This window comes from Oenanthe melanoleuca, chromosome 10, assembly GCF_029582105.1.
Source record: "Oenanthe melanoleuca isolate GR-GAL-2019-014 chromosome 10, OMel1.0, whole genome shotgun sequence".
Taxonomy (NCBI): Eukaryota; Metazoa; Chordata; class Aves; order Passeriformes; family Muscicapidae; genus Oenanthe; species Oenanthe melanoleuca.
Window position 1 is genome coordinate 5,878,182 of NC_079344.1, and position 265,427 is coordinate 6,143,608.

Here is a 265,427-nt window from a genome sequence, read left to right on the forward strand (position 1 = left end):
AGTTATTTCTCACCCTCACATCCCCCTTTTTCTTTCTTACACTAAGTCATGAGACTGACAGCTTTGCAGGTAGCGATAGCATGTGCTGCTATTGTAAGGGAATACTGTTAAGAGTAAAATGTAGTATTTGGACTAGTTGAGAACAATGCACTGATTAAAAAGGACAAGTTTGGTTAGAGCAATGTAATCTACTTGAAAATGTACATATTGCCCATTTCCTAGTATAGGACTGGTTCCAGCAAGTGACATCGCAAGTTTTACAACTTCTAATGTTTCTGCTTTTGTTATTTCATCTTAATTACAGCATATTTGTATTTAATATAACCTCCAGTTGTGTTGGGTTTTTCTTCCGTGTTTGGGTTTGTTGTCTAAAATAGAGGTTTAGACCACAAGTTGCTAGATGGTAAAGCATGTATAAAAACAAAGACAGGGCTCTGATTGAATTTTGTTTCTGCTTTTGAACTTGAACGGCCTTAAACCTGTTTCAGCTTTAACAATAGAGTTTTTACTTGGGCAATATTTGCCCATTCTGGTGTAACTCTTGTGAACCTAGTGCTTATTGACAACTGCCTGTTGAAGCTGGTATTCTTTTCAGTTCCGTAGCTTAGGACACACTTTTGTTGAAGATGTGGATGAAGTGTGCATGTGCATAGACTGTTGAATTCACTCTTGTGCCATTTTTTGTAAATACAATAGTTTTGCACAACCTTTTGCAAACGTCTATTAGTTTTATGTTTTAAAAAGCAGATAATGTGCCAATCAAAGCACAAGTGATTCTGTATCTTTCAAAGTCTTGTCCTGAAACTAAGAGCCCAGAATCTTGCTACTGAAAGTAAAAATTGTATACTTGAAATTTGTGAAACACATTTACACTTGATTCAACCTTATGCTTTTGCAGCTGTATATTTTGTTTCACAACAATATCCATCATTCAAGTATAAATTTGGCATTTATATCTATATTTGCAGGCAAGTGGCCTTTCTGTTCAGCAGTTGTTTAAGCTTTTAAAGCAGAAATGGTCTGTCTGTTGGCATGGAATATGGCTAAGTGTGCTGTTCTAGAGAGTTCCCTGTGTGGCAGATACCAAATCTAGGCTCACTAGTATTTGATATGCAATTGTCTTTGGGCAGTTTTAGACTTCTGGAAGCAGAAGTATTTTTTTTCCCTTGAACTCCTGAAGAGGTAGTAAATTATTTCCTTTACTTCATTTTACAGCAGCCCCTCATTTGTGTTGTGGAAACAAATACCTGGAAAGGTATTGCTATAATAACTTATTGAGAAATAGGTAACTTTTCATATCAGAAAATAGGAATGACTCCAGTTCATGCTTATGATGAAGGTTGTAAGTAACAGACAAAATACATAGTTTATATTAGTCAGGTGAATTGATACATTTAAGACATGTAAGTTCAGGGAAATCAGAATACTGAAAGTGGAGTATGATCCATAACAGAATTGATTTTCATATAGGTAGTCACAGCCTTCACAGTCTTTGGGAGAACAAGAAACTCTCTAAAAAGATCAGTTTACTGAATGCCTTTTCCTTTAAAAAATAGTTTAGAAACAGCCTGTTAGAAACAAAGCACCAATGTGAGTATTGCAAGAGAGAACTTAAAGATGCATGTTTTTAGAAGCTTGTACTTTGTGCTGACATATTCAGAAAGGTCATAGGTTATAAAGGACTGCTAGTCAAAACCAATGCTGGGCCATATCTTCTGTGATGCTCTCTTCTAGAGGCAAACAAAATGGTCAAGAGAAATTGAATAGTCTTTATTTGGTCCTGTTTTGATCAGAACATACAGTGTCTATGTAATGTTTTTGATTCAGAGAAGCAATTACAGAGAATTTCAAAATTCCTAACCTGATTCTTTTCAAGTCTGTATAGCCCTTTTCTAGTAGTTAGATGGGCCTTGTCGAGCCTATCCTTATTCCTTATCCTCCACTAGTATTACAAATAATTTGTGGTTTTTGCAGAACAGTTTGAAGAAATGGACCTACTTGACTTCTTTAAGAAATTAGGCTGGAAAAATAACAAGGAAACTGGAAATACTGAAGCAAACTGCTTTTTATAAATGTTTGTTCTGATGTGAAAATCCCTCTTTATTTTTCTATGTATAAATTAAATTGAAGCTTAACGATAGGATTGGGCCTGAAACAAGTGTTGAACAACTTAAGGTGACTTGCTGTGTATTGTCTGGTGCCACTATTCTGTAGCTCCCCTAAGGTGAGTTCTCTTGATGTGTGGGAAGGTTTAAAAAGATAGCCATTTAAATTTAAACATTCCACTCACTCAGCTACAACTCAGCTTGTCCTGCTGGTTGGACAACACAAGCTCTTCCGATGCTCACTCAGTGACTTGCAGTTCCTAAGATTACTACAAATTCAGCTATGAATATATTATCCATGTGTATATTTGAAGTACTGTAATACTAACTAGGTCAGTGACTGATTATGAGCCTTCACATCTGACAGACCTCAGCAGCAGACACAGCTATTTTGATTCTATACACTGTATAAAACTTAATTCCAGTAGTCACTTAACAGTAAATGGAACATGACTGCAGATCGATGCTTACTTTCAGCTTACTCCAGCAAGATAACTCAGCTATCCAAACTGATGTACATAATGTATTATATGAGTTTTACCATTTGATAATTGCCTTTTTCAAAGAAAACCTGTCCACACTGTAGACTGGCAGTCCCTTTCATATCTTGCCTTTAAAGATAGACAGTGTTTAGTTGTTAGAGTACTCACGTAGGCTTGTAATAGCAGATAGCACCAACATTTTATTTGAGGTAGTTAAGTGGATTAATTACAACTTCACAAATATGTCCCCAAATCTGTAACACCAAAGGCTTCCCTCTCATTGTTCTTGATGTGGTAGGACAGTGTTTGTGTAAAGGCCACAGGAGTACATTTTGTTGGACATATTTACACCCAGTCAAGATGTTAAGGTGATAAAAATGTCAATTGTTCTTTACAAACTTACACATTGTATAGTATACAGAATAAATTGATTTACTTAGTTTTTATTGCACCATGGAGGTTTGTCTCATCTTTACTGTGGTTTCCTAAACAATACTGGATACTTTGGTATTCTCTATGGAAAATTTCTAAACCCTAAATCTTGCTACTCTGTATCACTAAAAATATGACTGGGCTTTGGTTTCTAGTATGTTAGACTACAGAATTACTTTAATGTAATCACATTTATATATATTTCAGTGCTTATTTTTCTATTAAGGCAATTAAAGCTTATTGTTTGAAAACTCCGTAAGAGATGATTGTTTGGGTCCCTTGCACTGAATGAAGGGGATGTCTGGGAAACAGCTTGGTGCAAAGAAGTTTGCATTGCTTTAGACTGTTGCCTAAATGTGGCAACATTTCCAGAAACCACAGTGTTGGAAAAAAGTCCCATTAATTTCCCAGTCAGCCTGAGGCTCAGGTGCTGATCTTTGCACAGCTTCCAGAACCAAGGGGTGTTACACAGCTCAGTCCCTCTGTGCTCTGCACACCTGCATGGTACATGTTTGTCTCTCTTCCTACACATCTCTTGCATTACTTTTCAGAGTACTTAACTGTTCCATCAGTACTGGCTGAAACCAGCCCTGTTTGTTTTCTACAGCTAAAATCTCCAGGTCTGGTCCTTGTAGTGTGAGAATATGGGCTTGGCAGAGAACTCACTGCTCTCTCCTTGTACAGTGTGACAACAGAATAGGAAGTGCTATGTGAGAAGGGAGTTTCTCTGCCACAGATCATAGATATGAACAGAACACAGATGTAAGAAAAAAGATAGGACATGCTTCGTAACTGCTGAAAAAAATTGCATGAAAATTCAGTATGAAATTCTACATGTGGACTGTGTCAGTTACATCACCTCTGCATTGTTATCTGGAACACCCTGGGATCTATGCTCTGAAAAAAAATGCCATATTGTCAAAAAGATGTTGCACAAGGTAAGAGATGAGGTCTTCCAAAATCCTGCCAGCAAGTATTTGATCTTAAAGTAGTCAGTCTGGATATAGTACAGACAGGTTGTTTCTTGGCAACTTTCAGTGCCCCCAATTTCTGTCCTTAATGGCAGATTTGAAATCCTGGTTTATCCAATTTGTGTCAAATCATAGCATATTTTGGACTCGGATATCTATTTTTTGCTGTGGCTTATAATTACATTTGGCTCCTGAGCTCTAGCTGTGAATGGCTGAGATCAGTAATCCACATTCCAGGCAAACTCCTGAAATGAGTGTCTTTGAATTTAGCATAGATATCCTGAGGAAAGGGTTCAAAATATCAAATATGAAGCATCACACAGAGGGAAGGTCCAGGTCCTTTCTGAAAGCAAAGCTGAAATTTCAGTTGTTTACAATTGCAGTGTTGCACGTGAAAGATGGCTGGTAGCTTTAGCACAGGTCTCTGGTTTGCCTTGGCAGGCAAATGAAGAGCAGCTATGCAAACTGCTTAGCCAAAACCTCACCCCTGACCTGGACAGCAGTTCCCAGGAACCCATCCTGGGCTTTTTATAGCACTGAGAGTGAATGTCCAGTTCTGCTGGGAGTCAGCCTCCTGATAGCAGCAGCAGTTGATAAGCCTGGACATACTGGCAGAACATGGGAAGGAATGTATTTTTAAATTCTATTCACATTATTTTGAATTCTCCCAGCAGAATCAAGTGGTTTTTTAACCTCTGTATTTGTTTTGGGAATCAGGATAGTGTTTTCTCTCTGTTACTAAATTGATGAATGATTTCTGAGCCATTGCTTTCATGGTTCACTTTCTCTGTAAAAAGGTTTCTTTGTTTCTTTGGTAGTCGTGAGTTTCAGGGGCAGTGCAAACACTTCCCACTGAATACACAGCTATTAGCTAGACAGTTCAGTTCTGAGAGAGGATAAATAGTCAAAAGCACTTCGGTGGAGAATGTGGCAAACTCAATTATTTCAAACTTGTTTTTTATTTTGGACACTTGGACTAGTAGGATGCATTTCCAAGGTGGAAAAGGAAAACAGAGAAAGAGACCTTCAGTTCTGCTGTCAAAAGAACTCTTGCCATAACCTGAGCTGTATAAAACAGTCATTAACAAATCATACTGGAGTTGGGTGTCATCTTGAGACCTTGCTGGAACGTCGACTATGCTTTTCATTCCCATTTGACATTGATGTTAAACTTTTCAAAGATGTGTACCTCCATGTCTTGGTGAGAATGGACTGAATTATTGAAGGAACTGGTTTGGGCCCATTTCCCTTCAGTGCTTTCACTAAGAGTTTGAATGACAGATACAAGCAAGCTGAAGGAGGCTGCAAACAATTTGAAGGATGGGATTAGAATCTGAGAGAAAAAAAAACAACCAAAATGGAGAACTTGGCACCCGAGAAATACATGCCAAATGCACAGTGGGAATAAGTGGATGGAGGCAGGGTGGCAGGCAGGCTGTGACACGGCTGCAGATCCGGCCAGACCAGGCTCATCTCCCGCCCGCCTTGAGAGAGGAGCGGCGCCGCGAGGGAAGGGACCGGACCGTGCCCGGCGCCTGGTGACCAAAATTACAAACACCCCGGACGGCATAACGAGTAATATGTTCAGTGTAGGAGAGAAAAAATAAAATAAATTTTAAAAAAAAAGGTTGGTAGGGGAGAGGAGGCATAGCGGCGCCGGCACAAAGCGGGGCTCGCAGCCACTGCCAGCGCGGCGGGCCCGGGCCCGGGGCCGGCCCGCCCGCCGGTGGGAGGCTCGCACCGCCCGCCGGCCCGCGCCGCTCCCACAATGCTCAGAGCCCGCAGGTAGCAGCAACATGGCGCGGGCCGCCTGAGCATCCTCCTCCTCCTCCTCCTCCTCCTCCGCCCGCCTCCGCCTCCCGCCGCCGGGCTGCCGCAGAGGGGCCGCCCGCCCTGCGCCATGGCAGCGTCCGAGCTCTACACCAAGGTAGGGCGGCGGGGCCGGGGCTGCGCGGGGCGGCGGGGCGGGGGCCGGGCCCGCGGCCGTGGAGCCGGGCCCGCATCCCGGGGAGCCGCTCCCCGCCGCCGCTGAGGGCCGGTCCCGCCGTGCCGGAGCAGCTCGGTGCCGGGGCAGGGCGGGGGCGCGGCCGGGCCCCGGGAGCCGCCGTGCCGTGTTCTAGCCGTGCCCTAGCCGTGCCCTAGCCGTGTTCTAGCCGTGCCCTAGCCGTGTTCTAGCCGTGTTCTAGCCGTGCCCTAGCCGTGTTCTAGCCGTGCCCTAGCCGTGTTCTGGCCGTGCCGTGGGGATGCGCCCCGGGCCGGGAGCAGCGCGCTGGGGCAGCTCGGTTATCGCCCTCGGGAACCGCGTCCCGCTCCTTGAGGAGAATCGGCTTCCACGGCAGAAGCGCTTTGATATTCAGCTACCCTTTTTGGTGACACTGCACCTTTGGATTATATTCTTCTGGCAGTCGTTCAGAAGCTCTGCAGTCAGCAGTGATGCGCAGCATGACTCTCATATGCTCTTTAATCAGACATTTTTCTAATCTTTTTAGTCTTCTTGTGTGTTAGTATCTCATCAGTTCTGCCTGGAAACAGTTGCTGTCCCGCGCATCTTGATGGCAGAGCCTGCGAATTGAGATGTGGGAATGGTTGTTTCCACCCCTAGCAATGCATTGTTTTCATTGCTCTGCCTTGAGCTAGTGCATAAATCTGAACAGAAATGACAGCCAACAGGTCTTTAAGGGCAGGAGGGATGGCAGAGGTCACTGGAATCGAGCAGGGCAGTACAACATGGCTAACTCCAGATACTACTTTCAAAAGGCTTGCACAGTCAGAGAGTGTTGGTGTGGAAGCCACGCCATCTAGATCCTTGAGCCACTTAGTGAAATACTCCAGAATTATCCTGAGTCTAGCACTCTGCATGGAAGGAAAGGAAACAGACTTTTTGTTTTGACATGAATAGGTCACCTTATTTGTAAAATGCTCCCACTGATGGGTGGTGGGACAGCACAGTGACTGCATCAGGATAAATCAAAGCAGACAGTCCCTTCTGCAGGGACTGCTTGCCTGGGTCTGAGAGCAGGGAGCTCTCCTCTTGTGGGAGAGCTTGAATGTGAGAGTGAGGAGCATGCCTGCACCCCAAAGAATGCTAAATACATTAGTGACATGGCACACCTTGGTGTTCTGTATCTCATAAAAGAGTATCTCTCTGAACTATCCCAGAGGGATGAAATTCACCATTCTGGTCAAGAGAGCTGTGGTACTGCAGAGTTGTTTCCAGGCACCCAACAGACCTTCTCTGTGCAAGGAGTTATTTTAGAAATGTGTTTCTGATTTCTCTCTCTGTTGATGTTCTTCTTGTGGAATTAAAATGTCTCATAAATTGTGTATCAGAATACTTTATTTTTTTTTTTTTTTTTTTACTTTTAACTTTGCCTGACCTTGAATTCTCTTCACTGAGTGGTTGAATCCTTTGGTCAGAAGCTGCTCCAAAAATGTGGGTGTGCTGTTTTCTTGGAACTGTGTTACAGTGGAAAACTCAAGACCCCTTATAATTCCTGAGGAGGGCCTGGCTCAGCATTGGGCAGGCCAGGGTAGGAAACCTGCTCAAGAGAACTCTCTGCTAGCTTCTGCCTCCAGTAATGGCAGCATGCTGCTTGAATGGCATTCAGTATCTCATCCTTGATTAGGTAACATAAATAATGGATTTAAGGTCAAAGCATGCTGAGGTAAAAAGAGCAAACACAAAGTCAGGCAAGTGCAGGGATGATCCTGCTGTAGGGGCTTGCTGGGTGATGAAGGCCAGTGAGATTGTGTCTGTGCTTCCCTCTCACACCACAGGCTGTTCTTGTCCTCTTTAGAGACATCTGTAGGCACAGAAAGAGGGAGTTTCACATCTTTTTTAACTGGTAAGCAGAGATTGTCATTCAGGGCAGCTGCTTAAAGTGCCACAGCTTCCAGTGTGGTATCAGCTCTTACTGTATGGTGTTGGCATAGATATTTTGCTGGCCAGCAGGGTCAGGGGTGAATTGGGGTGAATTTCCAGCCCATTGCTGTGTGTGCCCTGGAGCAAAGGCAGCTCCCTTACCCTCTCCCACTGGATGCCCCCATCCCACCTTGCCTGTGCTGTTCAGGTGCCTGTGTTGGTGGGATTGACTTGCAGCAGTGGTTGGTAAAGTTATGTTGATGTCTGGATGAGCAGTGTTGCAAAGAAGTTGTCAGCATTTCTTCAGATGCTTTTGAGAATGGCAGAACAGACTTATTTCCAGCTGGGGTGGTGGAAGTGGGGCTCTCTGCTTTATGCTCCAGTGTGTCCAGCTTTGCTGTATGTTGTCTCTTCAAATCTGAGTTCTTTCCATACCAACATAAAAATAGCACCCATATTGAAATAGCTGAAAGGACTCTTATTTTTCCAACCTAATTTTTTTTTTTTTTGTTAGAAGCCAGTGATACAGATTCTTTTAAGAAATCATGCCACTCCTATGAAAGCCTTATTGCTTTGGTTCATCCAGGTGTGTTTGCAAATTTGGTGGCTAAATAGCCAGCCTTGGAGTTGGACATGGTTGTAGTTACTCTAGAAATTTGGATGTAAGTTAAAGGCCTGGCTCAAATGCACTCACAAACTGGTTGTGAGCAGTGGGCCCAAACTATGTGAGACTTTGTATTCCTGTGCCCAGTGATAACTGCAAATTCAGACTCTGCTTGAGGGCATTAGCTTTAATTTTGGGGCAGCAAAAGCAGTTTAAATCTGTTCCAATGTCTATATCTCAGACATTCTTACTAAAAACATTCTGCTTTTGAGCCTTATATATCATTATATAAGAAATCATATCATTATATAAGAAATCATATCATTAGCAGGTTGGTGGTCTTGCTGTAAGTTCATTTCTAAAAGTTTGGGTTTTTTGACTTTGCAGACAAACTTAGGAGAATCTTGGTGTGGTTCCTGGACCACTGTAGCCCCACTGAGCTGATCCATGTCAGCATTTCAGTAGCTGTTGACCAACAACAGATACATACCTACTTCTGCTGACCCATAAAAATTGATAGGGACAATCTAGGCCACCTACTGGCTTTTGTTAAGTGTAATTTGATTTCTGTGGAAATTAAGAACAAGTAAGAAAGCTCTGCCTAGAACTGGAACTCATTTGACTACTCTGCTGAAACTGCCATGTTTTGTGTTACAAGTCACCTTCGTGAGTTTCAGGGGTGTGAAACCAAGCCCCAACACGTGCTCTTCTTGCCTGTACACAAAAATCAACAAAACAGATCAGACACTGTGTTTATGCTGCCTCTTTTAAAATCAGAGTGAAGTGGTGACATTTTTGTTCTCCATTTCCATCTGGGTTTGGGTTTGTTTCTCTGGGTTTGGGTTGTTTCTCTTTCGTGCTGTGCTTTCCTAGAGCATGCTGCTTTCCCCTCTCAGGATTTGTGTTTCCCTTTTGTGTGGCTGTGTACAGTGCACTGATTTATTTATTTATCCATTCAGTCAGACATTCATTTGTTTTCATTCTTGCTGCTAGCAGTGTGCTCCTCCCTTTCCATTATCTTTGGGATGAGGGGGAGCTAGCTCCAGCTAGCTTGGTCCTAACACAGGAACTAATTTAAGTTCCAGTGAGTGGAAGTGTTCCTTTGAACACAGAGGAGCCAGTAAACAGTTTTCACTGGAGAGCATGGCCTGGGCAGGCTGATCTCAGTAGCTGGCCTTGCAATGGTTCAGTTTGAGGGTTTATGAGCAATAAATTGAGTTAGGGAAGTGTCAGAGGAAGCTGCACAGAACAAAAGCTGCTTGTACTGTCCCCAGCGTTGCCAGTGGCCCTTCCTTGGTTTCCCGTGGCTGTCTGCAGCAGCTGCTCTGGGGTGAGGCCAGAGTGTTACAGTGCTTGGTCTTCTGCAAGCAAAAATGGCAAATGGCAGATCTGACCAAGTGATGGCTCTGCTTGGGTATGTTAGTGCTGTATGGGGAGGGAAATGCAGCAAAAACTTGAGTGTAAGAGAGAAAATGTCACTGTTTCAGAATTTCTGTGCCCATTAGTGGGCTTTTCTTGAGATCTTTAAAAAGCTGTATATTAGCTGTATATATAGTCCTGTATATTGCTGTGCAAACTGTTGTTTTATAGTAGATTCTTTGACCCAGTGTGCAAGAGGCCAATCCACACACAGAGGTGAGATATTTGACTTTAAATGAGTCAAGTACAATTACAGTTCTGCACAGAAAGGGGTGCTGGGTGGCAAATCCACACAGCCAGCACCACAACTGCTAAAACTTCTCACTAGTTATGCAGTTTAGCAAACAAAGCTTTAATGTCCATTGGCTACAAGTTAGCTAGTGCCCTTATTAATTAGTATTCTGTCTTTTACTGGTTAATGATTCTCTTGCTTCTCGTGCTAAGTCTTGCATGCTCAGTCTTCCTCTCCTTTTGGGTTGGTGATTTTTTGGGTTGGTGGCTGTGTGTGAGTGGTCAGGGTCTGCCCCTGCTGGAATTACCTTTTACTCAGTCAGAACTGATTCAGCACAGTTGCTTGAGCTGGCTTTACTGGTTTCTTCCTTGTCTGGGGATTCTTCCACATGTCCTAAATTCTGCATTCTGTGTTCCCTGTCAGTGGACATTCTTCTTCCCAAGCTTTGTAACCCTCCCAGCAGGCCTGGGATCACTGAAGCATATCAAGCCCTAAACCTGAACAAGGCAATTCTACCAACAAATACTTTGTCTTTCAAACAGCTGGACATCACTTAGAGCTTGTTAGCTGCTATCTGTTTCACAGATTAAATTTCCTTTCCTGTTGATTAGGCTTGAAGGTATACAAAGACCAAACATCAGAGAAATCCTTAGGAAGATTTTTACATGTTCCACAATGTGCAGCTAAACTGCTGATTGTGATCCAAGTGTTGTGTCAGCATTAAAGAGTAACCACATGTCTCAGTAGGTCACTGCTGAGTCCTTCCAGAGGCTGGTGCCCACCAGTGCAGAGATGGGAGTGTTCAGACACAGCCTGGGCTCCTGCTCTGCTCTGGCTGCACAGTTCAGAGCAGAGGGGCTCTTGCAGAATCCAGCTGAACTGCCAAGGAATTGCACCTGTGCATGGCAGTGAGCCTTCACAGGATTCTTTATAACTGTTCTCTTCTTAAAACCTAACCAGCAGTGGAACAGGGAATATTTCAATTGCTTCTCTGCTTGGGGGACCTGCTGTGTCACTGGGATAAGCATGATGGCAGCTCTGCCAGTGACAAATCATACAGGTGTGCACCCATTTTATCCCTACTGCCTTTATAGGTGCTGAGGGTATAACTACCCAACAGTCCAACAGTACTTGGTTTAACATAACCTTGAAAGTTTATGGTGTTTTGTAAAAAACCTGTTCTCTGTAGTCAGATGTCAGCCACAGCAGCTGAAGAAACTGAGAGAGCTCTCAGCTTTCCAACAGCAGTTTTGTGTCATGTCAGGAATCTGTGGGTAAAATAAACTGTGAGCCTTGGGAAGCTCCTGAGTTGGAGCCCACTGTGCACCAGAACTGCTCCCCTGGATGCTGAGCACCAGGAAATGATGCCACCCTGGTGGGGTCAAAGCAAGCTGTTTGTGAAAGCTTCTCACAGCCCACAAAGAGCTTCTGGGAGGGAACATCAGTGGGCATTGTTCAAAGCTGCTTTTGGGCAGGTGTGATAATAACTTTATATTTTAAAATATAAATTTTAGACCTGATCTTGAAAGTTCTGTGACTTCTTTGTTATATTTAAAGAACTGTGAAGATCCCATTTATAATAATTGGTCTTATTTCTTCAATTTGAGTATCATGTTAAAACATTTACTTGGTAATACTAGTGGATTATGTGGGATCCCTCACCAACAATTCTTGCAAAATGGTAATGTCTGTCCATGGAGCTGCCACTGGCTATTTGCTGATTTCTGCTGCAGGAATTTTGTAGCATGTGCCAGATGGGTTAAGTAATGGATTACTCTTTTTTTTTTAGGTAAATAAATGATCAGATAATGTGCTGCCAAACTCCTACTATATCAGAAAATGTGTGTAACAACCACTGTGGTTATCTTTGGTTGAGCCAGAGAGCTCCAGGTTGAGTTGTAAGGGATAGACAGATGTACCCAACTCTTAGGGTTTGCTTGTGGGGCCTTTGGGAATTTAATTCTCTCCATGTGTTTTAATAACAAAGTAGTTTGTCTCTGTCTTTGTGAGACTCATTGCCTAATCTGTATCCAACCAAAGAAAGCATTTTTGTTATTGAAGTGGGCTCATTGAGCCAGCTGAATTGGAGGAAGTCACACCAATGTCCAGTATCACATGGCTGCACTGTTTCTGGAAGGTCTAATTTTAGTAGGATTTTAGAAGAGCAAGCACAGTGAGGTTACCCAGTGGTGGTTTCTGCTGGGAGGGAAGGCAGTGTGCAGGGGATCTGTGCAGACCTCAAGGAGCTTGGGGTGGGCTGTGGGGAGATTCCCAGGATGACAGAATGGGTCAGGTTGGAGGGGACCAGAGGGGTCACCTGGGCCAAGCTCCCTGCTTGAGCAGGGCCATCCCAGAGCTCCAGACTGTGTCCAGCTGGGTCTGAGTATCTGAAGTGAGGGGGACTCCACACCCTCTCTGGGCAGCCTGTTCCAGTGCTCAGTCACTGTCCAGTAAAGTTTTTTCTCATATTGGGGTGGAACTTCTGAGCATCAGTTTATTCCTGTTGGCTCTGGGCCATCCTCTTGTCACCCCTCCTTTACATATTTATACATGTTAATCTGTAATTATTTACTGTATTCCTACAGTAATTTTTACATTCATTGAATTTGGATTTCATTCCTTGACAGCACAGAGCATACCCAATTTAATTATTGAAGTTTTACTTGTATCAGTGGGGTCTCTGACAGCTACATGTATGTGTGAGCACAAATGTTTGAAAGGCATCCTGGCTAGAGGAGAGATGATGGACACAGTTTTGCTCTGTGCTGTCAAGCAGCAAGAGCTCTGATAAAAGTGAGTCAGGGATTTGTTTTATGCCTCTTGATTAAAGTCACCTTACCTTGCTGCATGTGTGAAGTCAGGGATGAGCAGAGTCTGAACTCCTTTGCTTGGCTGGGTTTTCTTTGCATGCTGGAAGGTGCAGAGGTTATGTCTGATCTAATTTTGTGCTCACTGTAGTGGAGCAGTGTTTACTACTGAGTGTATGGTGCTTGACTCTGATAGTGAGTATTTGAACAGTTGGGCCCAGGGCCAAGGAACAGCGCTGGGCAGGGCTATTGTTCCTGATGCTTCATTAGCAAGCTACTTGAATGAGTTGAAGCAGCAGAAAGCACCTTCTGCTTGTCTTCTCTGCTGCTGAAATAGCAAGGAAGAACTGCCTATCTGTCCTTAATAATAGGTGGTTGTTGTTGCAGGATATGGTGTTATGGTCAGAAATAAATCCATGGTTCTTGGAAATTTGCATCATGTCTGTGATGTTTCATCAAACTGTGTCTTTCTGCTTATTTCCATGGACCATAACCCCACTCAAGATATGCTAGAACAGAGTTCTAGGAGTCTGGCTGATTCAAATTGGTATCAAAACTTTTAAGTAAGTGGAAATGCATTAGGCATGAAATTAAACCTGTTATCTAAAAGTCATGAGAGACAGAGAAAATTCAGACTGTTTTGAATTCACTGAGTGTGCAGTAACTCTCCCTTGTGCTGGCTTTACTTTGAAGCTGGATGCACGAGGCAGAGTTGTTTGGTTGGGTTGCTAAGGCCTTGTTTGCCAGCACTGGTGACAAGGCTTTTGGTGACTCCTGGCGCAGAACAATGCTACATGCCCATGCCAGTGCCACCCTTTGCCTCAGACTGCATCATTTCCTCCTTGTTCCCAGTGTTCCTTGGCTTTGCTTAACCCTGGGTTTGCTTAAGCCTGGTACTGCAAAGATCTCTCTTTATCCTGTGTGAGCAATCACACATTGCTTAATTTCATGCTTTGAAATCGAGCTCATAAATCTGAAAGATCAAACCCTTTATTCTCTATTTCTTCTTATGGCAGGGAAATAACTTTGCTGTCCTACAGCTGCTAGGAATGATTTGTGCAGGAAAACAAACTAAAACATCCTAGGGATGTCTTATGTCAAGTTCTCTGAGGAAAGCTCAGTGTATGCAGTGTTGCAATAAGTTAGGACCTGTCTGCTTAAAGCCCAGTTTTCATGTTTAATAACCAGAGTGTATTTTCAGCAGGAGCTTCCATTTTCAGGACTCTGCCATCTCATGGTGCCACTGATCTTTTAGCACAGCCCATGTTTGCAGTTTGCTCCAGGCAGCAGCCTAACATGAAACACTATGTGGGATGGTTAACTTTGGACTGCCCAGCACTGCTCAAACATGAAAACACAGAGTTATTGAGCTCATCTTGGTGATTTTGGGATCTTCCTGCTCATCCAGGTCATAATCTGGGTCCTCTGTCACAGTACAGCTGCTTTGCTTGCTGCTTGCTAGTTGCAGTATTTAGTAGTTTGTTTCTATGTGTCAGTCTGTTTAGATACAAATAAAATATAAAGAAGAAATCAATGCTGTTAAAACAGTTCATGTGGGTTCTGTGTGGGGTTGGTTTTGTTTCTTGTTTTCTTTTAAAGAGGCTAAGTAGTTAGTGTGGTTACATTAGAGAGTGCCTTCCTTGCTGAATTGTGGGTATTGAAAGTAAGCACAGGAAACATTAGGCACTGCTAATGAAGTTTAAAGATTTCACTCCATCCGAGTGTCTCTGGATTGCAGATACTGACTCAACTTCTAATATCTAATATTAAAATTTTAGGGGATTTTTTTTTAGTATCTGCAATTTTAATGTAAATTTTGAAGAAGGTGCAAATGGATTATTTACAGAAGCAGAGATCTTGTGTTTTATACCTTCTGTTCTCCTTAGTGGCATGGATTTAGTTTCTTTGGCCTGTTAGTCAGGAACAATAGCAAGATCTTGCCCTGAATGATAATGCTATGGTGGTACTCAAGGCTGGGATAAAACTTAGAGTGTTGAGAGAAAAGAAAGCACAAACATAATACCGAAAATAAGTATGAATGAGAAGTCACCATGATCATGAATGGATTGAGGGAGCAGTATAAAGATGGAACTGAAGAAGGGACAGTCAGGAATGCAGAATGCAGCTGTGTTTTTGTGTCTGTCAGCTCTGTGCTGTTTGTGGCTACTTTCTGAACATCTTGAAAGCTGTTGCATTTCCCTCAGTGCTCATCAAGTCTCCATTTCTGCCTTCTAACCCTGCTTCAGGTGTGGCTGTAGGTAGGGCTGTCAGGGTAATGCACATTGCCCCTGGCAATTAGCAGATGTGGCTTCTTGAGTTTATTTAGCTCTTAGGTTGGGAGCAGTCTCTTCAGCCTGCTTACTCTGTGGTCTGATGGGGTTCCTTGCTGTAAGATCAAATGTAAAGGCTGAAGCAGCATTGCTTTGAAGAGCTCTCATTCTGTGTTTATAGCAGCTACCACAGGCCAAGCATGGCATGTGATTTGTCATGTTGTTTTCCAAGGCTGCTGTATGGCTAGATGTAAACTGCATGTTTCTAGTTTGACACTCCTAAATATGGAAAAGGAGGGACTTCCCCATTTGAATGATGTACATGCCCATGGATATGAAAAATCATAAACTCTTGCTCCAAATGACCAGTGGTGTCCTTGAGTTCTTCCATTTGATTATCACAAGACAAGAGAATTTTGCAACTGCTTTGTGGTTTACAGGAAGACACTCTTGAGCTTTGTAGAGCTGGAGAAATAACCTAAAAATACTATGAGGCAGTGTAACAATGAGGGAATTCATTGCCCCAACATGGCTTGTCACACGTTACTCTCTGCAGACTCCATGGGTTATTCATAAGTATCTTTAAAGCAGATGACCTCAGTTGTTTTGCTGGGGAAACCAGAGAGAGAGAGATTCCCAAGTTGCCTTATGAGTTAGTATACACCAACACAAGAGAGATGGAAATATGTTCCATGGAGATTGAGCCTTATTTGCCTGGAAAGGAAACACCAGCTGCCTGTGAAAGTGCTGAAAATTCCTGTTGCTGGAGATATGGGATGGAAATAGAAGTTTTAGACTATATGTATGTTAAAGTAAGTAGAATATGTTCAATTGTTTTCTTGGTTTTAACACAGGCTTATAGATCTGTACAGCTAAGCATGTAAGTGCCTTCTGTGTCATAGTATTACAGTGTAAGAGTTTATTAATAAGGATTTGAATTGAGTTTGGACTTACTTAATTAGGATCTTGGAGATACATACATGACTATTTCAAACATGCCAGACATGAAATTTGTTGTTTAGGAGATTATCTCACTTCGAAAAAGTCTTGCAAGGGGAGAGGCAATTGCAGAAGTTGTTAGAATTTCATGTCTGAGCACACTTCTTCCTTGTGGCAGTCTCATCAGAAATGTAAAGCTGATTTAAACTTTTTGCAAACAATCAAAGAGAGAACACTTGTAGAGAAAAGCAGTGGAATAGTTTCTCTAAGGCTAAATGTGATAAGCTTGAAAGTATGCTTCAGCTGGTGTGGCAGGGTGTGATTTCCCCTCTCTCTCAGCACAGAGGTGTTCCCATCACCTGCTGTGCCGGGGCAGGATGGGTCAGGGTGCAGCCCCTGCACCCCCTTGTGCCATCTCAGGAGGGGCTGGCGAGGGCAGGGTGACACTCCTGGGGAGCAGATGGCTGCTGCTCTTGCTGGGGAGTTCCTGAGAGCAGCTCTGTGGCCACTGACCCCACTTCTGCTTTCACAGCTCCTGTGGAGGAGGGGCAGCTCTTGGTTTAACTCTGCTCACTGGTTTTGAGTTTGAGCTTGCCACGTCTTCATATCAGCTCACTCTGGTTTCCTTGTGTGGGGACTTGCTGTAAATGACTTAATTTCCCATGAAAAACTGGTGGAGCTGAATATGGCTTATCAGATGTGCTTCACTGGTGTCAGTTTGCTGTTGGAGTAGAGCAGAAAGGTGTCTGGCATGCACTGATCCATGGTGACAGCTACACTCCGGGTTAACTGAGTAAAACTAGTTGAGTAACACAAACCAAGCCAGTAAAAGCTCTGTTTTAGTGATGCAGCTGCATCTCAGCTGGGACTTCTGTGTTGGCCTAACAAAATGTATTCAGTTAATCTTTGCTTTTTAAAACCTCAGTTTGGTGTTTTACTTTTAATGTACCTTTCATGAGGCTAGGATTAAGTAAAAACAAGATGGTGCTTTTGGACTTGAAGTCAACCTTACAGAAGGACACTCAGAAAAGTACCGCCTTATCTACTCTCAAATATATTTCCTTTAATTTTTAACTTTAAATTAAACTTTCACAGTTAAGTCAGGAATTATGCATGCTCCAGGTATTTTACAGATAGGTGAAAAGGCTACATTTTCTGCTCTGTGCTAGGTGAGCAGTTATGACTCCACTCCTTCTTTCTCAGTAACTTCTTGTTCCAAACTCCAGTGCTGTGTGCAGTGCATCTGTGATCAGTGCAGCCCTTTATTTTGCCATGCTGCCTAAGCAAGTGCTGGATACACCAGTAATGCCATGGCAGTGCTGCAGTGCTCTGTGCTGGGGCAGAGGTGCTGGGAGTGAAGGCTTCCTGCTGCTGCTGTGTGTGAGGAGCAGAACACCCAGCTGCAGGCACAGCTGGCAGCCCCTTCCCACCCAGGGCACAGCTGGGGCTGGCTGTGGCTTCTGAGGAGTCATTCAGGGATTCTGCCTCCTGTCCACCAGCTTTCTAGAAACTTTGGGGGGAATAATTGTAAAAAGCTTGTGTAAGATCTGAGAACTTGACAAAGTGAAATCAGCATTTCATTGTGTGACATCAGCATAAAAAATACAGAAGAAACACAAGGCTCTGGACTGAATGTGTATCAGGATCTGGAAGTTATGTCTGTATCTGCTCTTGTGCTCTCAAGTCTGCATTATGGCTTGCATCATCTTGATGTTAAAGCAAAATCCTGCAGCCACTTGTTTTATTCACCCTTACTTACAATGTTTAATTGTTTGTGTTCTTGAATCTTAAATTTACACACCCATGCAGTTAATTGTGTTGAATTTTTTTTTTGTGTTCTTAGGTGTAGGCTGTTTTAAAGTTTTTAAATTGGAACAGCATTCACTGTAAGCACATAAACATGGAATTATGCATCCTTTTCCTAATGTGGTTCTTCAGTGCAATGTGTCTCATTAGCTGAATATTCAGGGTAACTGTAGTTGTTTCATTTGCCCTTAAATTTCTTGTGGCCGCTCTTGTACAATTCTTGTAACGTGTTTTTCAGGTTGGATGAATTGTGAGTTTTAAAGCAGACTTATAATTAGCTCCTTTTTGAAATCACTAGCATGTAATTCCTTGTTGGCCTTCATTCTGGTGGTATGGATTGAAATGCAATACAGCCTTTGCTTCTCTGTGTGGGTATGACCCCAAATGAGATTTTACATGAGTCAGAATATTTTCCTGTCTCTCAGTCTGAGGTAGGTGTCACACTTCTACTCAGTGTTTTTGCAGACCTTATTGTGGTTATTCAGCTGTTTTGTGTCTCAAGCAGTGTCCAGAACCCTGGTAGGTTTGATCTCACTGCCATCTTTTCTGAAGATTCTTCAGAGCTGCATTCATTCCTTTGACAGGTCTAGAAATCAAAACTCATTCAAACACAAAATTTTCTTCAGCATGGCTGTTTCTGTGAATATGTATTTTTAAGCCTGGTTTACTTTAATGAGCATTTTTTTTTGAGAAGTACTGAATTAAATGAGAATAGCATACTGCATGGAATAAATAGCAGTACTGCTGTTTCACTGAGGGTTTGTGGTGAGTTATTACACTGCAGATTTGCTGATGGCTGATGGAGAGTGAGACATCCTTTGGGCTGCTGGGGCAGCTGGGGAGCCTCAGGCCAGAGGTGCAGGAACATCACTTGATGGGCTGGTGGTGGTGGATGTAAGGAAGGAGGTGGCTGTGCTTCTCTTTTAACAGACTGGCCAGGCCACTTGGTGAAACATCTTGTTTTTCTGTAATTGATCCCACAGCCTTGATTAAGCCCTCTCAGAAGCATCATGTAGGCAAATCCAGGGTGTACCCCAGCAGTGCTGATGTGGCTCCCCATCACTGCCCAGTGCCCAGGTGCTGCTGGCATCACATGCCCAGTGATTACAGAATACAGGATGCAGCCTGGCCACTGGCTGAGGATGTCTGGCTGCTTGGGGAGGGTGGAGAAGAGCCTGTGAAAGGGGATCTGTGAAGTACAACAGCAGCTAAGAAGAGCTGTTCCTGAATGCAGCAGCTTAGGGGGGTGAATGGGCAGCATTTTGATAGCTGGAGTATTGTTTGGATTAATAGCAGCTGATTATAAACCACATCTGTCTCCCTCTGTATGATATTTTGAAGAGAAGGGCAAGTACAATCAGCATAAAATGTAGAAAGCTGTGTTTTTCAAGGTGGAGAAAATGCACAACTTTTAAACTTTCCATGTGTTTTAACTCCTTTAAAATGTTTTGTTGGATGATGGTACCAGTTACAGCCTCAGAATATAACTGTTCTTTGATAGATTTGATAGTTTAAAGTGAAAGTGTGTTTTTTGGCCTTGATGTCAGGCCCAAGGTGTAGATTTGCAGAGTGGTAATTTTCTCTGAATTTCACTGTATATAGATATCCTGTTTTTGGAATTTAGCTTTTTTTTGCATCTCTTTAAAATAAGTAAATGTCAATGGAGGTGTAAGTCAATGGATGTTTTACCAGTGGCTGAGGGTACAGATCTTGCTGCAGTGAATCTGTGTGGGATGCTGATAGTTTTTGATTGTCCCTTTTACAATCAAGGCATGTTTGGCACACCACATACAAGGACATACAAGTCACTTTTGTTGTTGCAAGCCCTCAGGCCCTAAATACAAAGAATACCTCATAGAAATGCTTAAAAGAAGGAAAGGGGGGAGCTAAGCTTTTATATCCTCATGGTTCAAGTGTAGTGGATATTTATAGGGTAGCTGAAGTACTGAAGTACCACAGACTTGTTCTCATTGAGCTGTGGTCCAAAGAGTTTCCTTGTGCATGGTGAAGGATGCAGTGCCTTTCCTGCACAGCTGTGAGCCAGGTTTGCAGACCCAGTGTCAGTGGTAGGCAAAGTCCCACTGGGGATATCTCAGGGCTCACAGCCTGGGTCACTGCTGTCCCCTGGATACTGTTTGGGAGCTCTGCCTGTGGCTGTTCAGGGAATTCCCATGAGACACAGTAACTCAGGGCTTTTGATCTTCCTGTGAGCTCAACTAACTATGAGGGATTGTTGTTCAGATAAAACATTAATACAGCTGTCACTTATATTTCCCTTACTGTATATCACGATATAAATTTCCTTTAAAATGAATTCTTTCTAAATATCAGGCCTTGAGCTCTACAAAAGATTTATAAATGGCTCTTGCTGAGCAGCAAAACAGAAAATACACTCCGTGCCCAAAGAGTGCTAGTGCCTTTAAGAAAACTATAATTTCTGTTTGAATATTTTTTTTTAATTAATGATTCAGTTTCCTTCTGGCTCTTAGAAGAATTTAGATGAGTTTTGCAGCAGCCCACTTGTCATGGGGATGCTCTACTTTCCAATCCTCCCTGGTTACTTGGCTTTTTTATGAGAGAAAAGTCCTGTCTGACTTTTCAGAGTGCAGGCAGCAGCAGCACTCTGACAGCAGGAGTGCAGTGTGTCCTTGGGACTGCACATGGATCACAGGGTGGGTGGCACAAATTTTACTGGCTTCAGCAGTGGAAGAAATGGGACCTCCTCCCACCTCCTGTGTGAGTGATCATGATCTCTTTGTTGGAGATCCAGACTGGTCGAGTTAAGACTTGTGTTTGCCTGTTACTCAGCTGGCTGGTGATCTGCTTGTGTAGAGCTTATTAAAACTAAACCTTGCTGTTTCATGTATTTCTAGTATTATCTTTGTTGGTGGCACTGTGAACCAAGCACAGGGGAAAAGATGAAGCTGAAAGGATATTGTTCTAGTAGTATCAAATTGTGTTTTCAAAGCAGCCCAGCCAAGGAAATCCCAGAGCTTTGCAAAGATCAGTTCAACACTTCTGCAGTGGGAGCTTTTGATGACTTTGTGCTCTGTTTGTTGTGCCTTACTAGCAGAGACACTTTTTTTCCCAGCCTGGTAATGCAGCCTGCTCTCTCCAGGTGGTCATGTTCAGTCAGCAGCAAGTTCACATTGAATAATTTTGATGAAGTTTGGCTTTGACTTTCACCACCTATTGCTGTTCCACTGGCTCCTTCAGCTAGTGCTGCCAGAATTGATGGTGTCTCTTTGATCCAGACATAAATGAGCTGCATTATTCCTACCCAGACCCGAGGTCATTCTTGAAAGGGAGGGGGACAATGTCTCTCATATTTCTTTTCATGGTTAACATGTGGAAGACTGTGGTTTTTGAGGCTGTCTGTAAACAAAAAAAAGAGATGATCTCTGCTGGAGTGAAAATCATACCAGTTTACTTGTATGGGTGGGTTGTGCTGAGAAACTTGGGACAGCTTTCTCTGAGTTGAAATTTCGTTTTTTGTTCTAGCATGTAGATAATTTAATGAACTCTTTCAGCTCTTAGCCAAAAAGCTGTGGAGCTGGGAAGATAGCTGTATCTCCTTTTTCTGGGTTTGTGATTGTGCAATGGAAGTAGAAAACTATTTGCCTGCTGACGAGACTGCTGAGCTGCTTGCATTGGTAATTCCGTTTTGTCAGCAATGTCAATTAGTGCTTCAAGAGGTTAATATCTGAGAGGAGAGGCTTTGTGAGTCATATGGTCTCATTTGATAGATAATTGTTATAGTCTGCTGATTTCTTCATGTGATCTAAGATGAAATCACGAGGTATGACAGAATACTGTGATTTTCTATTATATTTTCTTATTATGTAAAATTGTAGTAATCCAGCCAACCTTCTGACCCACCAGTAGGATGTGAAAACTTCTGTGTTTGTTATCTGCTTGAACTCTTTCAGAGTTGCTTTATAGATGTCTATAAACTATTGCCCAGGTTGTCCTTCCTTGAACAAAGCACAGCACTCCACACTTCCAGGGGATTTTGGAGATGGTGGCTTTTTTAACTGATGAGGCTGGAAGAGAGTCTAGGCAGGAAACTGAGTTCTGAAATAGTCCTGTCATTATGTATTTAATTATTTATTTTTCTTCTGAATTCCAAGACATCTCCTTGGTATCCCTTCTGTTTTCATTCTGGCTTTCACACTAGTCTGGGTTAAGCAGGGTCCTGTGGATGCTGGGCTGGAGGAATCCTTTGCTGTAGGGTGGGAGGATGTGCTGAGTGTCCTCCCCATGCCTCTCCCAGTCCTACACCTCCAGTGAGGAGAGGAAGTCATCATGCTGAGCCAGAATCCAGGAAGGACAGCAAAGCTCATTTATTTGAGCCAAATCAGTGCTGAAATATAAAGTGCAAGTGACACTAGTGGTGAGCTTGGGCTGACATGGAAGGTAGCAATATTTATCTAAAATTCTATTTCATGGCCTTTCCAAGTCATACTTGTATCTCCCTGATCAGAAGTTTTATTTTGGTGGTTGAAAATTTGCCTTGAACTACAACAAAGTGTAATGTATTAATGGATCATAATTAGGATGATTAAATTAAGGTTCATTTGATTCTTGCTGTAATTTATATTGTCATTTCAGTGCTAGAATTTTAGACAGCATAGTCATTTTTAAACTGGAATTTCCTTCCCTTTTTAGAAGGCTGATTTGTAAATCAGTGGCTCTAGAAGTTTATCTTATTTTAGCCTTATTCTAGTGCTGTCATAAACTCTATTTGATGTAGTGGTAAATAAAGAGGGATGAATAGCAGATACCAGAGTATGGTACTTCCCAAGAGAGGCCCTTGGTCCTGTTTCCACCAGTGTTGGTACTTTGTTTTCCTCTATAGGGTTGGATCCCAGTAAGGGCTAGGCAGCAATGGAATTTTAGTCTCAACTGATTATATAAAAGATAGCATGAAAATCTGATTTTGCAAACCATTCTGGTAAGTTAATGAGGTGAGAATGTTGTGAAATGATTCAGTATTTATAATTAGGAACATCTCTCTCTTTCCTCCTACCCATTCCTTTTACCAGGTGTTTTCTTTGGCAGGGATTTAAGGCTAGGCACTAGTGCTGGGGATGAAAAGCTGCAGCCTAGCACTCATAGGATGGTTTTAATGTCTGTAGGGTTATGTCATGGGAGCTTCTGCTGTCTGTAGTAGCTCAGTTTCTATGGTGATCTGTTTTCTTCTTTCTCTTTCTCTTCTCTAGGCTGTAGAAAATGTGCAGTTTTAGCTGGATAAATTAAAGATGCCTATTTCATGCTGCCACAGATCACATAGAAACTGCTACACAGCATTTGCTGCTTCAGGTTATCAGCATTTGTCTGTCAGGCTGCTGCCTTTCTTAGGTCAGGAAACTTTTCTTTATATAGCCTAAAGAAACCCTGATCCCTTTTGCTAGACAACATTTAAATGCTTTCCTCTTTCACATTTTCTTTGCTTTCTGGTAATTCCTTGGGAGGAATATCCTATCATAAATATTGGGGATGCAGAATTTCTGCTGCATCTTGGGGATGGAACCTGGTCAAAGTGTGATGTGCATTCAGTCTTCAGCTGTGTCTGGTACTGGAGCATCTTTTGTTAAACCGAAAAAACTTCCCTGACTTCTGGCAGGGTTTTGTTTTTTAGCTTTTTGTTTTGGTGGTTTTTGTTTTTTTAAATAAAAGAATTCTGGGAACAGGTGTATTGTGCTATATTTGGATATATCGATCTTATGAATTATTGATTTTAGGATTTGAAATGATGATGTGAAATAACTGTTATATGAAATAATGAGTTTATGATTTATGAAGTTTTAATCTTTTGTTTCATACCAAGTGGGAAAGAAAGAAAACATTATTCCTTAGCATGCTACTTGACTTTAATATGGCACCTCTACTGTCAAGTCCTGTTTAATTATTTTGGACACTGTAGTTTCTGTGGGTTTGTGTTTGCATTGCACATACACTTCTTAGCACAGACCTTCATTTCAGCTCAAGCAAAGTTTCTTGCCTTGTGAACTGGGGAGACAGAAGGGCTGAATACAAGTTACCCAAGTGCCCAAACCAAGCCTTCTCCAACCTCTTTCCTCTGTTGTTACATACTCTGTGATTGGCAGGAGCACATACTGAAGAATTGTTTTGGGCATCTTTTGTTTTTCAAATAATTTATCTCTTGGAGAGTAAGGGAAAAAATGATATAATAATAAAGTAATGCAGCACTTTTGCACTGAAAGCACTAGCAAATGCATATGGAACTAAGAAAACTTGGAGAAAAAAATAACCTACACAGCAGGAATTGACTACAAAGAGCAAAGCTTCTTGTCTTTGTATAAAGTAGGTTCTTACTGGCAGTAACACCCAGTGATGATGGAGAATGGCCAGGTGTGGCAGCATGACATCCTGTGTAGTGGGAATGATGAAAGTGAGTTTTATTTATTTATTTCATTATTCTTCTCCCTTCCCCTTGCAGAGAGAATGGTTTATGTGTGTGGCATGAGCTTTTCAGGAGCTCTTGGGATGCAGGCAGTGTTTAAAGGCTCCTGTGTGTTAAGGGTAAAAGCCATTGATTTAGGCTGTGGAAATGACTCGTGTGCAGTGTTCTTAGGGATCATCACAGGCATGGGAAGCAAATTGCTTCCTGAAGTTCAGAATTGCTGCAGGCACTTCTGAGCTTCCCTGGCAGCCTCCAGCTGGACATGGGCACATCTCCTGGGCCAGGGGCTGCTCCCCAAACTGCTGCTCAGCACATTTTATCATGGCCTTTCTTGCAACAAGAAAGCAATGTGAAGTTTTTCATGAAGTCTTTCATAAAATCCCTATCAGAAACAAGCAGTTTCTACTTTTCTGTAGTAGGAAAACTGGGTCAATAAAGGGGAGAAAACCTCTTCAGTGTTGTTTGAGGCAGAGGAAGCCATACAAAAACAAGTTGTGTAAGATGAGGTGATGAAGCTGTATGACCAAATACAGTTTTCTCTGCCATCAAATGCCATGCTTTGACAAGTACATGATAGTTATTTTGAAATAAGTTAGTGGATTGGAGATGTTTTGCAATGAGGTGCATGAGTGCACCTGCAGAGCCAAGAAGCTGCTTTGTTTGCCAAGGTGGTGGGTGTGGTGAGATCTCAGTGCTCTCTAGGCATTGCAAGAGCCTTGGTTCAGGAAATTTAACATATTAAAAATGTCACAGCCTTTTCCTTGTTGTACTCAGGAGCTGTTTTCATATGTGTGTGTTTGCATGTACATGTGACTGTATAAGTAACCAGCTGCTTTCCATACATCTTTAATTGATTCTTGAGTATGAGGCAACCACTGTATCTTCACTCACTGAAAAATAGGAATATTCTTGCTGTTTTTTGAAAATAGATCATATGTTTGCACTGGGTCACTTTTATGAATAAAGTTTGTGGGAAAATGATCATTAATGGGAATCTGGGTTTTTTCTTGTATCTGGAGGCCTTTTCAACCAAATCTTTTCAGGTTTTTTTCTTTTGGCATTCTGGATATAATCAATTTTAAACTAGCTCTGTTTGTAACTACAAAGGAAAAAGCTTTTGATCAGGCAGCTTTACCTAAATTAACATAGGTAGGCTGAAGTATTCTCTTTGGGGAAAAAGAAGACAAAAATGACTCTATAATATTATACTAGAAATGCAGTTAGAACCTATTCATAAGAGTTACTCCACATAATTTTTTTGGATAGCCAAATTTTTGATCTTTCTGAAAATGCTGATTTTTAATTTTTTTTTTTTTTACTTTGTAGATTTTCAGCATTGAATGTGTATCTTGGAATACTTTCTGCATGGAAAATGCCTTTTTCTCTCTGCATAGGCAATAAAATTATGCTTGTGTAGCCATTTATCAATAGAACAAGTTATTCACCTCAGATGTACTAATTAGCTTGCCTCTTGCTTAAGGGTTTGGCTGTTAAACATGTATTTAACAAAAAAAAAAAAAGTAATTTTAGTGTCATTTATTTTGGTGGTATGACTATAGTGCAAGCAAAGCCCACTGATCTTTTGTTCTTGTTCTTTTACTGCAGTATGCCAGGGTTTGGATCCCTGATCCAGAGGAAGTATGGAAGTCAGCAGAGCTCCTCAAAGATTATAAACCTGGAGATAAAGTCCTCCAGCTTCGACTTGAAGAGGGCAAGGTAAGTCTGTGCATTGTTTGTAAGCTTTTTGTTCTCAACCAGAGTCTGATGTGTCTATTGCAGGAAGCTCTACTGTGTATATCTGTGTTTAGGTATGTGCAGTTGGTTTTGTCCATTCTCTGCAGCATTTTTTTGGTGTGATAAATTTTACTGCTTAGTTGCAAAAATCAATTTTGCCTTGTTTTTAAAATAAATTAAAAACCAGTTATTTTTATCCACACCTGTTATACTCAGTTGCATCATCTTGTTCTGCTTATGCCATTAAATGTATAGTTCTGGTTTGCTATTCCAGGGAGACAGGGTTGCTAGGAGAACAGTGTTGCAGAGAAAAAACTGTGACTTTTAAGTTGAGCATAACCAGCAGAAAATTAATAAAAGTGAAAAGGGTAAGGATTAAGGGCATTACAAAGAGTATGCTGTGTACTGTGTTGAGAAATGATGACATGTCTTTGAAAAGCTCACATCCTTCTAGTTGTTTTTTTTCATGGAAAGAGCAGATAAAGTGATTTTAGATCTAGGGACAGATGCAATTAAAACATCTATATTAGAGTTGAATTTATGCCTGAGAAAAGTTCTGAGTAGCATTTTTTTTTTCAGTGTTTGTGTTCTTCACAGTGTTCTGCCACCATTCCCATGTTGTGTTACTGTGTATGAAGCTGGCTGTAGATTGGTGGGAATCTGCTTCCCCTGCCTGTTCCACTCAACAGGAAAACAATAGGGAAAAGCTGGATTTATGTTATAGCATATCTTGCTTTATCTAATAAAAAATATGGCAGCACAAGCATGGTGTTTGCTTAGTAATAGTTTAAAAAGATGATCTCTCTAAATTTGGGGAAATTTTAAATGACATTTTTGGAGAAAGAACTGCTAACTCAAATCCCCAGAGAACTGAAATCTTGCATTGTATTTTTGGGCATGTTTTGCTGCGAGGAGCAGCTGGAGCTGCTGAGTGAGCAGAGCTGAGCAGCAGTTCAGAGTGTGCCCTGTGGTTTCAGGAGCTGGAGTACTGCCTGGACCCGAAGACGAAGGAGCTGCCGCCGCTGCGGAACCCCGACATCCTGGTGGGGGAGAACGACCTGACAGCCCTCAGCTACCTGCACGAGCCTGCCGTGCTGCACAACCTCAGAGTGCGCTTCATCGACTCCAAGCTCATCTACACCTACTGTGGCAAGTACTGCCTTCCCTAGCACAGCCTGTGCACACAGTGCCCTGGGCAGGAAGAGGAAAGTTGGCGTTCATATGTCTGCCTTTAACTTAAAATCATACAGCAGTAGGGCACGCTGGACTAGTCCTGGGGAAATCCTATGTTTGGGGTCATTAATAGACTTGAGAATATTAAGGTTCAGAAAAAATTGAATTTACTGTGTGATCCTCTAGCTCCCCAATGGGCTGTTTTTATAAAACGTGTATTCAGCAATTTTTGCAGGGATTCCTGTCTGGCTGGTGTTCTCCTTAGGCTTGCTCAGGTTGGTGTGGGTGGGAAGAGGCTCACACACTGCAGTGGATTTGTTGCCCACCTATAATTGCCTATTTCTGCACTGAGCTTCTCCATTTCTTTTGGAAGACATCAGTTTATTTTCTTTTTCATGTTTTCTAATCAGGGCAACTACGGAAGTGAATTTGTAACAGTTCATAAGCTGGTGCTTGTCTTATCACAGTTACAATTGATCTTGGTTTTAAAAATAACATTTGGTTACCCAAACTTGTAATTGCCTGTGGTATTTTCAGATGGCCAGAACTGAGGAAAGTTACGTAGATAATCACATAAGTGCAAAATCGCAATTGAATGTTCTGTTTTAAAAATAAACATTGTGAGGTAGTTTAGGCTTGATATTTAGATGTGATGCTTCTGGGCTTTTTGTCTATGTGTGCAAATGTTTCTTTTAAATCTCAGTGTATAGTCAAAATACACTGCTAGCTTTTAATACAACTTTTGACTAAGACAAGCTGCACGTTAAACATGTTGTGATGGACAGACAGAGGCATTAGCATCCTGCCACAGTTTGCTCACTCTGGCTGCTCCTAATCTGCAGATGCTCAGCAGAGCACATCTGTTCCCAGTCCTGCTCTCAGCACTGGCCAGAGCACAGGGGACTGGATCAGACTTTGCCACCCCCTGCTTGCAGCCAGACTTCACTCCCATAGCAGTGGGTGATGATTCACACCACATCTCATCCAGTCATGCAGTTGGAGCACAGAATAATTTAGGTTGGAAGAGACCTCTGGAAGTCTTCAGTGAAGTTTCCTACTTAAAACAAGTCTGACTAGATCAGGTTGCTCAGGGCTTGGACCAGTTCAGGTATCTGGGTATTTGAGTATCTCCAGTGCCTCTCTGGGCAGCCTCTGCTGAGGGTGCATGGTGTGGTCCCAGCTCTGGAAAACCACTTCAATTCCCCAGTAGAGACATGATGTGTGTTTCTTTCCCAACTCACCCCATGGCAAAGCTCTTGTGTGAAAGGGTTTTTGTGCAACTGGAGCCTCATGGCCTGAGCTTGTAAGGTGTTTCCAGTCTCAGTTTTGTGGTCTCCTAACACCACCATACCCCTCCCACAAGCCTGTTGGGCTTGTAGCCCAGCTGCTTGCAGACAGGCTCTGTGTGAGCAGCATTTAAGGGGCTTTCAAAGGGAATCTGTTGTCTGCTGATTGTGTTTGGGAAAACATGAAAAAGGCACGTTTCAAGTATTCCCCAGTTCAGCTGTAGGTGTGGTTTGGGCTGGTTTTATCATTTCTCATGGGTTGGGAGCCTTGAGCTCTCCCTGGCTGGCTGTGCCAAAGGGCCTGGGATGGCAGAGCAGGGTTTGCTTCCAAAGAAGACCCAAGTGATTCTTGGAGCTGCTCGTATGTTTGGCAGAAATGTGTGGAGCCAGCAGTGTGGGAGCTCCTGGTGCTCAGAGAGAAGGAGGTGTTGGAGGTTCAGCACTGCTGAGGAATGTGGTGTGCAGTGATTTATTCACTTGGGGTGTAGGCAGGTGTATGTTGTGTTACAGGCTGAGCAAAATCGAGTTGGCATGTCAGCCTCTGAAAACCTGATCCTTTGGCCACAGACATCCACCTTTCAGACTTCAGCAGCTCCCATCCTGCTGCAGGTTATTTCCCTTCTGCAGAGATTACTGCCTTGGAGCTCAGCCTCTGGGGGCTGCATTTGCCTCCTTAATGTGACTCTCACATCAGCCAGGTGAGTTTAAATAGCCTGGGAAGTGGTTTGAGTTAACCCAGTTTATACAGCCCAAAGGAGACTAAAACCACTTCAGTCCAGCAAGAGAATCATGGCAACATTCTCAACAGTAGGACTAGAGCAGGAGTGCATGGATGGATAGTTGTCCAGGGCCCTAAAAATTAATTCAACCATGCTGTCTTAGTGTAAAATGCATATTAAATTCTTTAAAATTTCACTTTGATGTAATTCAGACTTTTAAACAGAAAAACCTCCTGTTTTCTTATTTCAAGTCAGCCTTTCACCAGCAATTCAGAGGTGGTTTATAACTTTGCTTGACTGTTGGAAACATGAAATGAGGAATTAATGAAGGAAGTTGAAAAGTTACAAAAGAACATTTGAATGCTTACATGGAAAAACTGCTATGGTAGTGAGGAAAACTCAGTGAATCTTGCTGGTTAGTTCAGATTTGTAAAAAGTACTGCCTGCTGTGCAGGAGAGCAAACTTTAATTTAGATTAATAGATTACTTGCATTTATGTCCAATTTGGCCACAGATGGGTGAGTATGTTAAAATAAAAGAATTAGATAAGCTTACTTTGGGCGTATATAAAGAAGAATGGCACAAAGAGTAGCCAGAGTTCAACTTAGTGTAATTGTAAGAACAAAACCACACATAAATCTGATTTAGGAAAGGCCATATTTCTTAAAATAGCAATATGATTGAGCAGAGATAGACAAGTTATATGTAAATTAATCTGGATTATAGCCCTGTGAGGCAGACTGGTTTCAAAGTTCTACAGAAAGCAAATAATTCCTAACTCACTTGTTTTGCTTATTTCCAGATGGTAATTACTTGTAGATTTTACAGATTGCTGCTGAAGTTAAGTGGTTTAATATGCTGGAGACTTGTCACGGGGCTGCTTGTTCCCAATTCAAGGGTTTATTTTTGCCAGCATAACCAAAAGCAGGAGGGAATTGTCGGAAGTCTCACACAGATTTTTGTAATGTCTCTTTGATGAGATTGCAAGCCTGAGAGGCTCAGCTTGGTGGTGCACTGGATTTCACTTTTTGCTGCATTTTCTAAGGGCAGATGTTAAAAATTGACACGCAGAATATTCCTTGAGTCTTGTCATTCTGAGGTGGCTTCCTGTCCCTAACCCCCACTCTGATTTTTTGGTTCATAATTGCAGCATTAGAACTTGGCATAAATGTTTATAGAGCTTTTCCACTGGAGCTCCTGAGTCATTTCAGTGAAGTCATGGCTGATGGAAAAACACCACTGCTCCTCACAGGGGCGTGTCGAGACATAAAACTCACCCTGTGTTTGAGGAAATAGATCAAGGTCTCTCACATCTCTCCCTAAAACATATTCTCTTGTTTAATGTTTTTGCTATGGGTTGTGCTTGATCTATAGATGCATGAAAGGGTTTAAAAATTGGTTGGTGCTCCCAGCAGCAGTGCCAGACTGTAGATGCTTTCATTTCCCTTTTCCATGGAAAATTTCTTAGATAGTCATCACAGCACTGCAGTCTGCACAGAGCAGAGAGCTGGGATCAGCACTGGGGAAGTCTGTGTGTGTAAGAGTGAAATTCTGAGTAAATTTAGAAGCAAGTTGGGTGCTATGGAAACGCTTCTGGGGCAGGTTCTTCAGGGATGGATTATCCAAGCGTGCTTGGTGTAGTCACTGTGCAGCCATCTGCAACTGCACTGGCACACTTAGGCACCAAAATACATATATATAAGAAATTCTGTTTTTAAAATGTCCACAGTTAAAATTAGAGGGGTTCTTTGTCCCCCTTATCACCTTGTCAAGGGGGCACACTGGTCAGTGTTTCCACCCCTGCACAGAGCAAACAAACTTTCCCTACCTCTTGGAAATGCTGCAGGAGAGAAAGTTATAGGGAATCTTTGTCAGATTATCCCTGTGGGTAGAGCAATCCTCATTTCTCATGAAAAAGAGAATTGTCCCAAAAATATTTGAGGTCTCATTGCTTGTGGGAAGGAAGTTTGTAAAGAGTAAGACTTAAGTTTTCCTGTGCAGGGAAAGTAAAAGAATGGCATGAATTTAGATGTACTCTAGTGATGAGTGGTATTAAAAAAAACAGATATGTGTTTAATTAGTATGGAAAAACTAGAAAATGGGAGGTATAGGCACATGCTCAGATGTATCAGGTGAGGGTGTTCTGGTGCCTTCTAGAGCTGTAATTGCTTGATTTCCTGACATGACTGGGTGCTGCTCTGTGTCAGTCCTATGAAATATGTCTGCTCTTTGCTTTTTTGATACCTTTGACCAGGAGGTTGTACTGCCTGGTTGGCAGAGATGCCCCAGAATCCAAATTACAGAGTGTCTAGACATTGTTGCTTATTACAAAAATGGAAGATGTTATTCTTTCACAACAACTGAAGGGTTAACAGACTGTACATACCCAAACTGGCAGTGAGACCACCCAGTAGTTAAACTTCACAAATTACAGTGTCACTGGTAATTCAGAGCAAAACACAGGGAAGTACAATGCACATTCATTGGTTTACTGCACTGAACAGGCAGTATTTCAAGTCTGCACATTCTGAATCTCTTTGGATTGTGCATGCTAGCTTTAGAAAAGGCAGATAGAAAGAAAAGGTAAAAAATTGTCTCTAATGTGTTTACCAGAGAAGATTAGAAGTAATCTTGTGGCACTTTGTGTGTGCAGAACTATATTCAGAATAAATATCTGTTAAAGTCAGTAATATCCTTATTCTTTATCATTTTTAAAAATACTGGAGCAATAGTTCCAAAACCATTTTTGTTTGGGTTTATTTTGAAACAACCATTAATAATTCCTTTTGTTTAATTTTCTTTGTAGGTATAGTTTTAGTGGCCATAAATCCTTATGAACAGCTGCCTATTTATGGGGAAGATATCATCAATGCCTACAGTGGCCAAAATATGGGGGACATGGATCCACATATCTTTGCAGTGGCTGAAGAAGCATACAAGCAGATGGCCAGGTTTGTAAACCAGAATATTGAAGTCACTGTTTGTCTGAATGGAATAAAATAAGATTTCTGGTTGATGCTCTTCTCTTTAATTTATAGCTTGTGAAATATTTTGCAATATTTGTCTTTTATCCAGTATTTTAGTAACATTTCACAAGAGGAAAAGTTGCCTAAGTTAGTGAACAGTAAAGCTTTATAAATGCTGTGGAGATCATGGCCACTGACACTTAGCAGGAATTACCACAGATCTTGTCAGTGTTTAGGTCTAAAATTAGCCCTGTGCTTTATGTGATTATGTTTTTAAAATTTGATTAGCAAAATAAGGAGATACTTTTTAATCGTTGATGGATTATTAAAGAGAAAAGGGCCAGGTTCTCAGCTATTTTGTGTTTGTATGTGACACTGGCAAGAGAAAAGAAATCACTGGTATTATGAGTGCTATTATAGGCTCCTGGTCATGTCAGTAATGTCCCAGCTACATAATCTGCCTGTGGCTGCTGTTGCCTGGAATTAAGAGGGAGCAGAGGGATGATTGCAAAGAGCCCCTAAAACTGAGTCTCTAAGGACACTGCAACAGCTGGGCAGGAAATCCTCATTTTGTTAGATATTGCATGAAAATTAACTTGTCACCCAAGGGCAGTGGCTATCAGAAACTTCTTCCCCTTAGCCCCAAGAGCCTGCAGTTAGGGGAACTTTTGAAATATTTCATTTCTAGGATAAAGGTCTTTTTGGCTGTGTGTTTTTTTGTTAACCTGATGCTCCCTGGTATCCTCACTGGTTAGCTTCCAGTGAATGAAATTCATGATCACATTAATCAAGTAAAACACTGAAAGAGCTCTGGATTATTTGTGATGGCCCTTAAGCTTTACTGCAAGTGAGAGAGGCAAGGGGAGAATGGATTGAAAATTACCAAATCTTCATACTTGAAATCAGCTATCTGTTAATTTAAGAATCTTTATGACAGCTGGAATGGATAAAATGTTTGTCACCTGCACATCTGAATACAGTGATCCACAATACCCAGCTAATAGATAATTTCAAAATAAAACAGTTCAGTGCAGCATTTCATGACTTAGGGTAATTGCAAAAGAGCCAGAGTTTCAAAAATACCCTTGTCTTGCTTTAACTTCAGCCAGCAACTCAGTACCACACAATAACTTGCTTATTCCCTCCCTCCTGCACTGGGATGGGGAAGAGAAACTCATTGGTTGAGATAAGAACAGGTTAATAATTGAAATAAAATAAAATAATATAAAATAATAACAACAACAGTACTAGCAATGAAAAGGAAAGAGAGAAAGAGGAGTAAAACCCAAGAAAAAGAAGTGATGCACATTAAAATTGCTCACCAGCTGCTGACTGATGCCCAGCATTCCCCAAGCAGCCATCAGCTGCTCACAGCCAACTCCCCCAGTTTATATACTGGGCATGACGTTCCTGGGGGTGGAAAATCCCCTGGCCAGCTGGGGTCAGCTGTCCTGGCTGTGCTCCCTCAGCTCCTTCTGCACCTGCTCACTGCCAGAGCAGGAGAATCTGACCAGTCCCTGACTGCAGGTGAGCCCTGCTCAGCTCCAGCCAAGGTGTCACTGTGGTGTCAACATTATTCTCATAACTCCAAAATGCAGCACTGCACCAGCTGCTAGTGAGAAAATTGCCTCTATTTGAGCTGAAACCAGGACAGCTCTACACCCACACTGTTGAATGGCAGAGATATTTGCCTTACTTCCTTTCTGCTTGGAAAATAGACTCATAATCTGGTGTGGAAATACAAAGGCAAAGCTGTGTGTTGTGATAGTCACATCTTCTTCATGTCTCTTTCATCACTGCTGTTTTAAACAGACTTGGTTCTCAAGTCTCTCTAAAACCTATACAAAATAAAAATTTATTAACTTTATTTTATGTCTGAGGCTTGGTACAGTGGTCTGAAATTAGTCAGTGATGGCTGCCATCCAAATTCACAGAATTTTTGTTCTTAATATTAACCAGTGGAAGGAAGAGGTTTGGGAGAGATCTCTCTCTGCTGGCTGACTCCAGTCCCTGTCTGAAGTGGGCTTACCTCTTCCTGGGATGGCCAATGGCTGCATCCCTGTGTTCTGTGCAGATGTCTGTCTGCCACCACTGGCATTCTCTGCTGTCAGGCAGGCTTCAGGGCTGAGATTTTGGCTCGAGTTTCCTCTGTGGCTTTTCTTTTTTGAGTTAATTACCTGCTCTTCAGCTCTCCCTGCACCCTCTGGCAATTCTGCTGTCCTGAATAACAACAAACAAGATGTGGTAGGAGTTCCTTTTTGAAACAAATGATGAGAAATTGTATAACTATGGAGATTAGCTTAAATAAACCTTCTGAATTATTTAATTAATTACTTTATGTGTCTCTTATAAACAATTTGTTATTCTTTTATGACTGGCAGTATTTTCATAGTTGCAAAATGAAATTTGGGCATGCAATGAAACTGAAAAAATTTCTTTACACTGAAGTAACAATTTTATTGTTTTGACTTTTCAATCTTTATTTCCTTTTCTATTTATTTGGGGGTTTTTTGGATTGTTTTTCTAAATAACTTTTTATGTCCTTTCAACATTACTGTTACTGAATTCTGTTCTGTTACTGAATACTGTTCTGTTGCTGCTTACAATTACTAAATCCCACCCTTTAACTTCACTGATGCTTTTTGTTCTCTGAACAAATCATCTTTTACTTCTGAATTATTAATTTAGAGAAAAAGAATTCCAATTTTACATTTCTGCAGCTGACTGTTTAAAAATGAAAATCAGATTGTCTGTGACTGCTGTATTAACATTTTAATAAGTACATTGCATGTTCATGGAGTAGCTAGTCATATGGCATTAATCTGCATTTATGTGTGTGATTGGTGAGATTTATTTTTCTCTTGTTTCTGATCTTTCCTAACTCTATGCTTAAATGATCACTGGAATAAGTAGTCATGATGCTCCTATCCTTAAGGCTTTAGTGAGCTCTTCTAAATATTTACTCTTTAGGTCTTCTTGTTAATTTATAATTTAGTGATTTAGAGTTTGTTCTTTCCAGCTTCATTGCTTCATCTGCTGCAGCTGAGAAACTCCATCCATGTGCATGGTTAACTAAATGATCTCTGGGGCCTTCTTCAGCCAGAGAAAATGCCCCATGGCAGAAATCTGGAAAGTCAGTGATTAAATATTTGCATTATGTTTTCATAAAAAATACAGTGCAAAAATGCTGCCCACTGGAGTGACAGGGATGGAGGTCACATTGAATTGTGCACAAGAAATGATACACATCAATTGTTTGGGGTTAAGTGTAAAGCAGCACATAAAGATCCCCTTGCCTGTTGACATTTCCTGCCCAGTGGAGCCAGGTGATGGGGTACATGCTGCTGGGATGTGGTGGGCCTGTTTCAGCCTCTTTATTTCCTCTTCCTGCTGCAGTTCTTTCACCAGTTTCCAGTGGAGGGTTAGTGGGAAGGAGCATGGCTCACCTTTACCCATAGCCAACAGTGAAATAAGTGGTTACTGTTTGCTAGGTAGCTTCTTGTCTTTTTTGGTGCAGGAAAACATACACAGCTCTTAAGACTAATCTCATTTTGGATTATTATTTCTTTCCTTTGCCCCTTTCCCTTCTCTTCCTCCCTTGTCATCTCTGTCTTTGTACCTTTTTCCTTTTCTCTCTCCATCTCCTACTGCTCCTCTGCACAGACTGACTTTGTCTCAGACACCTTCCCTCTGCTGTGCCTAAAATAAGCAATGATCTAGTTTTACAGCTGCACTAAACTGTGTTAGGCTTAGGGTTCTGAGTGCTTCATCCTTACAGTGACTGTATGGCTTTGGGTTGTGTGAGCCTCCAGAGCTCAGATGTGAGGGTTTGGAGCAGATCTGCTCTGTCCAGGGAGTGTCCCAGTGGGAGGGAGCAGGATCATTCAGCTGGGGATGTGTCCCTGTGGCTTTTGTGCAGGTTTGGCTCTGTAGGCACAGCTCTAACAAGCTGTGCTTTTGGGAAGAGCTGGGACCTGCACTTGCAGGGCTCTGCTCAGGGATGGCAGTGTGTTATCCATGGATAGCTCACTCCATTTGAGTGAATATATACAGGTTTGGGACTGTTTAAGGCAGATGAGTGATGTAGAAGGAAGAAAATTATCATTGAAGAATATATTTTTGTCCCTGAAATAAAAACCTCAGTGTCAGCACGTGGGTGTTTGCATGTGTTAGCCCTTTGAGCTGCAGTGCATGCCTTTTGTATGTCAGTGTTTCCAAATTGTTAACAAAACTCAAGTTCAGTCTTCAGTTATTCCTGTGGTAACTATGAAAATTGGAGCAAAGCTTCAGTTGCCAAACATTTTATTTTTTATTTTTCAATTACAACTTCAGTAGGAATCATAACTGTCAGCAGGTGCAGCTCATTTTCTCTGTAATTTTCAATAGAATATTCAATAGATTTTTAACTCTGTGATTTACAGTAATATGTTGATGATTATACTCTTGAAACTGTTAAGAATTGCATTAATGTATGAGACATGATTATCAGTTTCCTAACACTATTAGGGAAAAATCCCTCCTTCACAGGATCCTTTCCCCTACCTAGTGATGGTATATTGCACTAATTAAGATAATGTATTTTTTTATCAGCACTTTGTCGGTCTGATTTGTTCTATTCTACTTGTGGTTGATGTCAGATACAGCAGATTCAATTTAATAAATTAACTTTGAGATTTCCTTCTGATTAATTAGTAAAGTTGTCTAGCATCACTTAAGTTGAAAGTAACCCCTGCAAATAGAATTACATACTGCTGAGATCCATATGAACCTTAATGAATACCAGCATGGAAAACAACAATGTTTAAAGCATCAATTTCCAAAGTTTTGCTTTTTCTATTTGGACAAAGTATAGTGATTTATTTCATGGTACTGACTAGCTTTTTCATTAAATTACCTTTAATAAGCAGGCTGCCTCTCTGTTTTGTCAGCTTTTCTTTGTGTGTCTGATGGTTTTCACCTACAGGAAGATATTTTTCTATCACTTTTTGTTCAAAAGGAAGCTTGGTGAGCTGTTGAGTAGGTGTTTTGAAGGCATCTTTACTGACAGTCTCCAGTTATCCCAGGCATCCCAAGATGATGTCCTCTTAATAAAATGCACCTTTGATCAGCTGCTGCTCTGCCTCTCAGTGTCTAATAAATGTATACTGCATTTTTCCCTGGCAGAAGCAATGACAGGCATGATGAACAACCTGTCACAGATCCAGTTATGGAATGAGAGCTGCTGTGGTGGGTGCTGGACAAACACAGTGGCCTTCCTCCACTTATGGCCTTGACATGGGACTTCTTGAGTTAAATATCTGCCTTGAAGGGATATGGTATTTCTGAGCCCCTGTTGTTAGAATGCAGAGGGAAAAATCTTCCTTTCTGATGAAATGATTTTGGAGTAGTCTCTTCTACTTGGAGCTGACATTTTATGATGTTACAGGTACAAGATGGCAGATGGAGGAATCAATTTGATATAACATAAGGGACCTACTTGTCCAAGCAGGGATTGTTTTTAGGCAACAAAAGAGTTAAGTGTAGTCGTAGCTGGAAGCTGGAGTTCATGTGAGGTGTCCTGCTGGTAGCTAAGCAGGGAGCTTTCCTAAACTGTTGCAGGAGTGACCTCTGACTAATCCCTAGATAAATCAGTTGCATAGTGCTGGCTCATCTTTGTGCTTCTCTGGAGTGCAATCTGTCATGGGTTTGTAGCATGTGCTGACCTCAGTTTTCTTCATTTCTGTGTGTTGAGAGATGTTACTGACAATTCATTATCTTTTCACCTTTTGACATTTTTACAGTCAAGAGCTGTGTTTCCTGGATGTAATTATAATGGCAAGTGGTGCATTTTGTTAATTAAAACATAAAAGTACATCTTCTCATTGTGAGAGTGTTGCAGAATGCATTTACCAGGCTGGTGTTGAAGAGAAACAAAGATTCTTAAGAACTTGAGCTGTTTTGGAGTGGTTGAGTTTGCAGCTGGAGCAGGCTCATGAGGATTCAGGTTATGAATAATAATATTGTTTCATCTTTGCTTTGCACGTTTGATAAGCAGATGCCAAAGTTCTTTACTCTGGGAGAGAGAAGGATCAGCATCATTACTTCCATTTTCTAACTTGATGCAGACATGGGGATTGGGAGGGCAGCTTTGGTGAATTCACCAAGGTGGCAAAAGCAGGGTGTTGAGAAGTCCTGGTCCTGTGTCTGGTGAATTGATGACACCAGCTTGACAATAAAATATGTGAGAATAGAGTACATAACTGCTAGTGCAGTTCAGTTCAGTGCTGCTCTATACAGAAATAAGCAAGTGAGCTGCATTTTTCATGCCCTCCTTTCCTGAAGCATTAAGGGTCTCTGTGCCAGGTAACATCTATTACAGAATAACATTTGCTTTCACTGAAGGTTTCATGTCTCCCAGGCACTGTACATTACCAAAGCCTATCTCCTCTAACACTGGAGTTTCAATTCTTGCTTGTGTAGAAGACAAGGACAGAGGTGCTGTGGCCAGGCCTGGGTCAGCCCAGAGTTGGTCCCAGGCACTGAGCTTCCTGTCCCCAGCCCTGTGCTCAGAGCATCCTCTCTTCTCCAGCAGCTAAAGATGTCACTGAGAAATGCTGTTAGACTTAAAAAAAACAAGTTAAACTGGATATATATTTAGAGATGAGATTAAAGAACCTGGTTTATTGGACTGATGTTTTATGCTTATTAAAAGTGAATGCTTTAACAAAGAATTAATTTACTGCTTAGTCAGGAGCAATTGTTATGACTCAAGGCTGCAGCTGAAGAATTCTCTGAATTGTTTATGTGTGCCATCTGTGAAGACTGGGATGTGTCAGGCCATAGCATGTTAGATAGTCAGACTAAGCCAATGGATACAGCATGTGAAGGTGGAACAGACAGAAATGTGGCTGCTATTCTGTGCTTGCTTCTGGGGCAAAACACTTGTAACTCATTTTTTCTTTTGTGTTCTTTTGCTGTTTACCCATCATGTTGCTACAGAATGGTTCAGAACACTTCTGAAAATCATCCTTGGTGCTTACGTAGCACTTTGCACATTCTGAGTGTTTTACAGACATTACCTTGTTAATCCACACACCAGCCCTCTGAGGGTGGAAAAAATTAATTATCTGTGTCACAACCTTTTGGGTTGTGCCAGTACAAGTGAATTTGGAGGCTTTGGCACTGGGAACACCGTGGTGGTGTGGCTGTGCCTGCTGTTCAAACAGAACTGCAAGAAGGAAGCTTGGAAAATGAAGGGTAAAGGTAGTGAGGTGAAGGGAAAGCACTTATCAGGTCAGCCTGGTTGCAGGGAAGGTGAGCTCCCAGGGAGAGCAGAAAATGGCAAGGTGTGCTTGGGCAGCATGGGCTTGGAAGCAGCTGGAAAGCAAGAGGACAAAGCAGGGGAACTTTCCCTTTTTAAGGAGGCCACTAGCCAAATCCAGAAACAGGATAACAGAATTTATTTAAAGCTGTGAAAAACTTTGTGATTAAAATAATTCATTGGGAAGGTTGATGAAGGGCAAGCTGTTGCCTCCTGCCCTCAATGTGAGAGGTGCTGGGAAGGCAGCCCAGAGCTGGCTGCTGCTGCTTTCCATCAGTCCAAGAGCATTAGAAAACTGCTGAATGAATTCTTGTTTGTTTATTTATTTATTTATTGAACAGTTAAATTACTCCTGTTTGAAAAGCAAGTCCTGGGTTTGTAGAGTTGCCAGGTTTTATAATGGCTTCTAGCAGATGCTGCATGCCCTGGGCTGAGTTTCAAAGGCCTTTTTGCACTGAGGAGGTGCAGCTGAGCATGCACAGCCTTGTTTGCTGCCACACAACACTGCCCTTGGGCAGAGGTGAAGCTAAATATATTGCAGTGACTAGTGTTAAACCTCCCAGCACTGGGGGGTTTTACAGCTGCCTTTTATTTTAAGATAAGTGGAAAAGCAGTTTTGGTCTTCTAGAAGAACCAAGTAACTGTAACAGTGGGAGCATCACAGAAAAGTGGAGCACAGCTGTCCAAAAAATGAACCTGGGACCTGCTGGGAGGGCAGGTCTTGAGGAGAGCACAGGCTGCTGAGTCTGCAAGAAAAAGCTAAATCCTTTTATCACTCCAAAATCACATTTTGTGCTGAAAAGAGAAGAGTGTCCTGGGAAAAAAATGTGGCTATGTTTTGGTTTCAAGTTTACAAGCACTGGTAATTTTAGGAAACACTATTTATTTTAGCATTTATTGAAATCAGGTATATTTAGTGGTGAGCCTTCAGATGAGTTGTGCAAAGCCTGCTGGGCTGCCCACCTGTGGCTGGGGAGGTCCTTCCTAAATTTCTTCATGAGTTAATCAAGCTGTTTCCTGTGAATCTCACAAAACATTCAGTACTGCAGGGAACTCCTGGCTGTATATTGATACCTGATGAAATCTGCTGGGTTTCACAACAAAGGAGTTCAGAATTCTTTTCTGTGGATAAATATTCCAAGACTGAATAAGCTGTTTGGAGTATTAGATGAATTTTTCTATTCTCTGATTCTGTGAGTCTTGTAACAGCAGTACTTCTAAGTTATTTGGGAACCTCCATAGAGCAGTTGCAGTGATATTTGGCACTTTCACACTGATTTATTTTAAGTGCATTGTATAAACTTCATTTATTTTGGCTTTGTTACCAGTACCTCATGGTGAGGGAAATGATCATTATTAAACAGGCTTTTTTAGTCATGTTGTCAAAGATCTGTGAATGTTCTGACTGTAGATAGTGCAGATTATTTTGGTCATATGCTGTCACAAATATGCAATGGGGATACTGAGGGATTGATTGCAAAAATAGGATGTTGGCTTTGGTCACAGTTTTTGTAGACACTAAATCATGTCAGCTGCATATATGTATGTGTTTGGAAATCTGCTTTAAGGTGTAAAACATGAAACATAACTTAAACTAAGTTTTTGTTGGTCCTTAGTTAATCCTGTGTCTCTCAGAGAAGCTGCAGCTGATGAAAGAGCAGCAAGACTTCAAACCTGCCAGCATTTCAGAATGACTCCTATTTGACCTTTCAGACTGTCATTAGTTTTTAAGTTATTTTCTTGAGTTGGATTTCCTGCTGCCATAATTCAGCTGTAGGATGGCAAAGCATGAAGTTCCTTTTCTGTCTCTGATGGGCGTGACGCACGTTGATGTTAGTGGTACTTATGTGTGTGCTGAGAGCAGGATCTCTCCCAAATGTTCCCTGAGTCACAGGTTCCTTCCCTGGGAGTTTCTGTCAGGCACTTTGATCATTGAAAATTCACTGTTTTGAAAATGTAAAGTGATTTCAGGCTTACAAGTCTATCTTGCCACCACAGAATTGCAGCAGAAGAGCAGTAGTGAGGTAAAGAACACCAAACTGCCTCTGCTAGATTAAATAAAAGCTATTTGTTGTGTACTTGCATTGAAGCAGTAGGGGATTTTAGTTTTTGAAGATCATAGGATCAGGTCTTTAGCAGCAGTTTGTGCTGTTTTGAGTTAAATAAAAATGAAATGGTGATATACCATGGGGTTGATGCCCTTACCCATTACCAAAACCTGTTATTCCAAGAGAAAAGAGTAAAGCAGTAGCAACTCCACAAGGAGAAGAAAAAAGAAAACTTGGAGGGAAGAAAAGCCAGGAGATTTGATTAATTAATGTTTTAGCAGTGAGGCAGTGAGGAAGGAAGATGTCCTGGACGTGGTGGCCTTCAAACCACCCTGACAAGAAGCTTCTTTAAAAACATCAGTGCCCTGGCACTGTCCTCAAGGTTAACAAACACAGACAATTTAGGATCAAAGGCAAGGGAAGTGATGCTCCTCTCATAAAACTGCCCTGTTATTTGCTTTCTTCATTATATATTAAGGGTATTGCACTCTGATCTTTTCTGCCTATCTCATCTGTGTTATGACATGGAGGGAATTTAACTTAGAAGTAGCTTATCACAGGCAAGCATTTCAAAGTCCATATCAATCTTTTCAAATCAGCTGTTAATGATACAGTTTTTCCAGTGAGAGATGCTGGTAGCTTGGGTATGAATGGATTGACAGGAGTATTGAAGTTGATATCAATAATTTCTGTATTCCTTTTGTTGTCAGTAATTCTGTATTCCTTTTGTTTGTTTTCCCAAGCTGATGTTTGTGTGGGAGGTGTGTTATATACATTTATTTAACATTATTTGCTGTGGAGTCATGAGTCTGAAAGCCAAGATCAAGTGATACATCCGATGCATCAGTCACAGGAAGCAAGAAAAGCACAAAAAAAGTGTTGTGCTTTGATGATTCAGTTGAATAGCTTTGGGCTTTAATCCTCTCTGAAATGCTTATGGATAGAGAGGTTTTTAACTTTTAGTGTTCCTGCTTCAGAGACATTTTCAGTTGGTGCAGAGGAAGAAGGTAAACAAAGATATCTGTAAGGATTTTTTGGTCTGTATGTCTTGATCATCCTGATCTGTTTGGACCGTTTGCTGTGGAAATGATGACTTTGATGCAGTAAGCTGTTTTGGTTTTTGTGGGAAGCAGCTTAAGTGGGTGCATTGATCTTGAATGAAAATGGTTTGAAAATTAACAACTCTGCCTTTAATATTAGCAACTTCAGTGTTTCAATTCTTGCACTAGTTTTTCTTTTTTTGCCTCAATCTTTTCATTGGACAACTGAAATTGTTAAAAGCTGCCCTGGATAATGACAGCTGTCAGTGATTGGTCAGTGTTGTTGCAGCACTCTGTACAATTTGGAGGTGCCCAGTGAGTCTTGCTCTTGCTTCCAGTGTCTCTGACAGCTGTGACCTCATGAGAGCAGCAGTTCCTCCACACTGAGCTCTTCTGAAAGCATCCACTGCACATTTTTATGAAATAAAAAAATTAAAGTAGCCAGTGCTATTAGAAGCATTGCAATAAGACATATACACATCCTCAACAAAGGGTTTTTTCACCTCTTGAGAGCAAGGTGATGTTTTAAAACCATTTGCTGGTTTCTTGTGTGTTGTCATTTCATTCATAATCTGCAAAACCCTTTTATGTATGTAAGGTATCTCAAGTTTGCAGCACTCTGTCTTCCTCAGTGCTGAACCTTCTTTGAGCAGAAACTGTCTTCAGTGTTAAATTTTGCAACATTTATTCAAAGCATTAGAAGCCCCTGTTGCTATGTAGGCTGTAATCTCAAGCTTCCAGGAACTAGGTAAAACTACATATTTTCAGTTTTGGCACTCTGACAGTGAATTTCCTCATAAACATATTGCCTGTCAACAAAATTTTGTAGATAAAGTAAAATTGTCTTTAAAAATTGCCAGCCTATACAGAAATCTGGTTCAGCATTATTTTTTGTGATAGAGAACACTTTAAATTACCAGTTAGGTGTTCCATAGTGTGTCTTCATTCTTGTATTTATCAAGAAATAGCTGTTGCCCTCTCATGATTCCCAAAGTATAGGCCTGAGAGAATTTATACAGAAGATTTCTGAACCAAATCCTCTGCTACTGCAGGCAATCTCAGTCTATCATTTCACATTTCAGCTTTTGAGTTGTCTGGGCCTGACATGTTAAAATGGCACTTTTAATGTAGTTTTGTCATTCCTTTATTCTTCTGCTGTTCAGGAACAGCAAAAGCTGAATGTGATCCTGACTGATGCCTGAACATAACCTGGTGTTTCCATGAGAGGTAAATTGCTCCCAGACAAACTGTTTCAGTCTTACCTTTTCAAGATAATTTGGCTGTACTGCATCACAGTGATGTTGTTCTGTGCTAGGATCTGATTTCTGTCTGGGGAAAGAGGACTCCTCCACCTTTCATCTCCCAGATTGCTTTTCCTCATTTCTGTTTGCAAAAGCATAATTAAAATGTTCCCTTAATTTTAAAATCATCTAGTTACGTGTTTTATGCAGAGAAAAAACTGCAAGATGAAATGTTGGATAAAATGTGTCATCTGGCAGCAAACTGTTGTCACACATAAAGCTTGTTGCCCTTGTTTCATTGGCTGACAGTTTTAATCAAAGCTCCTCACTGGCAACATTTTAAGCATTCAAAATGTCAGGTCAAAGGTCAGGGGCTAATGATTTAACTAAAAATAACTCTGAAGGTGTGGTATATATCTGAGAAAGAACTTGGGTGATGTCACTTTGGTTTTCTGGGGATTTTTTTTCCCCTTGTTTTGGTCTTTAAAATTTTGTTTTGTTTTTGACACAGCCTGATTATGAAACTTTCATTTGACATAAACAGAGGCTATTTTTTAGACCACTGCTTATAGCAAATCATAAAAAATAATTCTCACTACATTTCATACATCATCCAAGGGACTTTGATGCTAGTTTACTTGTTATTTTACTTTTAAATGTGGTGTTTTGTTTCTTTGAAGTTTTATGTCGCTAAGGAGCTTTCTGCTGAGCTGGCACAGCTGCCTGGCAGGAGCACTCCACCCTCCTCCAGGACTGAGTATCTCACTGCCTGTGGCAGGGTGTCCCTAGGCCAGCTGTTCCCTGGGGCTGTGGCACTAAGAGCTCATCATCCCCTGCCCTGTTTGGGTTTGTGTTACACTGTCCTTTCTCCTTCAAATGTGATCTCGAGTGTTTTGTTGTGCTTTCCTTTCTCTCTGCCAAAAAGCACAAAGAATAATATGCTAGAGGATGGCCAGTGCAGTGTGTTAAAGCACAACAATGGATTGATGCACTGCTGGAGACAAGAGCAGCGCTGAGCGTGGATGGAGCGCTGGCAGGAGGGCCCTGCTGCAGACACTGAGCTGCCCTTTGTTTGTCATGGTGGGGTGGCTGCTGCAGACACAAAGTCACTGCAGAACGGACAGCAGCAGTGTTTGCAGCTCACACAGAGCACACCCTCCCCTCTCTGGGCCAATGTGTGCAATGATGTGTGTGTGTGTGTGCTTGCACAGGAATGTAATAATGCATCCCTTATTCCTGGGCCTCCTGAGTGTGTGCTAAGGAGAAGAGTTGTCTTCGTATCTTATGACATGGGGGAAAGAAATTCTGGCTAATTAGCAACAGTATTCTTAAGGAGAAATTATTTCAAATTCATTTTTTCATTACTGCCTTTGTAAAAGTGGAACTCCTGAGAAGAGACTCAGGACTGCAAAACCAGTATGTATTTTCCATGCTTAAGGAATGTGACAGCTAGAATGAGACACCTTTATTTCCATGTCCCTTCTTGGCAAAAGAGCTTGTTTTTTATTGACAGTTTTGTCAGAAATCTGAAGGAGTTTGCATTCCTTAGTTTTCTGAAAGCTTTTTGTACTTTGGGAACTAAAATATCTTAACCATCAGGGGATCCATTTCATAGACTTGAGCTTCCTCAGTCCTCATATATTTAATGATATTTAATACATGAAACAGCAGGTGATGTACAAATGAAAAGCTTGTTATGTTGTTGCCTATCTCCTGTGTTAGGCAGTCCCTGAAATCAGACCAGAAGTTTTGTATTTTTGAATGACATGGGGTTTTCTTTTTTCTATTTGAAAGAGCACAGGGGAGAAAAAGAGAGAATGGTACCAATGCTATGAAGAAATGGTTGGTTTTGGCTCACTGCAGGAACTATCTGTGGGAGAGGAGGATTGTTTGTTACTGGCTGTCCCATTTAGGTGTGGATTTTAGGCATTTACTTGGATTTCTCCTGCATCCTGCTGCTGCTCTGTTTGAGCAGGAGGGTCCATGTAACTCCTGCAGCTTCCTGAGCCACAGGCTCTCTACCACAAGTGAACTCTGCAAGGGGAATGGGGAAGAAACCAGGGTTTCTTCTTCATTTTCTAGCTGGAGATCTTAATTGTTACTGCAAGCCATCCCAATCACACAGAGCTCCCTCAAGGTCCTGCAGAGAGGCTGGACCATCAGAGAGAGATGAGACTTGTGGCCAAGGCTGGCACCTGTGTGTGACCTGTGCCCAGCCTGGGTTATCAGCTGAACTCCTCTGCTTTCCCACAGCTCCACTGAGACTGACAGCCTGTGTGCATGAATGTGAGAGCTGTCATTCATGTGCTGCAGTCATTCACACCTATTGCATGTGTTACATGGAAGTTGAGAACATAAAATTAGGTTGCTTTGATCTTCTTAACACTTTGCTATTAAATTTAAAGCAGCACTCAGTCATTCCAAGTAAATTCTTTTTACCAAAATGTGGAAAATCTGCCTCAACTGGTACCTTAATTTGGTTAGACAAATCTGCCCTGGCTCTCCCAGGGATGGGTGGTGGAACCAGAGGCTCCTTCAGCCTGTGGCTTTGAGTGAGTGCTGAGCTCTTATCTGAGGGCTGGCATTGTTTTTGAAGATAAGGTAGCACCTTGAGAATTGCAGCAGAGGCTGTAAATAGTTGTTACCCAGAGCCTGTGCCCACAGATGGTTACTGGGCCTAACTCAACAGCTACTGTGGGGTCTTGTCCAGTTCATAGTGCCCTCGTTTCTGATGGACCAAAATTGGCTTGACTGGACAGAATAGGTCAGTTGAGATGGATGATGTTTGCATTGATGATCACACAAACCAATCCTCCCTTGGAGAGAACAGCCAGCAGTGGTTCCATCAAAGACCACATGCACCATTTCTAGACCAGACTGACTGGATGAGGATGGTGTTGAACTCCAGGATGGGAGATACTGGAATCACCATTGTGTAACCATTCCTCTACCAGGTGGGAAGGGGGCTGGTGATGTACTGGATACCAATGGGCTCATAAGCATGACACATAATACCAGTCTGAGACAAAATCACCAATTTTTGACTAAGGTGGACAGGCCAAACACAGGAAAGGAACACATTTAATTGATACATGTTTGATAAATAGCTTCATTATTTCATCAGCAGGGTTTTTTTATCATCCCAGAAACAGAATCTAGATCATCTGCCAGGCCTTTAGGCTACAGAAACCATAGACAGTTTTCCCATGCATATGTCTGTGGTTTCTGTGCACTGCATTTCCTGGTGCCATTGGCAGCCCTGCAGACTGTCACTGCTGAACATGGAGGTGCCTGAGGTGTCATTCACAGCTCCTGTGCTGGGAGGACAGCCTGGTCTGTGCCTTGGCTCTGCTCTCTGTGTTTCAGCCCCAGCTCTGTGAAGCTTTGGGGGACAGTTTTATTCTTCCTTTTGTCTCTTTTCTTGTTTGTGTGTAAAATAGGATTAAGTTTACCCAATTCATAGGAATACTTCAAAATACCTTTTATTTTAATTTCATTTGCTTTGAAAATGTAAAAGCTTTATAAAGCACATATGGTCTTGATTTTAAAAGTGTCAGGCTCTATTAATGTTCATTTCTGTGTTATTTTGCAGTGTGTTGTTTACTTATATAGTTGGGTTTTTGCACAGAGTTTTCTTCGAGTTGAGACAAAATTGTTTTAGGAGCAAATGGAAATTATTCTCTTTTACAAGAGAAATTTTTTTTTCCTAACAAAGGGACTGTCTTCACTCCAGATCTGCTATCTGTGTCCTGAACAGCCACGCTTGGATTTTTCAGATTCAGAACAATTCTGGGATAAGCTGGTGATTAGAGCAGAGGGACGAAAGGTTTCTGTGGCTGAGTCTGCTGTTGATTTCTCCCTCTGTAAGATGGCATTCATGATCTTTACTAATGAGCACTGATAATTTAGTGGAGCACTGTACCACAGACTCTGGATAGAAGTAGCTGCAGAAGCACATAGTGAATAACAATAACAGATCCTTTGCCATAGCCAGGTTCTCCAGAGCAGCTCTGCTGGCTGGCTGGACTGTCCCAGCAGCATCCATCCCTCCTGGAGGAGCATGCATCCCTCCTGGAGGAGCATCCATCCCTCCTGGAGGAGCATCCTGCTGGCAGGCAGTCCAGCCAGGGAACTAACTGCCTTGTGTGTGCCACCTGCACTTACCTTATGCTGTACTGCTAACATTGATGGTGGAGGGGCTGATGCCAATCTGGGGACACAGAAGATGAGTGTCCATGAGAGAAGAGCTGGAGATTAACAGGTGTTTGTGTTTCAGAGATGAGAGAAATCAGTCCATCATTGTCAGTGGGGAGTCTGGAGCTGGGAAGACTGTCTCTGCCAAGTATGCCATGAGGTACTTTGCCACGGTCAGTGGATCTGCCAGTGAAGCCAATGTTGAGGAGAAGGTCTTGGCCTCCAACCCCATCATGGAGGTAAGAGAGCTGCTGCACCAAGCCCACCTTCCAGCTGCAGTTATTGCTGCACTCAATAGAGTGCACTCAATAGAGACAGCAATCCATACTTCCTAAAAACATTAAAATATACATTAAAATTTTGTGTTTAATCCATTTACAAAGAGTTGCTTTAAGCATAATTTTTGTAACATTTTTGAAAGACTGAGAGAAGATAGGAGATAATGTTTCAATATTGTTAATGTATTTCACATAAAGTAGTTTTATGTGAGTACTGCTTTAAGTCTATTCAGCTTTGTAAGTGGTAGTTCCCAGACTGCTGGCCAAATGCAATAGGAGAAGACTGGTTTTGTGTATCCAAAGAGGATAAAATTGTTGGTCTTATCCACCAAATATGTACATCACACATTGGGGTCCAGTAGATTGTACTCTGAAAGGAAGTAAACAAATTTTAGGAAATAAAATTAGAAAAGAGAGAGAAAACAAAGTTGCATTGGATGCACAGTTTCTTTCAGAGGAAGAAAATACATTGGAAGACATAATTTTACTATAATTAGCTCAGACTCATGTTTCAGTTCTGGAAATTGTTGTAACCAACTGTTGTCAAAGCCATTGGCTTTGGAAGGCAGGCAATAGACTTTGAGAGGACATGTACAATTCCTCCTGCTTCAGGGTCTCTGTTCTCTGGGAAGTCAGGAGTCACTGATTCTGGTGTCACAGCCAAGCAGAAAAGGTTTCCTAGACTTATCTGAACTCATGTCTTTGCTTATATATGGAGAAGTTGTGGCTGAAGTTAAGGAACTATGTTAGGAAATGATTCATCAGAGAGAAAGTCTTGGGGGAATTTCTGGAGAGCAGTAACTGTCCATAGGCACACACACTCATGCCTGTGAACAGCCTAGGAAAATGCTTTAGGAGCACTTGATGCCTTGTAGATGTTGGCATCTCTCTGCAGTGGTGTGAAAGATCATGAGGAACTAGAGTGCATGCAGTGAAATGTGAAATGCAAAATGCTGCCATTGTTTTTTTTCTCAGGTATTTTTTAAAAAAATGAACTGTGTTTTATTCCTCCTTTCCTCCTGGCATGAGGAGCTCATGATGCTCAAACTATAGCTGCCCCATCACAGTTATGTGTGTCTGTCACAAGGTAATTGTGCCTGGTTTGTGGTGCTGTGTGGTGTTTGGAAATCTCTTCTGTGGGATAAAACAAGCTGTGCTGTGCAGTGACTCCTCCAAATGTCCAGCCATGGGAGGAAGCCAAGGGGCTGAGCCTTGCTGGAGCTGCAGCTGCCCCAGGTGTGGCTGGCCCCAGAGGGCTCCTTGCCCAGGGTGTGCAGGCAGTGCCACATCCCATCCAGACCACACTGACGCCCCAGGTGTGGCTGCTGGGGCTGAGCCCTGCCCTGCCCATGGCACCAGGGGTCCCCAGCATCAGCCTGCCAGTGACAGCTCTGCTGAGAGCTCTGCAGGACTGCTCTGTGCTGGCTCAAATGCAAACTCTGCAGGTTTCCCTGCACCACCTCTTTTGTTTGGTCTCAAAGCCCAAAGCAAACATCCTGCTCTCAGTCCTTGGGCTTCCCTCCCAGTCAGTGACCATTAGTTCACCACTAATTATCTGAATTAATTTCCAAAAGCAAGGAAGTTTAAATTGAGGACTAAAAGAGCTTCCCATCTATACCCTTTTTCACTCACTAAAAATCAGTGGTGGTGCTTTATTTTTATTTTCTAGGGACAACAATTTTGTGAACGTGGGTATATCTAAATATATATTTCAATTGCTTTAAAGATTATTATAATTGGATGGAAGTTATCCTTTTAACTTCCAACTCTTGAACTTTAAATTAGCTTTAGAGTGAGTGTTGTAAAATTTGATGTTGAGACAGACTCTTGTGATAGCATAATTAATGTTTTGAATTCTTCAGTTGACAAATCAGTAGAAACACAAATTAACCCACATATTTTAGGAAGAAAATTAGTACTTCATTTTAGAAACTGGAAACTCCTCATTTGCTAAGCTGGCTGTAAAATCTGAGAAGCAGAAGGTAATTTTATTTTTAAATTTCTGCTTGAACAACTTAAATGTCAGTATTTTATGAGCTACCATCACATTATCTTAGGCTACAAATACTCAGTAATGTCAAGAGGTAATCGTACATTTCTAGCAACTGTTTTAAGTGACTACTTTTGTAGTTAGTAACTATATACAGTTTTGCTATTGCATATGGAGAAATTGGTAAGTCTTAAAATACATCTTTATATGTCATTTCCTGCCCCTCATTCTTCATTACCCTCTGTAGCTATGCAAACAGTACAGCTCTGTATGTATTCAGGCAAGCAATCTGATAATCCCAAAGACTTTCTGGTTTTATCAGTAATACTTTTTAAAGGAATAATTGTTTTCAAGAATTTTGTAGTATTATATTATATTGCTACCACCACCACCAAAGTATATCACAATAGCAATAATTTTCTCCTTTCAAAAAAACACAAGAGTGCAGTTAAGAGTACATTCAATTTTCAATGAATTTGATGATTCTTAGAACACAGTTTATTCCTAGATCCTTTTTATCAGCTGTCCATCTGATGCCCACATTGACATCTGCTCTGCTGCAGTGCGTGCTGCTGCTGCTGCTCTGCTCTCAGGGTTTCTGAAAGTCTAATCCCCCTTTCCAGGCTGTGCCAGCTGCTCTGACCCATTCACTGGCCTTCTGCTTACAGATTTGGGACACTCAGCAGTGCTGCCTGCTCTCATTTGTTTTTCCCAAGTTTATTTCAGTGCAGAGTTCCAGTGGATGTCTGTGAGGACTGTGAGAGTTGGACACAGGTACAGTGGTGCACTTAGGGCTCAGTAACACACACTCAGTGCCATGTGGTGAGGGGCAGTGTGCTGCATCTCAGTTATTCCCAGTGGCATTGCTTTTGATACAGAGATACCTTTAGGAATTTTTTTTAGAAGGTGAATTGCTGTATGATGTCTGAAACATGGTCTGATTGAGAAGAGAAAATGCTTTTCTTTGGAGTTCAGCATGTTGTGATTTGCATGCCTTGGATTCTTGTATCCAGCTGGTGCCTGTTGTGGGGTGAACCCTAATGCTGATGAGGTAAGGCAGAGCTGCACCATTAGGATTCACAGTCATTATTTGCCCTGGACATCCCAGGACATGTAATACAGAGGAAATGCACAGAATATTGTTTGTTGTGTGTGAGCTGTACTGAATTAATCTGGGAAGGTTCAGCAAGATGCAGGGCAGCACTGAGGGCTGTCTCTGGGTCAGTAACCAAGCTGCTGTGCAAGGGGTTCAGTTCCAGGCAGATGACACAAGTCTGTGCATGTTAATTTTTAGATTATGGCACACAATAAATATTTTTAAATGTTATGTTTGTGGAAATAGTTTGGAAATGTGGTGATTAGAGAGTAATGGTAATGATAGGCTGTTAGCCAGGCAGAACAGAGTGGGCTGTGGGTTTATAACAGGTAGACTTTCAAAACTTGCAGGTACTGTAGATGTATGTGTACACCTACACATAAGTATATCTAGGTGAAATAATTCTAAGAGTTTTACTAAGTCCTTGAAAGAAATTTGTGTGTATGTGAGCTTTCTATTAGACTCTTTATTTCCTTTTCAAAGACTTGAAAGAACAATAAAGAATTTTTAGCTGTAAAGTTAGACTAGTGAAATATTTTCTAGCAATATCAGCTCCCAGTCTTACATTAATGAAATAACTGTTGCATTTTGATGTAGCTTGTTGACTAGAAAGAGACTGTTCTTCATTAAATTTTTTATTATTTTTAAACCAGGATATGATTGATGTAAAGTGTTTATGAGCCATGATGATTAAATAGATGTGATGATTTCTACAAGCTGTTTAACCTTTACAATTCTCCCTTTTTTTCAGTCTATTGGAAATGCCAAAACTACCAGGAATGACAACAGCAGTCGCTTTGGTAAATACATTGAGATTGGTTTTGATAAGAGGTATCGAATCATTGGTGCTAACATGAGAACTTACCTCTTGGAAAAATCCAGAGTGGTGTTTCAGGTAATACTGATGTAATCTCTTCATTTTGTTATGTCATACTTGAATCTACTGTCCCACACTTCCTCTCCATCTTTGCCTACTTTTTAGTCTAGAGCTCAGTAAAAATGGACTTGTCCTTGACTGGCATAATTAATAATAATTGTGGTTTGTACCATGTGGGGATGTTACATGAGCTATTGTATATTTTAAAAGTAAGAGACAGTTATAGCACATTGTTTAGCTGGAAGAGAGTATTTTTCATTTCTTTCTGGTTTGAAGTATGGAATTTAGAGTGCTTAAGTTCAGAATTAGGTGTTGGTCATGAGTCATCACCTCCTGAGCTGTGTTTATCCTTCATTTTAAAATTCAAGCTTTGCCTTGGCAAGGAAGATACTTCCTTTACCAGCTTGCTATAAATACTGAGGCAAATAGTGTTAGTTATTTTTGGAAAATTAAAAACTTCTGAGTGTGATCATTTCATTCACCTACAGAATCCTGATCTATAATTAATCTACAGTTCTGAAAAGTGAAATCATACCTTTTTTTTAATGAAAATGCTTCTTGCTGTTGAAAAGGGATTAAATTAGCCAAAAAGGAAAATATAGATGCTGATTTATCTTTCTTTTTTCCATATGGCTTCTGTGCTCTTAATGTATTGCTAGAGAATCAGGATTATGCATAGTAATTCATTTCTGCTCAAGGTTGTTTCTGCCTCTTGTTAAGTGGTGAATAATAAAAAATTCCTTTCTTTTTAAAGGCAGAAGAGGAGAGGAATTATCACATCTTTTACCAGCTTTGTGCCTCTGCAGCTTTGCCTGAGTTTAAAACTCTACGATTAGGTATGACATTCACATTTATTGTGTTGTGCAATTGTAGGGACAAAGCAGCATCTCTCAGCTTTTGGAGCCAAAGACACAAATGAAGAATTGCTTTTAAATTCTAAACTTTTAAACCTCCAAGTACTAAAAGGTATTAAAAATAACTAAAATGACAGACCTTGAAGTTTGTGGTTTTCTGATAAAACAAAAGTAACAGATTTTTTTATTCAGCAGACTCTAATACACTGCAGTTGCAATCAATAGGATTTACTTTGTCCTGGAGGGTGAAATTCTTTTCTCTTAGTTCTTCAAAACCTTTTTTCCATTGTTCCAGCCTCTAGAGAATTTTACCCTTTGTGGTATAACCATCTGAAAAGCTTATTTTGCATCTGCATACTTTTACTTGGGGTGTTAGCAATTATTTCTTTACAACCTGTTAACCTGGTGATCAAAAAGCAAATGAGGGAATTTTTTCTTTTATCAAATTAAAATGTTGATAGAAGAAAGGTTTCTCATTTAACAGGAGTTGGTGCTTTGTAAAAAGCATAATGATGAACTTAGACAATCACTTCATCATTTTACAAAATCCAGTATAAATTGCAGTGCTTCCTGTATATTTTTAAAAGTTGGTTTCATAGTAGGAAAACTGCACAGCCTGTGCTGGTTTCTGAAATACCATTCTGGTTTGAGAGTGTTTCTCTGCTCTTCTGCACCGCCCTGGCACATTTAGGATTCACATCTGCTAACACAGGAAAGAAAGGAACTGATGTAATTATAACTGAAGAAGCCATTTAGCAGACTTCTCTTTCAGCATTCTTGGAAGCTTTGCTGATGAGAAGAAAAGGAGTCTGTTAGTGCAGCTGGAAGCATGGCCAGTGAAACCATAGGAATTCACACAGGAGAGCTGCTGGGGTCCCAGTGGGGCCCAGTGCTGTCCCCAGAGCAGGGTGGAGCTCTCTCTTCTCCAGCCTCGACTTCTCAGCCTAATGCATCACAGACACTCATAAAGCTGAGCTAGGCCATAAATTAGAAAAGAGAAGGAAACGGGCAAAAAATGATATCCTGATACAGTGATAGCACAGCAATATCTGTGCTGTTGGAATGTAACTCCAAAGTGCTGCTGCTCTCAACTCTGGTTACTGTGTAGGTGATTGGCTCAGGTAACCAGCTGAAGAGTTTATTCCACACTTGTGGAAGTCTCAACCAAGGTTAGATAGAGAATATGCTTGAGGACCTACTGTGGGAACCAAGTGGCTTAAAGGACACTTGCACAGTTAAATCTTGAAAAAACTGCTCTTTAGAATAAGTGTGTCTTATGAGCCAGAAGGCAAAAATATACATATATGTCAGATCATGGATTCTGCCAAAAGCATCTTAATCATGACATAGCTTTACAGATGTGCTGTGAATTCCTTCATCAATGTGTGTAAAATATATATTTTTTTATTATTACAGGGAATGCAAATTACTTTCACTATACAAAGCAAGGTGGAAGCCCTGTGATTGATGGTGTTGATGATGCTAAGGAAATGGTGAACACCAGGCAGGCCTGCACTTTGCTAGGTAATTGGTAAAATCACAGTCATATCCTAAATCTGATAAACTAGCAAGTGTTCTCTATATTATTTGTGTATATTTTTTTCATACTCTGTAGTGTTTAAAACCAGGAGAGTTTGATAAGCTTTGGGGCTGAGATACGTGTATTGCATGAAGAAGGTATTTAAGTTGTAGTAGAATTATAAATCTAAGAGGAGCACACATTATGTGAATATAAATGGTGGATTCCCTTGGTGTAACATACACAGTGCTGGAGGTCACTGACAAAGCACTTTGAAACAGCAAATTAAATGATTCATTTTAATGGATTTTTTTTTAATCTGGTTGTAAAATGTTTTTTATAGAAGTGGAGCCAATTAGTACTGTCAAATGTCAAAGTCACATACAGCAGTCACAGTTTTTCTCTCCTTAATAAATCTTTTCATCAACTGCAGCTCTCTCCATTCAAAACATTTTATTCATCCTTTCCCAGGGATTAGTGATTCCTACCAGATGGGAATTTTTCGAATCCTTGCTGGCATCCTTCACTTGGGCAACGTGGAGTTTGCATCTCGGGATTCTGACAGCTGCACTGTTCCTGTGAGTAGCAGATGAGCTGAAGGGCAGGGTTTGCACTCTGACAGGTCTGCCTTCTGCTTGCAGGGACCTCTTCTGAAAAAAAGTAAAATGGAAATGCTTTATTTCTAATTTGCTAATATTTTCACAGTTTTTTACAGATAGATTCAACTCTTCTCAGTTTAGAGGTTTTAGAAATACTTTCTGTATTATAACATTGGTATACAATTATAACTGTAATTGATCTGTCCTAGAAATCTCTAGTAAGCAGGCTAGCTTTGATGTCCTGAGCAAGTGTCTAGGTCTTTATATTCCTACATGAGTGTCTTCCCTGCACACAGTAAATGCTTTGCCAGATGGGTTTTTTTGACATGAAGTGCCAGAATGCCCTAAATAATTGCAAAATAAATGCTTTGCAAAGTCCTCTGGGATGTCTAGATATGAGCATAGGATATACAGATATGATTTGTGTGACTCATCTAAGTGTCATGGTTTTATCAGTTCTTTTTTGCCTTGGAGATCAGCAACAAGAACTGCATAGTCTGATCTGAAAAACCCTCCTCATTGGTGAGGGCCCAAGCTTCTTACCCATATTCTGGAGATGAGAAACAAAACAGTTCTGGTTGGTCTCTTCTTTGGATTCAGAGTGACCAGTTTTTCCTTCTGCCTCTCTTTGAATGTCTATTGCTGGCCTGCACAGCCTTCATCTTTCCCTCTCTTGCAATAGTAGCAACACTTGCAGAGTTTTTTTCTTTTCCCACTGCCAGTCCCTTTTTCAAGAGTCTGCAGTGGCAGTTTCTGGAGCTGAGCCAGGTCCTTCATGGGGCCAGAGTGATTGGTGTTCCTGCCTTGACCCCACTGCCTGTGGGATCTAATAGCTGCTTTGAAACCACAGCAATAGTCTGGCTCCTTGGTGTCTTATAAAGGTTGTCACTACAAAGAAAGCTCATTTAATGATAGCAGGTAGAAAGCTGATGAGCCCCAGGCCATGAGAAGCTTGCCTGTGTTGTGAGAGTATCTCCAGTGCAGGAATCCCACTGGCTGAGCTGGTAAAAAGCTGCAGGTTCCTGTGCAGCCCTGTCCTGGCCTGACAGCACCTGGCAGGCAGTGGTGAATGTGTGTTCAGGGAAACCATTGGCTGGGCTGTGCTGCTCTCTGGCAGTGGCCATGGCACCACAGAGCTTTGTGCCATGCACTGCTCTGCTGGGAGCACTGCTGTCATCAACACAGCTGCTGCAGGGTGCTCAGCAAGGGGCTCCCTATGCTGCTGTGGCAGGGAATCACTTTGTTTAATGTCAGCTTGGGCAACCCTAATGTGACACTTTTTTGTGCAGTGATCATAATTATTATTACTTCATTACTGTCTTCCAAGCCAGTAAAACATGCCCAGTTAATTGGATTTTGGAGGTGTAGCTGCATGGAGTCTGTATGCTATAAGAACTAGAAAAAGCCCCAGAGAAGTCACAAGGATGTGGAAATATTTAAAGCTGATGTACCCTGAAGCTGTAGGACATGTGGTAACAGTCCTGTGCCATCTGTCTTGTCAAGACAGTGCTTGTCAGTGTGCTGCTGAGCCACCAGGTGCTAGGGGAGCTCCTGAGGAGGAAAGACCTGTCTGTCCTCCTGGATTTCTAGTGATCAGCATGCATGTTAGTCACAAAGTATAGTAGCTTATTGAGTGGTAACTGCACTGCACTGATGTTTATGCAGAAATCTTATATACCTATCTCAGCACCCAAGCCTTGCTGGTTGATATTACCCAGTTAAACAAAGCTCAGTTTTTTCTCTTGTACAGTTCACTGAGAGCTCAAGAACATCATTAGTGTGCTGCAATCTTAGTGTTTGTCTCCAGAATTCACTGAGAAAATAATTTAAATGTTTCTTTGTAAAGAGAGCAGAGCACTAAAGCCCTTCCCCACCTGTTTCTTGGCTGGGGCTGTGTTGCCTCATTGCCCATCACTCCCTGCCATGGCTGGATGTGAGCAGGCAAGAGCCCACTCAGGAGCTGCTGGCCACTTGGCCTGAGACAGTTGTAAGAATTCAAAATACCAGGTCCACCCCAGCAAAGCCAGATGATTCATTTACTGAAGGTTGCAGCTTCCCTGTGTGAAGCATTTTGGTGAACTCAAATATAGTAAAATAAATGTCTTTGAGAAGCTTGTTCACTGCTTCACTTCAGCAATGTCAGTGTGCTAAGTGGGTTGGGAACTTGCTACGTTTTGAAGGTGGAAGAGCTGAGGAAGCTGCTGTTGCTGCTTATTGTAGGATCACTGCAGGCAGGATTGTGTGTTTGCTATGGGTAATACTGTTTCAATATCTAACTTGCCTGTTTTTATAGCCCAAGCATGAGCCCCTCACCATCTTCTGTGACCTCATGGGTGTGGAGTACGAGGAGATGGCCCACTGGCTTTGCCATAGGAAGCTCGCCACTGCCACTGAAACCTACATCAAGCCAATTTCCAAACTTCATGCCATCAATGCCAGAGATGCACTTGCCAAACATATCTATGCTAATCTCTTCAACTGGATTGTAGATCATGTGAACAAAGCCCTTCATGCCACTGTAAAACAGCATTCTTTCATCGGGGTGCTAGACATCTATGGGTGAGTTTTTGTCAGAGATATGACACTTGCAGAATTATCTGAGTGCACAGCATCCTTGTCTTTTTCATCCATCACTGCATGGATTAAAAAAACAAAAAAACCCCAAACTTTACCAGCTGCTTATTCCAGCTGAAGGAAGTAGGTGTTTAGTTTTGACACACTAAGAGCTTTGTGCTGACTTTGATGTTTATAGTGGGATTTCACATTTTTGCTGTTGGTAGTTAATTTATTTGTTGCATTTTGGAAAGTTACAAGGCAATTTTCATGTCAGATTCCTCCAAGGTGGCGCTTACAGGGAGGACAAAGATAACTAATGTGCTCTCTGGGAACATCAGTCCTTTCCCTGAGTTCCTCATCCCTGCCTGGAGAGGGAGCATCACTAAACTGCTTGTGTAGTGCAGTTTGCCATTTCTCTGTGTGTTTTCTTGCTTGACCTGTGTTACTTGTGCATGAGATGATTCAATTAATTTAACTGGAGGGAGGGAATTTAAAATTTTGGGGTAATTTAATCTTTTTTTTCAGTACTCTAGTAATTTTGAGTATATGCTATTTTAGATTTGAAACATTCGAAATCAACAGCTTTGAACAGTTCTGTATCAACTATGCCAATGAAAAACTGCAGCAGCAGTTCAATATGGTAAGTAGGAAATGACTGGCATTTCCTCTTCCCTTTCCCCTCATCCAAGTCCATTCTGCTAATTGGGTCCCCAGTGGTTAGGATGAATTCCTTCAGTCTGTTAAGCAGCTGTCCTGGCTGTGGGCTTTGAGGGATGGGGATAGATTGACTATCTCCTAGAAATAGATTTTATGACTAACTACTGCTCTGGGACTGTTTGAAATTCTGATCACAGTGACAATTATAAGGCAGAAGCAGTGCTTGGCAATTAAGACCCCGAGATTGCCTGTCAGTGAGAGCTGTGTGGATGGAGTTGGAGTCATGGAGTCTCCATAACCTCTGGGAGCCCCTGTTGGGCAGAGCAGAGCAGGGCAGGGCAGGGCTTTGCTGCTGCAGACTCGCCGCCCGCGCTTCCTCCCCGCTGTTGCTTTTTGAGGCTTTTCAGCTGCATCTGAAGTTGATGGATGACGTGTGGCAGAGGGTGGCTCTTCCCCCTCCTCCAGAGAGATCACGATTCTCTCCTCAGCCTCAGTGACGTTTGCAATTACATCTCTTACCTGCATAGTGATGAGGCAAGTTATTTCTGCCAGGTCTGTTGCTAGGCTGTGCTGCAGCACTGGGGCAGCTCTGACCTCTCGCTGTGATCCTGCCTGTGTGGAAGTGTGTGCTCACAGGGCTGGATCCCTGTGCCATGGCTCATCCCAGTGTGCCAGGGGTGAGCAGGGTACTGGAGCAGGGACTGGGCTCTCCAGCCCTGGCATGCCCTTTTTGTGTGGGCAGTGCCATGGCTGGCTTCAGCTCCAGGAGTGGGATGTAACTGCAAGGCACAGGGTGTCCTGGAGTTTTCTCAGCTGTACAGCAAAATCTAGCTGCTGTAAGAGCTGTAATGGTTCTCTTCTTCAGCAGAGATAACTGTGCCCTGTTCCCTTCACTCTCATGCCATTGCTGTAAGCACCTGCCTCATGGAGAAGGAGGTGACAGGGCTGTTGTGTTGGTGTGCTGCCAAGCTGCCAAACCCAGTGCTGCTGAACACGGACCTGTTGGGCTGCCATGCAGGCACACAGGGTGGAGGTTGCTTTGAATTAAAGCCTTGTGGCTGGTGGCAGCCAGCAAACCTCCATGTGCTGCCTGGAGCAGCCTGAGCCTGGCTGAGGAGAGGCTGCTTGGGAACAAACTGCCCGACCACCCTGCCCTGCCTTGTGCCCACCACCCCCAGGGAAGATCAGGTCTGGAGGCATTTTTCACCACCTAATTGCTGGTTCCTTCACAGTGAAAAAACGGGTTTGTGTTTTCTTTCAGATCTTGGGTTGGATATGGCTCTCCAGGAGAAGCTGGCAGGGCTTTCCTGCCGGGTGCAGGGTGGGAATGGCTCCCAGGAGTGCTGGGGAGATGGTGTTAGCTAATGAAGTAAAGGGGTGAACAGCTCTGCCAGGGTGGTTCTCTGCTGCCTGCAGATGTGTGCTGGGGAGCTGGGAGGTGGCTGTGGGCTGTGCACTGAGCTCAGGGCAGCTGGGGCTGGCGCCCAGTTCAGGTGTTGTGGCACCCCCAGACCTGCCCATGCTGCTTGGTGCTGTGGTAGAGCACTCCCAGCACGCCTCCACCTGCCACAGCAGCTTTGAGTGTGCAGAAAAATGTAAGTGGGGAGTGAAGCATCATCAAAAATAACTGGAGTCAGCAGTCCTTTTGGTTTTTCAAAGTGCTTGTTCTATTAAGACCACAGTGTGCCTGTTCAATATCTTATTCTTTTTCCTGAAGTTTTAATTCATCTCTTATGCACATTTCATTAAAGCTGTGCAGGTTGTTTGTGATAATATTTTTTAATAAATATACAACTGCATGGTTACTGATCTTCATATCAGAAAAATCTGCCACAGAATTTTCCTTAAAGGATTTCTAGTGCTAATGCTCTTTTAGCTTTTGCTGAAGAATAAATTTTAATGCAGTGCGTCATGTTAGAAAAAAATCAGCAGCCATTTAAGAGGAAATAGAGCTCTGTTCTTTTACAAGGAAACACAAAAGTATTTATAGTGAAACTTTGCTTCAAATAGAAGAGCAGTGTTTGTAATTCCAAATCATAAAAGTGAGGCACATCCCAATTTATAGGTTGCTGTTCCTGCACTTGAAGGTTTTGCTGGGTTTTGTGTTGTTTTTTTTAATAAGAGAAAAGAGCTTATGGTAATTGTGGGCCAGTATAGTAAAAAGATAGGATATTTGCAGAAAATATGGAGTGCTTTAATTTAGGCCAGGAAAAAAGGTTAATTTATTTTTCATACACTTGTTAAAGAGTTTATTCAGTTGAACTAGTGTGTCACTTGACAGCCTGGATTAATGTGCCAAGATGAATTCAGTTGAGAGTTCAGTGTATTTATTCTGCATTTCATTTCACAGAAAACTGTTTTCCTTTTGCCCTGCAGCATGTATTTAAGCTGGAACAAGAAGAATATATGAAGGAACAAATACCATGGACCTTGATTGATTTCTATGACAATCAGCCTTGCATCAACCTCATAGAGGCCAAAATGGGAGTTCTGGATCTGTTGGATGAGGAGTGCAAGGTGTGTGTTCAAGGGCTTTCATAGAGAAAGGCACCATCAGCTGTCCTGCTTCTGGGCTTCACAGGGAAAATCATCTGCACACACTTGTCATTTTGACACTCTGCTGGTGCAGGAATTTGGAAAGTGTACCAACAGAATTGGCAATTACAAGAGGAGGAAAAATGGTTTTAGTAATGAACTCCCCTTCCCCTCCATCATATCTGTAGCTGTTCCTGGGTCTCTGTTCAACTTTGTTTGGACTTTGACAGTTTTCTCTTCCCTGGGGATAAGCAAGTGCAGTCCTTAGTCCTGTCAGATTGCCCCAAACTGCCTCTTGCTTGGTGTTTCACCCTTTGTCTTTTATCTTGGTTTATTTTATGCCAAGCCATGTACAGGGGATGGCTCAGAGTTTCTGCCTTAGTGGAAACCCAGCTTGGGGTTCTTATTTATCACAAAGCATCACAAGAAATCTCTGATGGAGGTGGAGGAGTTCTGCTCAGTCTGGCAATGTGCCTTTGGGATCCCTGCCTTCAGGTGTGTGACAGTGGAGGCAGTGTTGGTGCCAGATGTGTCCCAGCAGCTGCACCTGCTGCCAGTGCCCAGTACCCAGTGTGGAACTGATTATTACTGTGTCCTTGCTTCTGGCAGTGCTGGGAATCTGAGGAGCAGGAATGTGAAAGCAAATCATTGAGTGTTGTCCCCCATCCTCTTAGATGCTTTTGCTGCTGAAGAGTTCTCAAGACCTTTTAAGTGTATTCTGTATTCTTTTCCATAGATGCCAAAAGGCTCAGATGACTCTTGGGCCCAAAAACTCTACAATACTCATTTGAATAAATGTGCTCTCTTTGAAAAACCACGTATGTCCAATAAGGCCTTTATCATCAAGCACTTTGCTGACAAGGTAAGGACTTTTTCTGCAGTGCTGCTTCCCTGCTGATGTGTGGGAGGGGATCCTGGGGCTGCTGCAGGCAGAGGCATCCCTGGCTCTACTCAGCTCCTACAAAAGTGTGCCTGCCTCAGCCCCTGGTGAGGAGGGGAAGGTGAGCTGGCAGCTGTGCAGAGCCAGGGACACACAGGAGCTCCTGACTCCATCACATGCTGTAACCACTGACCATCCTTCTGCAAACATGGGAGCTCAGTGCATTTGCAGCTCTCAGCATGACTGCATCAATTCCAGTTATGCAACAGGAATGTACAAAAAAGGAAATCCTGTACCCCACTCCTTTAGCTAAAGAGCAGCAAGGAATTAATGTGGTTTTTGCTGCCATCTCAGTGTGCAGAGAGGAGAGAGGCTAACACACCCTTTCTATTGCTGGAGCAGTGTGTGCTGCTCCCACCCTCGCCTCGGCTGCTCAGGGAACAGCTTTTTCTGGGGAGCTGAGGGGTGTCTCACTGCAGTGCATGTCATGTTCAGCTCCCAACACTCATCAAACTGAGCCACTCCTCAGGTTAAAACAAAAAGTTAATAAGGCTATTTAATATAATTGTCCTGTTATAAAGAAAAACTGTCTCAGAATATTGTCAGCTCAGAAAAGGTTTCAAGAAGCTCTTAGATTCTCCTCAGTAGGTCTGCACCTGCTGACATGGGGGGTTGGAGGCCTTTATCTGCCTCTGCCAGCTTTCTCCCAGGCTCCTGAATTTATGTGTAGAAGAAGGGTCCTATTCTTTTTGCATCGAGTGTTACCTTAATGAAAGCAGCAAGAACATCTCTGTCACTGTTTAGGTTCACAAGTTCTGATCTATTTTGTGGATGAGAGAACAAGAAGGAATTAATTAATATTTCATAACCTGTTCATTAGGCTAAACTTTGATATTGAAAGCAAGGCATAGATATATTTCCTATGTCTAGGCTGTGAGCAGCAAGGGCCAAGGAAAGCAGAAAGCAGCTCCAGGCAGGTGCTAGCAAAGCTCTGAGCTCTGCTGTGCTGCCTGTGCTAAGCATTTTATATTTTCTGTGTACACAGAATGTACACAGACATCTGGGAAGAAAAATAAAGCCACAGCTGGCAGGTCAGCAGTGCTATGTGTGCTCCTGGACAAGGCAGGGATGCTGCTGCCCTCTCCTGGTGTGGCCTCCTGCAGTAGGAACATGGATGGTGCCCCAGGTACTGCTCAGAGTGGGCTTCCAGCTGCAGAGAAGCCCTGGGGACATCCTCTGTCCTCCTCCCTCTAGGAATTCCTTGGAACATTCTGCAGCTCAGGGTATAGTGTCATTATGCAAGCACTGATAAATGGACTTTTGACAGCAGTTTTGGTTTTCTTTCAGCCTTGAATTAGGACAGTGAAATAAATGGTAGGTTTTTATCTGACACTGGCTGTTCTCTTTGGTCCAGGAGATGCTGTAGCTCTGTGACAGAGGGTTGTTATGTACTGTCACCACATTCAGACATTTGATTGCTTCTGGTAAATTTATTCCTTCAGAGCACAAATGAGCCATTTCCACAATAATCTGGAGGCAGATGTACTTACTGCCTCTCAGCTAATGAGATGAGAGATACTTTGTTCTCAGTTGCATCTGGATTTCAGGCAGCTCTGCAGCCCTGAGGAGTTCAGTGAAGGAGATGCTCAGCACACACTTTTGTCCTTCACCCTTATGAAATATGCCTGGTGTAATGCAATAGCAGTATTCCTCTATTTTAATGCTCTGCATTTTACTGGAAAGCACTCTCTTTGAGAAAAAAATCTATATTTAACAAAGATGCACTTGGGAGCTGATATTTTCAGTATGTAAAAGAATTATGTTTTAAATGTGAATGTTATAGCTGGTGAATTCTATGCAAATTATTCTTATTTAATACTTCTAATACTTTTTCTTGTAAAATGATTGCTTCCAGGTGGAATATCAATGTGAAGGCTTTTTGGAAAAGAATAAAGACACAGTTTATGAAGAGCAAATTAAGGTCCTAAAATCAAGTAAGGTTAGTATAAGGATTTTTTTCCTCTTTTGCAGTTATGAATCCTTGAATCAAGAGTCATAGAAAACTTCTTATAAAACTGGGAAATATTTCTCCTTTAGTATCAGATCAACTGAAATTGAACATAGTTTTTGTTTTACTTGGTTGTCTGAATGCATTTAGAAAGTCCTATATCTTAACCTTTTTCCATGTAACATCAGTCTATTTAGATTTGGGGAGGAGGGTTTATTTTCCTCAAAACTTTGCTGTATTTTCTGTAGACATGTCAATGACTTCTGATATACTGTAGTGGTATAAGAAGGCTTAACAGTTAAGCCCATAATTTTATAACCTGAAAACAGAAGCTCCTTGTTTATGGTGTGACAACTGAACAGAAATTTCTGAGGGAGAGACAAGTTCAGTTCCTGAAGAAAAATGAGAGAGGAATAAAATATATAGACCCTAAGGGCACAAACCAGAACTTACAGTCTTGTCTCCTTGATATCTATGAAAGAAAGATAACATCTGAATTGAAAAATACTGCATGAAGGAATATTATAGAACAGGCCTTCAGTGGCATCATCTGTGTTTTGTATTGGCAGAAATACTGGTTGTGCTCTCAGAAATGTGAAGGCAATTAACTTGACATTGCACAGTGATGGCTGTTGGGATTTTGCTAGCTCTAATGGCCCAGGAAGCTGGGTATTAAGGACAGGCTATTTAAAATTATGCTATTCTATCAGGAAAACCAACATTTTTCTCTTCTGTTTCTATTCTGAGCAGATAATATGAAGCTAAATGATTAAAACATTAAGACTGAAACACCACAGCAGAGTATCCACTGGGAGAAGTGTTGAAGTGGTTTAAGTGAAGCCAGTTTCTGGGGTGGAGGGGCAGGCAGGTGGCACCTTTGGGGAGCTGGCAGAGGCCAGCCAGGCACTCTGTGCAGGACAGAGGGACAGGTGTCCATCCTGCAAGGGACACACAGTGGGGACAGAGCTGCTGGAAGAGCCTGGCAGCAGCTTGGCCAGGCTCAGTGTAGCTTGAGGCAGCTCAGTCTAAACACTAAAAAACAACATGGTCTTACCCCATGGTAAATTTTGCCAAAACTAGTGTAAAGAATGTCTTATTTTTGTTCTTCATCAGCGCCTCTTTGTTAGTAATTGTGGTAGAACTGCATTTCTGATTTTTATTTTATTTTGTTGGTGGTGGTGTTTTCTGGGTTTGCTGTGCACATCCAACAGAAGGTAATTCTAAATTGAATATATCATCTGTCATCCTGCCCATGCCCACTCTCACAGTTTGGATGCTTCTTTGCTCTCCAAAGTGCATGACACACTCTGCTCTTGGCAGGCACTGTAGAGCTCAACTATTTATTTTGGCCTTGTCTGTAAATCCACCCACAGAACCTCTGTGAACTAGTTCAGTTTCCATGCATGTATCATGAAAGCAATACAACAGTCCTGGGCTGTTATGCTTGCTGCTGGCATGGTTGTTAAAATCTGTTGTGGCTCTGTATTGGAAGGAATGATCTGTAAGATTATTAGCAGCATGTTAAGTTGTCTGAAAAAATTACAGGGAAGAAATTCTTGCTTGCTTGTTTTCTTTCACATGAATTGTCTACACTTTGATCAGTGTTCTCCCTCTCTTTGAATACTCCTAGTGTTCTGTGAAACAAAGGAAATTGATAAGATACTAAAACCCAAAGAGGAGTAGTCCTGCAGTGTGGATTACTGCAGCACTGCTCCACTATTGCTGACCTGTACTGGAGAGGCCAGACATTGTTCCTTTCTTCTGCTTGGGGTAACTGGGCCAGTGTCTGTGAAAATAGTGCCTTTGACATGCACTTGGCAGTTTTTACAGGCAGAATTTCCCAGGGCTGGAGAAAGGGAATGAGACTTAGGTATGGCCAGCTTAGAACTCATCCATCTGCAATTGAGACAATGGGGGCCCTGTTCCTGCCCCCACCTCTGGTGTGTGGGAGCATCAGAAGCTTCAGAAGAATCATATTACATTCAAATAAGTTTCTAAACAGGCTGAAAACACCTGGCTCTGTAACTCAGCTGCCTGTGCACACCAACTCACTGCATCACAGGCAGCTGACAGGGAGCCAAATCATCCTCAACTCTGTGTCAGTGGAAGGAGAAGAGTAAATCACCCTCAGGAAATGTTCTTCCACCAGCTACAGAGGTAGACTCAGGTGAGATAAAGCCAAGCTGTGATACTCCTTTTTAAATTCAGGAATTTAGGATACTTTTGTAACATCCTTGGTCATTCTGTGATGCTAGAGTGCTATGCTGGGTGCTCCTGGGGAACATTTGATACCCTCTCCCAGACTGTGTGGCACAAGGCACAGGTCCTATTTTGTTGTGCAGTGTGTTCCATTGGTTGTTTTGTCTACTCACCAAGTTTTATAAGACAAAATCAATTTTTAAATATTTTATGTTGTACTTGGCCCAAGTGCTTTCTAGTACTGAAAAATGAATGTTCTTATCTCTTGGGGAAAAATGCACAGATGCTAGATGTAAAATTATTCATGGACAGGTAGAGAGGTTCAGATTCTCTTACAATGGTTCTGAAGTGCTGGAGTTGTCAGTAGAAAGACCTGGTGGTGTTATTTTTAGTTATAATCTCATCAAAGCAGCTGTTAGGTATCAGTGTACTTTGTAGCCATTAGAGAAAGGAACCAGAAGTCCTGTGTGGTGTTTGGAAAGATATTTCAGGTTTTTGTTCCACTCCCACTGGCAGGGAGTAGATCTCAGTCAGATAAACTTGGCTAGTGGTTTTTTTTTTTCAGTTGATGGTTCTTCTTTTAAGCTGATTATTTCAATTTGGAGTGATAAAGCAGGAATCATCTTTGCTGCCTGCTGCTTTATTCAGTGTCCCAGAAACCTCTCAACCACAAAGGAGACTGATGCTCCATTGGAATATGGGAGGACCCTGTTGCTTCCTCCTTAGATCAAGGCAGTCATTTAAAATTGCAGCTGGTACTTATGAAACTGCTGTTGGTATCTAACAGTTTCACATGGCTATTATTGGCTGGATGAAAAAAAACTCAAACTCAAATCAGAATTTTACCTTCAGAAGGAGACTCACTGATCAAACCCACAAAGTTTTGGTATTAAATCATGGCCCACTCTCTATACCACTTAGCCTGTCTGCTTTTTGCATTTGTCCCCTGTGAAGTTCAACAAAAATGCAGTTCTTACAAAAACTGAGCTGGAATTTAACCTTAAGCACAATCAGGTGCAGGCACTAGCTGGATTCTCACCCTCTGTGTATTTTTTATGCTGTCACACCAGTTTAAGCTGCTACTGGAGTTGTTCCAGGATGAGGAGAAGGTCCTCAGTCCCACATCAGCAACCCCTTCAGGGCGTGTGCCTCTGTCTCGAACACCCATCAAACCAGCCAAGGCCAGGCCAGGGCAAGCCAGCAAGGAGCACAAGAAAACTGTGGGACATCAGGTGAGTTGGAAGATGCAGCTCTGTTAAATAATCCCTCCCTTTACCTCCTGTCTCATAGGTCTCAAGGTGTGCTGGTGTCTCATGGCATCCCTTGTGATTTGAGAGAGGTGCAGCTTATTGTGATTTACAGTTTGGTGCAAATAGTCCCTGGTTACTAATGCACTATGGGGAATTACTTGAGGCAGGCCATGTTTTATTATGATGCCAAACCCCAAACTGATGCTTTTGAAAACATATTTAACATGGATGCTGAGAAGTTTTGAAAATCTTAAACTAGATCTTTTGGATCATGTGCCACTTTGTCTGATTCAAATCAAACTTGGTTCCAGTTATCAGTGGCCAAACATAAAATATCCACATATCTTTGCCATAATTAAATTTAAAGTATGCAAATCAGGTCTGCTTTCTGAGATTATCTCAAAGATGACTGAGCTTATTGAGGCTATTCCCTGACATTATTTTTCATTTTCTTTTTCAAAAAGTTTCGGAACTCTCTTCACCTGCTGATGGAAACCCTGAATGCCACAACTCCACACTACGTGCGCTGTATTAAGCCCAATGACTTCAAGTTTCCATTCACGTAAGATGCCAGTTCCTGTGGTTTGAGCAGCCTGTGCTGGGAGGGGATTGCCCAAGGCCACTGAGGATCAAGGCTCTGCTGAGCTTTGCTCACTCAGCAGTGAGGTGCTGTGTCTTCTTTCTCTGCTTGTGCATTCACTGTGTAGGTGTATTACAGCAGGAGATGTTTGGGGATAAATAGAAGGAGAAATACTTCCTGATGCCATTTTTTTGTTTATGGTGATACATGAGAAAAAAATTCCAACATTTTCATTGCTAGCAATTTTAAATGTAATTGGTGGTTTGCATTCTTTGAGCTCATTGAGATTTGCTGGAATTTGCATTTTCAGATTCCAAAGCCTTTTTCATTATATTTTTTTCATATATGAACTTAGAGTTTTCCTCAAAGCCAGGCACACAAAGGCTCCTGTAGCTCTTGTTCTGGCCAGCAGAAAGTGCCATGGGCTCAGACAGTTCTCCAGCCAGGCCGTCCTCTGCTACCCCTGAGTTTCAGGAGCACCTTACCTACCACCACATCCACCCTGCTCCTCACTTCTCTCCTGGGTGTGCACACAACCAGGACCCCCAGATAATGCAAGCCTAGTCCCAAAGGCACCTCTTGTTCTGCCTAGGTTTGATGAAAAGCGGGCAGTGCAGCAGCTGAGAGCTTGTGGTGTCCTGGAGACCATCCGGATCAGTGCTGCTGGCTTCCCCTCCAGGTGTGTTTGCTCTCTTTGCATTCTTCCAGCTGCAGTTCTCTTTGAGCTAATGCTCATTGTTGGGACTGGCGCTCTGCTTTTGGGACAGGTGGACGTACCAAGAGTTCTTCAGCCGTTACCGGGTTCTGATGAAGCAGAAAGATGTCCTTGGTGACCGAAAGCAGACGTGTAAAAATGTCCTGGAGAAGCTGATTCAGGTACTGGACTTAGTGCTGAGTTTGGAATCTGCAGGAATAAAGACTGTGTTCCTTACTGCCTCATAGCCACACTGTCTTAGTACTCCTGCAAAACATTAAACCACAAATGTATCCTGTAGCTCTTTAACTGCTGTTCCTTTCAACTTAGAATCAAACAGACAAAAAAAATAATTTTTTTTTCAGTGTGCCTTTGTATATTCTCAGTTTTTCCCTTAAAGTACTATAGCCTGTAGACTGAAATATTTCTGGTTTAGTTCTGAAATTTCAGATGTGTTTGAGCAGCAGCAGCATGCTTTGTTCTGCCCTAGTCCTGATACAATAAGTGATGTGTACATGTCTGAAGCCCCAGCTGCTTTGTTTGCACTGTGTAATGTGGTTGAAGATGGACCATTCAGAGGGGTCAGCTACAATTTAAGCAGAAAATTGTACATGTGCACTGCCTGTATTGCTTTCATCCTCTGGGCCCCTTTGTCACCTCCTGTAGCCTTCCACATTATTATCTTTATGGCATTCTCATCTAAACAAAAATCTCACATTGCTCCTTTGGGCTATGCTTGTGGCCTTATTATATTAATTTTTTAACAGTACCATACAGTCAAAATACCCTTCTCCACTACTTAATTTAAATCTCAGATTACCCAAAATATTACACAGATAATTTTGCCTCTTTGCTAACTGTGCTTTCATTTAGCCCTTCATTCCTTTTTTTATTCACTAACACTTAATGCTGTAACTTACCCTCTTTTTCCCTTTGAAAATAGGACAAGGATAAGTACCAGTTTGGTAAGACAAAAATATTTTTCCGGGCTGGTCAAGTAGCCTACCTGGAGAAAATAAGGGCAGATAAGTTGAGAGCTGCCTGTATCCGCATCCAAAAGACGATCCGAGGCTGGCTGATGAGGAAGAAGTACATGAGGATGAGGAAGGCTGCCATCACCATCCAGAGACATGTCAGAGGGTACCAGGCACGATGGTAAGCACTGCTCAGGGCAGATCCCACACCAGCCTCAGAGCAGGTCCCACACCATCCTCAGGGCAGACAAATCCCACACCAGCCTCAGGGCAGGTCCCACACCAGCCTCAGGGCAGGTCCCACACCATCCTCAGGGCAGACAAATCCCACACCAGCCTCAGGGCAGGTCCCACACCATCCTCAGGGCAAATCCCACACCAGCCTCAGGGCAAATCCCACACCAGCCTCAGGGCAGGTCCCACACCAGCCTCAGGGCAGATCCCACACCAGCCTCAGGGCAGATCCCACACCATCCTCAGGGCAGATCCCACACCATCCTCAGGGCAGATCCCACACCAGCCTCAGGGCAGGTCCCACACCATCCTCAGGGCAGATCCCACACCAGCCTCAGGGCAGACAAATCCCACACCATCCTCAGGGCAGACCAGTCCCACACCATCCTCAGGGCAGGTCCCACACCAGCCTCAGGGCAGATCCCACACCATCCTCAGGGCAGATCCCACACCAGCCTCAGCCAGAGCCCTCTAAGTAGGGCATTTAAATGTGATGCATTTGTTCTTGCCTTCCTACACTGCCTGAGAGGAAATGATTTTCCAGGGAAATGAAGGAAATTGAGTATAATGAGTGTGTCTGTCCTGCCTGGTTTTGACCTTTCTGAGAGGACAGCAGCACCCTGGCTCTATGATGCAGAAAACAAGTAGTACTTAGGAGATATGTTGCAGGTGAGGTAAAGCAGGACTGTCTGAGTCCTTCTTGGCCAGTTTCCGTGTGCCCTCCCAGCTGGGCCTGTCCTGCTAGAGAAGCCATTCCTCATCCAGGGTGCAGCTGTAAAGGGACATTCATCAGTCAGTGATTTGTTTGGATTGACTTCTGAGGGATGGCCATGGGGCCAGAGAGAAGGGCAGGAGTACAGGTGGTATTGTTCAAAGACAAGGTGGTGATGAAGGCTGTAATAACCAACCTTCAGAAAAAGGCATATGTCAAGATGCTTTGTAATTGTCTTACTGCAAGAGCCAAGAACAAGCAAACATTTTCTGCTAGGGGAGATTAGGAGAGTAGATCTGGAAGATGACATAGTGGAAGCATCTTTAAAGTTGGAGAAGAGATGATGAGAAATTAAGCTGAGTTTACCTTGTCAGTTGTATAGTGAAAGCATTTCCCTGTAACGCTTTGCAAGGTTTCTGTTCATTTGTCATTCTGTTGTACTGCTACACAGCAGAATAACAAGTAAATATACTGTGTCACTGACAACATTAAGAAGCTAAAGACACAGGATATTAGGAAACCCCCAATCATTCAATCACATAATTGCAGGTGTTGTTTGTGATCTTTTGCTCAGCTATGCCACGTTCCTGCGCAGAACACGAGCTGCCACCACCATTCAGAAGTTCCAGCGCATGTACGTGGTGCGCCAGCGGTACCAGCGCATGCGAGAGGCTGCCATTGCCCTTCAGGCTCTGCTGAGAGGCTACATGGTCAGAAACAAGTACCAGATGGTAAGAAACCATCGTGCACCTTTTCACTCTGCCTTTTTTCCCGCACACTTTCAGGACAAAGCTTCTCTGTGGTGTCATCTTGGGAATCTGAGTTGTTCTGTGTGCATGCTGTTTGGTGTGATGTACATACCAGAGCATGGGTTAAGGGACAGCACCTGGAAATTAGAAATATCTGACACTGCCATCAGCTTGTCATTTTAGACATATTGTCATCATCAACACAGATGTACTTAGACTTTCAGTGCAGCCAGTGGAGAATCCAACAGAGATTTCCAGCATTTCTGATTTTTTCACTTGTTACATAGGATGTCGAGGCACTTGAAATAAATACTGTAAATGGCTGTGCTTCAATCTGCCTCCATGAGTCCAAATCAGTATTGCTTCCATCAGTATACATGTGATGCACTCACTACTGGTCCTTTCCCATTCCCAGTTTCAGTGATTCTGAAATGGCTTATGGAATTATGTTGGCAAAGAGATTCCCACAAAAACTGGATATTGAAAGTTATCTATGGATGGAGTGTTTTATTTTTTTTTAATGTATGTTGGTTTTGCTGTGGGGATAAATTGATATAGCCCTGACCTAATGATATTGATAATATTTTCCTGAATATGCTTGATAATAAATTATTCGTTGAGAAATTAGAATTTGGTTTTCAGTGGTTGCAGGGCTGGAAACAGAATTATGATTCAAACTGCAAAGTGCTAACATGTTTCATAGCACTTTTATCTACAAGAACTGTTTTAAGCAGGCTCAAAAGTATTTCACTGAAAAAGTAACTGAGGGATTTGTTTTCCCAAGCTTGTAGATGTTAAGGGCATGCAGCCAAAAGCCATCTGATGCTTAGGTACCATATCTTTCTCTTTTATATTTCAAGTTTCTGTATATTTTTCATTTTTATTAAACTTGCTACACAGTGACATGTGTAGTATTCTAACATAAACTAACCACAAAGTTGAAAAATACCAACACCCTTGATAAGAATTTCTTAGTAGCAAGACCTTTGTGCTTGACTTGGCTGTTCTTTTGTGTGGGTATCCACTTGCCTTTTTATTAGAATTCTTAACATTCTTGCTATTACAAACTGTATTTGTGATGTTAACCAAGATGTGTTTTTAACAGTGACAGATGTGACAAAGTGACACCTGGGTCACAGCAGCAGGTGGCCTAAAATCTTCATGAAGATGGGAGTTGTTTCTCTATGCCTGTTCATTGCATGAGTAATACACAGCCCATCTGTCTTGTAGCACAGTTTAATAAACCTGTTCTGTTCCCTCCTCATGGAGGTGGCAGGTTCCTGGAGGAGTCCCTGGAAGGGGTGGTCAGACCTGCCCGTCAGGAGGATCCCCCTGGAGCTGTGGATTGTTCACCACAGTAAAACATGACAGTCTGATGAGTGCCCCTGCAGTGTGCTGTGTTTGTCTTGTGCTGCTGAGGTGGGATTTTACCCCAGCTGAGGTGCAGCATGGCCAGGGAGGGAGGCACAGGCTCTGTGTGTGTGCCATGGGAAGGTAAACACAGTTGTTGTGGAGCTGCTGGTGATTGCAGAGCAGTGAAACTGAAGCTGCCCTGTGACAGGACAGGGGCTGAGCCCTGGCTGCCCTAATGTTGGTACAGATGTGTTCCTCAGGATTGTGAAAGGTACCTGTTGTTGTTGTTGTAGGAAGAGAGGGCATGTGTTGAGTCACGTGGGCAGTACAAGGGATTTAATATGGTTGAATCATCTGTTTCACATGTCCTGGGGAGAGCTCCTGCCTGAGACACTGCAATGTGCCTCTCAGCTGGACAAGGAGTAGCTCCTCCATAGCTTTGGCATAAGCTTTCCTGGGATATTCCTGGTAGATGAGGTAACTTTCCTAATCCTTTCACCATACTTTGGAGTGGCTTGTTTCCTCACTGGATTGCATGGATGTGAGAATTCACTGGCAGATGAGGACCATCCCTGCACGATGGAGGTATTTTACAGGACTTGTTGCTTTCATACTTGAGGTGAAAATTTGTTGAAAGCTGGTTGTATTCCAGTGTTCAGGGACCTGCTGGGAACCTGGGGGAGTGTTCCAGAAAACATGTAAGGAGGAGGCAGAAAGCAGGAATGCCAGCTGCATGGAGTGCAGTCAGAAGGACTTTGGCTTTTGACCTTGCTGTGCTTTTCAGAAAGCTGCTTCCTTACCTTGGTGTGCTGAGTGCTGCTATTTCCAGTCTCATTTTTAATTCAGAAATAAATACTAAGGGAGAAAGTTTGTGTGTATTATAGTCTTGCCACTTTGCCAGTGAATTTTAAATTAATTGCTTCTAACACATTTCAGTTCATTTGCCTAAGCAGTCTAAAAGAAAATAAAATTACTGTTACCTGACTAGTTTGTCTTATCAGCTTTGTGGTAAATCAGTGTAAGAATGTGAACTGCCTATGATACTTAAACTATCAATTCTGAGCATTAACATGAAATCCTGAATAATTTTGTCCTTTAGAACAAACTGTTTTCTTTGCAGAAGTTTTATTAAGTGAACTCTAAAGCTCTCACAGTAGTGGAATTTGGGCAGGCTCTCCATGCATAGCTGTAATCTGCTTGAATTTAGGAGTTCCTTTCTGGGGGATCTCTGATTGAATTAGTGGGTGAAGGATCCAAAAACAAGTGGTAGACTCTTCTTAGCTGAACTCTCTGGCTAGCACACAGATAAATATTGCTGGCATTCATGACAAGTTTGTTACAGATTTTTAAAAAGAGGATGTTTTTTACACCTCAAAGCTATGGTTGAAATTTCTGCCATAAAATATATTGGAATTAATACACTATAAATTTCCTATTAGAATAGTTGAAAATTTTTCCATCCTGGCAAGCCTAAGATATGTCAGAAAAAGGCAGCAAAGAACCCCTAAAACAAGATAACACAAACAAACCAAAAGCCTCTGACTTTTTAACATCTGCTTCAGTTTCCTCTGGGAAATGCAGTACTGACTGCATTGCATATCAAATGGGGTAATTTTAAACTTTGTATGGATGAACTTTATGCAGCATATGTCAATGATTCAAAAGCATTTGAAGATAAAGATGCAGTTAAAAAAAAAAAAAAAAAGATTGTATTTGTAATCTTGCCAACAGGTACCATATACTTTGCAATTAGCTGGAATCTGACCTCAACACAGAGGAATGCCTGGTGCTTCAATGTGCCTCCAGTTCTTTCTGCCATGTTTTTCCCTCCGATTCCTTTTCATTTTACTCCTTGTTGTCCTTGTTCCTGTCTTCTCCTGCCTGCTGCTGGTCCCCAGCAGTTTCTCTTTGCAGGTGCAGGTGTGTCTGTGCCCATCACCACGGGGCTCTGCTGCCCTGCCCAGGTGTGTTTTGCTGCTCTGATCCCTTGCCCTGTGTTTGGCTGCAGATGCTGCGGGAGCACAAGTGTGTGGTTCTGCAGAAGCACGTGCGGGGCTGGCTGGCGCGGCGGCGCTACCGGCGCACGCTGCGCGCCGTCGTCTACCTGCAGTGCTGCTACCGCCGCATGATGGCCAAGAGGGAGCTCAAGAAGCTCAAGATCGAGGCTCGCTCCGTGGAGCGCTACAAGAAGCTTCACATTGGCCTGGAGAACAAGATCATGCAGCTGCAGCGAAAAATCGATGAGCAGGTAAAAGCTCCCCAGCCTCAAAGTCTTGGTTAGCTTTCTCAGCACTGTGGGCATGCAGTGAACTCCCATTGTAAGGGCTCAGTTCTCTTTTCTCATGAAGAACAGTGATAGAGAGAAGGGGAGGCCGCGGCAGAACTGGAGCAAACATCCACTTGTTCCTCTCCGCAGAGCTGAGAAAAAACACCCACTCGCTTAACGCCAGTGTTGCGTTTGAAGCACGTCAGTTGCTCTGGTTTAGGGGAAGGTGGGGTGATCCTGTCTGGTGTATGTGGGCTCTCCATCTGATTTTAGTTTAGGATGGGCAGGCTTAGAGACTAGACTGTTCTGTCACCTCAGTAAGCAATTCTGCAAAACCAGACCAAAACCTTTTTGAAATGGGGAAGCTGCTCCCGTGCTCCCATGTCTGGGTGTATTCCGTAGGGAAGGAAAAGGCTCCCTTAACCCAGAACTTCTGTAACAGCTGCCCTGTGTGTGTTGTGCTTTGCAAAGAACAAAGAGTACAAGTCTCTGCTGGAGAAGATGAGCAGCCTGGAGCTGACGTACAGCACGGAGACGGAGAAGCTGCGGAGCGACGTGGAGCGGCTGCGGACGAGCGAGGAGGAGGCGCGGAGCGCCACGAGCCGCGCGCTCAGCCTGCAGGAGGAGATCGCCAAGCTGCGCAAGGAGCTGCAGCACACCCAGGCCGAGAAGAGGAGCATTGAGGAGCGCGCAGACAAATACAAACATGAAACGGAGCAGGCACGTATGGGGGCGCAGGTGCATGAGAGGCTTTGCAGGGGCCTGCTGTCTGCACTTGTGTGGCTGCTCTTTTTACTGTATTTTTATAGCTGTACAATCCTAAATAGACTTGGTACCTAAATGGCTACACCTATGGTGGGGAAATGTGCTAAATCCATATATTGCATATAAATATATGGATCCAATCTATTCAGATTTTGATATTGAAAGCATTTGCAAAGCCAAATCCTTAAGCTGACTTAGAGAGAGTGAATTAATTTCATTTTACCTACCCAGAGTAATCACATAGATAGCAGAAATCTGTCCCATACTCAGTATTCAGAGGAGCTGCTGTATCCTGTTCAACACGTGTGCACAGTCTAGTTCAACAGCTTTCAGCTAACCCTTTTCTTTGCCAACCACAAACATATCAAACAGGTTGATTTCTGTCCAGAGTACTTTCTGATTGATAATGGTGCACGTTTTGAGTATTGGAAGAGCCAATCCATCATTATGTGATGCTGCAGTGATAAATTTCAATATCAGATAAGCATAAGGAAAGGTATTAATAGATAAAGCAAAGTGAATGCATAGTAACCATAATCAGGGACAAATGAGTACCTGGCACCTGAACGCAGGTTAAGTGACACAGCTTTAGGGCAGAGGCAAGATGCTAAATTTTGGTTTACCCAATGCAGTGGAATGTGTCACTGTTTTATGAATATTTCTGTTTTAATGAACCATTTACATCTTTGGAGCTTTACTGAAAAACTCATGTTACTGTGGAGTGCTTCAGGGCAATTTTAGCATCTGATCAGAAGTAAGGTTCAGCATATACAGCAAAGTCTGCAGAAATGTAATTTGGAAATGAAGATATAACTTAGTTCACCAGTTCCACTCTGTGAAGAACAGTTTAAGTATTTGAACTGTTACAAGAAAGATGTCATTGTTGTTAGAGCTACTGATGAAAGATGAACTGCATTCTGAGTCAAATATTTTATTATCTCTGCAGCTGGTATCAGAGCTGAAAGAGCAGAACTCATTACTGAAAACAGAGAAGGAGGAGCTGAACCGCCGCATCCATGACCAGGCAAAGGAAATAACAGGTTGGCTCAGTTCTCTTCATCCAGGTTTTCTACTTCATTTTACCTTGTAAAGTGACATTCTTCTGCATAGATTGGGCTCATTTGCTTTAGTTTACATTCCTTTTTTGTGCATTCTTTTTTTTTTAAGAACTTGCAAACATCAGAATTATTTACCATTTGAATTTCCACGAAATCCTGAGGGTTTGGGGCCTTTTTTAGGGGGGGGGGGTGGCTGCTCCACTTCAATTTTTAAAAGGCAGTTCTGATATTTAATACAGTTTGTCTACTACAACTTTTCTGGCTGTGACTGTGTAGGCAGCAGCCAGGAAAGCTTGACTCTAGATGTGAGGGCTGTGATGAAGGGAGCTGTTATGAGGAGAGTCAGGATGCTTGAGGTGTGAAGCACCTCACATTTCGCTTTTATATAGCACAGCAATGAGCTAGTGCCCCTTTTTCCTCCCTCATGGAATCACTTATAGAAGGTATCAGCAGAATAAATAACTTGTCTGAGTGAGCACTTCTGTGGTTGCCACAATAAGGCTTTGGCCCTTCATATTTTGGCTTAATGTTTGCCTAGAGAAGCACAAACACAAATGGCAGGCTGTTCCTCTCTAGCTCCTGGATGGATGCACTGCATGGTGGGTAGGGCTGGAATTCTCACTTTGGATCCCTGCTGTCTGTGGCAGAGTCAATGGAAAAGAAGCTGGTGGAGGAGACAAAGCAGCTGGAGCTGGACCTGAATGATGAGAGGTTACGGTACCAGAACCTGCTGAATGAGTTCAGCCGCCTGGAGGAGCGCTACGATGATCTCAAGGATGAAATGAACCTCATGGTGGTAAGTGGCTCCTCAGCTGAGAAATCAAAACCTGTTTACAGCTGTGTTTAGGCAGAGTCCAGTGGGATAAGTTAGTAAGTGCTGTCAGCTCTATGTTTTAGTGACCTGTACTTGAAAAGACAATTTTCCCTTTTATATACTGTTTATTTTGATTAGGTCAGCCAAAAAAATACATTTAAAGTTTGTTGTTGATGTAAAAAAATTAAAAAAAAAAAGTCACGTCTGTGAAGAAGACTAAATTTCTGCTGTGACTTTCCTGGTTTTGGCCTCAAGTTATTCACATCTGCTGGGGTTGTTTGCACATCTTCATCCAGTGATAAATTTTAAGTAGTCCTAGGAATGTTCTATGTGGCAGAATATAAAGTATTCTTCCATAGAATGTATAGGAAGTTAAAAAATTGCTGCCTGTGCTTCCTGTAGTGTTTCTTTCCCACAAAGTTCTGCATCCTTGCTTTCTGCAGCAGTCCTTGGTGGGGTAAAATCTGACCTGTCTCCATAGAATTGAGTGCTAACTGTATCTCATATGGAGAGACCAGAATCAAAAACATTTTCTTATAAATTTTGATAACTGTGGCTTAACACCAAATATTACAAGCTAAATTAAAGGTTGTGAAGAGAGAGCCACACATACTGATACTGATTTTTTCCATTTGCACTTCAGAGCATCCCCAAGCCTGGGCACAAAAGAACAGACTCAACTCACAGTAGCAATGAATCTGAATATACTTTCAGCTCTGAGATCACAGAAGCAGAAGACTTACCACTAAGGATGGAGGTAACAGTAAAAATCCTTCACAACTTTTCACTGATACATGATTGAACTCATTCCTTTCTCTTTTTTTCATAAGTGCTTCTGAACACCATGTCTTTATACTGACATATCTAATGCTTTAATCCAACTTTCTCCATTTCCTTTAGGAGAACACTTATTCCCTAGTAGGTTGTGATCCTGTGTGAAAAGTCTGTCAAAGTATGCTTGGAATTTTTCTTGAATTACAGTAAGCATAGAGTAGATACTTGGTGATCCAGCTGATTTGCATCTGTGAACATTTGGTTGTCAGTGTTGGTAAGCACAACCACTTATTCAGGACAAAGAGGGAATTTAGAAAACCAGTGAGACTTCCTGAGGAGCCTGCCTACTGTATAGTCAGTGATTTAAAATGGCAAGCTGCATTCTTAGTAGCTACATGGAATGAGTTTCCTGTTGGGTATGAGAAACTCATATTGGAACTGGTTTTCTCAATTTCATAGAGGTTAATCAAACTCCCAGAATGGGAGTTTCCTTTGCATATGCAGCAATGCAAATCCCAGGATGTTTGGAAAAATGATCAGGAAGATGTTAAAAAAATGTTCAGAAAGATTACTTGATTCAGTTAATGAATAATAACCATAAATAATTTGTGGTGCAAGTCCAAGCCATTGATAATATTTTCCAAGTTAACTCCTCCTTTCAGCCCATCCCATCACAGTGGAACTGCAGACACAGATGGTGGAGGATTGGCTGTGCTTGGCACTTTCCAGAGTCCAAGTTGTCTCTGTGCATTCTGAGATCTCCTTAGCTATGAGCCAGGGCACAGCACACCCTGTTTGCCCTGGGTTAGGGATCTCCAGAGTGGCTTGTGACAGGCTGTCATTGCTGCTTTGGAAAGCCTCTGCAGAGAATTATTTTCTCCTCTGATGCAAGTATCCTGATTCATTGGGGTTGGCACAGCCTCTCTGTGCACTCTTTCATCATTTGCCTTCCCACTTAAGTTTTTCACCTTGTGTAATGGTTTCAGGATGATGCTCCTACATTCAGCATAATCAGGAGGACAGTATAACTGCATGTGATGGGATATCACATAAGAGCCAAATGCCACGTTTTCCTTTGACTAATATTACTGAATTGCTGTTTTAGAACCAGGTTTGGGTTTTAGAATATAAACTAAGAAATGAACTCACACAAGAGTGTGAATAAATGCACCACTGCATTTGTTTAACTTCTCAAGGTTCTCCAGTTCTGACTCTAGACTAACAATGTAGATTAATTATACAAAACCACATTAAAATATCAGGCCCACCTCAAGGCAAACGAGTAAAGCCAGAAAACTCAAAAGTCTGTTTAGTTTTGCCTGAGCTGTTAGTGTGGTTTATGACTCTTCCCCTCAACAGTAAAAGGAGATGAAGTGGAAATGGCTGTGCTTGCTTGTCTGCTACAGTCATTAATATTAATTTTCTAGTTCCTTTTCTAGGCTTTAAAATTTTATGGTACAGTTCATAGTAAATACTTTGATCTTCTCAGTACATAAAGTACAGAAAGGCTGACGGACAATTTCTGATGCACCTTCAGATTGCAAACACTGGTCCTTGCCCAGAAAATAGTGAAGAAGCCAATGAATTAGGCTCAGAACAGGCTGTATCATTAGCACAATAAAAGAAAAAAGGCATAAAATATATTTTCTGTTACTGATTTTTTGTGTCACATCCCACTAAATTGACCTTCAAATCACCTGAGAGATATCTCTTTTGCTGAAGAACTTACTATAGAAATAATTGGAATCTAAACCAACAAACAAAAAGCCCTTATTTACAGTTGTTTCCAGGTGAGTCTAACCACAGACTTTTTCTTTTTTCTACTTCTCCCCCTTCAAACAAGTAAGACTATAAGGTATGCTTAGTTATAGACCTCCTGTCTGCTAGGTAGTGTCTAGTGCTTTCTTTTGCTAGGCTTTAGGCTTAGAAACATTTTCTACTAGTAAATCCTTTTTTAAAATAGTGTTTGATAGCTGATGAAATATTTTAGATAGTCAATGCTCAGAAACAAGTAACATTTCTGTGTTCCTCTCTTTCCCCAGTCTGTTTCCCCTCTTTACTCACTGTTGTGCCTCCTTGTGCTGTGGAACACCTCTTGACTTCCCTCTGTTGTTTCTAAAGCAGGAGCCTAGTGAGAAAAAAGCAGCGCTGGACATGTCTCTGTTCCTCAAGCTGCAGAAACGGGTTTCAGAACTGGAGCAAGAAAAGCAGTCCCTGCAGGATGAACTGGACAGAAAGGAAGAGCAGGCTCTCCGTGCCAAAGCTAAGGTGGGCTCCCTGCACCTGATCAAATGCTGACACCAGAGTGTCCCTTCATGTGAAGCAGCTCTGTGAATGCTGACTGGCTTTCACTAAATCTGTATCTTCCTCCAGCCCTTGCTTTATTTAGTGACAAGTTTCCTGCTGATGCTTAGTTCCAGGGACTGGTTATTTAGTTTTCCAAGGTCTTTGAGATCCTCTGAGGGAAGACAGTAGGAAAAAAATGTGCTTGGGACTTCACTTAAAAAAAAGAAAAGGCTGAAAGGCTGTTTTTATTGAGAACAGCCATAAGGAAATCTACTTAAATGATGGGGAGAATGGTAATTATTCATTTTAGGCAGAAGAAGTAGTGTTTGAACCAGGATGCATAGCCAAAGCACTGGGTTTAGGCATGTTAGCTGATGATAATTGAAATTCTGGTTTGCTCTCCCTAAGTTCTTAAAAAATTATGAGACCAGTTTTGGCAGTTGTTTCATATTACATTTCTACCAGTGAATTTCTTCATCCTGCTCTGTTTTGTTGCCAGTGACAGTATGTGATTTTATTTATATTAACCAATTATGAGTCATAAACTCAGAAGTAAAGGAGACAATGCCAGTGTTCAAACTACAGCAGTTAGCAGTGCCAGAATGAGTTTTTATAGTTTTATAGGAAAATAATTTAAGTTCCCTTTTGTTTTCCTACTTTAGTGAAGGATTTTTAGTTCTCACACTTGTTTGTATTCTTTCATAGGAGGAAGAACGGCCTCCCATAAGAGGTGCAGAGTTGGAGTATGAGTCACTCAAGGTAATTCTAAAGCAGAGGTTTCTGAGTTTTTTCTAGTAAGATTCTTGCCACCAATTGTATGTACTGGCATAGAAAATTATATCAGCCCTCCTGTTTCCAAACAGTAGCTGGAGAAACTAGAACAAATATTCCCCAGCAGTCATTTCATTGTTGGACTGTTCTTTTTGAGGTGTAGTATGTGTGGCTGGGGATGCAAAACAAAAAGATCCCCTAAGCCAGAGGGAGCTCTCTGTTAAAACACTTAGTACAGCTTGGAGGTTAATTTGAGCAAAAATACAGTGATAAATGTAGGTCTTTTTTTCAAAAATATTATTTAAATTACTGCATATCCTTAGACCACTAAAACTAAAAATATTTCCTAATAGTGATATAGAATTTTCTTAGCCTGCTGACCACTATATGCTGTGAACTTATGTTTTTTTGCTAAGGGAAGAATAAGAGGAAAAAAAAATTTGGCTGTTCTGTTTCCCATCAAATCTGTCTGATTCATGTGTGTGTGCTCTGGTTTTGCATTTCAGACAAAAGGTTGGTCCTTTTAGTGATATTCTCCCAGACACTATTGACCTTAGTCATGAGGCCAGGGATACAGGGGAGATTGATGGATTTCTTGCAGTTACACATCATTCTTCCCATTTCTATCCATAGTTTTATACCTGTGGGTTACAGACATGTTGCACTGCTGCTGGGTAACAGAACTGTCTCTGTTTCTCACAGCGTCAAGAACTTGAATCTGAGAATAAAAAACTGAAGAATGAGTTGAATGAGCTGCAGAAGGCCCTGACAGAGACACGAGCTCCAGAGGTGACTGCCCCTGGTGCCCCAGCATACAGAGTCCTCCTGGACCAGCTGACCTCAGTCAGTGAAGAGCTTGAAGTACGCAAGGAAGAGGTTCTCATCCTGAGGTCTCAGCTCGTTAGCCAGAAAGAGGCAATTCAGCCCAAGGTAAATCACACTGTGTAGGAGAGTTAGATTGCATCATTAACATGCTTTATTTATTAGCAGCCTGCTTGAAATGGCAGAAGAAGATTAGTCTGGGTTTGAAAAGCTTTCTAAGGGTTATCCATTATTAGTGCCCAAATCACTGCAGTCTGAATTAGGAGATTGTATTAATCAACCTGTCTGGGGTTTCTCTGCCATCATTCATCTGAAGATGTACAGGCTGTACCAAAGGTCTGATCCCCCAGACTCCTTTAACACTGCACAAATAATTCTCACTGGGAGCTGTATAATTTCTCTAGTGTGCAGTTGGACTGTAAAATTTACAGTTCTCAGGAATTCTTTTCAATTAATAGTTCAGTAAAAGGAACAGTTTGTTCTACATCTATATGATTGCAAGTCAGTAACATTTCTTAAAGATGACCTCTGGAGATATGTAAATTCCATGTTATTGCTTGATAGGTGCTATGTGCCTTTACAGAAAGAAGAGTAGATTACAACCACTGAAGTGCACATCTTGTAAAAAGCTCTGACTGATGACATAGTTAGGGAAGTAATGACTTTACAAATAAGAATCATTCAACCTGAAAAGGTATCATGTAAATCAAGGAACTGGTAATTTCCACTGAACTGAGCTATCTTGTGTTTCATAACTGAAGCAAGAAGTGAGCAGATGTGTCATTTTTCCTTTGCTGCTGCAAAGTTATGTCTATATTTGTCCTAAGTAAACTGGAAGTCTGTGGTGCATGAAGATGTGTAAGTCTTGTTTTAAAGGATTGACTGTAAAGAAAACAGAACACATTTTTCTGTAGTATTGAGAACATTGTAAAGAAATACTTAGTAAATCTTTCAATACCGTTCTCAGCAGTGGTGGGATGCAGGTGTTGATTTTACAGTGGCTGTGAGTTTGAGGGAAAGAGGAAGGTGACCTGTGGGATGGCCAGCAGCCAGTTTGCAGATAGCTTCTACTTTTTAGGTTGGAAGCTGCAGTGCAGACAGATTTTTTTAATGTTTTGTTTTTCTTCTTTCTTGCCTACCAATTTGATTGCCAGGAGGATAAGGTACACATTTTCTTCTAAAGTTACAAACCAAGCTTCCTAAATACTAAAATAAGCCTCAGCAATATTGAGCTGTCATTTCCCTGCTTCTTAAGTAGCCTACATGTTCTTGCATTTTACCTTGATATTATTGAAAATTTTTTCCCATAATTATATATCCTTTGCATCCCCATTTTCATGCTCTGCACAGGAAAACAAGTTAATTCAAAACAAGCAGATTTAAGAATTTTGAAGTGTTGATTTATGACAACCTGGTTATGAAAGGAAGGATTTAGGAATTGGTCTAGTCAGCTCCATGGTGTTTCTTGCTGGGTATGTTTGAAGGTAAGGACAGTGATCCAGGGAGCTGGATGTTCAGACTGCTAAAGCTTGATAGATTGCAGGTGAGATAGAGCAGTTTTACTCTGTAGTAAATTAATAGTAGAAAAACCTCAAAGATCTCATAAAGATGTTGGGAATAATTCTTTGAGGAGCTTACATATTTTATTGTTTTTCATATTGGATAACACAAATCATATTGGACATAGACATCTAGGCTCTAGAATTTATGTCCACAAAGCTCTTATTGTAAATACTTTTCAAAATTGTGCTCATGAAAAGAGCATCTGCTTGTTTTGAAAGTCAAAAAGTCAGAATTCCATCTCTTCTGTTCATTAAAGTTCTGTGGTACTCCATGAACTGAATGTGGTACTGAATGACTCAGATCAGACTGGCCAAGGTGACCATAAACATCTATGAAGTATTTCAAGTTTTACTGAAGAAAACTTAAGTGCCATAATAAGCATTCAAAACTGAAACAAAATGGTGCTATGATGCTATCTAAATTAGAAAATCTCAAGCTCTTGTCAATTCTTTCCTGCTTTGACAGAGTATTTAAAACACATGAGTGAGAAATAGTTCCTATTTTTGATCTTTTAAAGACTCCATGTAATGCTATGTTTAATAAACATTAATAGAATTAAGCTGGCAAAACTATACTGCTTCAGTTTAAGTATTAGCAGCTGTTCCTGGTAATTTGAATAAAATTTATTCTGTTCCTTTTATGTGATAAATGGAAAGAGATTAACATATGTACCCACTTACTAGACAGACCAATGTTTGACCATTTGGTATGCATTTACTGTGAAAGATAACCCAATTGGACATAGAAATTATGGACCAGCCTCTTGTTCAGATGCCCATACTTATTTAATGTGGCTACTCAAGGATTAGTGTTCCACATGAAGAAAACATGGATTCAAGGAGCAATTATGTTGTTAAATTTACTGGAAATTATCATTCTTTTTCCAGCATACAATGACAGATGCTACAATCCTCTTGGAGGATGTACAGAAGATGAAAGACAAAGGAGAAATAGCACAGGCATATATTGGACTGAAGGAAACAAACAGGTACAAGTTCTCTTTCTTAATTTTGTGATCACTTGAGGTCTGTTGCGACATACTGTGTATTTTGTGTTCAGACAGTTCCATCCATGTATGTCTAGAGAACACTCATAGCTAGGGTTATAATTTGATTTCATTAGTAAAATTGCTGTGTGCAGTATTTGAAAGGATTTGGAAATAACTGGGAAATGTTAAATCAAGCTTTCTGAATTTCCATCTCCTCTAATTGCTGCATGGCCCTGCCTGGGTGCCATTCCCCAGGCTGGTTTGTCACCCTCTGAACTGCAGTGGTCACAACCGTCTGTGGCAATGCATTTATTGTAACAGCACAGAATGCTGCAACCAGCTGGGCTCTCACTGACAGCTGGGTTGCAACATTTAGAAGAAAAACACATAAACAAAAAAAGGAATTTGCTAAGTTGTTTTAGAGGGTTTTTTGTTTCTCTTTTGTTGTAACTGTAATGTAGTGTGTAATGTCCTTACCATGTCACCTCATCGCCATCACATATATCTCTTGTATTTTTTTAAACACGTTTCTTGAAAGGCAATCTCCCCAGGACTGTCATATGCTGAATGAGGACGGAGAACTTTGGCTGGCTTATGAAGGGTTAAAACAAGCCAACAGGTTACCAGACTTCTCAGAATGTTTTTTTTTTTCTTAATTTGCATCTTCTTTTCTAGCTAACTGTGCCCCTTGCTATGGGTTTGCTTTAGCTACAGTACTTCTATTGCTTTAACAGTTGGAAAAAAAAACTACACAAATTATACAAATTAAGGAGTTTCCTCAAGCCTAGTGCCCAAAGCTTTCTAGTTGTCAGGTTTTATCACTTAAAAAGTTTAAGATGGCACAACAGCCAATACATAATTCATAAGAACACTTGCACAAAAGTAGACTGTAGAATACCAGAAGTTCCACAGCTGGAAAGTATTTGTAGCCATGTACTATTTGTGTGCCATTACACCAGGTTTCAAAATTGATGTTCCTTACAGTTTTCCAGCCTAAAGAAGTACATTCATTTTAGTAATTATTAAACTATTATTTAAGTAGCTTCGGTGTACTCTTATATTTTAAACTGAAATGGATCTCACTCTCCTTGTGTCTCAAATTCAGTAAATTAAACATTCTTCTCCCATGTCTCTCCATGCCAGATTCAAAATTTAAGTCCCAAAATAACCAAGAAAGAGAAGTAATCTTTAGTTCCTCGTGGTGCTGTTGAAGCCTCAGTGGGATCACTGTGGTCTCTGCAAGGATTGTGCTGGTCATGGGGCAGGCAGGAGTCACCTTGTCAAGAAGTGCAGCTCTGGCTCTGTGTGCTTGTTGGTCCCTGACTTCAAAATGCTTCCTAGTCCTGCCCTGAGAGCTCATTCACTACATCAGCCCTGCTGATGTCCTTCAGTGTATGCATCTGGTAGCAGTAACTGCAGAATGTGGTGTTGTGCAATGACTGCTACTAACTAAAGTCTTTCCTTTTCTGGTGCTAACACATTCTACCCCTAACATTGTTCTGTAAACCTGTGAAGATCTAACTTAGAGCAAGTGTTCTGCAGAGCAGGATGGGAGTTGGTTTGCTCTGTGCCTCTTGCCTCTTGTCCTGGCACTGTAGAGACAAGAAGTTTTATATTTAATGGCAGAGCAGTGCAGGTAAATGACTATTTGCCCCTGTGTGCTTCATCAGTCTAGTTACTAATAAATGTTTCTGCCTTATGCATATTTAAACCCTGAAATATTGTCTAATTGAACACTGGTAGTCACTAGTATTGTCATTTCCTGTGTACCTACAAAATTATGAGTCAGAGTACTTGGACAGTGCCTTACAAGCAGGAGTAGATCCCCCAGCACTGCCTGGCAGGAGGCTGGTAATTCCACAGTGAGAAGAATTTGAGATGTGACGTGCCCAAGGGGAAAGAATGAGTTAGTGGTGAGGATAAAGCTCCTGGATTTCAGTCCTGAGGTTTTTTGGACCTTCTGTTAATTGAGGACAGCTTTCACAAAAGTGTTTGGTTTAATGCAAAAATTAAGATTATTTAGGTGCATTTGCGATTAAATGGTTTCTGACTGGAAAAGTTAACTCTAAAAATATTTTCCGTTGTTAATATTGCAAGGTGCTAACTTAAGTGAACATAGTGTCATCTTCATCTTAGGTTATTTGATTTGTTTCGAGGTAAAACCTCTTTAAAGCCCCTTCAGTCAATCTGTGAAGACTTAAATTCACATTTATTGCCATAGTGGCACCATGTACAGTATGTGTTCAATCAAAGGAAATGCAAAACAGTGTCACAATTTGCTTCTCTCTCTTCACTTTTTGATCATGCAAGCTTAATTTAATTAGAAGGCATACTGAAGGGTTTAAAGAGTACTCTGCCTTTTTCATTTTCCTTTGCAAGCCATGGCTAATTGTTCCTGAGCAGCAGCTAAAGCTTTACACTCCCTCTGAGAACCGGGGATGTGCCTTTCTGAGTGTGCTCACACAGACTGTTGCTCAAACCTCCTTAGGCTGCTGGAGTCCCAGCTTCAGTCTCAGAAGAAGAGCCACGAGAACGAGCTGGAATCTCTGCGAGGGGAGATCCAGAGCCTGAAGGAGGAGAACAACCGGCAGCAGCAGCTGCTGGCGCAGAACCTGCAGCTGCCGCCGGAGGCGCGGATCGAGGCCAGCCTGCAGCACGAGATCACCCGGCTCACCAACGAGAACCTGGTACGGCCACGGCACCCTGCTGCTCACCTCTGCCCCTCTGCAGCTCCCAGCTGCCTCTTCTGCAGCCCACTGCACTGGGGTAGTGGTTTCTGCAGTGTCAGCTGGTGGGAGAGAGAGGCGTGTGGTTGCTCTGAAGTAAGGATGTGTCAGGAAGTTGGTTGGAAGGTTGGGGCATGGAGGAAGCTTGTGCATCCCAGTTTCCAGCTGGTGAGTGTAGTCATGGCTAAATAGAGCGTTGATATCCAGGGAGGTCATAAAAACTGATCATGCCAAGGAGTGGTGTTTCCCTTGAAATATGTTTGTTTGTTTATTTCCTTGAAAAACTCTGATGTAATTCTTTATTTATTTAATGTAGTTTATCTTCCCATTTCTCTCCTCCCTGCTTGAAGCTACTCAGATAATCCACCATTTCACAAGCTCCAGCTATTCAGTATGTTTTGAAAAAAAGAAGTATTTCCATAAAAAGAAACTTGGTTAGAAGTCACTAAGCTAATAGTTGGTATTCCATGTGTACTGCACAACATTTTTTTGTGAAGGAAGGATTGGGCAAAACTCCCTATCATCTTCTACATCCTATGTGGGCTACTTAATTTCTGGGGAAATCTTCCAAAGAGACCTGTGCTGGGATATGTTTGACTTGTTATTGGTAAACATCAGCTAGAAAAATCCTACTGTGAGTGTCATTGCTTCCTCCAAACAAGCCAAGGTACAGTGTTTCCTGCTCATGTACATGACAGAAGTTATCACTGTTGGGGTCTTGTCTTAATACCAAAGATTTGGAGCAAAGGATCAGATAATTCAGCTGATACATGTTGGAGAACTGGCAAAAAAAACTGTAAATTTGCCTCAGCAGCCACAGTCTCACTGGCATAGGTAGATGGTGAATGTTCTCTCAGCAGCTCCCTCCTGCTGCTTAGTCATATGTTACAATTTTTAGCCACTTTTCCCCCCAGACCTACTCATTACATTGTGTTCCCAAGACAACATACAGTCATGTAATTATATCCCAGAGGAGTTCTCTTTGTTTTCAAATAGACTGAATGTAATTTTACTTTGTTAAATATAGACACATTCCTTAGTATTTCACTTCAGATGTTTGAGTATTGCAAGTCCACTCCAAGCCAGGTGTATGCTTCAGTTCCACTCCTAGCCCTGGAGTGGAAACAATTTGCAGCTTTGCAGATGCCATGTCAGAATTGTAGTGTTTGCTGCAATCCTTGATTGGCATAAGGAAATGTCCCTGTTCTCACAAGGGTTCTATTCCATGCTTTCACAGTCCTAGTAAGGCCCATTTTTAAAAGATCTGACTGTTCTGCAAGTCATCTACATCAGCTTCTCTGGGAGATGCTGGCACGAGCACACCTAAGGCTTAGACTACCTAAGAGTAGGAGATTCTTGGTCTTGGTATATTCTGATTTAATCTGTACAGTGCTCTCTGAAGTGTCAGTGTCTCAGAGGGAGGGAGGAGAAACCAACCCTGTGCCTATTTTTGCAGTTTTATGAGGAGTTGTATGCAGATGACCCCAAGAAGTATCAGTTGTACCGGATTTCCCTCTACAAGAGGATGATTGTATGTAGCTCACGTGAATCCTGTTTCTCTCCTGTCTCTGTTTCTGAAGCACTAATTGAAAAGCAGGCTGTCTCCTTCTCTCCCTTTCAGAGGAAATGCCCCTGCAGAGAGCTTCACCATGCCAATTACTTCCTTCACTGCTTTTTTTGTTAGTGTCCTTTGTGTAATCTGTGTTTCTTTTTGATGCACAGTTTTGTTACTAATATGAGCCTTGCACTGTGAGCAAAGCAGTTTCTTTTTGAATACTACTTAATACTGCCCTGGAAAAGAGGTGCATGATGCAAAAGATGTTCAATTTTGAAAACTACTCCTTGGTTTTCAAGTTTGATACATTTAGATTCAGTTCAGAAAAGCAGAGGACTGATCCTTACCAAGGCGAATAATGCCAGCAATCCAGTCATAGCCTGAATTTATTCTTATATTAATATTTTTCAGAAATGCAAAATATGAAGAATGACATTGGAAATAATATTTTCATAGTAATTAAAGACAGCACCATATGTGAGCTTGAAATATGATAATTTATGAGTTTCCACATCTTAATGAGATGTGAAATCTGTTAAATTTGTTTAGAGGAACCATAGGAAGAACTTTATTAGTCCTGACATAGAGGTTGTTCTGAAGTCATATCACTTCCCTGATACGTTTGAAACAGTCTGTTGAACTTGTATATATCTTTTTGTTAATTTTAGGAGAAATTGTTTTGCCTGACAACAAGTATGTAGTGTTATTAATAGGATTTCTGTTATAAAGTTGAACAGTCCTTTGGATGTGAACCATGGCCTCGATTGTGTTGTCAACAGGCCTGAATCTTACTGCTCAGTATATTGTATCAGCTTGTAAATGCTTTTACTGCATGAATAAGGTTTGTGCCCATGCTGCACTAAAATTTTTCAGTACTTCAGAAGAGGTGGGGTTTCCCAGATGATGTTTTTGATGCAGGGAGTTCAGGATCCCTTACGTTCTTGCCACTGCCAAGAATAATCCTCATGCTTAGGAGAGTTTTCTTCTAAGCTGATTTCCAACACTTAACCTGGAATGGCTTTCAGGTTGTATGAGCTTGAGGTTTTGCTTTCTTTAGAAAGACTTTCCCTTTTTTAATTACACAATTATTTCATGAATGTACTACAACAGATATGTCACAGAACTATTCAAAGATAAATTTTGGGGGAGTGTTCCTTTGAAAGACAAGTACAGTTTATTAAAAGACTAGGACTTTTAGGTGCTAGATGTTACTCAGAATAAACACATGTAAGAAACCAGTTTCAATGTAAGGAAATGTGATGACAGCAAGGGAAATGGCAGAGCAACACAAGAAATGGTGTTTGGATGTTTGATTTGGTAAATTTGAGTGCAAGTTACAGTCTTTCTAAGAATCTCCCATCTTCTCATAACATGGATAGGTCTGAATAATGAGTCAGTCTTAAAGACAGTAATAAATGGTGCAGAAATACAGAATAGATGTTTAATAATAAAGAAAATAATTTCTGTGAAGCATTTAGAAGAGCAGGGAGGAAGCATTAGGGAGGTGTGTTTGCAGCAAAATACCTTCTACTGTACAAACTGACCTCATTCTGAGTGTCTGCAGAATCTGCCTGCCTATGAGCTTTGCCTTTGTCATGCTGCATATAACTTAATAATATTTGCAATATTTGGCTTGTGTTATAGGCAGTGTACCAGCTTGCAACCCTTGGCCAGAGGATGGCACTTCTGTTCAGCTTTCCTCACTGCCTTGTAAATCTAACAGCACTGTTTTTCTCTCTGTCACACAGTACAGGATTGTTCCCATATCTTAATCTTTCCCTTATTTGAATTTACAGGATTTAATGGAGCAGCTGGAAAAGCAGGACAAAACTGTTCGCAAGTTAAAGAAGCAGTTGAAAGTATTTGCTAAGAAGATTGGTGAACTCGAAGGTACTTCTATATTTTGAGAGAAAGATTTTGGTGTCCTTTGTGATCTGATTGTCATCATACCCATCTGTTTTAGCAGTTGTGAAGTCTTCAGTAGCTTAAGCCTCTGTTGATTGCAGAAACAGGACATATGCTCAGACCTCTGTGTGTTCCTTTATGGACCTTTAGAAGATTTGTTGAGATGGGAAAAGGAGATTGATGTTTCTCTGAAGGCAGAAAGTATTCAAACATAAAGGAATGTTTCCTGCACTGTTTGTGTGCTTAAAGACAGTATCTGGTTTTGTCAAGAGAAAAGCAGCTCTAAATATGAATCAGGCAAAAATAAGTTACCCAGTTTTCCTTTGAATGTGAAGGTTGGTTACTCAAACTAAGTGGTTTTTAAAAAAGTCTTACAATATTGTTCAGTTACTTCTCTGGACAAGATCACAGTAATGTTCATACATAATACAGGGTGGGAAAATGCTCCTGAAATTATAGTTTGGTCTGTGATTATTGCCTAATTAACTTAGATGCAGTAGGTGTGACTGGGATGGAGTTAACTCTCATCATAGCAGTGTGATGCTGTGTTTTGGGTTTGAGTCTGTAACACTGCTGGGAACACACTGGTGTTTTGGCTACTGCTGAACAAAGCTGGACAGTGTCAGGGTTTCCATTTTCCTCCACTCTGTCCCCTCAGTAAGCTGAGGTGGGAGGGCACATGGGCACACAGCCAGGACAGCTGACCCAGGCTGGCCAAAGGAATGTTCCCTATACTGCTCCTCCTAATGGCAGGAACCACAGGAGGGTGTTCTGCATACAAGGGAGCTGTTGCTTGAGACTGGCTGGACATCATTTCACTTGGGGTTTATCATGAGTGATTGCCTCTGCTTTTCTTCCCACTCCACCAGCCCCTTTTCCTTCACTTACTAAACCACCTTTTTCTCAACCCACAAGTTTTCTCAGTTTTGCTCTTAATTTTGTCTTTCCTGTCCTCTGGAGCTAGGACTTTTCTTAGGAATGTTACAGAAATGTGTCTGGTATGTATTGGTTTCACTGGAAAATGTAATATTTCTTTTCATTCTGAAGTGGGCCAGATGGAGAACATATCACCTGGACAAATCATTGATGAACCTATTCGTCCAGTTAACATCCCGCGGAAAGAAAAGGACTTCCAAGGGATGCTGGAGTATAAGAAGGAGGATGAACAAAAACTTGTCAAGAATCTTATTTTAGGTAAGCATCTTTCTCAATTGTGGCCTTCTCTGCTTCCATACACTCTGAAAAATGAATGATAAGAACACAGAATTTGCATTAGGAAGTGAATAGCTTATTTTGGTTTTGGCAGTTTTCAGTTTATCTACAGTTCCTAAATATGTATTGTAATCTAATTATCCTTCCTGATGAGTATAGTACGTACTAACATGCCTGCATATTTTTAGCAGACACTTACATTTTCTTATTCTGTTCTTTTACCAAGAAAAGGGCTCTTAGTTTTGCTCTGAGTTTTCACTGGCTAGACACATATATATATATATATACTCATGTATATGCTATTAACTGGGGAGGTTTAATTACCTCATAGAACATCTTCCAATGACTTGACACTCAACAAGATAATGTGTGTTTGTTTTTCCCAAGAGTTGAAACCACGTGGGGTAGCTGTCAACCTGATTCCAGGACTACCAGCATATATTTTGTTCATGTGTGTGCGCCACGCAGATTACCTTAACGATGACCAGAAAGTGCGGTCGTTGCTGACTTCCACTATCAATGGCATCAAAAAAGTGCTGAAGGTTAGTTAGTCTGCTTAGTTTAGAAAAAAGTCAATTTAAAATTCACTTTTGGTTTTATGTTAGGAGAATGCGGAAAAGGCTTTCGGTGAATTGGCTCTGGATTTGTGATCAGTGAACTCCCACTAAAGTCCAAGAGTTGTATTAAAAAAATAACAAATTACATTGCTGGCATTTTATCCATGTAGTAGCAGAGATACATTGAATTAATGGGAAAGGAGCTACCTTCTTTTAGTTTTGAATACTCTCTCTCCTCTGAAGCTCAGCTTATAAAGTTTTGGATGTAGTCAGAGTTTGCAGAGTGAGTCTTCTCCAGAGCACTTAAATAAACAGTTTCATTTGCAGTTTTGATTAACAGATTCCTCATTTGCTCCACCTACAGATTACACTGATGATAATATGTTACTGCCCAAAGTCTTTGCAAGGAGTTGGCTGGGAGAGTTCAGGCCAGGTGTATCTTGAAGGCATGATTAAGACATCAATATGTTTTATGCTTACATGTTTTTTTATTTTTTAAATGAGAGAGATGTGTCAAAAGCCAAGCCTTTAATCAAACTACACGTTTTGAAGAAATACTTAGTTAACAATTCTGCAGGAGCTTAGATGTCCATGGGAATTTTGGAACATTTTTAAGTGAAAGCAGTGCACACTATGGAGTTCTAGAACTACCCAGCATATACTCGTTCCTGTGTTCTTTGGTGAGAAGGGTTTGTTGTTTTGTTTCATTTTCCATATCAGGCTGACAAATAGGTTATGATGTAAGTGGCATTCTGAATTGTTCCCTGCTCCTCCCGCTGGCTCTGTATCATTCCAGTCTTCCCTGCTGGGCTCTTCACAAGAGTCATTGGGTATTTTGGGAATACAGTCACATTGCCCTTTGATTTCTAATTGCCCAGAGCAATTAGAATGGGTGTGTAAAACACAGATCATCTCTGTGGAGGAAATCATATTCATGAAAAACACTAAGGAAAACAGGGAGGGTGTGAAATGGCACTTTGCTAAAACCCTTGCTTTCCTAATACCTTACTGTAATACACAAAGTTTTGCAAAACATCAGAATGGGAATCTACTAGAAAGTGTATATTAAGTGTTTAGTTGTGCATGTTGCACTCTATTACTTTATTTCTCATACCTGTCTTTACTGAGTTGTGTTTTTGTTTTTCTTTTCAGAAAAGAGGAGATGACTTTGAAACAGTGTCCTTCTGGCTGTCCAACACCTGCCGATTTTTGCACTGCTTGAAGCAGTACAGTGGAGAAGAAGTAAGCAATGCTCTTACTCTGGTTTCTCTTGCTCTCCAGTACTGTTGTCAGCATTGCTCTTTAACAAATCTAGTATAAAAGATTTAGTCATAATCTCTTAAAATGGATACACCTTTTGGAATGATGGTGACAGCATCAGTGGAAAGCACAGTGATAAAGATTTGAACCAGCTTCCCTTTATTTTGGGCTGGGACCCAAAGTCTAGATGGCACTGGGCTCCCAAAAGGGCCAGCTCAAATTAAGCAGGAGAATCTGGCAGCTGCCATTATGGTTTTTAGCAGTGATTCACTGCACTCCCTATCAAAAAGGCTGTAGTAAGCATTTTAGCCATAGGATGGCAGACCAGTTGATGTTTAGAGGCTGTGATATGCCCAATTCCTCTTTCAGGCTTAACTGGGCTTTTAGCCATAGCTGTCCAGGTGAAAATGCCCATGCTGGAGTGGGAGGGAGTCTTGCCTGCCAGAAAGCTGGCAGAGTTTGTTCCTGTGTCACAGATCTAAAATTTTGAGTTAAGGAAGCAGATGCTGTGGGCATCACACCTGAAAAGCAAATCCTAGCATTAGCCTCAGAGTTCCAAACTAAAATTTTCAGGGGCTGTAACTTTAGGTATTATTAGTCAGTTGCATGAAAGAGGATGCAAATACTGGGTTTGTGTAATATTTTTGTGCTCTACCTGAAGCAATAATTTCTGTTCTTTTATGAATTAAGGGGTTTATGAAGCATAATACACCTCGTCAAAATGAACACTGCCTCACCAATTTTGATTTAGCTGAATACAGACAAGTACTGAGTGACTTGGCTATTCAGATCTACCAACAACTTGTCCGAGTGTTGGAAAATATTCTGCAACCAATGATTGGTAAGGCAAAGTTGAATTCCTTAAGCTTCACAACATAGTACCAAAATTAAAATCATGATGGTGGTGGTAGCTGTATCTTGTATTTCTTCCTGAACAGTAGAGTTTCATTAGTAGTTCATGTGGTATTCTGTTCATAGATGACAAGGACTATTCTGGACGGGTTGGATTAGAGGAAAAACTAAACTGTGACTGGTTCTTCTGGCAGTGCCAGAATAAATTGGTATACCTTATTCATGCTTGGCATGAATCAGGCATTTGCAGGAAGAAGCTGTCAGGACAATTTGGTATTTGTTGTCCTGTCTGTTGGGAGATATCCCATGGACAAATTAGACTTTAATTATGTGAGAACTCTTAATTGAAATTAATATGGAAATAAATGGTTGGTTGTTATGGACAGCAGTGAGGAATTAAACCACAAGCAGTGATAAAGCTAACATTCAGAGAGTTGGTTTTTTGGTTGGGTTTTTTTTTCGTTAAGAATACTTTTCATTTTCTGTTCTGACAGTACTTCCACAGACATTTTAATGATGCTTTCCAGTCACAACATTTCGAATAGTGGAACAGCTCTCAGTTTGCTGACTCTGCTGCTCATGTGACCCTGAGAGGAAAAAAGTACTTTCCTGAGCTAGATTCAGACTGTCCTTTTAAACACACATGCTGTAATCTTTGTAAAAGCCCTGTGAACTTAGATTTTGCAGAACACAGTGGGACACACAATTTCTGGAAATCCTGGTAAACTGTGGCTAGCAGAAAGCCTGGCCTGCTGTCTCTGCTTTGCTGTCTTGCACAGTGTGCTGTGTATCAGCAGTTTTCAGTCACTGCCATGATGGTGTCAATCAAATGCAGTTTCAGGGATGCTGGAGCACGAGACCATCCAGGGAGTGTCAGGGGTGAAGCCGACAGGGCTGCGGAAGAGAACATCCAGCATTGCTGATGAGGGCACCTACACCTTGGACTCCATCATCCGGCAGCTGAACTCCTTCCACTCGGTCATGTGCCAGCACGGCATGGACCCAGAGCTCATCAAGCAGGTGGTGAAGCAGATGTTCTACATCATCGGGGCCATCACCCTCAACAACCTGCTCCTGCGCAAGGACATGTGCTCCTGGAGCAAAGGAATGCAGATCAGGTGGGACAGCTCCCTACAGCTCTCTTAATGCACTGCTGGGAATCTTACTGAGCTCTTCACATTGCTGAATGTCATCTTGCTGGAGATGCAGATAGCTGGAATATTTATTTTTCCTGATGGTGTTCAGCTGATTTGGTGACATTCGGTTAAAAGCAGCTTAGTTGACTTTGGCCAAATCCTACCTGACATTCAAGGAAATGTGGTAGAGGCAAACCAAAAAGTGTTTCATTATCAAGTGGGAATCAAAACTGTGGGTGAAATGTTCTAAAAGCTTCCTCAGGTTTTAGAGAAGAATAGCAAACATACCCACTGCATTTTTTTGTATACTGGTAGTGCAGTGGTACCTCTTTGTCTACACTAGGTTGGTGCATCCTGAGATAAAGCCATCTGAATCATCTCCTGCATTTCATACCACTTGTCCAATGGATTTTACTGGCTTATCTCAGGAAATTTAGCCAGGGCATTCCAGTCCCTCAATTTATCTCCCAAAACGTCACTGTACTTCAACATGGACAAAACCTCCTGTGCTTTTCTTCTTATCACATTCACACAATTAATAGGAACAGAAACAAATGAGAAAGACTCATTAGTGGAAATCTTTGACTGTAGTTTCTAACTGTTATGAAAGTAAAAATCACTGCCTTAACTAGAAGAAAACAGTGTGAAGACAAAATAACAAGAAGAAAAAACACATAAGGACAAAGAAGCAGCACTGGGAAAGAGAAATTGCACATTCTTTCCATTTATCCATAATCAAGCATTAATGTTCTTGATGCTCTTACCTCTTCATACAGGTACAATGTGAGTCAACTGGAAGAATGGCTACGTGATAAAAATTTGATGAATAGTGGGGCTAAGGAAACCCTGGAACCCCTCATCCAGGCTGCACAGTTGTTGCAAGTAAAAAAGAAAACAGATGAAGATGCAGAAGCCATTTGTTCAATGTGCAATGCACTGACTACTGCCCAGGTGAGCAAATCCTCATTGTCTGTCTTGCTGTCCCTCCTGAGCAGCTCTCTGCTCTGCTCTGTCACATGTGAATTGGAGGTTTCTTACTTTGTTTTGCTAAAACAGATGAAGTCGGAGGGGTGAAAAAAGGACCAGACCCTTTTGAGTCTGATGTTTGAGATAAGTTTTGAACAAATGAGAGGAAGCTCAATAGATTGTCCAGGATGTAGTGCTATACACAGTCTCTCAGTTTTTGGAAATCCTTAGAGAAAAGTCTTCATTCAGAGACATCTCTGTACTCCAGACAGCTCTGCCTAGGATAGTAGGAATTGACCTTTCTGCCATCAGAGTTGGTATCCAGCCAAATTGATGGACAATTCAAACAGAGCTGTTGTCTGAGTCTGCAAACAAGAGTGTAAAGTTACTGTACCCATTAGCCTCAAAGGCTGAACCAAGTGGATCTCAGTAACCAGACTCTTCTTTATGAAAGCTCAGATTTTGTACAGATATGTTGCACTTCTTTTTCAAACCATGCTACATTTGCATAGAGCTTATACAGGAGTAAATGGACCAAAGCATCTTTGATGCTTACTGAACAATTCTCACAAGGAAAATGAAGAAATTTCCTTATTTCTTTCACAGTTGTGTCAGCACTAATAGCTGCATTGATCAAGTCATTTTGATTTATTTATTCATATTACTGGAAAATCACTTAGTTTTCCACTGAATAAGAAGTTAGAATTACATGTGTCGCGTTTTAACTTTATAACAAAGTGTTTCAGTTTTTAATAAACTGAATGGTAAAAAAAGAGAATTTTTAATAGGTTTTACAAGTTTCACCCATATTATTATTTAAAATCTTTGTTATGTAATTCTTTCCTTTGGTGGTTTTAGCCCTGTTTTTAGAGAAATAGCTCACTCTCTTGAAAAACAGAAAAGTTGTAAGACTACAAGGAGATCACGACTATTGGGTCAAAATTAGGGTGAGAAATCATGTTTTTGGGGTGGGTAGGAAAACAATCAGTTACTTCTCACATGATTTTTCCATCATTTAGTATGTTCATCACATATGTAGAAATTTAGAGTTTCTATCTCCAAAGAGCATATGTTCTGAAAGAAGCAGTCATTGAACATAGCATTGAGCAGGGTGATGGAATTCTGCATTAATCAGTACAGGAAGAAAATAACAAATACTTTTAAATAACTTTCTTTTTTTAAATAGCTAATTTAAAATTACATTATTAGTAATCATGGATGCATCTATTTGATCAGTAAAATGAACCTGAAAGTGATTGTTCTTCTTCACAGATTGTAAAAGTTCTGAATTTGTATACTCCAGTTAATGAGTTTGAAGAGAGAGTCTTGGTGTCATTTATACGTACAATACAGGTATGTCCGTCTTTCCATCAAAAACCATTTGACTATTTCTAAGAAAACCTCTGATCAGCCAGAATTGCTTGCATCCTGAAATACATTCAGGAAAATGAATTAAACTATGCTTTTTAGCTATCATAGTTTAACAGCATTGAAAAGGTGATGTCAGCCTTAAAATTTAAGCAATGCCAAGTTCCTGCCTCCAGACTTACATGGAAGTGTTAGTTTCCCTGTCAGTGTGTATGAGATTTGCAGGTGAGAGGTTTTTGTGTTTATTCATCTTTGTGTTTGTAAGCTCAACTTTTCAAGCACTAAGATTTAGATATGCAAATTTACTCAGACCTGTGTCTGCATACGAAGTTGTGTGCTTTGAAAACTGAGGCCTATATCCATACCAAAGTTCTTAATTTACCCTTTCTATTTTTGTATATATTGGTGAAAATGAAAATTTTGAAAACTCCGAAGGGAAGCAGCCAGTAGAGCAAATTTAAGAAACAATGTGAACTTTCTGGTTTATTAGAAATTGAATTACAACATAGCAAGATAAGGAAGATTGGGAAGGTAGAACTGAGTTAAAGCTGAAAAGGTGGTTACCAGATACTGGGCAAAATCTTCTTTTTGCAGGGAATCTGAGTATTCCCAGATTGCACTGTAAGAGGGAGATGTGCAGAACTGAAGCTGATCAGAGTAATTACAGTTTAATGTCACAGTTGGTGTAAATGTGTCAGCTCAGGTTGGCATGGAGTGTGTGTTTGCACACACATCTGGAAGCACAGATCATCTTAGTAGGGTGGTTGTCATCAGTCAGCTGGCTAAATGCTGACATCATCACTTTCTTATCTCTGCAGGTGCGGCTGCGAGACAGGAAGGACTCTCCTCAGTTGCTCATGGATGCTAAACACATCTTCCCTGTTACTTTTCCATTTAATCCATCCTCTCTGGCTTTAGAAACCATCCAGATCCCAGCCAGCTTGGGCCTGGGCTTCATATCACGTGTCTGATCCCCAGGATGTCCTGTCAGTGTTAGATGGAGAGCCAGTTGCCTGATATCTGTACCTGTTCAAACATAGTGAGCCACTGAACCCACGTTTTCTGAACAAAAGCCAATCTAAGCCCAGATGTGTAGTAAAGGTAGCTGGGGAAATGCACAGCAGCACCACAGGCTGAATGCTCATAGGAAGATGTGCATTTGTGCTTGGTCATTGCATTTATGGGAACATCACTGATTCATACATTTCCAGAGTACGGAAATCGGGCTTGGACAAAAATTGTGTCTTCAGCTGTGTAGAGACATTTTTAGATCTTTAGTAACATATTTAAATAGTGTAAATTAAAATCCATATGTAATCTTCTCATAGGTGGGGACCAATAGGAACAGTCACAGTCCTGGACATAGGAGACTTGAAAGTAAGGCATTTTGTAGTAGAATACACAGTCACATGGGAGCCTGTTACATTTAATTTGTAAAAACTGGAATGGAAAAACACAAACTGGCAATATATACAGTTATTTCTTAAACCACTTCTTCATTTATGTCAGTTTGACATAAATTGTAGTGATAAGTCTTATAGCTCACTATATGCTCTAACTTAGGTGTTCATTTGTTAGAACTGTGGTTTACCAAGCAAACTAAATTGCTGCTGCATATTCTGTTGTTTAAATGTATGACAGTATCATACTAAGCACTAAAAATAAGATACTTCATTTTTTGTTGTCAACCTTATTTACAGTCTGTTGCAGTCCGTTATTTTAACTGGATTTTTGCACATTATATCAAGTAACACCTGTAGAGGAAAATGGTAACTAAGCACAAGTAGCACACTGGAAATTATAAGTTTAGTTATTTTTAAAAGTAGTTAGCTAAAAATACAGAATCTTGAAGCAAACGATCAGAAGTCAGTAATGATTTTAGTATTTATTTAGGTTATAGGGTTTGTCTAATGTTGTTCTTTGTTTGTAGACCCCAGAGATGACAATGTGTATTTTGACTATAATCTCTTGGGTTTTTGCCACTTAAAAAACTAAAAAAGACCCGAAAAAAACAACAGAGAAAAGTCTTCTTTCACACTGGAATATGAGAGGAAAAACTTTAATAGAAAATTTCTGCAGTAGCCTAAGGCTCTCATTCTTAGAAAGGTTGTCTAACAAGAAAGTTAAGTAGGTTTTAACTATGATTCTGTCACTTGACTATGATTCATGCTGATTTAATGGTTGGAAATCAGAGTGCAGAATGAGAAACTGAGTTATTTTGAATATTGCACATTTACTGGAAAGATTTTTCTGTCTCACACATCTTGGATCTGCCATATAAAATTCACATTTCACAGTGTGAGGCATAAGTGCAGAAGCCTCACATAGGGTTCCAGTTCTGTGGTGTATGGCTCAAATATACATGTAAAAATAAAGCCACACACATTGCTCAGTTGCATTGTGCAATATTTTTAATGTATTATAATAATCTGCATCTTAATGTTAACATTAATTTATTTTACAATATTGATAAATAACCTAGAGGTACACTGTTAGACTGTTTGGTGCTCCTCTGTTTGCCTGCAAATTCACAGGGAAAAGATTTGCTGTTAAGCAGACTGAAACATTTCAGTTTTGTTTTACTTGAGAGGCAGACATGCTGTTTGTATGGTTGCTAAAATTGGAAATAAAGACAACATAAACTTTTTCAGTATAATTTAATACGCTCCTGTCATCTTATATTCAAACAGCCCATTTTACATTTGATTGATCATGCCAGTAGTCCCCAGAATTTATACTGCATTGTAAAAGGGTTCTGAATGATCTTTGCTAAATGATTGATATTGTTTTCCTCTGCATCATATACCAAACACTCCTTTTTCAAATGTTACTTGATTTCTGAACCTCTGGCTGCTGTGAAATGGCTCCAGATAAGGTGTAAGGTCATTTTCAGACTGTCAGGGTACTGCACTTGTGAGAATGTAATGGCAAAGCCTTCACATCAGTAACAAGGTTAGGAAAGAAAACATAGGAGAACATGCTGACCTACCAATTTTTTTCTTCTATTGAAAAACAAACAATTGGCATTACAGTATGTTCATACTCTAGATCAGGAAATGTATCCACTACTTAAGCGTTAGTGTTTAAAATGTATGCCTAAATGTATTTTTGTTTATTTTTAAAGTTTGTTTACCTGTAAAAAGCCTTATTGTATCATTTCCTTTAAAAAAGTAGTGTTTAGTAATTTATAGGTGTCATCCTTAAACTCAGTGGTTTGACTGGTATTACTTTTATATCACATTAAAAGTATATGCTGCTTGACATGTTTTAAAGGAAAATATTTTTGAGTTGGAATAGATGTGTAGTTGGTAATTCATCTAACATTTTACATGGCAGTATTTTACATGCACTTTTCAGAAGTAAAATTCTAGTGTTAGTGTATAATATAACTTTCACCTTAGGACTAAAATCTCTTTAACCATGGAATATAATGCAGAATTACTTTAATTTTTTTTTTCCTTTGAATCATTGTTATGCTCTTTTAATGTGGACATATCTTTTGTATTTTAATTTATTATCTATTGAGATGATAGATTTTATCAGATGCTGGAAAAATACTTGTCAATGACCCCCTAGAAATATATAGTTATTCTACAGATTTTGCACAATAATTACCTCATTCAGTTTGGTGTATTTTTATTCCAGTGATCATTTTATTCTGATGTTTAAGACGCAGTCTTCTATCCAAATTTTGAAAAATTGCTTCTCACACTTCAGACTGGGATGGAACATTAAAGTGTTTAAAGTCAGTTAAATGAGATTAATCTATTACAGGAAAAAGCAGCATCAGCTTCATTGAAAGTGGTTTGGTATCCAATTACATTTGTTCCCAACTTAGAAACACCAGCAATTGCAATTTGAAGGTCTATATGTAATTTGTGATTTAAATGAACGCATTTCAAATACCATACTAAAACTATGAGTAAACACATGGGTTTTTTAAGATGCTGGTACTTCATGCGGTGAGTAAAAGCCTTTAAACATAGGTTTTCACTTGATGCCACTACAGTACATAGATGAAAAACAAGTATTGTCAGAATTACCTGAGCTCTGATCTGTTGTAGTGTCTGATGTTGTACTTAGTAAATGTATGCATCATAAAAACTGTAGCCTAATAGCTATCACTGGAAAATGTCCAAATAAAAGTACAACTGTACAGTTTGTTTCAGATTTTTGTTGGGTGGCTGGTGAGCTGTGTGCTGGCATAGACCCCAGATGGTCACAGGGTTCCCTCTGCCTCCATGGCAGGCTTGGTGTTGACTGCCAAGGGAGTTGGTTAAAATCTGAGGATGTGTAAATACACACCCAGATAGCAGCAGTGTGCCATAAACTGCCGTGCTTATGGGAGAATACTTTGTTCAACGTAACCCATTTCTGGTTGGGGTGTTTTGTCATCTAATATTAACTGTTCCTGAAATAAAATTTGAGTAACTTCACTAAAACATTCCCTCGTGTGCCATGAAAGCTCCTCGTGTCGGGTGGGAAGGGCTGGTGGTCTTGGCATGTATCCACCTGCTAAAACAGGACACTGTGTTTATTCAAATCTTCTTCCTCATAAAGGATAAAGGATATCCTTACAAAGGATATTAAACTGTAGCACCTGTTAGTGCTTTAAACCTATAAAATGCACGCACAGTTGATAATTTTTATCCTAGTCTGAGCTTGTCGTAGAAATCCCTTTACAGTGCTTTGCAGGGAGGTGATTAACGTTTCTGTCGCTTTTCTCTGCTGGGTCAGGACTGCTCCCCGGGTGGCTCCGGTAGCTGCGGGGTCCATCGCTCCCGGTCCCTAAAGGTGTGTCCGGGACGGTACAGGGAGCGCTCCCGGCTCGGCTGGACGGACACAGCCGGGTCCTGCTGCCCGTGAGCGGCCCCGCACGGCGCTGCCCGCTCTGCCGGGGCCGGGCACGGGGCCGGGGCAGGCGGGGAAAGGAACAGGGCTGGGAGCGGGACGGGGCCGGGGCAGGGCCAGGGGAGGGGGCCAGGGCCGGGGTCGGACTGTCGGAAAAGGGCCGGGGCAGGATAGGGCCGGGAGCCGGGCAGGTGCAGGGGTGGGGGCCGGAGCAGGGCTGGGAGCGGGGCCGGGCCGGGCCGGGCCGTTCCCCACGCCCCGGGGCGGGGGCCGGGCCGGAGCGCGGTCACCTGCGGAACCTGCGGCGGCTCCGCGGAGCCTCGTCCGCACCGCGCTGGGCCCCGATGGCAATGGCCGAGCTCTACACGCAGGTGAGCGGAGCCGGGACAGGGGCTGGGGCTGAGGGTGAGCGGGGCTGGGGCTGGGGCTGAGGATGAGCGGGGCCGGGACAGGGGCTGGGGCCGGGACAGGGGCTGGGGCTGTGGCTGAGCGGGGCCGGGACAGGGGCTGGGGCTGTGGCTGGGGCTGTGGCTGAGGGTGAGCGGGGCCGGGACAGGGGCTGGGGCCGGGACAGGGGCTGGGGCTGTGGCTGAGCGGGGCCGGGACAGGGGCTGTGGCTGAGGGTGAGCGGGGCCGGGACAGGGGCTGGGGCTGAGCGGGGCCGGGGCCTCGGGGCCGCCAGAGCCCTCAGGGCGGTGGGCACAGCCCGGAGCGCCCCTGTGGGCGGGACATGGCACCAGGGGCACCGGGGAGAGACACTTTGAGAAAAACTCTGATTCTGTGGGACTCTGGGGCTCTGGGAGCCCGTCTCGCTCTTCTAGCCAGCGATTAAGCAACACGAAGGTTTAGCTGCCCTTCCCTGGGCACTCAGGCTCTCAGCGCCGCGCTTTCTGATGGGCAAATATTGAATGTGTGTGGCACAGCTTGGCCCCAAAGCAAAGATTCTTCCTCCTTAACGCGCCTGCTGAAACTTTTCCCTCTTCTCCTGTAGTCATCGGAGTGTTGTGACGTATCGTTTGTTTGCTTAGCCTTAAATGACAGAACCAGCGGGGATGTGTTGGTGATTTGACGAGCCTGTCGCTCGTCTGTGCCGGGCTGGGGTCCCGCTGCTGCCGGTTTCCCCGGGAATAGCGAGTGCCGGGGAAGGAGCGCGGTGAAACCTGACACGGAAATGAGCCAGCTCATGTTTACCTGCGAGGCAGGGTTTGCAGCCAGCCTGCTCTCTAGGCTGGCTGCATTTGCCAATGGAGGCTCCTGCAACTCCAGGGGCCTTTCCTGAAGAATCGGTGCTTTTATCACATTCTTCTCCCTCCCTTTCTCGTCCTTGACCTAGTGCAGTTCATTTTCTTGCATGGGAGCACACAGTGTGCCCCTGGGGCTGTTTGGTGATGATATTCTAACTCACAAAGAGTAACAGCAAACAAAGAATTCAATTTAACAAGCAGTTTTTGTAAGCCAGCGTAGTGTAGGAATGATACAAATAACAATTTATAGCTGGATAAACATGGAAAACTTAAATGTAAAGCTAATTTAGCATGTCTTTTCATGTGGCCATTACATAGATACTTGTGGAACTGGGCTTTTGTCACCTTGGTGAGATAGATTGAAACATTGCCATTACAGTTCTTTGGGATTGTTTAGAAAATGTCTTTGTGATTTTGGATATTGTGTGAAAAAATGCCGTCATGCTGAAAGCATCAGCAAAGAGGCATCGTGGAAGCAGCTGAGGTTTCCGTGGTTGTTCCTCCGGTGATGAGCACCAGGTTGGTGTGTGGCTCTCTAGAAAGGTCAAAGACTGTCCTTCGAGATACTGAAAATTCAGCTGAGGAAGTCACTGAGCAACACAGGCTAACTCACAGGACGTTCTTGTGCAAGTCCCTCCTACCCTAAATTGTTTGGTGTTCATCCTTGGGAAGATACAGCTGTACAGTGCAGTTTGCAGGGATCTCTGTAGGCACCCACCGTGGTTCAGTGGGGTTCTTGGGCCAGAGACACTCAGGAGGATCTACTGACTGATCCTGAGTTCTGAGGATCTACTGGACCTTACAAGGCTTCTTCCATAAAGAGGAAAAAAGTCATTTGTGCCAAAACCAACAATTGCAGCACCAAAATGAAAGGGAGTACAAGTCCCCAGGGTGTCTGTGGTTCTGCTCACACTCCATGAAATGGAGACTAATGTTAATTTTTCAAGTAAGCAGCTGCAGCAGTTCTCACAGGTTTATTTGAACAGCTTGTTTCAACTGACCAAGGTGAGGGAATTAAAGGAAGGATTGTGGCTATCAAAACAGAAAGATGCTGGAAAAGTGTACATTATAGTTTCTTGTGTGAGTAGGGACAGATGATGTTGTTTTGTCAAACTCTGTCAGGATGACAAGGACACACTCCACATCAGTAATTTTTTACTGTCTGAGGTTATGTCCTTTTAAGGAATGTTGTTTCATAAAGCTTCTCAGGCAGAGCATTTAGAGAAGTTGCTTTTGCTTCAGCATTTTAACTTCAGCATAGGAGAACTAAATGGTTCAAACAGCATAACTTACATCCAAATATTTTTTTCAAGTATCTGTGCTTCAGTAGGTTAGAGATACCTTGCTGGGATGGAGCTAAAGTATGCCAGTTGATTGCTTGTAAAGAAAGAACACAGCCAGTAGTTTTTGAAGTTTGTCCTAGAGCAGGGAAAGATGTTTGGAGGTTGCATTCAGTCCCACTAGAAGAAAGGGAGCTGTGCAGAGTCTTTGGGTATGACAATGTGCCTATGGCAAAATGCTTTCTGAGTTCAGTGTCCCATACCTGAATCCAGGGAAGTGATTGTCTGTGCTTGCTTGTCTGAATTCTGGTAAATGAGATGCATTCTCTGGTATTCGCTTGTTTGAACCCTTCCTAGAAACAAGGTGTTAAGTGTATTTTATTCTTTGTTCAGTGTTAGAGGATTTGAAAAGCCTGGCAACAGTCTGGCCTTTGCTCACCTTCCTGCATGCTGTGTTGTTCTGCAGACTCTGCTCTGAATAGGAGAATATGCATGTCTGAAATGAATAAGTCTGCTTTCTTTTTTATTCTTTCATGAAAAATAACAAAACCACAAAAAATAGACCCTGCTGTGCAGAGCTAATAATAATCCCAAAAAGTCCTGGAATTGGGTTGCACTTGATGTTTGAAAGGTATTTTTTAATGCTAGCCTGGTCTTATTAAAGTAGCTAAGCTAACTATTGTCATGTTTTTCTGTTACAGTACAATAGGGTTTGGATCCCTGATAATGAAGAAGTTTGGCAGTCTGCAGAAATCACAAAAAACTACAAAGCTGGAGACCGTTTTCTCCATGTGCAATTAGAAGATGGAACTGTAAGGAGAAAAGCCTGAACTGTTGTGGGATTGGCTGAGATATGTTTGTGTAGGAACATAGGACTCACCTATGGGGATCTATGGGTTATGAGATCTAAATAACATGTACCTATTTCCCTTTTTCATCATATTGAAATTGGTACAGTACACATCTGCTGCCCAAAAAAATGAGGAGTGCAAAATCTGTATACATTAGTATGGAGAACATACCTCAAAGATCACTTTGGAAACAAGCCCTGAAACTATCCTAAATTGAAGTAAGAATCAGAAGTGCAGGGCAGACATAGTTCTCTCTCACAGGACCAGCTGTTGCTTTTTTCATTGGTTTGTGTAAGATCTGTTAAATTTAGTATTCAAGTTCTTTATAGATTTAATAATTTGAAAGCATTTCTGTGTTTCTGCATTCTTGTTCTGTAAAGACAAGTATTAAAGGTATGATTAAATAGATTTGTTGAAAGAAACAGAAGCGAGTTTTAAACTTCCTGTAAAGAGAACTGAGGGGTTGCAAGTAAGGATAATTATAGAGCTGACTTGAGTTCTGACCAAGTCTTTACTTTCATTCATTTACAGCTGATCTGTTATTCTCTTACTTGAAATGTGCTTGTGTTTGGAGAGCTAAACATATGTCTCATTTTTACAGATTTGAATACAAAATATTGTAAATAAAGAGAATGAAACTTTCTTTTTCATAAGCAACAGATAGCTTCCCCCAAGTTCAGTGGGATATATGGAATCAATGAAATAGATTAGATAGGGTTCCATCAACTCTACAACTTCATGTAGAGGTAGAAGATTTGTATTTATGCAAACACAATGCATTTTATGACATTCCAAGTAATTTTTGTTGACAGGAGCTGAGTTACCCTGTTGATCCAGCTGCTTTGCCACCACTACGAAATCCTGACATACTTGTTGGTGAAAATGATCTCACTGCACTCAGTTATCTCCATGAGCCAGCTGTTCTACACAATCTTAAAATTCGTTTTGTGGAGTCTAAGCTTATCTACACATACAGTGGTAAGCTAAGTGAAATGAAGAGTTTTTTAAAAATATTTTTTTAAAGTATTAATCTTGATTCACTTTGCAATGTGATGTGTGTAGTGTTTTCCTGAAGTGTTTTTTAACTCATGTTAACTGGTTTTATATGTGAATATAGACTTGTTTGTTCATCAGCATCTTCTAGGTAGAAAATACTGCTACTTTGTATTATTTCAATAGTTGCTGCCAAAACCAGGCATTTCATATAACTAACCTGTATTTTATTTTTGTTTTGTGCACTTGGCTGTAGGAATAATTCTGGTTGCAATAAACCCCTATAAGGAACTGCCAATATATGGAGATGCCATTATCCATGCATATAGTGGGCAGAACATGGGGGACATGGATCCACACATATTTGCTGTGGCAGAAGAAGCATACAAACAAATGGCAAGGTTCAGTATGTCATTTGCTGTCCATAAATAATACTTGAAGTTTAGTGGCAGTCAGTGTTAATTGTCATTTAATTTTACTGTGTATGTGCCATTGGCTATTAGGAATACCTTTGAATGTGTAGCTTAATTAGAGGAGAAGGGATCCCTTAACCAGCTGAGGAATTTCTAGAACTCAAAATTATTTTCATTCTTGATGAGGGGTAAAACACTGACTTAGTGAACAGCAATTACATCAACCTGGAGGTTACAACTGAAGAGGAGAAAGAGAAGAATAGATAAAATATGGAACTGATATATGAGATTTGGGCACAGCTGTGCTTCCAAACATTGTTTCATATGTATAATCCCTGCATTTATACATGCACTTTAAACTTGTCTGATGTGAACTGTCTGATTATTTGCCTTTAGAAATAACAAAAATCAGTCTATTATAGTCAGTGGAGAATCAGGAGCTGGAAAGACTGTGTCTGCAAGGTATACTATGAGATACTTTGCTACTGTGAGTAAGTCAAGCAACAATGCACATGTGGAGGATAAAGTACTGGCATCCAATCCAATAACTGAGGTGAGTTTTGGAGAGTGTCAAGTCTCTACTCATCAAGGGAAGAATTCTGAGGGCTTCTGGGAAATTTTGTTTGAAATCTTTAGGGGTGCTTCATCTGTCTGAGTTGGATATTTAATTTAGAACTTCAGCCTCTGAATGTTACTGAAGGAAAGAGGTGGTCAGCCTCAGCAGCACCCAGTCCTGTCTGACTTACCAATGGCACTTTGGAGGTGCTAGTATGGCTCCAGATTTTTGTTTGACCTAATTAGATTATGGTGATGTAACAATATTGAACAAGTTGATTGGACCCTTTATTACTTGGACCCTTATGCTGGGAAAGTATACATGCTCTAATTTTCAGTTTATGTATTATTATACTATTTGACTTGAGACTTGTCTTCAAATTTGGGCCTCAAAATTTAAGTAACACAGTTCAGTGCTGAGATTGATCCCTGAGCACCTTTGATTTTAGAAACTTGAAGTTGACTCAAGTTTTGACAAAGTTACTCTTACGAGAGATGTGAGCAAATCAAGTTATGAAAGTTTTTAATTTTTGTAGGCTGTGGGCAATGCAAAAACCACACGGAATGATAACAGCAGTCGATTTGGAAAATACACTGAAATCAGTTTTGATCAGAGTTACCAAATCATTGGAGCTAACATGAGAACATACCTGCTTGAGAAATCCAGAGTTGTATTTCAGGTGGGTAAAATAAAGTCTAAAATAGTCAATGCCAACATAGTTCCAGATGCAATATACTAGTTTTATATAGAAAATATTATGTGAAGTTCTGAACAGTGTATCCAATGACCATTTGATTTATTTTTTAACAGGAGCTAATATTATTTGTGATAAATTACTTTATTCCATGCTCTTCCTTGGGCTGGGAAGAATTCTCAGGGACAATTCCCTGAGATAAGTGCAAGAAATATTTGAGAAATATGTAACTTGTGGTTACAACAGTAACAGAGGCAAATTGTATCTGGAAAGGAAATGCTGGCTGAAAATTTATGAGGCCAGGGCTTATTTCATGTGACTCATTACAATGTCATGGCTTAATTGTGAAAATATACAAAAGCAAGTATTTGATTTTATAAAAAGGTTTCTGCAAAGGTCTTTTTTAGTAGTATTGTAGCTTTTTAAGGACAGTGAAAAATACTTCTATATATTTTTTGCCCTGAAGGATGGTTTGGAAATGCTTTTTGGGTTCCCACTGGGCAGTGTTTCAGCTGACACTCCTACACTTTTTTTTACAGTATTTGATGGTTCTTTCTAGTAAATGCTTGTTCAAGCTGAAGAAATTATTAACATCCTTGGGGAAAGAGCTCTGCATATTGGCAGTGGAAATAAAGTATACTTGATTTTTTCACTTTCAAAGCTCTTGCTAAGACTTTAATGTGCCATTTTAATAATTAGCAATTTCTTTGCTAACCTCTGTTGCAGCAGAGTTGAGCCTTCAGTTGCATTATCACTTTACAATAGTGTTGAATATCAAGTCTTTTTCATTTTGTTTCTTCATTTTGTTGTTAACCTTTTTTTCTGGGATGTTACTCTTTGCTTTATTTTACAGTCAGAAAATGAAAGGAACTACCATATATTTTATCAGCTGTGTGCATCTGCTATGCAACCTGAATATGAACATCTTAAATTGGGTAGGTCTCAAGAAAATAATCTGCTCTTCACTTTCATAGTGCAGCATTTTAAGGCTGGGTTTTCAAGTGCTAGAATGTTTAGTGCATTACACAAATCTCACAGCCTTAAAACAGGACCTACATTTTTAAGTCACTTAGCTGCTAATCCTGCTGGTTTGGAACTTGGTAGCAAATCCCTGGTAACTCAAATAGTGTACCATCAAGTACCTGAGTGTCTTTGGAAATGTGATTCTCATACTTTCTTTAGTGACAGATGCCATGACAGCTTAGAGACTTAATTCATTTATCTGCAGAGAAGCTTGGAGAAGCAGAATTTAGTGTATGTTTACTCAGTTTCCATTCCAGTTTGTTTATTAGACTATTAAGATTTCTAGGAATTATGAATACTAATTTGTGCCAGCTTAACTGAATAGGGCACATGGATTTCCCTCAGAAAAAGAGGCCCTCCAGCTCATTACTGTCATCTGACAGCATCTTTAATTCTTTTGTTATAAAAGTTTTAACAAGTGGCTCTCCTCAGTCCCTAATTTTTGCAGAATTACAAGATTTTTTTCTTTTCTACAGGAAGTGCAGAAGAATTTAACTACACACGAATGGGTGGCAGCACTGTAATAGAAGGGGTTGATGACAGAGCAAATATGGTGGAGACTCAGAAGACATTTGACTTACTGGGTAAATTCTTGGGGATACATTTTCAAGAGATTTTTTTTTTTTTTTCCTGAAGTGGGCAAAGGTGGTTTCTGAAATACCCAAAACGTTAGTAGTAATTACCAAAGTCGTTTATTTCATAGCTTGTCCATTGTGGTGTTTATGTGTTTGCAAAGTGCTGGGCTGAAGCAGTTAGCAATTGTTAATTGTTACTTGTTACTGGTCAGAAGCATTGAGGGCTGGAGCCTGCCTGGGCCATAAACTAACATGCTGTGACAGAAGTGGTATTGGAAGCTTCTTTGCCCCTGTAAAAGCTTATGTAAAAGCTAAATCAGACTTGAGCTGGCACTTGGGGAGGTACAGGAACTTATGCCAAATCTATCATCAGATCAGACAGGCAGAAAATTGGCAGGACCAAGGATTTGCATGGTGCTCTGCAGAGATGCTGTACAATTCTTGGCTGCACAACAAAGCAAATTACCCAGCATTGTTCTACTTTAATTAATTGTACTGTTTCTGTGGATTTCAAATAATCAAGGAATGTTTTTTTAGGTCTGAAGGGGGATTTTCAGATGGATGTTTTTAAAATGCTGGCAGCAATCCTGCACTTGGGCAATGTGGAAATAGCAGCTGTTGGAGATGAAAGATCATCCATCAGTGTAAGGAAGTAGCTCATTCAGATACCAACTTTTTCTATTCTATTTTATGCCAGGAGTGCTTTAGCAGTAGTTCCTCTCATATCTGGGGCTCAGAGCAGCATTAAATCTGGTGTACTAAACTTGACTGATTTCTCCATCTGTGTGGAATCGCAGCAAGTGTTTGCACAGATGCTGTTCTGTGCCCAACTTCAGAAAGTATTAACAAAAGGCAAAATGTGGCTAAGAGTGCTCCATATCCAATTGATCCACAGCTGCTGGAAAATCCATTTTGAAACTCTCTGCAGGATGCAGGAAACAGAGCATAGTCAAAGATGCTCAGAATGTGTCCCAGCAAGCTATGCAAGTCTAAAAGGCAAGAACACCTAAAAATAGAGCAAAGGAACTTTCTTTCAGTATCTTAATCTAAAACATCACATTCAGTCCAAGTTTTTCTCTCCTGTATCAGGAGTTCTATCCAGTATTACTTGCTTTAGCTCATCTTGCCATTTTGCCAGATGAAGAAGTAAGTACAGCCCCTCACCTATCCAAAAATAAAAACCATAATTTGGTGTCAGCAGCACAAGAATTTCACTGCCTAGACAACAGTTAAGTAATTAAATGCACCCTAATATGTATTTATCTTCTTTAAAGGCTGAAGATAAACATCTGAGTATATTCTGTGAGCTTCTGGATTTAAACTGTGACAAGGTGGCCTGGTGGTTGTGCCACAGGAAGATTGTCACGACCTCGGAGACGGTGACCAAGCCAATGACAAGGGCACAGGCTGCCAACGCCAGGGATGCCCTGGCAAAGAAGATCTACTCTCATTTGTTTGACTTCATTGTGGAAAGAATTAACCAAGCTCTGCAGTTCCCTGGCAAGCAACACACTTTCATTGGTGTTTTGGATATTTATGGGTAAGAATGTCTCTGGAAGCACAGTGCCTTTTCTTTGGAGTAGATTAAAAAAGCAATTTTTGTGCTGGTAATGAATTTGAGGGGCTTGTTGTACTGGAAGGTCATGGTCATATAAGATCTTTAGCATCTAGATTAGTGGAAATCTTCTGCTTCTATAAACACTGTAATTTTTTTGTGAATGAGATTTAAATTTAACTTTTAGATTTAACACTGGATTTTTTAGCTTTGTTATGTCTGGTAACATTAGCTTCTAGGGAAGTTTTGAGATTCCTTGGCATCTTCATTATTCTTACCATTAGTTAATTATCTTAGAAATGTTAGGATAGCTCCAAAGACTTTCAGGGATGCTGCCATTTAATTTTGATGTCAAAGGATGTTTTTTCTTATTTAAATTGTATTTCAGATTTGAAACATTTGATGTGAACAGTTTTGAACAATTTTGTATCAATTATGCTAATGAAAAACTACAGCAGCAATTTAACCTGGTATGTTCTTTTTTTGTTACAGTTCTTTATCTTATTTTGCTTTAGGGTGGATATTAGTAAATGCTGTTTGTGCTTGAGTGATGGATATTTCTGGATAGTTACTCTCCAGTAATAGATAAAAATATTTTTATATGTAAACATAGATACACATATCTATAAATAAAAATTTCTAAGCTTATTTTCTTACAGACTGACATATAATATACTCCAAAATACAGTTTCTTCTATCTTATGTATACAACAACTATGCACATGTACAAACTGTGTTTATTTTCCCTTAATTATAACCTTCTTGATGTTTTCATAATTTTTGCAATCCAGCATGTCTTTAAACTTGAGCAAGAAGAATATATGAAGGAAGATATCCCATGGACTTTAATAGACTTTTATGACAACCAGCCTGTCATTGACCTTATTGAAGCTAAAATGGGAATTTTAGAACTTCTGGATGAAGAATGCTTGGTAATTTAATATTTGCCCATTTAAACAAAAAAAAAAAACAAAAAAAAAAACAAAAAAAAAACAAAAAAAAAAAAAAACACAAAGCAAGCTATATAGAGTTTTAGAAGTGGGGCTTGTAATCCATATTTTACCTTTTTCAATGGGAAATACAGCATTTTCTTCAGAAAAGGAACATTAATGTTTGCCCTCTATTTGTCAATTTTGATTGTAAATTACATACTCTGTTTTCCTCTTATAGAATTAAGAAGCTACAGCTGGATATCAGAACTCAGCTAGAAGTAAACCAGGAGCTGCAGTTCATTCCTGTGGGGGCAGTGCAGGACTAGAGCAGGCTGGGCAGGAGTGCAGGGGGGTCCTCATCCTTCTACTGTCCTGGGTTGTAGGACAAGCAGCAGTTTGCTGCTGTAGTCTTGCTCCAAACTGGAATTTGGACTGCTCTGTCTCCAGGGGGCTCCTCCACAAATATTTTTTAAATTAGGTTACTCCACAAATCACTGCTTTTGATACAAAACTTTGTGGTTCAATACAATATTCTTTCCAAAAATTATTTGCTGCAGAGGGCCACTGAAGAAACAAAAACTTGTTGTTATCAGGCCTTGTAATTCACTGAAGGGGTTTTATGCAGAGTGTTCATTGACAGTCAGCAGCTCTGCTGTTTCTAACAGCCCAGCTGAGTTTGTTAAAGAGATTTCCCTTCTCATTCTTACAGTTGCCTCATGGAAAAGATGAAAACTGGCTTCAAAAGCTGTATAATAATTTTGTCAATAAAAATGCACTCTTTGAGAAGCCAAGGATGTCAAACACTTCTTTCATCATTCAACACTTTGCTGATAAGGTAGAGTGTAAACAACCCAGTGCTGTTCCCCATGATCCTAGCTCATTCAAAAAACCAAACCTAGGAAATATTAGCCACACCTATTTGGAACTTTTATAAAATTGATCTCCAATACATAGTGATATTTATTTATTGGTAATGCTGCCATTCAGATGTAAGAAGTGCTTAAGATAATAAATTTGGAAGCATAAAAATAAATCATCAAGATAAAAAAGCAGAAAAATAATAGAATGTGTAAATAAAACAGTTACAGTTGTAGCTCATACACATTTTAGTCTCAGTTATTTACATTTCAGATGTTTTATTCCTTTTTGGTGCCTTGATTTGAAATGGTAGAATAATGAAGAAAGCAGGAAAGAAATTCCTGGTGAAGGCAGAAGGATTTGGATTCTGGCAGCTTGTCCTGCTTCTAAATTTGCAGGATGCATGTGTGTAATGTTGAGATAATGGAATTGGGAAAAGCAGAGCTTCAGCCATCATGTTTGAGATTAATAAACAGCTCTTGGCTACTACAGCTGAGAGAGTAAAAATTACTGTTTTGCCGAGTGTTTGTTTATGTGTTGCTGAAAACTTAATGATTTCACCTGTTTGCACAGGTAGAATATAAATGTGAAGGATTTCTGGAAAAAAACAGAGATACAGTACACGAAGTATTGATTGAAATCTTGAAAGAGAGCAAGGTTTGTGACAAACAGTAATGATTGATATTCTGAGTACCTGATTTTACTTGATTTAATTCAGATCTAATTTTTAAATGTTTCTTCTGATATACAGATTTTTCATAGGTTGAATAAATTAATTTAGTCCTAATTTTTATTAATATTATAGATGTGTGTATTTTTACCATCAAATAATATACAAGGTGAAAAAACGGAGTGTTAAACTTCCTTCATATATGTGCATTTATTTGCTAGTTATGTTGGGATTTTCTTTTAATATCTCCCTACAACAGCATTTTGTAATCCTTCTAACTGAAAAACTTTTTTTTTCCTGTAGTCATTACATGCAGCTTTGATAGGTAGTTTATCATTAACAACTGCCTTTGTTTATTCTTCAGAAGAGATTAAGAGAATGCCAGGGCAAGGAAAACATCAGGTGTCTTATGTGTGCCTGCCACTTCCCATCTGCTTGTCCCTTTGAAGTCTATAGCCTTGAGACTTCAGGATTACTCTTAGCAAGCTGACTTCATCTGACCTGAAAACATATTCTTAATTTAAATTGCATATTGTGGAAACACACCCTTGAGTGCTCTTATTTTTAGCTCTGCTCTGTGTTTATGTCCATATTTGCTTATATTGAAATAGCTTTTGTAGGCTGCTTTCACAGATGTTGAGTTTTGTGTGTGAAATGTGTAAGTGCTTCACAATAGCCTCAGAATCATTGCAACTCTTTCTTCAGTTATTGTTTATTTGGAGTTTAAATACCCAGTTCAAAGCCCTGCAATACCTGGCCTAAGTATTAAGGGGTTTGTGTTTTATGTTATAGTAAATGTAATTTTGATGTAAGTGTTGCTGCAGCTGCACAGTGTTTAACTCTGGTTCTTTCACCACACTTTTAGTTTCATCTGTGTGCAAATTTTTTTCAAGACAGTCCAGTGTCCGTTTCACCTTTCAGTTCAACTATAAACATCAAATCTGCCAGGCCTGTTCTGAAATCACCCAACAAACAGCTCCGGATGACTGTGGGCAGTAAGGTACTGCACAAACCTGCTATTCTGTGGGGTTTGTACCTTCTGGGAAATGCTGGGCAGTCTGAGACTGGATTCTGTCACTGTTCATGGAGGACTGTCCAGTTTTCAGGATTGCAAGAGCCACAGGCCAGTCCTCCAGGTCTGGGTATAAGTAGGTGTGTTTATTATATAGGCTGTTGTTTATTTTATATATAGAAGGCTTTTGGTACAGCCACAGTTCTTCAGTTCTCTGCATTTAAGATGTAAATCCTGTCTCCCAGTGTCCAGCAGAAACATCAGAAATAATTAGAAGACTAAGATTTGACTTTTTACTGGAAACATTTAATTAGCAGAACTCTTCTGTCTGGTGTTTTCCAGTTCCGGAATTCTTTGTCTTTGCTTATGGTGACACTCAATGCAACCACTCCTCATTATGTGAGATGCATAAAGCCAAATGATGAGAAACTGCCTTTTGAGTAAGTATGGTAGCTGTGCTCAGCTGTGGTTTTCTGTATCACTGTAGTGGTGTGTCAGCAAGCTAAAGTCTTGTTGTTGAAAAACTTCCCATACAAAACATGTTTTTCCCTTTCCAGATAGCTGAATTTGAAAAAAATGCTGTCTTCTGAGAAAAATGGAATATTTAAGTATCATTATTGTTACCTTAAAAATCCTTTTACCTAATATTTTTCAAGTTAGATACTAGTGCTTGTGTATTTGTTAGAACATTTTTAGGGTAAAGGTTGTCCTCCTTGGTTTAAGTTGATGAATATTTTGTATAGATGTGTTGCCCTTATACACTATGGATTAACCCCAATTCATATTTAAAGGATAAAAACCTCTGCCATTTTGTTTGTGAAATTCCCTTTTGTCTGCAGAAACGTTGGTGTGAACGGTGTTGAACATAGCCCATGATTTTTTCCGCCAATTTTAATGTAATTTTAATGTTTTACTACAGTCATATGTGGCAGATAATTTTCATAATTCCTATGACCAGATTGATATGTGAATGGTAGTTAACTTTGATGCAGCTGTTGGTCTCTTTGTGGGCAGACCTGTGCAAGCACTCTGGTGTCAGTAGCACAACTTCCAGCTGGCACTGGTAAATGAAATTAAAGCCTTTATCATATATGAGTAGGAGGGAAGAGGCCAACTTTGATTCTAAATTAAATCTTTTAAGGATGTTCATTTTCTTGTAGCCAGACAAAATCTTTTCATGCAAAACACATTACTGATGATATTATATCACTATCACTGCAGTGAGCTCTCATGATTCTGCAGTGAGATAATGTAAAAATATTGGAGTTGGACTAGGAGAGTGCTCCATAAGCTTCTGAAAGAACACTGTAGTCATCTGCCAGCCTCAGGGGTCTCTTGGCTAGTACTGAATTGACACTGGTGGTGTGCTCTGGGGGCATATCAGCTCTGGTCCAGGACAGGAAAGGGTCTTTCCTTGTTTTGTATTTGTGATTTTGAATCCGGGTATTAATGAGCAAATCCTGGTTTATTCATAATACATGGGCTAAAGAATACTAGGAGACTTTCTTCCTAATGCGTTGCTGACAGGGTTTATTTCTGTGTATGTTTTGTTGAGAGTGGAACTAGTCTTTACTACTTGCTGCTATGAACTGACACAGTTAATACTGAAAGGAAATAAGAATTTTAATGAGAGAAATAAATACAGTCTTCTTTGGTTTTGAGAAAGAAACAGAAAACCCAGGGGTTTTTTATTTATATGATTTTTTAGTATGTGATATGGAGCAAGACACTATATAAAAATTCAGGGAGCTTTGTGTCCTATGAGCAGAAGTACAAATCCAGTTGGTAGAATGATTATAATCATTACAGCATGCCAAACCCAGCAGAAATGTAAAGTATAACACTACTTTTTTTTTTTTTTTTTTTTTTTTAGGTTTGATTCCAAAAGAGTTGTTCAGCAGCTGCGAGCATGTGGTGTTTTAGAAACTATTCGGATTAGTGCACAGAGCTACCCATCCAGGTAGGGATGGCAGTGAGCCTCCTGTGCCAAAAAATACCTAATTGTCTGTTAATGAAATTGATTTGTTAACTTCTAATTTTCCAGGTGGACTTACATTGAGTTTTTCAGCCGTTACAGCATTCTTATGACACAGCAGGAACTCTCCATAAATGACAAGAAACAGATTTGCAAGATTGTTTTACAGCGGCTGATCCAGGTTGGTTTGTCTGCACCAAACAATAGATGCACTACAGCATCTATAAGTAATAAAAGGTCTCTTTTGCCAAAGGTAGTGTCTCTCCTCAGACAGGAAAGGTATTTACATTATTACTGTTTTTCTTGATTTACTGTGCTGTACACAGGCTTGTGGGTCAGTAACCTGGTGCTGTGACAGTCATGGTGGCTGTAGACAGAATATAACCACTCTGTGCTTGATATTGTCACTTGCAAAATGGAAGGTATCCTGTATTTATAAACCAGTGAACAGTAAATGGTATACATTTGTCAAGTATTAGAAGCACAAGAGGGATTTTGATGGTGGAATGCAACATGTTGGAGAGCTGTTCAAAAATTTGCTATTTTGCACATTACTTCTATTTGTTAGATGAGCCTGTGGTGGTGAGACTGGTCCCAGTCAAGCCAGCACACTGGGATTGAGCTCAGATTCAGGGATGTGTGACACCAAACATGCACACTCGCTAAGTAGCTCTGGCACAGGCCAGGGGGAAGAGCTGGAACTTAAAAACAGCCTCACTCCGAGTTTTTGCTCACAGCTCACTGCTTCCAGGCTAGAAACGTGCATCAAAAGGTGCTGCTGAGCCCCGGGAACCAGACTTGGAGGAGGAGGTAAAGAGGTTGGTTTTAAGGCCTTGATGATAAGTCCAGAGATTCCCTTTAATTTTAGATCATGAGTGTACAACTTTTGATGTAGTTCTCTGTGTTTTTCCTGCTAGGTGGGTTTTCCACCCCTACATACTCCTATCTACAAAGCAGGCAGAAAGGATATTCTTATTTAGGAAGATCATGTCTTGAAGCAGAGCTTGCCTGAAGCAACAGTTTATAGAAGGAAGAGTATATCTGAAAACTTGATATATGTACTGTTTTCTCTTTTCAGGATCATAACCAATATCAGTTTGGGAGAACAAAAATTTTTTTCAGAGCAGGCCAGGTTGCTTACCTGGAGAAGCTGCGCTCAGACAGGCTGAGGCAGGCGTGCATCCTGATCCAGAAGCATGTGCGGGGCTGGCTGCAGAGGAGGAGCTTCCTGGGCATGAGGAGAGCAGCACTCACCCTGCAGCAGTACTTCCGTGGGCAGCGCACCGTCAGGTACTGTGCCTGCTCAGGGAGGCACACAGGAGCCCCAGCTAATGCCCACGGTGGAGTTTTATTAGAGAGCAATTCACATTGTATTTCCCTTTCCCCTTGGTTGTAATTATGAGCTTGAACGTGTTCAAGTTTTTCAGCTGATATGAAACCCCAGCAGGTTTCCAGCGTTGTCTGCCGGATTCCCAAGAGGCCTGTCTGCCTGAGAGCTCTGTCCTTAGCTGATAACAAATGACCCAGCTGGGCTTTCTGCTGAGCTTCAGAGCCAGAGAAAAAAATCAGGGGTGTACGAATTAGTATGGACAAACTATTGCAAGGAAAGTGCACCAGGCATTCACAAAGCAGACTGAAAGATGTCTCTGTGTAGGCTTGGAGGTTTTCACAGAGAGACCATCAGGACAAATGCTTGTGGACACATTTAAAAGTTGTGGATAACTCCCTCTCTTTCATTTGCTTGAAAAACAAGCTCTATTTTTAATAATGGATGCCTGTGTGTGTGTGTATGTAATTTGACTGACCAAGGCAATGACCATGAGAAATCCAATGTGACCTAAGTAAATTTTATTGTCTTTTGAATGAAGGCAAGCTATAACTGCAAGAAATCTGAAGCAAACGTGGGCAGCTATAGTTATTCAGAAATACTGCCGGGGTTACCTCGTCCGTAGACTTTGCCAGCTCATCCATGTGGCTGCTGTGACCATACAAGCTTACACAAGAGGATTTCTAGCGAGAAAAAAGTATCGAAAGGTATCAAAAATCTTATTTCAGTAACTGGAAACAACTCGTGCTCTGTATAAAATATAAACACAGTGGAAATTATCCCTAGTTGCCATTTTGCATGTCTGGTTCTCATATCTTCTGCTCTGTTTCTTGGGGTTTTTTACCAAGATCTGTGTCTGGTTTATACTGGATGCAGACCATTTTACAGATTATACAGGGGCTAAATGTGTCTGCAGTCTGGATATTTCAGTATTTTGATATTTCCATGAGATGCATTGTCCTCACCAGTGTGTGTAGACTGGCAGACTGTTATCATTGATGTGGGTGGAGCTAATCACAGACAGATGTTAATACTCTGTTTTAAAGATGCGTGAGGAGCAGAAGGCTGTGGTCCTGCAGAAATACGCCCGTGCGTGGCTTGCCAGGCGCAGGTTCCAGAACATTCGGCGCTTTGTGTTGAACATCCAGCTTTCATACAGAGTTCAGCAGCTGCAGAAAAAGATAGAGGAACAGGTGAGGGGAAGCAGTCAGCTTCTGATTTCTACTAATTCTTGTATCATATCTGCTCTAGTCAAAGATGTTGAGTTGAGAAGACAGGAGAATATGTAAGGGTTATGATCCTTTATAATAAACTACTAGACATTCTACACCCAGGGTAGAAAGAATTATCTAGGGTTTATTTGTATTTTGGGTTAATTGTGCGAATGAGAAGAGTCTGCAGTTACCTTTTTGGGCTTTTTTTTACTGTTTCTTGAGTCCATCCACCCTCTGGATGATGTTGTTTGTATTAGAATGAAGCATGTGTGAGACATTGCTCTGTTGCAGCATCTCACATTTGTAACTTTGGGGAATTCAGCGTTTTGTTTATTTTGCAGCTTATTTTTGAGAGCCATTCCAGCTAAATCATCTTTAAAATGGCAGTTTTAATCTAATTGATAGAAACAGTCCTGTTTGAAATAATCATGACTAATATGAGATGGTGAGCAGAAGTAGGTCAGGTACTCCCTTTAAAATCCTATGGAACAGTTTCAGTGCATTTTTGTGTTTTCTTTTATCCTGTCCTGCTCATTACAGAGTAGAGAAAATCATGGTTTGCTGGAACGATTGACCAGTCTGGCTTCAGCTCATATGAGTGATGTGGATACAATTCAGAAACTTGAATCAGAACTCGAAAAATTAACTGCTCAAAAGAGAACATATGAAGAGAAAGGCAAAAAATATAAAGAGGATAGTGAGCAGGTAAATTATAATTGCAGTCTGCATGCTTTTATTTTTAAAAATGTTTTCAGTTACTGGATTTATCAAATGCATGATTTGAGAGTTTCCAAGTAACCATACTCTTTTGGGGGGAGGCAGCAGGGAAGGAAGGGAGCCCATTTATGCTTCTTAAAATGTAAGATATTTTGTGACCTATTTCTTCCTCTTTTGTATTTTTGCTTGGGTTTTTTGCCTGTACAGAAAATCTTAAAACTTGAGAATCAGAACAAAGAATTACAAGAACAGAAGGAGACTTTAGAAATGAAGCTCCAAGAAAAAACTGAGGAAATGAAAGGTACAGTAACTAAAGGGAGTTTCAAAGGAGTTATAAAAGTCAGGTTTTCAGCAAAAGTAAATTACTTTTGTTCTAATAAAAGCAATATAAAAGCTGAAATTGTAGTAAATGTAAAGTTGGTGCTTCTCTTGCTTAGAATGTGTAGCACAAGTGTGCAGATTCTTTTTATAAAATAGTTAAATTAATTTGTTCTTTCAATAGCAGAAGCTCTCCTCCTGTTATGTTTCCTTTTCCATACACGTCTTTTCCTTCAAAGCTTCATCCTTCTTCTTTTAATACACTACTTTTAGGAACCTAATTTCAAAGAACACAGGCAGCACATGAGATCAAGTATACTTGATCTTGATGAATAATTGCACAATTTGGTGCTTCTGAATCTTTTTGTTACTGTGGCATTACTTATAAAATGTACTGTGCCAATTTTTGGCACTTGAAAGAGTAATTTCAGCCTCAGAATATATTAAGGATTACTTATTAAAACAAAACTTCTCATTGTGGTCATGCTTTCTTAATAAATGTACACAATTGCATGAAAGTCTTTGAAACATTAAAATATTTTTTGGCAGAGAAAATGGATGACCTCACCCAGCAACTCTTCAACGACATACAAAAAGAAGAAAACCAGCGAATGTATGTAATCTGAATTTTATTGCTTTGAAACAGCATTCATTTTTTCTCTTTCCCTACCTCTTTTTCTCCTTCTGCAAATGTATTCTGCTGCCATCACTTATGAATCTCCATGTTCTTGGGCATTAGTGCTGGTACTGAAGTACTTCATGCAGAGTTTAGGAAAAGCATGTTCTTGTTTGTGGGTGAGTCATATGCAGGAAATTAGACTGTTCTTGCTTTTGCAGCTCTCTGTCTTTTGGTGTGTCTCTATTGAAAGGCAACTCTGATTGTAATGGTTTCTTTGGAGGTGTCCTCAGAATTTGGTCAGGAGTGGAAGAGCAGCTGATGGCCCTACCAGTAGAATTCCTGTGAAGTGCATACAAAAGGACAGAATTAAAAGATTCAGTGTGAGGGGAAGGCAGTGTTTGAAAAGGATGTTTGGTTAAAAATATAAAGGAAAGAACTTTTTTTCTCCCTTAGGTTTTTAATTTGCAGTAAAAATACTGTCGTTTATCAACAAATGGCTATTGCTTTCAGTATGCTTCTCTTGGATCAAGTGTTTATTCCCCAATAACTCTTTTCCAGTACAAGACAGAGAACCTTGATTATCAGAGAAATGCTGTTCTCTGAAGTGTGAAGAGAGCAATCAGTCACTGTTCCTGAGGACTGGAAGCTCTGTGGTGCTGATTTCAGCTGCCAATAACTTCAGACTTTATTAAGAGGACTTCTTTTGCTGATTTTCCTGCTTTGCTCATTACCTGTGTGATGCTGGAAGCCAGTCCAATCCAGCAGAGTCTGGTGGAAAATGGAAAGTTTTCTGCAATGTTTTACTGAGAAGGACACAGGGCTCTCTGTTGCTGTGTCCTCCTTTACTGCTGACTGTGGCCATGAGTATAGTGGAAAGCTGCTCAGGTAGGCTGACTCACAGAGTTAGAGAATGGGCCTTTAGGTGGGAAAAACTCAGTTTTGCCTTGAATTCCATCCCAGTGTCATTGTATTATCTGTAAGGAAATCTAGGGATGTTCTCCTTCCATTACCATCCATTATGTGGGTGGGTTCTGAGGGTGTAGGATAGCATTTTCAGGTAATTATGGTTCATTTAAATGTTCTTCAGCAAAGCATGTCCTTCAAATTAACACTAAAACAAAGCCCACTTTTTCACTTACAAATGTAGACAAATAAAAATATGTTTTTATTGTGTTCTTTAGGATACTTGAGAAAAATTTCCAAAACCAGAAGCAGGACTATGAAAAGGAGATTGAATTGTTCAAGGGAGAAATTAAGATTCTGAAAGAAGAAAAAGCTCAGCTACAGCAACAAATTCAGCAAGAAATTATCATTCAGGATGGCTTGAAAATGGAAGTAGGACAGCTTAAAATACAAGCACAGGTGAAGCATGACACATTTAATTTTGGAGTCTTTACTAGATAAAGCAAGTGGAGAATGTGCATGTTTTGTTTATTGATTATCTTCACTAATTTTTTTGTTTCCAGTGCATTTTTAGAAGAAGCTGTTGTTAATAAGCTTTAATTTATACATCACTATATTGCATTGTTCTCAAGTAGTAGACAGTGCTAGTTACTGCTCACAGAAATAAGTGCATGTTTTCAAGAGTAACTGTGCTTATATATTTATAAATTTAAATGTCTTGACCTTTTTTCCTTCCTTTTTCCTGAGAAAGTATTAGTTTCTCAGGGGATTTTTCATACATGCAGTTTATAAACTGAATCTTAAATTAGTGTAATGTCACATTTTTGTTCTGAGTCAATTCCATGGCACAAACATATTTTTTCAGTACTTCACATTACTGTTCTGCTCTGATGCCTGAGAACCAGATCTTTGAACACAATGCATTTTAAGCTTTTCACCATATTAACTTGTTCTTAATTATAATTATGATTTGACTGGTATCAGCCCTTGTAATCCACTCTTTGTCTCAGTATATGATTTCTGTTTGATTCAGAAAATACCCGAGTTGCAAAAGGAAATTGAACTTCTTCAGACCCAAAAATTGGATGTTGAGAAGCAGGCCCACTCACAGAAGCGAGAATTGAGGGGTAAGCTACATCCCAGCTAGTGCAGAGAATTGATTCCTAACTGCAGGGTGAGCCAGGCCATTTTAAACTGATCTCTTCAATGTCAGCTTTGACAGAACTCCAGTTCTCTTTCCCATCCATGGTGCTTTCATTCCATTCATACATGTATGCACAGTGTACACAATGATCACTGAATACTGACTTCTGGGGTACCCCTTTGAGGAAACTCTGAATCCAAACATTTCTCCTTTGTGCTTGGAAATAAATACTAATGATTTAAGCTTCACCTAGAATTTAATTTGTTACACTTAGAGCTTAACAAGTGACCTGAAAACGTGTAAACAATACATTATGTAGTTTTCATTCATCTTATCCTTTCCTTTGTTTTGGTCCAATAATGTCAAACATGCTTAAATAATTTGGTGAGTTGAGTTCTCTTTGGAAGAATGTACTTAAGAAGCACTACTGTTGTGAACTTTGTTTAATGATAATAATGCCATAGAGCAAACCTGTATTTGTATTTAATGTAGTAACCCAGCACAAGATGATAAATCATCTATACTCTAGGAGTTGCCAGATTCAGACCAGGAAGATGTAAGTTTGCATTTAAAGTTTAGGAAAAAAACAGTATTTGTTGGTACATCAGTCTAATGCTCCTACATGTCCCAAAGCAGAACTGAGTCCCTCGTGGTATTCCTGTGGTAAATCAGATATATTTACTGAGCACTAGGAAAGAACCTTGTAGGTTTAGGAAGAGGATGGTTTGATCTTTATAATGAAACATGCAGAGAAAATAATGAGTTTTATAAACTTTGTGGGTTTTTTTCCAGAAAAGATGTCAGAAGTTACAAAGCAGCTTCTTGAAAGTTATGATTTTGAAGATGTAAGAAGCAGGTAATTTTGTTCTGAGGCATCTTCAAGGAAGCCTAAGAAATGCATTATGGTCACCTGCACACTAATGGTTCTGCCTTGCATTCTAGACTCTCTACAGAGGATCTGGAACACTTAAATGAGGATGGAGAACTGTGGTTTGCTTATGAGGGCTTGAAAAAAGCCACAAGGTTAGTTCAGTTCTTCAGTGTTTCCATAACTCCAAGCTGTGACCTAGAAGATAAATCAAAAGACCAGTGGATAACAAATTTTACAGTGCAGTACTGAACTTCTGTTAAGGAAGTGAACAAACACTACATTATATAATGAGCTGAGCAGTGTAAAATCTGTTGAATAAACTTCTACCAAGCCAGTAAGATAAGTGTGTATGTGTCAGTCAGGGAAATGTGTTTCCTCTGAGATAGCATGCATAACTTTCAATTCCTTTAATGCACAGGTGAGGTAATGGAATGTGTCTGTGTTAATCACAGTACTTTGTTTTCACTTTGCATTAAATTTGACCCATTTAATCAAGGTCTTTCTACATCTGCCATGTTCTTTCTCCCTTTTGTTTAACAGAGTATTGGAAAGCCATTTCCAGTCTCAGAAAGAAATATATGAGAAGGAGATTGAAGGTTTGAACTTTAAAGTTGAACATCTTAGTCAAGATATTAATCATCTCCAAAAATTATTCCGAGAGGAAAATGACATAAATGATGGCATTCGGCTTGAAGTTAGCAGGCTAACTTCAGAAAATCTGGTAAGCTCCAGGTGCACAAGTACAGCCCAGATGTGTTTGTGGCACTCAAAGTGTTGTGGTCATGTCTTTGAAATCTCAAGGCTCAAACAAACAGGGCCATGTAAGATGGCACATCCATGAGCCTCTTTCCCTGCCTGCTGGGGAAGTGTGTAAGCAGACAGCCAGATTTATTGTCTGAGTGTCCAGCCTGCTGGGGCAGCCCCACAGAGACTTTTTGCCTTTTCATTTGCATAAACTTGATTTGAGATTTTTCTCCTCTTCAGCGTTCTGAGGCTCTCCCCACCAGAGGGCAGCTACACATTCCAAAACCAGCTACAGGCATGGCTGGAGAGCCTGACAACTGGTGCTGAGCAAAACTGTCTGACACAAGGAGCTCATGTTGTTCCAGAAGATAGCATATGCCTTATCATTTTTCTGAAAAATAATCAAAGAAATGTTTTCAAAACAGTTACATAAATTGAAAGTAAACGGAAAAGTTATTTATTATATTATTTTTAATTGTTCTGTGGAATGTTAAGGGTTTTTTTTTTTACTGTTGATTGAACTGGAGAAATTCAAGCCACAGTATAATTGCCTTTAAATTGGAACAGAACAATGGTAGTAGTGGGACAGTCCAACAACTTGATTAGCTCAGTATTTAATTTTTAAGAGTGGCCAGCAGCTGGTACCTCAGAAAAGGTTAAACAATTCAGACAAGCAGGCAGCAATTCCCCCCAGAGCCACTCTCTGGTGTGGACTATTTGCAGTTGAGAGTCATGGGGTAACTTAGGAACCACTGCAGGGATTTGCAGAGGAGGAAGGTGCTGAGATACACAAATCTTTTTCTCTAAAAGGTGATTCCAGATCTCAAGCAGCAAGTTGCTGAACTTGAAAATCAAAAATTAGATCTTGAAAACCGTCTTCAAGAGCAGACCATAAAGTTGAAAGGTAATGGTCCCACTGAGGTCCTCAATCTTTCAGTTGTTTGAGATGAGCTTGATGAATTACCTGGATCTGAATTTTTAAAAGCTGAATTAATATTCCATGATGACTTCATTGCCTTATTACTTACTTTCTTAGTAGTAAAATGAAAGAAATGCAATGAAAAAAATGTGTTGTGTAGCGTATGTCTCTTCTTAAAGATACATGCAAATATGTGCTTGTTTTACCTTTTTGAGGTCATTCAGTTCTATAGTTTGGATGTCTCCAAATGTATTCCATAGGGTCTGCTAAGAATATGTGGAATGTCCCTTGGAAACAGTCATAAAAAGGAAAGATCATTTGGAAGTTAAGGCATACTCTATGAGGTGAACTTAAGAAAATGCTGCAAAACTCAGAGTGGGGGACAGAGGGAAAAGTTCTTTAGAAGAAGTTTAGGAAAGCATAGTCTGCTGAGGATTTGGAGTCTCTCTAATCAGTTAGGCAACTGATTTAAAATTGATGAGTAGTTTTACTGCCAACTGCAACAAGTTAGTAGTATCAAAATTCTTCATCTCATGTAATTTTCTTTGTGGTATGGAGTAGTCATATATTTCTCTGATACATTATCTGGCAAGTCATTCCATTTCATTAGATGAAACAAAATTATGAGTGTAAGAAAGATTTACTGAATACTAGTACTGAACAGTAAATACCTTTGGATTTGTTGTTTCTGCTTTGTTTTGGGATTTGTTGCCATTTATTATTGGAAAAAATGGAAGAGATGTCAAATCGGCTGCATTATGAGCTGGAACGGGATAGGACACAAAGACGGTAATTTTTTTTTTTCTTTTTAATATATGAAATGTAGTCACTCTAAGCTGTGGTACAGAGTCACTTTAACTCCTAAAAGTATCACATTCCACTTAAGATTTGCCTTAGGGTGTTTTGTACTGTTAATAACTAATGGACAAGTATGGTCTTACTGTGCTTTCACAAAAAGATTGAGAGACAAGACATCTTACCTATTTTTAGAACTACTGAGGCACAGGATGAAGTAGACATAAAAGAAAAAGAGAGTCTGAAGGACACAATCCAAGGAGTTGAGGGGCTGAGCAATGGTTTGATGCAAGATGAAGTCCAGGATGAAGTACAAAGCAAGATAAAGCAAGTGACAACTCGACTTGCTGTGGAAAACATGGTGAGGAAATGAAATTGTCATTAAGAAACTGTACCTGAAATAAAAGGATAAAAGGAATGAAATGATGATTTTGTGGTATGGATAGGATGTTTCTTCAATTAATTGAGGGAGAAAAAAAAATAAAGATGTTTCTTCCAGCAAATATAAGTAAAAGCACATCATAGTGCACTTTAATTGTGGCAATAACATGGAGGAATAGAAATAATTTTTTTTTGTGTTTACTCTGAACTCACTGACTTTGATTATTACAGGATCTTGAAGAAAAGCTAGACATGAAAGACAGAATAATAAAAAAACTAGAAGATCAGATCAAAACTCTGACCAAGACTATTGAAAAAGGTAAGATATTATTATGTGATTTATTTTGTTTAAAGCTTTGAATGCTCAGTGTCTGTTTGAAGAAAAAAAAAAAAATTTAAAAAGGTGGAGTTTGGGATGGAGATAAAATGTGCCAAGGGAGTCATCAACACAAATTACATAAAAGTCCTTTCCTGCTTTGTTTTGTTCCCCAGCTAAGTCATAGGCACATAGGGGACCTGGTGTATATGATAAAGGTGAAGGCAGAGGGATGAGGTCCTGCCAACAGCAGTTACTGCAAACCCTCACACAAACTCTCTCTGAGCCAGCAGTGTTAGTTCTGCTTCTGACAAGGAACTCTTCCCATGAGCCTTCCAGTGGCAGATGATTCCTGATGTGAAGTTAGTGTGTACAGAGCTCTTATAGACAAAGTAATCCTTCACTACAGGATACTCTCAAAACCAGTGCAGAGTTGTCTAATGTAGAGGTGTAACACTGCTGTTTATTTTTCTTATTACTGCAGTGAAGCTATTCATGAATAATATAAATGTTACTTAACTCATAATGCTTGGAGCCATAAGCTAAGAACATTAGAACATTATTATAGAGAAAACTGCTTTTCTCCAATAGTTTGTTCTAACATGACTATTAGCTTAACCATTTACCTGGAAGTGACAGTGTTTTTGTGTTTGACAGCTGAAGCCCATGCACGCACTGTGCCCAAAGAGTACATTGGAATGATGGAGTACAAAAAAGAGGATGAAGAAAGGATCATCCAGAATCTGATCCTCGGTATTTTAGCAAAACTTGGAATCTTATAAGTCATCAGCAATATTCAGAACACTGTAAAAAAACTGCAAGGCACCATATTTCACTTACATTCAAAGTTGTCTTTTTACTGTTCTCTTTCCAGCAGTGCAGTTTGAAGGCTCTGTATTGCTCTCTTTCCACTGCCAGACATTTCAAGTACAGAAGTGCTTTATCTATGTAAAAATAATTTTTCTGACTCTACGTAATGCTGACTCCGTTATCTTTCTTACTATTTATCCCCCTCTGAAGCTGTAAGTCTCAAGAGCACAGCAGGGACTTGAGTTTGCTTTCTTCCTGGTCATCTGCTAAGTCTGTAAGTCACTGTGGTTATATCCATGTGTGATCGTTACTGTCCTGTCTGTCCTTTCCATATCTTCCCTTCACTGAAAGGAGCTGTACTTCATGTTTCTCTTGTAGAAGGAATTTTTTCTTCATCTGAGCTACTCTGCAGTATCAGTCTTGCTGCCAAACCACCTTTTCTCATTAGCTTACAATTAATAGTGAATTTGACAAATTTTCCATGCACATTTGTACCATTATTAAAGTAACAGCACCTACCTTTTCTTCTCACCTCCTTCTCTTGTGGATGTTTATATTTTTGTGAACAAAGGTGTGGCCCTAAGCAATGCTGGAATTTGGTGAGGCATTCAGTGGGTAGTTAAAGGTAATTTGCTTTTTGAAGTTGTCCTGCCTGGCATAGCCCATGCTCGACCTTAGAATTCACTATAATAGTCTCCTACCCCTCAAGAAAATACAATTAATACTCATATGTGAGCAATACTGTTACTGAAGTTTTCAGAAACAAGCAATTCACCAGTAAATCAGTTATCAAGTGACTGGTCAGTGCAGAAAGGAGCAGCATGGTGCTTGCCTTTTCCAGAATGATACATTGAAAATCGGAATTTTACATAATAAACCATGACTCTCCTCTATGCAGATTTAAAACCCCGTGGAGTTGTAGTTAATATGATCCCTGGCCTTCCAGCCCACATCCTGTTCATGTGTGTGAGGTATGCAGATTACCTGAACAATGCTGACATGCTGAAGTCTTTCATGAATGTAACTATTGATGGCATCAAACAGGTTGTTAAGGTAGGAGCTATGTTTGATTGTACTCTACTGTGCTTTTTGATTTTTAACACAAGGTTTACAAGATGCATGTGTGGTACCTGGGGAATGTCAACACTTCCATTTGCTGATATTCCTAAAAGAGAATGATAATTATTAGTGACACTCTTTTTGAGGTTTATAGTAGCATCCCTGTAAAGTCTGCAGGTCTGCTGTGCTGAACATGGAATTCACAGAATGCATTAACATAAATTAATTTTATCTGAAGATGTTGTTGGCAAAATCATTTAAAGTATTTTACATTTTACAATGAGTAGCTAATTAGCTGAAGTGCACCTGTGCTTTCAGCACTGGTAAAAGCCAGAGACACACAAATGAGGCTGGTATGTCTGGCAGCAAGCTGGCAGTAGACTCTGAAGAGGTTTTGCACTGCTTGGCTGCTGGTGTAATTTCACTTGTCATCTCCACTGCAGCACTAGAACCCAAATGATTAAAATCAAATTGCCAGCCAGTGTACAAAATTAAATTATAAACAAAAATTGCTGTGCTGTATGCATAACAAATTCAGCTCTGTGAATGCTTTATTATGGATTTATAATGGGACACCAGACACAGGGAGGAAGCAGAGGCAGCAGTGTTTTATGCAGCTGCAAATGTAAAGACAATGCCTGTAAGTTTGTACACAAACAAATATATAGCACAGTTTATCCATTAGAGAAGCTTGTGTTTACTCAGCTAATAAAAATGAGAGATAGGTAGAACTGGGTTTATATGTAGTTCAGTTTCATTTGTGAATGCAGGTGTTGTTCACACTTCTTTGCTGGAAGCCCTCCCTATCCATAGGAATTGTAAAACTGTTTGTTCAGGCTTATTATTTAGCCTGTGTGTCATGTAAGGATACTTAAGCAGCATTTACCAAACAAAAGAGGGATCTTTGCTATGTGTTAGCCTGAAAACAGAGCAGGATTTGTTCATCACCTTGCAGATGCTCTGTGCTCCTTCTACTGTAGATAGGCTCTATTCTGCCAATGCTCTAGTGGTCTAAAGTTTAGTTTTTGAATTAACTTCATGAGGCAATAATAGTAAGACTGCTTTACTTACCATTTTCAGGAACATTCAGAAGACTTTGAGATGTTGTCGTTTTGGCTTTCCAATACATATTATTTTCTTAACTGCTTGAAGCAGTACAGCGGGGAAGAGGTAGGATTGATTTCATAAAATAATTTCACTACTTTTGACAGATTTTAATTGCAATTTTAAAAATAGCATTAATTAATACCTGTTCACCAGCTCACCAGTGTTCCTTACAGGTATTTATATATTCACACTGTTCTACAGTGACGTTATATGTCTTATACAAGTAATAAGACAGTATAGAATTAATGGATCAAGAGAAATGAAGGAAACATCAAAGTGCTTAAAGTAGGTTAAAGACATGACATGGAAGCTGCTACTTAATTTGAATCTGTCCACATGAGTTTAATTTGAGCTGGACTTCAGACATCCAGCTGTGTGTGTATATATATAAAACAGCTTTACTATTTTATAATTAGGGCCATTCAAACACTTACTGCTACCAAAATAGAAGAAAACCTCCGGAAAGAAGCAAAACAATAAACTGTTCAGGTTTTACCTTTATTTCACTTGCTTGTTTAAGCTAAATCTCATCCTGAGATTCAAGTTTCTTTTAATTCTTTTCACTTGGAAAGTACAGTATTTTTAATGAGGTTTTTTAGAACTGGGATTGGAGATGCTCCCTCTTGTGGCCACTCCAGGCTCACACAAAACCCAAACCTGTTAACCTTCCTTACCAACACTCTGTAATTGGAGTTGCAGCAGTAGGGAAAGCTCTGAATCCAGAATTTCTTTTTATTCTACATTCTGATGAATATTAGACACCTCACACAGCTTAGGATTCTGAGTAGATATTTGGTATCAGAACTTTGTTAATGAAAAGTCCAAAAATAATATCCCTTTCAACAATACCATGTAAATTTTTGTTGCCATCATAGTTGGAACAACTATATTGTTGGCTTTTTTGGGGTTTTTTTTTTTGTTGGTTTTTTTTTTGGGGCGGGTGGGGTAGAAGGAGCGAGAGGAGAACAGGGAGAGTTTGCTTTCTGTTGAAGAGATCTAGGAGTTGCTCCAAAGTTCATTGCCATCTATGCATGTCTTTCCTTTGGCTTTAGGAGCAGAGCAACATCAGCATAAACTGCAGAATTAAGTAGGAAGCATCCATTGAAATTAGCTGTAGCTTTGACTCATTCTGAGACTGTGTTCAGCCCAATATGGAATGAGTAACTCCAACACATTGCAGTAACAATTTATTATAATTACCACATTATGTGATTTCTATATTTACAACTCACTTATAGGAATTCATGAAGCATAACACTCCACGTCAGAACAAGAACTGTTTGAAGCATTTTGATCTCTCAGAATACAGACAAATTCTCAGTGATTTGGCCATTCGAATATATCACCAATTCATTATTGTGATGGAGAACAACATTCAGCACATGATTGGTAAGACAACAATCCAAGAGGACCTAAAGTAGCTTGTGAAGAGTATGAAGAAACTTTATACAGGGAGGCAGAGGGTGGGACAGACTCCTTTCTCCTGGTATTTATACATAGGTGTTCCTGCATGTGTGTTTCTACATGTAAAATTTCACTGAATCATATATTCCCAGACTTTTTCTTCAAAACTTCCTAGTGAGGATAATGCTGTGGATCTGAGCAACATCATACAAAAATAAAAGGCTTTTTAAAAATTGTGTGCTCCGGAAGCCTTTGTCAGTACCTTATTTTTCTTGTATCAATTACTTTCTAAAATAGAAAGTAGGTTTTGTTCAATAATTAATGTAACTGAAAGGAGCCTAGAGAATTTGGATTTTATCAGTTATTTTCTCTTGTATTTCAGTACCAGGCATGCTGGAATATGAAAGTCTTCAAGGAATTTCTGGCTTGAAACCTACAGGGTTCCGTAAACGTTCTTCTAGCATAGATGACACGGATACCTACACTATGACCTCTATCTTGCAGCAGCTCAGCTATTTTTACAGCACTATGTGTCAGAATGGCTTGGACTCTGAGCTCCTAAAGCAGGCAGTGAAGCAGCTTTTCTTTCTGATTGGAGCTGTCACCCTCAATAGTCTCTTCCTCCGCAAGGACATGTGCTCCTGTAGAAAAGGAATGCAGATAAGGTAAAGCTTCAACAAGCTGGAGAATGAATTTTTAACACTTGTATGTAATGGCCTTTACCTCTAAGTCACTGGATATTCTGTGACTGTTCTGCTGGAAGTAGCCAATTGTTTTTACTTCTTTTGGAAAAGCAAATGTTTGTATTTTGGGCTGAGCTTTCTCAACATGACAGCTATAAATTGTTCTTTCCATGGAAACACTAGTGGAGGAAAAGGCAGAGAAAATTACAGTCTGAAGCTTAAAGTCAGACATGGTTAGGATTCTTTCCATGCTAGCTCATCTGTGATGTGACCAACAGTATTTTTAATTCTTTCTTACTGTAGTGAACAGGTGCAGTGTCCCAGGGCTGGCAGAGATACAAAAGCTGACTTGCATGTTTCATGCTCTGTGATGAGACAGGCACTGAGAAAGAGCCTTGGAGGGTGAAGCATCATCTCTCTTGTTGCAAGCATCAAGGAAACATGCTCCTAACTGTTTAGCAGAAGAAACAGTGCATTTGTTTTTCATTAGTCGGTCTGCACACTCAGGTGAAGGAAAATCAGTAAAATCCTGGCCCATCTGGGAACATTATTAGAAGAAAGCTGGTCATCAGTTATAAACCTGGCCCTACTTTGTAGCCAAAATTGTTCTTATTTCCTGTACACACTCAGTTGTAAATAAATGTTTTAATGCCATACAGTGCAGTAGACTTTGCTAGTATATGTTAGTAATTTTCTGTAAACAGAAGCTAAACTAATAACTCTCTATTAGCCAAGCTTTAAGAAATAATGAAAAAAAAAAAACAACCCTGAAATATAACAAGGATTTAATTTATAGTTTAATAAGCTACTAGTTGTTTGATTTTTATGATCTGCAGGTATTGTTTTTAACTTAAAATGTATTAATTTGAACACAACATTAGAAGTGTATTTCTTCTTTAGCAGTCTTCAAAGTAACTTGCTCCTCGGGGGGAACCTGACATTTCTGTTGTTTGTTCATGGTTTAACCCAGATGTAATATCAGCTACCTGGAAGAATGGCTTAAGGACAAGAATCTTCAAAGCAGCAATGCCAAAGAAACTTTGGAGCCCCTGTCTCAAGCAGCCTGGCTCCTTCAGGTTAAAAAGATCACAGATGATGATGCCAAAGAAATATGTGAACACTGCACATCTCTTTCTACTGTGCAGGTAATGAGCCATCTATTTTCTTCTGGCAGCACTGATTGCAAAATCTTAGCTATCTAAAATAATCTATTGGACTTTTCATTTCATAAAAGTGGCATTCCTCAGCACTCCACATAATGACTTGTTAAACTGAAATTTTAACTCCTTATTCCTGATTGTTTTGAGTGCTTTAACTGCTCCCATGATGAATGCTTCCCTGCTTTGTTGTATTCCACATTTTGTTCCACAATGTATTTTTTTAGTATGTCACAGAGGTTTTTTATTTTTTCCCTTAATCAATTCAGCTTTTTCTACATCTCCTTGATCTGCTGACACCTCTGGAAATGAGTCAGCAATCATCATATATGTAACAACTCATTAGGTGACAAGTCAAAATTCTCTCTTTACTGTAAAATGTTTCACTGAAACTTTAATTAAATATCAGGAAGAGTGTCATAATAATGCTTTGTCTTCACCCTTTTTATGACACACTAAAGCAGTCTTTTGTAATTTGAGCAGATAGTTAAGATCCTGAACTCATACACTCCAATAGATGACTTTGAGAAAAGAGTGACTCCATCATTTGTTCGGAAAGTCCAGGTAAGAGCTGCAGCTGCTGTTTCTGATATTCAGTTTGCAGGATGCTTCATGCACATGAGTTTTGATGCTTTATAGTTGTACTTGACCTTTACATCACATTATTACTATGTTGCTCATCTTCTAGACACTTGAAAGTGATGCAAGCAAATCTGTTTAACATCATGGAAAAGCAGGATTTGCAGTGGGAAGAAAGCAGTGTCCTGGTTTGGCTTTGATTCTTAATTCAGTGTTTTCACACTCTTTCTGTTCTGATTTCAGGCTATGCTGAGCAACCGTGAGGACGTTCCACAGCTCATGCTTGATACCAAGCATCTCTTTCAAGTGACATTTCCTTTCACCCCCTCTCCACATGCTTTGGAACTGATACAAATCCCCAGCAGCTTCAAACTTGGCTTTCTCACAAGGGTTTAATAAAGCCAGTGGATTGGTATTTCCTCAGAGACTTTCTAAAGACAGCAGACTTTCATGGTTCATTTCACCAGCTGGTGGATAGTATGGCAGCAGTGAATTAAGCTGTTAAAAAGTTGTTCTTTGGTCAAGACTTGAATAGTAGGAGTACTTTTGACTTGTTATTTCCTTCTCCCTTTTCTTACTCTTCTTCCTTCATTGCAGTCCTACAAGAATAACTTTATATCATCACCTGGACACAAAGCTTACCATACAGTTTTTAGTCCAGACCTGACAAGAAAAGCATTTATCTGACAAGTTTGTGTTGCTGCCCTGTCAGCAGCAGTCAGAGGGGAAGACTGCCATGTGATAGATGTTACAGCTTTACAATTCTCTTTGCCTTCACTTCCTGTAAAGACAGGGTTTTTTCCTTCCCAAAGCAATTCTATTCTTTGCCTAGATACACTGGATCTGTTTGAGACTGGCTTTCACCTCTCTGTGAACAGGGGAACTGAGATCAGTCTCAGAGAATGGCTGATAGAAACACACAGTGTCTATTTGTAGGCAGGCTGCTTGGCTCTCTGAGTGCTTGCATTGCAGCTCAGGTACTCTGCACAGCTCTTTGGCCAGAGCAAGGACTCAGGTGCTCTTCTTGGAGACAGGTTTCAGTTTTGTTCTCTACAGTGACAAGTTTGGATTCTATATCAGCTATTGTAATAGAAAAGTTAGGTGCAAAATTCATGCTATGATCCAAGCTTGTTTGTCTGAAAGACCGGATCCATCTCCTGGTTTTGTTCCATCTGCAGTGCAGTGTATTTCAGAATATTCACTGAATATGCACACATCACCTTTCTGCCTTTCTCATTTTGCTGGTTTCTTCCTCCAGTCCAGAGACTGAATAGGAGCAGGTGCAGCAATTGTGGTCTGGTGTTGATGATAAACCAAGCGTAATTCCTTACATTTCACCTTTACTTACATAATTTCAGTTGCAGGATCCTTAAATGTAGAAATGAGGTGGTCTCATTTCTGCTTTGTTCAGCCTTCTCCCTGTGGTCAGGGAGTAAAACAGTAACTTTATTTAGTTCTGGACCCTGTCAGAACAACAGGGGAAATTCACCTCACCACAAGGGTGACTGTCCTTAAACAGGTAACTGATGCTGGGTTTCTAGCTACTGTTAGCCGTAATTATTAAAATCAAGTACTAAAGCTCTTAAATAGTTACAGGATTATAATGGATTAATTAAGTTAATTTAAGGAACAATTTCTTTGATTTTTTTTTTTTTTTATTAACACAGTGTTAGTAATTGCCTAATTTCACAAACAATCTGGAAGTATAAAGAGGGAATCATTCTTGCTATTTAGTGTTCTTGGTGCTTACCATGTACAGTGTCATATTCCTCATGATATCCAGAGATATACTCAAAATATATGAAGGAAATATTTTGTGTTTTGTTCAATAACATTACAAGCTGTACAAAAGATCACACATGTAGGTAGACTAGTATTTTAATATATTAAATAAAGTAATTTTAAATAAATTTGTACTTCTTTGTGTGATGTAATAGTTATGTTTTCAGTATGGAATCATTTGAAAGAAGTTGGAACTATGTGTATATTTGTGAGTGTTGTCAGTCTTGTATTGCACCATAAACATTTATTTAATTTAGTTTCTTTGCTGTAACATTGTGTATCTTCCTGTCAGCATTGTGTGCTGTCCTTGGCTCCTCATGAATTTCTGGAAATTGTTTCATGGAAGCCACTTTTGTGGCTGCAAGTTGTGCACAGCTTTTTTTTGCAGCTCCTGGAGCTGTGTCTGTTACCTGGTCTGATGTGAGGAAGATAAATGACAGCCCACTCTTGCATCCACATCACAGAGAAGTGTCAAGGTGTGTGTGCTGTTATGACAAAAACTGTTGATCAAGGAAAACTGTTCTGACAATTTGATGCTTTGTTTCTTTGAGAGCTTTGTGTGGAGTGTGCTATTAATGCTGTGTATGCAAACAACAAGGTATATTTTTAAAACAAAGTTTAAAATTATCCAGCTTACTGTATGCTCTCAGAAACTTACCTTGCTTTTGCTGATACTAATGCCTTCAGCTACAATTTAAGTGCAAAATTCTTTTTGTTCTCTGTTATTGTTCTGATTTTAAGGAGCAGTTTCAGTGAAGGCATTACTGAAGTTAAACTTTCTAGAATGATGCTAAAGGAGAAGGTACTTCATTCAAATGGGAAAGTGTTGATCCTTGCTGCAGGGGGAAAGCACTGAAATGGTTTATGGAGAAATGTGTAAGATGCTTTTGGCATTTTTGGATGTGTTTAGACATGTGACTCCTGCAATTTCTGGAAATAGAGCTCAGCAGCACAGGTGGTCCCTTTCAGTCCTTTGCTCCCATAACATTCTAATGGAAAATGATTAGGACTGGGTACTTTTACCCAAGTCTCTGCTGAGCTGAGATTTAGTCCTGTTGTTTTTCCCTCATTTTGCCTTGAAGCCCCTTGACTACCAAATGTGAAATCTAAGAATATGGGATAAACTTAATGTTGGCAGTGCTATTTATCTGAATATCAAGTTGATAATCGGAAAAATCAGTTGTCAGTCACCTTCCCAATAAATTTTGACTTTAATATTTGTTAACAAGCAAATATTTGTTTATACAGGTAGGTCAGGTCTGGCTTGCCTAATAGTTTCTGTTCTTTATTCTGTGTTCTAAAAAATTCAGTTAAAATAAAGTTATCATCAGTAATCCCCAGTAACTGATCTGAGGTGATGCAACTGGAGAGGCTGAGCTTTAAATACCTTTAAGTAGAATTAATAGGAAGGTTGTCTTTCTGCATTAGCAGCTGCACAGGGCTTACTTGGTCATCTTGAGAATCTCCAGGTTCTTGCTTCTCTGAAAAGGTGAGTAGTCTTTTTTTTTTTTTTTTTTTTTTTTTTATTTTGCAACAAGATTCATTGCACAGAATTTCTGTGTAATAACACATTTCTTAATGATTCACCATTTTTAAATTTCTAGTGTAACTTTAAAAACCTAGTAAGATTAAAATTTCAGGCCACACTGCTAGAAGTTGTAATGGGTATAGACATTTTTGCTTTAAATATCTTTGTAAAATTGTGATAGTGATGGATTTGTATACTGTCTCAGGAGTAATACTTCTTTTTAATTATTCAGAACTTTTGATGGCTTCTCTTGTAGCAGAATTTTGTAATGTGTCAAAATCTCATCTGAAGTAAAATATCGATAGCAAGTATGATTCCTACTGTACATTATTTCAGCAAATTCTCATATTTTATCAAAGATTAATTATGCCTAGAGTATTTATTCCAAGCCTAATAGATCATTGTCAAAAGTGTCTGGAGCTCCTGATGACATTTTGTTGAAATAAGATCAGTGGTCCCTCAGGGAACCACTAATTCTGTAAGAACCTTGGAAGAACAGGTTATTCAGTTGTGAATGTCCAGTTTTAAGGATCTAGGAGAGCTGAGCCCAGGCACTGCAGTCATTTTACAGCACTGAGCAATACCTGCACAGAGAAGCTCCCTGGAAAGGGTGGCAGCTTGTGGGCTCAGGTTCTCTTTTGCAAAAAAGTACATTAAGAGCTTCAGGCCATATTTGCTGCTTTTTGTCAATTGGAACATAAACCTCCTTGACTGTTGACTGAAATCTCCATGCAAATTTTAAATTATTACACTGCAGTTCCTTCCAGGACAGATTTCTTCCCACATGTTTTGGGATGAAGTCATGCTTCCCCTGGAGACAACAGCAAAACTTTTATTGACTTAAGCGTGGCAGGATTTCTGAGTTTATTATCTTACTTTTTAAATAGTCCACTGAAATACATAAGAATAAACAGCAGAATGGAGACAGGTACACAGAGTAAAATTTGGTTTGATTTTTGTGTAACGTCCAGCCAGACAAATTCTAAAATGTCTTATTTTCTTTAGTTCCATTTAAATCTCTATTGCAATAACTACTTCTGATAGTTTACCACAAATTCATTTTTATGTACAATTCTAAATAATGGTAAAAACTTCCATTTCTAGAAGAGGTGAAAGGTCCAATTTTCCTATGAAAAATGTACAGAGAAAAATGACACTGCAAAATCATTCTCAATTGTTTGTCTGACTCTCAAGTAGTTTTTAATACTCTGTTGTGATAGTGCTTTGATCTTAGAGATGCCTGGCTTGAGAATGAAAGTGGATTTGTAATGATCCAGCTGTCAGTGTGCTTGAAGCATCAATTTCTGCATATTGGTCATATTTGTAGCTGCTGCTGACCAAATCCTAGGTCATCTTTTCAGCTTTAAAAATAGTGCATAGTAATGACTATTTTATAATGCAGTGCAAAAACAAAATGTATTGATCAGTGCAGGTTTCTCAGAACTCGAGTTGTTGCTGTGGGTTTCTGGTTATTGTCTGGCTAAGTATAAATTAAAAGTACTTTCCCACATGTAGAACCCACATGTATAGCACATATTATATTTTGCTTTATGTTGTTCTTCTTTAAAAAGACTCTGCAGAGCACATGACTGTGTTGTACATAGTGACAGCTCATCCAGCTCGAGAGATTAGTCACAGAGAGATTATCCAGCCTGCAGATGTCTGTGTACAGCCCAGGCTGCCTTGGCTGGCACAGCAGTGCTGGGAGCTCTGTGCTGGACTGGAATGCAAGCTTTCCTCCTTCTTCTCTTTCAGCTCTCCTGATCCATCAAGATGGACCAGACCTTTTTGACAATTGTGTTTGGTCCCTGCGACAAGTGCTCCAAAAATAAGCCCCTGAGGCCAGTTTCTGTCAAATCAGAGCAACGCAGCTACTGCTCGCTGTGTGTGGAAATGGTATGTCACTGATTCCATCAGCCTGCAGAAACGGGAATGTAGCACTGCTGCCTGAAGCTGGGCTTTTCTGGACAGCAGATAGGCATTGCCAGGCACATAGACTGGCAAACAAATACCTCTGCAGACACCTGGTGTTTCCACAAACTTACAAGGGAGGTGGCCTCCGGGTTCAAGAATACTTTTTATGATTCTTGATTGGAATATGGCCACAAGCTTTTTACCCTAGGGTACCACACTTGCTGTGCAAATGTTATGTGCCCATCTCTTCTCCAAGATACATATGTGCTCTGCTTGGGCTGAGTGTTTCCCATTTGCCTTTAAAAGAACGTAACAACAACAAAAATATTAAATTATCACAACGAAGTCACTCACAGAGCAAGGGGATATGGCATTCACCTAGTCTGTCTCAGACACCACTGAAGGGCTGTCACAAACTCCTTCATGACCCCATTTCCCACTGTGACCAGGTTGTCTCCTGGGCTATGTGCAGTACTTGGGTGACAGCTGGAAGTTGCTACCATGAGGATAAGGTGGGAAGAAGTTGCAGAGCAGTGGAATGTCTTCTGTTGGAGGCTTTCTAAGCTCCAGCAATTAGTGCTGAGGTGATATCCCACTCTCCTGGTAGGGAGCACTGTTACAGAGACATCACTGAGGGGTTTTTTAAGGTGAAATACACAGCTAAGGTCATGAACCTATGTGGCTATTGAAGAGCTGACCTCCAAAACTCCTTTGTAAACTTCAGAATTCTGCTGTCCAGCTTTCAGTAGTTTTATCTTCCTAAACCATTGTGCATTATCAGTTGGAGAAGACATCCATCACTGTTTCCTCCCCAGGAGTGTTCTCTACCAAGACTGAGTAGGGTCCAACAGTTTGTTGTATTTGAGTGTCAGATGAAATGATCTCTGCAGAAATGCTAAAAGGCTTAGCAAGCTGTGTTTACATAACTCTGTTGTACAGGCAGATAAGAGCACTGATTTGGAGGTGTAGGTGGTGCATGTGCACAATTTGCTGGCTGACCCAGCACATTCTCATGCATTCCTTTGTTTAGGAGGAAATTTAGATGTAATGGCTGCAAGACAAAAGACAGTCCCTTCCCAGTTTATTTGCTTCTCCTGACTTTGAAATTGCTGCTTTGTTCAGGTCCTTCTTGGCCAACAGCTTTCCTGGCTATTTATTCAGTAAATTTTTGCATGACTTGATAAATGCATGCTGGAATTGCAGGAAACTGGCTGTTTGTTATTTACAGTTCCTGCTACTTTCTCCCTGCTATTGGCAGTATGGATGTCAGACTCCCAGCAGCTGGAACAGCTGGTCGGTGGAAGCAGGCTGAGACTTCAGGAAGAATTGCATCAGTACCTAACAGCCTGTTAGGCTTCCTATTGGCACTGCAGGGGGGTCTGGGGCTTGCTGGAAGATCTGGTTTAGCTTGCTTTGTCTTTTCTAAAAGATTTTAAAGCAAATATTCAGAACAGAGAGCTCTTTGCCTTAGCATGGAAATACACACGATTTGGGAAATTCCATCCTTGACTTTTAAATTGTTTTTTTCAAAGCTGTGGGTATGCTTTGGCTTATATCAAAATGCACAATACATCCTTTGCCACAGTTGTGTCTGTGGATGCACGTGCACGTTGTGGTGTCTAACTGGCTGATCTGTACCCATGCAACTCCTAATTTCAGTCCAGCAGATGCACACATGCATTTTCATCAGCCAGTCTTGGTGATTTCCCCAAAAACAACATATGTCAAGGGATAACAGAATTAGAAATTGCTGATTTCCAGTGTTGACATCTTCGTACTTCAATTGTTTCCCTTTTAGACAAAATAATCTTCTTCCTCTAGGGTTTTGTCTGCTTTGGAGTTTGGTGCTACTTAGTAGAAACTCAATGTTTGCTGGTTTAGTTCTGCCACAAAATTGGCTTACAATTTGAAAAGAGATCAGCTGGTGAATTATTGAGAAAGGAAATTATTTTAAAGGCCTGACTTTTGAGGTAGGCAACAATTTGTTATATGCTGTTAGATCCTTCATTTTTTATTTCAGTATTTTTATTACCAGAGCAGGATCAACTTTCTTCCACAGATCCCTATCACTCATCACTGCAATCTGGTATGTTTGCCATGTGTGGCACCCATTGAAATTAATTCAGCCCTGGTTCATCTTATTTAAAGCTCCCAATTGGCCTTACTCTAACCTGTATTTTTGCATGGTTAGCTAATGATGGCATGGGCAGTTTAAGCAGGAGTTGGTCAGATGAACTAAATATTTTTTTTCTTTTTAATTTTTTTTTTTTTTCAAACCAATGAAATACACATTATGTATCACACGCTTGTACAACTCTCTCTGTTCAGTAGAGACTTCCCTGTCACCTCATGGCTCTGCTGAGCCCATCATCTCAGTATTAGTATCATGTATCAGCCTGCACATGTAGGGCTCCCAAAGACTCTCACCTTCTGTGCTGTTCTTTGTAGACTTTTTAATCCCATTCCACAAGGCAGTGAGACTGTTCACATCAGTAAGGCAAGAAACTGGATTTTTCACTGTTGGAGCTATGCTGACTGTCTGACACATAGGTGTTATCTATGCTGAATTCCTTAGAGCTGATGTGTTCCTATCAAGTCAAAGAAATTTCCTAGCCTTTTGTTGGATTTAACTTCTGGGCCTCTCCACACTTATCAGGTGTCAGAAATAAGGCATTTCTTACAGATTAGAATCCTTCAAAAATGAAGTTTCTTCTTCAGAACCTTCCTCTGCTAGTCCCCCAGGACACAGCTGCATTATTGAGTTTAATATAAGTACGTTTAATTTTTCAGACCTGAATATAATGCATAGGAAGAAGCTTTCTGTCTCTTTCCTAAAGATCTAAAAGATCTTTGGGTTTCTTAGGGGTTTATTTCCTATTCTTCTGGTATCACTTTAAAAATTCTCAGTTTTTATTTCCTTGGCACAGTCTGTGCTGGAAGGCATTTCCGGGGTGCTGATTACTCTCAGGGGCTTTGAAGGATGTTCCTTTATCCAGCAGTGTGTGAACCCTTGGCTTATACCACCTACACGTTGTTTTTGTTTTTGGAACATAGCTGGATCGATGAGTGGCCATCAGGCTGGTTGGGTTAGGTCACACCAGTTTCTGTGGACAGTGAGAATACTGTGAATAGATCCACTGCATTTGATTCTCCAGGGAAGTAACCCAGTTTCTGCCTGCAGAGCCCTTGACTAAAAGGGATCTTGTGGACATGCCCAGGGCCTGAGTTCAGCTCCAGAGTGATGGTGAAGAGCTCAGCAGCTCTGCCTGTGCATCCCAGCTGGACAGCAACACTTCTAAAACCAATGTGGGAAGGGACTTTTATTTTCTCTGAAACCCACACTTGGTTCAGGATGTGCCCATAGTACAAACAACAGCTGCAAACAAGCATTTTCTTATCTCCCTCTGCAATCTTGGCACATCCCCAGGTTGAACAATAGCCACTGGATTGTCTGTTTTCTGGATAAAGGGAAATAATGGGAGTCAATTTGCACAGAGTTACTCCTTGTAGATCAAGGACAATTCTGTAACAAGAAGGGGACATTTTCAAGGAATTCCCAGGGAACAAAAAGCTCTGTGCCATGGTTCTTTCCCTGGGAGCATCAGCTGCTCCCTGTGCCCAGCATTCATTCATATGAGCAGAACCCAAAGAGCTGAGCCCCTGGGCTCACACCACACCAAACTGGAGGGTTATTTATTCTCCCTTGGGGATTTTGGGAACTGCTCTTTTCCAACAGGTGGGAACACCACAGACCCTAATGTGCATATCTGAGAGCAGGAGAAAGGGGTAGCTTGTCTAAAGGAGAGGTGAAAAAAGGGGCAAGATAACACCAAATTTAAAAATCAGGAATTCAAAGCTAGTAGAGAGAAGTTTTCACCACTGCCTCTGTCCTGCTGGTGCAGGAACTGAGCCAGAGACCTGCATAGCTGATTCTGCCAGTGCCCCCTACCCACAGGGGTTTAAGGGAATGACCGAGTAAAGATGGGACTTGATATGCCTGGACAAGACCTGTCTTACCAATCGGATATTTTAAAATGCCATTCGGGTGACAAATGAATTTTTTTTTCTTCTTTCCCCCACATTGTGCAACTTGTATGAAGAAGTTTAGGTATGCAGCAGAAAAAGCCATTGGCATGTGTTTCTGGGGAAATGAAGCCTTTGTGAAGAGGGTTTGGGATAGAGGGTTTGTGAAGAGGGTGTAGGAACAGGGCAGGAGGTGATGCTGGTCCCAGCGGCCAGCCTGGAGAGCATTGGGATGCCAGAGCGGGCAGGACAGGGGGTGGTGGAGCAGCTGGACAAGGGATAGAGGAGCAGGCAGGATAAGGGATACAGGAGTGGCAGGAAAAGGGATAGAGGAGTGGGCAGGACAGGGATGCTAGAGTGGCAGGAAAAGGGGTACAGGAGTAGCAGGATAAGGGATGTAGGAATGGCAGGACAGGGGATGCTGGAGTGGCAGGATAAGGAATACAGGAGCGGGCAGGACCAGGGGTGCTGGAGTGGCAGGACAGGGGATACAGGAGTAGCAGGATAAAGGATACAGGAGCGGCAGGACAGGGGATACAGGAGTAGCAGGATAAAAGATGCTGGAGTAGCAGAACAGGGGATGCTGGGCAGCAGAACTGGGGATGCAGGAGTAGCAGGATAAAGGATGCTGGAGTAGCAGGACAGGGGATGCTGGGCAGCAGAACTGGGGATACAGGAGTAGCAGGATAAAGGATACAGGAGCGGCAGGACAGGGGCTACAGCAGTAGCAGGATAAAGGATACAGGAGCGGCAGGACAGGGGCTACAGCAGTAGCAGGATAAAGGATACAGGAGCGGCAGGACAGGGGATACAGGAGTAGCAGGATAAAGGATACAGGAGCGGCAGGACAGGGGATACAGGAGTAGCAGGATAAAGGATACAGGAGCGGCAGGACAGGGGATACAGGAGTAGCAGGATAAAGGATACAGGAGCGGCAGGACAGGGGATACAGGAGTAGCAGGAGAAAGGATACAGGAGCGGCAGGAGCAGGGATGCTGGTCCCCACGGTGTGCGTGCTCAGGACTGGCCTGGACGTCAGCGGGAGGGGAGGGGAGCCCGGGCCGGCTCCGGCGCCGTTGCTGAGGCAGCAGGAGCCGCGGCAGCATCCCCGAGAGCCGGGCGGGCAAACTCCTCCTCCCTCCCGCTCTCATCCCCGCTCTCCCCGCTTCCTTTGCAAAGATGGCAACCGAGGGGCTGCACGAGAACGAGACCCTGGCATCGCTGAAGAGCGAGGCCGAGAGCCTGAAGGGCAAGCTGGAGGAGGAGCGGGCCAAGCTGCACGACGTGGAGCGTGAGTGGGGCCCGGAGCGGGGCCGGGCCTGGCGGGAGCGGGGCCGGGAGCGGGGAGCGCTGCCCAGGGCCGGACACAGCCCAGGGCCTGTGGGGAGCGGGCAGGGCCCGGGGCAGGGCCTGGGGCAGAGCCCGGGGCAGGCCCGGGGCCGGGCAGGCCCCGCACAGCCCCGGCCCCGCGGGGACCCGGGAACACCCTCGGTACTGCCCGCGGTTCCCCTCAGCGCTGGATGCCGTGTCAGGAGCCAGGATGAGCCCCAGCCACGAGGAAGTGATGGCAATTTGCTCTAACGAGGCCGGGGTTTCACCCGAGGTGTGGAGGGGCTTTAAAAGGAGCACTGTTTCCAAAAGCAGCTCCTCTGCCCCCTCTCCGCCAGGGATGCAGTGCTGATTCAGAGGCGGTGAGTCAGGGCTGGAGCTGGCAGTGTGTAACTCACCGCTCCCGCTGCAGCATCCAGGGATAACCCGGCAGAAATGATGGACACACCTCAGCCCGGCCCTCCCCCGATCCACTTCCCCATTCAGGAAAAAGCAGCTCACCTTACCATAGCTGAGCTTTGCAAATAGGTATTCACAAGTTCTGAGATACAAAAAAATCATTATTTCATTTTATAGTTACAATGATACATTGCAGGGGTCTTTTGTTTTAGTTCTTTTTTCTTTTGATGTTTTTTCTTGGTTTTTTTTTTAAGAAAAACATGTAAGTTACTGTTTCCATCTGAAATCATGTATTCTATTAGTGGGTCATCACAACCTTTCTTTCATGTGCTTTGATGCCTTAAGCATTGAAAAGGAATCTGAGCTTGTATCCAGTGACTTAGTTCATAGTGTTTTGTAAGAATGAGAGACTGAAAAACAGGAAGGATTACAACACAATATATATATTCTGGAATAAATAGGGTATTTGCTTGCCTAAGTTAGACAATTATGTTATATGAATGGCCCGTTAATCAGAATGGTTAAAGAAACAGAGATATCCTCATTACAGAAACATCACCATAAATCACCCTATTCCCATAGTATTATTTCTGTATCAGAAGTGATGAGTCTTGGCTTAACAGACCTCTTAAGCATATTCTTAAACCCATTTTTGCTCACAATGTTTTACCTCTGATTGCAACATACTGTAACTGTATGTGCTATTGATAGTCGTGGGATATTCTTTGTTATATATAAAATCTGTAAATTTCCAGTGGAAAGATGTGTTTGCAAAGCCAGCATTTCTAATACAAAGAGTGTTATGCTGCTGTAAAACAATGCTCCCTTATCATATTTTATATCATTCATTATGTATCAGAGCTTTTTTACACTTACATTATTCCCAAGTATTGTTTCTGCAGAGTTTGCTAGTTTCAGAATAAGGCATCATTTCTGATTTCTGCTTGGTTGGTTGGTTTGGGTTTTTTTTTCCCTTAATCTAAAATGGTATCTTCTGCATTTTTTTGCTCAGATCATGACTTTCCCTCTGTGGTTCCCAAAACAAATAGCTGGCTGAAATAGGATTGCCCTTATTTGTTCAATTGCTTCTGAACAGCAGCTCTCAAAAATGTGCATAGAAAAAGGAAATGCCAAGCATGCATTTGATTTGCAGTCTTATAATTTTAAGGAGTCAATTCAAAAGCTTAAAATTTTAAGTGTAGACAAAAGTTTGTTCTGTTTGTGTGAGAACCATTAATTTTTAAGGCCAAGAGAGACCATTAGACCCAACACAGAAAAGATCAAAGACCCAAGAGTATCTGCATCAATTCCACACCTCCAGTTCAAGCCAAACAACATTTTTAAGAAAAATAGGCAGTTTTATCTGGACCTCTGTAAAACTGCTCAAGCTATTTACTGGCTTTAGCTGATCTACTTGTCTGAGTGCATGATTTTCCACTATCTTTGAACAATATTGGTGAATGCTTAAAAATAACTATCTGACTCAAAACTGTTCTAGGCAGGAGCAGGGTTATTATGGCTGTGGTTGGAGATAAGCGTCCTCAGAGAATCAGTGAGGCTAAACCAGACAATTTCACAGAGTCTCAGCTGCCTCGACATAATGGAAACAGTTTGTCCATTGTCTGTGAAACATTTGTTTTTTTCAGATATGTTCTGGACACAAGCATCTTTCCAGCTGCCATAATCACCTCCTATCCTGTGTTTTCATGTCTTTTGATTGGATCATTTGGCAGGTTTCTATGGGCAGTAGTAGGGGGAATGTATCTTTTCCTCAGTGGGTTTATATGGTACTTTCTCAGAAACTTGCTTCTGATTTATTGACAAATCATGAGGAATGGTGGACAGCACTTGTCTCCTGGCTCGGGGAGACTGGTTGAGCAGAGATTTCAGCTGACAGCATTATTCTGGCACAGCCTGTGGGGCTGGTGGCTTTGGAAGACAACTCTTGAAAAGGTAATCCACTAGAAATCAGTTTCTGGCTTGGGCAGAAATTGCTTCACTGACCCTGTGCCAGGAAATGATCTGTGAGTTCAGGATGCCTGCTGTCTCACTGTCACAGCCCTTCCCAGCCCTTCCCAGCCCCTGAGCTTTCTTGCAGCCTCAGAAAAGTGATGAAGGATGAAGTAGCAAGGCAGCTCCAAAGCACCACTTGCCATGGGGGCTGTGGAGCTCAGTCTCCAGCAGGGCAGTGAAAAGCTCAAGATTTCATCTGTCAGCTCATTAAGGCATGTGAGCTTCTCCATTTATTCCAGAAATTTCAGTCAAGCATTGTCCTCCCAGTCAACAGCAGCTGGATCATCTTAGGTTTCGGTGTGGACAACCACACAACACAGGAAGTGCTGAATCCTATCAACTCTTCTCTAGACAGAGAAGTGTTTAAATTTGGTGCCAAGTCTCCAGCCCCAGGATCTCTACTCTGCTGTGGGACTTGAAGTAAGCCTCACTCTCAATCTGTGTGAAGAGCTGCCCCTCTGGGTGCTGAGATATGTCATGGCCCTACTCATACCACACTGTATGAACATGCTGGAGCAGGGCAAGTAGGTTTCCTCAGATGACCCTTTCTCCCAGACATTTACAGGTGACCCCAGCTTGAGGCATCAAGGTTATATGAGACACCTTTTAGTTGTGTCAGCTGCATGAATTTTATGTCACAGTCAGTTTGCACAGAAGAAATGTACATTTGTCAGGTTTTTAAGAATATCAGCTAAAAGTTCTGCTATTAAACGAGGTACAAAAGAACTGAGTTCTTCACTAGAGGATGCTGCTCAGGAGAGTTGCTTGCCTGCCCTGTGTTTCCTTCTTTTGCTGAAGGGACATCCCATGGAGTCCTTGATGTCCATAGTTATTATTGGAAAGTTGGGTAGTGTACTCTTACAGCTTCTTGCTCACTCAGAGCTGTGTCCTGGCCCTTGCTGCTCCTGGCCAGCAGAAGGGGTGGCACAGCAGAGTCACCAGTGCCAGTGGCCAGTACCTGTATCCCACTGCACCCCCACAGTTCTGAGAGCCAGCTGGGAATCACATCCAGAACAACAGTTTGTCCACCTTCAGGCCTGAGGATTTCCCAGTAAAGGGGGCAGAGGGATAATCTGGTTTCCAGTTATACTTGGGTGGGATGGTCAGCAAGAGCTTCAGCTGCTGCATCCCTGGAATTCAACCCTGAGTGAATTCACCCTTGTCTCTTTCTGGTGAATATGTTCCTATGCCACCCACCTTGGTGTTAGCCACCTGCCAGCTCTGAAGCATTGGCTTGCACCATGGACTCAGACTTCATGGATTAATCCCTCCAGGGGCATTACTTGTAGGCAGATATTTTCCAGGGCAGAGCTTTGATGAAGGGCTCTCTAACCATCAGCTGTTTGCAGTTCATCAGGTGGCAGAGCGTGTGGAGGCACTGGGACAGTTCGTGATGAAGACGAGGAGGACCCTGAAGGGCCATGGAAACAAAGTTCTCTGCATGGACTGGTGCAAAGACAAGAGAAGAATTGTGAGCTCCTCCCAGGTATGCTGTTGGGCAGGTGTTTTTCAAAGGTGCTGTTGAGCACTATACAAATTTCTGGCTGTGCTGTGTGCCATTCCTAGCAGATGATACCTGGGATTATTGTAAATGTTTTCAAGATGCCCTGGAAGATGTTCATTGGCAATGTATTTGTTCAGAGAGTGTAAATCTAACCTTTGAATCATTAGTACACTTCTTGTAGTTAATATCCTAAATATTTCCTGTCCAGTCATACACAGATTTTCCCATATTCCCTCCTACAATAAAAAAATAGATTCATGTGAGGCTACATCTGTTTCCTTTTTCTTTACAGATTAAATATTTAGCAAAATTTTCAGGTTATGTGTTCAGAGAAAATCATCAGGAAAAGAGGTGTTGATTCTTTTAGAGATTTCTATGCACAGAAATTTCTTCTGCAGTCTGTATGATTGATATGACCTTGAAAGCCTCAGAAATCCTGCCAAAATTACTGCATTAAGTTGGGCATTTTGAGAAACAGTCCTAACACCTGCTCAAAACCAGTCTCATAAGCTGGAGGAGGTAATGAGATAATTACTTTCTAGATCCCCTGGTTTGTCCTGAGCCCAGTATGGCAGTGAGTGAGTTTGTTGCATCTCACAGCTGTTCATTGACCTACATGAAATCTGTCAGGGGTCTCACTTGAGGGATAAAAATAGGCAATCTGCATTGCAGGCCACTTTCACTCACTGTGAGTTTTTACCGTTCATGGTGATTTCAACAGAGAGAATAACTTAAATATTTAATGTCACATTTTTTAAAGTGGTTAAAATGTTAGTGTGTTGATCAGAAAACTGAACAAACATGTTGAAATGCATTTTTTTGCTCTATTTTAAGAACTGTGTAAGTCCAGGTACAGAAGCAGTTGTTGCTCAGTAATAAACATTTCACTTTCATGATAGAGGGAAGATAACAATATTATGTACATAAGGCAAAGATGTACACCAAGTGATTGTGCTGCTCTCTGTACAAGGTTCTATGATGGCTATTTAGCTGGTTGTATAGTGGATAATTGAAGGTTAAGTAAGTGTAGTGACAAATAAAGGGAAAACCAGGATCTGACTGGAAAGGGAAGATGAATAAACAGTGCAATATCTATAAACAGTCAAGTGAGGACTTACAGGTGGCAGGTTCCTGAGGAGATGGCCCTGTCCATGGCATGTGCTGCAGGTGAAAGGAGTACTCATGAAGCCATTAAGAGGGAAGAGAAAAAAAATGAAAAATAAATTGGTCTTTTAATCAAACATGAGTCGTCTCAGTGAGGAGGAGATCCACTTCTCTTGTGGTAGATACAATAGCACTACTGACAAGTGTGTCCTTGATGCTTCACTGTGACCACTGTGCTGTTGTTAAGATGGAGACAAAAGGACATAACAGAGGGGAGAGGAAATGAGCAGCAGTTTTCTCCAAGCTGAGAAGCAGGCTGGTAGCCACGTCTCTGGAAGGCCTCAGTTTCTCTTTCTCTGTGCTTTCATTTAGGATGGGAAGGTGATCGTGTGGGATTCCTTCACTACCAACAAAGTAAGTGAAAATTCAGCAAAATTCTGTGCCTAGGGCACATGACAGTGGGATGAGGTGAAGGGCTCACAGATGTCACTGGAGGCAGTGGGATAATGGGATAAAATGCAGACTTCCACTAGCACCCCAAAAAAAGAGCCCAGGGCACGTCACGTCCCTTGGCCTGTTTCTGAGCAAAGTCCCTGTCAGGGCACTGGGGTTTGTCACGGTCTGCAGTGGGAGGCTCTGATCAAACCTCTTTGCTCACAAGGGAGGCAAAGCCCAGTCACCAAAACAGGGGAATTTTTCCTGGGCACTCCTGTACCAGTGTGTGATCACTGGGGATCTCCAGCTGCGGTGCTCACTGTGAAATGGTGCCACTGCTCCTCCAAGCCCTGCCTGGGCTGCCTCATGGCACCCTGCTCCACACAGATGAGGAAAAACTACTTGTTTTTAACTCATTTTTACATGTGCAGCAGTGGGGACCTTTCACAGCACTGGATGACCCAATAAAACATGCTCTGTGATCAGTTTGGGGCTCATAAATAAGGTGGGAAGTGTCAGAGGAGGACTGGCCATCCTCCTGCTGCTCTGCTGCATTTTGCAGTCAGGGTTGTTGACTTACATATGAGTTGTGGCTGGGGGAAACATCTAGACCTTGCACTGACCCTGAGGATGTCCCACAGAAACACTGAACTTACTGCTCCCACTGTTTTCCTTGCATGGATGAGAAGCAGTGAGGTCCCAGTCTAAAGGGCCGCTGTGTTTCAGGAGCACGCCGTGACCATGCCGTGTACCTGGGTGATGGCCTGTGCATATGCCCCATCTGGATGTGCCATTGCTTGTGGGTAAGTTCCCAGCTGCCCCAGCAGCTTGCACAGAGAAGCTGGATTTGTTGCAGTGTCCTGCTGGCTTCAGAAGCTGACAGATAGATGTTTGTGTGCCGTGATTGTGGATGAAAGGTCTACATTCAGTGCCTCTGATTCTATTTCCATAGTGGCTCATACATACTATCTCCACTGACTTCAGAGCAATAACATTTGTTGTGTAAGCATGGAAAAGAATCCTCTTTTAGCATTTATATAATGGATTAGGAATTATACATGCATGCAACTTCCCTTTTCTAGTGTGGTTTTCTACATTGGATATATTTTCAAAGGAAAAGATGTTTTAATTGTATTCTTGCTTTGCATTCATTATTTTATGACAGAGGTTCATCATTAATGATTACCAGTATTTGAATAGATCTTGCTAAGATGACATGGGGAGAAGTAACCCCATCCTTGATAATTTTCTACAAGTTTTTTTACGGCTCAGGTTTGAAAAAAATAAGTTTATATAGGGGAAAAAACCAAAGAGATGAAATGTTGGCAAAACATCTTGAAGAAGGGATTGGGTGGATCAGACAGGCAAAACAAGCTTGAGTCAAGAGAAAGGAACAAGGGGAGACTTCAGTGTGCAGCTTGCAAGTCTAGAAAGCAGCAGACCGAGACAGAGAAATCATGCTCTGTACATGTGTGTGGAAAGGAGTCTGGAAACTGTGGTTTTGACTAGAACCCAAAGAATAGCAAGCAAGCTCTGTCTTTACACTTGTAACAGAGACAGGTAGTGTATGTATATTGCACCTAATGCTGTACTTCTGTTGTCCTGTCATTTAAGTGCCATGCACATAATGTAAGGCACAGAACTAGCAACTGGTGGTGTGCCAGGATCCCAGGGACCAGGGCAGGACTGATCTGCCATGACTGTAGGAAGGAGTCAGATATAAGTGCTACCCTTTAGAAATGGGTCCTGGCCCTGACACAGCTTAACTGGAGGAGGACAGCAGCTACAGAAGTCAGTGCTTTATCCAAACGTTATCCAAACTCTTCTAAAATTTTATCTTCACACCCACTATTTGCTGTGCTGCCTTTTCTGCAGAAGCTAGGTCACATTTGTTAGGGTAGGTGTATAATGATGCTGAAATCCTGATCTTGGCAATGACAGATGTCAGCAGGAAAATGGCACTTTGGCTGTATGTGAAATGTTAACCCTGAGGTAGCTGCTGTCACCTCCCAGTTTATACTTTCGTGAGGTTTCATTCAGTGCCATTTATAAACTCGATAAGGGTGAAAAATACTGAGGCGCAGCTGTTCAAGTTCTGTAAAGCAGCCAGGCTGGTGAGGCAGCTGGGGCTTCCCTGCACAGGGAGATCCCACACAGCACAATACAGGGAAGTCGGTACTTGGAAGGCTTTGGCAGCACAGCACTGACAGGTGGTGTCCTTATCACCACTCGCCTTTTGTCGTTGCAGTTTTAACCAGTTTTCCTCTCTCTGTTACTGCTATTATTACTCTCTTCAGTGGCCTGGACAACAAGTGTTCTGTGTACCCTCTGACATTTGAAAAAAATGAAAATATGGCTGCAAAGAAGAAATCTGTTGCAATGCACACGAACTACTTGTCTGCCTGCAGCTTCACTAACTCAGACATGCAGGTAAATGCACTCCCTGCTCACCATCACCTAACAGGAGCTGCACTCAGGTGCAGTGCACATGTCCTTCCTTACTCCTGGGGCACCCAGGGCCGTGTCCTGCCCCCACAGGGGCTGCTGGAACACCCTTGCAGGGGGCAATGAGGGTGCTGCAAAAGCTGCTGTCAGGAAATGCTTGTCACAGGCCCTGGCCAGGCTGTCCCTGCAAAGGCCTGTGGCTTCTGCAGAGGGAGCTCACTGGTACCTGTATGTTCTCTGCTTCCCAGTTTGTGCTTTTAGGAGCTGAGACTACTGCAAATAGTTGAAACCACAATTTAGCCAGGACAGGGCTGGGTGCTGTGCCAGCTGATGGTGACTGTGTTGTTTGCCTGCTTTGTCCCGGACATCCGGCAAAATTTACTTTTGCTTTCATTCTAAGTATTTTTTATTTATACCAAGTGATACAATTGAGCTTGAAGATGGCTCCACAGGGCCATACCTGTTGTCTGTACATGCAGTGTGTGTTCCCTCAAAGGAAAGGAGTGATGCTGTTCCCATCTCACAGGCAGTGGGGTGGAGCACAGAGGCTTACAATGGAACATGATGACAAAGCCAGGAACTGAATGCAGATCTTCTGAGACCAAGCCAGCCTTCCTCTCTATTGAATTTCTCAAAGATCTCTTTCTCTAGGAACACAGAAAATTATGAAAGGAGCCAGGATAATCCCTTTGTCCTCTCTGGTTTCTGAATTTAATTAAAGCTCTTCTCAGTGCAGCTCTGCAGCAAAATAAGTGGCAGAATGGAGCACTTTTATAGCTCTTAATGTCAATAGAGCTGCTAGAAAGGGAATACCATGTCCCCTTCTTCCAGATATATGGAGCTCTTCTGAAGGAAATATCAGCTCTCATTGCTTCTATTTCAGGACATGTGAAGCCGAGAGTATGTTGTTGTTTGTCGCTCTCTGGTTTCTGTAATGACTCTGAGGTGCTAATTTAAGTCCATTGCCATGGAAACAAGTGGTGGAGGTACCCAGCAGTCATGCTTGCTTAGCCCTGACCTTCCTGTCAGGAGCCGTGTGGAATTAGAGCAGTCTAAATTAAGTGGAATGTTTTTGATGAGATATAAACCCAGTTTTCTCTTTTATTGTCTATATCTAAATGCTTTGAGCTTAAATCTGGTGGCAGGAAAAATAACAATTTATTTTTCATAATAAAAAGGAAAGAAAAGTTGTGTCTCTTTTTTTTTCCATATTAGATACAGCAAAGTTCATTGATATTGGAGGTCATATATTGTTGCTATTATAACAATTGTGAACTATTGGTAGCTATTGTTAAGACATATCACAGTGGATTAAGGTGCTTTACATTTAGCGAGTCAGAAATTTTTCTGAAGTCTTTAAAAAAAATTTTCTTGTGATTGCTAGGCTTATAAGTGATCATTTATAGCACTGCATGTTATTCAACCAAATACAAGAAACAGATTGGCCAAGCTTCTCTTCAGACACTGTTATGTAGCAGATCCCAGAGAATCCCAGATTTCTTATCTTTTTTCATTTACATGTAGGCCTCAGAATTAAAATTATTCAAAATTAAAACTATTCAGTAACTCCGAGGGTGCAGAGTGCTACAGGAACATTGTGCAGGAGCTTTCCCAGTTATGTGCAGAGTAGCTCTGCTCTCCCAGTTTGCATCAGGAGGGATGTGGTGCTGTCCTGGAGCAGCTCCAGTGAGGTGGAGTGTCCCCCAGCCCAGTGTCCCCACAGCTCCCACTGCTAGGTGCTGCCAGGGCTGCAGCTCTGCCCTGGCTGCTGTCTTAAACTACAGCTCAGTTTTCCCACAGAGGTGTGGAAGACTGTGTAGGAGTTTAGGGTTTAGTGTGCTTGTGTGCTTCAGGCAGTGCAATGGAAAGAGAGGAAGTCTGGGGGTGGCTCATCGTGGGTTAGAGTCACTCCCAGGCTGTGTGGATGCTGAAAAAGGGGGTCCCACCCTTGCTGCTCATCATGTTTCCACGTGGGCCCTCAGCTGCAGGCCTGGGTGACCCACACATCTTGTTCTCAGTGCCCCAAACCAGTCTTGCTTGAGAGAGCCTCCCCTGCCTCAGTGAGCAGAGAGCCAGGGAGCCTCACTTCCTAAATTAGGTATCTGGAGCTCTGTGGTGTGATAATGCTCCCCATGTGACAATGCTCCATGTGTATTAATAGCAACAGTTAATTGAGATCTCAAGGGTTTGCATAGGGCAGGCAGCCATGCTTCCAAGTGTGGCATGGCTGAGGAGCAACCTTGAAGTTGAGTCTATAACATTTCTCTTTAAGCATTAACTGGAGCTCTGGGTTGCCAATGTAGCCTTCCCTTGCACCTTTAGCCACTCCTATTCCCTTAGACAATGCTACAAGAGCAAATCCTCAGAGCTGAAAGTCTTCTTTCCTCAGCCAAGTACAAATACTCCCCAGAACAGGGAAGTTCATTGATCCAGGCTCAAAAGCTGGCCAGGAAGACAAGTCAGGACTTTCTTCTGGTATTATCATCTGAGAGCATGAGCATCTCTCTGCTGCAGGATTCAGAACAGTCTGTTCTGCAGCTTTGCAGACCTCTGTTTACAGGAAGAATTTTTGGAGCATCTGTCAAACATGTTCAGTGTTTAACCTTTATGCAACTCTGTGAATGGTTTCGTGACTGTGTGATCATTTTCTTCTCAAAGAGAATTTTGTTTTTGACTTGTAACTGCCCACTGGGATCGCTTGAGTTTCCTCACCAACCATGAGAAAACCCATGTACAAAACTGAGGGCCCTCCTACATTCACCCTTGCTTCCTTCCACACCAGTGCACAGGGACTCTTTCAACCTACAGAATCTGTGATTGCATAACAGTTTCGGGTGCCAAGGGGAAATTTTGAACAATTGAGCATCATCAGGATTTAGCCACAATAACAAGCTCTGATCACATGTGCTTTCTACAAGTACTGTAGCAGATGGGAAGCTGGGAGCTATGTTCGGTCAGTGTGTGTTCAGGCCCTTTTACACACAAATGATTTAGGACAAGTGAGAGCTGATGGACTTATCAAACAACTGTCTAGACAGGCTTACTTCCCTTTCAGAAAATCCATGTCTTAAGTCAAATTAATTTGGTTTAACTTGACTATTTCAAGCAGAAAGAAAAAAGAATTGAAGAGTTAAACAGGTATACTTAACTCCAAGAGTTCTTCCATTTACCTGGGTTGAATTCCGACAGTCTAAATATGGACAGAGTGAAATACAGGGGCAGACAAGAATACCAGTATTGTTCTGCCTCCTTTTTAGAGACTATGAAAATGCCAGCAGATCCTTACTGCTGTCAGTTGTGCAAAGCCCACCACACAAAAGGGACCATCATTCAAACATTGTGTAGGTATAGTAGTGTTCATACAGCTCTCCTTTCCACTCTACCTTTTTACTTTAAAAATAAAAACCATAAACTTCAGGTTCACATTGGACGTATGACTTTGATTTATGGCATAGTATTTCATTAAATTAAAGCTATTCTTTGGTGTATGTGTAGGGTGTCTGTTGTTTCTTTGTCATTTCTGAAGGTCATCTGCTGATTCATGTATAATAACTCTTCTTCCCACATCCTATAGATCCTGACAGCAAGTGGAGACGGAACCTGTGCTCTGTGGGATGTTGAGAGTGGGCAACTTCTACAGAGTTTCCATGGTCATGGAGCTGATGTCCTGTGCCTGGACCTGGCTCCTTCTGAAACAGGAAATACATTTGTCTCTGGGGTAAGCAGGAGCTTTCTCTCATAACATAAAACTAAGGAATATGGAAGTGAAAAGGCAGCAAAGTAGGAGGCTCACAATGTTATTGAGAGAGTGCTGGAGTATATGTTGGATGCCCCAGTGCAATCCACTCATTGCAAGCACATTTTCCAAGCTGGAGCAAATTAAACCCCTGACTGTGGGGTCAAACCCACCCAGCCAGTCTGACTGCAGTTCTGCTTACTTAGCAAGTTCCACCCCACATCAAAGCAATCCAGCTTGAGATCAAAACAACGCCTCTGCCGGGAAGGGGAAGGCTCAGAGTTAGAGCAGTGGGCTCCTACCACAGAGGAGGTGTGAGTCCCTGTGGGTGGGAGCAGAGGACTTTCCACACTTTGCTCCTTCCCTGTGCCCAGCTATCAGGTGCCAGATGGGATGTGACAGGTGTCAGGCTGTGCTCAGGGCATCCAAGTGGGGTTGCAAACAACGTGCGTGCCACTGTGTCCCAAGAGTCAAGGGGCGGCTTGGACACTGGCTAACCCCTGGTGCAAGTTGGAGCAGGGAGATGAGGTGTGGCCACATCTTCAGCTGTTGCTGAGTCCTCTGTGCCTTCCAGTGGTACCAGAGGCATGTAAAGCCCCTTCATCAGTTGGACACTCTGCTCCCTGTCCTGGCACAGAGGAGCACACAAACCTCACTGGGGCTGCAGGACTGGACTGGTCCAGGAAAGTACCCAGGGCATCTTCCAGATCATGTCCTGCTGCTGAGGGATCACTGCTCCCAGGCAGCTGAGCCATTGGCACACAGCCTGGGAGTGAGGCAGGCTGGGCATAAAGGTGTGTGGGATGGAGCTCCACTCCTTTTCAAGGTGATCCTAGTCTTTCCCACATTAGAAAGTGAGTGTGCAGATCAGAGCTGGCAGAAGCCGAGAGGCCAGTTGCTACTGGTAACTTTGCTGAAGGTACCAGTAACCTTGCTGGTTTCTGAGCCCCACCAGCACTGGCCCATGGTTGATCCTGTATTTGATGATGGAAATAGCCTTGTGCCAGAGGGTGCCAAACATGGGTTACTAGTGCTTGGAGTCATGATCTTATCCCTACACAATAAACCTGGACCTCTTCTGTTTTGGCTGTTTTTATCAAATTTGGCTGGCACATCAGGAGCAGAGTCCAGCTCACTGGCCCAGTTTGGCTGCTGGTGGCACAGCTGCTCCGAAGCGTGACTGAAAGCTAATTCCACCCAAGTGCATTACTTCTCTCGGGTTTTCCTGTCACCGAGCTTGCTTCCCAGAAAGGATAGATTCATTCTCCCTGGGAACAGCTCAGCTTATTATAGGGCAAGGAATCACAAGCAGCTCTGGTACTGCTAAGAGAATATGTCATACTTGTGTTGATAGAGCAGCTTGGGCATGTCTGTGCTTACAGACATTCACTTAATTCATCACATGCAAAACACCACTGCAGTGAAGACCTGTCTTACATCGTGTCAGTGCAGGTATAGGCAGAACAGTATGAGGGTATGGTGAGGGGATGGTGGCATAGACAGATTCCCTGAATACTGTGCCTCTATGGTACAGTAACCTTGAGCTGGAACAAGCAATGTCAGTATATCAGCCTGCAGGTTGGGTGCTGTTACATTTACAGACTTAACTGAAAATTCCAGCCTTCCCTGGTAAGCTCAGCGCTGTGTCCCAGGCTGTTGTGCTCAGTGCCCTCTGAGCAAGGCTCCTCAGCTTGAGTTGAGTATCACTCAGGGGGCCCATCTCCACAGGTGGTGGCTGATTTCTCCTTCAAAACCTTAGGAGTCAAAACACCAGCTTGTCAGTTTGGTCTTGCCCCCTAACTCCCAGAAGGGTCAGTAAAAACATGTAATGAAGTATGAAGGGCTGGGCTTGGGCTATGGTAGGGCTGGAGAGGGAAATATGCTGGGTCCAAAATATCAAAAAAATCCTGTTTGGTTTCTCTGGTGCAGAAACCACAAGCTGGTGCCAGAGAACATTACATCTTTTAAATAATGACATCTTTACTAAAAACACTAGGATTTCATTTTAACAACAGAATTTTAAAAATAGAGAGAGAAATGTGTGAATTGTAAAGAGACTGTTTAATTTAATTAGTCATCATATTTGATTAAAATAAATAACATGTGGCATGGTCTGGTGGGCAGGGCACTCTGGCTCAGCAGAAGCAGCAGCCACTTGGCCTGCCCTGTTCTTCCCACACAGCCTCAGAGAGGCTGAGCCCCTGGAGCTCAGACTGCCTGCTCCTCAGCAGAGGCAAGTTTATTAAAATCTCCCATCACTCTTCAAAGCAAAGTCCATGTTCTTTTTCCTCTCACTACAACTGTGACAGCTGTGAGACATTGCAGCTGAGAGCGTGGTCCTACGGGTATGAGATGGTTCTTGCCCCAAGGACAGTGTAGACTACATGGGCCAAGCCCCTTGGCCAAAGAATTCAGGGTGCTGAGCACTGAGTGTTAAATGATCCTTTCAAAACACAGCTTGGAAGGGCAGGTTTTAGCTTGAGGATGAGATGAAGTGCTGCTATGCTGTTTTTCTCATCCCAACCACACCATCAAGCATGTGGGTGCAGAGCTCTGACAGGGGTTAACCCTTCTAGGCTGAGCAAGAAACCCTCTGGATGCACTGATTTAATTTTCTCTTTCAGTGTATGAAAAGAGTTAGTTATAAAACTCTAAATGCTGGGTATTGTTTTTCTATATTGATCATGTTAAGTGGTCAGAGATCCAGGTGAGTTGTGCAGCTCTGTGGCAGCACAAGCAGACCAGGGCTGTGAGTGCAGGGCAGCTCCAGCCTTCATGAGGAACTCTGATCCCACCTACGACTGCACAGCTGAGGGTACCACTTCAGCCACTTCTGGGGCTGCTTGGCTGGTTAAATCCTCTTGGAACTGTGAATTCAGAGCCTTTGAATGCAGTGGGCTTGAGGACAAGTATCAGGCACATGAGGGATGTCACCATTTGCACAATTGCAATGATTGTTTTTTTGTTCCTAGGGATGTGACAAGAAAGCCATGGTTTGGGACATGCGGTCCGGTCAGTGTGTCCAGTCATTTGAAACCCACGATTCAGATATCAACAGTGTCAGGTCAGTGTGTTTCTGGGAGAGGACACGTTTGCAGTGTTGAGCAATGTGCTGATTCTATTTCTGAAGTCTGACCTCATCCAAGTAATGTAATGTGTTCTGGTCTTCTTTCACTTGTGCACAGATATTATCCAAGTGGAGATGCTTTTGCCTCTGGTTCAGACGATGCCACGGTATGTTAATTCAGCAACCTAATTTAGGAAAATTCTGCTGCTTCCCAAGTCAGATTTTCCTAAAAGACTAGGTCACATCCACAGAGGACTTTTAGTGCCTAAACTGGGCCTGTGACACCAAATTCACAGGAATAATAATCCTATAAGATAAGAAAGTGGAGGGGCCATGGGCTCAGGGCAGAGCAGGGCAGATGTGGATAGCTGTCCTCTGCAGCCCCTGGGTGGCCTTGTCCACAGACACCTCTGTGGGCCCTGACTCACTGCAAGCACTTTTCACTGCAGTGAGTCACTGCATCCAGGTCATCCTAGATCACACATAGACCCTGATTGAATCTTACTTATCTATGAGCAATCTGCTAGGAAGGGCTCAGAATGCATTGACAGGTAAATTTGATCAGCACAATGTATACAAAATGCCATTTACCTCCTGGTGCCCTCTGCCCCTGAGTGATGCTCAGGGCTGATGGCCCTCCCTGCAGCTGGTGTGTCCCATGGGGGACCAGGCTGTGCCCCACCACAGCCCTGCAGGGCCTGAGCTGGCACTTAAGTGTAGCATGAGAGCAGATAATGGGGAGGCACCTGGCACCTTATTTCTTCTGTTTATTCATAAACATCACACTGAGTCACCTGAGAGCAAAGACTTTATCTAAATAACCCTGCCCTCAGAGCAGGTTTTGAGTCTGCTATTATGCTAGCTAAACTGATAAAAACATTCCTTTTGTCTTCATAGGATGTGGAGACATTCTAAGGTTCTTTGGAGAGAGTGAACCCTGATTTTATGTTTTAAAAACTGTGACTAGAAGTTAATACCTCTAGTCCTGTGATGAGCCCAGTGCCTCTCTGCACACTTGGATGCAGTACTGTGAGCTCTTGAGGGAGTGATACAGAGAAATTGTCCATCATTAAATTCCAGTGAAAATACTCTCTTTGTATGTCCAGTAGCACAGATTCTTATTAATTAATTTGATATTTTTTTTTTTTTCTTTTTAACCATTCTTGACACCCCTGACTCAAGCAGGAGAATGGGAAATTCCACCTCTGTACTTTTGACAGAGGTTTTGGCAGTTTCCATCTACCTCATTCTTTAAATGAAGAGGTTTGTTTTTGTAGTGTTACAGGGTGGTATCCTTGACCTGATTTATATACTTGGGGATTCTGAGGAACAGATAATCCTGACTGGAAGTATTCCATAAAATCGTGTTCAGATGACAACATTGTCATCTGCAGTGACCCCAGCTCCCTGTCAGGACAGTCTGATGAAGTTATTCATCTGTGTGGAGCACTGGGAGACCTGGACTGCACATACCTGGCAGCTCCCCACTGCCCTGCAAATCAAACAGCCCCTTCTTTATGTGCAGACTTGAATAACAGCCATTTTTCAATAGTAAAGGTCTTAATATTAGCAATCCATCTGGCCAGTGTTTGCTTAAGCTTAACTCATTGAGGAGGGGTTTCAGTTCACATAGTTTCAAAAGTGCATTTTGATTTCAGGGCTAACAGACTGCCTTTCTGCATGGCAGTGTTAGTCTGAAGTCTGGCAGTGAAGTCTGATACATGATTTCCGTGTCAAAGAAGCCAAATTTTGCTGGCAAATGATAAAAACAGGAAGTATAGGTTGTTAGAGGTGATTTGGAATTTTCCATGAGAAATGAAAACCAGAGATCTGCATTAAAATTTATTATTCCACTTGAATTATTTTCACGTAGGTTTTTCAAACAGAGAGGCCTCACAGAAGGAAAGGGAATGTTTGCTGTTCTGGCTTACTCAGAGCCAGGACTACCACCTAGGCTCCTCTGTGCCACATGGTCTGTGTTCTCAATAGTGATTAGAGATTTGATCCCATCTCCCAGGCTCCAGCTGTGGCTAAACTGTTGTTTAAGACATTGTCTCCACATCATCTCCCCAGCAGCAGGATGCCCTGATCAGCATGAAACCACAGAGGCAGGAGGGTGTGGGGATTCCAGTGGGTGCCATGGCCCAAACCCACCACTCATGTCTTTCTAGGACAGGCAGGAGGCTAAGACAAGTGGCTTGAAAAAGAAACTTCTTCCTGCAATGTATACAAAACAGCCTTGTGTTGCTTAGATCCCTGTTAGAGGATCCCAGTTACAGCAGCCAGAAGCAGAAGGAAAGGAGGAAGCAGAAAGAAGCAGAAGGAAAGAAGCCAAGCAGCCACTTCCTGTGATGTCTATTAAGCTGCACTTCCCACTCCCATTTTTCCAAATATTGTAGCCAGTGCTTCCAGCACTTACTGAGGCATGTGTATTGGTTTTGTTTTAATCCTAGTGTCGTTTATATGACCTTCGTGCAGACAGAGAAGTAGCAATTTATTCCAAAGAGAGCATCATTTTTGGAGCATCCAGTGTGGACTTCTCTCTCAGTGGTGAGACTTGAACTTTGGAAGCTATCTTAGTGTTGAGATTTGAGAGGAACTGTAAAATTTTTCAGTTTAATTTCATAAAACATTCGTTATTAAAAGTTATCAGAAGTAATAAGTACCAAAAGAGACATTTAATGCATGGAAGCTTTTTTTTGCCTCTGTAAAAATAATTACTCTTTAAATAACCTAGCTGGCTATGGCTTCTTTGTAGTGATGAAAAGTATTTTCCTGGCCCTACTGAAGGCAGGAAATATTTTGCTATTAACTACAGCTGGGCTAGAGTTTCACAATAATAATGAAAAACATTTCAAAGGCAATATGAAATGTAGCTAACTATTAAGTGCAGTTACATAAATAGTTTTTAAAAGGATAACAAATGATTAATAGTAAAAGTATATTAGAGGGGTATGAAGAAAGAGACATTACCACTTTTCACTACAGATCCTGAGACATAAGCCTGAATCTTGTCTCCCCTGTCCTATCAGAAATGCAAAGCTCCCCAGTCACCCTGGGTGGGGGTGAGTGGGTGGTGAACTGCCCTCCTCCTGGAACTGAGGCAAAGTCTCTGTCATGGTCACAAGCACCACAGCTTGTCCCGTTGGCAGTGAATCACTTACCAAATTGTCTGTTAATCATTCAAGCATTTGTATTCAGCTTCTTGTGTAAGGTCTGAGTAAAGTACTATCACCCTGCAAAGCTGTTAAAGTGCTCTTGAGTCTGTCACAATTGGAAGTCATCCTCCATCTCTAATGACTGAACGCATTCTATGTAATTTAACTAAAATTTACAGTGCTTTTAACGTATTGACTGTAATTGTTGCAGCATTGGCCAGCTCAGGAGCACAGTGGCCCGGGGGAGGCAGTGGCCACAGGGTGGGCTGGTGGCTCGTGGGCTATCAGTGTCCTGCAGAAGGCCCAGCTGCAGCCATGTGAAGAGCTCACAGTGCAAAATGTGATTCTCTCTGCAGGTCGCCTGCTGTTCGCAGGCTATAACGATTACACCATCAATGTCTGGGATGTGCTGAAGGGGTCCCGTGTGTCCATCCTGTTCGGACATGAGAACCGTGTCAGCACCCTGCGGGTCTCTCCCGACGGGACCGCCTTCTGCTCGGGCTCCTGGGACCACACCCTCCGAGTAAGTGCCGGGAGAGCCTGCCTCGGGCGCTTCTTTCTTCGATTGTTGAATAAAAGGGGCTGAGGAGGAAGGGCTGTTAGAGGAAAACTGCTCTAGAGGAGCAAAGGAAGGTATGGAGCTGTAAAACATGAACAGCAAAGCCCAAGAAAAATCCCCGCAAACTCAGAAGCAGAAGTGCTGAGTTTGAGCTTGCTGTTGGGTTACATGGTATCACTGCTGCCGATACTCTGTGCCGCTAATGTGATCGCCTTACCAAGGTTAATGTAAGGTTTGATAGGAGACTCAGTGTTATAAAGGAGTTCAGCTCTCTCTCTTTCTACAGATCTGGGCGTAACCTGAGACCTATATGCAGAATCAAATGAAGACTGAAACTCTGGACTACAAAAACTGCATAAAGAAGCCATTCCTCAAAATCAAATATTCACTACAGTCCGAAAGAGTAACACTCAACCCACAGGTTAACACAACTAGATAGAAAATGTAGTCTGCTTGAACACATAGCAAACATCAACTTGTAGTAAAATGAAATGTTTTAATTTTTTTTTTTTTAACTATATTCTTTTATTAGAATTAGTTTCATTATTTATAAAGGGACTTCTCTCCGAAGTCACCTGTATCATAGAATAGAGTATTTCAGTGCACATTATGTATTTATTTGCATGAAGTTAGTTCCTTTTAAAAGTAAAAAAAAAAAAAAAAAGTCCTGATTTTATCAGGTTATAATGAAAGGCTTTGGAAACATTCCGTAGTAGCATATTGAATTTTGATGTTGAAAAATGGAAAGAGAAACAATTCTGATACTTTATGGTGTTATGGATGACTGAACCTTGGTGGTAAGTAGAGGAGCAAAGGACCTACTGTGAAGGTACTGGCTGCTGTCATAAAAATGTATTTTTTGTACAGAAGAAAATCCCTTCAATCCCTGTTTTTTCCTACTGTCTTTTTAGATAGAAATAAGTATTTCATTCATGTTACCTGAATATAAAGAATCTAAATATATACAAACTGATAAACAGCAAAGAGGAGGGATATAAACATGATTTACATAATCATGAGGTAATACTTAACCAGTAGTTTCTTAGAAATTTTTAATTGTATCACTTGGTGAGTGAATTTTCTTTTACTTAAAGAAATACTACATGCTGAGCACTAAGGGATACTACACGCTAAGCATTGAGCACCATTATACTGATGGTCAAATCTTTTCCAAGTCAGTCATAGTCATTCTATGACCATGATTCTTATTTGCATTTTGAGCAGTTCATGCAATTTTGACAAGGCAATGTAGCTTAAATGTATGTTCAAGCAGTATGTGCCCATCTTAAGGTCCTTCTGCAATGTCAGAACAGTTTTAAGTTCATGCAAATACCAGTCAAATCATACAGTCCTTACTCTCACAGACATCTCCCACTGCCATGGACATGGTTTTGTCATAGCTGGATTGGAGAGTGAATAACAGTGAGCTGTTGAAAATCTGCTGTGAACCACAGTCCTGCCAGTGTTTGATACTGTGCTGATGAGAGCACATGAGTGCATCTGATGCAGGAGTCACTGGTTTTCAGGAGAGCAGGACAGCTGACCACATTGCTGGCAGCACCCAGCCTTCTGTGTGAGCATGGGAATGCCATACAGACTGGCAGGACCATCCCACACAGAAGTGATGCTCTAGAATCAAGATTGCATCAGATAAAGATGAGGTACAATTAATTATAGAACCACTGTGAGATTATATCTGCATTCATACATTGACAACTATTGGGACTAGAGTGTCAGCTCTGTTCATACCAGCAGGTACTGAGTCTCACCTGAGCACAGGCACATGGGGAGCAAAGAGCTGGAGTAATGCTGGGGGCTTGCACAGCCTGGCCTTTGAAGTGCAGGTGGTGAAGTACAACTCTGAATGTATCATATGTATGATTTGTATTTAGATTGGAACAAGAGAAAACAAGCTTACTGGAATGAACCTGTTTACAAGCTCACTGGTCACTGGAGTTTAATGATAACATCCTCATTCTATTTACAAGTGGAATTTCTTTACAATTATTTAAAAATCATATTGGAAACAAAGTCTCCTCATCCATGAAAACATTAGGTTCTGTGAATCCATAACCAGTTAACCTAAGACACTGACATTTATACCAGCCTTCCATCCCTAATGGAATAGGTTGGCTGTTTTCACTTGGAAAAGTTAAATCTGATGCTTTGCAATATCTGTGGCAAACTATCCCTGTAACAAACTGAATGCACTATGGAAATGTCATATAGAACTCACTGTGCAATATTGAGTCAATACACTGTACACATTTGATCAAAAGATTAATATTAATGTTTAGATAGTATTTATTGGCAAGATGTTTGTTTCAAACATAATACATTGTGTTGATATTTATGAACAGCCTAAATACAATAAATTGTATTTTACATATTGACAACATGTATATACTAGTTCTTCTCACTGCTTAGATATTTGTAATGGTGGCTATTTGGTTTTCTGCTTTTTTTGACATGCACTTTTTGCACCACACAGTTTGTTAAATTATTTCCCCTGCAAAAATCTCGGGCAAAATCCAGATCTACCATAAAATTGCTTCTGGAATACCTTCTGGAAATACCCAAGGTGAACCACAGCAAATGAGAGTGAGCAGCCCATGAAAGTACTTGAAATGCCCTGCATTCAGAAGGCCAGAATTCAGATTGTTTTCCTGCTCAGAAGGATCACAGCTAATGTAATGTTTTCTTTCTAGATCTTTATTGCCATACCCAGGAAGGAACTGGAAAATGCAGAGTATATATTTTGTGGGAGCTCCTTGTCTTGCAGCTGCATGCCAGTGAAAATCCAGACACTGAAATTCTGCTGAGGGCCCAGGCTGTGACTTTTTGGGTAAACCAGCTGAGCAGATCACCTGGAGGTGCAGCAGTTCAGCTTTCTGCCTTGTCAGGAGAGAACTGAGCTGTGGCCAGCTGTCCTCTGCACTTCAGTGTAGATTTTATGGTCAGCCTGAAGGTGGCTGGTGGAAGTGCTCAGCTTAGTCACTGAAAAAAGCACCTTCCTAATTTAGGTGCATCGTTTCATTTCCCCTCTTCTGAGGGCCCAGGGAAAGTGCTCAGCCAGCTTGTTCTGGGTGACATCAGTGCCCAAACTGTCAGCAGATCCAGTGAGAATGAGTCTGACATTGCATCTTGCACTTCTGTTCTTGCATGGAGAAATGCTGTGGGTTTTGCACTTCAGGGCCACTGCCTTTGGGTGGGCATGGGCTTGTCACCTGTGAAAATCACCTCTTTGTTCCTGAGGTAATGGTGAAAACATGAACCAGGATGGGCCTCAACTTCCCATCAGATAAATGACACTTAGAGGAACAAGACACTGAAGTACCCATTGTGTTTTTTACTCACTAAAGGCTGTTGGGGAGGCTTTGGAAAAACCAGCGTTTTTAGATTTCCCTGTTGGTATGTCAAGCTTTTCGTGCCAGAAACACCTCTATTCCATAAACGTGTGCAAACAGGGGAGCTGTAGCTGAGCCCATCACTATCAGATGGCTCTGTTAAACAAAAATGCTATATAAACAGGAAGGGTGGAAAAGGGTTTTGCTAGAGAAAGAGCAGCCTCTCCCTCTTGCACTCATGCTGTGAGGAATGCAATAGGAAATTCCTGCTCCAGGATTAACAATCATAAGGAAAAAGAGTTTTAAAAGCATGTGTGTAAAGCTCTTGTGAAAAGTAAAGATGTCATTCCAGCCACTGCTCTAGCACATAACCAGACTGTATTTCCCTGCTTCAAAACAAAACAAAAGCCAAATACGGGGATGCAGAACTAAAGTTTGCCTTAGGAGGGACTAGTAAGGGCCAATCAGGCCAATTCTTGATAGCGATCTGAGAAATTGCAGCAGGATTGATTCCAACCATCTATTTTTAGATTTTCTAATGGGGATGTGAAATGGAGACAGCTGTATCTCAAACCGTTGGAGTGAAGCCAAGCAGTCCTGTGCTGGCGCGTTGGGCACCTTGAGGCGGTTGCGGGACGGGAGGTGAGAGCGGTGCCAGGAGGCGCGGCAGTGCCGTGCACCGCCGGGCTGTGTGCGACACTGCGGCCACAGCCACCATCAGCACCTCACCTGCGAGCGGCACCGAGCAGGGAGCTGCGGGTACCTGTGCCTGCCACCGGGCCTGGGCTCACTGGGGGTGCAGGGGACGTGTCCCGCTGGGACACGGCACCCTTGGCAAGCGCTGCTCTCAGCCGCTTTGCTTTACACCAGCAGTGTGAAAGGCCCGACCTTTGCACCATGAAGGTCCTAGTCCTATATTTTGCCTGTGTGCTCATCAAAAAGTAAAGGCCACTGCATATGCTGCACTCACCCCATGATCCTAGAAAACCTACATCTTCTTTGATGCAAAGAATACAGGTTCGGTCGGGCCACTAATGTGGAACAAAAACCAAAACCTAAAAGGAATTGAAACAAGTATTTCAGAGCCAGCACCCGATAGCCGAGCGTGTCCCTCGGCTGCCCAGCGGGACCCGCAGCACGGCGCCGCCGGTGCCTTTCCAGGGATGCGGGCGGTCCCTCCGATGGGAACGCGCCCGCCCCGGCTCGGCCCCGCCCCGGAGGAGGGGAGCGCCCGGGGCGGGCTGGGCCGGGCCGGGCCGGGCCGGGCGGAGGGGCCGCCCCGCCTCTTAGTCGGCGGCAGCTGCTGCTGCGGGGCCGCCGCCGTGGGCAGCCGCCATGCCGCGCTCGCTGAAGGAGGAGACGGCGCTGCTGCTGGAGGATTACTTCCAGCACCGCGGCGGCGGCGCCGCGCTGCCCCCCAGCCCCACGGCGGCCGCGCTGCGGCGGGCGGCGGCCGAGCTGGAGCGGCAGGAGCGGCCCTTCTTCCGCTCCTGCGCGCCGCTGGCGCGGGCCGAGCCGCGGGAGGCGGCCGCGCTGCTCGGGAGGGTGGCGGCGCAGCTGGAGGCCGACGGCGGCCTCAACTGGGGCCGGCTGCTGGCGCTCGTGGTGTTCGCCGGCACGCTGGCGGCCGCGCTGGCCGAGCGGGGCTGCGGCGACGGGCCGCGCTGCCTGGCCGCCCACCTGGCCGCTTACCTGGCCGAGGAGCGCGGCGAGTGGCTGGAGGCGCACGGCGGATGGGTGAGCGGGGACGGGCGGCGGGGAGCGGCCTGGGGCGGGCGCCGGGACCCTCGGCCCCTCGCCGGTGAGCGGGGCAGGGCAGCCCCCGGCTCCGTGCAGCGGCTACTGGGGGAGACGTGCCCGTGTCGGTGTCGGCGATGGGCGTGCGCGGCACCGCGCGGAGCGTCCTGAGGGCTGCTGGCCATCGCCACACGCGGTGTGTCCCCAGGGCTGCTGGCCATCGCCACACGCGGTGTGTCCCCATCGCCACACGCGGTGTGTCCCCAGGGCTGGTGGCCATCGCCACACGCGGTGTGTCCCTGAGGGCTACTGGCCATCGCCACACGCGGTGTGTCCCTGAGGGCTGCTGGCCATCGCCACACGCGGTGTGTCCCCAGGGCTACTGGCCATCGCCACACGCGGTGTGTCCCTGAGGGCTGCTGGCCATCGCCACACGCGGTGTGTCCCTGAGGGCTGCTGGCCATCGCCACAAGCGGTGTGTCCCCAGGGCTGCTGGCTTTCGCCACACGCGGTGTGTCCCCATCGCCACACGCGGTGCGTCCCCAGGGCTGGTGGCCATCGCCACACGCGGTGTGTCCCCAGGGCTGGTGGCCATCGCCACACGCGGTGTGTCCCCGGGGGCTGGTGGCCATCGCCACACGCGGTGTGTCCCCAGGGCTGCTGGCCATCGCCACACGCGGTGTGTCCCCGGGGGCTGCTGGCCATCGCCACACGCGGTGTGTCCCCAGGGCTGGTGGCCATCGCCACACGCGGTGTGTCCCCGGGGGCTGGTGGCCATCGCCACACGCGGTGTGTCCCCAGGGCTGCTGGCCATCGCCACACGCGGTGTGTCCCCGGGGGCTGCTGGCCATCGCCACACGCGGTGTGTCCCCAGGGCTGCTGGCCATCGCCACACGCGGTGTGTCCCCGGGGGCTGCTGGCCATCGCCACACGCGGTGTGTCCCCGAGGGCTGGTGGCCATCGCCACACGCGGTGTGTCCCCAGGGCTGCTGGCCATCGCCACACGCGGTGTGTCCCCGGGGGCTGCTGGCCATCGCCACACGCGGTGTGTCCCCAGGGCTGCTGGCCATCGCCACACGCGGTGTGTCCCCATCGCCACACGCGTGGGTGCGCTGGGCCATTGGGGTGCCCCGGGTGCCCAGTGCTGCGGCGTAGCCAGATCCCTCCCCTCCGGTGCCCGCACGTGGTCCCATTGGGGTGCAGTTGGGGTGCAGCCTCCCTGTATAGCAGGAATGATGCTGCTGGCTGAGGGAGCGATGTTTGCCTTCCCCTCAGGACTACAGCCTGTGCATTTCGCCGGCAGGCTGGCACAGGTCCTCTTCCAGGTGTGAGCATAAACCCGTGCCAATTCCTAAGTACACCTCCGTATTAAGGCACCCACCCTCCAGACCTGCAGCTCTTTCCTGCCTGTCCCCAAGCCGGTCAGGTCGGGCCTAGGGAGAAAAGAGATGCACACATTTAAGGCATTGGTGCAGCTCTGGCTGTGTTTTTGAACAGAACGTCAGTAATCCCACAGAACTGCTTGTTTCCCAGTCCTAGTGGAATGCTTTGTGTCAGTACAAATAAGCACTAAAAATAGAAAGGAGGGGAAGTAGCCACTGGTTTCGTTGACTTTTCCAGAGACCAAAATGAACTTGGTTTTCCAGTGGTCACTGGTCCATTTGGCCACTCACAACAGTGTAGTGGTTGGCTGCAGCATACACTGTCACTTGGCAAAATTGGCAAAATCATATTGCCTGCTCGCACAAATCAAAGTGTAAAGAACAAAGTTCCGGAAGAAATTAAGAGTATAACTTGTTTACATAGACATCTGCGGAGCAGAGTTCAAACATGACCATCTGGAGTTGTACTGCTGCCACTTCTGATTATCACAATGATCTGGGAGAGCAGCTGCCAGCTTTGCTCTGTCATAGGTCAGCTCTGAGCAGTGTCCACATGGCCCTTCCAAGAGAGTGTGTAATCAGTCCCACATCCACTGAGATGGGACTGGCTTTGGGCTCCTGTCTTAAAAGTGGAAATTTCCATATCCTGTGTTTTAGATGCTTTCTGAAACTTAAATTAGGAGGAACAATGCTGGCAACTTCCATCAGAAACTTGCCTAAAAGGGCAAAAATATGTAATGACACAAAGAGCATCTCAATAGGAAGTATCCAATTGTCTGTTGAGCAAAGTATACGAACAATTGTAGCTGCTCCTTTCAGTTGCCTTGTGCAGAGGCTCTCACAAAGTGATTTTGCCTGTGCCCAAGGCAGCGGGTTTAGACGGTCATGACTGAAATAGAGACTTCTGCAGCTGACAGAGGCTGAGCTGGGAGGATGAACCTGTGCTCAAATTGCAAGCTAAGCAACTGAGTGTCCTTTCTGTTGGTGTTGCAGGATGGCTTCTGTCGCTTCTTCGGCAGGCAGGGCTCCGAGGCGGCCGAGCAGAGCAGCACCATCGGCAACGCCATCATGGCGGCGGCGGCGGGCATCGGCATGGCAGGACTGGCTTTCCTCTTGGTGCGGTAGGCCCACGGACGGACCTTCCGTGGGAAAGCACTCTCAAAACTGACAGTTTACCAGATTTCACTTTATTTTCTATAGAACAGACCCTCTAAGAAGAAGTCTATATTTTTAAACTGGCTCAGAAAACTGCCTCACCAAATCCTTGGCTATAAACTGCTTCACTCGCTACCCAGTAACAGCACAAACTAAAGAGCACTATTTGTGCATGTTCAAAACCTGTTGTCTCCAAACATCCTCTGGACTTTCTATTTTGAAGGTGTAACCTAAACTTTAGCATGGTTCATGTACTGTAACTTCTGAGTGCTTGGTGTTGTGCTAGGAAAACATTATGGTGGGCTTGCTACTAAACCCTCTGTTCAAGACGTCTTATTTGCGTGGAGACAAGTCTCGGAACCCGCGTTCATTAATGCTGTAAAGTGGGCGAACATTGACTGTGATCTGACGTAGTTTATGGCTTCAAACATGGTGCACAGCACTTGCAATCAAGGCAACTCATTTGTTGATTTAGAGCAATTGGTGCCTCTGATGCAAGAAGCATTAGGGCTTAATGTAACATAAGGCTGAATTCATTACACTACAAGAAGGTGAGTATTGATACAGGACAGTAATGGCTGCAATACTGGTTCCTACTGAAAGGAAAAGAATTTAAATATTAAACCTTAATTGGTATATTGAAATCCAGTGAAGGCTGGAATTTCTCTGGATTTCCCTTACAAAGTGAGAATTTCCATATATCTTAATATATTTTTGAAGTATTTATCACTGTATAATACTTGTAGCCATGACATCTTTATTTTTGTTTAATGCTGGTTCTTGTCACTCTAGTGTGTATCAAGCATTGTCTTGTTTGAGTAATATTTCACTCTGTTTTCAAAATGCTGTGTATTTCTTTCAATGGTTGTACAAATTGCCTTATGTTTCTGGTAGCTTTTTAATAATGTTCCTGGGTTATTCACAATGTGTACAATTTTACTATGGTGACTTCAAAGGTGAATAAATGTTAAGTATTTTTATTTTAAAAAAACCTTTCTTATTATTAGATCGGATGGGTGCTGGTGCTCAGACAGTGAGTGTTTTGGTGGTTACCTGGATGCATCAGTTTGTATTCACTGTATTGCTGGTGCTTTGAGACGAGGACTTGTGCAGCACCAGAGCAGTTTGATACCAGTCCTCAATGCAGTCCTGCAGTCCAGACTGGAGCTAACACAGCCTGAGGGGGAAATCCCATCCAAAAGGTCCATCTTCACTGTGGTGACTGGAAACAACCTGGTGGTTTTGTAGGCCAAAGCTTTCCAAAGTTTACTAACATAGGCAGGTGCAGCCAGCCTCCTCCAAGAGCTGCTCTTGCTTGTAGAGAAGACAGAGCTCTTGTTTCTTCTCTGCCAAGACTTGCTGCTGCCTCTCTCACACATACATGCTTTTTCACTGAAACTGGAGTTTCTGATACATGTTATGATGTCAACTGTGCAGTGTGTTGCTGGAGTTCAACCTTCTTGGATTAGTCCTACTGAGCAGCTGTAATCTTTGAGGGTGTTGGGCTTTGCTCTTTTAAAAGGTGGTCTCATGCCCCTGTCTCCAAGCTGGGGGCTCTGATGCCTGTTAAATACTGCAAGTCCATTGTTCAGCCTCCCTCCCTGGCTGCCTGTGGGCCCATGGCTCTGCCCTTTGAGAGGGTCCTCCTTGGTGGGAAGAGCACCCAGTGGGCAGCAGACTTCCTCTTGAAAGCTCAGCCTGGCAGCCAGGTCAGCATCACTGTGGCTGGCAGTGGCCACCCTGCTTCTGCTGCTGGCCGCTGGGCCTGGGGCAGGCGTGCAGCAGCCTCAGGCTGGACAGAGCAGCGTTGTGTGGCTGGCCACAGATGCAGGAGAAGGACAAAAAGGGGCATTCAGGGATGGTAAGTCCCACAGAAGCAGGAAGGAGCTGGTGGTCCTCCCCCTCATGCTGCTGGCTCTGAATAAACGGCTGCTTGTTCTCCAACTTCCAGTTCTCTAAACTCCAGCTTGCCTTCTCACAGCAAAAGGATTGGGAGTCCGTGGTGCAGGACTGTGCTCGGTTCCTCTCTCAAGTTCTGCAGGGATGACTCCCACATGTGGCAGCTGATTGCTCTGGGCATCTGCCTGCAGTCATCCAGGAGGCTGCAGTGCCCAGAACTTTGTCCATGTGGAGTGAATTGGTTGGTCCTGGGAGCTGAAAGTAGTTTCTAAAACGTGGGATGCTTGGGGAGATACATGATGAAAAGCATGGGGAATGACAGGGCAAGAAATGCTCTAACAGAGGTCAAATGTCTCTCCTGTGCCAAACAGAACAAAGATAAAATATCTGTATCTTGATTTTCAGTGTAATCTGATCTGGCAGGCCCCACGAAAGCAATAGCAGAGAGGATATTTATGCTGGCTTTTACAGTCTGCTCTGGAAAAATGAAAAATCCCCAACAAACACGGCCTGGAAATGTCCTTTAACAAAGTCACATCAGCTTTTGGTGTAAACCAGACCCTTTCCAACGTGCAGCTTGAAGAGCATCTGCCATTCTTTCTTGGCATGGGAGAAGCTGGGAGTGGATTCTAAGAGCCAGGAAAGCTGCAAGGCTGAGTCAGAAGGCTGCAGTGCAGCTCTGCAGTGAGTGACAATGCTGCCTGGAGCCAGGCTGCTCTGGTGGTCTCTGCTGGGAGCCTGTGCTCAGTCCCCTGAGAGCAGGGGCACAGCCCAGGCTGCTGGAGCCTGGCACAAGGGGGTAACTGCCTGTCCTAGCCAGAGCCATGCTGCTGCTCTCTGCTGACATGGGAATATAGGATTGAAGAGCAGGACTTAAATCTCTGGAGCCCCATTGATTTCAGGGCAGTTCAGACTAACTTATGTTTGCATGACTTCAAATTTTAAAAAAAAAATTATTTCAGTTTTCACCTGACACTTTGTCTCAATGAAGTAATGTATTTCTCAATTGAAAACTGCTGCTCATCCGCTTTTCTGCCTCAGAAAAGGGAAGCAAGATGCTGCTGTTTCTTCCTTTAAATGCAGAAGGGAAGTAGGTGGTGTTTCAGTGCAAGGCTGTGAATAATCCTCACAGCAGATTTCGGCTCTCCAGCACTGTTGTACTTTTTGGGCCTGTGGTGGATGCAGCAGGCTCATCCTGTCTGAAGATTGCCACATGGAAATAGCTGCAGGTTCTGCAGGGGGCCCAATGAGTGCTGGCAGGATCTTACATTTGAGGGAAAAGGAGAGGAGTGAAGGTGCTGGCTGGGCTCTTCTATCACCTGGCTGCTTATACCAGTTTTGTGTCTTTCCTGCTATGCTATGTATGAAGACCTTTGGAGGGCTGGGGAAGTTGGTGTTCCCAGTTTATAGTGGTGCTCACAATGGTCTCACTGGAGGTGTCAGTATTATCTGCTAGTGCTGCACCTGCTCCCTACACAGTTCCCTTCTAAAGGGAAATCAACTGGAACCTCAGGCCAAGGTTGCAATGCTGTTGCAGCAGCCTAGCTGCTCATTAAAGGAAAATGCCATTTACTCATCAGGCTTCTTAAGAGCATTGAACTAGTCAGTGGGTTTCTTTTTGACTTGGAAAAAATTAGGCACTGTTAGAGCTCAAAAAAGTGAGTTGCAGTGGTGTTACATGGCAGTTGGTGAGCTGCTTTGCTGTGGTATGCAAAAAATCTGGACTGGCACGTCTCACTGGAGGAATTGGTGCTGGTGCTGTGTCTTTTTCTGACCATGCACACTGCAGGGTGGTACCCAACCTTGGGTAGGACAGGAGAGCCCTGTTAAAAATGACTCAGCAATTGGATAGCCAAAACCCCCCCAGAGATTCACTGGAAAGAAAAGAGGTCAAGTGCATAGCAGTTATTCACATAATTTCACTTCTTGTGCTCATTCTGTTTAGAAAATGAAAACACACTTCTGGGTTTTACTTCTGTTTCTCTGCTGCTTTCTGTATCAGAATCAAGCTGGGTTGTCCTTGCCAGGGCAAAATGCTGTGTGAGGAGAGCAGGCACAGCTGGGAAATTACTTGCTTTCAGGTTTAAAAAGTGTCAGTGTAATTCCTTCTTAAATGCTGCCATTATTAGGCACACTTTTTAAATGTGAGCAGAGTTAAAAACATAAAATCCTGATTTACTTGAAGTCAAATGCAGGAAGTCTAAAAATCAACTCTCTGCTGAACTAACGAGGTCATTTTGTTGGATTTTTTCTCTGCCTGGGCTTGGTCTATTTGTTTAATTCAAATGAGAGGTGGAAGAGAGGACCTGGCTTTCCTTGTCAGAGTCTCTTTTCAAACAGGCAGTGTCTTTTGCCCAGCCTGTGATAAGTTTCTAGCACTACAGCCTGGAACTGATACTTGCCCATTGTCAATCTCATGGTTTCTGGATGTTCACCCAAGCTGGTGTGTGTTGTGGATTTCTTTCGGTTAAGAATTAAACCTGTTAAAATGAGTGCTTTAATTCATAGGGGCCATGCTGGTCATGGGGATGAGTGAATCTGTGGTAGTCTGTGGTAAGAGACTGCAGTGCAAGGCACTGTAGACATTGCAGAAAGTTAGTGCTTTCTGGATTTAATATCTTTATGATTCTGACCTGTGACTACAGTTCATTTGAGGGAGTTCTTGTGTTTGACCCAACCTGCTCTTTTGTTTGTTTCTGAACAGCTCAGCACATGGTGAGTAACAGCAGGAACCCCACACCCTGCTTATGGCATCTGGTGCTGTCTTTTTTGTTATCAAATGTGCCTTATACCCTTAAGAAGCTGTGTGGGGAAGGGTGGCCTGGTTCAGTCTAAGCACAGGGGAGATTTCTGTGCTGCATTGCACCTTGGGGGGACTGGAGATGGCTGCTGGAGCTCTGCTCTGGGCAGCCTGCTCTGCAGCCTGACACCAAAGCCAGGAGTTCTTGCTGGCCCTTTTAATTTGCAATGCATAGTAGTAAAAGGGCAAAACCACTGGGCTTCATCAAAGGCTGGGGAGAGAGCACTGTTTGTAGTGTGCTTGCTAATGGCTGGGTGGCTTCTTCCTTGTAGCTATTATTGTCTTCAGGAGAATCCCAGGCTGTTGTAATTAATTTTGAAACATCAATTATGAAGCTTTATGATGAGCTCTTTGGGAACTCCTAAAATACAGGTTGGTGTGGCTCTGGTGAGGAGTTGGTGCAGGACAGACTGTGTTAACTCCTCTCTCTCTGGGAACTGCCAGCAAAAGCTCTCATCACCCAACCTTCTGGCACACAGGCTGGACCCTCCAGCTTCTGTGGCTGGACATGGCTGCTTTGTGCCCCCTCCAGCCTGGGGGACAGAGGATGTGCTCCCAGAGATCCCACCATGGCCCTGCTGGGATGCACCCAGTGCTGGGATGAAGGAGTGGCCATACAGGTGCTGCACTGGGCGGGTGGTTGTTAGATGACTCTAATGATTCTGATGCATGAGCAAGAATAAATTCACCAGTGTGTAAAATAACCCTGTAAAATGGTGCTGGTGTGATCAGTGGCAGCTGGGAGCTGATGGTGCTTGACAGGCAAGGCAAATGCTTGTTTCCTGATATCCAGCAGAGATTTAAGTGTGGAACCTGATTATACTGGGAGCCTACAAGGGATGAGGTTCCCTGAGCATTTCATACCCAGGCTGGATTGGTGGCGTTTCCAGGCAGGTGCCAGTGCTGCCGAGGAGGGGCTGGATTTCTGCCCAGGCTGTACTGGATCCTCACACAGCCCTATGCAGAGGAGCACCACTGGGCTGTGACAGGCTGTGACAGTGTCCCTGTGACAGGGGTGTGGGGCTGTTGCACAGCCACTGCCTGCTGTGGAAGCCTTGACCTGCAGTCAGCCAGTCATTAAGTGGTTTCCATGCCAAGACTCCATAGAAACCCCTGAGTGTTCCAGCTCTGAATAGTCTGTAAAATGTGCAAGGTTGGAATATTTTGCCTTTTTTTTTTCTTTTTTTTATTCCCCAAATGGCGACTTGACCTGAAGTGCCTGACTGGCAGTCCCAGCCTGGGCACCCCTCCTGCCAGGGCTGCTGCTCAGCACAAGTCACTCACAGCTGTGACATGAAGAATCTGCCATCCTTAAGTGTTCTCACTGCCAGTCCTGTAGGCAGCTCTGCCACAGCAGCATCACCCTTCTCCTCATCTAGAAAAAGGAAAAATAATTACTCATAAACTCCTTTAAGAAAGGTACAAAACAGCACAAACCTTGCCTGTGTCTGTTTTTAAAGAAAAGAAAAATCATCTGGGGTCTTGTGTATTGTCCTTAGTGATGTTCAGAGCAGAACACCTGCCACTCTGAAACCCTTCCAGGTTTCCTGGTTGCTTTCTCCAAGCAAAGTCCTGCTCCATGGGAGGGAAAGGTTAAGCGTGGGAGTGAGCAGGGCAAAAGATTATGTGAAACAGAAATCCCAGTGCTGTTTGTTCTGCCATCTGCTCCATGCTCGATCCAGGCTGTGGGTGGTTCCCAGAGTGGCCCTGCTCCCCTCCCTGCATGGCTGGCAAAGGGCTTTGAGCTGCCCAGCTGGCACACAGAGCCAGGCCAGCCCCATCCCCGCTGTCCTGGGGGAGCTGCCCTGGGGCAGGGTGAGGCTGGCTGCTGTGTCTGTGTCTGTGCTGGTGGCCATGCTGGAGCTGCCACCAAGAGCCTGCTCCAGCAGCAATCCAGAAAAGCCTGGACCTCAGTGCCTTTGGCACAAGCTCGGTGAGTGCCAGGGGTGCCAGGGGCACATCTGTGCCATCCCTGCCGGGAGCCCCGCGGCAGGACAGCCACAGCTGGCCTGGGACTGCTCGTGGTTCCATCACTGCAGCCATGCACCAGTGGGGCAGGATGCTCCCCAGTGAGCAGGGCAACTCGTGCCCATGTGAGGCGCTGCCACCATCTCCAGGACGCAGCAGCAGGGCAGACTGAGCCCTGCACAGCCCTGTGCCACTCATATCCTGCAGTGGTGACATGTGCTGCAGTGTGGGAGGATGGAAGTGGTGTTTGTCCCTTCTTTGGGGGCAGCTGGTGAAAGAAAGATGAAATCATCTTGCCTCTTACCCCTAGAGCCCTTTTCTGCTCTCCCTCCTCCCCCAGCCCCCTTCTCCCACTCTCCCCAGTCCCCAGCCTGGCTGTGCCCAGGGCTGGGGGTTGTGCATTCCCTGCTCCTCATCCCCCTCTGCCCCCTGCCCACCCTCCCCACACTGTGCTCACTGGGGAATGTGACCTTGCTCTTTAGATTATTTACAGACAAAATATTGCTGCAGGCCTGGGGAAGGGTTTTCTGTGTTGTTTTTTCCTTTTTTTTTTTTTTGAGTGACTGGATTCCACAAAAACTGAATTATTCCAAGGGCGTGGGGGCCCTGGTGGGAATGCTTTGCTCTGTTTGGGAACAGGCTGCCTGCAGCCATCTTCCCTGGCCAGCACAGGGATGCTAGAGGCTCTAAGTTTCCCCAGCTATACGGAACAATCTGTCTCTGGTTTTCTTGGAAAAACCCACCCCTTTCTCAGGGAAGGCTGCCAGGACGGGACACAAGCATTAAGAGGGCTGTGGCACACATGGAACCGGGAGCTGGGCTGCCTCCCAAGGTGTGTGAGCAGGCACAGAGAGCTGCCTGCAGGTTAGTGCAGATTCAGGAGTGCTTTAGGTGGCTCCCCTCCCCACACCCCTGGAGCTCTCCACTTCCCCTCACTCCTGGGTTTCCTGCTGCTCTTGCAGACTTGGTTTGCTGAGGACCTCAGACAGCGCTGTCACATCCGATCGGAAGCCGTGGTGGGCTGATTTCTCCTTTTTTTTGCTTTTACTGGCAGGACCAGCAGCTGCCCTTTTCCCACTGCTGACAGTTCTTCTGTCTAGCTGAACTTCTGAAAGCCTCGTGGTGGTGGTTTCCCACTGAGCAGAGCCCTCTCGCCTCTGACCTCGCATGGCTGCAGCCGCGTCCCCTTCGCGTGGCTGCTGGAGGCAAGAGCTGTGCACTGCACACAGCAGGGAGTTCTGTCCCAGGGTGTTTGGGATGGGGCTGGCATGGGGTCCCTGCCTGGCACTGATTTACTTACAAGGTCAGCATAAGCCTTCAGGTGCCCACAGCCTAGGAGCTGTTCTGAGTAAGGTTGTGTGCTCAGCTTTTATTTGGGAGTAAGCACTGTCAATTGACCTAAACTTGGTCACAGACAGTGAGTGCCTGTTGTGCTGTGGGAAGAGTTCTTATGCCAAATGCCTTGGTCTGGCCCAGTGTGCAGCGTGGCTTGATCTCTCTGGAGAATGAGCTGGGGCTGCTGAAGCTCTGGCAGGAGCACACTCTCCTCCCCGCTGAAACCGGGGCTGCTGCCGGGAAGTTGCTCAGCAAGCCTGGCCACAGGGGTTGACCATGAAGCAGGCACTTGCAAAGCCATTCCCTGCCTGCTGCAGGGTTGGTGCCAGTCCTCTGGAGTGACTCCAGCTTTCCCAGCTTGTGGAGGTGATGGTCTCATCCAGGCCCTTGCAGAAGTGCTGGGTGCAGGAAGGATGCTGGGCAGTGAGAGGATGCTGCAGGGATGGTGCCCCTCTCAGGCAGGACCTTGATCAACCAAGCTTGTGGTGGTTTGGAAGCCCAGTCTGCAGCAGACTCATCTGGCTCGTGGAGTATTGAGAAGTGCTCTGGTCCATGTGCTGGTTTGGAGACTACTGGGCTATGGAGCTCTCTGGGCAAGTCATAAATAACATACTGCTTATAAACAAGGGCGAAAATCAACAGATTTTGTTCAACAGAATTGTGAAGTTTCCCTTGTTGAGAAGCCCTAGGGAAGGCTGGGACAGGAAGACAAATGGTTTATTATTTTAGTCAAATCCTTGACTTGGCTGCAGTCAGCACATTCAGCAGTGGGGTAGAAACTCACCAGGTGAGAGGCAAAAAGTACCTGCTGAGATGAAGTGCAGAGGCAGCAGATAAAGGGCATCACGGGGCTGTGCCTGTAGGGACTGCTCCTTATCAGCACACCTGCTGACTGCATTGCGAAAGCAGCCCCTGGTCACCTGTGCCTTTGTGTAGCTGGGAATTTTTCTGATGGAGCTGGAGTTTTCAGGGATGTTGCTGTTACTCTCTTTTACCACCTGGCAAAGCAGGAGGGAGGGGAGCACTAGGTCTCATGCTGCCACCAGAATGGGGCCCAGTGCACCTTGCTCCAGATCTGCTCTGCAGATCCATGTACGAATAATGCTGCTCCTCACTAACTCTGGCACTTTGCTTCCAGCCCAGAATTAGTGGCTCAGCTGGCCTGAAGAGCCAAGGGTGACCAGCCACAATGGGGTGCAGAGCAGCCCGAGCAGGTTCCACCACAAGAAGGGGTCCAGTGAGGTTGCTGCTGAGCAGCTCTCCACAGTGTCAGGCTAGCAGTGTCCCAGTTCCTTCAGCTGGGGTTTCATGGGCACCCGTGCCCCCTTAAACAGAAAATTCAGCATCCTGAGCTAAGCATCTTCTCTGCCTGGGTGTCCCAAATGGTTAACAATCCCAGCAGCAGTGGATGGGTGGTGAGGAGATTGATTGCCTTCTGCAAGGTACATAAAGTCTCGCTCTTCTGCAGAAACACAACACTTGTTCAGCCAGGTAAATAACTGGTTTAAAATCCCCTCTTGCAGCAGCTGACCCTACATGTGTTTATCCAAGTGACTGGAGCTGTGCCAGTCTCTCTGGTAAGTGACCTTTCCCGAATTTTTCTTTTCAAGTTGACATTTAAGAAGGGGGGGAAAAGTCACAGCAACAAACGGTGTTTTAACAATGATAAACCTGTCAACAAAGCCAGGAAAGCCATGCTGGAGCCTGTGCTGGTGGCTCTGCCATCCCAGCCAGAGTCCATGTGGACAGCATTGGCTTGTATTTCCTGACCTGCTTGGGTCTGCATGAACCAACATCTGCAGTATCCATGGGCTGCTCCCGCTGCCTGGGCTGGGCTGGAGAGTTCTGCAGCTCCTGGGAAAGGCTTCTGGGTGCAATTAAGTCTAAGGCAGCTGCTGGCAGCTGGAGGCACTCAAAGTATTAGTTCATTACTGCAATTCAAATGAGGAAGAGTCTTAAATCTCTGAGAAGAATCTGGGTTTGGCAGGCAATGGAGTGCTCAGCTTATTGGGAAAACGCCTTGGATGAATTTGGTAAATGTTCTACTGTGTGTTCAGGGAAGTAAAATTTACCCCTAGTTTTCATATTCCTTGGTTCTCAGCTTCAGCACTGCCATGACTCACCCCTTGATCCTGACAGTGCTCTCACATGGAGGTATTTAAGCTCTGAAGCTTTGGAGGAGGTTTACCTCTCAGCCCAAATGTCCAGTACACGAGCTCCTCTTCCAGGCTGGAAGTCCCCAAAGGCTTCACAGAAGGCTGCTCAGCACACCTGGGTTCCCCCAATCCTTCTCTCCCCACATCCTGGCAGATGCCATACCTCCAGCATGCCACCTGTCAGCCACTCCCATCTCCACTGGGCTCTGCAGGATCTCTTGGGAGCTCCTGCCTGCCTTTTCCATCTGCAGAGCACCCACAGCCCTCCTGGCCAGCCCCTGCAGCCCTTTCCCAGGCTTTTGGCTTCGTTTCAGATGGTGAGCAGGACTGAGAGCGGCAGCTGCTGTTGGTGTCTCCCTGCAATCCTCCCTTCCAGCTCCCCTCCACAGAGTGCTGCTGTGGGCCAGCCTGGGGCCATGCCTGCACACTCCTGCCTCGAGAAGAGAAATTGAAACAAGGACTTCCCAGCTGGTTGCGTTTCCTGTAGCATGAGGGACAGGAGATTCCTGGAAGCAGTGGCACCAGGGTGCCCCCAGACCTGGGTGTTTTCCTGGCATTTCTTACACATATCCTGATGGGAATGGCTGCAAAAAGGCAGGAGGGGACAGGACAGGGGCAGTGCTGCAGTCAGACAGGGACGTGCTGCAGTCAGACAGGGACGTGCTGCTGGGTCAGGGTGACCCTGGGCAGCCCATGCCAGAGACCTGTGGGCTGACAGCAACCTCTGCTTTCAGAAAGCCACTGTTTTGTGACAAGTCTCTGTTGAGAAACACCTGAGTGCCTCTGTTGAAAGAGGCTTGATAGATACACTTGGCTTTGTGGCTATGCTGGTTCTTGGATTCAATCTATCTGTGCTAGAGGAAATAACAAAAAAACCCAGATAAGTGGAACATCTTTAGATGCTTTTACTGGATGGCCAAGCCTTGCCTGTGCTGACCATGTCCCTGTGCAGACCCAGTTCTGCAGGCAGGGCAGCACAGCCCCCAGGTCCCTGTGCACAGAGTCCCTGTTAGGGGTGTCCATCTGCCACAGCTCTCCCCACTCCATGCTGTCCCCAGGAGGGCTCTATAGCCGTGGACATTCACAAGAAGCAGATGAGCTTCTTTGCTGGGCTGTCACTGAGTGCTGCTCCTGTGAGGCTCCGTGCCTGCTTGGCAGTGATGGCAACTTTGGGACCTCATGCACTAAGTTATCTTTAATCTGCTGAGGCAAGAATGCCTCATGCTGCCTCTGCTCCCAGCTAGCCCTGGTGCTGGCTCGCCGCAGGGTCGGTACGTGAGCCCTGGAGCAGGACAGCCTGTATCCGGAGCCTTCCTTCCTCTGAGATAACGTCAGTGCTGGAAGCAGGAGCTATTTCGGTCCCAGGAATGCCAGCGGATGATTTCACTTTTGTTTCGTACCCGATAACCTTTCCCATCACAATGAGAGACGGCGTCCGTGCTCCCTGTGCTTCCGCGTGCAAGGGGAAAGCCATTCAAGCGCCTCTGCAGGGGAAAAGAAAGAGCCAGGTTAAAAATAGTTTCTGATTGTCCATGGGGCCTGGGCAAAGGAAGGGCAAAAGCCTTTCCTTGTTCCCCTGCCCGGTCCCATGCGCTGGGAGCAGCGTTTCTGGCTGAGCTGGGCCATGAGGACAGCGACCGTGGGAATATCTGGTGTGCGGCTCTTTGCGCCAGCCTCGAGGGGATGGGAAGGTCTGGGAGAAACTTTCTTCTCCATGCAGAGTCATGCCGGCGTGGGGCTCCAGGAGTGCTGCAGCCACCCCCTTTGTTGTCACCTCCATGTCTCCACCCTTCCTGCCCTTCTCCCTGTCCTTTCCCTGCTGGGTTTTGTGGCTGGATGCTTGGTCAGGAGCTTGGCGAGACAAACTCACCCCAGGCCCCAGGCAAGATAAGTCTGGTCAAACCCAAATTGCTGAAGCTCAGCTCCAATTTTTATTTCCTGTGGGGAAGGAGTTGGCAAAAGTAACTTGTTTTTTTTTTAAGCTTTCAGCCTTTGACTTCCCACGAACTGCTGACCCATCATGTGATGGGGCCATGGTGGGGCCACTGCTGTGATAGGTGGTATTGGCATTTATCACCCTGGTGCAAGTGGGGAAGGGTTCCCAGCTCCCCCCAGTCTCGTGTGTGCTGGGGCACTGCCAGCAGCCAGCTCCAGCCTCTGGGAGTGGGCAGACCCCTTGTGCTGTCAGGGGGAGGGCAGCAAGCTTGTGTACCACCAGACCCCATCCCTTACAGAGAGATGCTTCCCTGCTCCCCTAGAGCAACTGCTTGCTCCTGCCCTCCCCGGCCTTCAGAGCACATCACAGGCCATTGGGCAGGCTGTCAGACCTGGGCTCCTGTTTGTCCCTTTGCTCAGTGGGAGGTTTTTGCTTAGTCCCCCAGCACATGACTTACAGGGTGGCTCCAAACTACTCTTGCTCTTCGTGGGCTGGAGCCTGTTTACAAAACAGTGGCTGAAAGCTGCTATTTATCCTTAGGTACACATTGCATTCAGAGTTGCTAAATAGGCAAGCCCAAAATGAAAGTCATCTGGGTTTTCTTTAATTAGAATAAAATTCAGATGAATCATGAGGTTCTGTACCTCAAGGATGCACCAGGAATTGGCTTTGGCTGCAGACAGCAAGGTACAGCAGTCAGCAGAGCCGGCTCGCTGCCTTGACATCTGCTGGAAAGACTTGTTTTTCCCTCCCGAGTCACATGCTACCTTGTGATCTGATCATGAGATACAAAGGATAACCTTCCAATATTTGCTCTTCTCATCTGCAATTTCAAAAGGCAGAGGAAAAGAGCAAAAAGCAGCATAAGGGAGGGAAACACAAGCGCCTTTCCTCATTTGGTTAGCATTGCTGTAGGTGCAGTGTTTGCTGCTGGGACAGGGCAGGAGTCTGGCTGCAGCACCACGGGCTGTGCTTGTGCCTTTTTGTGGCCATAATGGAGTGTCAGTGTGGGCAGAGCAATGGTTGCTCGTGTGTTCAGCCATGTGGGCACCTTCCCCTGCCCTGCCACCACACCTGTGTGCCAGCAGAGCTGGGCAGGGGCTGCCTGGCCCAGGGTGACCTGCACTGGCACAGCCAGGGGAAGCCTGTCCTCCCCCATGGCTGCCCAGCACTGGCCCTGTGCCATCCTTCAGCATTCAACTTGCACATTTTATTATAAATGTCAAAGTGACATTTTTTGTAACAATATCCTAATGTAGCCAGCCAGGCAGGTGGAGTTACTTGTACTTGCTATAGTCCAAAGGTTTATAGCAGGCCCAGCTGCAAGATTATACCAGAATCACCCTTGAATAAAATCCCCTATAGAATATTTGGGGAATTTTTGCTAGTGCAGCTTGAGTATGTTTACTTCTGTGAGCAGATGCCTATCAAGGACCAAAAACCCCTAGAACCACATCATGGTGCAATGGAGGTTGTTGGGATATTTGCTTTCAGGCTTTGTCATTTGCTTGGGACATTTGCTTTCAGGCTTTGAGGGAGTTCCTGCTGCAGGGAGAGCAGGACAAAGCAGTGGGGCAGGGCTGTTTGCTTGCTGAGCTGGACAGGTTGTGCCATTGAGTACCAAATCTGCACATGTGCAGCAAACCTGAATTGCCTGTAGAGTGGGACTGCTCTGGGAATGGCAGGCTGGCATCAGCAGTCTGTGTCTGTCTTCCCCAAACTGTGGATGGGGAGATGCTCCAGGCAAAGCCAGAAGGGCTGTGCCTGCGTGTGACACACGATGTGTCAGCCTGACACACGGTGAGGAACACACCAGAGCTGCCCTGGAAAGCAGTAACTGCTTGGAGGAACAAGAAGGGGTGGATGTCACTGGGGAGAAGCAGCCAGTACAGACTGAGTGATGAGAGCAGCACCCAGCCACAGCCTGACCACAGCCTGGCCACAGCTATTCCGGTGTGACAGGGCTGGGTGTCCCAGTGTTTCCAGCAAAAACACCACTGGTGTCAGGGAGGGAGGCAGGGAGGCACAGGGGCACAGTGGGAAGGGCTCACCTAAGAGGGAGGGCATGAAGGGAGGGTGCCTGCTGGGTGCCTTTGATGTGGTGAAGGGTGGTTTGTGCCAGGTAGGTAGATCCCATTGTGTAGGGAGCATGGCTGATGATGGTGGATGAAACCAGCTGGCCCCTGTGCCTTTGCCAGGACCACAGCATTCATGAGAGAGGCTTTGGATAGCTGGGACTTGATATGGTTCCTGCATGCAAAGCTGGACAAATGTGAACAGGAGGTGATTTTAAATTAAAACCCAAACTATCTGTGATTAAGGGCTGTCTCCAGTAGGCATGGCTATTTATGATTTCAGGTTTGGGGAAGTCTTGAAACTGTTTAAGTCCAAGCTGTGTTTCTCCTGTTATTACAGGAGCTTCACATTGCAGTGTCCTAACCTACCCTCCCATGTCTGCACTTAGCTCAAAGACCCTTTTTTTTCTGAAAAGTAAACCACTTTCTTTCCTTGGGAAAATATTTCTGTGGTCTCTGCTGCAGAATTAGCCAGAGATAATCAGGAGGGCTGTGATGGGCTGATGAGGGGTTTGGTGTGGGCTCATCAGTGGGCCATGTGGAACAGCAGCATATCTGCCTCTGGCACATGGCATTTGGAAGGTGTTTGGGTTTTGTGAACCTGGTTGACCTGTCAGTGTGCCCCAGAGCTGTTTCTGAGCACTGTGGTTTCCTGGTTCACTGGCCTTTTGCCTGCCTCTATGGAAATTAGAGCAGGCCTGACCCAGAAAGCTGGTTGCAGAAGTGATCAATAGTGATAGTAATGGGCTAGCAGCACTGCCTGGCTCTCACTGTCTCAGCCCCAAAAGAAATATATGCATTCAGAAAACATGTAGGTGTTCTGGGTCCTGTGGCTGCCTTATCAGCTGGAGGAGGCTTCAGCCTGTGGTCCGAAGGTTGTGGAAGGCAGAGTTTACCATGCTCCATCCCTGGTGAATGACTTTGGACCTTCTGGTTCCCCTTCCCAGTGATAGTGGCTCTCCAGCAAGTTTTGCTGTGTGATGTGTTTGTTCTGCAGCAGGAGAGTGCCACGGGCTCAGGTGAAGGGTGGCAGCAGGGCAGGTGCCATGGCAGGGGGACACAGCAGCTCTGGCTTTGGTCCCACCAGAGTGAGTGCCTGGGGAAGGAGATGCCCCTGCTCATCCCTGAGGGCGTTGTAAACACTTGCTCCTGGACAAGAAGGTAGTCCTGATCTGTAAGGAAATAAACAAATGCTAAAGAAATCCTTTTGGAGCAGTCTTCTCCTGCCTGCTGTGTCCCTGGAGGACAGCAAGGGCTTTGTGACTGCTCAGGGCTCTCGGGAGCCAGAGCAGCCGCGGTATGAGCTCAGCGCTGTAAATCAGCAGCTCCACTCGTACATTCAGTGCCCATTGCTTTGATCTCAAATGCTTTCATTTCATACCCTCTGCAGAGATAGACACAAGGTCACACTAATGGCTGGAACATGAAAAACTTATGTGGCCTTTATTGATTTTGGAGTGATTAATGAGTCAAAGGGAAGGACAGTGATTCATGCACGTGAACGGTGCCTGGGAATGAGCAACGCTGACCAGGGTGGCTTTTGATTCCATAATCGAGCCTGTGTCCAGCTGCTGTGGGGCAGCAGCACTGCTCTCACACACATCTTTGCACTGGGCAAACACCTGTTTGTACACACTGAGCTCCTGTGCCTGCGCCTCCGCTCTGACTGCCTTGCTTTTCGCTGTCGCTTTTGAAAGGAATCAAGAATAGCCAGATCTGAATTCTCCCTGTAGCTTTGTTGACAAAGCCTCTTAAAGCTTTCCTGCTATCCCAGGTGGCCCTAGAGGAGAGGCCTGGGAGAGGTAAAGCACAGTGCCTTGCCCAGCCTCAGGTCAGACAGCAGAGCACCCACAGGAGGCACCCCCAGCTTTGGCCCTCTGCTCACAAGCATGTGACCTAATTGAAGGAGCTCCAAAGCTGGCTGCTGTGAGGAGCCTTGCAGACAATGGCTTTCGAGTTGCTTTTCTGCTCCCTCGAGCATCTGCAACTTCCCGGAGGCTGCTGAGCTGTGGCAGGGTGGACACCCTCCTTCCACAGCCTCCATCCCAGTGGATGGGGTCCACAGCCCCCAGTTTGCTCTGTGCCACACATTCAGCTGGAAACTGATGCAATGGGAAGTCATCCTAATTTTGGAGGGGGACATCAGGCCCAGCTTGAACCATCTGGGCAGTGGTTATGCAACTTTCCTTTCTGGTATTTGAAGAAACTTCCCCATCCTGCTTGTCCCAGCCTTGTGGCCATGACCTAAGCCATCACATTGTTACCAGAGTTCGTTCTGCTGGGCTCACTGCTTTCACATGGGCTGTCTTGCTGAGTGGGTCAGAGACCTGCTGCACCTCTTAGGGCCTGAGGACTTGCCACAGTTAGGGATTCATTTGTTGCTGGCACTGCTGGTTATTTTTTCTCTCTTGCCATTTCATGATGTCTGTTCCTGTGTACATTGAACTATGCCCATGTCCTCCAGCTCCCCAGCCTGACCTCCCATGCTGTGGCAGATGAGTTCCCAGCATGTTGGTGCACACTGCCCTAAGGGGAGGGCACAGGAAAACGTTCCCAGTGGCACAGGCAGGTGACAATGCCCACCCTGCAAGTGGCTGTGGCACAGTGCCCATGCTCCTGCCTTTTCTTTGGCCACCACCAGCACAGACATAGACCAGCCCCTCACACCTTCATTCTTGCTCAGGAGTGGCCATAGGCTGTTGGGTCCCTCCAAGGGACATTAGGGATCAGGGGTGTTGGACCCAGTGTTGTCCCTCTGACCATGGCACAGCAGGGGAGGATGGAGAGGCACACAGAAAAACACTGTGTGCTCCCAAGTTAGCTACCAGGCCAGGTTGGTTTTCCTGTTTACTCCCAAAATGGAAAATAGGAAGGGAGTGAAAAACCTCATCCCTTTGGCTATATAAAGGCCTTGTTGTGTGGGCACAGAAATTTTACCTTTTCATTTTTTGCCTTGCTGTTGCCAGGTGTGTGGCATGGGCTGTAGTGTCAGCAAAGCAAATAAAAGGGGATGCTGAGAATAGCAGCTCCTCTGCAGGAGACATTTCCTCTCAGACAGAGAACTGGAGTCCTTCAGTGGTCTGCTGGTGAGCGGCTGTATTGAGGTTCTGCAAAGCATGAGGGTCACAGAGGGTCAGGCAGGGCTTGTGCTGGCTGTGCTGGGGACACACAGAGCCCCAGGTCCACCTGGCACTCCCAGCTGATGGCTGCTCACATCTCAAAAAAGGGCAAGAGGTGAGGAAGTCACATTATCACTACAGCAATCAGTGAGTAGGTTGCCATGGAAAGGTTGGCTGGCGGGCTTGGCCAGCAGGAGCAAGAGGTCGGAGCAGGTAAGACATTGCCACACCAGGAAACTGTTTGGAGTTTACAGCATCAGGATGTGTTATGGGGATCTTAAACCCTGTGATCCCAGAGACGTTGCTAAACTTTGTTTGCCTCAGATTGTTTGTCCAAAAAGATACCAAGAGATGAACTCCTTCTTCCCTTATCTTATAAGCCCATAGTCTTATCTGAAGCCTCCAAAGTGTCCTAGAGACTTCTCAAGGAGATAAAATGGAGATAACTACCAAACAAAAAAGAAGTCCAAGAGCAGTTATTTCTGAGGTCTCCTGGGGAATGACAGGGGTTTCTTGCCCAGCTTTGGTCATCCTTACTTGTCACAAAGAGAAGGCAAGGAGGCCCAGAGGTGTCCAAGTCTTGTTCAGGCAGTGATTGACCTTTCTTGCCTCCTTGCTCCTCCTGGATAGCTGAAGCTGTTTTGAGAAGTAAAGCCTCAAAGCTGCTTTAGCTAATTACTAGAAAATATTACTGCATGAGAGCTGCAGCCCATGGCTCAGCTGCCCAGCTGCCTAGGCCAGTGGGGTTTGACTGTGTCTCACCAAAGAGACAGTTTTTGGTGTGTGTGTTGTGGGCCTTTGGATCCCCTTCAGGCAAGAGGCTTGTTAATAGATCTGGCAGTGCCTTCAAGGCACCTTTTACTTCACAGGGTTTGTGGCTTCTCACTTGAGAGAGGAGCATCTAATCATCTCACCATAGACTTAGAGAAGTATGTGCAATCGTAAAAAGGATTTTCCAAACATAGTATTTCCTTTAAAATTCAGTTCAGTGTCTGTGACTAGTCTTCCCATAATATTTACTGCCTGTCCAGTTCTGGAGTCAGGACCTGGATTCTGTGTTAATTATGGTTGTTTCATCCAGTTCATTGATTAAAAATGTGCCATTTCAAAGAGAGAAAAAAAAATTCTTGTGTGACGAAGTGTCTCCCTGATGCTGGTTTGTGGCTTAGATATGGTTTTCAGAGCTGTGAGCTGGCCAGGTTTTGCCACTGTTTTTATGTGCTATGTGACCTTTTGTGTCATTCTGCTTCTCAGTCAAAATGCAATACCAAGTAAGAGCTGTACCAAATGTGAGCATCCTGTGTCAGCACCACTGCAAGTTACTGTGACCAGATCTATTTTCTGCAAACATTTCTTGATTAGCAACATAAACTGTTTAAGGCAGTAGAGCTAAATTAATCAAGCCATGCCTTGGCTCTGGGTCATGGTGATTTGCCTCTAGCATTGTCCTGTTTACTCCTTCAAAATCAGGTTTTTTTTGGTTGAGTCCCTCAGCAGCTGGAGCTAAGGACACATGTTCACTCTCCATGCCATTGGGGTATCCTTAGTCCAGCTGCAGCATGTATTTTAGAAGTTAATAAAAGGGAAGGTGAAGGGTACTTCAATGTCAGGTTCTCCCAAGCAAAGCAAACTAATGGGGCAAATGAGCACTTCTCTACCCACTGTAGTGATTTCATGAATACAGACCAGTTCACAGTTAGTAAGGACATGCTGTCAAAGCAAATTGACTTTTTCTGCTGTTTTGCTCATCCACTGCCAGCAGGACTTGGCTCATGAGTGCACCCTTTGCTTCCCAGCACTCAGCCCCACACAGCTCTGGGGTTCCTTGCTGGCCTGGCAGGGCTGAGCCCACAGCTGAGCCACAGCCGTGCTCCCGCGGGACTGGGGCACCCATGGCACAGGTGACCCCATGGAGCACATGGAGCAGGCCCCAGAGGAAGCCCAGCAGCCACAGCAGGTGGCCAAGGGCTGGTGTGGGTGGCAGGGCTCACCCTGTGCCCTGGGAGCGCAGGGACAGGAGTGGGGCAGTTACTGGCTCTGCCAAAGCTCACACTGCCTGGTCTGTCTGCAGAGGCTGCCCCAGTTCGCCCGAGGGTTACCACACATTTTTGTCATGCTTGCAAAATGCTGTTACCACAAATTGCAAAAACCAACCTCATTCTCATCTGATCAGAGTGAAACCAGCACAGCTCTGCACGGCGTCTCCAGCATGTCCGGTCTCTGCGTGCTGCAGGCATACAGCTATTGCTCAGACATGCTTCATTTGCTGCCCTTGGATTTTTTTCCCAGTGCAGGCTCCGTGGCCTGTGCAAATGGCTGGTGACCACTGCAGCCAGCATGCTTGCTGTCACAGTCACTGGCCATGGCACTGCCTTTTGCTGAGGGCTGATGTGGCATTTCCATGCACAGATGGCTGCAGTAAAGCTGAAGGTGTCAGGGGGTCTCTATTGGGCTCTCCCTGAGCAGAACTTTGGGGCTGCCACCAGCATCCTGGGGACAGAGGCTTGGCTGGGGCTGGCTGAGAAGCTCCCCCGGGCTCTTCATTCCCTGTCCCACTGGGTGGCCACCACTCCCCTGGGTGACCCTGTCCTGACAGGGCAGAGCCAGCAAGGCACCCACTATCTCCCCAGTGCCAGCACCCAGGTTCCACTTGGCAGCTCCTTTCCCCTGATAGCTCCTCCTGATCTCACCCTAGTCTCTGCAGGGGACACCCATGTGGACCAATGAGTGGCTGCAGCATGCAGGCGCTCTGGGAGACTCTGGGAGACCCAGGAGCAGAGCTGCTGGTAAAAGTAATATATTTAACAATTACTACGAGTCCTGGAGGCTGTTTAACCTGTGTGGAGAACAGCTTACCAAGCAGTAGCCCTCATGACAGATGGTTTCTGTCTGTTGCTGGGCTGTGGTGTGGCTGGGTGCACGTGCAGAATGTTGGGGAGCACTCCCAGTTCCTTTCACTAGAGCTTACTGGAGGGTTTGGCTGTGAGACAAGCTGGAGTTCAGCCCCTTCCAGAGCCTGATGGCAATGCCCTCAGTGTGGCTGGGCAGTCCATGGGTGCTGGGAAGAACTCAGGTAACAGGCACAAAAAATGAGGGCTGTCACAAGATGCTGCAATGAGCTGCAGCCCCAAGTTAGAGCTGTGCTCTGCCTTCACACATGAAATGCAGTAGGGGCAGAATTACCTCATCAGTCCTACCACAGTGGCAGGATGTCTGTGCAGAGCCATCAGCTCTCTGCCTCTGACTGCTATGTCATATGTCATATGCTGGGAATATATGGTTCATCTTGTGCCGGTAATCAAGTGACTCGAAAATGAAAGTCCTTTAGCAATGCTAAAAGCAAAACATAAGGAAAAAATTCTCCTTCCCTTACTCCACAAAAGTTCAACATTGTGCAGATGATTGAAAACTTTTTTGAAGTGCTAAAGGCTGTCTGGATTGTAAGTGTTTTATATTTGGTACAGGGATCTCCTGCATCTAAAATGGATGAGACACTTCAGAGGGGAGCCTTTAGTCTTTCCAGACAAGAGATACAAGACATATAGCAGAACCCTGCTATGCTGGAGGCTGGCTGTAGGAAAAGCAACTGCAAATGGCCAGCCTTGATATTCTGCTGTGCTTTGTACTTAAAAGTACATGTTTCATGAGGATGAGGAGGAGAATGATGAGGATTCATTTATTGATTTATCATGATGATGAGGAGAAGCTGAACTTTAAAGGCTTACCTTGCTGTAGCAGGTGGCCTCCAGGAGGTTGTCTGACTTGACTCCAGCCCAGGTCATTGGGCTGGTCCCACCCCCTTCCAAATTCTTAGTTCTGCATCTTTTCCTGTTTTGCAGGCTCAAAGATATTAGCCACTTATACAAGATAATTTTCCAAAGGCCCTTAGAGCCTTGCCTGTGTGCCTTTGGCAGTATCCAGGCAGGCATGGCAGGCTGATATGTTTGCTTTGAACCCAAATAGATTTGCAGGATGCAGCAGAAAATTTCTGGGGTGCTGCACTTGTCAAAGCCTGGCTTCACTCCCCTGCCTGAGCCAGGCTTTGCAGCGGCTTGGATGTTGCAGCCTCTAGGGATGAGGGGACACATCACACAGGGCAGGGACAAACCAACACTGCCCCGCATTTCTAAATGAGCACTGCGCTAATCACCGCGGCTCGTATTTCCATTCCCACCTGTCACCTATGTCAGCTCACTTGTGGGGATACCAGAGGGCAACTAAATGAGGAGAGCACTTTGGTATTGCACGGCAGCTGGAGCAGCAGCTGAGTGAGGGCATTACAAGGCTCCAAACACCTCCACTCTTGGCAGAGCCGCCCTGCGGGGGTGGGACGCGTCCCCCCGGGACGGGGCTCCCCAGCAGCGCGGCTCCCCGCGGCTCGGCACCGCCCGGCCCTCCATCCCGCATCCCCCCGTGGGTCCCTCCATCCCCGCATCCCCCCGTGGGTCCCTCCATCCCGCATCCCCCGTGCGTCCCTCCATCCCCGCATCCCCCGTCCGTCCCTCCATCCCGCATCCCCCCGCCCGGCCCTCCATCCCGCATCCCCCCGTGGGTCCCTCCATCCCCGCATCCCCCCGTGGGTCCCTCCATCCCGCATCCACCCGCCCGTCCCTCCATCCCGCATCCCCCCGTGGGTCCCTCCATCCCGCATCCACCCGCCCGTCCCTCCATCCCGCATCCCCCCGTGGGTCCCTCCATCCCGCATCCCCCCGTGGGTCCCTCCATCCCGCATCCCCCCGTCCGTCCCTCCATCCCCGCATCCCCCCGTGGGTCCCTCCATCCCCGCATCCCCCCGTGGGTCCCTCCATCCCCGCATCCCCCCGTCCGTCCCTCCATCCCGCATGCTCCCGTCCGTCCCTCCATCCCGCATCCCCCCGTGGGTCCCTCCATCCCCGCATCCCCCCGCCCGTCCCTCCTCCCCGCATCCCCCGTCCCGTCACTCCATCCCCGCATCCCCCCGCCCGTCCCTCCATCCCGCATCCCCCCGTCCGTCCCTCCATCCCGCATCCCCCCGTGGGTCCCTCCATCCCCGCATCCCCCCGTGGGTCCCTCCATCCCCGCATCCCCCCGTCCGTCCCTCCATCCCGCATGCTCCCGTCCGTCCCTCCATCCCGCATCCCCCCGTCCGTCTCTCCATCCCCTCATCCCCCGTCCGTCCCTCCATCCCGCATCCCCCCGTCCGTCCCTCCATCCATCCCCCCGTCCGTCCCTCCATCCCGCATCCCCCGTCCGTCCCTTCATCCCCGCATCCCCCCGTCCGTCCCTCCATCCCTCATCCCCCGTCCGTCCCTCCATCCCGCATCCCCCCGTCCGTCCCTCCCTCTCCCCGGGGCTGCTGCGGCTCCGGCTCCCCGCGCTGGCCGCAGGGTGCTCAGCTCAGCCGGCCCTTCCCGGGGAGAAACAGCGCCTGCTGCCGCAGCAGCGAGGGATACACACAGGCATTATACACACAGGCATTATACACACAGACACTCAGCGTGTGTGCACATCAACACCCGTCTGTGTGTGTGTACGTACACACACAACAGTGCGCGTGTCTCTGTGTACATTTATGTATGTATGTATGAGCATACATGGGTGTATAAACATACACGGGTATGTAAACGTGTATAAATTCTATACGTGTATATACATGTGTATAAATAGATTGTGTATAAATAATATATACATGTATACATTAAATGTATACGTATAAATAAAAATATACACATATAATAAATACATGTGTATAAATATATTCATACATGTGTGCATACACGCACAGTGTACATGTACATAAGCTATCCGTGCTCCAGCACGCACACACACACAGACACAGGTGTGGATGTGCACAGACGGTGTCGTGTGTCCGCACACACGGGCACACCTGAGTGTCCCCGTGTCCCTCCGGTGTCCCCGCCGGGCCCATCCCGCTGCCGCCCGGCCGGGGGCGCTGTTGGCCGCGGGAACGTGAGGGTCAAGGGCGGCTCTGGAAAGTTTCAACAATTAAAATACCGCTCCATTAATCTGCAAGTATGTAATGAAGAAATGGGGCAAAAATGCCTTCGGGAGAGCGGCACAGTTTTCGAATGTATTTCTCCTGTAAACGAGTTTTCACGCCTCTCGTGTCGCATTAGAATTGCTCTGCCTGTGTTTTCATACCAGGTAATAAATATCCTACAGCTGGTAAAACTGAGATCACCTGGGGAATGTTTGCTGTGCTGGGAGGAACGAAGGGCCAGATAGCCCGAGGTACAGGTCCAGCTGCACAAGGTGATGGGTAACTCGGTTTGGGTGAGTAGCTGCGGGGTCACTGGAGAGATGCTTTGCAGAAAAGCTGTAATAAATGACAGGGTTTCATCTCATTTGAACTGAAACGAATTGCAAGCCTCCAACCCCGCAGAGCAGAGTGCGGCAGCCATGGTTTTATGCCTGCTGCTGATTCTGCAGCACTGCACGAGCAGGAGAGAGCAAGGGGGAGATGCTGCTGGGGCTCCCCGGAGCACGGAGGTGCTGAGGTGAGCGGGGCCGTGGCATCGCCCCCGTCAGCAAAATCCCACCAAACATAAACCCTCCCAGCCGCCCCAGCCAACACTCTCCTCCTGAGAAAGGGCTAATCTTTACATGCCTCAGCCTTTCCCAACACATCCTGGTTCACAAGTTCAGCGGCTTCAAAGTTATGTCTGATCATTAACCCTGAAAGACTGGAATTACTGAAGCGTTTAAACTGCGTGTTTGAGAGGGCTGAGAAGCACAAAGCTCAGGCACAAGTCGGCACCCAAATCCCGAGACAATCTTCATGAGGCAGATGGAGGGGTTTGCTTCAGCTGTGTGATGCCTGCACATTGTGTAGGTTTGTGTCTTCGTTTCTTTTTAAAGCTGCTTTTGAGCAGCTGATGTTTCAAAAATGGTCTTGGATTTTGGGTGTATCTGCCCATGTGGTCTGTGGTGAGTATGGCTTGGCTTACTGTTCCCATGGACTTCTGTAAGAGAGACGAGAGGGTCACAGTTCTTCATTTTGGACCATGACTTTATGAAAATTGCTCTTTTCTTGTGCTTTTTCTCTACCACTTTTATTCTTGATATGACAGGTACAGAAGAAAAAGCTGCTTGTGACCACGTTACACACAAAAAAACAGCAGCAGGCAGAAGCTCCATCTATGCTGGAGCTAGTTTTCAGTTTGCTATTTCCATGGGATGGCTTTTGATGTCAAAATCACAGGGAAATGTAGGCTGTTAGAAGCCTCCTGAGGCCACCTAGCCTCCCTCTTGCTCAGCAGGAGTCCAGCTCCACTGGGCTTCTCAGCCCCTTAGCCATGTGATCCACAGCACCCTGACAGCAATTTTGGAAGGATCTGAATGAGCACTGAGGAGCAAAATCATTGGTATGCTCCTTGATGGGATTTAATCTTAATGCAGCTCATTAGTCTTCAAGGGTGGAAGTCTTGAACCTGATGGTGCCAAAGGATTAACCTAAATTTAAATTCTGTAGGTATAGCCTCAAAAAATGTGTTCAGTAGCACCCTCCATTGCAAGATCAGTCTTTCCCAGTCACTTGCTTACCTGGCCACTAAGCAGCTGCTCAGTTTGTGCCTGCAAAAGCACTTGCCTGAATATTTGTACCAGTCAAATGAGTTATTTTTTACCATCTGTATTTTTAGACATTAAACCCAGAATTTAGTCATCAGCTCTGTGCTTCCTATCTCTGTGCAAGTACTGCAGAGGAGATAAATATAGATATAGATATATAAATATAGATATATAAATATTCATATGTATAGATGTATGTATATAAAATATACACACATAAGTATATATATGTGTGTGTGTGTGTGTGTGTATATATATATATATAGACACACACATAACACAAATAAATGTATGTACAGATATAATATATACACACATCCATGCTATGCAAAAGACCTGTCCTAGAAAAGGAAATCTGGTACCTGGAGATAAGGGTTTCCCCAGACAAAATGAAGCTTAGAGGAGGAAGGAGGCCCTTGCCTCTGTGTGCCCTGCAGGGGTGTGATCCCCCTGCACCAGACCATCCCTGGGGCATCAGCAGGGAGGAGGGCAGGCTCACACAGCAGCCAAAAAGCTTCTGGCAGAGTCTCTGAGATGTCCAAAGAGATGGTGCCAAGCCACATGGGCCAAGGCTTGCCAAGGGCTGCAGGAGCTGCTGTGTGAGTTGACTCTAATTTTAACAAGGGAAGCTCATGGTCTTACACCCATGATGAGTGCCCAGCTTCAAACCAGGAAAAATAACTAAAATGCTTCCAGAAGTTTTATTAGCATTTTCCTTCATAGTTACTGGAAAAATAAAGTGGCACATTAGTCATCTCAGAAATACAGCAGAGCAGTATGAGGGCATGGGGTGGGTTTTTAGGGATGGTAGTTTTTGTGGAGCAATTACTGTAACTGAAATATAGTCTCCTTTAAAAATTGTAAGCACAAATCTGAGCAGGGAGAGAGCTTGCAATGTCAGTTCAGGCTGCCTTTTAACCTTATTTTAGAAGCCCAGAGAGAAGTGACAGCTACTTCTGCAAGAGCAACCAGATGTGTTGTGCTGTGTGGGGCACTGAGCAGGCAGGGCTGTGGAGTGAACAAACTGAATCCCCTTGACTGGGCAGGGCAAGCACAGTCACTGTCACCCTGCTGAGAACAGCTGGGTGCCTGTCTGCCTGCACAGCAGCGTGGCAGACAGGTGTCCCTCGGGCTAGGGCAGGCTCAGGCTGGCTCAGGTGCTGGGAGTCACTTTTCCACTGCACAGGCCCTGGGCTGGCCATCTGAATTCCTGAAGGAACAGGCACTGGCAGTGTGAGGATCTTGGGCCACTGACAGGGCCACCTCTGGCATCTGGCAGTGCCCTGCACAAGCTGAGCCTCCCTTTGTGCCTCTGAATGTGGAGAAGTTTGTACACATATATGTGCATAAACACACATGTAGACAGATGTATGTATGCCTGTATACTCACACATGTGTGTATACACATGTTCCACTCATGATTCTACAGACATACATATGTTCACATAGACATGTATATGTAAATATATGGACATGGATATACATAGAGACATTATATGTACATATATAACATATCTATACTTCTGCTACATGTAATATACTGCTATATTGCATACATGCACACATATTCAATGTTATATATATAAAATATATACTTTTGTTGTTGAGATCAAACTGTCCCTAAGGAGACTCAAAGGCTGGACTGGTTTGCAGCCCTCTCTGCAGGGTTTTTTATCCTGTCCTTCAGCACCACCATGCTTGCTGAAGGGCTGCAGTGCCTCACTGTGTGCCACAGTGGGTGGGAGTTGACAGAGCCTTTAGTTCAAACACTAAACATTTAGACCAAGGTACAGCTGTTGGTTTTGGTTTGGTCTGTTTGTTTAATTTTTATCTGTAGATGACATAAGGGGCCATAAGCACTTGTACTACATAAGTATTGATTTCCAAAGGGAAGTGGCTGATGAATCACTGCAGGTCCAGCTATAAAAGATCCCAAGTGCTGCTTGACCCAGCATTCTCCTTGGGCCTGCAGGGAGTGACTCCCCAGCAGTCATGACACAGTGGAGACAAAGATGAATGGCTCATTTCCCCTGTAATGCAGCACAGAAACAGGCTTTTATTGAAAAGAGAGCACAGACAAGATGGAAAGGGCGACAGTCGCTTTCGAAGGTTGCACAAACCATTTCTTTATGGCAAGTTTGCCCCTGTGACTGACAAAAGCAGGACAGATCAAGTGTCTTCCATCAGACAGGGATTAAAAATGAAGTCATGTTGCTTGGAGAACTGACAGTCCCACCAAAAATAATAGATGCTGCTGACAGTTCTGGCTTCACAATAAAATGCCTCTTCCCACGTTGTCAAAAGAGCTTCTCTGGTATGGGCATAAATAAGGCATTATTTGAATGGAAATGTTAGTGGTAAAGAGCTATAAATCATATAGGTCTGTTACAGTGTGCAGTGACAGACTGCAGCTGAAAAGCATGTTCTTGTTTCTCATATATATGGAAATATATGTATGCATAAACAAGACACTCACATCTATTCATATCTCTAGATATTTCTGTATGATTCTATGCATGTTCCATACACATAATGGTAGCTAAAATTACTTAGCAAACAGTCCTTCCCCTAAGAGCAAATGTTTGGTGTGATGCACTGAGGTCTGTTGTGCAAGATTTAACTGAGTATCTTTCCCATACATAAAGGTTGTAACGTAGCAACCATTTTTTTCAGCTCAGAAAACACTGTTTCCAAGCTAATTATTACTGCCCTTATCAGTGGCCACTATCTTGGCTCCTGATGCACTGCTGGGCTGGGCAAGAGGCTCAGCAGCTTCCAGCAGCTGCAACCTGGATGAAGATGGTCATGGAGAAGAGGCATGGCAAGTGAGGACTCACCCTGTGGGTGGACACTCATGGTGAGGGAGATATTTGGCTTGGAAACCTCAAATGTGACAGCCCCTGGCTGGTCAGTGGGACTGTGGCCACTGCTTGGGAAGAGCCCACAGCCCAGACCATGCTGCCAACCCTGCCAGAGGCAGTCAGGTCTTTCACTATGTCATACCTGTATATATAAATACATCCATCCATATATATACAGATACATGCATGCAAATATATGTATGTTGTATAAATATATGCACACACACACAGACATCCCTGCATGGGCATTGGGGTGAAGGAGAATTCCATTTCTCCACATTCACAACAACTCTCTTTGCCCAAAGGACCAAAGCACTGACCCTAAGGGACAGTGCCTGCAGTGCCCAGCAGCTGAGTCTGGGTGATCTGTGCTGCCATGGCACTGCTGCTGGAACCAGGGCTATCCCTGCCACCCCAGGACTGACACAGCACCCAGGAGCACCACAGCAATGTCCTGCAATTGCTGCTGTGAGCAATCTGCTGGGCAGGGAGAAGGGAGCAGACTGCATGTGAGAAATCCCACCCCAAGTGCATCTCTCCCAGCAGGAACTGCCCTGGAGAGGCACTGCCCAGAGGGCTGGGGACAGGGCAGGGATTGCTCTGTGGTGCAGAGGCCAGTCCTGGCTGTGGCAGGCTGGCACCAAACTGGGCACTGCCAGCACCCTGCACTGTCCCCTGCCCTGGGCTCACAGCTGATGGAGGTGTTGGGTGCAATGCCAACATGGGGTTATATAAATGTAAAAGCATTTTATATAAGCCTATTTTATCTGCAAATCATTTCTATTTAGAACACCTATTTCTACTGGAAACACTAAAACCATATTACATAAGAGCTTGTTTAAATCCTTTGGCTTAAGGCTTGGGCAGGGGGAGGGGTTGGTTCAGGCATGGTGCATTCAGGCTGCAGTTTATAATCACAGCCTCAACCAGCAGCCAAAACCCAGTCTTAAAATCCTTTCTGCTTCCATTCCACGCTGCCCTGACAATAGCAGAATACTTCCCTGAAGGGTAATTTTCCTCTTTCTCAGTGCTGCCTTCGTGTTTGGAAACTTTCATCATTTATAGTGCTCTGGATGTGCTGCCAGCATAGGAGAGACAGCAGCTCAGCAGTGCCCGGTCAGTGTCCTGGTGCCCGGGCTGTGACAGTGGGTGGGGACACTGCTGACATCACCTGAGAGGCTGCCGAGCCATTCTCAGGAGTTTAAAAATGCATTAACTGGAAACGACCATTTAGCACCATAAAATTACTTTTGTCGTCATTCATGCAATGTTTTCTAATGAATGAAAATCCCCTGTGTCCTCCCACGAGGGAGAGGCAGGAATGGTGGTGACAATGGCCATCAAATCCATGTCTAATGCACTGAAGGCAGCTGGACCCTTTGGACTCTCACACTGCAGCCCTGAAAACCTCTGTTCCCATCATGTGCCAGAACAAGCTGCTCCCTACAAGGCTGGGGAAAGCTGCACCACCCACACTGCTGTTGAGCCATGGGCAGGAATCACTCCTCCTCACCTGCCTTCTAAGGCAGCATGACCAGGGCACTGTCTCCAGGCTGGATGCACCCTGCCCAGGTGGGGTGTGCTGCCTCTGCAAACACACTGCTCTCCAAATGAACAGGGCTGGGTTCTCCCACTGCTCTCTCATCTGGACACTACCTTTAATCACTGCTCCAATTCTCCCTGAAAGTGCTGCACACTCAGGTGACATGGTTCATTAGTTCCTGTAAGTGCCCAGGACACTGCAGAGATTTTAGGGACAAACTAAGAGCTCAAACTGTAAATGACTTTCCTCCTTACCTTAATTTTCCAAAGCCCTTAAGGTGACTCAAACTCCAGCACAGGGGAGCCTGGTTTGTCCCACCCCAGTCAGCACCCTGCTCTTGCAGGATAAGGTCAAACTTTCCCTGCTGTGTAGTGGAGGACACAACACACAAATTTCTTAGTGGTGCAGGAAGAAGGCAATTAACATCTGTGAATGCTGCAAAGCCTCTTGAGACTTGCTTGAAAGCCATATCATTCCCAAATTTCTGGGAGCTCAGCTGTGTGGGTGATGAGGCTGGGGTGCTGTGTGGCAGTGCCCTGGTGCCCAGAGGTGGCATTCCCTGCTGGGAATTGCCCCAGGACACCAGCAGTAGCATCTCCAACTTGGTTTTTAAAGCAGCTTCATGAGTATTGTAAGGAGAAGGGGGAAGGACCAAGCTGGCCTGCTCCTGACCTGCTGCCACTGGCCTCACTGGCAGAGCAGGGTGCCTGTGCTGAGGGATGGAGCTTTCCTGAGCCCCTGGGCTGCTCAGCCCCACCATTTCCAGGCCCTGCCTGCTCCCCCAGCTCCCCACACATCACCACTCAAATCACTTAACCAAATTCTTCTCATACTTCACTAGAGCCAGACGCTGTAAATTGGATTGAAGTGGTGCCTGGAGAGATTTCTCGTGTCAAATATGTAAAACTAACATGAATTTGAACTGTCTGGGCTGCCACAGGGGTGCTGCTCCCCACGCTCCCCTCCTGGCATGCAGGGAGCTCCCCTGATCTGGCTCCTTCAGTTTGAAGCCAGCTCTCCTGTGACACTGCCCACAGACACCACAATTGATGTCAAAGCCTGCAACAGTGAAGAAAATACATCTCTTTATTTAGTCTTGGACAAAAATTGTACAGGGGCTGATTGTTAAAGGAGCTGGGCATCCTGATACTCCAGAAAATGGCCTGAGTTCCAGGGGAGTCAGGCCACTGACTCCAGTCAATTATTTCACTTTAAGCACTCCATCTCCTCCTATTATTTATCACTCATCATAAAAGTCAAGTGATGTAGTGAACATCTGGGACATTCATGGATGAGCATAAGACTTATGACTGTTTCAAGGACCTGGAGAACAAATGTGTCTCATCTTCTGAGTGTGGAAAAAAGAGAAACTGGAGTTATAGAAGACACTGGTTACACTGGCATCCTCAGAACCCAAATCATCGGGAACACTCATGAGAAAAGCAAGGAAATGAGATACACTGAGATACATACATGCACAAACGAGATCCATACATGCACAGCTCCCCTGCTGCAGGACCTGTGTGCTGCTGGGCAGAGCCTGCCCTTCACTGAGCTCTCCTCCCAAGCCCCACAGCCTGCCTGGCCAGCTGGGATGCCTGACTGGGGAAAGGCCTGATGTCTGGGAAGAACTGCTCTGTGTTAACTGGCTGATTAAAACTGGGGACATGGTCCTCATCCAGGGGCTGCTCTGCATCCATCTGGTTCTGCACTGCATTGACAAACTGGCAACTGGCAATGTACAGAGCAGATTCAATTTAGCCATGGAAAGTAAATAAGTGGATAGCAGTTTGGACTCATGGAAAATAGCAATTTTTGTTTTACCTAAAGAACAACCCAGTTTGATTTAGCCTCAGAGGTTTTAGTATGCATTTTCTCATAAATTATGGGGCACTGAGTTCACACCTGCTTCTGAGCACAGTCCACACATGCTGGAGCCTGGGACCTGCAATGTAGAGCCCTCTCATGAGCCCACCACGCTCTCCAGGCTGAAGCCAGGGCCTGGCACTGCATCTGCCCTGCTCCCAGAGCAGCAGAAGCACCTCAAGGCACTCGAGAAGCTGGTTGGGCACTGGCCAGCAGCCCCTCAGCAGCCCCTGACAGGTCCCAGCCTGGCACTGGGGATGGGAACCAGCTCCCTCAGCCACCCTGCCATAAATCCACAGCACTGACTGCTGCTGTCAGCCCCTGGAAGGAAGAGGCAGGTTAGTGAGAGACAAACACTGTTTGGTTTTTATTTTGCCGTAGCTGGAAGGAGGCCATGGATGGCAGCTCGGAGAGCAGGCTGTGATCAGCTGGGAGATATCCAGCTCCCTGCTGGCAGCCAGCTCTGGAACAGCTCCATCCCAGCCTCTCAAATAAATGTGATGCCAGGCTGATGTGCTCTGGGGAATGGTTTATGACCTTCATCCTACAAAAAACAATTCAGGCAGGTGTTGAGAGAAGGTGAGTGAACACATTGGTGGAAACAGCCATAATCAGTCATATTCTGGGGAACACAAGATACCAGTCTGCTGCCAGCAGAGCTGTGCTGCCTGTGCCTCAAGGCTTTGGTGTGGGTCTGCACATGGCAGAGCTGGGTGTTTTGCCCCAAAGAGCCTGTGTGAGAGCCTCCCTGCCCCCTCTGCAGCCAGCCAGCCCTGCAGCCCCACTCTGCTACCAGATTTCCAACATCCTGCTTTCATCGGGATTATTTTAATCTTCTGATTTCCCATCATATTTTTCCTCCTGCCCATGCCAACACAGACTGCAATTCCTGGCAGGCAGGGTGGAAACCTCCTCCCTGGGCTGCAGCAGCATTTTGGAGGATGAGCTGGACTCTGCCCTGGTCAGACCTGGCTCCCCTGCACTGCTGGTGCTGGTACCCAGTGCTGACCCCCACGGCCACCCAGCTGCTTACAGCACATCTCTGAGTCCCCTCAGCCACTGAACCACTCAAGCAGCTCTGTGCTTTCATGCTTTTCTCTGTCTTGGCTGAAGAACCCAAACACCTGCTCTGCTGCTGATGTCTTTATGGTTTTATCAGGGCAGGGGAAATGCTGCAAGGTACAGATTAACTGAGCCATGCAGCTGTGGGCTGCCAGCCTCTTCCATGTTCCAGCTGCAATCTGGGAGCCTCTCCATGGCTGCCCAGCTTGCCACAGCTCCACTTAGGCTTCCAGGGTTTGCTTTTCCCCTGGATTTGCTCTGGGTGATGAATCTCCTTGCCCTGTGCAGGTCCCTAAGCCAGTCACAGGTTTTGTACCTTGCCTTGCTGGAAGTGGAGGCTATACTCTGTGTGATGCAGCTACAAGGCAAATGGAAATCCAGATGCAAATGCCAGCAATCCCAAAGGACATTCCTGTCCACTCCATCCTCCAACAGACTGGCTTCTTGCTGCTTCACACCATGTAAAACTGAGAGACTCAAACACTTGATGGTCTCTCTGTATAAAAGCAAGTAAAAATGAAATAAAGAATCATGGAAAATCAGTGAAACATCATGTGTAAGGGTCCAAAAAATAATTTAGTATCTAGAAGTAATTTAATCTTTCAATATGTGTCAACATCAAATCTGCTAAGACTCTAACAATAGCAGAAAATATCTGAGATAAATATGACACAAAACAAAACCCAAACCCATCTGCTTTCTTAATCATAGGCTTTAAGAATGTTTCTGCTAGTTACCCAGCTATTTCAAGAGCTGTACTGTCTAAATCAATACCCAAACAAACACAGAAGTCACAATAAATCTGTCATTCAGTTATTCAGGCCCATGCTTCAAATCCTTCTCAATGATAAAACTCAAGACAGACATTAAATGTTTCTCTACATTGTTTCTCTACAGCCTCTAGCACTGAAGATTTAAACTCTAATCCAGTCTGAATGGCATTGCCAAGAATAAGAAAATGTCCTTCCACTGCCTGAGTCTGGCTTTGGAGCATCCACTGCTGAAGCCTGAGCTGCAAATGGAAAGATGAAGAATCTTCTAAAGCAGAAATTCTACCCTGGCTACACTTGCTTTTTGGGAAGATGCTGTGGAGATGGTGACACAGAACAATGATGAAGTTTATACTTACCTTGCACCAGCTACAGTGGGATTAGTGTGGGAATGAAGCTTCAACACTACACAGCACCAGAGTCCTGGGATATGGGGATATGAGGAAGATGGCAAAATACAGATATTTTAAAAAGTCTGTATTTTATTAGGCCTCACATCTATTCTGAGAGTGGCCGGTGATCTTTAACCAAGCAGGCAAGGGATCACCCCCATGCCTTGGATTATATTCAACCATGAATGGTTAATAGAAGAATATAATAAGCCAAAACCAAGTTACAAGAAATCTAGAGAAATGAAAAGTGTAAGCTAAGACACAAGTAATGCAGAATGATACCTAATTAGGACAAAACAAACCAGCCCTCTACCAATGTTAATACTGAAGAAAACCCATCAAACTACCAGCCACCAACTCAGTAATGACTCTGTGCTCTAGAAGCACAGGTTGGATGTAAGCATAGATTAACCCAAGGCCCCAGGGACAGGTGGAAAAGCCTTTCCCTACTCCCTTTCCCTACAGCCATGCTGCAGGAATTGTTTCCCACCTTTGTGCTGGAACAAGGGAGCCAAAGCTGGGACGTGAAGGGCATTGGAGTTGCTGGCTCTGATGCTGGACAGGTCACAGGTTCTCTGCCCCACCCCCAGCTGCCAAATGCACACATTGGTATTTCATACCACACGTAGCAATCCAGGCTGGGTGACATGAAGGTTAAAAGTAATTTTGGCTGCAGTAGCCCAGCACAGAGATTACAAAAGGTATTTTATTATCAGAGTTCTCTATAGAAGGGCTGCTTGGCAGTCAGGATGCAGCAGATTCCTGAGGAAAGCAAATGACACTTGTGGCTGCTGCCAGCTACTGACCCAGCTATTTGCAGAGCGTGGCCATAGCTGGCCATCACCTCATCCCCAGGGGCTGCTGGGCTCAGCTCCCTCTGCACATGGCCTGGGGCACACAGATCACCCCATGGCCATACTGCTTCCCTGCCAAAAGCAGCCACTGAACTTTTCAACAGTCAGTCTTTTAAGGAGTTCTCCAGCAGCACTCAGCATAAGCAGATAACCATTTTAAATATAGACTCTGGAATGGGAGCCTGAGTGCTGGGTGCCAGCAGCGAGCTGGATTATTTGCTTGTTACTAAACACCCCCTGGCATTACTTCCCAGGTTGTTCAGCTCCAGTCTGACGCAAACTGCGGCAGGACAGCAAACAGAATTTACAGGATTTTGTAAGAACTGAAATAATTCAAGGAATAAGGAACAAATTGGTTCAGGGCTGTTGTTGCTCAGGGCTGCATCTTTGAAAGAACGAAGACAGGTTCCTGTGAAACCCAGCTGAAGGCTTGACAAGCACTTCCAGATCTCAGCAGCAGGAAAGCAACATGAGTATAAATAAAGAAGACTTGTGGGAGCAGATTTAGCTCAAGGATTTTCCTCTTGATATCCAGCAATAATTGCACCACAGTGTGCCACTGAATTCCTTGGGACCCTGCCTACAGGTTTCTGGGGTTTGCAGTATACACGTGTAGAGTAGGGGATGAAAGTCCACATGTGGAAAAATTCCTACATCCCTGACTATCACAGAGATTAGAAGGGGACAGGAAAAAAAATAGCAGCATTAGTTCCATATGCAAAAAATCCTCTCTGGTAGATGCCTGTAAAAAAGGCATTAAAAACCTGATCACAAACCAGTGCCTCCAGGCAATCAGCTGGACCAAAGTGGGAACTTGGCAAGGCTTTAAAAGGATGCAGCAGGCATGGCTCTAAGAGCTTCTGCAGCACAGAAAAGGCAGCAGCAAGGTGACAGGAAAACAAAGTACATCAAGGCACAGATTTTGCTGCAGGCAGTGAATCTTTGCTGCAGGTACAGGGGAGGGGCAGCAGCCCCAGGACCCGCCCCAGTGCCCAGCTGGCTCACAGAGCCCCAAATCCAGCCTAGAGCCCCAGCAGAGCAGCTCTGCTCACAGCAGAGACCAGCTAAGCTGTGCTACTCACACTGTCATCACACCACTACCAGCAGCATGGGCAAAGGATAATAAAAATAGCTAAGATTATATATAGCAACTCTGATTTAATTAAAATTAAATACAACTCTGAGAAAGCTAACTGACCATGGCTGAGAACCCTTGACCAGAACAAACTGTTCAGCAATTATCAGACCTCATGTGATGACAGGATGTGTAAAAGGTTCTGTCCTGGTTGTTGTAAACATCACCTCTTCTAGCTGAAGCTCTTGTTAAATATACTTTGAAATGCTGCCTTTTAACCAAAGGCCACTGGGAGAAGAAAGGTTACTTTTAAAAGATGGTTAATGCTCTCATTTCTTATTTGCTTTTTTGTTATATAAGGATGTTCCATTGTACTTGGCAAGCACCTTGGTGTCTAACAGTGGTCCCTTTATCTGGTTCATAATTTAAGCCTCTTCCATATTTTGTTTTTAAAGACAATGCTGTTGCTAGGCCACAGCCAAAGAGCTACACATGTAACTGACCTATTTTTTCCTGCAGGGATAGGCAGGGTTGATGAGTACCAGGCAAGAATCATCTTCCACCCCATGGAAACAACCTGTGACTCCCTGCAGGCTGCTCTTCCAACACTCCTGCACTTTGCCCACACCCAGAGTACCTTCACTTTCTAGCAGTGATTTCACTTTCCAGGGTCCTTACAAAACACTTTTGTCTCCACACAGGGAATTGCTTCTAAGTAATGCTGGCTGCCCAGCTGCACCCTCCAGTGCATGGATGGAGCCTGCTGTGAGAGCAGGGCTTGCACCAACACAGGCAGCACAGCCTGTGCAGTGTTGCCTCCTCAGCACAGGTAGAAGACAAAGGTAATGATGCACCATGCTGGCTTTAGGCTCAACACTTGACTCTCCTCTTCCTTTTAGTGCAAAATGTTCCCTTTGTACCCTTACAGGCTTCTTAAGTACTCCTAAGCTTCACATGTGTTCTTAAAAAAAAACAAACAAAAAACAAAATAAATACTTCATTTGTACATGTGTTTTTAAGCTGAATTTTGTTTCCTGTTCTTCCACACTTCCACCCACTGCTTTCCTCCAATCTCAACAAAAGCCCCCAGAGCCCTTGAGCAGTTCCTTGCCCTGAGAGGGCAGCTGGTCACACCCTTCTACAGCCCAGCCCCACTGCTGTGGCTGTGCCCAAGGACAGCTCCCTGTCCCTCTGCAGGTGCCCATCCTGTGCCACACTGCAGAACAGATCCTTGTTTTGGCCAGCTGCAGCTACCTGCCAGAGGAGTGGGGATGGAAGAGTGTGGAGGAACTAAAACACTGGCACAGGAAAAGCTGTAGGAGTTTGTCAGGAGCCTGTACAGTTAATTAGCTCCCTCTGGAACAGCTGTGATGGGAAGAACTAGAAGAGAAATACACACTGTTCTAGGGCTTGCTGCAACAGAGACCTGACCTGCACATTGTGAAATGTCCCACAGGAGTTACCTGGTCACACTCCCAAAACCTCCCCATGGAAATGCTCCAGCCAGGATTTGGCTGAGGAACCTGCATGCTCACCTTCACTCCAGGCTGCCAGACACGTGAAGGTGCTCCCACACATACATCTGTCTGTAACTTTGATAAACAAACAGTAACTTTGGTCACTTATATCCCTAAAGTCAATTTTTTTTTAAACAGAAATGGTTATGGACTCCACTGTGTATTTGTGCTTTCACAGCCACACCAGCACATGGGATTTTCCTCAGTACAAGCTGCAGGCACCAGGACAGAAGGAAACTCTTGGGAGTCTCCTTGCAGGATGCTGCAGCCCCAGCAGCTGCAGCTCCAGGGAGTTTCTCAAGCTTCCAGGAGCACCCTGTGTTAGGCAGTGATCCTCACAACTGCCCCAGCTGCAGCACAGCAGCTGCTCCTCATCTGGCAGGGAGTGTACAAAGCATCACAAACAGCCTTTTTTGCTGGCCATGTTTTTATTTGTTTTAAGTTTTAAACAGGGGAGCCAATGATACATCCAGTATTTCAAAAAATCAGAAGGTAAAACAAATTTTTAAAAGACCGAGATGCTACATGCTATATTTAACCTAATTTTATTCATGCTTGCTTTTGAGGGGGGCTGGGAGTGGGACAGGAATCATTCAGTAAAAACATACAGTAAAAACAAAATGTCTCACCATATAGAACTTTAACCTACAGTAATGTTGTACCTTAATTATTTCCATGCACACAACTAACATTACAAAATTTTTAAAAAATGAACACAATTAAGACTTCTAGGAGCATTTGATAATAAAGCAATTCCTAATTTCTTTTGTAGAGATCAAGCACCTCCAATTACAAGTTCCTATACACAGTGAGTGCTTTACTTGAAATGAAAACTAAAGAATAAAATTAACAATGTATTGGATAGCCTCAGAATAAGCCGATGTTAATACATATCCAGCTATGTAGGCAATAAAACCATAGTGCTAAACGAAAACTTTTATCTGAAAAGTAACTCAAAAATTGACTTTCTATAATTACAGAAATATACTTATTTGCTAAAATAAATAAAAGTGCTGCATATTAACACTTCACTATAAAGAATGCATACCAGAACATTTATAAATATTGAATGATTTTCAATAGGAATAGCTACTACAATAATGCTGGCTAAATAGAAGTGCATAATGAGAAGCACTATGGGTGGTTAATGTTTTGCCACATACTGCTGTTACCTTGAGGTAGATAACACATGCGTACCAAATTCTGCATTCATTTCAGTTGCTGCTGGTATCATGTGTCTAAGAAATGTGTAGAGTATGAAAAACTCTAAAATACGCATGAATGAAAAAAATGTCTTGGGAAAAATAGATATTCTCATGCAATTATGTACAGTCTCACTGTGTAAATTTCAAGGCAAGGTTCTTTTTCTGCAAAACATGGACACTGTTTTACTGAGAGAATGTTTTTTTTACTTGGTTTAGTGCATTTTTTTTTGTTACCTCCTGCATTTTGCATTATTTTGCTCTATTCTTTAATTTTGTGTGCAAACGACATGCCAGTTTAAAAACAAAACTAACTCATGTATAGAAAGTAATTCTGGATTGTAAAAACAATGGTAAACAGAAAACTAATGAAATCCATACCAAAATTACACCATCTGATTCAAGTAAAAAAATTACTTACACTAGTAATAAAAAAAGACAAACACATCTCATGAATATAAAAGAAATGTCTGCTGAGTGTTTTAGTTTAGATGTTTCAGAATGCTGCTGTAGGTTTTGTGGGGAATCTGGGGAGATGATTTCATAGCAGAAGGCGTTAGTGTGGCCTGGATGGACTTGAGAGGCGAGCCAACAGGGCTGTGAAACTGAGGAATACCTATAGCCTCAAGCTGCTTGTTGAAGAGCAGCTCCCCACTGTTACTGAGAAAGCTCTCTTCTCTTTCCTTCTCCCCAGGCTTCCCCTCTTCTACTGGCTCAGGTTCTAGCATTTCAGCATCTTCTTTCTTACTAAAAAACTTGTCCAAGTAACTGGTGTAAGTATTTTCTTTTTCAACTTGTTCATCCTTCCTTACCTCGCAACAGAACTGGTCTATGAGGAAGCACCCCTCCCCACCACTGACAAACTGACTGTCCCAAGAGCTCTGGTACAGAGCCTCTAACTGGGCCAAATTGGCCATTCCTTTCTCCTGCTTCTCTCTGCTTACCGACTTCGATATTATTCCTTTCAACTCCATCTGAGACACTGAACTGTTCAAGTCATTTAATTTATCAACATCAGTAGACTCATGTTGTAAACTAAGCTGGATGGTTTCTGCTATAAAAGAATCAAAGTCAAACCCCTGATTCTTCTCCCTTTCTTTTTCAACAAGTTGCTGTGATGCTTCCTCAAGTGCTATCTGAGCTTTCACCAACCCATTCTTTTCACATTTAGACTTGCCTTTCTTGTCAGACTTTTCTTTGCTTTGTTCCTTCCAGTTTGAAAGATCTATAATAAGCTTGGGCTCATAGTAATGGTTAACTTCACTGTCTCGCCAAACTAAATTATCTAGGTATGAAGATGACCTCATTTTGTAATTACAAGTGTGACTACATTCCAGATCACAATACTTGTTTTCGTGGTGATCTGAATACTGCCAGCAAGGCTCAGTAGAGAAGTGGGTGTCAAAGGCAGGATCCTCCAGGTACTTTTCTCGATCTCCATCCAAATATTTGCGAGGATCTACTTGCACTTCTTCTTCATCAGTAACATCAGAAAGAGCCCTTGGATCACGTTGAACTTCATCAGCTTCATAGTTATTATGAATAGGCCAGTCATGGTCTGAAAACTGACTTTCATGGTATCTGTAAAACAATTCCTAAGTGTTAGCAGCTAAAAAAAGTCTTCTAGCTCCCAAGACAGAGAGAGCTAAGTTTAGAAATTCCCTTACAAAATAATGACAATTCAACACAAAGTTCTTCCTTAATCCAACTGGGTATTTCTTCCAGGTTTTTAATTTAATCTGGCATAAAGAAACAGAACTATGTACAATAGCTCACTCCATTTACAGAACTCCTTCTGAAGTGTGTTTAATTGACTTAAGATGACTACTGTGAAATCTCTTTACTATAATATGCACTAAGCATTAGACAAGACAGTCATAATTAAAACTCTCCTTAAGCAAAGTTTATTTTTAGAGAAGTATTTTGGGGAAGAAAAAAATAATGGAAATATTAACTTTAGATTCTAGAGTCCTAAGTGCAACTCAGAAAGCCATCAGCATGTCCAAGTCACATCAAATGGATTATAAATCCAATGATAATGCTATAAGGGCAAATTTTATGCTCAGGTCAACTCAAGAAGAAAGAACAAAAAGAAAAGGAAATAATGCCCATGAAGCAATGTCACTTCAAGCACAAAACCATTCAATTATGTCATCACAGAAAGTGATAAATTTACCTTTCCCAATTATAAATATGGCTGTGACTTTCATCCATTAGCAGAATATCATCAACCTCATCTTCAATGTGAAAAGGATGACTTGAAATAGGCTCATCCGTTGGAAAGGAATAAATGCTCATGTAAGGATGGGACAAAGCTTCTTCTGCTGTCAATCTATCCATGGGACTGAATGTCAAAATTTGCTCCAGAAAGTCCAGTGCTGCAGAATATAAACTACCATTAAATGGGAAATTTCTGACATTTAGAACTTAACATTAAGGTGGAGTGCTTTGCTCTAGAGCCTTCTAGTTGTTTCAAAGTAGCTGCCTGTGAAGTATCAGCTACTGACAGTACAGTGCCAAATATGCATCCCATAGCCATCAGAAAGAGAGAGAAGTCAATTTAACTTAAAACATAAAAAATTAGCAAGAGATAGAAAACTTCAAGCTGAATCAGTACCCACCAATGCCTGCCAGGAAACAGTGCTGTTACTTTAGCTGGGGGACTCTCTTTTAAAAAGATTTGAAAGTCCTTCTATACTCACTTCATTCCAATGTTTCCTTATATTTAAAAGGCTAGTGTCCCAAAACAGAGCAATTCCAGTGCAAATAGGTCCAGCAGAGACTCACAATCCTACTCTAAAGATCACCAAGCAGCCACAATGGAAGTAAATTTTTTTTTTTATTACAGCAGAAGACAATCCTTCTTCAGAGAACACAGATTCTTCTAGCTGAAACTCACTTTTAACAAGCACACACTTGCACCTCAAAGCTGCACACTGTTTGACAATTTTGAAACATCTAAACATTGAATCAAGTTTTTCTTTTCATTACTTACCTTCAGGACTGATGCCTGGAAGCAACTGAGTTAAAGGTTTGTGTGGCTCAGTCATATCGTTTCTAATGTAAACTGGAATTACATTGAGAAGCTCCTGACGGTCCTCCTCATGTACAACAGGAATTGATTCCAGAATCAACTGCATCTGTTCAAGCTCATGAGCACCTGAGCATCAAAAGAAAAGACAAGCTGCCATTTCAACTCCAAACATTTCTGATCCCTCTATATGAAAGGCATGTCAAAATTTTGTGCTCTGAGCAGCTATTTCCAGTAAAAGATTATAATCTGCAACAGAGGAAAAGCTGAAGTTCTGAATTTAAATGATAATAAATCTGAAGAGCTCTCAAGAAATGCCATGGCATATGAAGAATTACAGAGCTCACAGATAAAGAGACCTAACCTTAAGCTTTTGTAAGGGTGTTTTCACCATGGATGAAGTACTCTACAGCAATACCCTTTTTATTACACACTATATACTGCAATCCTCCCCTTACAACTGATCCACCTAATTAATCCAGTATTTGAACTCACTTTGAATTAGATGTCCCTTTTTAATAAAAACAGTATTAGTTTAGCTCAGAAAGACATTTTGCAGGCCACAACCATTTGTATTAATATTCTACTCTAAAATCCTGCACTAAGTGTCAAGTGTAAGACAAAATTCACCTGTCAGTTACTTAGTGATATTCTTTTTGAAAGAAGTACTCTATTATGATTGACATTATAGTACTCTTTTTAGCACTACCTGAAGTTTCCCTGGCTAAGAACAGTAAGAGCCTACACAGCAAGTCAATTTTGAATAATAAACAGCATCTACATTCAGTACTGGAGTACCCAGAAGTACAACTTGCCAACTTCAGCTTGTTGTTCAGCTCCAAGAAGGATGTCAGAGCCTAGAGATTCAACTAGCAGACAAAATTATATAGGATTATTTGCATGCCAGTGTTTGCTTCCTTCACCAAGCAGCTCTGGGCAATCACAAGCAATACTGATGTATGTGACAATAAATATAAAAATAAATGGGGCCAGCAAGAGACTGTACCATCTGCAAACCTCCACACTGTCAGCTCACTTCAGTGCCTGCACAGCACTGGACATCCTATCACACACCTGCCAGGTGACTTGAAAAGCTGAGGGAAAGTCAGCACAGAAAATTGACAGAGTTCCCCAAATGAATCAGTACTGCCTCGTGTTAACTTCTTTACTGGACTGAAAGAGATGTTTTGTTCTACTTCAGACTACAACAAATTACTTAATGATCTATCAGTGTTATGTTGCTTATAATTTGCTGGAAAACAGATTCTACTGTGTAATTAGTACCATCCTAAAAATTAATCAGCTTTCTGTCTGCTATCAGCAAAATAACCATTGCAAAACATTCATTTAGAACAAAGAAGTAGAGAAGTTGTTTGGAAAAGCTACTGAATTCCTCTGCCTCAACCTCCCTTCCTTCATTTGTTCCAGGTATTCTGCAATATTAATCTGCATTCTTCCTTCCCATTCTCATCAGCTTTCTGAGCAGCAGGATTCCTAAGGGATGGTTCAGAAGCAGACAGGAAGTTGCAATTAACCAAATCACTCCCTCTGAACAATTCTGCAATAGAACTTTACTAAGACTCTCAGGGCAGAATAATTATCATATCTTCAACCATCTTCCCTTTCCAAATGCATGATGTAAAGAAATCCACTTTTCTTTAGATTAGAAAACAGTAGCTGTGCTAAATTTTCAAAGGGGCACATCTATATCTAAAATACTTTTCTCAGTATCTACTCAATGCAATTAAGGCATATAAATAAGCCTACAAATTTAGGATTTTGGTGACTAAGACCAGGCTTTTAAACAGAATTCTAACTCTCTGCATAGCTACTGGGCCAATAAAAAATTGTGACAAATACCAATGCTACTCAAAAAAAAAAACCCAAAATGCTGGCAGTTGAGATCAATCTATGCTGAATGATGAAATCTGCAGACCTTCTCCCATTATTTGCCAGCAGAAGTTCTTGATGCAATGGGAACCTAATAAATCTTGTATCAGCCAAGAATTTAATACTCTGGGGACATTATTTCAGTAGTTAGTAACTCAAAGAGTGAAAAACTCACTGCATGTTAAAAGAAGCTTCTGCATGTATTAATCACTGATTTATACCAAATAATGCTTTCAAGTGACAGTTCTCCATTAACTACTTAACAGGAAGAAGCTCTCAATTCCCTTGCCTTTACATGCAAAGCTAAGAATGACTACAGAGGTGTGCTTTCAGTCCACGTGTGTCTAAAGGAATGTGAACTTTGAAATGCAAGCTTAGCTCTCAGAGGTTTTCTGTATTACTCCTATAATTCAGGCCAACAGGAGCAAATCCAAGAGGGAGTCTGAACAAGGCAGCTTCTGCTGAAGCCCCAGGGTGCACAAAAATAAGTGTTTCAGAGGTATTTCACCAGTTTACTCATCTGCTCCCATGGAGCGAGTGCTTGTCAGCAGGTGGTGATCTCCTACAGTGCAAATGATGGTTTCATTTAATCTAAAATGCTCTAGTTTGTGTCTAAGCTAGGTCAGCAACAGGATGGCCATCAAGAGATGGGCTCCACAAATTTGCTCCTGATCCTAACCAAAGCTCTAATATAGATGCACCCAATGAGACCAGAGCATTGCTTCCTATCTTACCTGAATCAGCTGAAGGTTGCACATTTCCTTGCTGTATTGCACTAAATTTTACACCTTTAAATCTATGCCCCTGGGGCCTCATAATTTAAAATATAGAGAAGCAAGAAGTGATTAGGTTGACTACATTAAAAAAAATCTTTATGCATATGATACTCAGGTTATGCAAAATCTTCAAATACTCCCTGGATACACCAATTCACACATGTAATAGAACACTTCTTAGGCAACCAAGAAATTGAGCTTAAGGTAATTACAGACAGATTTACCATGTATGACTTCTACATTAAATTGTGGTATTTATCTAAATACACACCAATACAAGCAACAAAATTGAAATGTCTTCTGCTTTACACATGCATCAATTTTAGTTTACATAAGTGCATAATCATATAGCATATCCTGATAGTCAATAGTACTGATGTCAGCCACGAGAACCAATCTTTCCTGAGGAAGATAATTAAGCAGTACCACTCCTTTTATGAATACACAGACTGATTTTATCCTACCCACCTGCAAAGAGGGTTTTCCCAGTCAGCATTTCAGCAAAGATGCAACCTGCAGCCCACATGTCAATGGCTTTAGTGTAGTTGTTAGGAGAAAGCAGAAGCCGGGGCGATCTGTACCATTTAGTAACCAATCCTTCAGAAAGATGGCCCTAATGAAATTAATTTAAAAATTAATTAGATTTTTACGTCTTATGTTTTTAATTACTTATTTTTAATGCACTACTAACAAGGTTTCTTTAGTCTTAAAGTCCCAGGGATTACACTGTGTGCATTTTACTAAACCTTCTTTCTACCGTTACAAATATTTTTGTAAATGAACAGCAACCATATAGAAAAATGATACTATTTATTAGTCAAATGAGGTACTGCAGCAAAACTCTCTCAATCCAAGATGCCAAATAAATGCAGAGATGATATTGAACTTTTGTGAAACATCTAGACTAGGAGGACAGTATCTCTAAACCAATGCCCCAAAGTAGCCACACCTGCACTATGAATGCACTACTTATAATAAGGCTTCTATAATTAAATGTAACTAAATATTGCTTTTAGTCTCAGGTTCTGTCTTCACTGTTAAAACCTTTGCTTTTCTGAACACATTTAGTAAAAAAAAAAAAAAAAAAAAAAAAAAAAAGTTTAATGCTTGCAGTAGTCCTATCTGAGACAAATCATGCTTCCACAGCCTATCTACCTGTGCAAAAGGGAGAAAGACACTATTATAAGAAGGCACAGTTGTCAACATATCACTTAGATATTCCCACTCTCTGCATACCTTGTGGGAATAATGAGGATCCATGATTCTTGCAAGACCAAAGTCACCAATCTTCAGCACCAAGTCTTCAGTATTAATGAAAAGATTAGCTGGTTTGAGATCTCTATGCAGAACATTTGCAGAGTGAATATACTTGAGCCCACGTAGCAGCTGGTACATGAAAAGTCTGGCATGATCTTCCAGTAAAGGGCCTTGCTCTAGCAAATTAGCCAGATCTGTCTCCATGTATTCCTGGACAATGTAAACACAGTTCAATTCTGTCAGGGAGCCCACGTCATCTGTTAACTGGCTTCCACTGGGACCAAGAATTTCAAATACTTTGACAATGTTATCGTGGTCAAGTCTTCTAATAATTTTGATCTCACGAAGAGCATGTTTAACACTCTGGGGATCTGTAAGGACAATTTTCTTGACAGCTACTCTTTTGTCACAGTCATTATCGACAGCAGAAAAAACTAAGCCATTTCCACCACAGCCCAGTGGTTTTAAGTCCATATATCGAGAGCCCAGATCAAAACCATGAATGTTCATGAGACTTTCAAATTTTTCTGCCATTTTAAAATTCTTTACGTTTTTCCTCAAACTACTAAGCTTCTGTAAACACACGGAGACACTTCCACTGGTATCTGAAGGAAAGGTCTTAGAGAAAGGGAGAAGAAACACTTGGCTTTGACTGCAAGATGGTTTCTTGACACTCTCATTTCATTGTAAGCCAGCCAGGCCTGTTGTGTCCCCTTGAATTTAGAGCCTGTAAGCTCTAGAACTCAAACCGAGCATAAGATAGAAAGATTGCAGCATTCATAGTTCAAGAAAGGTGCAGCATTTCTGCAGACATTAAAGAAAATACTCACAAGGAACTCAAACGGAATGAAATGACATACTATGCACTCAGCTCTACTGTGCTAATCTGGTTAACATTTAACAAAAATGTGAATAAATATGCACATAATAGGCTTCTATTAACATCCTCCTCCTCACAGTGCAGATACATTCAGTGTTGGACTGGTCCTGAGCAGCGTCATTCTATGGTGCTGGTAAGCACTATTTTTTTTTTTTTCCTTCTTCCTCCTTCTCTTCTTTGTTTACAGTCTAATTAAATGGGAAACTGGCAGCTCTTGATTTACAAAAGATGCCTTCTGTTAATGATCAGGTGGCTCCAGCTCACCACAATCACAATCAAAGCTACCATCCATTTTACTCCGTGGCAACCTGAAAAGAAGAGAAAAATACATCAGTACCCCAGCAATAAAAAAGGTTTCCTCCTCCCCCAGCTCACTGAGTTGTCCTAAATATACAATTTATTTACTGTCCAGTTACAAAAATAATAAACCATCAAAAAAGCTAAACTAACTAGAAATTATATGTACTTTTCACACTTGTGGAGAAAAGCAATAATGATCAACCACTATTTCTAAAACACATATAGTGAACATTTTTGATGTAATCTATTGAATTTATGGCACACAACAAAAAATCCTCCTGAGTCTTAATAAAGAGACTAACAAAGCAAACTTGGTAATTCACCAATAGAGCTGTTAAGAGACAAGCCAGAAGCAAAAGTATCCATAGCATCTGTCAGCAAATTTTGGAATAATTCTTTTCACTAAACTTTTATCTGAAGACAAAATCAGGTTTAACTATTTCACCATAATAAGAGGTAAGTAGGTTCTGGTCACATGAAAAGGATAAGGCTTGTACACTCCCCATATTTACTGAATATGCAGCACACATCCAATGCCACTTATAAAGCTTTAATCCTTGTGATTTTAGATAAAGTTTACCAACATCTCAAATAATAACTTTGCCTCTATAGACTCATTGTTACAGGAATCATAGGGGTAATTCCTACATATCAGTCAAATATTATTACTTTACCAATTATTTCTACACTTATCCAACCTAGATTACAAAGAAAAACTAGCAGCAAGCACATTTTAACTGATATGTTCTACAACCATTTCCCCTAACATATGGGCTCTTTCAGACATCATTTATTTTTTAATAGTGTGATGAATTCACCTCCTGTTTATGAAAAACTGAACTGGCAATTTTCTCAATAAGTTCCCGTCAGCAACAGCAGAATGTAGTCATAAAGACCACATGGTGCATTTTTGTACAACATCCTTACTTCTTTTAAAAGCTCAAAAATGCCACGAAGGGAAGAGTCAGAGGTGTATGTTATACAGTGTGGTAAGCTTTGGGCAATTCCACTACAAGCCACTTGAATGTTCTTCCCCAACATGTATAGGTCACATCAAACCACTAACTGCCTCCTGTTCAATCTTAGATTAACATATTTCAGCTCTTCCCTCAGCTCTCTATCTAAATTCAAAGGTCTCCACACTATCCCAACACTTTCCTTTAAAACAGTGCTAGCCTTTCAGTGAGAAAACTGGGAGCAAGCAAAACAAGTCTCCTCACTCCTAACAGAGCAGCAAAAGCAGCTGACAAGTTATTAACATATTTTAAATAATGGCCTCAATTCACTAAAGTAATCAGAATTGCATAGAGAAAAAGAAAAAAAACAGGAAAGAAAGACACATTGGCAATGAGAAACAAGACTGTTTCAACACATTTAAATATTATCCTTCCTTCAGCTCAAGCCTGACTGGTATCAAGACACAGCCCCAATGCCCTGGGCTCGCTCCTGCCACACACCATCTGCCCCCAGGTGTGTGACAGAACATGACAAACATTTTTAAATAAAGATCACCAAATGTAATTTTACTGAAGAGCTTTGAGCTGCCCTCTACTGATGCGGTATACCCTGCCACAAGGGTGATCTTCAGAGCTTTCTCTACTCAGCACATGGAACTTAAGATTGCCTTAAGATTTCTTTCTCCGTGCCTTGGCAAGAGTCCTAATTTCTAAACAGTGTTTTACAAGGGTTTTTACAGCCTCAGTACAAACACAATGAGGTAACACTACTACTTTTCCCCAAACTATCTTGAATTTTAACCAATATTAAGACATTAGAGCAAGGACCACTTTTAAAATATCCATTAATTTATTTAAAGAACAAAATTTAAATTAATCCTAAAAAGAACAGCATCAGCAACTATCCAACTCTGTTCAAAATTATAAAACCCAGATGCCTAAACTCTTGATCTTTAAATTTTTAAACTTGAAAGTATTTTCTCACTCACATGTACTACTTTCAGATTCACTCATTCTTGAGCTGCTGCCTGTACAACAGTTCACACCACCCCATTCACCTTTCATTCCCACCCCCCCCGTATTTGTACCAATACTTCAAATTTCACATTAACTTGAGGTCCAAAGCCTCTGTTCAATTACCCTGCATTAAGCAGGGTAATTACCCTGTATTTTACATTCTTAGGACCATCTACAACCAGTTGTATTCTGCCTCATAATTAGGCTTATTGTTTCACACTGCTGATGTCTTCAACATGCAGCAATACCGAAACTGTTTGCACCAGCTGCCTGACACATCTGGAACCTCTCTTTTAGCTAATTCCACTAAACAGCCCAGGAACAGATTCAAAACGATGCCCATCAGCAGCAAAGATTAAGATCTACCATCTCTTTGCCATAACTCAGATCTTACCCCCTACTGCCACGAGTGAATGCAGCAATGAAAGGACTGCTTCAGGGAGAATGAGAACTATGGCCCACTTGCTCCCTGAAGTAGGAGCCCTAAAATTTTCATTCTGTATCTCTGAAATGATGCATTTTTTATTATCAGTTTATACTTATCCTTTCACTAGGTGTCCACTGATTATGATGTTTGAGAGCATGCAATGATCTCCAGAATCACACTGCTTTAGCTAAGAAAACAAATGCTGACAACATAAGCAACCAACCCGGTGCAGCCTTCATCTGACCTGATCCTCCTCCAAACTTCCTATCTGTGAACAAATTACTTAATCCCATGTTGTACCCACTTGAAACATATAATGGACTATTGTATAAAAAAGGGGGGTTTTATCATCCCAATTTGTGCTGAACAGGCTATTGACGTAGGCACTGACATTTTCATCTAGGCTGCCACCTTGCCATGACTACCAGGCTTTTTATGAGTGATACTTTTACTTCTTCACACAAAGTTTAAAGAGGCAAACACAAAGATACCGATTTCTTAAGTGGTTTACAACTGTGGTTTTCTTGGGAGAAGGTGGCAGAAGTGACCCACAGGAGGGCTTTGAAATCACCCCTAGTGATGATCACCACACTTGACCGGCTTCAGGCACTGCGCAAGCAGCCCCTTCAAACCACGCGCAGCTCCCGCACGTGGATTTATCACAGCTTCCAGGAAACAGGATGTACACCGAAACAGTCAGGAACGAGATGTTTACTTTGTCAGAAATACAAATAGGACTGAAAGATACCAGATAATTTGATTATGCTGACCGTATAATGATCAAATTATTACTCACTGGAGAAAGACTGAGAATGACTAATGACATATTATACAACCTGCTAAGTACTATCCCTTTGACTAAAAAAATACAGGGCACAGAAGAACTTTTTTTTTTTAGATCAGCCACGTTGCAGTCAGTAGGCAGAGTGAGTCATCGTCCAACTCATGAAACTGCTGCTTTCTAAAGCCTCCTACTTGCTCCCCACACTGTTTAGGGAACTCAGTGCTGGCAGTAAGCAAATGTTACTATTAGTTTATAAATCTTCTGAAGGACCTGTAAAAACACACAAGAACGCAGTGTAGCTTTTGTTTGGCTCTCCGTTTAGGTACTATTAAAGAAGAAGCCCACCATCAGCCAACCACAGCCTTCTGCACCTCTGCAGACCTGCTACCATCTGCTGTTCCACTGAACAGGTAACCAGTCAAGAGTGAATTCAAGATAACAACCACACAAGCAAGAACTGAGTTTGAGCAAAGGGCTGAAATGAAAGTTCCTGTTTTAGCTTTAGAGCACACATTTTCTGAAAGCAATTGCCAAACCAAAATGTACCTCTATTTTAAGCCACCGGTTTCCGGAATTTGTAACCGGTTTATAAACACATAATGCTATGACGAGATTATTCTTATACATAAGCACACGTATCTATGTAAGAAACTTGCTGGCAACAGCACTGACCATACGACAACACGCCGAGCGCCGTCTCTTTTTCCACAACACAATTAACAGCCATTGTCAGGCTGACCCCAAACGGCACTGAATTAGCCAGAAATAGAGACAATCCCAGAGTCGCCAAGCGAGAGCATCCTGCCTGCCTAGGCAAGGCTACCTGTTCCCCAAACCCCCAAACTCGGGCAGTCTCTCTTCAAGCCGTTTCCGTCGGGTGTTTCAAGCTAGTTATTAACAGCATTAAGTCACTTTTCCCGCATACGGTTCCCGGAGCCCGCGGGCGCCCGGGAGCGGGAGCGAGCGGTACCTGTGCCCTATCTGCCGGCTCGCAGAGCCGCGCAGCAAAACTTCCGCGGGCGGCGGAGGCCGGGCCCCCCCCGGCAAAGGACATCCTTCCTCCCGCCGCCGCCGGGCCGAGCAGCCTCGCCCGCCCGCGCCGAGGGACCCGCTCCCGCCGTGCCGCGGGGCCAGCCCGGCCCGGGGCCCCGCCGGAGCGGCCCTACCTTCAAACGCCCTTCAGCCGCGCCCGCCGCCCCCGGCACGGCCGAGCCCCGGGCCCGGCGCCGCAGCCGCCGGCAGCGCCCCCCGCGCGGCCGCCCCCGCCCGCCCGCCCGCCCGCTCGCTCGCTCGCTCGCTCGCTCGCTCCGCTCGGCCGCCGCAGTGCGGAGGGGCCGCGCCGGGCCCGGGCGGAGCGAGCGGGGCGGAACGGGCCGGGCCGGGGGCGCCGCTGCCCGCCGATGCTTGCGGGATGCAGGGAACAAAGCGCCTTTGTGCGGCGGGGCCGGGCCCGCGCGTGCGGCGCCGAGACCCCCCGCGCCCCGCGCCCCCCGCACTCACGGGCCTTCCCAGGCTCATCGGGGGTGCGCTGCTCACACGGCCGAGCCCCGCGGCCCCAACACCGGCCCTCGCCCGGCGCCCGCCCGCCTCGCCGCAGTTGCCGCTGCCGCAGCCGCCGCCATGTAACCCGGCGCGGAGGGCAGGGAGGGGCGGCGCGGCGGCGGCTCCGCCCGCCAGGGGCGGCCCCGGGCGGCCCTCGGGGCCGGGGGCGGGCCGGGACGGGACAGGACAGGACGGGACGGGAGCAGTGCCCGGTGCGGGTGCTCGGTGCGGCCGGCCGTGCAGCCCGCCCTGTTCGCCGCTCACCTCGCCGCCTCGCCTGTCGGCCTGAGACGCGGCGCTCCCGCTGTGCCCGGCCGGCCCGAGCGGTTCAGCAGTCTCGGAGCGCGGTTGAGTCAGTCAGACACGGCACGGAGAGGCGGCGAGCGGAGCGGGGTGCCCCGGAGGGGCGCGGTGGCCCCTGCGGAGGCAGAGCAGCGGAGCGGGAGGCCCAGCGGGCCCCGCCGAGCGAGCGCTGTCCCGGCTCCGGCCGAGTGCGGGGCTCCAACCGCGGCGGGCGGCAGCGCCCGCCTGCGCCCCGTTCAACTGGCCCCGCACTAAACGTCCCTCACGGCACAGAAACAAAAACAGTTGGAAGGCAACAGGCGGGCGCAGTGGAGGCAGTTCCCCTCTCCGAAGGCGACACTTGGCTCAGATGTTCCGCAGTCTTCATGGCATGGCGGATCTGACTCTTCTCCCCACGACATCTACAAATCTTTGCCATTGCTGTCACCTCTAGATACCACAAAGGATTTCTCTCTTCCTATAGCATCTCCCTTAACAGAGTTACTAAGAGTCTGCTTTTCCCTAAAACCACAACTAATACAGCAAAATAAAGAAAAATAATAAAAACTTTACATTTTTGCCCCTGAGACTTTTGTACTGCAGTCTTTGGGAAGAAGAGAGAAGCGTGAGGACACCAAGCCTCTTAGGTATCAGAAGAGCCTTATGCTTCTACTAATCCAGTTTTGGTACAACTGTCAAGGCAGGGTGCAGCTTATACATATATATATGCCTTTCCAGTGCTGGATTACTCATAACGTGATAAAAAAATTAATATTCATTTTTGCTGGTTAAACAGAGGTTATTTATAGCTAGTACTAGGACAGAAGTTACATGCAATAGGGCTCTATTGCTCTGCTGCCATTTGGACAGAGACATCCAATTGACCCTTGCACTTTTAGATAATGTAACTTTATTCTTTTTTAATAGACAAGGCATATGTCAACATCCAAGGATCTCCCTACTCAGCTTTTCTAAAGTTTTAAAAGTAACTCTTAAACTCACTGCAATTATGCAGCCAAATATCCTCTGTTTCAGTTAGTCAGATGCACTGCTAGCTCTGATATTGACCCCACTACCAGGAGAGGTGACCTGGGCATTTGGTGGTGCAGCACTGAGCTAACAGCACACATACAGAAGTCAGTAATCAAACTGACACTTTATATTACAATGCTTGCTAATTGATAGGCAGCTCACCATGCTGCCAACAGTACAGAAAAGACAGAAACAAAGCTGCAGTTCTTCTGCCCACCCAGCAAAACAGAGCTGGAAGATTACAGCACTGCTGCTCCAGAAGGCCTGTATTTAAATACTCTCCATAAAGAAAAATCTGCAGGAGTGCATATTTGGAAGTGGTGATGTTAGGACGGCAACCAGAGCCAAGCCACAGAGGAGTTTTTACTTGAATTAAAGGAAGAGATTTGGGGTTTAAAAAAAGTCAGGAGCAGCAGTGGTTGTATGTCTAAATCCAGAGCTATTTAGTTAATTAAAGAACCCCTCCATCCATACAAAATATTTTCATTATAAGAAATAAAAGAGCAAGCTGATCCTCAGATTCAAGAGTGCTGAAGTAAGAAAAATTTTATATTACGTCCTTGGAACAGCACCTGGAGAGCCCATAATGTGTGTCCATTGGGACTGTTTGCCAGTATCCCCAGTGTCAGTCAGGTGGAGAAGTTGCACATCCATGGAGTTTGCTCTGCAGCAGCCCAGACTGTTTGAAAAGTAGTTTAACAAGTACAGAGGAGGATTGCAGTAAGCAGCAAGCTTCCTCACTTGGGTAGCACACGCTCACTCATTAATCTCCCATAGCCCAGAAGTGCCACCAGTTTCTGGGTTCTTAATTAAGAAGTCATGAACAGCATTCTTTTTTTTCCCCCTCCATTTTCTTTTCTCCCATTCCAGGAGTGTAGTTCGTGATAGGATTTAGTGAATGAGATCCTTCAGTCTACAGAAAAATCTTGCAACAAGGAAGAGCATGGTGCAGGAATGTTACTTGTCTTCAGCCTCACTATTTGTAGAATTACAATCCCATGAGTATTGCTCAGAATTTTGTGTCACATAGCAATTTATAACTATCTAATCCAGCAAATTGCTAACTTGTTTTCAGATTTTTAATATCCTATTGATTAGGCTATAAATTACTATGACAATTTTTTTCTACATTTCCCACAAGAATGCAATTTCATAGCATGTAGATGATATGCTAGATGATACCAACCCATTCTAAAACACTGGCAGTTATTAACTGTCAGTGAAATGCAGAACAAGAAGAGAACTGGATTTCAAAGGTCATAAAGACCAGCAATTAAAAAATAATTAGAACTGCAGCAATGATTCATTTATTATATCCAAGTTCAAAAAGATCAAACAGTAAATTCCAGTGTAATATTTCAGTCCTGTGTGTGAATTGTTACTTGTGGCATAAAAGGGAACGAAGTATTTTTAAGTGTCCACACCCATTATGATTGGCAAGGGAAGAAAGATTTGGAGACGGTTTGAAAAGGTTGCCCAAGGTAACTTGGCAGCTCCAGGCTTTTGTCTCAGTTTCACTGCTTGACTTACACTCCCAGAAGAAGGGAAATGTGTCCTAGGATACATTGTTAAGGACTGACCATATTTCTTACCAAAATCTAAGATGAATTTTGCATGTGAATAAGCATGAGTTTAAAGGAAAAAATCTACTTATTAAAAGGGAATGGGGAGAGAAAAAAAGCCCTATCTCGAGATGTGCATTCCTGTGTGAAACAATAGATAAACTGGAAAAGAACAGACCATTACCAGATACCAATTCAAAGCAGAGGCAGCAAAGTACAAAAGGCAAATGGAGGTGGAAGAAGAAAGTCACAGATGTTCAACTTTGAAGCTAGAAATAAATGAGTTATGTGACATACTTTGGAAATTCTGTAGGACAAAAAGTCATTAAACACTTAAAACAGAACAAGTCATTCTTCCCCCTTGGTAGATCAGCAGCAATCTAGGACACTTTGGTACAGCAGGCTGCATGCAGGTTCCCTGCTTAAAATCACAGTTTTATAAGGTCTGGCAATTCCATTGCCTACTTTTTCTGTTTTAAACAACACTCAGCTCAGGGGACAGAGCAGCTGCCTAAAGCAGGAGTTGGCAAAGCCTTGTTAACAAAGAGAGAAGTGGAGAACTTAGAAAACTTGCCTTGTAGCTGGGTCATCACTGGAAGCATTAGCCCTTTGTGTGTAAGACTGGAGCTCTCCCAGATTCTCAGCCTTTCATAATTTCCTCATTAGTTTATCTTGCACAGAGATAGCTTTCACAGAATAGCAAACATGTCAAAAAATTTACTGAGGTAGGCAATTAAGGCCATATGTGTGTTAGTTGAATTTTTTTAAAGGATGACTAGTACCAGCATTTTCACAGTAGGGTGCTCCGAGTGACCCAAGCTCCTCCCAGCTTCCGAGCATGGGACACTGGAGGTGTGCTGGAGTCAGGCTGTGGATGAATCTACAGCTGAGAAATATTCTACAGGAGGACAAGGCAAAGCATGGGATGAAATGGAAACAAATAATAAGCACCAAATGTTTTTGTCTCAGCTCGTCAGGTGCAAGAAAATCAGTGTGTGATGGTTCTTCCCCATTCAGACCTTCAGCAAGGCACCATTGTCATCCTCACCTTGAAAACCTCAAGAGAAGAGGTTAGGAGAGCACATCTACCAACTCAAGTGGCACCAGAGCACAGTTGTCTGAGGCCTCTGTTCTGGTTACTACATCAGCTGAAGTGCTGGTAAAGTTGAAAGGCAGCAGATATTATTAAAATACCTGTAATACCTTGAGTACACTATGGTGGAGAGATGCCCTGGAAGCAGGACTGGGATGCTCTCAGTAAAAAATACATTTGATTTTGGATCCCTGCTGGAAAATATGTCAGCTCTTGGGCAAGTTGTGAAGGCCTGATGATGGATTTATATAGAACAATTCTGTGTTTTTGTAGAACTATCACATTTAATTGCAGAAATATACATATTGCTATGCAGAACTGTTCTTGTTCATTCTTATAGCACTGTAAACCTTCCTACATGTAGCATTTTGATTCCTATTGCATTACAGAGATAAAGCCTCTGGTGTGACTGTAAATACAGCTGGTGCTACAGAGTTTGTCATTTACAGAGAAGAAAAAATTGGACTAACATTCACTAGCATTTTCATCCACACCAGAATCCTCTTGAAATACATTTACAGGGGACAAAGCTCAATACAAATACATGGGTATTGTGAAAAGAAGATGATATGAACTGCCTTGGGAGGCACTTTAAGAAACTGTGCCTTTATGACTGCTCAGGCAAAGGCCATCCTCAAATTCCATTTGCTCCACACACAGTGGTCCCCAGTGTGCCCCAGCTCACAGATGCAGCTGTTTCACAGGCAAGCAGCATATTGGATGGCTAAAGATAAAGGGCCATGCAGTGCCAGCAGGGTCAGGGCAGGCCTGTGGGAGGCTGATAGGAGTTCTGCTGTTCAGGGTGTGTTTTGGCTGGGGCCAACACCCTTTTTCAGGATTCCCAAAATAGCACTTATCAAAAGCAGCAGGTTGACTGGAAGCACACTGCTTCACATAATGACTGCAACTGTCCCTGCCAGACTCCTACCCCAGTCAGTCTCCTGAAGCTAAAGAGACTGAAAATCTAAGAAATATCAAAAAGTAGGGACTTTTTATAGAACATCTACCATCAAATTGTATGGCAAATACTCAGCATTGCAAAAGCTACCTTGAGTCACTTTTGTTGTATTGTCAGCCAGCAAAATCCAAAGTTTTCATTTCAACATATATATATATATATATATTATATATAAAATATATATATATATTTTAGGAACACCTCCTCTCCCTTAATACTCTGTAACTTTTTCTCAGCACATCTCACACCATCTATTTCTAAAGATTTCCATAAAAACATAGGGGACTATTCAATTCTCCATATTCCCCAACACCATTTATGTCTTAGCCTTCATTAAGATTTTCAAGATTGTTTCAGATTCCCTCAGCAGTTTTGAGACACTTGCTGGGAGGGATTACATTTCCAAAGTATTTGTTTTCTTATGAAAACTGGGTTTTGCTTATGTGCCAGAATCAGCAGACATGTTATAAATAGATTTGGATAGATGACAGGAAATGATGCAAGATCTCAGGCCACTCTACAGAAGACAACTGTTTGAAGTGCTGAGGAAAGAAGGACTTTGCACCATTGACTACTGCACAGGGGGAAAAATTTATGCACAGAAGCATCCTTTACTACAAAGGGTATTAGGCTTATGAAACACAAGACCTCTTATTACAACTCAAGCAAAAAGTATTTGCTTGCAATTGCACTACAATGAGAAACAAGAAAATTAATTTTTCCTTTGAAGAGGAAAAACTGTTTAGAATTGTCTAAACTCGCTTTGTCTTTTACTCTTGGGGAGAAAAGACACTCTCCTGACATGCTACAAATGCCAACACATACACTGGAAATTCTCCAGGCTCTGACTTGTGCCAAACACTGGGATCATCTTCCTACCCTGGCATTTCCCATTAGATTCAGCAAAGTCTCTTCCAACTCCAAGTGCTTTCCATGGGCTCCAATAACAGATGCCTAGAGGTTCGGCTGTGTCTATTCATCTCTTCTGAAGAACTCTCTGTTACTCCTTGCAGTAGCAATACGGAAGGGAACATTCACTTCTGGTCTCATTTTGTTTCTATCGGCTCCCATGAAGATAAAGCACAATAATTTAACCCCCAATAAATGCTTTATTTGGAATAGGGGCAAACTCTCAGCATTTTTAAACTTAATGACAAAATTTTGCACAGGTGTAACATTAACACGGTGACTCCAACCTTCACCTCCAGTACCAAGCTGGCTCCTTTTGCTAACAGCAGGAAGCACCTCTCAGCCCACTCCCTGCCACATTTTGTCACCATGGATGACTGAACACTGTGCTACACATGGAGGGTGACTAAATTAGTGAGAAATATGTAGTGTACCTCCCCAGCAGGTTCTTTTTCAGTCAGTCAGTCCAGAGAGGGATGCATTGAGGCCCCCTGCATTCCCATGTTACAGCTGAGCATCGTGTGTGCCTCAGAGCAGGTGTGGACCAGCCTCCCTTCTGCACTGTCAGCATCAGGCACACAGCTCAGCTCACACCCCATAACCTCCCCAGTGCAGACAGCATCAGCAGGCTTGCCTGGGACTTCTGCTGAGGTTTTACTTCATGAGACAATGGCAGATTTGATCCCTCTCACAACTGTAGCTCAGAGGCATCCTACTTTCAGGAGGGGATGATTTCTACCCAGGATTTTTGAGTTATCTGTTCTTCTGACAGACAGAAGAGCCTAGAAGCACTTCTACCTAGGAAAGGAGTAAATAATACATGACACATTTTTTGTACTAACTCATTTTACCCACAATCTACACTTCTGTAAGTCTGAAGAACAAATTCTTTTTTTTTTTTTTTTTTCCCAGTAAAGACATAAAATCTGGCTGAATCTTTGTTATTTTGGAAATGTAAGATTTATTACCTCTCTTAGAGGTACAATAGTGCTGAAAACTGGGTAATCCCAAACTTTTTCAGTTAAGGGCTAGACAAATGAACATTTGTCCATGTACATATTGCAGGACAGAAAAACAAATCCACTTGTTAGTGGATACTAGCACATACACATACAGTGTGTGCAGGAGAGGAGAGTAGGAGAGAAGGTGGGCAAGGCTGTCAGCCTTTGCAGAGCTCCGTGAGAGCTCCAGTGCTGGCTGGTGCAGCTGACCTTCATGACTTGAATTCTTGTCAGAATACCTCCACTGGACATCCCAGTGCTGAGGAAGCACTGAGAAGAAATTCTCAACCCAGAAAGTTATCTCATAGAGGTAAATATTTCATTGAAGGGTTATACCTACAGGTTCTTCCATTATATAAATAGCAAGATTTACCCTGCAAGTGAGCTGGAATTAAGAAAGATAAAGGGGTAGAGAAATCTTCTGCTTATAAGTGCGTCAGCATTCTCTTATCTCCAGCATATCTTTAAACAGTTTTCAACTGCAGATTTCAACAGTCAAAAAACTGTTAAATGAAAACTTAAGAGATACCCCATGCCCCTAAAGTTATATTTTTTGAAAAGAAAAAGATATTCCTCCCTCATTCTTTTTGTTTTATGAAACATCAGAGAACTATTTAAGCCTCAATTAAAATAAAACCAATTCCTGATAAATCTATTTTAGTAAACACAAAAAGTTACTAACCATTATCTCATATTTCTTCTTATTGTTTAATCAGGACACTCCCAAAAAAGCAATCAAGATGACTCAAAGAAGATGAGTCCCAACCTTTGGACCAGCTTTGATTGCAATCCTCGGTTCTCATGATTGCTGCAATTCAGCAGACTCCAACACGATAAGAGTGTTCACGTGTGCTCCACGATCTGCTCCAGCAGTGCCCTGGTGACAGCAAGAGCTGCTGCATGGTTCCTGTGTGTCATCTGATGTCCCCAGCTGACAGCTCACAAACCTGTGCCCCCTTGCATCCATGACCACGGAGGTTAGGTGCACAAACCCTTTCACTCGTGTTCAGTAGTGGGAGTGGCAAGGCCAGGCTGCACTGTGGCAGTTCTTACTTGGCCACCCAAAGCAATCAGGAACCAGCTTAGCCACCAGGCAAGACTGAGCAAACTCTTCCTGTGTCATGAAATGGTGGCCCAGAGGGGTAAGCTCACAAGCCTCTCACTTTTTCCTTGCTGTTAACTTTTGCAGGACAGCCTGTCTACCCTTGATTTCTGTGTTGGAAAAGGTATATCCCAGAAATCAAGGGTAGACAGAAGACCCAGCCCTTGCCTTCAGAGTTAAACCATACTGCCATGGCTGGACTAGGAATTTTATGACCACTGCCCAAGTCATCCTGCTCCAAGGGCAGCTCCAAGCAGAACTTAACACTCCCAATCCTGTCTGTCAGAGATGCTTTACAAAGACTTCACAAAACAGCACAATATTCATCAAAACCAAGGTGGTGATTTTCCCCTCAACCCAACAAAGGTTTCTAGATGTCACCTGTTTATCTTCTCCTCACAGAGTACCCAAGCTGGTATTTCCACAAATGCATGGACTATCTAGATACTTCCTTGAAGTAGAGAGTAAAGTGAGATTGTTATGGTTTGTGATAATATCCCTGTTTCAATAATTATAGGCAACTCATTGCTCGTAGTAAAATTGCTTCAAGGACGAGGTGTACAATTTGTGATCAAAGTTCTGCCCCGTAGCCCATGTTTATCATCCCAGGTCCAAAGACGTTTGTTAGTAAACAATAGCAATGTAATCATTGCTAGGCAGCAGGGAGTCAGAGGCAGGGCTTCAACAGGCTGCTGTCAACTAAGAAACATCAACAAAGAACCTGCTGGACTGCTGAAATCAAGGGAAGCAGCAGGGCAGTAATGGAAACTTTTGAACCTTTTCACACAGAGGAACAAGATGATTTGTCTTTCTGATTGCTGAAATGTTTCAGAAAGCAGAAGAACATGGGAATATGGGCCATCATGAAAGCTAATAAACTTCTGTGACCTTGGAAGGGAGCTCCATGTGGCACAGCAATCACAGTAATCAGAACAAGCTCTAACTGCTCTGATACAGCTTTACTGCAGGAGCAGATATTCCCTTTCCTCCTCACAAGGGCTCAGTGCTCTCCTTCATTCATTGCACAAGGCAGTGCTCACCTGATTACCAGCAACTGCATATCGACAAAAACCAAAATCAGTGTTCTGCCCTATGTGCTGTTCATCACAGATTACCTTAGTCTGAGGACAGAACCACCAGAGTTTAAGAGCTCTGCAAATAGCCATTAAATTAATTTCTACAATCTGAAAGAATGTCAGAATATTATCATTCCCTGTTCTGAATTGAGTCACAAAAGAACAAGGCCAATGAGCAGATTTAAGATTACTAGAACTAAAATTTGTGGCTTTTCAACTCACTTTTCAAAGTCCTTGATCCTGGCACTGAAAGCCCTGAATTCTGAGTTTACAAGTTATTCTAGGCTTTGTCCAGGCAAAAGATTTTGCCCAGCACCAGAATCTCCCGAGTAGCTGAGCTTGTATACCCTGAGTTTGTTCACCGTCTGTGCCAGTCTCTCCAGTTCCCCTCAGAGCCAAGTCTCTTCCCATTTCCTGGTTTCTATTCGCTTTTCTTCTGTCGAATTAAAAGCTCATTTTCACAAGCCATCTCTCCCAACCTGTTTCTGAGAAGTTCCCTACCTATTTGGTCCTTGTTTCTTTCTCAAGTCAAATAGCTGCTGGAGCCTACAGGAGCCACTAAAAGCAATACATTGGAAGAACAGTCCACTTAAATTTAATTAAGGTACCCAATCCCAGCATAGCCTGTAGAAGTAGTCACAGGAAAATTTCTGTTCAGGAGTGGTGTGGGCTGGAGCACACCCAGGACTCACAGCATGGGAATTAATCTGCCAACAGATCTCTCAGTCTGCAAATCTCGAGGTCTCCAGTTCATGAACGCCAAGAAAGATAAAACATGCATTTTTGATTCTGGATTTCAAGAGTGCCCTCCTCTTCTGAAACAGGAAAAGTCTTTTTAAAACTTTTTTTTTGTTGCTTGCTTGTTTTCAAGGAGGGCAAAATCAGTGGTCTCCTTTGCCCCAGTTCTTGTAAAATAAGCGAAACATTCCAGCAAAGTTCAGATTTGGAAATCTACCTGGCACAAAATGTTTCCATCTGAAGAATTAGCCGTCAGCAAAGTGATGGTCTATTGAAAGAACCTTCCCAAGCCACCAAGAGGCTGCAAGTGCCAAGTGCTGGGACCCTGCTGGTGCTGTGAGCACAGGTGCTGCCTCTCCCTGACCCCACTCCTGCATGGAACGGGCACATCCACACCTCTCCCCCTGCAGAAGGTGCACAGAAAGCTAGCATGGGCTGCCTCACCTCTCCAGGGTGCCTTCTCCTCGTATTCCCAGCCAGGAAAGCCTCTAGCTGTCGAGGAAAATGGTGGTGAAAGGGTCTTGCTGTGCAGGAAGGCATTAAGGAGGAGAAGAAGAGTTTCTGAGGAGGGAATGTCCCTGTCAGTGCCTTCCCCATGGGAGGGTGACAGGCTGCTGGGGGAGCACAAGTTCAGGGAGTGAGGGGCACCTGCTGCTGTGATGCAGAGGACCCTATTCAAGCTTCTCTTCCCCTTCACAAACCTATTTTGGGAAAAGGCCCTCAGCAGTGCAAAGCAAGAGGCTGTAAGAAAATATCACACTCTCCAGGACAAAGATTTTTCCTATTCTTTTGCTCCAACATGTGGCCACACAGCCTCTCTTACCACCCAAAGCCTGCTGCTTGCCTGGTGCAGAGCCCACACTCCTCAGGGGGAGCCCGTACCAGGTCAGACAGGGGACACAAACAAGGAGAGGCCCAGCCATCAGGTGAATGCAATACTGAAGGAGATGAGGAGCCAAGTGTTTAAATAATCTCCATCATTAGCTTGTCTGTATTCTCAGGTTTTGCCTGATTGGAGGCATGGACAGAAACTACATGTGACTGTATGCAGGGGATGAGGAGAATGTCAACATTAGCCCAGCTCTCTGATGGTTACAGAAGTTTTAATTTCATTTTCTTTCCATTGTATCTTATGTAAAAAGCATTCCAAGTTGTGCTGCACCCCCTTAATCCTATTAAGAAAAACTAGACCTCGTAGAGCTGCTTTCCAGTGTGTCAAATTCAGGTTTTGTGGCTCTGTTTGACAGTTTTTCATTAACTACCAGCTGAGCAGAGGCAGCCAGGTCACTGAACACCAGGAGAGCAGCACTCCCTGCCCAGGTACCTTGCCTGGGTGTGATGCCCTTCTCAGAGCCCCCCTGTCCAGCCTCAGCAGAGTCTGTGCCACCCCTCTGGCACTCAGCAGGGTCTGTGCCACCCCTCTGGTACTCAGCAGAGTCTGTGCCACCTCTCTGGCACTCAGCAGGGTCTGTGCCACCCCCCTGGTGCTCAGCAGGGTCTGTGCCACCCCTCTGGTACTCAGCAGGGTCTGTGCCACCCCTCTGGCACTCAGCAGAGTCTGTGCCACTCCTCTGGCACTCAGCAGAGTCTGTGCCACTCCTCTGGCACTCAGCAGAGTCTGTGCCACCCCTCTGGCACTCAGCAGAGTCTGTGCCACCCCTCTGGTACTCAGCAGGGTCTGTGCCACCCCTCTGGCACTCAGCAGAGTCTGTGCCACCTCTCTGGCACTCTGCAGAGTCTGTGCCACCCCTCTGGCACTCAGCAGAGTCTGTGCCACCTCTCTGGCACTCTGCAGAGTCTGTGCCACCTCTCTGGCACTCAGCAGAGTCTGTGCCACCCCTCTGGCGCTCAGCAGCAGGCAGGTGAGAGCAGGAGACCTCGAGGAGAGGCAGCTCATCCCAGCAGCCCTGCTGCAGGGGTTAGTGCTACAGCACATGGATGAGGCCACCCACTGCCATGCCACTGTCACCTGCGGGACACCCAGTGCTGCAGGAGGGACTGGCTTACCTGCAGCAGCAGCACAGACTGTCTGGAGCCCTCCAGCATCACACTGTCTGTCGTGGCAGGCAGAATCCAGGAAATACTTCCCCAAAGCCACCCTTGTGTTCTTTAAAACAAGCTTTTATTCATGCTGCTGCTGGTGAAATTTACCTGAGAATCTAACTGAAATATAAGAAAATAACCTGAGTCCCCAGTCTACCTTCAGTTGTATTTTTCTTGAAGCTCTGAGGCTCCTCTCCCTCTGCAGAGCAAATACAGCATTTGCAGGAGTAAAGCTGCACTTATGTAAGTTCCTGAGAATGCCAAGTTGAAAGTCTGACAGAAGAAAAACTTCTGGTAAAAAGCTATTTTTTGTCTTTTCAAGAGATCTAATCTATCTTCTGTGCATTCCTGACCTTCAGAAAACATTTTCATCTCACACGTTAAGTATAACAATCCTCTTAAGGGGGAACATTTTGTTAGAGCTTTAAATTGGGTTACGTAAATTATTTGTAGTTCTGACAGCAGGTTTCTCTTCCGTCCACGAGGACACTTGTTATGAGCTTGCTGCAAGGTTCATTTGCAATCACTGCAGATAATCATCTGAAGGGACTGTTTGAGAGGAGATTTTATCTGGGGCATATGCTACAAGTTTGTCAAGGCTTTTTATATAAAAGAAGCATTTTTGCCAAGTAACTTGCAGGACAGTAGCATGCATGAGAATTAAGATATCCCGAATGGGGATGGTAAACTGAGTGAATAAAAGTTTTTCTAACTTTAACAAACTTTAGGAAGTACAGAACACAAAGGAAAAAAAATCCCCAACAATATATTGGTCTGTAGGTGGTACTAAGCATGTCTCAATTCATGGTTTTTCTTTTGTTGACTGCAGTAGGAATTGCAAACAGTCAGGATGAGGGTCTTTGTTCACACTAGGTGCTTGTCCAGAAAAAAACAGTAGAAAAAGTATTCAAAAGTTACAGCACTACTTTTAGCATTGTATCAGAGCAGTTAGTGACTTAGAAACTCAGTTTGCAATACTCTTTTTTCATTCTTTCCTCTCCCCTGCCCCTAGTCAAACTCAGGCTTAGACACTAGTTTTGAATGGGAAGAGCTCTCTGGCAGCAAAGCCCTCTTGTCTCCCTTTCTCTTGTCACTGGTAAGGCTGATTGGGGAAAAAAGTTTCTTTTCATCATGGGTGGGAAAAGAAAAGCATAATTTATAAATTTGTATTGATATTTAAGTTTCCTATTATATTTACAAGCTCTTAACACCTCTCTCCTGAATAAAGCAATAAAACGATATTGTATTAAAATTGAAAGTATTTTGTTTGGCTTTAAAAACAACAATTTACTAAAACAAAATTTTAAAATGAAACCTTTCAAATTAAAATATGGACATTTAATTTTTAAGTCTTTGTAAGAGCATTTTAGATTTTTTTCTCCCTGAGCAACAAGAGCAAAAAGTTTCATCCCATGCTAAACACAAGCCAATCTAGTAAACCTGATTTCTACACTCCTGCTGGCGTTACATTCTCCACAACAGTGGTGCAGAAACCAACAAACCCTTCTGCAACTTTAGAGTACTCCAAGGAGTGACATTTTCAAGCAGAAAACCTGTGGGTCTGTAAACCACACACACACACACTTGCACAAACACAAGAACCATGCAAAAGTTGCTCAGCAGAGAGGACCTTTACCCACAACACTTAACATCTACTAACATTTCCAAATCTGCCCAGGAATGCTTTACCTTGCTTTTTCCAGTTTTATTGAGCTAACTGATGGTGTTTTATCTTCCCCTCCCCTTCTTTATTCAATGCCAAACATTTCTTTTCAGCAGTCTATACATGTATCATGGTTTTACTATCAGTTTTTCTTAAAATACTTTATCTGAAGAGAATGCAATGCATTAGGGCTTCTAGGGACAAGGTTAGTACTTCTAGGGACAATGTTAGCTATTCCTTTGAATTATCTAGAGACACTAGCTGATAAATATGAAATTATTTTATTTCTATAAAAGAAAATATATTATTATTTTGGCAATTCTCAAAGAGAAAGAGATGTTTCTAAGTGTTAGTTAGGAAGATTCATCTTTACACTTCTTTCTCTCTAAACAAACATATCTCATGAGAGAATACACACAGACATTTAACTTACCATTACTGCAGCTATCTTTTGAATTCCTCAGTATCATTAATATTAAGGCAGAAAGAACAGAACAAACAATTATCCTAATGATAACACACCAGAACTAACAAAGTAATTTTTAAAAAGTCATCCAGAAGAAGTGAGAAGGTCAAGCAGAAAACAGAAGTCAGGAATAGCTGTGCTCCGATGAGGGGGGAAGGTTATGTTGCTGTGATATGAGTAGTGCACAGCTGTTACTCTAGTAATAATTCATCATATTAATATTTAAATGAGAGGAGGAGGAGGGCACGAGATTGTGTGTGACTCAATGGTCCCTCCCTGTCCTCAAGCACAAAAATAGGCCACCAATACAGAAAGAGCATTAGGAGCTGCAGAGTGGGAAGGTTTGTTTTCATTACCTCATGAATAAAAGTGGGCAAACTGGTCCCTGAAGAAGTCTAGAAATTATCCTGCTTTTACTACAGCAAGTCAAATTCTGTTTCTAGTCTCAGAAGGAGCCATTGCCTAATGAGCAAATTGATCCAGCAACCAGTGCTCTGGGTCTGCACGTGGTGTTTCTTGGATTTCAGTGCATTTCCAGCAAGCCTCTACACTTCCTCCAAAGAGCTGCCTGCAGGAGTCTCGCCTGGCAGTCCCTCACAGGGAATTGCTGAATTGCTGCTGTGCTTTGCCAGTTATTTACAGACACATTAATAAAAGCATTTCTTTATGGGGACTAACTTAGCTCCAGGCTTGCTGCATTGCCTGGGCCCAGCAGGGCCTGTGGATGGGCAGGTCAGGGACGTGAGGAGGAGCAGGAGTGTCTGGGGTGTTGTGAGGAGCAGCCCTGGGGAGCTGCTGAGGGAGAACAGCAACACCCAGCAACAGCAGGCTCAGCTCGAGGTGGAAGGCTGGAGGAACAGCTGATGCAGGCATAACCCAGACAGATGTGGGTGGCATCCCTGGCAGGAGAGGCAGCCTGACTAGGCTTGGTTGCATATAGGGTTGCACAACTTTATCCAACAGTTCAATATAAACACACCTCTCACATGCTGGGTTTGGGAGGTTTGGGGAGGATTTTCTTTTGAATTCTTTCTCTCATCTTTGTTAGCAGAAGTGTTACTGTGCTAGCCCTGGTTGAGCATTGCCTTGTTTGCTATGTAACTCTGAAAAGGTAATAAACAATCATTTAACCAGAAACAGACATGGACTCCAGAAATGGCCATGAGGCTAAATAACAAATAGTTTGTAACAGAACAAATCTACAGAAAAGCATTTGGTTTAGTGCTTGTCATGAAAATGAAAGGTACACAACGTACATTAGGACATGCTAAACTCATGCTTTAACATCAGTTCTCAGGGCACCAAGGTAAATTCTTCATCAGCAATTTTCTATTTTTTCCTGTTCAAGCAAAGATGTTACTCCTGCCCTTCATTTTGTTAGCCTAATCTTTCATGAACAAGTTTACAGCCTGAGTTAACATTGATATTAGTTTTAACTGTTACAAAGGTTTTGTTTACTATATCCTGGACAGAATGATTTGTTATTAATACGCTGCAGAAAACACCCCTCATCAGATTTTTTCCATATCCACTGTCAGCATCCCAGCAAAGTAAGATTTAAAGATGGTCCTCATGACTTGCTCCAAAGGTTTTTACATAAAGCTGAATCAAGCCCCCGGACATGTTGGAGGAATGAAGAATATTGATCTAGGCTGCTTTCACAGAGTTGATGACAAGGGTCTGAAGGAAGATACCTCTTCTCTGTTTCAGTAATAACACTAACACATTAGCTTGCAGGGATTAGATTCTTCCTTCTGGATTTTGGGAGTGCTGGAGGAAGAGACCACCCACACTGGGTTTAATCCCTGGCAGAGCCATCCCTCCAGCTCCACCACTGCTCCTGCCTCGTGGCTAGGACAGATACATGAGGCTGGAATTATGCACCTACGCTGATGCATCAGTTTAAATCAGAAGAAAACCTGGACAAAGGCTAAAAAGTCTTTGCAACCACCAAATAGCTAATTAAAAGCAACTGTGTCATGGAAGATAAACATTTTCAGGTACAGATTGGGCCAGCTGACAGATTTAATGGCTTCCATAAAACACCAGATTGCAACAGCTTTTACAACTGTCTGTATAGGCAACCATCAATTTCCATCTGGGCTTGGTGGCTGCCAGATCAGTGTGCATGTTTGAGGAGGTGCAGAAGCCCAAGCTCATGTTTGCTCTTCTTTCAGTGACAGAAGTTGCCAGTTTAATCCAAACCCATGGTCTTGATTCAGAAGAGGCTACAGCCTCTATTGATGAGTACATTTGAGGTTAAGGGTTTTTTAGGGTTTGTCTAATGCCTGCTCAAATACCACACCATTCCAGCCTATGCTCTCAGTTTAAAAGAAAAAAAAAGGCAAATTCATGCTTGCCCTGGGAACACAGGGGTCAATGTGAAGAGCCATGCTGACACCACAGTCTCCAAACCCTCATCATATACAAATTCTAATGGAATTAGCAAGTGTTAAAGTGCAAGCATGAGATGCAAATGGCTGAGTACAGCCCTGGCATGGTTAAATACAGCCTAGATCCATGCCCAATTCTTCCTTAACCAAGCCTCCATGGCTTGGTCTTCCTGGTTGAAACTGGGCAGTTGAGCTTTCCCAAGGCCACACAAGAGGACAAACGCCCCTCTGGCTCTGCCAAGGCCACGTGGTCCACTTGAGATATTAACAAATGCTCTCAGAAGTGCTGTGTCTAATTTAGATTCCAAGTAACAGCAGCAAGGCTTACATAGTTATTTAACAGTCAAAAGAGAGGGGTAGGCTTTTTATAGTTTAAACTTTATGAAGTGATAAAGATCTATTAATCATCTAACATGCAGTTTATCTACAGACAAATAGGATTAAAAATAGAGCAGGTAGTTTCGGCTCTTTTTTTTTTTTTTTTTCCTAATTGGCATGAGAACAGCAAGCAGGCAGATGAGGAAAAAGAAGGTTGCTGAGGATGCTGAGCACAAGGCTGTGGCTAAGCTACAACCAGAACCCTCTCAATTATTTTCTCTCCCTGATGAGAGGCCAGATCTTAGGTACCCTTGAGTGGCCCTTTTCGGTAATGAGGATCTCAGTATTTGGCCTATTCATATTTTTCATTTCATTTCTCTGCACTTGGTACAGGAAATCACAAGGCTTGTCTTGGCATTTTACCACAGGAATCAATGCAAAGAATTATTAATTTTAAGTGCTTGGCTCTGCCTCAGAGTTTTTTAATCTTTCCTTTCCTAAATGTAACTGATTGACAGGAGTGTGTATGCCTGGGTCAGTTTTCAACTCGTGTTCCTAATAGCTTAACTTGAAATATAGTTTCACAAAGAATTTTCCTTGGGACAGTCAGGAAACCCTTGTTGTCAATAAATAATTTCTACCAAGTGAAACACTGACAGAGCTATGCTGCTCAGCTCAGTATACTGTGAAACATTAACCTCCTTCCCTGTCCCGTGGTGGCAGACACTGTGTTTTGCTGCTTTGTGACCCATGACTGACCTCACCATGAGCTCCCATATTTTCAGCATACCTCCTTGAGGTTTGGGATTGAGTTCTATATTTAAAGAAGCAGATGGGAAACAGCAACTTTCATTTCTTCCTTGTCTCTACGGAGCATTATATACAGTGAGAGTGGGGCAGGTAGTGCCATGAACCCTGTTCCTCATCCAGGACACAAATGTGCTGCTGTTGCTGGTGGACAGGAGCCGTGATGCTGGAGATGCCAGGGCTGTCATTCCATGGAGCTCCAGGACCTTGTGATAAATTCCTGAGTGTGTCAGAGGGTGAGAAGCTCTGGGAGACCCCTCCATACTCCAACAACCCCAAGAGAGGGTGTGCCCAGAAGATCATGGGTGATGCCAGAGCAGCACGTGGACAGGAGCCACCTCACCAGTATCCTGATTGACACCTGTGCCTCTGGCTCTTCCTCTCCACTCCTTCCAACCTCGCCCCTCCACTGAGTAAGTTTCTCTACACCCACACTTCTCCACACCCACAGTTCTCTCTCCTTCACCTGTCATAATGTGCAGCCTGGCTGTGCTGGCAAGCCCTGACACCCATTCACTGCTGTGAGCAAGGGGAGCCGGGCCAGGCACCTGCTTTGGGGTGCCAGCCGAGCAGAGCACCAGCCTCCAGAGGACCTTGTCTCACCATGGCAGTGCCCTGGGATCCATCTCAGGAGGGCTGCATGACTTTGCCAAGCCTGTGCCTGCAGCCCAGAGCTATTTTATAATGAGGATGCTTCACTCAAACAAGACAAGTTATTAAGAGATGTGTACAGAAGGGTGTTTTGTGGGAAGGTTGAGTAAAGAAGAATAAGGCAGTTTAATGTCCTCACAAGGAGCACTGATCCAAAAAGGAAAGGAAAGGATTTTTCTTTTCATTAAAAGCCAAGCATTCCCAGCCTCACTTTTCCCTCAGTTCCAGCAGAGCACCCAGCCTCCTGTACAAAGGCTGCTACAGCCCTGCTCACCTGCCCAGGCCTGACACTGCTGCCCTGAGAGAAAGAAAAAAGCCAAACCAAACAAACAAAAAATCCACTCTTACTCAGAAGTGAGCCCTGCAGTGCACAGCAGTCTCAGCAGAGCCAGGACAGCGGAGGACAGGTGAGGAGCAGCTCCCACAGCCCAGGGCTCACACAGCTCCTGAGGGCCTGCACCGCAGCAGGGCCGGCACGGGCAGCTCCCCCTGCCTGTCTGTGCCACAGCTTCTCTGGAGCCTGAGCTCCAGCAGAGCCGAGGGACACAGGGAACCAGCACATGCCATGTTGTGGCCAGGCTTTGCCAGGCAAAAGGTGACAAAGGGAGCTGAGCTGCCCCGTGCTTCTGGAGGTGAGGCTCAGGCCTTGGGCTGCCATTTGCACATTCGGTAAGAGGTGCCCAGTGCCAAGCTGCACGGCTCAGCAGGAGCAAACCAAAGGAAAAAGCCTTCTGGCACTCACTGTCTGCATGTCCAATTAGCACTTGCACTTATGAGAGCTGCTCCTCAGCCAGGTGCCTGTGCCTGCCACCGAGGGGTCACACCGGGGATTTGTCACCGGGGCCTTGGCTGCGCTGCCACCCAGCACGTCCTGGCTCCTCTGGTCAGCGTGAGCAGCTGTCACTGCAGCTGTCTCTGGGACACTCTCTTGTCTGGCATCTCCCTCCAGAGCTTGTGGTTGAACTCTTGTTATTTTGCTTTCAGCACCAACAGCGATGCTCAAGCAGGATTGAGAAACCCAGAACTCTGCTCTACCTGCTTTACCTGCTCAGCCTCCCTTGCAGCCCTCCCTTGGCCAAGCTAAAGTAATTTCAGCAACTTGGATGGTAAAACATTTAGCCTTTAGGTCACAGCTGGGAGGAAATTGCAATGCCAGCATGGACACAGCCATCTTTATGCAGTCCTACAAATCCATAGAATTGTAGAATCCCAAAATGGTTTGGGTTGGAAGGGACCTTATAGATCATCTAGTTCCAACTCCCTGCCATGGGCAGGGACACTTTCCACTAGACCAGGTTACTCAAAGCCCCAGCCAACCTGATCTTGAACACTTCCAGAGACATGGAATCCACATCTTCTCTGGGCAACCTGTTCCAGTGCCTCACCACCTTCATAGTGAAGAATTTATTCCTCATATCTTACCTAAATCTACCATCTTTCAGTTTAAAGTCATTCTCCCTTGTCCCATCACTACATGACCTTGTCAAAAGTCTTTCTCCAGCTTTGTTGTGGCCCCCTTAGGTAGTCCCTGCTGTATGTGCCCAATCAGGAGGGGCAAATCCATAAAGAGCAATTCACCCTGCTGCCTACTGACCTGACAAAAGAGCTTTGGATGTGTATATTCAGAGACTAAAAGCACGACATTCACAACAAATACACCACCCCAAACATGGAAATTTTCCTGCCACATCCTCACTGTAGCTGGCTCAGTCTTGACCCTGTAAATGAACAAAGCCTAATGCTGGCAAAGGTGGAAAAAATTCTGTCAGGAGCTCAAACTGTGGAACAAACAAAAGTGTTATAGGGAAGGAGAATGGGGAAAGACAAAAGGGAAAGAAGGAAGGAAGAAAATCAACAGAGATTATATTGTGCATGAGATCAGGCAGCTTAAAGTGCCATAAAATCCTTTATTCAAATATTCTTGCAGTAAAACAAAATAGCAGCTCTTCTCAGGGAAGCTGCAGCTACCCTCAGTGATTATGGCAACAGCCTGAATGATGGCATATGTTTTCCTTTTTGAACCAATTGCTCTCACTCATGATATGTACCCATATCCTTACAAAGTACTTCAGATCCAGCATATCAAGCTCAAGTGGAAACTGTTTAATAGATTTATACACTCAGGCTGGATAGGGCTTTGTTCCATAACTATTTCTCATGGTGAGATAACAGATAGAACTGCATGAGTCACTAACTGTCCATCAAAGCACACATAGGTTTATTCATGGCTCTCCTTACCCCTGGGAACAGATAAACAGTTTAGATATCCCTCAATTAAATCTCTCCAGGACCACCTAGTCACAGATTTGTTTCTGATTTCCTACTTTTAAAAGCTTTTGTCCCTATCTGCTGAGTTCACTACAGGCAAAGTTGGTGCAGTATTACTCTTTTTTATTTCAATCCCTGCTTTTGCCAGAAGGTTAGTCAACATCTCCAGTCCTACCCCACTTGCTCACTGATTGCAAAGATGAATGGGGCTCATTTCCTCATTTTGTCCCATGGGACAAGAAACATACTTTATAATGCTCCAGGTTACATATGGCTCAGATATACTGCCAGGGCCTTCCAGCCTGTTCCAGGGCAGATTTCCTGTATCCCAGACAGCTTCCCATTTAAACAGGCACAGACTTCCTTCCCACCATGCAGGTGGGACCATAAGTACCCATGATCCTGCATTATCAAGCCCATATCTCCTGAGCAGGTCACAAGGGCATAGTGGGAGCAAAGAGGTAGTGTTTAAGCCACCAAACAGTTATTCTTTCATCAGAGCAGCAATGAAACCAGCACTGCACAGATCCAAAGAGGAAATTCTGCCATAATAAGCTTAGATCAGAATGCAAAGTAGGTGGAAACAGGCCAGTTAATGACTTCCAGCTCCTGTATGGAGAACAGAGTGGAGGAGGACAAATGGAGCAGTGTCTGTCCTTAGCTTGAGAAGTCACAGAGCTCCTTTCTTCTAGATGCTCCATTTGTGTATTTGGAGTGGGGGTGGCTTTAGGGATGAATACACACAACAACACATAGAAACATGCCACTCATTTGGATCTCAAATCAGATAGGCTTTCACAGCATTCTGCAGTATTAATAGTTGGATTTTCATGTAACTCATTACAGAACAGAGCTATTTCATGAATTCAGATATCACACTGAGCCCTAAGAGCAGTATTTTTCCCTTGGGGCTGGGAAGGCAGGAAAGAGAGGAAGGTCTGGAAGCCTACCACTTGCACTTGGGTCCCTTCTTTCCTTACTTGCAAATTTCAAACCAGGCACTCTAAAAGGTACTGAGCTTGTCATAGAATAAGGGGCACAGCCACAACCTCATCTTTCACAGGACAGGGAGAAATCCTCCAGCATGCAGCCGAGTCATCCAACTAGGGCTACAGGACAAGGGAGGGGAAAGAAAACTACATCTGTGACCTGCCAGTGAATTAGCACTGAAATATAGATTGAGCTCCATGATATACAGCCCTCTCAAAATCTGGTCTTGATAAAAGTTCAGGCTCTACCCACGCAGCAGGACCAGTAACTACCTGGGAGAGAGCAACAGGCCCAGGGCAAAGAGAAGCAGGTCAAGAGTCTCTAAGGCTCAACCACTTTATTCATTAACACAACCAAAAGGGCCAAAAATCCTGCAGGACTGTACAGACAAGCAGCAGGATTGCCTCAGGCCCTGCTACCCCTCTGTGTCATCATCCCACTGAAGATGGTTGTCTGGTCCTGTGTTTCTCAGATGTCTGCCTCAGTCAGAGGGAAGTTTGGCACTGAAATTCCAGACTCCCACCCTTTTGCTGCTGTAAGCACCCAACCATGTCATTCCCCTGGTGTTCAGCAGGCCCTCAGATTTGATTTCCCACAAAGAGATCACCTCCACTCTGTCCTGCCTCTGTCCCACCCCTCCAGAGGCTGAGAAGAAGGTCCCATCTCTTCTGTCCCCTCATCCTGAGAAAGCTGATGGCCAAGGCATTCCCAGGCAGCCAAGCAGTCTGTGCTGCACTCACTGCCACGTTCAGCAGACAAAGTTCAGGGACACCCTCGCTGGAAGAATGACCCAGTCAGTCACCAGCTAGCAGTGCCTCAGATAAAACCTCCTGAGGGGGAGAAGGGTGGGAAGTACAAAGACTCACACTGACTCCACTGTTGCTGAGAGACACTTTTACACTTCAGCACCCTGAGAACTGAAAAAACGGTGTTCTGGGGCTGAACAAATCTGAAACATTAACTTTCAGAAGTGTGGGCAAACACTTCTGCCTGGCTCTTTTGCAGCACATGACTCTTGCTTTGAGTACAGGTTTCCACCCAAAGCTGAAAGCAAAACTGCTGGAACCACAGACTTTTACAGAAACTCTGCTCAAAATAACTACCTTAGCTCAGGTTTACTAAAAATTCAAATCTCTCCTGTAGGCAGGGTGCAGGCTCTTTCAGGCTGATGAGAACAGCAGCTGGGCGTTCCAGGGGAAGGACTAAGGCAGAGAGAGAACAGGAGAGCCAGGAGCCCAGCCCTGCTTGCCAGAGCAGCAGCCCAGCAGCTCTGCACATCTACCCTTGAACCACCACAGCTGTTCCTGAGCTGTCAGCATGTCTGAACCCAGCACCTGTACATGACAATGAGGTTCTTTGCCTTAATTATCACATCTGTTTGCTGCCCATTGGAATAAGGGCTATAAACTTCTCCAACACTTGCATGGGTGCTGTTTGAGCTTTCTGCTTCCCTTGCTTTGTGGCCACTCTGCCCATGCTCCAGCCATGACCTTGTGCTTCCCTCTGTTGTATTCCAAGCTGGAAGCCTGCTCTACTTACTCATTTTAGCAGCCTATTCTCCTTATCTGTTGTAAATTCAGCAATGGGAAGAACGTGGGACACAACAGCACTGGGATGGGACACTGATGTCAGGAATAGCTTCCCTGGCTCCTTGAGCAGGACTGCAGCTTGACAAACCTTGCTTGACAAACACCATTGCAAGCCTTGGAGAATGTGGGAACAGCTCTTCCCTCCTGTGAGTTGGATCTGTTGCTTTTCACCCTGGATAAAAGGCTGTTCAGCACTCAGGGCTGCCAGGATTGCCAGAAGCTGCTCTTTCCTTGTATTTTTTTTTTCCCCTTCATAAGCCACAGACAGAAGAAAACCACAGAAGGAAGAAAAGCCTTTAATCAGCATTGGAGATTTGGCTACTATACTTCAATTCTCCCTTTTATTTTTCAAACAGGCAGATCTATAGCAGAGATAAGCATATGCCTAAGCAGTTTGCTGAATCAGAATCAAAAGAGTACTCAGATTTTCACTCAAAAGTTGCTTTGATACCTCAGTTATGCAATTCACTTAAACAGTACATGTAAATGAAATATATACTTTTTTTTTCTCATGCTTTTGATGCTGATATTTCTGTAGGAAAAACTGCATGTCCCATCTCTAACAGAATTCACTCTTCTTTGGCAAGCCTGGCACTGCTGGATAGTACAAGAAGTGGTCACCTTGTCCAAAGTGACACTGACAGGCAATGGGCTTTGGTCCCCAGGAGTCAGACTGCTAAAGGCAGTCTGGCAAATAATTGCTATTCAAAATTCTCTTAAATCTCTGTTCTGAAGACACAATGTACACTAGAAAAGAGCCATAATATAACAACCCTGTCTCTAACACAAGATTTTCTCAATGCAGTAAAAATGACACACTTTTCTATTAAAGGTATTTTTGCTGGCAGAGCAATTCCCAGTTCGGTAAGTTAAATAACCTAAACAGGAAAAAGATCACATTGATTTAATCATCCACCTACAATGGTATTTTAATGATACAGAAATGGCATAATGTTTTTTTCTTTAACAAGCATTTCATTATCATAAGTTCTAATGTGGGCCTGGCCTTAAAGACCTGGGGGACAAATTTAAGCTGTAGATCACTTTATGCTGGAAAATGTGTAACCATTATCCTTTGGAGATATAGAAGCCAGTGCATTCTGCTACACAAAGCAAAGACACTTGCTTTGGTGTTTTTTAGAGAGAAGACTTTTTGTTTAATTTTAGTTTTTCCCCTTACAATAGAGACCAACCCTAAAGAGTTTTGCAGATGACTTTTCAAAATAAACACACAATGTCATGCTGCTGTGGAGAGGGAGAGGACAGGCTCTGCTCCTTGGGGGCAGGAAATGAGTGCTGGGGGAGCAGGAAGCCTCACAGCAGGGATGGCAGGTCCTGGAGCACCCGAGGCAGGTCTGGCTGCTCCCAGCCCCACTCCAGCTCCATCAGTGTGACATCGTGTCCCATCAGACCAGCAGCCCCAGAGCCTGGCTTTGTGGGGCATTTCTGAAAAGGGTCTGTTAAGGAATAAATCCCAGACCAAACCAGCCCCAAACAAACCAAAGAAAGGCTGGGACCTGATGTTGGATTTATGTTTTTAAAAATCATAACAGGATTGATAGTACTGTAGGATCTGATCCCCTCAGTTACACACCTGCTACAGTGGTCTGTAACCCAACAGGGTGCTGTATATCTGTTTTTTATATATGTATGAGTGGAAAGTCCACATTAATTTCAATAGTTAGTGACCAAGAGGTTGCTGAAGGGCAGCAAAAGCAGCCTCCATTCAGATAAATGCCAGTCTGATCACTTCAGCAGTGATCATATGGGAAGTTTGCAAACCAGGCCTGGAAGAGCAATTAGAAGAGGTTTGACCTCAGTGTTAGAACATCCTACCTTGCATTTTCTCCTTGAAGGGCAGATGGTTGTATGCAGTCAAGTTGAGGCAGTTAAAAATATTATCATTGCACTGGCTGAAAAGTCGCACCCTGGTCAGTTTAAACCCCCTGCAGCAGGTGACTGGAGGTGTCCTGCCTGGGTGTGCACTGGGAGCACAAACAACTCCAGTTCAGGTGTCCTTGCTGAGGGAGACAGCACTGCCCCAGCACCCTCCTGTGTGCCTGCAGCACTGGCTCTTCCAGGGACCTTGGTATCCTAAGGTATGGGACTTCCAAAATAGACAGGGCACAGGCTGGCTTACTGCTCTGGCAGCAGGGAATCTGGCATCAGTGCCAGAGCTGTGCTCAGAGAGGTGGAATTTGGGGCTGTTTCTGGGGAAGGCATCCCCTGCACAGAGCAGAGCCCTTGCCAGGGCAGTTCCCAGCCTGAGGTCCTGCTGGGAAGTGGGGATATCTCTGTGTCACACACTGCCACAACTGTGAGCACCTCACTGCTCCCTCAGCCCCAAAGTAAACAAACAACATCCTGCCCTACTCTTGTTTGTTTTGCTTCAGCCTCCTGCTCTTCTCCCTTGTTCTAACAAGGAACAGCTGGGGCAAAGAGAGGGAAAACATGTTTTCTGCCTTCTTCTGAACAACAGAGGATTCTGCAATACACTGACCTGTGAAGCAGCAAATACCAGGAAAGGCCAGAACAGTGTAAAACCCCTTTAGTCCCCTGAAGCTGACAAGAGCTTTACCAATGACTCTATTAGTGCTGTTTATTGCATAAACAGGCACTGTTTATGCAATAGTGGATATTTTACATCCAAACAAGAGGTTTAATAAATGCCTATCATGCCAGCCATAGCAAAGATACCATTTTTTTTTGTGTTTAATCAACAAAAACCTCCACCCATTCTGGAACTATTAAATTCTATCAGAATAAACACCTGTTGGGAGTCTACACTAAGTTTAGAAACAGGGAGGAAGCCATTTCCCTTGACATTTCCTCTACATAACCTTAACACAACATAATAAACAATTCAGTTATGCTGCCATTGTTACTAAATCTGGCACCAAGGTGCTGCTTTTCTAAGAGGGAGAAATTGAGGCATAAATTTTCAAGACATGTTATTACTCCACAGCTTTCCTACTACAACACCAAGCCCTTTCCTAGACACAAAGGCTGAGCTCCTTCAGAGAAAGGAACCTGTTTCAGCTCATTTCCATAGAAACATTAATGGAAATAGAAATAGAAATGAAATAGAAATAGAAATAGAAATAATAGAAATGTTGGTGGCAAGGCCAAGTGGGTAAGAACGGCTCCATGTTGCAATATGCTGAGTAATCCTGTGTGACACTGAGCTGCTCTGAGTAGGGGCTAAGGACACACAGTCCAGGACAGAAAGGCTTTAGCATCCTGCAGAATCAAGCTGTTACTACTGAATTCCTCTCTTTTGCAATCTGTCAGAGAACAGCTGTGCCAAAGTGGAAAAAAATCCCGGAAAGTTATTGAAACATCCTTACTATTAAAGACATCATGTTTCCACTGCAAATGGATGAAACTCCCAGTGGGATTTCTGGTGTCTGTTAAGGTCAGTGTTTGTGGCATTACAAAATATCAGGCGTTCTGTGATGCTGTACTCACAGATTTTGGGAACATTTTTAAGTAAGACTGAAAAAAAATTGCCACTTTCTTGTGTTTTACAGCAGTGCTTGCCCGTAAGCACACATAACACTGATGTACTGTCCTTTCTGCCAGTGCTCAGTGTGACACAGCCTCCTTCCCTTGTGTACATCCCTTCTGACTTTGCCCCACTTGGCTCCAGTGATTGGGACTACTTAAAAAATCTTCTGTTGGCTGCATTGGAAATCTCCAATGAAGGGACTGCAGTGACTTTCAGACTGTGCAGCACCTTTGGCTGTAAGGGCAAATAACCTATTCCTGTTGTTCAGACTGGCAATCACAAAACTAAAGCTTTAAAGAGGGTCATCAGTACCACCACTGTCATTTTCCTTCATCTGCACCAGTATCTCCATCAGTGAGGGGGAAAAGATTACAGACAGCAGAACCAGCTGTGCTGTCTCTCTCAACTGCATTGCTTAATTTTTTCCATAATCACTAGTATATAATATCCCTCCTGGGAAAAAGAGCCTTTTCCATACAGAACTGAGGATCACTTCAAACTGAAAGGATTTTGCCCGTTTTTCATCCTTCCAGAAATGCTCTCTGGACAGACAGATTTTAATATCTCATTGTGGTGAGGAGAGATCAGGCACTAAATGGCATTCCATGCAAGTGAGGACTCATTACTGCAAAGCTGTTGTTTCTTGCCCAGCCAGTTATAACTGAAGCCTATAAAATTTCCATTGTTCAAACCTGGAATGTCTCATAGACTATGCCTAGACAAGGTAAATCCCAAACACTCATTCACTGGACTGATACATGGGTTGACAAACATGCACAGGATGGAAAAGTAACCCAAGACTGTGCCATTTGTGCAGGTTGTGTCCAGGGATCTCCAGTGGATGTTTTAATTCCATCTGTGGAAGTACAGACACTGAGGGGTGAAGTCACTTGCCTTGAGGCGTGCAACAATTTAATTGCAGAGCTGGAAATAAAAACTGAGGAATAAGAACATGCTGGACCATGCTATAATCAGCAGATGCTATTGCTTCCAAGTTCTAATTAAAGAGCTGTCATTACACAAAAAGCATTTGTAGTTTGCAGTAAAACTGATAAAGCTCAATAATCTGAAATATTGGAGAGAAGGCATATGTTTTTTAAATCTCCCAAAGATGACAAAATACTCTTTTTTGCTGTTTTTTTTCAGTCTGCCTCGGCCTGTGTAGCTAACTGATCCCAGCTATGAGGTCTCTTTCTGCTCTAACGAACCCAGGGTCTTGCCAGACCAAATTAAGTAATGCTTAAAATATACAAGCTCCACTTCAATTTCCTACCTGATACTGTGTGAGAAAAACAGCACTTTAGCACTCTCACAGAACAGATAGAACAACCAGTGGGAAAATAACAAGTCAGGGAGAGAACAGAAGTGGTTGATGCGCTGCAGCCATCATTAGCACAGCTGGCAATGTTTAAATGCATGAAAATATAAATGAACCAATTTGGTGTCTTGGGCATGCAAATGCACGCACAGACACACATGGATACAGACATGGATACACACATTTCTGTGCAAAGGGAGCTCCTGGTAGCCCTGTGCCCAGCACCACTTCAGCAGGCACTTGGCACTGGACACAGCCCCAGTGCTCAGGGCTGAGTTGCCTTAGTGCTGGAGCAGCTGCTGGATGCTCATGCCCAGCTCTGTGAGGCAGGAGGGGCTCAGCACTGCAGCTTCTCCTGAGAGCAGGGCCATGGGGCTGGGGACACCACAAAACTGGGGACACCTCGGGGCTGGTGGCACTCAGGCAGTGGCTGGGCTCTGCCATGGCCAGGTGCTGGCACATGCCCAGGCAGTGTGTTGGGATTGGGGTGAAGGTGTGCCCAGGGTTACTCAGTGCCAGTGCCTCCAGCAAAGTGAGGAGCAGCAGGATTAGAGTGTCTGGAGCCTTGTCCAGCCCTGCAGCAGCTGAACTCAGGCCATTGTGAAAGGTGAGAGGACAGGGAAGTGCATGTCTCTGTGCTTCCCACGAAAATGAAATACCTCAAAGACTCCTACAAACCAATAGTTACTTGGATTTCTCACTGCTGGTCACATATTGCTGTGAATCCCAGAGAGGTGTGGTATGCAATCACTGCTGGGAACAGGGAGAAGCTTCACTTGGATTTCTGTGGTGAGCTCCTGGGGATCCCTGCCCAGCCTCTGGAGGGTGGATAAGGGTGATCCTCTGCCACCTTTGCAACTGAGTCATCTCCACAGGGGTGTTGCTTACCTTAACAGTGTAAAAGTGAAGACAGAAAACGTGGAGCAGCAGTGCCCCATTCTGTGGCACTGGTGAGCAGGGCTGCCAAATTCCCCTCTGCAGTCCCAGTCTGAACCTGGCAATGCCTGTGCTGCAGAGAAGCCACTCTTTGTCCTCTATTTATCACAGAAAATGCTGAGATGGAAGGGACCCACAAGGGCCATCAAGTACAACTCCAGGTTCTGCACAGCACATCCCCAAGAGTCACACCATGAGAGCATTGTCCAAACACTTCTGGATCTCTCTCAGGTTTGGTGCTGTGACCACTGTCCTGGGAAGCTATTCCAATGCCCAGACACCCTTTGGATGAAGAGCCTTTTTCTAATACTCAGACTAAATGCCCTGACACAGCTTCAGGCCATTCCCCTATGTCCTGTCACTGTCCCCAGAGAGCAGAGATCAGTCTGACCCTCCCCTTCTCCTCAGGAGGAAGCTGTTCCTGCACTGAGGTCTCCCCTTGGTCCCCTCCAGGCTGAACAGACCAAGTGCCACTGCTCATATGGTTTCCCCTTCACCATCCTCGTTGCCCTCATTTGATCAAGTTTGACACAGGCTGTGCTGGAAGCAGCTTTTAGTGGTGACTCAGGTCCACACCAGCCCTACAGAGGTGCAGCACAGGCATGTAGGCACTGGGGCAGCAGTCAGGTTAGAACCAGCCAGTTCTGCATCACTGAAAGCACAGTTACTCACAGCACATTCCTCCTGCCTCGATTTTAATTGAGATTTTTAATGGGCACTCCAGAGCCAAGAAAAGACTCCTTTAGAAGGTTTTCTCTAAAAGCAAAGACCCATACCAGGCTAGAGGTTCAGGCAATGTTTCAATGGAGCTCTACCAACGTTTACCACAAAAAGAGAAAGAGGAAATGCCTTAAAACAACACAACTAGAATTATCTGTAAGGTGCTCTGTGATCAAGGTGGTGTCCTAAGAAAAAGGGGCCAGGGGCATCAAAGTCTTTAGGAGATAAAAGGGAGAAAAAATACCAACAACACCCACTCTCCAGGTGGAGTTGAGGTCTTTGGCAAAACACAGGCAATGAGGGAAAGACTTGTGTAATTGCCCTTTAGACAGCAAAGCAGGGCAGGTTTCAGGAGCTACAGAAGAAAAGGCAGTTGTGCTGCAGTGCGTGAGAGATGAGGCTCAGGGCCATTGGCCTCTGGGGCAGCTGGCTCCCGTGACTTTGATCAGTTACTGGAGCTGGAGACAGGCAGTTGGCAGGTCAGAGTATTCTCTGGAAAGCAGCAGGGCTCCTGCCACGGCCCCTTGCAATGCCCATCCCATTAGTGCGTCAGTACGAGCAGCAGAGTTTGGAGTTACGCAAGTTTCTGCTCCTGTTAGATCCAGCACAGGGGCTGTCCGAGCTGTGCTTGGTCAGGAATCAGCTTTGAACTGCCAGTTCTGGGGGGTTTTTGATTCAAACTGGCCTTAAGCAGGTGTCTGGTTGGGTTGCAATCGCTGGATTTCTCACAGGCTCTTGTAGAGCTCTCAGCTGTGTCTCTGTTGCAGCCACCAGGAGGGTGGCACAAGGTGGGACTTCCATTACACACAGGAGCAGCATTTTGCTCACCTACCAATGGGCAAGTGGAGGCTGCCCATAGGGATGTTCATGCTTGGCAAAGAGAATTATGAATTTGATTCTAGCAGTACTACAGAACCTGTTTGCCTAATCAGATGAAGGGGTCACCCAAGTTACCAGATAATCCTATATCAGGAAATCTTCAGGGTGTATTGTTGAGATGTGTGTCAGTCCTGACAGGATGACCACCAGGTACAGAGCTCAGGTTGGAATGCCTTGTGCCCTGCCTGGGAGCACAGACAGATCCTGTCCTCCTGCTCCTGCCTTCCCAGCACAGGACACTCAGGGAGGGCAGGACTGCAGCATCTCCAGCAGCTTGCACACCTTCTGCACAGACAAAAGCACAACATTACACAGGCTGCCCTCCAAGAAGGCACTCAAAAAAGAAAGGATTTTTCCCTCTGCACATTCAGAAATGAAGAGATTAAGTGAGAAACCCTGACTCAAGGAAAATGAACAGGACTTTGCCACTGATTTCAACAGGCCCAGCTTTTCACCCCAAGAGCCTGTTCTGCTGTTGAGTAAGGAGATAAGCTGCCAGGAGCAATAGTCTGGCCTCAGAAATCTGGAGGGGTTTGTTGGCTGATTGCAGAAGCAGCAAATGCACAGCTCACCCACAGTGCAGATGTAATTTGCCTGCCATCCACTTTCAGGAAAGCTGAGGGTTCTGTGTTGTTTATTGTGCAATAGGAAGACATTAATAATCATGCCTGATGATGTTTAAGAATGGAGATAAAATTCTCTATTATCGTGGATTATCAGTTTGTCAAAGGGTACGCTGGCAGACAGAAGCTTTTCTGGGATGAGGCTTGCATTTCAATGAGCAATCTGCATGGATAGCTTTCAGCTCCTCTGCCATCAGATCCAGGCAGAAACAGATCTGAGCTGAAGCATCCTTCTAAGATGCCCTGCAGTGCTTAGAGAGGTCTGATTCCAACCAGGTCATGGTCAAGACTGCCAAGGCTAAAAATTAGAGACAACCTTAGGTGCAGAAGATGCTATGCTGCAAGGTGAGCGATCAGGGGTGTAGAATAGCACACTGGAAAGACCATATTTCCTGCTATTTATAAAATGCCACAGAAATACAAACTGGAAGCACTGGTGTCATGATTAATCCAGTGCTCCCTCAGACCCAAAGTGCTCAGATCCTTTCCTGAAGGGAACAGTAAAAGCACTCAATCCAGCTGCCTTGGAAAGACTTTAGTGGCTTTTCTGGGAGTCAGATGCAATTGTGACCGTATGAAACTTTGTACAGATCTGAACTTAAAACCAAGGCTCAGCATGACAAAAAGATTATCACCCCTTTGCATTTTGAAGTATCTTTCTGCAAGCACAAGAGCTGGAGACATCCCTCATTTCCTCATCTCCCTTTGCAAAAAATACTCAGTTTTCTGTGAAATATTGTGCATCAAAGAGCTGTGTCTTTGCCAAGCTACCAAGGAGTCACCATAGAGTCCCAAGAGCTGATAAAGCTGTGCATTTGGCTGAGGAAGCTCTGGGAGATGAAAGGCAGGCAACATCCCTGCTTTGGGCCTTATTTCTACAATCCACAAGACTCTCACAAGGGACAATGTTGGCTGCATAAATTCTCATGGCCCTGAGGAGCTCTGTGCAGGAGCTGGCTGACAGCAAAATCAAATTCTCCTTGTGTACAGCACCAGCTCTCTGCCACGCTCTAGAACAGACCTGAGATGCCAGCAGCATCACACTGACAGAGTCACAAGACAAAACACCGGCTGCTCTCCGTTTGCTCAAGGAAGCAGCCAGCAGCTTGTGTGGCTGTACGTGCAGGGAGCATCTGCTGTGTGCTGGGAGTGCCATCAGCTCGGGCACACACACACACACACACTCACCAGTTACAGCCCCACACCATAAACACAAGCTGCTGCTCAAGTGTGACGCTTGGCTGGGCTCCCTGCCACCTCTAAGGCACTGGAGTGGTTCAGAAACAAGTGGATTGCTGGGACAAAAGTAACCAGCCATTATTTCTTATCCCCTTTTCTTGGGTAAATGAAGTCAGTGCGTTGCACTTGCTATGAAGACAGATTCCCTGAAGCAGAAAGGCAGCAGTACAGCCCTGGCTCCTCCTGCCTCATGCCAACCCTTCCTGCTGCAGTTTTGGCCTCTTTCTTGGTGTGCAATCCCCCATGGGCATGGGGGACAGACCCTGACTTCATGCCTGAAGCCTGTTCTCTGCTTCTTTAGCCCTTTGTAGTTTAGGTGGGACAACTCTTACTTCAGGATATGGTGTGGGAGTAGAAGTGTTGCTATTACTTTTGCAAGGGTTTGCCATTATTATTTCTGCTGCTCTTTTGTATTGTGATCCACCACTTTCCTCAACTACTGTATACAAAGCCCAGACCCAGAATTTCAGCTGTAGCTGCACCTCTGCTGAACATGGTCAGAGAACTCTTTGGATCTTACTGGCTGTGCTGCTGCCTGAGCCTGTGTGACAGTGCCTTGCACAGTCCCCTCTGTGTGAGGTGAATGTACAGTGTCACTGCATCCAGGCAAAGCAAAGGCAGCAGGAGCTCAGGAAGACAAGTGCAAGGAGCACTCCCTGACTATATCCCCATTTATCTCTGTGTCTGTTTTTTCATGGCAGGGGAAGAGGAGGCTTGAAGAGCATTTCCCTTTGTAAGTCACAGTGACCTGACAGCGCCCCAGCAAGCTGAGCCCCAGCAGAGCTGCCTGTGCCAGACAAAGAGCAGCAATGGCTGTGGCTGCACACAATGATTGGAGGCAGCAGAGCCTGCGTGCATTTGACAGACAAAACCCTAATAGGCCAGGCAGGCAGCGTGGGTTGACACAGCTGCCACCCTCTCTCTGTCTCTGCTCTCCATAGAAGTGCACAGGTTGTGCTTTGCTGTGAGATGTGCTGGTGGCTGGGTTGTACCTTCCCTCCTTCCCAGAGCCGCCCCAGAGCAAAGGGGTGAGGTTTAAGCTGCCCCTCTCCAGCTCCCCTCGCTGCCCTGGGGCAGGGGCTGCTCTCCCCAGTCGTCATTCCTGGTTCAACACTGCTGGTACCCTGCCAGCCCCCACAGATGGCCACGGAGCAGGGCTTTCAATACAAGAAACAGTTGAAACAACAAAAACCCTGCCGAGGCTGATTCAGCTCGTGAGCCTGCATCCCATTAACAAGTAATTTTTTCCAGTTGTTCAGCACAGGAACCACATGGTCGGGTAAGGCTTTCCAGGCAGTGGCTGGCCACGCTGAATCAGCTCTCCCAGCCAGGCTGCCGGCAGCCAGCTTACTCCACACTGGAACAAAGTTGCTCCTTCTACTCTAGGAATCAAGTCCTTGTGAAAACAAGTCCTTATGACAAGGACTTCCAGCCAACTGGACACTGAAGTCACCCTGGCAGTCCAGTTCCAGCCCCTAGCAGCCTCTCCCGAGGGTGCTGCTGCCTTTCCATGCTGATGGAAACCTGCCCGGTGCCAAAAGGAGGGAGATTCTTAATGCCCCCAGCTGGCAGGCTCCAAACCTGGCCTGGAGAACAGTAGAAGTGGCTGTGAGGCTCTGTGGGTCCAAGGGGCAGAACAGCTCCTGAGGAGTGTGAAGCAGGCAGCTCCTGCACACCATCATACTGCAGAGCCAGAGCACACACTAACTCGACTTTTCCCCTCTGTATCATTTCTTGGACTTCCATTGCCTCACAGACAGCTTCACACAGATCTTGTCCTTTTGAGACACACTAAGTCATAGTACTAAAAATTTTCAAATGCTTTTAAAGCCTACAGCTGGAGAAACAGCTCTGAAACTGTTTTTCTCCTTGATGACTGCTGAGCTTTTTGCTGCCTATGAAGTGATGCAGTCTACAGCCAGGATGTGGTTTGTGCCATTCTGCATCAGTGTCACCCACAGAAGATGCTCAACAGAAACAGTCATCAGCTGGGAGATTTCAAGCAGGACTTTACAAGAAAAGAACAAATTTTTTAAAGGGGGGTACATATCCCTAGGAATTCAAAGACCACAAAGTAAATTAGGAATTAAATTCCCATCCAAAATGATAGGTGATAGGAACTATATGTAACTGCACTTTCACAGACTGGCTGCTTTTGAAAAGGTGCCCTTTAGTAATTCAGCTCAAGCCACAGTTGCTTTTAATTTAGCCTGGGAGGCTTTGACTCGCAATTACTACTGACGTATAAACTGCTCTCTGAAGTGAGGCACACTGAATTGTGATTTTTGGTAACAATAGGATAAACATTAACTGGGTAACCATTTTGCAATTGTTAAGCAAAGTCTGGAGATATGGGAGTTTGCTTAACAAAACTGCTCAGAGGAGTTTGCCATAGCCCTGGACATGCTTTTACTTAAAAGTCACTACCAGATTGCACTGGAATCACATGAAGATGATGATGGTAGGATTACCAAACTGTTTGAGGGTTTGACCTCTGAAGCAGACTGATGAATGGTTTTGGATTGAAAACTGAGGCTCTTCTGGCCTGTGCAAACACCTACTCGCTGGAAACATGAGGAGTTGTGTAAGTGATAGTGCCAAATCTGATAGAGATGGCAGAGCTGATCCAGACACAGACACATGCAGGGTCCTTTCTGAGCTCTGACACAGTTTCAAATGTTAACTGTGAAGCTCTGGATGATCCTTGGATGTTGGGCCAACTACTAAACTTTAGAGCAGCCCAAAATGTCCCTCTCACTTTCATGGGGCTCAACCTCCATACCTACAGATTTCTGCTGCTTTTTTCTTCTGTTTTCTTTCACATTTGAGGGTTGCCAAAAGCAGCTATGTGACAAATGCTATAGGTGTTTCTGTACTGCTGACACAGCTCCCTGAAAGCACCAGCACTGGCCTGATGCTGCACTTCTCATGTGCTCAGGTGGTGCTGCCTTCCCTGGCAACTGTGCAGTACCCATGCCAGAGCAAAAAATTAAACCCTGTGTTTGGGTGCATTTTGTTTTTGCCAGATTACAGTGTTTTGAATGTGGATAATATCACATTACAGAATAGTGTCTGATCTAGATAATCTGAAGCCAGAGCAGTGCTAATCTTGCACCCATCCATGTCAACATGCTTATTCATGTCTCCTGGGTTAGGGAATGAGGCACTTTCCCTCCAGCCTGAGGCTGGACCAAAAATACCAAAGGGGTGCAGGCAGAAACTGCAATTATAAATGAACACATCACAAAACCAGCCCTGCATAAAACCGAGATCATGCTCCAGGCTCGAGCTGGCTGCTGCATTTAGAGCTACTGAATAAAACAAGTACAAAATTTACCAATTTATCACTGGGAGATATTAGCCCTACCACAAGCCATGATAACAAAGCTGTAAAGTGTTACAGTATGTGGAGGACCATGACACAGTTTTAAAAAAAGCCAACAAACTGAAATATAGAAAACCTCAACAAGTCATACACACCCAGGATTTTTTTACTGAGAGAAATTTAAAACTTGAATTTACCAATTTTCTGGAACAGGATAGGAAGTTTTTAGCCCACATGAAAATGCACATTTTTTATTTTAGCTGTGAATTACGTAACATTTAAAAACTGAATCATCTCAGATATTTTTCTTCCTTCAGACTAAGTATGTATTTTGGAGATGGGCCACTGGCTATCCAGTAAACAGTGTACTTCACTAAATGACCCATTTCCTCAGCCGGACCATTTAGAGGAGATATTCATTTGCTTCCTGTAAGTAACACTTGTGGAAGAATTTTCCACTGTGAAGCAGGTCAAGAGCCTGCAAACAGCCCTGAAGCTCTGAGCAAAACCCACAGGGCAGAGCAAGTTAGAGAATCCTTACATGGAAGCAGCAGAAATGGGAAAGCTGGAGTGGCAGAGCCTGCCCAGCACTGGCTGGATATGATTTTCTTGACAGGAGGGAAAGGTGTTGAGAGAATCACGTTTTTTCCTAAAGCTCAGAGGCAGCAGAGTGTGTAATGCAGAGGCCTCCTATGGCTCAGGAGCAGGATGTGTGTGTGCACCAGGACAGCTCCTGCTCCCTTCTCCTCCCAGCAGCTCTCACACCTCTGCTCGCTCCCTGGGGCTGGTTGACCCTTGAACTCCTTGTCCTAGGGTACAGTGTAAAGATGTGCCCTAAGGGATGTATTCTTTCACCATCTGCTGAAACCAAGTGGGGCAGTGCTTCTTATCTCTGTGAGAGATATCCTCTGCTAATGGGCTAATGTTTAAAAAAACAGTTGGGGCAATGTTCTTTATCTTTTCTCAACCCACCCTTCCTCCAGGGGATATCTCCTGTTAATGGATATTGAGTCCCAGGGCATGACTGATAAAATTCCATCATCCCACTGGGAGATGCTCCAGCCAGGGGGAGGAGCCAAACATTTCCTACCCAGATAAAAACTGAGATTTGGAGCACCAAAGCAGCCCTTACCCACTGGTTTCCAGAGGACAAGAGCTATCAGGATCACTGCCAGGATTTCTAATCACTGCTTTGAAAAGACCACTTCTGACTCTGTCAGTGGTTTTTCTTTTGTACTATTGCATGCTTTTTATTTTTTTCTCTTTTTCCTATGAAATTGTGCTTCTGACTTGGAGTCTCTCACTGGTTTTGATTTCAAAACCATTACACTCCTGCAGGGTTAGGGTCATGTTAAGGGAAGAAAAACAACACAAAGACAACCTTAAATCCTGCCAGCTCTTAAGTGTACAATCCTAACAGGCAAGGACTCCCAGCACAAGTGCAGCTCCAATCTTCACAACACTGTGAGGAGAGCCACCGCTGTGGGTCAGGCTGGATCAGAGCAGCAGTCAATCCATCCCAACCTGTTCCTGACATGGGCCAGTGCAGGACAGCAAGGACAGAGCAGGGGGAGAGGGGGAGATCAGGAGAAATCGATTCATTCATTAATTTCTTCCTTCTCTTAGGGACGCTAGAGAAGAGCAGGACTGGGCTCAGATGAAGGTACATGACAGGATTATCTCTGCTGACATGTCAAACCCTCCATTTCCACCTTGCCTATGTCCAGTGTTCTTTTTGGCACTGACAGCAAGGCACCTGCAGCCCACTGTCCTTGTCCCCTAAAACACTGAAACCCTGGTGACCCTCATACATCCTGGATTTCCAGACATTCCTGATTCCCAGCAAATGTGCAAAATGTCCAGCTTCCCCTTGGATAAGCTGTAGGTGGAAGAAAGGACACATCTGGAAGGAGGTCTCCTACTTAGAGCAGGGTGGAATCTTGCTGTTAGATCTGGCTGAAAAATGCCCAGCAGACATTGAACAATGTCAGCTCCAAGCCCATTTACTGAAAAGCTTTGACAAAATGATAATATGGCACAAGACTTTAAGCCAATCTGAGGTATAGGAAAAAGTGACAAGTGGGTGCTATTGTGAGAAAGCTTAGGAACACTGTGAAATTCAATAGTACTCCTAAATTGCAGATGAAATTGGACAATTACAGCTTTCTATTTTCAACCAAGGACTCTGCAGACTCTTCAGAGTGCTTTCTTCTGTCCCCAAAAATGCTCTTTGACTGCCATGGCCGCTGGTTTTCCTCCATAAGCTGATCTCATGCAAGCTGTAACCTCACAGGGGTGGTGATGTGGTTGAACATAATGAAAAACAGCCACAGAAGCCTCTCACTGTGATCCTGCTGGCATTTGGGTGAAGATGTCCATGCCAGTTCAGCTAGTGACTAATGAGGATGCTAAAAAGTAATAGCTTATAGAGTCATTGGTGTGAGAAGGAGCTGGTAGGTACCTTTACAACATTTTGAGGGGATATATGCTGGCTATTAAAGTAAAACATTTTAAAAGAAGCATAACATAAAAAAAAAATATATATATATAAGCTGAATGGCAACCCCTACAGCAAGGAGTTGGAGCTAGATGTTCACTAAAGTGCCTTACAACCCAAACCATTCTGATTCTATGAAAATAAAAGAGAAGGAAGCATTTTAAAAACTGCTTGTATTCCACTGTAGTTACTGTTGGACACCAGAGCTCTCTCACAGCTTTGCTGTCTCAAACCCAGCGAGATAAAGGTTATGCTGTGCTGTGTTCTTTGGGACATTGTACTTTCTTTTAAAGATATAATCTTGAATGCTTATGAGGTGTTACTTACTTAAGAGGAGAAAGCACACATAGTAGAGGCAGTCATGTGTTACAAATAATAAATAAAGGAAATAGAGCTGAAGTGTTAGCAAAGGGCTTTCAGTACAAGCCTTAAATATTGAAGTAATTTCTGAAAGGCTCCTAGAAGTGTGAAAATGGACAAATCATTCAGGAATCTTATTCTCTGGCTCCTTCCTTAGATTTCACTCCTAACCTCCTCTTCACTGCCTTTTCCAAGTACTTTTTCTGTGTAAAGTGTCTTTCTGAGCAGCCTCCTTCTGTATTTCTTTAAAAATAAACTTCAGGTAACCATTCAAAGCTTCTGAAAGATCTATGATTTGGATATAATCCAGTTTTTTTGATCATCACAGGAGCAGCTATAGTCAAAAGAAAATAAAAACAGCCTACCAATGTCTGAAGTAAGATCCAGACTCACATTCACTGCACAGATGAGTTTTATCACTTTTTTATGTACACCATTGTTGCCTAGTTTATTCACTCATGTTGCCTTCTGGAAGAAGACTAATCTGGAATATTTTTACAAAAATGCAGTGTTTACATAGGGCTTCTTGATACAGTCTTTGAAGCCAGAGGGTCCAGCTGGGAATGTGCTGTCTGTGACATTTGCCATCCGTGGTTGAGAGCCCAGCACCAGTACAGCAACCTGCAGCTCCCAGCACCTCCCCTGGCCTGGCTGAGCTGGAGGGCTCTGTCAGCTGGCAGGGCTTCAAAGCACTGCTCCAGCAACTTTACAGCAAAACTAGCTAATTACCACGGTCTGCAGCCAAGATGGGCTCTCATATATTATTATATTGTCAAGGAATGAACTGTGGTATCCCTAAAGATCTGAAGAAATCCCCAAACTAATCACTGTTGTTGTATATACCCAGTTACATAGCAGAACATTAAAACACTATGATATTTCAAAGCTGGGAAAAAAAAAAGAATTTAAGAAAAGAAAACCACTAAATACCTGACATCGCAAAAATTCATTATAAGGGATCAAAAGCAGCTTTCAATTTGACACCACTTCACTGTCCTCCCACACACCCACCAGGCAGGAGCAGCCCCTCCACTGCCAGCCATTGCTCCAGATCCCACCCACCAACATTTCCAACTCCTTTGTGCTGTGGCCAAGGCTTTGCTGAGGGAACACAATGCCAGCTATGGAGTATAGCATTTAGTATTATATAGCATGTAGTATTGCTCCAAGGCAATTCCCTTCAGGGCAGTTATTCACTGCAGCATGTGAGAACAGCACTGGGGGAAGACATTCTCACTTCAGCTCTGACCATGCACACTCCAGAGTCAGACTTGAGCTGGCAGTGTGGGTGATGACACAGCTCTGTGAAAGCACAGAGTCCCTCTGCCACTGTGCCAGCATCCAGCACACACAGTGCACACACAACAGCACCCAACAAATCCTCCCAGCAGCGTGCCCCAGTTCCTGTGTGGTGATGTCTGTTAGGTTCTACCTCACAAGTACTATTTCTGACAACCTTCTCACTGGGCAGTGCCATCCAGCCCACCAGGGATTCTCTGGAACCACAGCAGTAAAAGTGTCCCAGCATTAACAGAAAGAAGCAGAGATAACAGAAACTCAATTTAGATAAAGTGATGCAACAAATTGACATCAATTTACCTTTGTATCTTGGTTCCTTGGTAAATACTTTTAAGCCAACACGTTCCTTGCCCTAATTTCCATCCCTCTGAAAATATTAATTCATTATTGCTCTCAAATCAACTTTCATGTGAGATTTTGAAGCACTCGGCAATAATTCCTGATGAAATTAATTTAATACGGTGCAAATCCTGAAGTGTGCACCAGGATACAGAATGAGTTATCTGCTGCTGTCTGAAAGCACCAGGAACACCAAACCCCAACAACTTAAAATTGGACACATGCAGTGGGCAAACAGCACACAGCTGAGTGAGAACTTCTGTACAGTCAGCCTTAGGAGAGTGTGGAGCTGAAACCATGGAGCCAGCTCACCTTGTAGAGGATGGAGAGAGGAGAACACTGCCCAGACCTGGTGACCCAGAACTGCCTGGGAGAAGGCTGGTGGTGCTACAGACACACAGGTTGCTTCTTGCTTTTTCAATTCCATTCACAAGGTTAAGTATGCTTGGTACTCACACTCACTGGGAATATTGTCCAAACACTCCCTACCCAAGTGGTGAAATGTTATTCTGTGTAGCCAAATTAATCCTTATTAGGAAGGAGCTGGAACAAGTTTCTTATGTAAGGGACTTGCATAGCTACTTGCAATTCATGCAAAATGGGGCACATTTATTTCTGCTTTTGAAAAGAAACAGAAGATGCCCCACAACTTCAGTCTAAAAGCAAAGTAATACCAAATTGAAAAATTTGCTGTGAGTCTCCTAAAGCAGACCAGGGAATCCCCATAACTTATTCTGCTGGAAAGCAGAGTCATGGATTTGCATAGAGATCCAGGAAAGGCACAGAGCTAGGAAGAAATACTCCCTCTTTCACTGGAACAAATACCAGCTATTGGTGCATGTCTGTGAGATGCAAATGAGTCCTGAAGGATTGTGGGCCCATATTCAAGGTACCCTGTGGAGAAGTGACTTGCAGCAGCATTTGCTCTTCTGGGGAGAAGAACAACTCACAGTACAACCATGTAATAACAGCTATTTCTTCAATATTCCTTCAAAACAAACCCAATCCCCCACCAGGCTCAGACCTGCAGTGAAAAGGCTCTAATCTCACCTGTGCATGCCAGAGCAAGCTGGGACATCTGGTTACAACACAGTGCCATGGTGGGGTAAAGCTTCTGCTGGGAGGAGCTCTGAACATGGCAAATACAGCCCCAAGCCCAAGGACAATGGAATATTAATTTGCATCCTGGCACGTTGCAGCCAAGCAAGAAGGGCAGTGAAAGCAGGCAGAGGGAAGAGTTGCTCAAGGATGACTTGGAGATGTTAAGACTTGAATGTCCAGAGAGAGTCTCACCACTGAGTGGTCATTGCATCTGCACAGGGAGCCAGGGGAGAAACAAGCCCTGGGAGTTAACAGGGCTGAGGCAGGGAGCTGAAACAAGCTGCCTACAGCAGAACCAGTCAGCCCAGTTAGAGTCCAGATGAAGCTAAGTCTTGGCTTTAAAGTAAGATTTACGTTGCTTTTTCTCTGTGTTTCTGAACCTACAGAAATCTTACTCCATTGCACTGTGTTATTTCTTTATAAAGTGATTAATACAGCTTAGCTTGCCTCAAAGTAGGGAGGAAGACCAGTCTAGTTAGTTCAGAGAACCATGAAGGCTCATGCAGGAGCACATCACATCAGCATTTCTCTCTTCAGTTCTCTCATAAAACACTGGAAAGCTGTGCTGACTTTACCAGCCATGGGCATTTATCTTGGGTCACAGCTGTATCAGGTTGCTAAGGCCACAGGAGAGTGAGGGAAGGCAACGTGATGCCTGGTGTCACATTGTGCTGCAGTTCAAAGGAAATCAGCTCCTGTTCAGGAGAAAGCAATTAGCTGGGAACAATGGGGATGTCAGTAGTTGCAGTGTGGGGTAGGAGCCTTGGGCTGCATCCAGTTGTGGCTGCCTGAGCAGGCTATTGCTTGGCTAGCTGGGACAGGAAAAACAAACTGCTTCATTTGGTACTTTTACCTCTCACAGTGTCTAAATAACATGTCTGCTCATCTACGTTTTCTACTGAAACACAGTTAAAATAATAAGAAAAAAAAATAAATAAAACAGCTACCAGAAAAAAAAAAAAACAAACAACAAACATAGTGAATGAATCAGAGCTGTTAGAGTATATTTTCAGGCACCAATTTAACTGGATTCAAAGACAAGTGCAAGAGCAGCAGCTTCAAAATAGCAATGTTTTACAGGTCATGATGCAGCAGAGCTCACTTCCACGGCTGTCACCTCTCAGTGAAGTGCAGCTGCTGGGCTCACAGCAGAAATTCACCTGCAGCAATGTAAGGTCTTGCCATGGGCTGTGTGTCCATGTATTGAGCTCCTGGGCTGTGCTGCCTCACCTGCACTAGCAGCACAGAGCTGGCTGAGGCATGCTGACATCCCTACCTGCCAGGCTTTGCAGCTGCTGCCTCCCCAGAATAGCAGTCCTTTTTCACTTTTGCCTGCTCAGACATGTTTTAAGTGACTTGCTGCATTTCATTTCACTTCAGATGGGTCTGTAACAGCAGAAGGAGGAACTTGAGAAATACCTGGGAGCAAACAGTATTCTGTACTCTCAGTGCAAAACCCCTTGCCTCATATATTATCTAAAAAGACTGTTCACAGTGGAGGAGTCAGAGATGAAGTGATTTTCCTTTTCTCTCAGTTTTCCTGAGGAGCTCCATGTGACTCCATCCCTCAGTGGCAGTCTGTGCTGGCTGCCTTGAGCATTGCTCTCTGCAGATTCAGTGTGACAGAGAGGAGGAACCACGAGCCATGCTTCAGAGAGAGGGAAACCAGAACCTGGAGCCGAAAGGTCTCTTCCCCAAGGCCATCTGCAGAACCCAGTGACTGCTCTGCTGGCAGGAGGGGAGCCCCAGCACTCTGAGTCCCAGGGACAGCACAGGGAAAGCCATGCTGTCCCTGGGGATGCTCCCCCTGCAGAGGGCTGCAGCAGGGGCTGGGTGCCAGGGCTGGGGACACAGGGCTGGCTTTGATCAGTGGGTCAGAGCTTGGAGCACAAGCTCTGCTTGTTCCTGCAGAGCTGAGCAGGAAACCTCACTCCAGCAGCCAGGAACAAGGTGTTAAAGCATGGATCACAAAACCTGTTGCCACAGGAGAGCCCTCCAGCATGTGGCCCTCCAAGCTGTGAT

General features: G+C 43.5%; 6 protein-coding genes and 1 long non-coding RNA gene across 16 annotated transcripts in view; 5 read left to right on the top strand and 2 right to left on the bottom strand.

Moving 5' to 3' along the window:
- ARPP19 (cAMP regulated phosphoprotein 19) overlaps positions 1-3,278 on the top strand; it is an 11,985-nt gene extending 8,707 nt beyond the window's left edge. The window contains exon 3 of the mRNA XM_056499609.1: positions 1-3,278. This exon is cut by the window's left edge and continues 223 nt beyond it. The gene's annotated coding sequence lies outside the window, so the exon portion shown is untranslated.
- Positions 3,279-5,744: 2,466 nt separating this feature from the next.
- Positions 5,745-102,451, top strand: MYO5A (myosin VA). 8 transcript variants are annotated; one of them, XM_056499856.1, is made up of 41 exons: positions 5,745-5,917; positions 25,962-26,072; positions 27,068-27,239; positions 32,075-32,219; positions 48,140-48,296; positions 52,173-52,316; positions 53,053-53,134; positions 54,569-54,676; positions 55,143-55,249; positions 57,564-57,829; positions 58,385-58,466; positions 60,860-61,000; positions 61,755-61,880; positions 63,814-63,897; positions 67,176-67,337; positions 67,820-67,917; positions 68,528-68,614; positions 68,703-68,811; positions 69,573-69,784; positions 71,124-71,280; positions 74,660-74,899; positions 75,389-75,637; positions 76,629-76,722; positions 77,388-77,536; positions 78,198-78,311; positions 80,450-80,596; positions 81,320-81,373; positions 82,088-82,315; positions 84,658-84,758; positions 85,297-85,377; positions 87,247-87,445; positions 88,941-89,015; positions 90,836-90,929; positions 91,992-92,138; positions 92,544-92,698; positions 93,866-93,955; positions 94,664-94,814; positions 95,661-95,943; positions 96,738-96,912; positions 98,200-98,280; positions 99,114-102,451. In XM_056499856.1, the coding sequence occupies exons 1-41, from the start codon at positions 5,891-5,893 to the stop codon at positions 99,264-99,266; spliced, it is 5,637 nt and encodes a 1,878-aa protein (XP_056355831.1). In that variant the 5' UTR covers positions 5,745-5,890; the 3' UTR covers positions 99,267-102,451. The 8 variants fall into 8 exon arrangements, with proteins under 8 accessions (XP_056355831.1, XP_056355832.1, XP_056355833.1 ...); XM_056499857.1 differs by having other exon boundaries at positions 80,453-80,596; XM_056499858.1 differs by lacking the exon at positions 88,941-89,015.
- A 982-nt stretch (positions 102,452-103,433) lies between these two features.
- MYO5C (myosin VC) lies at positions 103,434-137,217 on the top strand. The gene is made up of 41 exons (XM_056500073.1): positions 103,434-103,517; positions 106,372-106,482; positions 107,334-107,499; positions 107,771-107,915; positions 108,324-108,480; positions 109,019-109,162; positions 110,031-110,112; positions 110,677-110,784; positions 111,313-111,419; positions 112,050-112,315; positions 112,719-112,800; positions 113,122-113,262; positions 113,972-114,097; positions 114,694-114,777; positions 115,656-115,790; positions 116,145-116,242; positions 117,676-117,762; positions 117,847-117,958; positions 118,856-119,067; positions 119,646-119,811; positions 120,151-120,297; positions 120,859-121,023; positions 121,243-121,336; positions 121,903-121,966; positions 123,154-123,334; positions 123,909-124,002; positions 124,812-124,875; positions 124,962-125,042; positions 125,431-125,611; positions 126,445-126,538; positions 127,291-127,342; positions 127,544-127,709; positions 127,961-128,048; positions 128,703-128,798; positions 129,754-129,908; positions 130,995-131,084; positions 132,260-132,410; positions 132,808-133,090; positions 134,079-134,253; positions 134,749-134,829; positions 135,088-137,217. The coding sequence occupies exons 1-41, from the start codon at positions 103,491-103,493 to the stop codon at positions 135,238-135,240; spliced, it is 5,211 nt and encodes a 1,736-aa protein (XP_056356048.1). The 5' UTR covers positions 103,434-103,490; the 3' UTR covers positions 135,241-137,217.
- A 7,914-nt stretch (positions 137,218-145,131) lies between these two features.
- On the top strand, positions 145,132-166,640 carry GNB5 (G protein subunit beta 5). Its single transcript, XM_056499978.1, has 11 exons — positions 145,132-145,382; positions 149,182-149,318; positions 150,813-150,854; positions 151,602-151,678; positions 153,173-153,305; positions 156,895-157,038; positions 160,029-160,120; positions 160,242-160,290; positions 162,577-162,673; positions 163,638-163,804; positions 164,127-166,640. Exons 1-11 carry the CDS (start codon positions 145,271-145,273, stop codon positions 164,136-164,138), a joined length of 1,062 nt encoding a protein of 353 aa, XP_056355953.1. The 5' UTR covers positions 145,132-145,270; the 3' UTR covers positions 164,139-166,640.
- A 1,810-nt stretch (positions 166,641-168,450) lies between these two features.
- BCL2L10 (BCL2 like 10) lies at positions 168,451-172,452 on the top strand. Its single transcript, XM_056500032.1, has 2 exons — positions 168,451-168,924; positions 171,300-172,452. Exons 1-2 carry the CDS (start codon positions 168,523-168,525, stop codon positions 171,429-171,431), a joined length of 534 nt encoding a protein of 177 aa, XP_056356007.1. The 5' UTR covers positions 168,451-168,522; the 3' UTR covers positions 171,432-172,452.
- Positions 172,453-201,794: 29,342 nt separating this feature from the next.
- On the bottom strand, positions 201,795-207,013 carry LOC130257212 (uncharacterized). Its single transcript, XR_008841288.1, has 4 exons — positions 205,303-207,013; positions 204,780-204,843; positions 203,967-204,146; positions 201,795-203,132 (listed from the first exon to the last, which is right to left on the bottom strand). It is a non-coding gene; the product is annotated as an uncharacterized LOC130257212 (long non-coding RNA).
- Positions 207,014-208,667: 1,654 nt separating this feature from the next.
- Positions 208,668-223,298, bottom strand: MAPK6 (mitogen-activated protein kinase 6). Of its 3 annotated transcripts, none has more exons than XM_056499505.1 (6): positions 223,176-223,298; positions 216,394-217,602; positions 215,626-215,770; positions 212,456-212,620; positions 211,637-211,838; positions 208,668-211,041 (listed from the first exon to the last, which is right to left on the bottom strand). In XM_056499505.1, exons 2-6 carry the CDS (start codon positions 216,946-216,948, stop codon positions 209,943-209,945), a joined length of 2,166 nt encoding a protein of 721 aa, XP_056355480.1. In that variant the 5' UTR covers positions 216,949-217,602; positions 223,176-223,298; the 3' UTR covers positions 208,668-209,942. The 3 variants fall into 3 exon arrangements, with proteins under 3 accessions (XP_056355480.1, XP_056355481.1, XP_056355479.1); XM_056499506.1 differs by lacking the exon at positions 223,176-223,298 and adding an exon at positions 222,279-222,440; XM_056499504.1 differs by lacking the exon at positions 223,176-223,298 and adding an exon at positions 221,945-222,007.
- Between the last annotated feature and the right edge of the window lie 42,129 nt (positions 223,299-265,427).

What these genes read in the sequence shown, in the direction of transcription:
- MYO5A (XM_056499856.1), top strand. Translation starts at nt 5,891, where the DNA reads ATGGCAGCGTCCGAGCTCTACACCAAG. An exon ending in GCTCATCTACACCTACTGTG is followed by an intron (nt 27,240 to 32,074) that starts GCAAGTACTGCC and finishes TTTTCTTTGTAG; the next exon opens with GTATAGTTTTAGTGGCCATA. An exon ending in AAGAGGCAATTCAGCCCAAG is followed by an intron (nt 82,316 to 84,657) that starts GTAAATCACACT and finishes TTCTTTTTCCAG; the next exon opens with CATACAATGACAGATGCTAC.
- MYO5C (XM_056500073.1), top strand. Translation starts at nt 103,491, where the DNA reads ATGGCAATGGCCGAGCTCTACACGCAG. An exon ending in CATCCAATCCAATAACTGAG is followed by an intron (nt 108,481 to 109,018) that starts GTGAGTTTTGGA and finishes TAATTTTTGTAG; the next exon opens with GCTGTGGGCAATGCAAAAAC. An exon ending in TACAGCAGCAATTTAACCTG is followed by an intron (nt 112,801 to 113,121) that starts GTATGTTCTTTT and finishes TTTGCAATCCAG; the next exon opens with CATGTCTTTAAACTTGAGCA.
- GNB5 (XM_056499978.1), top strand. Translation starts at nt 145,271, where the DNA reads ATGGCAACCGAGGGGCTGCACGAGAACGAGACCCTGGCATCGCTGAAG. An exon ending in CAAGCTGCACGACGTGGAGC is followed by an intron (nt 145,383 to 149,181) that starts GTGAGTGGGGCC and finishes AGCTGTTTGCAG; the next exon opens with TTCATCAGGTGGCAGAGCGT. An exon ending in GGATGTGCCATTGCTTGTGG is followed by an intron (nt 151,679 to 153,172) that starts GTAAGTTCCCAG and finishes TACTCTCTTCAG; the next exon opens with TGGCCTGGACAACAAGTGTT.
- BCL2L10 (XM_056500032.1), top strand. Translation starts at nt 168,523, where the DNA reads ATGCCGCGCTCGCTGAAGGAGGAGACGGCGCTGCTGCTGGAGGATTAC. An exon ending in TGGAGGCGCACGGCGGATGG is followed by an intron (nt 168,925 to 171,299) that starts GTGAGCGGGGAC and finishes TTGGTGTTGCAG; the next exon opens with GATGGCTTCTGTCGCTTCTT.
- MAPK6 (XM_056499505.1), bottom strand. Translation starts at nt 216,948, where the DNA reads ATGGCAGAAAAATTTGAAAGTCTCATGAACATTCATGGTTTTGATCTG. An exon ending in TCCAGGCATCAGTCCTGAAG is followed by an intron (nt 211,839 to 212,455) that starts GTAAGTAATGAA and finishes TATATTCTGCAG; the next exon opens with CACTGGACTTTCTGGAGCAA. An exon ending in CATATTTATAATTGGGAAAG is followed by an intron (nt 211,042 to 211,636) that starts GTAAATTTATCA and finishes ATTGTTTTACAG; the next exon opens with ATACCATGAAAGTCAGTTTT.